Source organism: Schistocerca serialis, chromosome 6 (assembly GCF_023864345.2).
Source record: "Schistocerca serialis cubense isolate TAMUIC-IGC-003099 chromosome 6, iqSchSeri2.2, whole genome shotgun sequence".
NCBI classification, from domain to species: Eukaryota; Metazoa; Arthropoda; class Insecta; order Orthoptera; family Acrididae; genus Schistocerca; species Schistocerca serialis.
The window spans coordinates 343942800-344231157 of NC_064643.1; the positions used below are offsets into that span (position 1 = coordinate 343942800).

At 41.2% G+C, this 288358-nt stretch overlaps 2 protein-coding genes and 1 long non-coding RNA gene across 3 annotated transcripts; 2 read left to right on the top strand and 1 right to left on the bottom strand.

Annotated features, from left to right (window-relative positions):
• Positions 1-18699: 18699 nt before the first annotated feature.
• LOC126484368 (LHFPL tetraspan subfamily member 3 protein) lies at positions 18700-167831 on the top strand. Its single transcript, XM_050107839.1, has 3 exons — positions 18700-19475; positions 138510-138758; positions 166894-167831. Exons 1-3 carry the CDS (start codon positions 19064-19066, stop codon positions 167097-167099), a joined length of 867 nt encoding a protein of 288 aa, XP_049963796.1. The 5' UTR covers positions 18700-19063; the 3' UTR covers positions 167100-167831.
• Positions 167832-230792: 62961 nt separating this feature from the next.
• LOC126483637 (uncharacterized) lies at positions 230793-232169 on the top strand. Its single transcript, XR_007587749.1, has 3 exons — positions 230793-230887; positions 230983-231123; positions 232034-232169. It is a non-coding gene; the product is annotated as an uncharacterized LOC126483637 (long non-coding RNA).
• Positions 232170-242723: 10554 nt separating this feature from the next.
• On the bottom strand, positions 242724-244667 carry LOC126483802 (uncharacterized). The gene has a single exon (XM_050106982.1). The coding sequence runs from the start codon at positions 244280-244282 to the stop codon at positions 243713-243715; it is 570 nt and encodes a 189-aa protein (XP_049962939.1). The 5' UTR covers positions 244283-244667; the 3' UTR covers positions 242724-243712.
• Between the last annotated feature and the right edge of the window lie 43691 nt (positions 244668-288358).

A 288358-nucleotide genomic window follows, 5' to 3' on the forward strand; every position in this document is an offset into this window, starting at 1 on the left:
CTTCATTAGAAATGTTTGACAATAATAATTCTTGAAAACTAAAACCATGCAGCAATTTGTTCTTCACAGGAAGTGGTCAGAGGAGATGCAAAAAATTTAGATCTGTCAACTTGCTCTGTTTTACATACCAAATATTCATTAAAATCATTAGTAACAGCACACAAAAATGGATTTTAATCAAGCTAAGGAACAAAATGGATATAGCATCAGCAAATTTTGAAAGAAATTATGGAATGGGGCAAAGTATAAATTACCATTTTGCATTAACACTTTCATTGCAGCTGACACTTATAAGCGTCACAAGAAGCCACGAGCCAGTGCGGCTGATGCTTATAAGCGTCCCCGCTCACTGTCGGATTACTCAATCTAGTTGCAGCATCTAAGCTAGCATCAAAGCGTGTAAACTTTTGTTTTGTGTGGGCAGTTATCGAACGTATATTGTTCATAATGGCGGCTAACGAACCGACACCTGGACCTTCCAATGAGAAAAGGAGCAGGAAAAGTGTTAAATTGACAGAGGAACAGTTACTTAGTGTACTAGACCCCTATAGGTGTCAGACAGCAAATGGACTTTAAAACGTGACTGCAATACAGTCTAAGCTTATTTGAAGTAATGCATCTAAGGAGTCATCATTAAGTCAGTATAGAACATGATCCTACAGATCTTACAAGGTCTTGACGTCAGCCTGTAGCTCAGGTGTGCTTAGGAGCGTCGGCTCCAAGCGGTACCTGCCGTTTCAGAGTGTTACCGGCCCGCATTCGCACGTTGCCGGGCCGCACTGGAGAGTTGTGCGCCTGCACCGATGCCACGGCGAAAGTGTTAAAGTAATGGTGAGTGACAAAGCTTTTAATTGTTTTTCAACAAAACTCTTCTATAGCCCTGGAGAAACAAGGCACTTATGCTATCTGGACTACATCATCAGTTAAACTTCAGCAGGATGGTGAGAATCCAGAATTAAAAGAGCGTCAGACAGATTTAAAGTCATAAAAACTACCCCCAGTAGTCCTGTAGGAAATATTCAGATTCTTAAAGTATGGAGCAGAGGAATGTGTGCTGATGGCACTTTGCCTGAACCACCTTTGTTTCGAAGATAATGCATTGTTTTTTTCTAGTGCAGATAAATTTTAGCAGAAAGTGGAATAACAAAATAGAGGAAGTTCAAAAATCAGTCATAATAACATTAGAATAGTGTCTTATCAACATTTTAAAAAGAAAATTATACATGTTGGTCATGTCATAGATCTTTATTTAGGGCAGATGAAGACTACACTATTAGACTGATCAGGAAGAGGAATGAGATACCAGACAATAAACTGACTTTGGGGTTGGGTGGAGGAACAGCACAGAGGTGCTGCTGCCAGCATATGTATCTAGGTATGAACATAGGATGGAACACTGTGTTGGCAGGAGTGGGGCTAGGGCTGCTGGGCTCAGACAGCTGATGGACTGGTCGATGGGAGGGAGAGGGGGAGGAGATAGAAGAATGGTGCTGGTTCCCCATCAGTCAGTTCATCATCACACCAGATGATGGCAACGTGGTCATTTGATGAAAATTGTGCCTGTTGGATAATGACATCCAGCAGTTCATCCATGAACTATTTCGACATGAAGTACCCAGGGAGAAGCTGAAGACTGAAAATTTATAGTTAGAATAGTATTGCTTTTGCCTAACAGCAGTGAAGCATGAATTCACAATGCAAAAAAAAAAAAAAAAAAAAAAAAAAGAAATATATATATAAGAAAGAAAGAAAACTGCTCCTTGGGCTCTGGAGAGATTCAACTGCAGAATTAGTGCAAGAGACAGGAGAATGGATCAAGGATCAGACTGGAGTGGAAGACGTAATTATGTTGTTCGTCAAAATGAAATGGTGGTGAGCAGGACCTGTAGTTAAATGAAGTGTAAGTGGATGGAGTTAGTTCTATGCTGGATGCAAAGAGAGGGAAAGGTGGTGGTTATGTAAAAGAATGTTATTAGAATACATTCATGAATAGTACGCATCCTTATGAAGGCGGAGTGTAATGCATAGGGAAGGCAAGGGGAAGCTTTTATACACTTTTATACAGCACGGAATGTTAAATGACATGCTCTTGAAGCAGAGTAGGCCACCACATCTAGACATAACAGTACCACTATTTATGGAACTTTCTAACCTACTCTAAGTAACCCCCCCCCCCTCTCCGTGAACCATGTACCAATGAACCATAGACCTTTCCATTGGTGGGGAGGCTTGAGTGCCTCAACGATACAGATAGCCGTGCCTTAGGTGCAACCACAATGGAGGGGTGTCTGTTGAGGGGCCAGACAAATTTGTGCTTCCTGAAGAGGTGCAGCAGCCTTTTAGTAGTTGCAGGGGCAACAGTCTGGATGATTGACTGATATGGTCTTGTAACATTAACCAAAACGGCCTTGATGTGCTGGTAGTGCAAGTGGCTGAAAGCAAGGAGAAACTTCAGCCATACTTTTTCCCGAGGGCATGCAGCTTTACTGTATGCTTAAATGATGATGGTGTCCTCTTGGCTAAAATATTCCAGAGGTAAAATAGTCCCCCCCCCTTCGGATCTCCAGGCAGGGACTACTCAGGACATTGTCATTATCAGGAGGAAAGAAAACTGGCATTCTATGGATTGGAGTGTGGAATGTCTGATCCCTTAATCGAGCAGGTAGGTTAGAAAATTTAAAAAGGGGAATGGCTAGGTTAAAGTTAGATATAGTGGGGTACCAGTGAAGTTCAGTGGCAGGAGGAACAAGACATCTGGTCAGGTAAATACAGGGCTATAAATACCAAATCAAATAGGGGTAATGCAGAAGTAGGTTTAACAATGAATAAAAAAAATAGGAGTGCGGGTAAGCTACTATGAACAGTGTAGCGAATGCATTATTGTAGTCAAGATAGACACAAAGCCCATGCCTACCACAGTAGTACAAGTTTATGTGCCAAATAGCTCTCAGATGATGAAGAGATTGAAGAAATGTATGATGATGAGATAGAAGAAGTTATTCAGATAGTGAAGGAAGGAAGACGAAAATTTAATAGTCATGGGGGACTGGAATTTGATGATAGGAAAAGGAAGAGAAGGAAAAGTAGTAGGTGAATATGGAATGGGGGAAGGAATGAAAGAGGAAGCCGCCTGGTAGAATTCTGCATCATAGCTAACACTTAATTCAAAAATAATGAAAGAGGGTTGTATACATGGAAGAGACCTGGAGATACTGGAAGGTTTCAGATAGATTATATGATGGTAAGACAGAGATTTAGGAACCAAGTTTTAAATCGTAAGACATTTCCAGGGGCAGATGTGGACTCTTTGAACAGTTTATTGGTTATGAACTGTAGACAAAAACTGAAGAAACTGCAAAAAGGTCGGAATTTAAGGAGATGGGACCTGGATAAACTGAAAGAACCGGAGGCTGTAGAGAGTTTCAGAGAGAGCATAAGGGAACGATTAACGAGGACGGGGGAAAGAAATACAGTAGAAGAATAATGGGTAGCTTTGAGAGATGAAATAGTGAAGGCAGCCTCTGCTGCCTTCACTATTTCATCTCTCAAAGCAGGTAAAAAGACGAGGCCTAGTGGAAATCCTTGGGTAACAGAAGAGATATTGAATTTAATTGATGAAAGGAGAAAATATAAAAGTGAAGTAGGCAAAAAGGATTACAAACGTCTCAAAAATGAGATTGACAGGGAGTGCAAAATGGCCAAGCAGGGATGGCTAGAGGACAAATGTAAGGATTAAGAGGCATACATCACTAGGGGTAAGATAGATACTGCATACATGAAAATTAAAAGAGACCTTTGGAGAAAAGAGAATCACTTGTATCAGTATCAAGAGCTCAGATGGAAAACCAGTTCTAAGCAATGAAGGGAAAGCAGAAAGGTGGAGGGAGTACATATGGGGTCTATACAAGGGTGATGTACTGACAGAGCTCACAGACCTGAGCCGAAACAAGCCCCCGGGAATAGACAACATTCCTTTAGAACTACTGATAGCCTTGGAAGAGCCAGCCCTGACTAAACTCTACCATCTGGTGAGCAAGATGTGTGATTCAGGCAAAATACCCTCAGACTTCGAGAAGACTATAATAATTCCAATCCCAAAGAAAGCAGATGTTGTCAGGTGTGAAAATTATTGAACTATCAATTTAATAAGTCACAGTTGCAAAATACTTTCTTCTTCTTTACACACGAATGGAAAACTGGTAGAAGACGACCTCAGGGAAGATCAGTTTGGATTCTGTAGAAATGTTTGACCACGTGAGGCAATACTGACCCTACGACTTATGTTAGAAGATAGATTAAGGAAAGGCAAACCTACGTTTCTAGCATTTGTAGATTTAGAGAAAGCTTTTGACAATGTTGACTGGAATATTCTCTTTTAAATTCTGAATGTGGCAGGGGTCAAATACAGGGAACAAAATTTGTTCAGAAACCAGATGGCAGTTACATGACTCAAGGGGCATGAAAGGGAAACAGTGGTTGGGAAGGGAGTGAGATAGGGTTGTAGCCTATCTCTGACATTATTCAATCTGTATATAGAGCAAGCAGTAAAGGAAACAAAAGAAAAATTTGGAGTAGGAATTAAAATCCATTGTGAAGAAATTAAAACTTTGAGGTTTGCCAATGACATTGTAATTCTGGCAGTGATATCAAACGACCTGCAAGAGCAGTTGAACAGAATGGACAGTGTCTTGAAAGGAGAATGTAAGATGAACATCAACAAAAGCAAAATGAGAATAATGAAATGTAGTCAAATTAAGTCAGGTGATGCTGAGGGAATTAGATTAGGAAAGAGATACTTACCCAAAGTAGTAGATGAGTTTTTCTATTTGGCGAGCAAAATAACTATGATCATCAAAGTGAAGAGGATATAAAATGTAGACTGGCAATAGCAAGGAAAGCGCTTCTGAAGAAGAGAAATTTGTTAACATCAACTGTAGATTTGAGTGTTAGGAAGTCTATTCTGAAAGTATTTGTATGGAGTGTAGCCATGTATGGAAGTGAAACATGGGCGATAAATAGGAAGAGAATAGAGGCTTTCGAAATGTGGTGCTGCAGAAGAATGCTGAAGACTAGATGGATAGATCACATAACCAATGAGGAGATACTACGTAGAATTAGGGAGAAGAGGAATTTGTGGCTGGTACAACTTGACTAGAAGAAGGGATCAGTAGGTAGCACATGTTCTGAGGCATCGGGGGATCACCAACTTACTACTGGAGGGCAATGTGAAGGGTAAAAATCGTAGGGGGAGGCCAAGAAATGAATACGTTAAGCAGATTCAGAAGGATGTAGGTTGCAGTACGTATGGAGAAGCTTTCACAGGATAGGGTAGCATGGAGAGCTGCATCAAACTAGTGTCTGGGCTGAAGACCACAACAACAAGTACACCATTTCTGAAATCTATCTCATAATCAAATTTTAGCCCATTGCATAAGAATATTTTAGAAGAAGCAACTGATTTCTAAAGCCTGACAAAACCCAGGCACTTAATAACCATGGCAGTCTAACATGTTCCATATATTTTTTTAAATGTTTCCAATGTATTAGTTTTAAAACATTTTAATACATACACTATGTGATCAGATGTATCTGACACCTCCAAAAACATATGTTTTTCATATTAGGTGCATTGTGCTGCCAGGTGCTCCATGTCAGCGACCTCATTAGTCGTTAGACATCATGAGAGAGCAGAATGGGCCGCTCCGTGGAACTCGCAGACTTTGAATGCGGTCACGTGATTGGGTGTCACTTGTGTAAATGTCTGTATGCGAGATTTCCACACCGAAATATTCGTAGGTCCACTGTTACCGATGTGATAGTGAAGTGGAAATGTGAAGGGACATGTACAGCTTAAAAGCGTACTGGCTGACCTCGTCTGTTGACTGACAAAGACTGCCGATAGCTTAAGTGGGTCATAATGTGTAATAGACAGACATCTACCCAGACCATCACACAGGAATTCCAAACTGCATCAGGATCCATTGCAAGTACTATGACATTTAAGTGGGAGGTGAGACAACTTGGATTTCATGGTCCAGAGGCTGCTCAAAAGCCACACATCATGTGGGTAAATGCCAAACAACACATCGCTTGGTGTATGGAGTGTAAACATTGGACGATTGAACAGTGGAAAAACGTGTGGATTGTCGAATCACGGTACACAGTATGGTGATCCGATGGCAGGGTGTGGATATGGGGAATGCTTGGTGAACGTCATCTGCCAGTGTGTGTAGTGCCAACAGTAAAATTCGAAGGTGATGGTGTTATGGTGTGGTCATGTTTCTCATGAAGGGGTCTTGCACCCCTTGTTGTTTTGCATGGCACTATCACAAAACAGGTGTACATTAATGTTTTAAGCACGTTCTTGCTTCCCACTGTTGAAGAGCAATTTGGGGATTGCAATTGCATCTTTCAACACGATTGAGCACCTGTTCATAATCCACTTCCTGTTGCGGAGGGGTTACACGACAATAACAACCCTGTAATGGACTGGCCTGCACAGAGTCCTGACCTGAATCCTATAGATCACCTGTGGGATGTTTTGGAATGCCGACTTCGTGCCAGGTCTCACCAACCGACATTAGTACCTCTCGTGAAGAATGGGCTGCCACTCCCCAAGAAACTTTCCAGTACTTGACTGAATGTGTGCCTGTGGGAGTGGAAGCTGTCATCAAGGCTAAGGGTGGGCCAACACTGTATTGAATTCCAGTATTACCGATGGAGGGTGCCACGAACTTGTAAGTCATTTCCAGCCAGGTGTTCAGATACTTTTCATCACATAGTGTAACTTTGGAGTGATCATTAACAAGTTATCTATCAGTCAGAATGAATCTTTAAGCATTGTATCTGTGTGCAATATCTAACATGGAGTTATCGAGATTGCTGCGGGACGTGGCAATAGCTACAATTTTGTTGTTACCGTCCACCTCACCCTCCTCCTTGTCTCTTCATTCCTGGTTTCTTCATTCTCTACACAACCTTCCTTCCTCCTTTTATCTGTTTTCTGTAACATACTTCTCGTTTTGGTATCCTTTAACAATATTTGTGATTTTACATTGTGAAGGAGTAATGTTTTCAGAACCCCGCAGTATGAGGTCTAGATCCTGGTCAGCTTAGTCTTTCTTTGATTATAATCTTTGCTGGTATGTTATTTTTTTAATAATAGTATTAATGTTGTATTCATGTGTGATTTACAGTATTTAGTTACGAATCTGTCTTATAAAAAGCTTCCATTAACTGACCTCAAAAGATCAGTACACAACTAAAATGAAATTGAGCAATGTATCAACTCAGTCACATGTAGCTAACATCCTTGCTTCATTCTTTTATGTACTGAATATACTATGTCCGATTTTACAACTCATCAAAATTCGACTTCATTTTTAGTAGTTTAAGCTACTTCATGATCAATGTAATTAGTAATAAATATTGTCAACATTACACAGCCCTTTCAGCAACTGTATAAATATTGATTTTAATTTTAAAAACCAACAGCCTCAGTTGCAAAGCTTACCTAGATTTATGAATGGTGGGCTCCATGTAGTTCCCAAGTCGTGCAGTGATTGTAAGCCATAAAATTACCAAATATGCAGCAACCAGTCACAAAATAAATAAAACATTATTTTCCGACTGGTTGCTGCATGTTTGGTAATTTTACCTAGGTTTCAGTCGGGATAACCCAACCTTCTTCAGAATAAAAGTAACTACTGTTTGTCCATAGTGGACATTGTCAAGCTAAAACTACAAACCCATAAATTATCGTGACTTTAAAAACTTACCTGAAACTGCCTCGGCCCCACTTTGTGACAGCGATGCGGCAGCCACGAGTGCTGTACTGGAACTGACCGTAGCATCATGAGGCCCGCCTAGGCAGACACAGTACAGTGCGCCTGCTCATAAAGTGTGTGATGGGTACTTGTTGGCGAACCTAACTCCTGACCTTGAATTTACTAATAAATTTTGGATGATGAAACTGAGGCATTGGACTAACGCCCTGTTTTGTAGACTCAAGTGTCTGAAACACCTTCAGGGCTACTGGCACAGCACACAGTCACCATTCTTGTAAAATAGCTTTACCAGCAGTGCACGATCTTTCATGGAGACAGTCATGTTGGGCATCTCGTCGTAAACTGAGGAACAGCTGTGTGTCATGTGTCTGTTGGTGTGCATATTCAGACACTTAACAGCACCATGTATTGATCAAATTATCATCAGTTTTTTCTTTTTTCTCATGATGTTTCCCCCTGTGTCAGTAATATGCTGCTCAAATTTGACATCATTCTCAGCAGTGGTCCTCTTTCTATAGTGCTTTGAAACTAGAACTTTAATTATGGACACCTTGTGTGTGGTTTTAGGTCAGAAATTGGACTCTTAGGTACTGGATTACAAAGTAAAAAAAGTGAGGTATGTAGTCAGCACCTGAGAAAGTAGCAAATCTAAGAAAGTTTATGTCAACACGTCAGGTTTATACAGGATGTGGATTTAGAGCTATTTGGATGTTACAAATAAAAATAAACCTCCAAAGCACTCTACTCCTGTTTAACAGACAGTGTATGATTAGGTTGTGACTGTAAGGAAGGACATTTATTCTTAATGATTTCATTACCATGCTAGGATTAATCAGTTTTAGTGGGTGTGTACGGTTCTGTATAATGTGAGGATAGGGGCAGCAAATTGGAAAAATGACATTAGCTATTGGAAAATGAAGTAAATAACATGAGGATATATATATATATATATATATATATATAACAAAGATGATGAGACTTACCAAACAAAAGCGCTGGCAGGTCGATAGACACACAAACAAACATACACACAAAATTCGAGCTTTCGCAAAACTCTTTGCCTTTACAAATGTCTGCTTGTGTCTGTGTATGTGCGGATGGATATGTGTGTGTGTGTGCGCGAGTGTATACCCGTCCTTTCTTCCCCCTAAGGTAAGTCTTTCCGCTCCTGGGATTGGAATGACTCCTTATCCTTTCCCTTAAAACCCACATCCTTTCGTCTTTCCCTCTCTTTCCTGATGAAGCAACCATTGTTTGTGAAAGCTAGAATTTTGTGTGTATGTTTGTGTTTGTTTGTGTGTCTATCGACCTGCCAGCGCTTTCGTTTGGTAAGTCACATCTTCTTTGTTTTTAGATATATTTTTCCCACGTGGAATGTTTCCCTCTATTATATATATATTGTCTGCTTGTGTCTGTATGTGTGGATGGATATGTGCGTGTGTGCGAGTGTATACCTGTCCTTTTTTCCCCCTAAAGTAAGTCTTTCCGCTCCCGGGAATGGAATGACTCCTTACCCTCTCCCTTAAAACCCACTTCCTTTCGTCTTCCCCTCTCCTTCCCTCTTTCCTGATGAGGCAACAGTTTGTTGCAAAAGCTTGAATTTTGTGTGTATGTTTGTGTTTGTTTGTGTGTCTATCGACCTGCCAGCGCTTTTGTTCGGTAAGTCACCTCATCTTTGTTTATATATATATATATATATATATATATATATATATATATATATATATATATATATATGAGGTGACTTACCGAACAAAAGCGCTGGCAGGTCGATAGATACACTATATATATATATATATATATATATATATATATATATATATATATATATATATATATATAATTTTTTCCCACGTGGAATGTTTCCTTCCATTATATATATATATATATATATATATATATATACAGACTCAAGCAGACATTTGTAAAGGCAAAGAGTTTGGGCAGAGATGTCAGTCGAGGTGGAAGTACATAGGCAAAGATGTTGTTGAATGACAGGTGAGGTATGAGTGGCGGCAACTTGAAATTAGCGGAGGTTGAGGCCTGGCGGGTAACGAGAAGAGAGGATATACTGAAGGGCAAGTTTCCATCTCCGGAGTTCTGACAGGTTGGTCTTAGTGGGAAGTATCCAGATAACCTGGACGGTGTAACACTGTGCCAAGATGTGCTGGCTGTGCACCAAGGCATGTTTAGCCACAGGATGATCCTCATTACCAACAAACACTGTCTGCCTGTGTCCATTCATGCGAATGGACAGTTTGTATTAGTCATTCCCACATAGAAAGCTTCACAGTGTAGGCAGGTCAGTTGGTAAATCACGTGGGTGGTTTCACACGTGGCTCTGCCTTTGATCGTGTACACCTTCCGGGTTACAGGACTGGAGTAGGTGTTGGTGGGAGGGTGCATAGGACAGGTTTTACACCAGGGGCGGTTACAAGGGTATCCCATCCTCGTACAGAAGCAAATAACCAGAGCCACTTCCTCATCCCCTCAAACCCAGAACCTCCCACAGGAGAACCCCAAAAGTGCCCCACTTGTGACAGGATACTTTCCGGGACTGGATCAGACTCTGAATGTGGCTCTCCAGCAGGGATATGACTTCCTCAAATCCTGCCCTGAAATGAGATCCATCCTTCATGAAATCCTCCCCACTCCACCAAGAGTGTCTTTTCGCCGTCCACCTAACCTTCGTAACCTCTTAGTTCATCCCTATGAAATCCCCAAACCACCTTCCCTACCCTCTGGCTCCTACCCTTGTAACCGCCCCCGGTGTAAAACCTGTCTCATGCACCCTCCCACCACCACCTACTCCAGTCCTGTAACCCGGAAGGTGTACACGATCAAAGGCAGAGCCACGTGTGAAAGCACCCACGTGATTTACCAACTGACCTGCCTACACTGTGAAGCTTTCTATGTGGGAATGACCAGCAACAAACTGTCCATTCGCATGAATGGACACAGGCAGACAGTGTTTGTTGGTAATGAGGATCACCCTGTGGCTAAACATGCCTTGGTGCATGGCCAGCACATCTTGGCACAGTGTTACACCGTCCAGGTTATCTGTATACTTCACACTAACACCTACCTCTCAGAACTCCGGAGATGGGAACTTGCCCTTCAGTATATCCTCTCTTCTCGTTACCCGCCAGGCCTCAACCTCCGCTAATTTCAAGTTGCTGCCGCTCATACCTCACCTGTCATTCAACAACATCTTTGCCTATGTACTTCCGCCTCGACTGACATCTCTGCCCAAACTCTTTGCCTTTACAAATGTCTGCTTGTGTCTCTGTATGTGCGGATGGATATGTGTGTGTGTGCGAGTGTATACCTGTCCTTTTTTCCCCCTAAGGTAAGTCTTTCCGCTCCCGGGATTGGAATGACTCCTTACCCTCTCCCTTAAAACCAACATCCTTTCGTCTTTCCCTCTCTTTCCCTCTTTCCTGATGAAGCAACCGTTGTTTGCGAAAGCTAGAATTCTGTGTGTATGTTTGTGTTTGTTTGTGTGTCTATCAACCTGCCAGCGCTTTCGTTTGGTAAGTCACATCTTCTTTGTTTTTTTAATATATATATATATATATATATATATATATATATATATATATATATATATATATATATATATATATATATATATATAAAATAGAGGGAAACATTCCACGTGGGAAAAATATATCTAAAAACAAAGATGATGTGACTTACCAAACGAAAGTGCTGGCAGGTCGATAGACTCACTAACACAAAGATACACACAAAATTCAAGCTTTCGCAACAAACGGTTGCTTCATCAGGAAAGAGGGAAGGACGAAAGGATGTGGGGTATAAGGGAGAGGGTAAGGAGTCATTCCAATCCCGGGAGCAGAAAGACTTACCTTAGGGGGAAAAAAGAACAGGTATACACTCGCGCACACACATGGTTGGATATGCGTGTGTGTGTGTGTGTGTGTGTGTGTGTGTGTGTGTGTGTGTGCTTTAGAATATTCTAGTCTTCACCTGCTCCTATTGCTGCCTCCTCTACTGCTCCTTCCAGTGCCAAGTAAAGTATTCCTGGATGTGAAATAAATTTGAACATTCAGGGGTGACTACCATTTAGAAGCGGTACATACAGAAGTTCATTAATGGAGTGTGAAATTCCCTATGTCTTAATGTTGGTATGCAAGTAAAACACCAGACTGTCACTCTCAAAGACAGAAGATTTCAGCATTTTGACAGTATTTTTAAATTGCTGGCAGTAGATGGAAACAAAAAGTAGAAACTGCTAATGCAGTAACAAGGTATTACATTTTTGTCAACATAAAATGATTGCTTCTCTGTTTGCCATAAATTGGATTTGAATCTGTACAACAACACTTCAATCAACAGTATGTATTCCAGATAGTTGTTTTAAAAGTATACAGTGTTATACAATCACACATAATTACATAAGTTATTTCAAGACTGAAAGAATTTTGAAATGTCACATTCCTAAGTGTGTAACACTCCAGTGTGTTCCCAAAACAAGGAGAGGGGGGGGGGGGGGGGGGCAAGCCCTTGAAACACACTGGATATAATGCCCATGAAGCTTTAATACTGAATTTCTTAATAGAACTGGAGAAATTATTCAGAAGATAACAACAGTTATTTGAAAAATAAAGCTATTTCTGGATCTGAAGCATTGCCTCAACAGCACCCTTCAACAAACTTCAACTGATTGTGTCTATATAATGCTCTTTGCTCAGCATCTGTTTAAATGATATAATATTTCAGCAGCATTAGAGATGCGCTTAATTGCCATCATCTGTCATTAGTTATAGCAGTGGACAGAAATTGAGTTGGTTGTATGTGTTGTCAGAAGTATTGCCCAAGAAAATGTTGCTGTGTATGTTTAGCTATTCTTTATTCTGTATAATGTTTATTACATTGGATTTTACAAAATGTATGGCTAATCAAAATGATGCTACAACACTCTTGGTGCTTGGGTGAACCATTTACACAGCTGCCATCTCAAAGCCGCAAATGAGCAAAGGTACCAGACAAGATTTGAAAACATGAGAGCTTAAAAATGGAAGATAAGGTAACGTTTAAGGCAGAGGTTACTGCGAAAAGATTGTGCATGAGTTAATAAGAGCAGAAAGCTAAGCGCACTGTATGTGATAGAGGTGGGTGGGGGTGAGCAAGAATAGACAGGTCAGAAAATGAAAGATTTAGAAAACTAAAAGGGAATGAAGGAAGGAATATCTTTCTGAAGAAGTGTTGATACCAAAGAAATTAATGTCGATTAAGGCCAGGTGGGTGGCAGGAACGTAACGCCAATTCCAATCTGCAGAGTTCTGAGAAACTGGTATGTGAGGGAAGAATCCATATGGTACATGTGATGAAGCAGACACCAAGGTGATGACTGTCATGGTGTAGAGCATGCTCTGCAACAGGATATTATGTATTGCCATTATACAACCTCTGCCTACACCCATTTATTCTAACTGATAACTTGGTACTAGTCATGCTGATGTAGCAAAGTGAACAGTGCTTACATAACAGATGGTATATGATGCGCCGTTTCACAGGTGGCTCTCCATTTGATAGTACATGTTTTTCCAGATATAGGGCTGGTATAGGTAATAGCAGGAGGGTGCGTAGGGCAAGTCTTACAGCTGAGACAGTCTCAGAGATAGGAGCCATAGGGTAGAGAGATGAGTGCAGAATGAGCTTGGGGTCTGACAAAGATCTTGCTAAAATTTGGAGGGTGACAAAGAGCTATTCTAAGTGTGGTGGGCAGTATGTTAGACATTATGGACCTCATTTTGTGGCATGATTTCAGAATGTGATAGCGTTGTCAAATTGGGTGATTAACACATTCGAGACCAGCGTAATGCTGTGTGACAAGAAGTGTAGCCCTGTGGTGGTTTTTTTTTTAAGGAATCAGCAGTACCAGGATTGGATGAGATGACCTGGGAAATCTGGTGGGGCAATTACATCAAGTGAAGGCTAAAGTGGGAATGGTGGTATATTGCTGTAAAGAGTCTGCATCTGAACAAATACATTTGCCTCGAATGCCAAGGATGTATGGAAGGGAACGTTTCGCATGGAAAGGATGGCATTTGACAAAATGTAAGTACTGTTTGTTAATAGGTTTAATGCGAACAGAAGTGTGTAGCTGACCTCCAGTGAGTATGAGGTAATGTCAAGGAAAGTGGCATGGATTCAGCATAGGACCATGTAAACTTTATTTGGGAGAATGTATTTAGAGGTTCCAAGAATTTTAACAGGTCAGCAACGCCATGAGTCCATATGATAAAGATGTCATCAGTGTATCTGAACCAAACCAGTAGCTGAAGGCTTATAGATAGTAGGAAATTGCCCTCCAAATGACCCATGAAAAAGATGGCATAGCAAGGAGCCATCTTGTTCCCTTGGCTGTGCCCCTTATCTTTTTTATATCTGCCCTGTAAAGGTTAAGTAGTTGTGGGTAAGTATAAAGTTGATCAAGCTGAGCAGGAGCATGTCATAGGTTTGGAATTGGGTGGGTGCTGACTGAGGAGATGTTCAGTAGGAGATAGACCATGTATATGGGGGATGTTGGAATGGGAGGATATGGCATCAGTGGTGAAAAGCAAGGTGTGTGGTGGGAGTGGGATGGTACATATTTCAGACAATCAACGAAATGGTTGGTGTCTTTAATATAGGTTGCAGGTGTTCATCAACTATGGCAGTTATACATTCAGTGGGTGCTTTGAAGCCAGCAACTATGGGACAGCCAGCATGATTGTGTTTCTGTATCTTAGGAAGAAGGTAACAGATGGAAGTGTGTGTTTTGAGTGGGGTAGAAGTTCTATGGATTGAGGTGTTATTGTCTGTGAGGGTCATGAGGTTTTAAAGTGAGACCACCTTTGCTTACATACTCCCATCAGTCAAGTACCCCAGTGGTAGATTCCTTGTCTGCTGGGATGATAATTACAAAGTCATCAGTTTCTAGGGAATGAAGAGCCTGGAGTTCTCAGAGGACTGCTTAGGGTCATGTTGGAGGGACCTGAGGAAGGGTTGTGAAGTGTTGCTGAACATAAAGAACTTTAGGAAGTCTTTATGGAATGATTCTGCGGTAGTGGTAGTTGGAATCGTGGTCGGAGCTCTTCAAGGCATGGGTCAATGTTAGGTTTGCAGTTGGAAAGGTTTTGGAATTGGGCTGTAAAGTGATATTTCGAGTTGAATTTACATGTGAGGGAAAGTACGTCCTTCACCAAAGCAAAATGATTAAATGCAAGTTTATTGTAGGAAGTGAAACCATCTCATGATTCAGGAGGGGAGAGTGTCTTAGATGAAGAACACTACTATTGTGAATGGTTCTTGTGATCATGAGTTATCATTGGTCTGGCAGGCAGTAGTGAAGGCTGGGGTGATGTTAAGAGAAGCTTTCTACTTTTCAGATTTCTTTTCTGACTTAGAGGCTTTTATCTTTGTAGTTCACATCCTGGGACTCAAATTTTGTCATCTGAGGAAGAAATGGGTGTGCAGTTGTTGATTGTGATGATTAATTTTACATTTATTCCCTGTAATTATACAATTTCAGGCCACATTATAACATCTTAACAGCCATACACACATAATGTTTTAATAACACATAGTTAAAATCATCATTTTGTGTGTTCTACATTCATACTCTCCTAATCAGTGTGAAGTACATGGCCAGAGGGTACTTTCCGTTGTACCACATTTAGGGTTTATTCATGTTCCACTCCACGTGTGGAGTGTGTGCATAATGACTGCTGAAGTGCTTCTGTGAGTGTTGTAGTTAATCGAATCTTGTTTTTGTGGTCCTTACAGGAGTGATAGTAGGGAGCTGTAGTATATTCCTAATTAATTGTGGTTCTTGGACCTTTGTAAACAGGCTTTCTGCCACTTCATTTTTCTCAGTATTTTCATGACAGACCACCATGGACCATCATACATGTCAAAATTCATACTGCCCTTAGTCCTATTTGGTATGGTTCCCACAACTGTGGTAATATTCACATGAGTCTTGAAAGCAACCTTCTCTGTAGACTGCATTTTCCCAGTATCCTCCTAAGGAACGAAGTCTGCCACCTGCTTTATAACGGAGTCTATTTTATTGTTGCAGTTGAGACTCATTGATATTTTATTTATTATATTCTACTTTTCTGCATTTTATTTGCACAATTGTATATTTCTGAAAATTTAAAGCAAATTGCCAAGCTCTGTATCACTTGGGAATCTCTTCTAAATGTGACTAAATCGTTTTTCCAATTAAAAATAACTGCATCATCTGTAAAATGTCTGAGATTACCAATAATATGCCTATCAGGTCATTAACATGTAACATCCTGTGGCGCTCCTGAAGTCACTTGTACATTTGTCAATGATTGACCATCCAAGGGAACACGCAATATGCTACATACTCCCTAGAAAGAAATCCTTAGGCAAGTCAGAAATTTATTTGATACAGCATATGATTGTACTTTTGTTGTGCAAGGTTGGTGTTCTACTGAGTGATTTTTTTTAAGTCAAGAAGTATTATACTTACCTGATTGCCTTGTTCCATGATTTTCTGGATGTCACACTAGAAAATGACAAGTTATGTTTTACCAGTACTGGACTGAGGTATGCAGAATCAACACTGATTGTCGAGGGGAAGTCATTTTGTTGGAGATACCTCATTACATTAGAGCTCAGAGTCTACAACAGATGGATGTCACTGATACAGAACAGTAGTTTTGTGGAATCTGCATCTACTGTTCTTGTAGATTAGTGTGACTTGTGTTTTCTTGCAACTACTACTTGGCACCAGCCACTCTCAGATTTTATCTACGCCAAGCAATCTACAATAGTTATGGTTAAAAGCGAGTTAACTCAGCTGCAAACTATATCTAGAATGTGATACGTCTCCTTGGGCTCTGAGATTTGGTTTTATTTTAGCGATTTTCGCTATTTCTCAGTGTCACTAACGTCAATATCTATACCACTCATCTTTGCAGTGGGGCAAGAATTGACATCTGCAGTTCTCCTGGATTCTCCTATGTAAAGGAACATTTGAATGCATACTAAAGCATCTCTGCTTTTGCATTGCTATCCCCAATTTCAATTCCTGTCTTGCACGTGAATATCTGGACACACAGTTTGATGTCACTGACATCCTGTACGTATGACCAGAATTTTTTCGGGTTTGTACGAGGACTTTCAGTAAGATTCCAGTACAGTGTTTAGTTGATGGCTTCACATAATGCCCTTTTGACAGCTGAATGTGTCTCATTTAACATCTATTGTACAGTAGTTAGCAGTTTCGTCACAGAAAGTATATACCATGAAGTTTTGTTCCCATCATAAACTGTTCATGTTTTGTTTTACATTTACATATAGAACCTTAAAATGGAGAGCTTTGGACTCGATTGATAGGAATTGGAACCTCAGTTTCGCTTCTGTCACACTGCTTGAAGTTTTTGCCTTGTTTCCCCTAAATCCTTTGGGCAAGTAATAAAACCACAAGACCACACATGATCAACCTTTCACGTCCAGTTGTTTGTTTGTAGTGGTTACAATGTCAGAGAGATTATGTCTTAGAATAAGAATTTCATTTAAATATTCACAGTTGGTTCTAAAGCGTGACATGTGAATTAAGAGACGTGGCTTGTGTCATCAGAAATACGGTGTAAAACAGATAACGGTTGTATGAAAATAAAACTCAAGCATTGCTTTCAAATATACGCAGTAGTTCTGAATAAACACTGACCAAGTTAGTTGTGCAATAGGGCTTCATTCGGTAAACATGAGGTCCGGATTAATTACTATGTTTTGTAGCATTTCACAAGGTATGGTATCTCATACACCCAACAGCTGTTTTTTCTCTTCTATGTTTTATGTTTTGCATTGGCTTGCTTAATTGTTTGTAAGTGGTGTTTACCTGCTAAATCACAGATGATTAGAGCACAAATGAGTCAGAATCAACTCCGTCGTAAAATTTTGCTGTTTTAGCTTGCTTGGAATATCACGAAATACACATCGTTACAGTTAATTCCTTACAGAACTTAATTTCCAGCATGTGCCCATCGGTACTCCCAGATCACCTTTTTCGCTTGACAGATTGCGCAATATGTGACAAAGCAGGTCTGCTGTGTCGCACATTGAATTTATTTCCTTATTTGCTCATAAAAACTGGAATTCGTTATAAAATGTGGACAGTCAACTGACTCAGCAGATATAATTGAGGCTTTCTCTGGGAAGGCGACTTAACTTAAATATGTTGAGGGCGAGATACAGAGTGTCAAACATTGTAAATAGTTTTTTATTCATTTTATACTCTCGTAAATGCACTAAATTTCAGTCAGATATAAGCGAAATGATGTGGTTTCAGAATACATGAGGTGATAGTGTAATATGTTCACCAGAATTACTGACTGGTTTGGATTTCATTCCACGTCTCAATTTTGCCGGTACATTTAAGATGAAGCAGCCTGTATAGAATTACCTGTTTGAGGGCTTGGAGGGGTATAATAGATTACCTCCATATGTTTTCTCACATTCTACTCATTACCGCAAAGTTTGCGAGTACTTGAATTTGTAATTATTGTTGTCTCGATCTCGTAAGCTCATTTCGTTCACACCCATTTTTCTCTTTCCCAGGTGGTTGACAGCTTGGCTCTTGCGAGAGAAGAGTCGACATCCAAATCACTGACAAGCAGAATTCTATCTTCCAGCAGTGAGATAGTAGTAAAAGCACATTCCCTGAATTAAAAAGCTTACTTTTCTGTTTTGTATTTCCTCATATTTTCTTTTAAGTCAATAAAAGTTGTGTGGGGCGATATATTATGTTATATTTTCGCGAAATGTACTGGTAAATTTTGTCATATTGGTACACTTTGCTGTACTGGACGGACATCCGTACCGTGTCGCCATCTATGAGGCGCGGCGCTAATCTACATCGGCATCTACGGGTACCTGTCAGACCAGACGAGAGCAGCGGCAGTTCAGTCGAGTAGGGAAGAGAAGGCAGTGTGTGGGAGTGGCAGCGAGGGTGTGCAGTTGATGGCGGTTTAAATTCGCGGTACGGTTCTAGGAGTCTGTAACATTTCCTAAGCTTTGGACTATCCTTTGCTGTCACCCGTGTTCAGCAAAACGCTTAGACACACACCAATAATGACTTAGACCTGGTAGCATGCAAACGTAATTTTTGAGTAACACCCAAAATACAGTCCTCAGTACTATTTGAAGTGTCTGCAAACTTCACTGTGCGTACTCCGTAACCGGTGGTCGAGACACGAGTATCACCGACCGCAAATTCTCGAAAGTTCGCAATGGGTTCCAAGGTTGAGTACGTGGAGTCGTCGCACATGTATGCGACCAACTATGTGCGTAACTCAAAGGCCATCGGCGTGCTGTGGGGTATCTTCAGCATCTGCTACGCGATTATCGTGGTGGTGTCGCTGGTGACCCCCGAATGGGTGGGCGACACGATGGAGGCAGAGACGACGGGCCGCTTCGGGCTGTTCGCACGCTGCATGTTCCCTCCTGGGGGCGGGCCGGAGCGGTGCGAGGGTGGCCTCGACGACCTGCGCGCCGCCCCCAGCGGAGCCTTTCGAGCCGCCGCCGTCCTCGTCGCCGCCGCAGCCCTTCTCGCCCTCATCGCGATCGCGGCGATGCTGCTGTTCTTCTTCGTACCCGCCACCACTGTTTTCCACGTCTGTGCTTGGATACAAGTCCTTTCTGGTAAGTATACCCCGGATGCAGACACATATATATACTTCAAAATTACTGGCGCTTCGTGGGAGAGTGTAATTCATGTTCTGCATGTACATCCATGCCTGCAAACGCCTGGGAAGAACACGGCAGCGGGTACTCTCCACAGAACCACCAATGGGTATTCTTCCTTTTCTATTCAGGTTACACACACACACACACACACACACACACACACACACACACACACATCTTTTGCAAATAATTGTGTGACTGTTTACAACTTGTACAGCAACCGGATGGCGGTGATGAGTTGAGGGGTACAAAAGGGAAGTGGTGGTTGAGAATAGAGTGAGACAGGATTGTTGCCTATCCCCAAAGTTATTCAATCTGTACATTGAACAAGTAGTAAAGAAAACCAAAGAAAAATTTGGAGTATAGGAATAAAAGTCCAGTAAGAAGACATAAAAGTTTTGAGTTTGCCGAAGAAGGTGTTATTCTGTCGGAGACAACAGAGAAGATGGAAGGGCAACTGAACGGTATGGACTCGGTCTTGAAAGGAGGATATAAAATGAACATAAACAAAAGCAAAACAAAGATAATGGAATGTAGTTTAATTAAATCAAGTGATGCTGAGGGAATTGGATTAGGAAATGAGACACTTAAAGTAGTAGATGAGTTTTACTATTTGGGCAGCATAATGACTAATGATGGCCATAGTAGGAGGATATAAAATGTAGACTGGCAATAGCAAGAAATGGATTTCTGAAGAAGAGAAATTTGTCAACATCGAATATAGATTCGGAAAGTATTTGCATGGAGTGTAACCGTGTAGGGAAGTGAAACATTGACAATAAACTGTACAAACAAGAAGGGAATAGATGCCTTTGAAATGTAGTACTACAGAAGAATGCTGAAGATTGGATGGGTAGAGAACGTAACTAATGAGAAGGTACTGAATAGAACTGGGAAGAAAGAAATTTTCGGCATAATATGACTAGGAGAAGGGATAGGTTAATAAGCCGGCCAGAGTGGCCAAGCGGTTCTAGGCGCTACAGTCTGGAACCGCGCAACCGCTACGGTCGCCGGTTCGAATCCTGCCTTGGGCATGGATGTGTGTGATGTCCTTAGGTTAGTTAGGTTTAAGTAGTTCTAAGTTCTAGGCGACTGATGACCTCAGAAGTTAAGTCCCATAGTGCTCGGAGCCATTTGAACCATAGATTGATAAAACACATTTTGAGACATCAAGGAATCACCAGTTTAGTACTGGGGTGGGGGGGGGGGGGGAGGTGGAGTGTAGTGTTGGGTATAAAAATCGTAAGAGGGAGACCAAGAGATGAGTATAGTCAGCAGATTCAGAAGTATGTAGCTTGTAGTAGTTATTCAGAGATGAAGAAGCTTGCACAGAATAGGGTAGCATGGAAAGCTGCAGCAAACTGAAAACCACAACAACATGTGACTGTTCACTGATGGTTCACACCCTAATTCTGCAAGTCCATAGTAGGTGTCTGCAAGGGGGTGCAAGAGAAGGCACTTGCTCCCCCACCTCTCCCCTGAGAAAGTTTCTGCAGATGCCCATGAGATTAACAATATATATATGTTACAGTCACATAATTTTCTTGGCCTTAGTTATGAATTAATCTGCTTGTTAAGGATTCAGCTCTAATATAATATTTTTATTTCTTTTTTCTGATCTGTTTGCTTCCTGATACACTTACATAACACTGAAGAGTTTGGTTTTCTTGTTCACAAAGCACTACTATGTTTTTAGTATAGCTTCAATGGAATTATGCCAGGAAATATTTGTTCACAATACTGCAGTTATGGACATTTGATACTGTTGCCATCTTCAGTAGTTTTTCACAATGTGAATCACATACTCGATAATATGTAATGAAGGCAGAGTCATAATCTGTAGTTTTCTGAAGCTAGGTCTGCAGTGGATTGTGGGTGGAGGTGGGGCATGTTGCATATTTTCCTCATTGCCTTTAAATACATTTGTTGCTTTCTCTCTTTGGCCACATAGATTGGTGCCTTATGATATATAGTTATGTACTAAGCTCTGATAGACGACTTTAAGCAATGGAATGTTAACACAGAGATGTAGTTTCCTCATGGTAAAAATACTTTACTAATTTTGCATACCACCTCTTCTATATAATTGTCCCAAGACAGTTTTTAAGAAATTGTTATTCTGAAGAAATTAACAGCACTCAGTTCCTGTTCCAATTGCTTGTTGCGATTCCGTGTAGTATGTAGGTTCTGTGCGTTATTTTGATTGATACAGAGAGAGTTTGCATTACACCACGCTTCAACTTTATGAATGGTCCAGTATATTTCACATATCAATTTGTCTATTGTTTCCAATGGTATGCGGACAACTAGATCATCACGAAATAAATAACCGAAATTAGATGGTCAGGTTATGCTGTATGACAAGTCATTAATATCAATAATGTATAATAATTAACCCAATACTTAACCGTGACTACATTCCCACATGCCCCTGGGAGGTACTCAGACTTCGTGCCAGTTCTTGCTGCATTCTACTACATAAATAAGACTTTACTAACCCAACAGCATTTTCTGTAAAACTGCACAACTACAGTTTTATTTGATAATATCTCACAGGACACAGTATCAAAAGCTTTTGACAAAACAAAAGCCTACTTTGAAGCCATATCCATTTTCTAGTTGACTGCTACATTGTGTCAGAAATTATGTTATAGCTTTACTTACTTTTGGTACAATTCAGACTATTGACACAGATCTGTAATTGTCACTGCTAAACCTGGATCAGAACAACAAAGTGACAGACAGCTAGTTGTTTACAAGACTGCTATCATAGCAACAAATAATAAGAGTATGAGTTTGATCACATCTCCTGTGCTTTGTACAGTTGTCATATGTCAGCAATCTCAGCTGCATGTTACCAGTCAGCTGCACTCGATAGTTGTGGTCTGTAACATAATTGTGATTTGTTCTTGTAGGCTTTGTATCTGCGCGCCATGTGTTGCTTTCGTGAATGTGTGAAGCTAACAGTGAAATTGCTTAGGAAAGTGATAAGACTTTTGAGATCCTACAAAGCAAACTGAATACTGCACTGTAATGGGAAATATTTCCATATGTTATTGACCATTGAAAGAAGTGCTCAGGAGAAGATGATTTGCAACCGATGCGCCAGTCATTGATACGGTGCAACGTTGATTACAGGTGCAACCAAAAAAACTGTTTTTCCGACAGTATCAAAAAACTTGTGAAACGTCGGACAAAGTGCCTTGGAGTGCAGGCAGGTTGTGTATAAAAATAATGTATATTTCAGTTTTCCATCATTAGAATAAATATTCCTTATCTCAAAAGTCTTTTTACTTCCCTCATATACAGGCTTCGTGAGGTTTTCATCACTTCCGTGAAACTCTCCAAGGGTTCAAACCTATTACCATCCGTGCTGACATCCTTTAAATACGTTCACTATCCCCTGTTAGTCTTGTTTGCTATGAGTCCCAGACAGTTGTGCAACATTATAAGTTGAAATGCACCAATGCTTTGCAGGCAATCTCTTCTATAGACTGCCATCATGTTACCAGTACCCAAACAATGAACCGATCATCCATTTCGTTTTCCTACAAGTAAGCCTCTGTGATCATTTCATTCCATATCACCACAAATTATTACACTCAGACATTTGTATGAGTTGCTGCCAGTTGTGACCCATTCATATTTGAATTACATGATGATACATTTTATCGTTATGTGAAATGAACAATTTGACATTTGCAAACGTATAAAGAAGTCCCCCAATAATTTCATTTTTTTATGATAATTACATGTGGCTCAGTGGCCCAGCGCATCTTTCAATTGGGGACTTATTTGGCGAGTTGGTTGTCGCTAATCCACCACAGTTATGCAGCCGCGGGGGGGGGGGGGGGGGGGGGGGGGGCGACATTGTCGACGTTGTTGAGTGGTGAAGGCTGGATTGAAGGCAGACTGAAAATTTGGAGTCCGACAGGAATTCTAACATACGATCTCTCCGTTTCCATGAGATTGCAATTAGACCATCCTGCTAGTCTGAGCTTGGTTCTACTGATATACAACAAGAACAGTAAGGGTCCCAACACACTTCCCTGGGGGCAGCCCTGAGTTTACTTCTATATCCTTTCATGAACCCTCATCCAGAATACGATGCTGCTTCCTCCCCACCAAAAAAATCCTCAACTCAGTCAACAATTTCGCTCAATACTCTACCAGCGAAACGTATCGGAGCAAAAAGAAAAAAAAAAGCGAGTATGTTCCTATTAATTTAAGAGACTGACTGAAAAGTATGGTACCAGCTGCCTGATTCTAACTTCCTCAGCTCCTTTAAAAAATTCCCCAAAAATTTTGGTGTGCGAACATATTCGCATTCCTTTTTTTCTTTTTTTACACGCAACTCACCTCAAACTACCTCAACCTCCCCTAACTGTAACTCACTCAAGCCCACTAGTCGAGCGCTGTAAGTCGCTTATACCCATCTACTCCAAATTGCCCATTCTGTCTCACTAATACAGCCCAACTTACTGTCATTATCTCTTTGTGTGTGTCTTTCATTGCCTCCTGTATAACAGCCACAGTCCCCTTCGTTCTATTCCGCTACTACAGTCTCGTCTCAATGTCAGTGCCTCATTCTTGCTCTCTTAACACTGCTGATATCTCATTTCTTCCTTCCTCCCGCCCTTCCCTGTACCTCGCCGCTGTCACTGTTTCTTTCTTCCTCGTTGTCATTGTCATGTATTCTCTCTCTCTCTCTCTCTCTCTCTCTCTCTCTCTCTCTCTCTCTCTCTCCCCCCTCTCCCCCTCTCTCCCTCTCTCCCTCTGTCACACTGGCTCTCGTCCGCTTCCGATCCTCTCCAGCTCTGTCTCCTTCACTCTTTTTTTAGAACTGTTCTGTCACTGTCAACTATGTTCAGTTGTCACTGTGTCTATCTGTTTCTCTCACACTGCCATTGTCTCCTTCGCTCTTTCTATAACACAACCACTTCCTACTGTCTTCCAGTGTATTACTTTTCCGTTTCTTCTCCACTGCCACTGTCTTCTTCTCTCTCAGCATAAAAAGCGCGAAGATGTTCACAGGCCAAAATTTTGCGGAAAATTTTTTAAGGTGCTGAGGACGGAATAATGAGGCAGCTGCTATCCCACTTTTCGGTCAGGCTTTTAAATAAAGAGGAGCGTATTCGCATTTTTATGCCCCAATAGGAACAGTTTTCCGCTGGTTCTATTCGTCTCCCTGCTGCAGCAGGGCATGTAACTTATTTGAAAACAGATGTATTAGTCAGTAATATTTAGATAGTTTACTTACGTGAAACTGAAATAAAGAAAAACTGAATTTACACGTCAGACCAGATTTTTAAGTGCAAAATTTTCTGCATGTGCTGCAATTAAACAACATAAGGTGCTACGTCTCATTATAAACTATGTTTTCGCCCACACGAGATTTTACGTGTAGAAGTAGGGTAACTTTAAACTTCTGTATCTTGAAAACGGGTGAAGATATCAAGAAAATCTTGATATTTGTTCGAGACGGGGATCTTATATCGTAAAAATTTCAGCCATTTGCTGTGCATAGCCGCCGTAGAATCCTCGGTTGGGTTTTGATCCGCTGGCGACGACGAAAATATAGTAAAGAAACCCTTTTGTGTGGAATTTTCCGAGGAGACGCCCATAAAGTAATGGTGCCTCCACGAGTCCCATCATCATAGACCACATCAAATGCAAAAAGAACCATCCTATTTGCTCCATTTGTCTAAGTAGGAGGAAGTGTGTAGTTTTATACTTTGTCCCTGTACTGTAACATAGTGACACTAAGACGATCATTCTGTTGAGTGTACAAATGGTCCGTAGCCCAAGGTCTACCCAAAACACTTGACCCTACCATTTTTAAGCACTGCGTTTTAGGACATTAGTTACGCATGCTGTCACATGCCTACCGATATGGTCTCACTTTTTATTTCATTATGCTTTACAGTTCCTCCCTTTTCCATTCGTGGATAGAGCTGAGGAAGAATGATCAGCTACACGCTCCTGTGGAAACTGTCATTAGTCTACATTGATCTTCTGGGTCCCTAAAGTAGTGTTACGCATGGGATTGAAGTATACAATTCCAACGTAGCCTTGTAATTTTCAAAGTAGGATTTTCGAGTATCTATCAGTTGACATTTTCCACAGGCCCACTAAGTTAACCAAGCTGACCATATGGGGTACGTTTCTTTGTATTAGTTCGATGTTCCCTGTAGACGGAACCAAGTTTTTTCAATTTAATGGTACCTGTTCTAGACCTGTCGCCTTAAAACTAACACAGGCCGTACATTTTACGATTCTGATGGCTCTGAGCACTATGGGACTTAACATCTTAGGTCATCAGTCCCCTAGAACTTAGAACTACTTAAACCTAACTAACCTAAGGACATCACACACACCCATGCCCGAGGCAGGATTCGAACCTGCGACCGTAGCAGTCCCGCGGTTCCGGACTGCAGCGCCAGAACCGCTAGACCACCGCGGCCGGCTTACGATTCTGACTTCATGTGGTGCCGGCAATCACATATTTTCATTCTTCGGATACGCAGAAAAACAAAGTTGTTTTACTTCCTTCGAAGAGAGAGGGGTGGAGGAAACTATGTACAATTTCTTTCAAAATAAAACTCAGAACTGTTGGAAAACTGTTTTCTTAAAAAAAATACTTTGGTACGTTTCTACCTACAGTGTACTTGACTGTATAGTTTATATGAGATATATACGCACTATTTTGCTCTTGGACAAATAAGATTCAAACACATACGATTACCCTCTATATTGCCAAGTTTATTAATTTTTTTCATTGGCTGGTAAGACGAGGAAAAACATCCTTCATTGAGGTACAGTGCCGTTGAACCATTTTAACCCAGAGCAATCTGACATGTTCAGTTGCAAGGGCAACAGCGAGAAACAGAAAAATGGTTTTGAGATTTCGTGACAGATGGTTCTCGATACATTAGCAAACATGTTTTTCATCCTAGTTGCTATTTTATCTCATTACTGTACTTGAAGCACTACCTCAACTACTTTATGCAGCCTATGCGCTGTTCTTGTTCATTTAATACGTTCTCGCTACGCAGTGTGCTGGCAGTGGTCATAACGTTTTGGCGCATCAGAGAATGTGATGCAAGTGTTGACAAGTTGCAGTTTCCCAGAAAACTATCAGTACATTGACAACTGTCATACGATCAGCGTATTTATGAGCTTCCGTGAGTGTGACATTTCATATAAATTTTTACTGTCACGCCTAGAATTACTATATATATATTTCCATCTTTTCCTGATCGACTCTGCTATGAATAATTAATTTTGTATTAAGAGATTATTATGTTTTCACATTTCCTTAAATACTAAATTTTGCGACAGTTAAAACAGTTTAAATGTTTTGTAGTAAACAGCGTTCGAAAATCTTCAAAGTCGATTTATTTAGTGTTTTTTTTTTTTTTTTTTTAGAAACACTTCGTATAGTTTTAGGAAGCTGATGTCCGAGGCCAGACCTTCAAATCCTCTTAAGTATGAGGAAAATCAAAGAGCACCAGTCTGTAAGGTCCCTTTGTTCGACCAATGCCTAATCCCTAGAAACCGATGTTACCAAGTGTGTCTCATAAATGTCATAGAGTGCCTATTTTCTTTGTTTCTGAAGATATGTTCAATTTCCTTTTCATTATGTGTAGCTGGAGCTGGCGCTGTGTGATAGTGCGATGAAAAAATGATTGGTACAGATGCGTACTGGAAGAGAATTTATGTTGTTGCGTGATGTAAGACTCTTCCAGTCTTCCAAAAATAAGAAGGCAATTTACAGTGGCCCGATTTTAGAATATATTAATGATGATTACAGCGGAAGGTATGCGGAAACATGAGGAGACTGAGGCAACACGGGAAGAAACGGAGGGCAACATCAGACCCGTCCAAGAACCTGATCTGTAGCTAAATGAACAAATAAGTTCAGAGTTGACCTTGTGACCTACTGCGCGTGTGCCGTGACTCACGAATAGCATGCTGATCTGTTTTTTCACAGTACTGGTTTGGCTCTTTCACAGTCATTTTCTACCGACCGTCCGTTGCAATGCGAATGAAAAAAACCCGAGTTATGAACAGATCTGAAGAATGTTGTTTATGGAGAGCTTAAATAGACGCTGAAAAGCATGCGTGAAATGTAAACAGATGCCACAGGCGAGAATCTCTTACAAATCAGATAAAGTAGGACTTTTTTTTGTCTAAAAGCGTCAGTGAATGGCCATATTTTTAAATGGCAATGTGTATCATAAATATCTGCGCGCACTTGGAGAGAGGTGCCGAAAGGCTCCACATGGTGTGGAATACACGAAGTCGCCCAGTCGAATTTAACTATTGTGAATGAAAGCGACGGATAGTCCTCATGTATCTTTTCTTTCACAATTAGCGAAAACCAGCGACGGTGGTGTATGCACAAAGTTGATTCAAATAATGTAAGAGAAGCTGTGAACAGATGTTGTGTAGCTGGAACGAAACATTTTTGGCACGGAACGAAAATATTGAGATATACGCCAGTTCGGTTCGATTGTAAAGAAGCATATCGACAGAGGACGCCGAGCAAGTGCTACAGAAGCTGAAAGAAAATGGACAACTTTCTCTGACTTTGATGTGAGAGATATAGGGAATTAGAATGTACAGTTTCCTTCACTATTATTTGGGTTCTTGGACACCGATGGAAACTACGTAAGAATTGACTGACGTAATATGTGATAGGGTCTATCTATTGTGAAAAGTATCTACACAGTAGACGTAGATGATACCTAGCGCTCACAAGCTGCGATACGGTGAGTGGTGGCAGGTGTGCTTCTGGTACAACGATGATTCCTTGTTGCATTCGGGAATGATGCGCGCGTGGAACGTCAGGCTGTAAAGCTGAGCTCGAATTTCTCTTGATTTTTCCCATCATTGTATTATCGCAAGAAAAATTATGTGGGACGAAGTAAAATTTTCTCTGGTCGTTCTTGGGACGTATATTCTCGGAATCCTAAGTTCAAATCTAATCTTTCTCTGTCTGTCTCTCTCTGAGGAAATGAACTCGTGACGAAATTACCCTCTCTTCTTTGGATTTTCTCTATATCTTTTATTGATCCTACCTGATGAGGGTTCCAAATTGGCGAGCAGTGATTAAGAATCGGTCTCTTTCGTAGATGAATTAACGACTTAAATTTCCGTTTGATGCTTACAATTAATTTAAGCCTCACATCTCCTTTTCATCCTCCTTGTTTCCTATGCTCGTTCATAATTAGGTCGTACCGGACCAATACTCTTAGGTAGTCTATGATTATTCGTATAACCAGTTATTTATTAGTGTAATCGAACACTGCCCACGTACTTGATAAGCATTTACGTTACATTGTTAACACGTTTTCATTAGCTCACTTTGTCTGTCTGTTCGGTACAAATTTTGCCATTGATTTTAAACTAACTTCCCAATGAGCTTGAGACTTTCAACATATCTCTGAACTGTATGACAAAGCGGTATTAACCTACTTTCTTGTGTGTGGCGGAAGGGTACTTTGTATGCTGCCATTTCCCCCCTTTCCTGTCCCAGTCGCGAATGATTCGCTGGAAGAAAGATTGCCGGTAAGCCTCATGGTGTTTTTCTTTTGCGGTCTTTTCGCGAGTTACTTGTAGGTGAAGCAATATATTGGCTGACTCTAGCGGAGAGAAATTGAAATAAAACTGAAATTTACCACACACCTCTTCAGCAGTCATCAAATTTTTGAAATCGATTGAAAAATTTCACACACAGCTAAATTCAGGAAATAATTATTTAAATAAAAATAAGTTTTCAATCGATCGCATTAAAAAGTAAAAATAATTTCTCCTAACCCTATACTGATTGTTTACTCCACACGGTACAGATAATCCTGAACATTTTTTATTGTGAATTTTTAATTGCTATGAAAATAAGATTAAAACGAAAAACTTGAGGCGAATGTAATAGACAGTTGTAAGGATGTGAACTACGCCTGCATCAGTTATGTATTGCATGCGCCCCACGTTTTTCCTTTTAAATCTTAAGTTATTTTCGTAGCTATAAAAAATATACAGTCACAAATTTTGCGGACTGGCTGTATCGAGCTAGGAAAAATTATTTTATACCTTTTAGTCAGATTAAAAACTAAGTATTTTAAAAATTTATTTTTATTTAAATAATTGTTTCTTGTTTAGGATGAATTCCGAGCGCCTGCATCAAGCACAGATCCTCGGCAGGCCCTGCTACGATATGCTACAGTTTTCGAGCATTGCGACATGTAATAACAGAACAGGCGAGCTCCTATACAGTGCTTCCGACGTTGTCCACCAGATCGCTTACATACTTCAAAGAGTAACGGCAACGTAACGTTGTTGGCTTAATCTCGAAGTATTTCGCCCCGTTAAGAACAACATGTTGAGTTATATCTGCTCGGGATCCAGTCACAAAGCTGGTGCGATAATCTGTAATCTACTTTTTCTTCACTTGATCACTGTGTGGAACTGTATAGGGTACCTTCTGGAAGCCAAGGAACTCGCTACAAACCTAGGCTCCTCCACATTCCACATTTCCACGAGCAATGAAGTGTCGCACTCAAGATCAAGAATGTGGTCACATTTTTCTACTGCAGCGGCAATATCCAATGAGAATTAGGGTCTGCTCCTCAGACTGTGAGGAGCGGAGAGTTAGTTATTGGACGCAGGTTTGAACGGTTGCTGCTGCGCTTCAAGCGTGTTCGGCTAGAATATTACTGGAATGTAAACGTGGAATATGTTGCATGGTTAACGCCAGCCATCACGCAGCTATCTAGTGCGAAACTTACATTGATCAACCAGAACATTACGAACACCTACGTGATAGCCAGTATGTCCACTTTTGGCGCGAATAGCAGCGGCGACGCGTCATGGCACGGAAGCAGTGAGGCCTTGGTAAGTCGCCGGAGGAAGCTGCCACCGCATCTCTCACACATGTTACATAATTCTCGTTAATTCTGGGGAGGAGGGGGCGGGGACGAGGAGCTCTGATGCCACGTTCAGTCACATCCCAGATGTGTTCGATCGGCTTCAGATATGGCGAGCTGGGGGGGGGGGGGGGGGGGCAGCAGCAGATCAATTGGGACTCGCCATTGTGTTCCTCGAACCACTGCATCGCACTCCTGGCCTTGTGACATGGCTCATTATCTTGTTGAAAAATGTCACTGCCGTCGGGAAGCAATCTCGTCATGAATGGGTGTACGTGGTCTGCAACCAGTGTACGATACTCCTTGGTCGTCATGGTGCTTTGCACGAGCTCCACTGGACCCATGGATGCCCACGCGAATGTTCCCAAAGCATAATAAAGCTGACGCCAGCTTATCTCCGTCCCGCCGTTCAGATGTTAAGGAGCTTTTACCGTGGAAGGCGACGGATTTACTCACTCCTATCGGCATGATGAAGAAGGTATCGGAATCCATCCGACTACGCAACGCGCCACTGCGCCATCGTCCAGAGCCGATGGTCACGTGACGATTTCAGTCGTAGTTGCTGATGTGGTGGTAAAGTTGACACATGCATGGGTCGTCGGCTGCGGAAGTCCATCATTAGATGTGTTCGGTGCACTGTGTGTTCACACACACTTGTACTCCGCCCAACATTAAAGTCTGATGTTAATTCCACAGTTCGCAGCATGTCCCGTTTTACCAGTCTGCCCAGCCTTCGCCGTCCGACCCACGACGTCTGGACGTGGTTTCACCGTGGTTGCGCCACGTGTTGAAGACACTCACCACAACACTCTTTGAACACCCGACAAGTCGTTCAGTTTCCGAAATGCTCATGTCGAGCCACGGGGCCATCACACCGTGGTCATAATGTTCTGGCTGGTCAGTGTATTGCGTAACAATCACGTAACTGATTTCTAATATCCACGTTACTCTCCGTAACTGCCACCTGCACATTTCGTTTCGTTCACTTTCTTCTAAGGAATTCTGATAGGAACACATACAGCAGATATACCGGACATCATTGGTGTTCTTGATACTGGTATTCTTGCGTCGATCTGTACAAATTCCATCGCCCACGGCATCCAGCGTTTTTACAAACAAGGATTGGTGTGTTGCAGGCAGCGGAAATGAATTCGTTCTCGAATAAGGGAATTTTATGTGTATCTTGTGATTTATTGTTCATTTTATGATATTGCTGTCTGATTACCCAGCGTTGGCCTGTTATTTATTGTAATCTTATTTGTGATTAGCGAAAGAATTGAAATACATGTACAGTAGCTTTTCGATTACTTTTGCTCCTCATCCCCTTCAGCTCGCTCCCACATGCCGAAAGGGGCTAGGGGCTTTTGAGTAAACAGTTATGTTTTTCCCCTACAGTATGTCACATACGAAGTTTAGTCGAACTTATTTTAGGTATTCCTGAGTTACATGTCACTCCAAGTCTCACACATAGAGGTGGTAGGAGTGTGTGACAACCACCCCTACCACAGCATTTTTTCCCTGGACAGTAAGCCATGTGTATAATAAATTTTGTTGAAACTTTTCCAGGCGTTCTAGGATTTCCCTTACATGCCCCCACTTTACCATCCCCACTCACATAAACAGGGGTGCTTGGGTTGCCCTATCCTCACGGTAATTGCCTCCTCGTACTAACAAGGGAAGTACACCACCTCGAACAGCTGAAATCGAATAAAAATTATGTTACGGTACAGAGATATGTCTGTTCCATCACCCATCAAGGTCGTCTTGTGTGTAAAACTCTGCATCTGGGTAGAATCGATGTTTAGAGGCTAATGAATCCAAGACAAAGGAAACGCAAATCTCTGAAGAAACTATACAGCGTAACAACGGCAGTTATGACTAGGACTGTTGATATTTTTAAAAATATCGGAAATCTGATATGTTGATATTTTAAAAAGATATCGTTATTGGCTCTCGATATATCAAAAAATAGTATGGTTATATCAGCGGAATATCGACATACCTCTCCGTAAAAATGTCAGCTGCACGTTGTAAATATACTGCCGGTTTTAGAGCTGTGTATTTAATTTTTGGTCTATGGTTAGATACTCCGTAAATCAACAAGCTAGCAGCCTGTCTATCCCCATTAGAGCAAGAACTGAAAGGAAAACTATGCACGTACAAGCTTGGCGATAACCAGTTTGCTAACAATGGTAACTGCATGTAAGTGGCACAATAAAAGATGCCTGATGGGTCCATCGTATTTTTCCATAACACCTCATGTTGACTCACTAGTTTTATCATTTCTGCAAACGCCAGCAACCTAACAGTTGTAGTATCAAAATTGCGTGGTGAAGCTAAACGTTGCAGTTTCTATTGGTATCGCCGAGCGCCGATTACGTTAAGCATTTCTCCACACAGTCTCCGCCCACCGCAACGACCAATGTTGTCATTTAGATTTTTGATCATCATTTTCACCAACTGTTTTTGAAGAATGTCGATGTGAAGAAATAGCACACTAGTTCCGTTAAAATGTGCTTTTTAACGCAATTGTTGTGCTGTTCTTCACATGGGAAATACTTCATTCACGCCGCCACCGCCACCCCCAATGCAGCCAGAGTGTTTTTTTTGCCACATATATTTCACACAGTCAAAGAGGAAGACTTTACGTGATAAGACTTCTTCACATAGTGAAAGTAAAATTATGTCCTACTACAGTTTCAAAAGAATAACTTCAAATATTTCTCGAAAATTGTAAAAAAAGAAAAATGTAATATAAAATAAAGATGTCGGCACTCGATATTGCCGTTTTGGTATCGATATATGGGGGAAAGAATGAGATTTTCATTCTGCAGCGGAGAGTGTGCTGATCTGAAACTTCCTGGCAGATCAAAACTGTGTGCGGGCCGAGACTCGAACTCGGGACCTTTGCCTTTCGCGGGCAAGTACTCTGCCAACTGAGCTACCCAAGCACGACTCACGCCCCGTCCTCACAGCTTTACTTCTGCCAGTACCTCGTCTCCTACCTTCCAGTACTAGAGGTACTGGCAGAAGTAAAGCTGTGAGGACGGGGCGTGAGTCGTGCGTGGGTAGCTCAGTTGGCAGAGCACTTACCCGCGAAAGGCAAAGGTCCCGAGTTCGAGTCTCGATCCGGCACACAGTTTTGATCTGCCAGGAAGTGTCGGGGAAAGTATATCTCCGATATATATCGATATTTTATCAACAGCCCTAGTGTGACCAGCAGATTCACAAGAGTCATAAATCAGGTGTTATTTAGCAAAAACCAAACATTCAATTGAAACGACATATTATGTTAACACATACAGTACTTAATGATAATTCTCAAACGTTGCTATGTTGTCGAAGCTACTTTGTTGTCGTATCGTCTTCCCTATCCGTTATCACAGTTTAAAAACTGTGAAGAAAATGTAGCATGATGAGATCTTCTCGGGCTTCCATCCGGGTAGCTGCGTCGAAAATTCGCGATGCTTCGATGAGTGTCATTCTCATCATCTTCTAACGAAGAGAATGACAGTCATCGAAACGTCGCGGATTTTCGACGCAGCTACCCGGATGGAAGCCCGAGAACCTTTCATCAGCAGTATAGACCGGGAAAGCCTGCATTCACATAAAAAAAACGTAGCATGTGCATATGTCGCCCATGTCAGGTGTGGGTGTTATTGCAAGCCGCTCTGTTTAAAACACCATTTGAAACCCCAAATTTGCAAATCAAATAGTAATAAGGGAAGAACTTACGACAATATGACCCAGTAAGTACTTCATGTGTGGTTAACAAGTGCTTAGCTTTTTGATAAATAAAGCCTCATTTATAGCTCCTGTGAATCTTCTGGTTGCAGTTGTCTGCGACTCGTACTGCTTTTAACTAGCAGTGGTTCTCTAGACTTAGGATTAATTAACTTTCCAACATCGATTTACACAAATTCAGAGATTTACAGAGAAATGGCCTTGATAGGTGGCAGAGCAGACATATCTCTTTATTTTAAACTAACTTTTTATTCTAGTATCTTGTAAGTCATATACGTACCAAGTTGGACTGAAATTGCCCCGGGCGTTGATTAACCAAAATTATTAGACACACTTTAACAAAAGTTGTAAAAAGCTTTAGACTGACAAACGCCAGTCATTACAACATCCAGCACAGAATGAAAGCAAACTAATTTGTGCGCCATAAAATCCCATCTTACAATCCGTGGGCGTTAAGTGGTTGTTACTCAGTTACTTGATAACTGAGAGCTGTAGCCACCGCAGTTTTTCTCTTTTGAAACATCGTAATTATAAACAACTGAACCTGCCATTAGTATTCAGGCACCCTGAATTCGGGAAGCAGGCCACCGGGTGGCGTATCCGTGAGCAGCGTTGCGGAGAAGCCCCCACTTTCCATCTACCTGGAAGCGCCTTGTGTGGAAGCCCAGCGCGCGTGATGAGTTTCTGTGGCGGAAGTCCGGCGTACAGTCACGGTGTTGGTCTCTTAGGTAACGATGCTTCCTTCCCCAGCGGAGGCCGTATCGTGCCACGGTTAACCTGCAAAACGCCTGTTACTACAAAGGATAGACATAAAATTTCAGTTTTTCGCTTGGGGGGAGGGGGGGGGGGGAGGCTGGAAGGTGCTGCGGCATTGAAAGTTGGTGGTAATTCCATTCCCCGTCGACATATTCGTCCATCAATCCGACATATTTTTCTCAGCGATAGATGACGTGGCGGATTCCTTGATTGTAGAAGTTTGTATATTGGCTGTTCAGAAAACGTTCCATCGCGAAAATTGCTTCGCATTAATTCTGAAAGTTTCTGTCACCGAATAGTTATTTCATCCGAGGACAGTAGAAGTCACAAGAGTGTCATGCAGGGTGTGAGTCAAAATTTCGAAGTCGAAAGAAACATCGTGTGTGGCTGTATCCTGTGCATTTTCGCGAAATATCCCATTGGACAACTTCACGTGACGCACCGTCTTGGCAGCCTCCCGCAACGTCGTCAAGAGATTGTAAACGAGGCGCGTTCATTAAGTAATGCAACACATTTTTTTCTCGGCCAGGCTCAGCCCCTGTGGTTTCATGACGTTCCATAGGTGGCAGAGCTATACGTAGCCTCCAAAATGGCGTCTGTAACGGAGATGCGTCCCAAGCAGAGACTGCATTGACTTTGCTTTGGCGCAAAATTAGAACATCGCAGCTATTCATAGGCTCTTCCATAACGTTTACGGAGGTCTGACAGTGAACAAAAGCACGGCGAGTCGTTGGGCGAGGCGTGTGTCATCAACGCAACAAGGTCACGCTAACCTCTCCGATCTCCCGCTTGCTGGTCGGCCCCACACAGCTGTGATCCCTGCAATGTTGGAACGTATGGACAAGCTTATTCGAAGCGATCGACGGATCTCAAACACACACACATACACACACCTCGCTGCTCTACTGAACGTCTCTTCGTAGTGCTGAAACACTCGTCCACCAGTTGGAGTACTCACTGGTGTGTGCCCGCTGGGTTCCTCACTACCTAACAGAACGCAATAAAGAGCATTGTAGCACCACCTGTGCAGAATTGCTTGCGTGGTAGGAGGCTGATTGTGACAATTTTTTGTCGAACATCGTCACAGACGATGAAACATGGTTCATTAGTTCGAAACAGAAACGAAATGGTAATCCATGGAGCGGCGCCACACCACCTGTCCTCTGAAGAAAAGGTTCAAAGCCTCACCTTCAGCCGGTAAAGTTATGGCAACTGTGTTCTGGGACTCTGAGGGGGTTATTCTGTTTGATGTCCTCCCCAATGGTGCAAAGATCAACTCTGAATTGTTTTGTGCTACCCTCAGGTAACTGAGCAAACGACTTAAACGTGTTCGCAAAAATGCGAACGAACATATTCTCCATCACAACACAAGGCCTCACAAAAGACTGCGCAGCTGAGAGGAAATCACAAAACTTCATTGTACTGTTCTTTCTTATCCTGTGCGCAGCCCGGATCTCGCACCTTTCGACTTTCATATGTTTGGCCCGATATAAGATGCACTCAACGGGAAGCAGTACGTGGATGACGAGATGATTACTGCTGCAGCAAGACGTTGGTTCTATCGTCGACCTATACAGTGGTGCCATATGGCCATACAACTCCTCCCAGTAAGGCCGGTATTACACTGTGATAGTTCTTTGACAAAGTTGATATGTCAGATATTCATGTCAAAGAAATTTGATGGTGTAACAGGGAACTTTGTCAAATCTCGCCCGTCGTCAAATAAATATGATCAAATTTAGGGCCTCGCCGTAAATTTGATCATAAAAGTCGATAGTCTTCTGTTCTCTGCAATGGGAATGTAACCGTTTGGAGCGCTGGCGTCGCTACAGCTATTTGACGTGTCTCTACTGTTTGTAAACATGGCTTAAAAGTTGGTGTGTTCCTTCGACGCTTTTTTTTTAAATTTTGGGGCTGGAGGAAGGGGTTGGGGGTGAGCGAGGGGCACAGTGCATGCTATCTACATATACATCCATACTCCGCAAGCCACCTGACGGTGTGTACTATTAATAAAATTGTGTGTGCCGGCCGCGGTGGTCTAGCGGTTCTAGGCGCGCAGTCCGGAACCGCGCGACTGCTACGGTCGCAGGTTCGAATCCTGCCTCGGGCATGGATGTGTGTGATGTCATTAGGTTAGTTAGGTTTAAGTAGTTCTAAGTTCTAGGGGACTGATGACCACAGATGTTAAGTCCCATAGTGCTCAGAGCCATTTGAACCAATAAAATTGTGTGTTGATGGGCAAGTGGAGTTTGCTGCAGGCGACTTCATGTCCACAATCACAGCTACAGTCATCCACCGGTACATCTGGATACATCCAGGTGACTTTTCAGCAAGCCGGAATAGAGGATGTCGTTACTCTCTAAAATAAAAAATCTTTCTTAACTTTCAATTCTACTTTATTTTTGATCTCTGGATGCCACAAGTTAAAAAACGCTTCATCTGTTTCGCACTGTTTATTAATTTGAAGTTGTTGGAACACTAATGCCATTAATTAAATTATTCAAAAATAAAAAAAAGTTCTTATTTCCCATATAGTGTACTAAACATTTATTTACCTTCACATATTGTGCTTTCAGTGCTTTATAAATCGCTTTACACATTTCTGGAATTATTTTGGCTAATGTGCAACGTGATATTCCAGTGCTGTGTTGTAAAGTAAAGTAGGTCTCTCCTGTATCAAGAAATCCCAGTGTCACAGTTTGCCTGTCTTCTGCACATGTATCATTTCCCATTTTCCTCCAAATACACGCACAGTGCAATTGTGGTACTAGCAACTGCAGCGCATAACAAGTTGTTGTCCGCCATCTTGAAATTTGCTGAAAAAATATGACTACAATGTAATACCCTTTTTTAGCGCCACGTCAAAGGTATTTGTCAAAGAAATTTGACGAATATTTGATCATGTTTCTTTATCAAAGAAATATGGTTGCGTAATACTGGCCTAAGATGGTGTAAGGCCGTCGGAATGCACGGATATTATATTGAAAAATAAGGATTTGTAGCCAAAAGAATGGGGAATAATATGGTGCATTGGAATCTTGAACAAAACCAACCTGGTTTCAGAAAAAATAGTGCTTACTTATTGAACGCTCCTCGTATAGAGTGGCTGAGATTTTACCCTTAGGAGCATAATTTGTTAGAATTATGTCAATCAGCCCACTCCCCCCCCCCCCCCCCCCCCAAAAAAAAAGCTTGACGTCATTCACTCTGCCCTTAAGTGGTTGGGTCTTCGGCATTTCCACTGCTGGCTTTGCTCTGTTATCTCGGGGTATTGGTGATACAGCAAGTACTCGTCTATGGTGATTAAGCGGCTAAAGAATGTTGTATCTGTATTGGCTAAACACAACTGGAACATTTCCGCTGCTGTCTCGGCTGGCTTTTTGAATGTGCCTGAGTAGCCGCAGAACCTATTGGGCAGCAACCTTTGTCATGTCCAAAATGTGCAAGAAATTGGAAATTGATCCATGACTGATTTTGACATTTTCCGCTATCGCCTCTATCGGTCTGCGAGCACCAAGGACCTTCCCGTGCGTTTCCTTGTTCTACTCAGTGAGGTGGTCACCCAATTCTTTCTTAGTCATTGACTAATTAGACTACACGGCAAGCTCTACGCCACCTAACAACTGTATCATAATTACGATGGTGCATTGTTGCGATACACTTCCACCGCCTTACCTTGGGGCGTTTGGAGCGTTGCACAGCTTCTAATGAATAGAACTAATTACGGTACGGTATCCTCGTTAAACAATGGGCAGCGCCATTTCGTTTTGGCTACTCTAGCGGCGTGCTACGGTATTGTGACGCGTTGGGTTTACGGGGATTGCTTGATAAGTCAGGTAAATTATCATGAAAGAATGAAACATTTTGTTGCGCCCTCATGTTTGGTAGGCCTGATTATTCCAAGGATTCCATAAAGAATTTCAATAACGAACAGCGTACAGTTCACTGTTGACAGCCGTCTAAAGTGGTGTGTCGATTGCGACTGAAAATGGAGAAAACAGAGTTTCACGCTGTTCAAAATTGTTAAGGCTTTCGTGGCCACTTGTTGGCAAATTGCTTGTCGGCTTCTGTCCCGGGTTCTTCGACCAACGTTTGATAACTTTCCCGACGGTCAAAGCTTCGCCCTCTACCACCAGGAATGGCGCAGTTCGTGCTGATATCATTAACACAAACAGGGAATGTACTTGAAGTACCATCAAAGCTAGCTGCTTTTAATGATGGTTTCTGCAAACATAAAAGTGGCAAATAGAATTGTGTACAGTTTTCCATATAGTGTTGGTACACTTTTCTTCTGAAAAAAGTGAGAGTTGTATCATACACATTAATAACACAATAGCACGCATTTATCAGAACGCCACCCGAAAGCATCTGTGTCTTTCTGGCAGTAATAGAATCTAACGTACGAGAGATGCATACTCGTTGGACGATATAGGTATAAGGAGATAACATGATATTACAAATGACCGTCACATGTAAAATAATATTATCTTAAGATTTAAAATGGGGAAAGCCACGGTAGAACGTCAAGTCCCGAGTGTCACACAGGAAGATTGCTTTTTTCTCCAACAAAAGATACTTGTCGGTAAACAACATTCTCAAGGAATTTAGGGTAAAATTTCGGAAAGTATACCTTTGAGCACAGCACTGTATTGAAACTGAAAAGTAGTAATAATCGCTATATGACACTGTCCTGTAGACGGCGTGCATACAGTGTTGGATTCCGGAATGACGGCCGGCCGCGATGGCCGTGCGGTTCTAGGCGCTCCAGTCCGGAGCCGCGCTGCTGCTACGGGCGCAGGTTCGAATCCTGCCTCGGGCATGGGTGTGTGTGATGTCCTTAGGTTAGTTAGGTTTAAGTAGTTCTAAGTTTTAGGGGACTAATGACCACAGCAGTTGAGTCCCATAGTGCTCAGAGCCATTTGAACCGGAATGACGTAAGCTTTATTATGAAGAGCGCCGCCAGGTGGTTTCAATTTAACGGAACATGTGGATGCATTTACCGGCCTGAGGGCATTACATCGAGCGTTTAACACGCCCATCTATCGCCATAATTACAACAGATGCCTATGTAAAACATACATACTTTTTCAATAGCACTTAGATTCAGATTTCATAACGCTGAGGTCTTAAGGCATTTCGACTTAACACTGATGTGTAAGACCTAGCGGCGGGCGTTGTGATATTACTGATCTTTCGATATAACCGTTGAATGTGAGGAACGTCGACTAGCGTTAGCAACATTGAACGACCCTCATTTTGAGGACTTCCCGTTTTGCAAGAGACAATGTCGTTACAAGCTATAGTTTCCAGCTCTCGGGAAAACTGTGTTCGGTAGCCACTTCCGTATGTGGACACCCGATGAACTGATTGAACAATTCTCCCGGAACGGAGACATTGCTGTGTAAGGGAGTAACTATGTCGTTGAGAGAACGATTTTACACGAACATTGGTTTTTAATTTTTTACGTGAAAAGTAAAAGTTTAACTGAGATACTAACTACTGAGACGACTGTAGCCGTGCTTTATCCACATAAAACCATTTGTTTAGGCACAGCAGTTGACTCGAAATTTCCCTTCCGGCGTATCATACAGTGTGAACCAGTTGAGTCTCTTCGTCTACGTTTCCACGCGCTCCGACGATGCAGGTAGCTTATAGGTCGTTTTGCGTATCGTATTTTCCCAGTGTGAACCGCGCGTTTTAGTGTCAACGAACTGGCAATGTGCGCTCTTGCTTGTCCCGCATGAAATAACGTTAGCTGTTTTAGCTAGTTGGCAGTTCTTCGCATAAAAGAGAATTACGCTATGTTAAGATACCTGTGTTCACCAAACTCGTGTCATCACATCATGCAGAGGCACTTTGTGAAACTGATGATGGTAACGTAACGCGGTAAATACAGCAATACTTCATCAGGAAAAGGAGCGTTTCGTCATCTATACGGACTGCAATAAGCAGTTACGGTACTGACATCGAGCAAGAGTATCTGAAGGGGTCAGTCGATGCTTCATCGCTACTTTGTAAGGTTTCGGTTTGAGGTTATACATAGTTCAGTGGACAGATGCAACTAACACAGCAGTCTGAAGTGCTAGATGGCGCAAAGCCCCGCTCCTAACTCATCCAGTTTCTCAGTATAAACACTTTGTTTTCTAGACTTTCTTTGTCTAACAGGGATCCGATCTCTTGAAGTTGCTTTACTAATCAATTTATCGTAGACCGGAAAGTTTTCTAGTCAAGACAAACTGACATTCCACTTACTACACTGTTCTTGTATAGCTCAACACAAGAAACACTCGTTGATATTCCATGTATACCATGTAGGGAAATGTGATACTGACAAAATCATCAAAAGTGATTTCGATTTCGTCATCGACATCTAAACTTCGATACCTGATAGTAATCGACGCCAAAACATAGATGTTAAATAATGAATTTACAAAACAACGTAAAGAGCAACCTGCAAATGCATCTGTTATCATATTAATCAATCAGCAAGTATAGCAGTAAGTAACATTACCCATCCCACAACTTTTTGTCTAAGGTCTGTAAAAGTAACGTTTTTGAGAGAATTTTCCCGTTCACTCTGTTTGACAAAATAACCTACTCGTGAGAACAATCTTTCAGAAGCTGACGAAGTGGCTATACAGCTCACATATTTATCGGGTGCAATTTTTTTGTCGCTTTGGATTGATAGTACCGATGATATGACTCCATGCCCGAAAAGGATCTTGTGTAAGATGTACGAGACGATTTTTTAGGTAATAATTGACCTGTGATAGCAGGTCAATTTGTGTTCCAGTTTGCAAATCATTATTTTTTATGCTATTTTATAAAGTTAACTTCATAATTCGAATTTGATTTCTCAATTTTCTAATGCTGCCCACACAACACCACGAAATCATGAACGGAATGAACATTGAAAGGGATCAGTCCACGCATAACGTTTCTGCCTTTGCTCGTTCAAAATTATTGCCCCGCCCCCCTCCCTAAGGCCACATTTGACAAGTCGTAAATGTGTTGCACTGACATCATTATGTGGCATGCTCAGTAAAAGATTCGATTAGATGAGTGCGGTGGCAAATGGCTTTTCTTCCGACGTTGAAGGTAAATATTTTCTTTAACAGCGATGTTATATCAAAGACGTCAGTTCGGATACGGAACATTGATGCCCCTGCATTGTTCGCGTGGATTACATATGTAATCCACCTGTGGGAATTTTTAAAAAAATCTGAAAGTCGAGTAGCGACAGCGCGTCGAGCCTCTCTGTACTTTGATATGGATTGTTGGGGGACCCTGCAGTCGCAAGTGGTTCTGTGACAAGAGCTCGTCAAAGTTGACGATCTGCCATTATAATCTGCGGGACCTATTACGTTAAGTATTTTTGAAACACATTTTTTTCTTAGTTCGGCAGAGACATCAATGTTAACACTGGACAATTGGTTCCCTTCACTCCATGTTGCCAAGCAGCTGTTTGAAAATAAAACGATCATGGTTGTTACGGTATGGAAGGACGAAAGAGAAGTGCCCAGCGATTTTCTTTTGGCAAAAGGAAATCCAATAAATTCTTCAACCAGGGCTACAATGTTGTTCAACGTCGAGATCTTCTTATTGACCTGTCTGTCGATGATGAAACCTCTGGCTCACCGATGATAAGAAAAGAACAAGACGTCAGTCCTTCAGAATAAAAGACTTCCTTGGGATTCCTCTGGTGGAAAGTTAGCGATCATCTTTGGAAATGACACCGAGTAGTTCTGTGGGTAGCTGCTATAACTCAGAAGATCACGAAATAGAAGTATGTGAAAAGTGTTAATGCATTTAATAAATTAATTTGTCCCAATCGTAACAAGATCGTTTGTATGTCTTGTTCTGAAAACCATGATTAGATTTGTATTTATACGAATGTGTATTTGTTTCAAACTAAATCAAAGCCTGTGATGTTATCTTAATTCAAATTGTTACTTGTTATTAAAATTTTGTTGTTTTTTTCAAATATGATATAATATGTTTACTTTTTACTGATAGTTTTTAATAAACGTTACTACGAGAAACACATGAAACACTCAATAAAAATTCAAAATTCAATTGCTTCTTTTTTTTAGTTGAGAAAATGGCATACATATGTAATTCATACGACCACTTACGTTTCTTTTTAGAGCGCGACCACTGCAGCGTTAAACTTCCAAAATCGATATTTTGTAAACGTCACAGATCGTCGTACATTAGTAGTATCATAGTGAACGGAAATTAATTATAACAACAAAGGGAAAATTAAGTTATAGACTCGATTGCACAGTAAACTAGGCACAACTCGTGCCTTTAACGGATACGCCACTTGTCACACTGTCCGAGCAATGGACCGGAGTGTCATGCGGTGGTCGAAACCTACCAGCGAGTATATTGTGTCCCACGCATTGCCGAAGATATTTCATGCGGCGTATGTGAAACAGACTGCAAGTAACTGTAAAATTGCTGGCAACTAATTTTTCAATTAGATCGCGGACAGTGCCTTGGCGAACAATAACCGGGTGTGTGGCACACTGTACTCGCATTCTAATTGCCGTCAGCTCATTCTGAATTAATTGTATTTACCGTCGTTTCCTAAATCGCGTAAGGCAAGTATTAGCACGGTACCTATGAGATCGCTTGTTTATGTCCCTAACGGCCCCATCGTCGACGCAACTTTAAACCGTAACTTATTTCCTATTATGTTTTTATAAGTACTTTATTCGTCTTCGCTTTTCAGCATGTTACAGTTTCTCAAACATCTCGGCTTTAGATCTTCCACCTTTTAACACTAAAAGTTTAGTCAAGATGGTCTGTGAAAGTTTTCATTTTCGTCGCAGCGGGTGTCAGATATCTATCTCACAGGATGATGACTAACAACGGCTGCATTTGAAAATTTTATTTTACGCTACAGCCGGTTTCTGCGATATGTCCATCAAGTAGACGCGCATCGGTTAGGTAAATATGAAGAGAGAGTTCATCATATCATGCATAAAATGCTAAGTTATAGGCCATAGAGGGTAGGGGTGTGATATATTACAATCATGTGCTCTACCTATCACTTAAATCACAAAAACAGCGTAATATGTCGGCAACCATTGTAAATACGGAAGAACTAATTTTTTATTCGCTATTACTGGGGTGTGATCCTCGCTCACTCATTTGTTCGTAGGGTGATTTAGTATTTAAAGCCAGTCTGGCAGTCCATAATACGTCGCGCGCGTTGCGTTGCTGCGTCTTTCGCTCAGTTATAAAATCAGTTTCATTGATAGTCAGTCGGTACTTCCTGCTATATAGATGATCATAATACGTGACGCAGAAGGTTGAAACTAAAAGCGGAAAAGTATATTTTAGATCCATTTTGGAGGTGTGCGGCTCAGAGCGAGACGAACTGCTAGGTTAAGCCTGCTTGCATGTCCAAGTGATCGTTTCCGCTCAGGTGTCTGCAGCGCTCACAGGATACAACTGCGCCTGCGCGTAAAGGCCAAGGTCAGCCCTCTGAAACTCGCCAGACCATTCAACTGATACCAGGGCCATAATGCAGTCGGACGATAATGAATGCACGCTCATAGCGCCAGCGTAAAGAGAATTCGGTCGTCTCTGTCGTAGTTATAGCTTTTACTAAAGAGTAAACGCAATAAGAGCTGTTGGCTAATGCCAGTGTAAATCAAAGGACTGCAGTGCATACAGAAGTTTGCCTCGCCGCAATATGACGCATTAGAAAAGAACTCTAAGCAAACCAAATGCTTTACTGGAGCCACAAAGTAAGGGCGCAAATAATTTTTGGAGGAAACCCATCGTGACAGAGCTTTACAAAATCGGTAATTCAACAAATGATAAAAGACTTTCACATTGAAACTTCCTGACAGATTAAAACTGTGTGCCGGACCGAGACTCGAACTCGTTACCTTAGATAGCTCAGTTGGTAGAGTACTTGCCAGCGAAAGGTAAAGGTCCCGAGTTCGAGTCTCGGTCCGGCACACAGTTTTAATCTGTCAGGAAGTTTCGTATCAGCGCACACTCTACTGCAGAGTGAAAACCTCATTCTGGACTTTCACATTAATCAAAAAATTGTGCTGACATTACGCATATTACTTATTGCTGTACAATAAAAAGAAAAAAAAACTTTCTCCTTGACACATAGTAGATATGCCCAAGACATTGTGTGAAATGGGATTTATCTGGAAGAAATCTGTGAGCTAAAGGAAGATTCTGCTAGAAAGAACTGATGTAATTGAATGGCGATGCAGACACAGTAGTTGATCCAAGTAAGGAAATTACGAGAGCAAAGCAGAAAATTCTTTTATGTTGACGAAACGTGGCTGGATCGTTTTACCTTGTGGCAAGAACTCATGTTGCACCATTATGTACTGTTCAGTCGAAGAACGCTGGGCATAACCTTCACATTTGATCGCACTTGCAGAGTTTTCTTCGATCTTGACGACACGGAATGCTTCCACTCGGATGACAGACCCGTAGTTTGTATGTCATGTCCATAGACTCAGATTTCATTATTTTTATGACTGGTTTCAGTAGTTCTACATCGTTGTTGACTTTAGTTAAGATTCCTGAGCAACTTGCATTCCCCGCTTATTTTTGTTTGAAACGCAACCATTTTGGAAGAAAATTTCGCAAAACAATTTCATGGCATGAACCAGTCGATACGCCAACATCGTCAGCGACTTTTCTAGATTCGGCATCGTACCTAGTCTTGCCTTTCACTTCTTGTACGATTTCGTAGACTGACGTGTTGGAGCGTCCAGGACACTGCTAATCTTCAATGTCTTCAGGACATTCTTCGACATACGTTTACCACTCGTAAACTGTCTTACACTTTTAGCAGGCTCATCAAAAGCAGTATTTAATATTTCTAAAATTTCCATCCACTTTATTGCCTTGTTATTGCAAAACGTAATACAAAATCTGGTATCCATTTTTATAAAAAATAAATAATAGCTGGTCCTTCGAAAACGCGTGTAGGCTTTTTGACAGCTCACAATAGCCAGAGAACGGACGCAGAGCTGTTGCGGCATGGAGATGTCATTTCCTTCGTGAGGTGCTTAGTAGAGAATTAGGAAGATATAATATGCACAGATGAAACTTAACGAGCTTATTAAACGGTCCGTTGCGTGAACAGACCATACGCGCCACGGAACGATGAATGTGCCAACAGGGTTCAAATGGCTCTGAGCACTATGGGACTTAACTTCTAAGGTCATCAGTCCCCTAAAACTTAGAACTACTTAAACGTAACTAACCTAAAGACATCATACACATCTATGCCCGAGGCAGGATTCGAACCTGCGACCGTAGCGGTCGCGCGGTTCCAGACTGTAGCGCCTAGAACCGCTCGGCCACCTCGGCCGGCGCCAACAGGGTAGAGCGGGTACTTATTATTCATACTGACGCTATGAATGTGCCCCGTGCTATGTTGAACATCAACCATGTGTTCTCGATATTGCAGAGAACCTTCTGTACTTTGTGGCTGGAAGCTGGCAACATCGCTGCTAGCTGTCATGGACGTTCCCTCGCTCAGCGGAGTATACTAGAGGTGGTCAGCACGCGCACCAGTCCTTTACTCGTGACCTTGGTAGTTGCTCGGAGTGGGGTAGCAAGTAAAACAAGTGGCTCACGCAGAAGCAAGCGTTCATGAGCGAGGCGACACGGTCATAATAGTAGCGGAAGGGAAGTCGGCTAACTGTAGTAGTGGACGCTCAAGAGGAGGCGACTCGGTCATAGTCGTAGCAGAAGAGGAATCGGCGAAGTGTGATAATGGATGGCCTGCAACGAAAACTGCATGCGTGGTAAGTTCACATACAATGAATGCACTATTTCATCATCATTAAAGAAGAGAATTCATTGCACTATAAAATCCCAAAATATGCTTGTATTCATACACTGCCAAACTACAATACCTGTACGATCAAGTGAAAAGAGCACTACAATGTGCACTAACAATTTTTTTTTTGTGAGTTTCCTGCACTTACCAGGCAAAATATTTATAGGCCGAAAATGACATTTCCATATCACAAGAAGTTATAGATACAATTTTGAACGAACATATCTTGTGACTGTCAGATCAAGTTCTTCATGCATTCACTAAATACTTTCTTCACTGAACAAAATAATCCGTAGTTTGTGTTCCAGTTTATGTCACTGTCCAGTTTGTTCTTTGCGTCTTTTCCAAGTTTCCCTTGGACATGACTGAAGAATCTCTGGAATTCCTCCAAAGTGGCAGACACGTGGCTTCTAATTTTGCTGTCGTAGAGGTCAGTTTTAAGAAGATTGTCTGAAATTGTGAGCCATATGTTTGTGACTATTACAGCGCCATCTATCACAAAGCGAAAAAAGTGGTCCAACTAAAACATTCATATTTCTTTACGTACTACACGAATATGTAATAAATAAGGGGGGCTCCTATTTAAAAAAAAAAAAAAACGCAATTGAAATCCGTTTGACCTATGGCAGCGCCATCCAGTGGGCCAACCATAACGCCATCTGGTTTCCCCCTTCAAGGTAGACGAGTTTCATTCTTTGTAGTTTTTTCGTTTGATGCTTATTTCGCGAGATATTTGGCCCGGTCACTATCAATGGACCACCCTGTATAAACTAGAGATATGGAAGTATTCTCAAATGTTCGTCCTTAACTGAACGGGGCGGAGATAAATAAGGCGATGAACGAAAGAAATGGATCAGTTTTCGTAATTTTAGCACGCTACTGTTTATAATAACGTATAAGAATTGTGAATGTCAACTTGAGCACTCTCCTTTCCAGCGGTTGTAATGATGAACATAGAAAACTTCAGTAGAATCCGATATCAAAGGCTTGAACACTTCATTCATTTGACATTAAATGACGCAAATTCGTAATAAAATCAAACAGCTAGTAGCTTGAAATTAATCCAGCTGGAAGTATTCCGGATCTGTCCGGTAGAATAACGTCTGCTAATATTCGTAGGTCTTCCTTCGTCGCCAGTGCCATGTGACAACGAATCTAACAAGATCCGCAAGCACAGTGGAAATTCACGGGCTCGCTTCGCTAGAGGTCAGTCGCCGGACCGTGCCCCGTTGACATCAAACGGACCTTGGTGTTTGAGAATGTGACAAGACGGCGAGGAGTTTGCGAACGAGTCTGAAGACCGAGTTGACCAGCTGTATGTGACAAGGACTCTACTAGAAACCGAAAGCGTTAATACGGCGTCTCATTCATGACCTCTAATCAACAGCTCGCACGTGACGAAGATGATAACAATTCTTCCCTGCCTTTCCCCTATCGAAGTGCGCGCGGGAAAAACGAAGACTTAAATCTTTCCGTGCGAACTCTGATTTATTTTATTTTATTATGATGATCATTCCTCCCTGTGAAAGGGTGCTAACAAAACATTTTCGCACTTAGAAGAGAAAGTTGGTGATTGAAATTTCATGAGAAAACCCTGCCTTTGTTTTAATGACTGCCACACCAATTCGTGGATAATTTTTGTGTCACTCTCCCTCATATTTCTCGCTAATATAGAAAGAGTTGCCCTTCTTTTAACTTTTTCGCCGGCCGGAGAAGCCGAGCGGTTCTAGGCGCTACAGTCTGGAACCGCGCGACCGCTACGGTCGCATCTTCGAATCCTGCTTCGGGCATGGATGTGTGTGATGTCCTTATGTTAGTTAGGTTTAAGTAGTTCTAAGTTCTAGGGGACTGATGACCTCAGAAGTTAAGTCCCATAGTGCTCAGAGCCATTTAACTTTTTCGAGGTCTTCCGTCAATCCTATCTGATGCGGATCCCACACCGCACAACAGTACTCCAACAGAGGGCGGACAAGCATAGCGTAAGCAGTCTCTTTTGAGTATTCTACATCTACATACATACTCTGCAGACCACGTACGGCGAATGGCGGAGGGTACCCTTTACCACAACTAGTCGTTTCATTTCCTGTTCCACTCGCAGGTAGAGGGAGGGAAAAACGACTGTCTGTATGCCTCCGTATGAGCACTAATTTCTCGTGGTCCCAACGGGAAATGTACGTTGGCGGCGGTAGGATCGTTCTGCAGCCAGCTTCAAATGCCAGTTCTCTAAACTTTCTCAGCAGTATGCTTCGAAATATGTGTCTTCTTCCATCCAGGGATTCCCACTTGAGATCCCTAAGCATATCCGTAACACTTGCATGCTGATCGAACCTGCCGGTAACAAATCCAGCAGCTCTCCTCTGAATTGCTTCGATGTCTACTTTCAATCAGAGCTGGTGTGGACCCGAAACACTAGATCAGTACTCAAAAATGGTCGCGCTACCGTCCTGTATGCGGTCTCCTTTACAGATGAACTACACTTTCCTAAAATTCTCCCAATAAACCGAAGTGGACCATACGTCTTCCCTAACACAAACCTGACATGCTCGTTCCATTTCACATCGCTTCGTAACGTTACGCCGAGGTATTTAAACGATGTGACTGTGTCAAGCTTGACACAATTAATGCTGTATCCGAAGACGACGGGTTTTTCCTACTCATCCATATCAACTTAAATTTTTCTACATTAAGAGCAAGCTGCCGTTTACCGCACCAAGTATAGACTTTATGTAGGTTATCTTGTATCAACAGACAGTCACTTGGCTTCGACACCTTCCTGTATACGATAGCATCATCAATGAACAACCGCACATTGCTGCCCACCCTTCTGGCAGATCATTTATGGATATACAAAATAGCAACGGTGTCACACAACCCTGGGGCACTCCTGATGTTACTCCTATCTACGATGAACATTCGCCGTCGAGGACAACATACTGGGTTCTATTGCTTAAGAAGTCTTCGAGCCAGTCATGTGTCTGGGAATCTATTCCGTATGCACGTACCTTCGTTAACAGTCTGCCGTGGTGTACCGTGTCGAATGCTATTCGGAAATCTAGAAATATGGAATCTGCTTGTTGCCCTTCATCCATAGTTCGCAGTATATCATCTGATAAAAGACAAAGCTGGGTTTCACACGAGCGATGCTTTCTAAAGCCGTGCCGATACGTGGACATGAGCTTTTCGGTCTCTAGGAAATTTATTATATTCGGATTCGGAATGTGCTCTAGAGTTCTGCAGAAAACCGATATTAAGGACTTTTGTCCGTAAATTTGCGGGCCCGTTCTTTTACCCTTCCTATATAGAGGAGTCATTTGCGCTTTTCTCCAATCGCTTGGCACTTTGCGCTGGTGGAGAGATTCGCGATAAATGCAAGCTAAGTAAGGGGCCAATGACGTGGAGTACTCTTTGTAAAACCGAATTGGGATTCGGCGACTTATTTGGTTTCAACTCTTTCGGTTGTTTCTTTACGCCAGCGATGCTTAATACTGTGTGTGCGTACGCGACTCTGTGCGTTGGTCAAACGACGGTACGTCAGTACGATCCTCTTGCGTGATCGATTTCTTAAACGTGGAATTTAAAACTTTCTGCTTCCAAGCCAAACTGATCAACAAGTGAGTGGATGGAAGCCTCAGGCCCGCTTAGCGGTCTTACGTAGGACTAGAATTTTTTCGGATTCTCCGCGAGATCTTTAGGCGGTATGATGGTGGTAGCTGTTGTATGCGTCGCGCATAGATCTTTTCACAGACGCACGAATCTATACTAATCTTTGCCTGTCGTCATTTCTGCCAAAGTATTGCAGTCTTTGGTTTGCTTTCCCCACAACATTATCTATGTGATCGTTTCAGTTAAATTTATTCGTAATTGTAATCTCTAACTGTGTACTTGAGTTTACAGCCGTTAGGTTTGTGTGGTTTACAGTGTAACTGAAATTTAACCGATTCTTTTTAGTAATCATGTGTTTGACTTCACACGTTTCATTATTTAGGGTTAAATGGTTCAAATGGCTCGGAGCACTATGGGACTTAACATCTGAGGTCATCAGTCCTCATTTAGAGTTAGATGCCACTTTTTACACCATACAAATATCTTGTGTAAGTCATTTTGCAATTTATTTTGATCATTTGATCACAAGAACGAGACAATAAATTACACAATCATCTGCAAACAATCTAAGAGGGCTGCTCAGGTTCTCCGAAATCGTTTACGTAGATCAGAAACAACATATGGCCTGTAACACTTCCTCGGGGAGCGCCAGATATTACTTCTGCTTTACGCGATGACTTTCCGACAATTATTACGAACATTGACATTTTTGACAGGAAACCACGAATCCAGTCACACAACTAAGACGATACTCAATAGGCACGCAGTTTAACCAGAAGTCACTTGTGGGGAACTGTGTCAAAAGCTTTCTAGAAAACTAAAAATATAAAATCAATTTGACGTTCCCTGTCGATAATACGCATTACTTTGTGAGAATAAATAACTAGTTATGTTTCACAAGAACGCTGTTTTCTGAAACCGTGTTGGCTAGGATGTTTCGCAAACCACTCTTGACAAGATTCGGGACACACGTATTGGCTTATTTATATGAAGATGATATCTGTTCTTTCGGACATGTCCGAAAGAACGGATACGGAGAGCGTGCCGGAGATAAGTCCCTGCAGTCGCACTACCATCTGTGTCCTCGGTGGCTCAGACGGATAGAGCGTCTGCCATGTAACTAAGAGATCCCGGGTTCGAATCCCGGTCGGGGCACTCATTTTCAACTGTCCCTGCTGATATTATCAACGCCTGTAAGCAGCTAAAGATCTGGATTTCATTGTAATTTCATTATTGGCTTATTGTCTTACCATACGGACATGTGCAGGGTGCTGTAGCCGAACAATGCGAGGCAGATGATCGGACCGAGGTTTTATATCGCTCACCTCTCGAAACGGTGACAGCCTAAGAGGGACCCTATTTCATCTAACGTAAAAATTCCTCACGTGAATACCTCCACCAACTGTGCCTGAACAACGATTTGACAAACGGAGTGCGTGGTCTCATTCTATCTACATGTTGAGATCTACCTATGTTTAAATTGTTGGCATGAAGTCGAGCCTCCATTCAGTAGTGTCTCAAATCATCAACTTATGTGCTTTTCTTTTTTTGTAGTACTTTTATCCAGGGTTGCAAAAAAATGGTTCAAATGGCTCTGAGCACTATGGGACTCAACTGCTGTGGTCATCAGTCCCCTAGAACTTAGAACTACTTAAACCTAACTAACCTAAGGACATCACACACACCCATGTCCGAGGCACGATTCGAACCTGCGACCGTAGCAGCAGCGCGGCTCCGGACTGGAGCGCCTAGAACCGCACGGCCACCGCGGCCGGCCCTTCAGGGTTGCAAATTCACGGTTGCATGTGAGATGAGTTGAATGGGTTCAGTGGGAAATATAAACTCTGCGTAATGTTTGTTTGTCACTAAAAACAACTGCTCCACTTCAGTTTGGCTGTCGTCAGAATTGCCACCAGACTGCTAATCAAAATCGTAAATGCAGTGCCATCTGAAACTTTAAACCAGTTGCTCCCGTCATTCTGTAGTAACTGCTCTAATTCACTGAAGAACTCTACAGAACTATTCGCTACGTGTGAGGCAATTTCTTTTATTGTGGTGATTTGTGGCGCCATTCTCGTGGTTCTTTAAATCCTATTATATATAATAAATATTTTAGCTGACTGCTTTGTAAGTTCTTACACTGTTTCTTAATCCAGCAGGCATTCCTTATCCTGTTTGCCCTCTCATCCTAAGTGGGGGACATAGTTTCTAGACCTTGATGAATGAAAGCACTGTAAGCAAGAAAAGCCGCTACTAAATCTATGTAAATGAGAAACCAAGAGTAAAAACAAATAGTCCTTCAGCCACTCATTTTTTTAGGTTACACGGTATTAGAATTATTTGACGTGGTGCATCACGATCAAAATTCCAGGAACTTGCTTGCCGAAAGAATGTGCGCTCATGTTGTGTGCAAATGACAGCATTTAGTCAGCTTCCAGTAAGTCTAATAGACGGTCGCTGTAACATTGTTTATATTATTCAGCCGAATAGCACAATACGTTTACAGAGATATTGATTCCAAAATATCTCGGCACTGACAGCAGACGTTGGTCGCGACACAGACTTAACAGATGTTGCAGTCTGCGGCACGAATGAAAGCAGCTTTCGCAGGATGCTTCAGCCAGATGATGTTCCGTGGTCGTAGTTCTGCTGGGAGCGACGTGCCTATTCATTTCACTTGCCTCGTAGACATCCGCCACAACCGCAGCGCCATTAAGCGCAACTCGACACAAGCGTCTCGATTTTCACGTCTCGACGTAGATAATGAGCGAAACCGCGACGTCGGCATCAATTACTTTGAAATGCAGCGGGTATCGTAGTGCAGTGAGAAATACTCAGTACCTGGTGCAGACTTTTATCTCGGAAAATTCTCTTGGAGACTTCAATGAGTGGGCAGGCAAGCATCTTTCGCAAACGAAATTTTTTTCACACCGTACAAAACTCAGTTGACTTGAATGAATAAAGAATGTAGGGAAGCGTCGCTTAGTCGTGAGATTACCTTAGACATAAGTTATACAGTGCAAGAGCATACTTTTTACTTCGAGGAAGTGTAGTGTGGTTGTGAAACTGACCCGTTCCACATAATAGCGAGAGGTCGCAGTTCTGATCCGCGGAACATGCAAATAACCAACAATTAAAATTGTAAGCCTATTACTTAAAAAGAAAGACAGGCAGGACAAAAAAATACAGACCTGTTGGCCTCCTCTCCGTAATGTACAAGATACTAAAATTATCATTGACCGTTTCGCAAGCTGGCTTTAGAAATTGGTGATGCGCCATGGACCATTTATATGATATGATGTGAATGAAACTGTAGATACTTTGAGTTGCCAGTTTTCCGTGGGGCACAGACTTTAAGAAAGCTTTTGACCTTAGTGTAACAGAATCTGTACCAGTACCCACGAGAAATAAGGCATTGATCCAAATTGTGTTAGTATACTAAAGAATATAGTCACCAAAGCAACACCTTCCGTTATACGTAATAGTAAGAAGTTCGGATTTGTCACCAAAACTATCTCAATAGCCTGAGAGAAAACTTTCACTCTTAAACTGTGAATGGAAAATATGAAAAGGTGTTAACTGAACCACTTCAGTTTTGGTGATAACGTTTTATAGGGAGCAGTCAAATGAAAACAAGGAAGATGGATTCTGTTTATTATTTCAAAAGCAATCGCCGTAACTGTAATACATTTATCCCACTGTGAAACAAGACGGTTAGTGCCTTCATGGAAAAATATTTGTATTTGCTTACGAAATCATGATTGTAGCTGGCGTGCACTTCGTCCGAAGAAAATCAACAGCCACCAATGTCTTTCTGCGGGGCTCCAAAGATATGGGAAGAGATCAGACTTGTCTGGAGGATGTGTAAGGGCTTCCCAGTGAAACTTTCACAGTGTAGTCGAAACAACATGCTCGTCAGTTCCGGGTAAGTCTTGACCATCTGTCCCTTTGACGGCGAGGGCTTGCTGCTCATTTACTTTCCGGACAATGGCGCCACAATAAATGCACTGCAGTACGTGGACACTTTGCAAAAATTGAAGCGCTCCATCAAGTCCAAACGTCCAGGAATGCTGACGTTCGGCATAATTATGTTATAGAATAATGCCCGCCCACATTTTGCCAAGGTTGTTTAGAGGACACTGTAGAAGTTGCGCTGTGAAGCCCTTACACATCCTCAATTAAGTACCGATCTCTTCAAATGCACCCATTGGGCACACATTTTGGGCATGTGCAGTCGTTCCTCCATGATCGTGTGAACACGTCCGACGCTCAATCTGACCACGGCGGCTATGTCTTCCACTGTCGCTCGGCGGTACTGGGTAATGTGTGCACCCACTAGCTGGACGACGTCATCGGTAGTGCAGTGTGGTTCTCCAGGCCGTGCATCATCGGCTAACGACACCCGCCCTTGCCTGAAACGCTTGATCCTTGCGAGGTAGATGCAGTGTTCGCCGTACGCTTGTGACATTCGTCGATGATTGTCCGTTCCTCCTACTCCTTCCGCTGTCAGAAAACGAGCAACACCTCTTTTCTCTTCCTCTGACGGCTCCATGTCACTGTTTGCAATGCGACTGGCAGCGTTGGTCGATTGATGCATGCTGCTGCTAGCTCTGTACAGTCACATGACGTGCACGCGTGCCCTCTAGTGCCGCGCTGAGAACTTCCACGCTGTGGTCGGAACCACACCTCGTTACACATGCCACGATATTATCCTCCTGTCACAGGTTTGAGCATTCCAAACTAGGTCTCGTTTCTTTTTGAACACCCCTTATAGGTTCGTATTAACAGCGTTCAAAGAGATAAAAAACTTTTATAAATCACCAAATTCAATCCACCCTCTGTTGTCGGTGAACTACAAAAATAGGATGTTTTTCATTCATAGACAGTATTCGTAAAAATTTGTGTCGTTCAGTTTAGAGTTTCTATTTCCTTGCGTTATAACAATTGGTATTTCCTCTTGGTTTGCACATCAGTAATGATCTTGCCAAGGCACACATCCCTCATCTCGTCTCATTCCAGACTTCTTTTGCTCCTAATGCTTATCTGCGTTACAAATTCCCCATGCCACAATATTGCGAGTTACGGACCTCCACGATCCACAAACATTATTTCCATCTCTTGTGTAACTGTCAAATGTTCCTTGCGCGAATACAGTGGTTCTGACGTGGAGTTTTTCTCAAGGAGTTGTTAAGATAAATGCATTTTGTAGTAACAACTTCTGCATTTTCCACAGACAGCAATAGTGGTTTTCCAAATAAACTAAAAACTGTGTCTTTAGTTGTACATTCTTCTGCAAGAACCTCTTTTTTGGTGGCTTGGAAAGGGTTTCATTGTGTGCTCCTGTAGTGGAAAGTCATCATCAGCCACTAATAAGTCAGGGGCGACTGTATTGCTTCCAGGAAGAGATCCAGGAGGCGGTAATGCCTACTCGTTTTTTGTCGTTCTTCTGTAGAACGTAAGTTTCTCGGCAAACTCCGCCGTCTCAAATGAGGCCTAGGCAACATGCATTAGCATACAAGAAACAACAGTGAACATCAACAGTAGCACCGGAACAATTCTAAAAGTTTCTTTATAACTGAAAACGACGCCGCCCCTATTCTTCGGGTTCTGAATCACTGTGTGTTTTCCAGTTGCCTCCCCCCCCCCCCCCCCCGACACACATACAATACAGATGGTATGCATATGCATTGTGTTTTGCAGTTTCAGTGTTTTATTCTTCTGTCTTGGGACTGATGACCGCAACAACAACAATAATAACAATATTATTACTGTAATCATATTTAAAGTCTACGGATGTGTTACCTCTAAAAATAGTCGCCATAATTATTCGTGAAAATAGTGACAGCAACAAACAAAGAACAAATTAATTTACGTGTTTACGTATTTGGTTTTACAGGGTGAAGATGCAATTTCAAGCACTCCCGGTACTCACAGTACATTAAGCTATGATGGTTCAAATGGCTCTGAGCACTATGCGACTTAACTTCTGAGGTCATCAGTCGCCTAGAACTTAGAACTAATTAAACCTAACTAACCTAAGGACATCACCCACGTCCACGCCCGAGGCAGGATTCGAACCTGCGACCGTAGCGGTCACGCGGTTCCAGACTGAAGCGCCTAGAACCGCACGGCCACACAGGCCGGCATTTTTTAAGAGTTACGAAGCTGAGAAAAAGAGGGCCGGGCTGTTGAGGTAAAATGTTTTTCCCTCAAGAGGAGAGTAAGGAAGAGTTTGCGTTCTACATCTCCATCAGAACGTGAGGAAGAAGCATGTGCTAGCTGGCGTCAGTGGCCGAGCGGTTCTAGGCGCTTCAGTCTGGAACCGCGCGACAACTACGGTCGCAGGTTCGAATCCTGTCTCGGGCTTGGATGTGTGTGATGTCCTTAGGTTAGTTCGGTTTAAGTAGTCCTAAGTTCTAGGGGACTGATGACCTTAGATGTTAAGTCCCATAGTGCTCAGAGCCATTTGAAGCGTGTGGTATCTTAAAGCAGCAGCTGCAAGGAATGAATTTTCAACATACGGCGTGCATGTTGCAAACGAGCAACGGCGTTTGTCGCGTAGGGCACAAACGCTAGTGAAACATTACATAAATAATGTGTAGCTCCATGTGCTCCATGTGGCTATAGTTAGATATGATTAAGAAAATTCACCTATTGGTCCTGCAGAATATGTAAATTGAAGGTGGAGAGGGGAAGAAAGGAAAGAAAAAGGACTCACTGTTGTCAGCTGCACTGGGACATTACGCGGAATCTGCGGCGGTAAGTGATAATGTGCGCCGCGCGGGAATTCGAACCTAGGATCTCCTGCTTAGAGGGCAGGTGCGGTAGCCACTGCGCAACCCGGGTGTTATCGCCACTGCACGGACTATCTCGGAAAGCCTCACGGCCGATTCACACTGCCGTCGAGAGCCACCTATCCGCAGCGCCTGAGCATTTCCTCCATATTCACTCTTCCGAGATTCCCACAGGAGGCCGGAAGTGTTTGTGCATCTGCACTGTGAAGGTGGATTCATTGCCCAGCTAAGCCTATCAGGTTATATGAACGTGTGCCTTCTTTTTCTTCTGTTACTCACCGTTGCCACCAAGAACGCAGCTGCTGCTACCGTTTGCAAAGACATGGTGCATTCTTCTGATGTAGCTTCGGTGGAATTGAGAGGCGTGTGCTACCAACACAGACCGCTTGCAGCATGCGACACCACGCAACACTTTTCCTGAGCAACAGCAACCTTGTAGCACGGTTTCACGTCGCGCACTAAAAATTGGCGACACGTAGCATTCGACTTAAGCAACGTGTTGCCTAGTATTGCCTCGTTGCGAGACGAGACGTTCAAATGGCTCTGAGCACTACGGGACTTAACATTTGAGGTCATCAGTCCCCTAGAACTTAGAACTAGTTAAACCTAACTAACCTATGGACTTCACACACATCCATGCCCGAGGCAGGATTCGAACCTGCGACCGTAGTTTTCGCGCGGTTCCAGACTGCAGCGCCTAGAACCGTTCGGCCACACTGGCCAGCCATAGATGTTTGTGATGTCCTTAGATTAGTTAGGTTTAAGTAGTTCTAAGTCCAGGGGACTGATGACCACAGATGTTAAGTCGCATAATGCTTAGAGCCATTCACTTTTGACGCAACACATGATGGCAGGTAACATTCACCAGGTATTTGCCAAACGCAAACCGTTTTATCTGATTGCTACAGAGTACAGCGTGATTCCCCGCTTCAAGTCACTCGTTTACAGTCATCCACTGTCCAGCGGCATCGCTGTTTACACTACCTCCAAACGTCGCATATTATTGACCAAAGAAATATGTGGCTTATGGAGCGGCTGTTCGGCCATTGCATCCCATTTCTTGTAACTCCCCATGCACGTTCCTTGTGCTTGCTGGACTGTTGGTACACTTTGGCACTCACGAGTGATTTCTTCCGCTGATTTCATGCGATTTTTACAAACACCCTCCACAATGCGCGACGCACCGTGTCCGTCACTAGATGAGATCTGCATTGTCTTGGTTTACCTGTGGCTGTTTCTTCGCATTTCCACTTCACTATCTTGTCGCCAATAAGCGACTTGGTCAGCTTTAAAAGAATTGAAAGGTTCATGATTGATTTGTTGCACAGGGGACATCCATCGACTAGTGCACGTTCGAAGTCACTGAGATCTCCTAACCAACCCATTTGCTGTTACTACTTGCCTATCAGACAACACAACATTCCCCGCCTCCTTTCACAAAGACGGGTCTGCCACTCGTGACATCTAGTGGTCACATCCGCACTACACTTGGGCGTCCGGATACTTTTAATGAATACCCGAGGCAGGATTCGAACCTGCGGCCGTGGCAGTCGCGCGGTTCCGGACTGAAGGTCCTAGAACCGCTCGGCCACAGCGGCCGACAGTCAACAGTGAAGTACTCTGGATGTGTTGTGGTATGGTCGTGTTTTCCGTTGTTACAATATGGTTAAGAAAACGCTAGAGTGGAAGGATATGGGCACATTTTACAGCATTGTGTAGAGTAATGGTTTGGAGACAATGGTTGTATCACATTACAATGCACCCTGTCATAGAACAGCATCCGTGTTGCAATGGTCTGTGAACAATAACATACCAGAAAAGCACTGGCGTGCTCAAAGTCCCGACCTGAATCCGTTGCAACACCTTTGGAATGCGTTGGAACGTCAACTTCACTCCAGACCGCAGCATCCAACATCAGTCCCGTCTCTGGTTTCGGCTCTTGAGGAAGAATGGACTATCACTCCTCCACAACATTCAGATACCTCATTGAAAGTCCGCAGCTCGTAGTCGTGCGGTAGCGTTCTCGCTTCCCACGCCCGGGTTCCCGGGTTCGATTCCCGGCGGGGTTAGGGATTTTCTCTGCCTCGTGATGACTGCGTGTTGTGTGCTGTCCTTAGGTTAGTTAGGTTTAAGTAGTTCTAAGTTCTAGGGGATTGATGACCATAGATGTTAAGTCCCATAGTGCTCAGAGCCATTTGAACCATTTTTGAACCTCATTGAAAGCATCCCCATCAGGGTTCAAGCCGTCATAAAGGCACACCCCATATTAATATCCACTAATTAATGCCCAAACTGTTTTGATCAGATAGTGTAATTCAGGATATTCTTGGATTTTAAGACTTATGTCTTTGAGTCACAGTTTCGCAATTTTTAACGGCCTCCTATCAAAAGGCGTTTCAGTTATGCAGCAGTGGAGAGAGTTGCTCGGGAACCACAAACAGACAGTTCCTTTGCAGGAAATGGTGTAATTTCGCCATGTTGCAGCATAGCGCGTGTCGCAAAGATACGAAAATAGTCGATCGCGACAGTGACTACTTATACGTCTTCGCGCTGCTGCAAAGAGTGCGAAGATGATTTTCACACAGGGACAGTGGTACAAAGGCTTGTAGAAAACAACAGACATACACATAAAAATTTTTAATTTTTGTCTGGCACAATGAAAAATATTCCCCCAGAAATAACTTAAAAATTGATCCAATACGCGAACTCTCATCAAGATTCTGAGAGATGCCCTGTGGTTGGCAGGTGATTGCTGGAACTGTAAATCCCCTCCCAAATACAGGGTGATTCACGAAGATATACAAATATTTTAATATGTTATTCTACAAGAAAAACTAAAGAAAAAAGTTCGGATTATCATAGGTCCGCAAATGTTTAGTTACGGAGTTAACGGCTAATAAAAGATTTTGCCTGAAATTTAGCAACTTCGCCATCACAGAACTGTACGTGGTTAAAGTAAATCACGACTTCCATTTATTTTAGTGTTATTGGTCTGGTGAATCTAATAAAATATGTACCAGTCGTGTATTAGCAGTAGTTTTACAGAACATCCAGAGAATACGAATTCACGTGTGCTATGGTATTAATAAAAGCAGATTATCTGACACATTCATAGCCGGCCGAGGTGGCCGAGCGGTTCTAGGCGCTTCAACTCGGAACCGCGCGGCTGCTACGGTCGCAGGTTCGAATCCTGCCTCGGGCATGGATGTGTGTAACATTCATATAGTTTCAGTTACCGTTATTGCCATCATTTTTCCAAAATTAAATTCTCTACAACCTATGTTGAAAATTTTGTGCAATTGTCTGGAATTTAAAAAAAAATTGGACCAAGTAGTTAATAAATTAAAAATTTTACGAAATTATTTCTATGCTTCTCTGGATGTTCTGGAAAACTACTGCAGATACACGTCTGGGACATGTTTTAATAGATTCACCAGATCACTAACAACAAAATAAATGGAAATCGTGCTTTACTTTAACCTCGTACAGCTTTGCGATGTCTTCATGTTAGCGAAGTTGCTAAATTTCAGGCAAAATCTTTTATTAGCCATAACTCGGTAACTAAACATTTGCGGACCTATGTTTATCTCAACGAACCAAGTTGCATAAGAGGCTCCTGGTCTTAAAAGAGCAGCAAATAAAAATTATAGACATCGGAGAACACACGCCTGTTTGGTCATCATCATTTTATCCTGTGAGTTGGGAGTATTAGGAGGTGGATTGTAGAACTAAGCAAGAAGTAAAGATAATAAGATACGTACGTTATCATAATAATCATGTTGAGGTGAGGGGCTTCTATCTTAATGAATACGACGACAGTAGAGAGAGAATTTTTAAAAACTGATGTACAAATCCAGTTCCGTTGGAAGACACGCCACATTCTTTTTCTATAACTACGAGTGTTTGCTGCGAATGCCGTCGTTAGGCAGTCATTGTGGAATGGTTTTTCGAGTGATATGAAAGTGAGTGGGTCTGGCGATTGCATGTAACAAGCTGACTCGCTTTTTAGCGGTTAGTGAAGTAAGAGCACCGCATTAATGGCAACCAGAAGGATTCTCGTAACCGAGAAACCTCGCTGTGAGACGCAGATTGTCGTAATATCGCTACTGCATTTCACTTTACGGTTACAGCGCTTATTCAGATTTAGTCCTGCTGTTCCACACAGTGTTTGCACATAGCAGCTCCAAACGAGCGTCTCTACCTTTCACATCAAACATTCACGAGAATACCGCGACCAGAGCCAGTTAAGAAATGTCTTTTTCAAAGTCTAGTGCCATGTCATATTGGAAATTGTCACTGAATAAGAACCGAAGTCCCGGCCACAGATGCACTGGCCTTTCTGTGAGTCTACTGTTGTACCTTCTTGTTTCTCTTATATTTCGCCATGGTGCCTCTTCTGGGCACGATATAGAAGGACAATTTAAAAAATAAAAATAAAATAAAAAAATCTTTATTTCGGCGTGGTACTGTGTGGAAATTTATCGGCCATTGAAATATAAAAATATCCTAACAATATTAATAGAGAAGATGGCTTTGGACTTTCACTGTGGTAACCGACAGCCATCAAAAGCACGCATAGACAACTTGAGACCCTAGCGGTTGATTGGTTTGTTTGTTTGGGGGAGGAGCAAACAGCGAGGTCATCCGGTCTCATCGGATTAGGGAAGGACGGGGAAGGACGTCGGCCGTGCCTATTCAAAGGAACAAACCATTCCGGCATTAGCCTGGAACGATTTAGGGAAATCTGTCCTAGGACAGATATCCTGCCAGTATCAACGTCGATAACAGGCAAAATCAACAAGATTCTCTATTCCAGGAATGGATGAAGTGTGTATATACACACATCAAAAAAAGTTTTGCATCATCTCGGTTCCGAGAGTTCCGGAACCTGTACAGAAATTTGTAATAGAGATCAACATAAACATTATTTCCGCCCCTTTTATTGCTCATGAAAACCACACATTCCGTGTCTTACCACCATACAACGAGACCTTCAGAGGTGGTGGTCCAGATTGCTGTACACGCCGGTACGTCTAATACCCAGTAGCACGTCCTCTTGCATTGATGCATGCCTGTATTCGTCCTGTCATACTGTCCACAAGTTTATCAAGGCACTGTTGGTCCAGATTGTCCCACTCCTCAGTGGCGATTCGGCGTAGATCCCTCAGAGTGGTTGGTGGGTCACGTCGTCCACAAACAACCCTTTTCAATCTATCCCAGGCATGTTAGATAGGGTTCATACCTGGAGAACATGCTGGCCACTCTAGTCGAGCGATGTTGTTATTCTGAAGGAAGTCATTCACAAGATGTACACAATGGGGGCGCGAATTGTCGTCCAGGAAGACGAATGCCTCGCCAGTAAGCTGCCGATATGGTTGCACTGTCGGTCGGAGGATGGCATTCGCGTATAGTATAGCCGTTACGGCGCGTTCCATGACCACCAGCGGCGTACGTCATCCCCACATAATGCCACCCCAAAACAGCAGGGAACCTCCACCTTGCTATACTCGCTGGACAGTGTGTCTAAGGCGTTCAGCATGACCAGGTTGCTTCCAAACATGTCTCCGACGTTTGTCTGGTTGAAGGCATATGCGACACTCATCGGTGAAGAGAACGTGATGCCTATTGCGCACAGTGTGTGCGTAACACGACATCCTGTGGCTACACGAAAAGCATTATTCAACATGGTGGCATTGCTGTCAAGGTTCCACCGAGCCATAATACGTAGGTAGCGGTCATCCACTGCAATAGTAGCCCTTGGGCGGCCTGAGCGAGGCAGGTCATTGTCAGTTCCTGTCTCTCTGTATCTCCTCCATGCCCGAACAACATCGCCTTGGTTCACTTCGAGACGCTTGGACACTTGTTGAGAGCCTTTCCTGGCATAAAGTAACAATGCGGACGCAATCGAACCGTCTAGGCATCGTTCAATTACAGACAACACGAGCCGTGTACCCTCCTTCCTGATGGAATAACCGGAACTAATTGGCTGTCGGACCCCCTCCGTCTAATTGGCGCTGCTCACGCATAGTTGTTTACATCTTTGGGTGGGTTTAGTGACGTCTCTGAACAGTCAAAGAGTTGTGTCTCTGATAAAATATCCACAGTCAACGTCTATCTTCAGGAGCTCTAGGAACCTGGGTGATGCAAACATTCCTTCACTATTTAAAACAGTCTGCCATCGCTGGCATTCCGCAACTGTAGAAATCACGTGGTTTTGAGGTGAATAACTAGTCGAGCCGTGTTCGGAGCGCATTTTCATCCGGAAAGGAAGATCCTTGAATGTTGTTCGGTACAGAGCGGGAAAGGTGAAAATCTAAGGGCACAAGATCAGGTGAATAATCTAGGTGCGGGATGACTTCACAACCCTACTGCTGTATAGTGTTTTGTGTCAGACTAGCAGAATGCGGCCGGGCGTTATCCTCTTCACGCAGTCGTACTGTCGTTCTTTGATTGCGCCGGCAAGATGCCTCAGCCAGCAGTGACGGTTACACTTCGGCGACGCACTTCGTAATATACCACACCTCGCTGTTCCACCAGATGCATAACATTACCTTTTGTGAATGTGCGCAGGTCTTTCTACTGCTGCTCAAGCATCCCTTTTTTTTCTTATGTTAGCATAAAGATAGCATTGCTCGTCATCAGTAACGATGCAGGATGGTAATTGTCGGTGTTGTTCGAGCAAATTCATGAGGCGCAAGCAGAGATGCACGTAAGACAACCCACTGATTTTTATGATTTTGGCTTAGAGTAAGTACTCGATTTTTGAACCTTCCCAACTGGATGCAAATTCCGCACAATGGTGGAATGATCGCAGTTCATCGCATCTGCCATTTCTCGAGTACACCGATGTGGATCCCTGTGGATTAATGCGTTTAAACGATCTTCATGAAACTTCTAATGTTAAAACGATCGTCCTTCAAACGAGAAAACCATTTTCTTGCCATGCTCTATCCAATGGCATCTGAAGATGATCCATAGTGATCGAAACATGTAATCGAATCAAAAAAAGTGTGCAGCTGAGACGGAACAATAAATAAATGAGAATTATCTTAAATATCTTCTCCTATACAGTTGCTGATGTCTCTCAAGGCGATTATGTGACTATAGTCAAACAGAAGAATATGTCGGAAATGTTCCGATTTCTCCACTTAGCTCTCCATTTTCTAGCGTCCACAGCTGCACTATCTCTGAGTGACAAAATGGCAATATGTAAACTCAGATAGCAACAATAAACTACAAATAAAAAATAACTATCGATGAATAAACCCAAGGCAACCGGAATACTAACATGTAAAACTAAAATGCTTCGAACTTATACACCAACTTAATATTTGAGGATAAACGAATAAATCAGCGAAGTGGAAGAGTTATTTCCTGCAATTTGGTATTTGTGGATTAATCTTAATGCAAAAATATTGTTTGCTTTTCTCATTTTAGTTTCAGGAATAACTCTCCATCATTATTTTTTCTTTTACTCTCACTTTTTCTCTTCTTTACAAATGTCTGAACGTATGATCTGTTTCCTCCTCATACATGTACGATTCTCTGTAATTGTGTGATAGCGCCACTATTAGCCTACCGATCAAGTCTGCTGGTTGATTTTCAGGTACTGTGTAGGTCACTGCTAAACCTGTTTCAGCGAAAGCAACATTAATTGTTCACACAACAATAAAGGACTGATAAATTGCATTTTGACATGCACGCAAAATCATGAAAACACACACACACAAAATAGCGCGCACCGGCTCTTCCATCGCCACGTTTCGCTTTTTACCCGGAGGTATTTGGCTTCAGCGACACCAACGCTAACAACGCAGATTTTTAACGCTGAATTAACAAAATATGGGATCTAAGTCTTCTATTCGACAAGGGCAAGGAGGTTCAGCCGCCACCTTTTTGTCGTCTCAAGCGTAGCTGTACCCAAGGTAGCGTTCGGCTAGCGTACCTCGTGAACTTTCACTCCCGACACCCATTTTCGTTACGCCAGTCAGCGTTTTCTGGGAGAGCGAGCCATGTAGATCGTAACAATCACTTTCACTGGCGTTCAAGGATACCTTATTCTAGGGATGGGAAAAACCGACCGGTTAAAACCGCCACCGGTATTTTAATTCTAAATAACCGGTATTTTTTTAGGTATTCGCTTGCTCTCGGTTATAACAGGTGTTTTTATTTTTTATTAATAACCAGATAAAAGACTGAGAATATCACTTAGCCCATAGCAGCAGTGCTAAAATTTTTCATTTTGAAATAAACCTTTTTCAAAGAGCGAGTGTTTTTTATTCGTAAAATGTGCTCTGGTTAGAAGTATTGCGTTATTATAGAAAATGGGAAAAGTAATCAGTGCTATTTTAATAACAATTCCGTTAGAAACAAGTGAAAAACACATGGCATGAGAACTGGTACAGCACTGCTGAGACAGTAATGTACCTGTTACGATGTACCGTGCCCTGTTGGGTGGTACGTGTGTACATGCAATGCGCAAGACTTGCGCCATCTGGTCTGTATGGTAGTTGCTCACTATCGTCGTGGGACTTACAGAATGGCACCGCCCCTAGTCTGTAAGTACAGGGTGTGTCAAAAAGAATATACATATTTCGAATGCATATACACTCCTGCAAATGGAAAAAAGAACACATTGACACCGGTGTGTCAGACCCACCATACTTGCTCCGGACACTGCGAGAGGGCTGTACAAGCAATGATCACACGCACGGCACAGCGGACACACCAGGAACCGCGGTATTGGCCGTCGAATGGCGCTAGCTGCGCAGCATTTGTGCACCGCCGCCGTCAGTGTCAGTCAGTTTGCCGTGGCATACGGAGCTCCATCGCAGTCTTTAACACTGGTAGCATGCCGCGACAGCGTGGACGTGAACCGTATGTGCAGTTGACGGACTTTGAGCGAGGGCGTATAGTGGGCATGCGGGAGGCCGAGTGGACGTACCGCCGAATTGCTCAACACGTGGGGCGTGAGGTCTCCACAGTACATCGATGTTGTCGCCAGTGGTCGGCGGAAGGTGCACGTGCCCGTCGACCTGGGACCGGACCGCAGCGACGCACGGATGCACGCCAAGACCGTAGGATCCTACGCAGTGCCGTAGGGGACCGCACCGCCACTTCCCAGCAAATTAGGGACACTGTTGCTCCTGGGGTATCGGCGAGGACCATTCGCAATCGTCTCCATGAAGCTGGGCTACGGTCCCGCACACCGTTAGGCCGTCTTCCGCTCACGCCCCAACATCGTGCAGCCCGCCTCCAGTGGTGTCGCGACAGGCGTGAATGGAGGGACGAATGGAGACGTGTCGTCTTCAGCGATGAGAGTCGCTTCTGCCTTGGTGCCAATGATGGTCGTATGCGTGTTTGGCGCCGTGCAGGTGAGCGCCACAATCAGGACTGCATACGACCGAGGCACACAGGGCCAACACCCGGTATCATGGTGTGGGGAGCGATCTCCTACACTGGCCGTACACCACTGGTGATCGTCGAGGGGACACTGAATAGTGCACAGTACATCCAAACCGTCATCGAACCCATCGTTCTACCATTCCTAGACCGGCAAGGGAACTTGCTGTTCCAACAGGACAATGCACGTCCGCATGTATCCCGTGCCACCCAACGTGCTCTAGAAGGTGTAAGTCAACTACCCTGGCCAGCAAGATCTCCGGATCTGTCCCCCATTGAGCATGTTTGGGACTGGATGAAGCGTCGTCTCACGCGGTCTGCACGTCCAGCACGAACGCTGGTCCAACTGAGGCGCCAGGTGGAATTGGCATGGCAAGCCGTTCCACAGGACTACATCCAGCATCTCTACAATCGTCTCCATGGGAGAATAGCAGCCTGCATTGCTGCGAAAGGTGGATATACACTGTACTAGTGCCGACATTGTGCATGCTCTGTTGCCTGTGTCTATGTGCCTGTGGTTCTGTCAGTGTGATCATGTGATGTATCTGACCCCAGGAATGTGTCAATAAAGTTTCCCCTTCCTGGGACAATGAATTCACGGTGTTCTTATTTCAATTTCCAGGAGTGTATTTATTAAACTTTAAGACATACGAATGTGAAACTTTACACACACATTTACGAACCCCTGAAGTTCAGATTACAGATGTTCAATATGTCCTCCATCAGCGACACGAACAATATCACATCGATACTCAAATTCCTCCCATACTCGGGCAAGCATGTCCTTCGTCACTGAAGTTATGGCAGTACGGATCTGGTTCTTCAACTCTTCCAGGTTCTGTGGGGGTAGTGGTACGTAAACGTTGTCTTTAACGAAACCTCACAGGAGGAAGTCAGAGGGTGTCAAATCCGGTGACCGTGGAGCCCAACTGAGACATGCTAAGTCGCTAGCTCCTTTACGACCAATCCAAAGGATCGGTAGAGTTTCATTCAGATATTCACGCACTTGGCGACTCCCGTGAGAGGATCCCCCGTCTTGTTGAAAAATGAAGTTGTCTTCGTGGAGCCTCGGAAACAACCAGTTTTGTAACATAGCGAGATACTGCTAACCGGTAACCGTGTTTCCATCAAAGAAGAATGGGCCATAAACAGATGATCGGGATATCGCACAAAACACATAGACTTTGGGCGAATCTCGTACATGTTCAATGGCTGCATGTGGGTTCTGTAAGCTCCAAATTCGAACATTTTGTTTCTTTACCTGACCACTAAAATGGAAAGTCGCTTCATCACTGAACAGCTGACCGGTGTGACCGAGCGGTTCTAGGCGCTTCAGTCTGGAACCGCGCGACTGCTACGGTCGGAGGTTTGAATCCTGCCTCGGACTTGGATGTGTGTGATGTCCCTAGGTTAGTTAGCTTTCAGTAGTTTTAAGTTCTAGGGGACTGATGACCTCAGCTGTTAAGTCGAATAGTCCTCAGAGCCATTTCAACCATTTAACGTTTAACAAGGATTTATGATTAGCGAAGTCAACGTTTGATGGTCACTATCAGTCGTTTCCTTTCCTTTTCCACTCGCAAATTGACCAACAGAAAAATGACTGTCTACATGACTCCGTACGAGTTTTAGTTTCTCTCGTCTTTGCGGTCCCTACGCGAAATATACGCTGGTGACAGAATCTTACTGCAGTCAGCTGCTAATGCCTGTTCTCTTTTTCTCAACAGTGTTTCGCGAAAAGGATGTCGTTTCCCCCTCCAGGGAATCCCTGTTGAGCTCACGAAGCATCTCCGTAAGGCAAGCTTGTCGATCGAATCTGCCGGTAACAAATATATATCCTTTACTTTTTACAAATGGGTTAGTACTAGGATCCTCTTGATTGTTGTTGGAGCTAGGCTTGGTTTCCTCAGTCGGTCCACGAACAAAAAGTAGTACTTTATGCGAAATCAGTAAACAAACAATGATAATCAGCCAACGCTGAGTTACATGTCATAACACGATTTCCACTGGGGCGCGGCATCATTTTTGTCATAAATAGAAGGTACCAAATTAACGATTAACAAGCTCTAAGCAAGTTGACGGAAGCTACATAGTTCCTTAATGTTTTCTAAAATTAACTTAAAAGTTAATCCGTTATTCGGAAAGTTAAATTCGTTAGTTAACGATTAACTGTCTTGTGCCCAACGGTGGCAGTGGTGCAAGGTACCATCCGCCAAGCACCATACTGTGACTTGCGGAGTTTGTAGTTGTAGGTGTAGATTTTAACACAACCAAAATCTGGAAGACAGTCGTCACATAAAAAGGAAATAACTGATATTGTGACGCAAGTTTGAACAGCACATGCTGAGACAGATGGGGAAAAATCACGAGGACGTTTCGAGACAATTTATGTGATACTTGAAAGCCAAGAAGTGAAATTGGAAGAAAAATAGTGAAAAATGAACAGGAAAGTCTTTTAAATATTTCTTGACTAACATTTACGACTGTACACCATTTCATGATGTCCCAAACCATAGGTTATGTTCTCTTTAACCAAGTGATATAAAATGATTTAAATTGTTAAAGTAATTCCATTTTTATTTAATATGCAGGGTGTATCAAAAAGAATCATCCGATTTTTAAAAATCGTAACTATTATGTTATTTGAGATATATGCGTAAACAACTTAATACCGCCTTGATATGCCGTGCATCTCAAGGGGGCATTTGAACACCTATGGGAAGGTATAAAAAGGAAACTTTTTGAGTTTCCCATTCATCAAGAAACAAAATTCATTGTATATGTTTATTAGTTTCAGAAATACAGACGCGCCAAATCGGATAATTCTTTTGATTCAATCTGTATTGTCTGGTGTTGCTCTCTTGTTACTGTGAATTGTATTACTGCCATTTTCTCAGAAAGAATAATTGTAAATGCATCTCGTTTTGTATTTCGATGCTGTCACTGTGTCTGTTATCCTCGTCTTGCTACGTTCATTACTTGTTTCTCGTTGGCGTATCAACGAGTTTCTCTTTTACAAGGCCTCTCACGCCTTACTGGTACGTTGATGTGGGTGAGATATGCAGCAGGTCCCACCCGCATCATTAAAGTCGTGACTGTCGGTCACGTTTCTCGGCCTAAAAGTAAGTGAAGCGAAACGGTGAAACAGAACACGCACCAGGTTCCCAGCTTTTACATGGTAACAGTTGTTTCAGAAACTAAGCTTGCCATCACTGGAATTCCTGGAGATGAGATGATTTTAACTGGCTTACAGAATTGTTATGGTAGTCGTGTAGAAGGATAAACTTCGGAGGACGGGGCAGAGAGATTTAGGACTGATCTCGTAGCAGTGTATTCTAAATTACTATATATGTCACTTTGATATCAACTCTTGCGATGTTCTCTTTCGTCACAACTCGATGTGCCTGATGCGAACGAGTAGCACATGCCATTTTAGGTAACGTATATTCCTAACACCTTCTCCCACTTTTTTGCGAATAAAATCGTCTAGATCGCTTGATAAAATTTCAATTTTTCACGCCGGTTCGGTTAGTGCCATCATCAAATGACAAAAAGTTTAAAACTCGCTAAACAAGTGTTAAAAACTTATGTTAAATCATTCATAATGTTCACGGATTTATTTAGGAAATTTATTTCTTTTATTACTACCTTTCTCCATTCTCACACTTCTGCTGTACAAAGAAAGAGGTTAGGGGCCTACATTTCTGGCAAATTAAAGTGTGTGTGTGTGTGTGTGTGTGCGTGTGTGTGTGTGTGTGTGTGTGTGTGTGTGTGTGTACGGAACGGTGACTCGAACCCGGAACCTTTAGACACGCGAGCAATGTTCTTACCGGCTGAGCATTCCAGGCACGGAACACGATGCGCCCTCGCAGCTCTACGTCCGCCAGAACCTCTCTCAGTATTTTCTAATTTCCATAGGCGTTCTCTTACAGCATAGAGAGAGAGAGTGCAAGATCCCCTCTCTTCTAAACTGATACTGTTATTACTCAGCTTAACCGCGAGTCCGTACAGGGTGGTATATGTGACGTACAGTATAACTGGTCAGCATTTCCACCCGGAATTTGCGAGTGTAAGTCCGACCTTTCTTGATCCGCCTTGGTGGGTCGTGTCGTCGGATTTCCTCCTACCTGTGCGCGGTGCAGCTCTCGTAAATGTCGTCCCGTGCAGATTCTTCATTGGCGCATTGGATGTCGGTGGAAGCTAATTAGCTGAAGTTGTTGTCGATCAACTTTGGGGTATCTATTTACTCGAAATTAACATTCAGAATGCCGTAATATCACTTTTATTCCTATTAGATCAATAATGAAACACTCATGTCACAAATTACTCGTAACCGAGAGCATGGCTACCACCGAACAAGACATGAATAGCTCTTAACGCCGACTGCCGACTTTGGCACGCAGTCCGTATCTCTTACTAGTTTCGTCACAGTTCGTGGATTTCCGATCAAGTTCGTGCTTACTACGATATCCATTTGTTAATGAACGGGTGTGAATTTGAACAAGGCAAAATCATGATAAATAGTTTTAAACATCCATAGGCTCCTCCTAGTATTCATGTTTTCATGAATGACTTTAATTATTAAATGTAAATAAGCAAAATCGGTGACTTTGGCGCCAAGATGGCGGTACTTCCCGTCATGTATATTTCCCAGGCTGACGCTTGTTGCTACGGCCGGTATTACACTATCAAATTTCTTTGTCAAAGATTTGATCAAAGATGTGATCCAATATTCCGTCCAATATATTGGACAAAGATCTTTGACGTAGCGCTACGAGGGGTATTACACTGTCATCAAATTTTTCGTCAAAGTTCAAGATGGCTGACAACAACTTGTTATTAACCGCAGCAGTTCTACGTACTCCAATTGCATTGTGTGCACATGCGGAAAAGAAGTGGGGGGAGAAAATGGAACCATACATACGAGGTTGACAGTCTTAAAAGTCCTGGGATTACAACTTGATAATAAATTCAGTTGGGAGGAGCACACCACAGAACTGCAGAACGCCTTAACAAATCTGTATTTGCAATTCGAGTGTTAGCAGACATAGGCAACATAAAAATGAAAAAGCTTGCATACTTTCATTGTCATATGGGATAATATTTTGGGGTAAATCTTGAAGTCAAACAAAAGTTTCCAAGGTCCAAAAGCGTGTAATACGTATTATTTGTGGAGTAAATTCACGGACCTCCTGCAGAAACCTCTTCAAAGAACTGGGTACTTCAGATTCTTGCATTGGTACGGGGGAAAATAAGAAAGAAAATGAAACTGTTGGCGGGCCAGAAGTACAGTGAGACTGTCGTTTGGACGTACGAGATTTGCAGGTTAGCTTTTTTGTTTTGTATTTCATGCCTAGATACTTCCGTAGAGATATTGTTGCATGTGGATCATTATATGTAATGATTATTACAATACATGCAACGATATGTTTGTACAGTTATCTAGGCATGAGAAACAAACAAAAAAAACTATAACTCTCGTAGGCCCAAATGACAGTCTCACTATACTTCCGGCTCGCAGGTTAACTACTGCCTCTCAGTATATTTACTTCTTAATAAAATTTGTCGTAAATAATATCTCTTTTTCCAACAAACAACTCAGTTCATACATACAATACCAGGAACAAAAATGATCTGCACAAGGACTTAAAAACACTTACTTCAGTTCAAAAAGGGGTCCACTACTCAGGAACACTCATCTTCAATAATTTGCCAGGAAACATAAAAAATTTAGTTAGAAATAAAGATCAGTTTAAAAGGAGCCTGAAAGACTTACTACTGGCAAACTCCTTCTACTCCATTGGCGAAATTTTTAATAGAAACAAATGATGTATTTATTCATACTATTAGTATTTTTATTTCAGCTTAAAAAAAAATCGACATGTTCCACATCCACGAGGATCTCCTCAGCACGGATCTATGGAACGAAAAACTAATCTAATCTGGGTGAAGCCGTGGGTTTTACGACGACACGATAAAAGCATTCAACAAAACTTGTTACGTGAGCTTACAGTGGAAGACGTCAAGTCGTACATCAATTACTTAAGAATGGATGAGCATACATTTCTGTATGTGCTCAATGAAGTGTATCCTCATATCACAAGGCACAATTTTCACTTAAGAACTGCTACATCTTCAGAAGACAGGCTCACTATAACACTCCGATTCCTTGCTACAGGAGAGGGTTATGTTATGTTAGGTCAGGTTAGGTCTCCAATCTTCTTAATCTATTTTTTATTCAGGGTGCCTCACGTTGTAAAGCGCCTGATAAGCTTCAGACATCTCTATTAATTCTGTAGTTGTCGGCACACACCAATTGTATTTACCGGCAATGGTTATAAAAACACTACAGACGACAGAACGCTGCAGCGATGCTAGCGCTCCGCGTGGTAACATATCGCATTGCAGTGAACAGAAGACAAGCGATTTCTTTGATCAAATATACGGCCTCGGCCTAGATTTGATCAAATATTTGTCAAAGATCCCTATTACACTATCAAATATCTTTGACAAAGATATTGGACAAAGATATTGGACAAAGAAATTTGATAGTGTAATACCGGCCTACGGTCCAGCGCCGAGCCCCACCCCACTACGTGCGACATATGGTCGCTTCGTCACCTAGCCAGCCAACGTGGGAAATGCTCTCCAACTCATGGCCGGCTACGGACTACAACACTTCCTAACTATCGTGAATACATCAATAAAAGACAATAATTTATTAAAACTGGTAAAAATGTCTTCCTCACGTAAGAGGCATCTTACAAGAGGTACTGGAAAAAAGTTTTCACTATCCGATACACCGTTTTAATCTGCTATGTTGTTTCAAAACCACGCCTCTTTGTTGGTTTCCGGAGGTAAGTGGCACCAGATTTCTACGCACAGATAGTGCAATTCCCATAAATTACGGGCTAATGGTTTGTGGGCGAGGACCTGTCGCCCAATAGCGCCAGTCAGATTTCAGTTCAGTCGAATTTGGTGGCAAAGACATCTGCGTGAGTTCACTATTAAGCTCCTCAAACGATTATAGACGATTCTGGTTTTGCCACAGACTGCCACTGCCGTCGAGGAAGTACACTACTGGCCATTAAAATTGCCACACCAAGAAGAAATGCAGATGATAAACGGGTATTCATTGGACAAATATACTAGAACTGACATGTGATTACATTTTCATGCAATTTGGGTGCATAGATCCTCAGAAATCAGTACCCAGAACAACCACCTCTGGCTATAATGACGGCCTTGATACGCCTGGGCATTAAGTCAAACAGAGCTTGGATGGCGTGCATAGGTACAGCTGCCCATGCAGCTTCAACACGATACCACAGTTCATCAAGATTAGTGACTGGCGTATTGTGACGAGCCAGTTGCTCGGCCACCATTGACCAGACGTTTTCAGTTGGTGAGAGATTTGGAGAATGTGGTGGCCAGGGCAGCAGTCGAACATTTTCTGTATCCAGAAAGGCCCGTACAGGACCTGCAACATGCGGTCGTACATTATCCTGCTGAAATGTAGGTTTTCGCAGGGATCGAATGAAGGGTAGAGCCACGGGTCGTAACACATCTGAAATGTAACGTCCACTGTTCAAAGCGCCGTCAATGCGAACAAGAGGTGACAGAGACGTGTAACCAATGGCACCCCATACCATCACGCCAGGTGATACGCAAAGTATGGCGATGACGAATACACGCTTCCAATGTACGTTCACCGCGATGTTGCCAAACACGGATGCGACCATCATGATGCTGTAAACAGAACCTGGATTTATTCGAAGAAATGACGTTTTGCCATTCGTGCACCCAGGTTCGTCGTTGAGTACATCATCGCAGGCGCTCCTGTTGCTGTCTATGATGCAGCGCCAAGGGTAACCGCACCCATGGTCTCCGAGCTGACAGTCCATGCTGCTGCAAACGTCGTCGAACTGTTCGTGCAGATGGTTGTTGTCCTGCAAACGTCCACATCTGTTGACTCAGGGATCGAGACGTGGCTGCACGATCCGTTACAGCCATGCGGATAAGATGCCTGTCATCTCGACTGCTAGTGACACGAGGCTGTTGGAATCCAGCACGGCGTTCCGTATTACCGTCCTTAACCCACCGATTCCATATTCTGCTAACTGTCATTGAATCTCGACCAACGCGAGCAGCAATGTCGCGGTACGATAAACCGCAATCGCGATGGGCTACTATCCGACCTTTATCAAAGTCGGAAACGTGATGGTACGCTTTGCTCCTCCTTACACGAGGCATCACAACAACGTTTCACCAGGCAACGCCTGTCAACTGCTGTTTGTGTATGAGAAATCGGTTGGAAACTTTCCTCATGTCAGCACGTTGTATGTGTCGCCACCGGCGCCAACCTTGTGTGAATGCTCTGAAAAGCTAATCATTTGCATATCACAGCATCTTCTTCCTGTCGGTTAAATTTCGCGTCTGTAGCACGTCATCTTCGTGGTGTAGCAATTTTAATGGCCAGTAGTGTAATTCAAGCATGAAGTGAAGCAGGTGGCGCACAATAATATTTACGTAGTCCACATCTGTCATGGTGCCTTCGTTTACAACCACAGGTCCTATGGAAGCCCAGGTGAATTGCCCCTTAACATAATAACGCCCCCACCGGCCTGAGCCAAACGCTCGTAGAATGTTCAGAGCACCGGTTCTCCTGGTCGACCGCGTATCTAGACACGACCATCGACCTGGTCTATGAAGATTCATCCGACCGGTCGACACGTTTCCATTGATCCCCAGTCCAATCTTGATGTTCCCGTTTTCACTGCAGTCGTACCTGACAAGTTCGTTGGATCAACATGGCAAAACACGGGGTTCGTCTGCTATGGGGTCCTGGGTTCAACAATTTGCGCTCAACTAAATGCTTCGAAACACATGCGGTCGTACATTATCCTGCTGAAATGTAGGTTTTCGCAGGGATCGAATGAAGGGTAGAGCCACGGGTCGTCTGAACTAGTATTGTGCTCTATCATAAGGCGCCACCTTGTATATTTAGGCCAGTATTACACTATCAAGTTTTTTGACGAACAAATGTGACCAAATATACATCATATTTTATTTTACAGATCTTTGACGTCATAGTTCCTTCAGAACGGCCGACGGAAAGTTATTAATGTGTTCTGCAATTGCATGTACTGCAACTGAATTGTATTTACATGTGGAAGAGAAGCAGTAGAAAAGAAAAAGGAAACGGACTTTGGTGAACCGTGGGTTTCACGTCGAGATGCTACAAGCATCCAACAAAATCTGTTACGGGAGTTGCAAATCGAGGACGTAAAATTGCATGAAAATTAATTGCGTATGGACGAGAGTACATTTCAGGATGTGCTCAAGAACGTAGATTCTCATATTACGAAGCAAAACTTTAACCTCAGAAATTTTATATCCGTAAAAGAAAGCTTACCGTAACAGTGCGATTTCTTGGAACAGGAGAAAGCTACTCCAGTTTACAGTTACAGCACCATAATACCGCAGTGCATACCGACGAGCCCGCCAGAGTGGCCGAGCGGTTCTAGGCGCTACAGTTTGGAACCGCGTGACCACTATGGTCGCAGGTTCGAATCCTGCCTTGGGCATGGATGTGTGTGATGTCCTTAGGTTAGTTAGGTTTAACTAGTTCTAAGTTCTAGGGGACTGATGACCTCAGAAGCTAAGTCCCATAGTGCTCAGAGCCATTTGAACCATTTGAGCCATACCGACGAAAATAGCGCCAGAAACATGTGAAGCTTTTTATAAAGCAATGAAGCAAGAATATCTTAAGGCAAGTAAATGTTTAGTACATACTACAACCATTAAGAAATATTTTATTTCTACAATAGTTGTAGGTTTTTTTCTTTGTATCGTCTTGGGTACATCCTGGACGTACTTCACGGCTAATGGCCTTCGCAATTTTTTATAACTCTCGCTTCTTATTCTATTTTTGAATTCGAGATGCCGAAAGTTATAATGCTTCATCTGCCTCGCACATTTCTATCAGTTTCATCGTAGATGAGACCCACCATCTAAATTTTGAAGCCTTGTTGGTAACCTTAGATGTCTCACAGCTGCAGCGATGCTAGAGCTGGAAGCGGCTACATTTCACAATGCAGAAAAAAGAAGAACGCTTTCTTTGACAAAGTCTAAGACGAGACGCTAGATTTGATGAAAGGATATTTGACAAAGGCCTAACTTTGACAAAGTTCCATGTTACACTACCAAATCTTATTTGAGAAAGAAACTTCGTCACAGAAAACTGGGTAGTGTAATACCGGTCTTATCGCGTCACGTGCAGCGACGCGTCCAGGGTACATTCACTCTCGCAGTTAACAATGATCGTAATGTTTTAACCCATCAGTATGACACGTAGAAATTCCTTTCGCCATTTCCAACAATATTGTGAACTTCACGCTATTATACTTCGTGCCTTGTTTCAGGTTTAAGGTTTCCTTTTGACTGATGCCTCCAAGTTACCAGAGAGTTGACAAAAACTCTGTGCATTCATGGTTGGCTACGGTCGCAGGTTCGAATCTTGCTTCGGGCATGGATATGCGTGATGTCCTTAGGTTGGTTAGGTTTAAGTGGTTCCAAGTTCTAGGGGACTGATGAATTCAGAAGTTAAGTCACATAGTGCTCAGAGCCATTTGAACCATTCATGTTTGGAAGTTTTACATGTGTTATTGCGTAGAGAGTGTAGGATTATTTAATTCATTAAAGAAAGAAAGAAAGTGTTATCATTTTAGAATCAGGCAAAACTTAAAAAACTGAATCTGAGATAAACTGAATTCGACGCAATGCGTTTGAACTGATGCGTGCGTGAGGAACCAGGTCTCCCAAAATGAGAAGAAATTGTTGATAGATGAACTGTGTTGGTAATGGTGCGAATTTAAACATCCCTGCGGACTGTATTAGCTTTCACCGCGGCACAGATCACAGCGCGTTACGCAACCTACACAGAAGAAGTTACCGAAGCGCCGACAGTCTGCGGTTTGCGACGATGTTCGAAGACTCCTCGGGCTCCTATGTACCCACGGCCAGACCCGTATGTCGTCAACCATGTGACATATGGAAGTTTGACTCTGGTCGTGAGTCGTGCACGGATAGCCAAATGGTAAGGCTGCCGCTCGCGATAAGCGGAAAATCCGGGTTCGAGTCCCGGTCCGGCACAAATTTTCACTGTCGTCAAATAGATACTAGATAAGCTCCAGTGGCAGACGCTACAAGGGAGGCGTTGTGAATCACTGAGACGTTTACCATTGAAATTTCCAGAGTTCCTTTCCGGGAAGAGTAGGATAACATATTACACTCCCCGACATACGTCTCACGAAATTATCACAACGAGAAATTAGATATAATACAAAGACTGTAGAGGGAAGACAGAGATTGGATTCATCCAGAAAATTATTGAGGACGTAGGTTGCTAGTGCTAATCTGAAATGATGAGGTTGGCGGAGGGTAGGAATCCGTGGCGGGCCGCATCAAATCGGACAGATGACTGATGACTCAGAACGGAGGCTTGCCGACCATCATTCTTTCCGCGCGCCATTCGCGAATAGAACAGGGAAGCGGGGATCAGTTAGTGGAACCAGAAATGCCTTCCGCCACATACCGCCATGCGGCTTGCAGGAATATTGATATGGAACTATAGATGCTTGACGATGAACTTTAGCTAGTGAAGTCTTACTCTCTGTTGACACAGAAAAAATATAGCATTTTCAATGCAAAAAAAAAATATCGCAGAAAATGTAGCCTTTTCTATACAACACGCGATTTTCTCGGTGTTTCGCATCCTCACGTTTCTCATGTAGTTATGTTGTTGAACTCGATTTACCGGAAGCCTTCACAACAGTTGTGGAGGAACCGTTTTTTTTTTTTGTTACTTGGTAGAGAACTCAATACGTAGCTTTGAGGTCACAGAAATAAAAAAAAAAGTTAAGCGTGTGAGGCAGATATCGTTTCCTGGCCCGACAACCCGCATTCAGACGCGACCCTATTCGACTGGCGGATGTGCCTACACAGCGATCAGACTGAGCTGCCTCGCGGGGGCCAGCCGCACAATGGAAGAGCCTGCTACGTGACGTGTTCGTGACGTCATAGCGTCTGGGTCGGCTCTCTCTACCTGAATGCTACATCTGCGCAGCGTGCGTAGCCTCCACGTCCACCTCCACCGTGCGGAACGACGCCGACTTCACACCAGCCGCCGTGTCAAGACTGGTGCCATTATAACGCCAACAGCGTGTAGGAGAGCTCGTTTACTCTTTATTTCTGTGATTTTAAAAAAGGGTCACAACATTAACGATCCCGCCAAGTGTGTGATGCGTAGTGTTATACGGTTTCTAAATGAAAAAAAGTCAGCCCTTTCAAAATTTACCAGACAGAAACCGAAGTTTATAAAAATGTGAAAATGAATTTTCAGTCAGAAAATGGTGCATCATTGTTCATGACGGACGAACGAATATTTATGTGGAGGGATGATCAGGGCGACCGTCAGTTGGGAATGACGAACGCAAGTCAAGGATTGAGGAAAAAGTCAGCAGGACAGACGTTTCATTATTAATAGACTGAGCCTGTGTTTTCCTGAAATTTGAAGATCGGTTAGTCATTAAATCGTTAGTAGTTGCTTGGGCAGTAGAAAAGTGTGCACAGGGTGAGTTCCTCGACTTTTTGCAGGTGAACACAAAAACAACGAATGACTACTGCTCTGATTTGCCTCACTAGATACGACGAGAATTGCCAGGTGTTTGTTACATTGGTGACGTGTCCTGGGTTTCGCGTAGCAGTCCAGAAACAACAATCCGGGCAATGGAATAGCATCATTCACGACCCCCCCTCCCACCCTCCGCCAAAAAAAAGCACGAAATGTGACCACCAAAAAGGCTACGGTCACGGTTATTTAGGATCGAAAGGGCTTCCTTCTTATCGACGTTATGTCTACAGGAGAGACCACAAATGCAGCGATCTGCTTTCAGACCTGTCAGCGACTACGCCGCGCAGTTCAAAACCAATGATGTGCATTATTGACCAGCGGCGCTCTTTACGAAAACTTGCGCACGCATTATGCTGCGTTGGCGAAGTATTTCAATCGACAGTTTAAGTAGAAAGTGTCTGAATACAAGCTATATAGCCTGGTCTTGGCGCCGAGTGATTATCATCTTTTTCGTAAACTGAAAGATTTTTTTTTTTTTTTGGGGGGGGGGGGGGGGGGGAGGGCCATAAGCGCTATGGAAATCACTACGAACTGAGGGAGGTTAGTGACTTCAAATACTTGGCAGCAGCTGAGCATCCAGAAGGCAAACGAAAGCTTGTGGAGCGCTATGACAAAAAGTTTAAACGGCGTCTTTGTAGAAAAACAGCTAACATACCAAAGTATGTTGTAAAATATATTTTGTTTCATCATCTTGAATAAAAGTGTGTGGAGAAACTAACGTTCGTTACTTGTAGAATGACCCTCGTACTTTGGTTCGAATTTCATTGCCTTAAAATATTTTTTTATTTATTTGTTCTACTGGTTTCAGGTATACCCCATTTGATCAATTAAAATTATGACATAATGATACACAATGTTTTACATAAACGAACAGTTATGTGAGATGAGTCTAAAAGATGCACTGTTTTGGGTGCTCAGTTACAATAAGACTCAGTTTTTAATACAAACCCTAATTATATACGTACAGATGGGTGCACAATGATCGATAGACAAAGCTCATAAATTTTTAAAGTTGCCTTTTACAGAAATGAATTCAGCGCCAAATACCTCTTCATGAAGCTAAGAGTAACTCTGAAAGAAACGTAATCCACAATGTTTAAAACATGGTACAGTGCAATCCCGGAAATACTAGAAGGTATCAGATAGATTATACAGGGTGAGTCACCTAAGTTACCGCTGGATATATTTCGTAAACCACATCAAATACTGACGAACCGATTCCACAGACCGAACGTGAGGAGAGGGGCTAGTGTAATTGTTTAATACAAACCATACAAAAATGCACGAAAGTATGTTTTTTAACACAAACCTACGTTTTTTAAAATGGGACCACGTTAGTTTTGTTAGCACATCTGAACATATAAACAAATACGTAATCAGTGCCGCTTGTTGCATTGTAAAATGTTAATTACATCCGGAGATATTGTAACCTAAAGTTGACGCTTGAAACCTCCGACGTTCAGTTGCGTGTTGTAACAAACACGGGCTACGGTCGGCGAGCAGCATCTGCAGGGACATGTTTACGATGACGACCGTGTTTACGAGTGTGGTTGTAGTGCACTGTTGTGGTTTGGTCTAGCTGTCGCAGTGTCCGCATGTAGCGCTTGCTGCTATTGTTATTCTGCATTCGTCTCCGCACGCAGACCAACTGTAGTACACCGTGTTACCAGACGTCTGTGATAGTGTAGTGTTGTAGCAACTGTGACCATGGTGTACTCGAACTCTGAAAAGGCGGAGATGATACTTATCTATGGCGAGTGTCGACGAAATGCTGCTGAAGCCTCCAGGGTGTATGCAGAACGGTACCCGGACAGAGAGCATCCAACGTGCCGCACATTGCAAAACATTTACCGCCAACTGTATGCAACAGGTATGGTCGTAGCACGCAAACGGGTCCGTAACAGGCCCGTCACAGGAGAAGCGGGTGCAGTTGGTGTGTTAGCTGCTGTTGCCATGAACCCACACATGAGTACACGGGACATTGCGAGAGCCGGTGTACTGATTCAAAGTAGTGTCATGCGCATACTGCATCGTCACCGCTTTCACCCGTTTCATGTGTCGCTCCATCAGCAATTACATGGTGATGACTTTAATCATCGAGTGCAATTCTGTCAATGGGCATTAACAGAGAATGCGTTGCAGTTCTACCTGTTTACCGATGAAGCGGGTTTCACAAATCACGGGGCAGTGAATCTACGGAACATGCATTACTGGTCCGTGGACAATCCTCGCTGGCTCAGACAGGTAGAGCGACAGCGACCGTGGACTGTAAATGTATGGTGCGAAATCATTGGCGACCACCTCATTGGTCCTCACTTCATTGCAGGGGCCCAAACAGCTGCAAATTACATCGCGTTTCTACAGAATGATCTGCCAACGTTGCTCGAAAATGTCGCACTGGAAACGCGTCGACGTATGTGGTATCAGCATGATGGTGCACCTGCACATTCCACAATTAACACTAGGCTGACCCTTGACAGGATGTTCGACGGGCGTTTCATAGGACGCGGAGGACGCATAAATTGGCCAGCCCGTTCTCCTGATCTTACACCTCTGGACTTCTTTCTGTGGGGTACGTTAAAGGAGAATGTGTAACGTGATGTGCCTACAACCCCAGAGGATATGAAACAACGTATTGTGGCAGCCTGCGGCGACATTACACCAGATGTACTGCGGCGTGTACGACATTCATTACGCCAGAGGTTGCAATTGTGTGCAGCAAATGATGACCACCACATTGAACATCTATTGGCCTGACATGTCGGGACACACTCTATTCCCCTCCGTAATTGAAAACGGCAATCACGTGTGTACGTGTACCTCACCCCTCATGATAATGTACATGTGCGTCAATGAAAAAGACCAATAAAAAGGTGTTAGCATGTGGACGTAATGTGCTGTTCCAGTCTCTTCTGTACCTAAGGTCCATTACCGTTCCCTTTGGATCCCTACGTAATTCGGTGCTCTCCGATACACACGATCGAACGGGGGAGGAGTGGTACTCAAGCGTCAACTTTAGGTTACAGTATCTCCGGATGTAATTAACATTTTACAATGCAACAAACGGCACTGATTACGTATTTGTTTATATGTTCAGATGTGCTAACAAAACTAACGTGTTTCCGTTTAAAAAAAACGTAAGTTTGTGTTAAAAAACATACTTCCGTGCATTTTTTTTAATGGTTTGTATTAACCAATTACACTAGCCCCTCTCCTCACGTTCGGTCTGTTGAATCGATTCGTCAATATTTGATGTGGTTTACGAAATATATCCAGCGGTAATGTTAGGTGACTCACCCTGTATAATGGTAAGACAGAGATTTAGGTACCAGGTATTAAATTGTAAGACCTTTCCAGGGGCAGATGTGGACTCTGACTACAATCTATTGGTTATGAGCTGTAGATTAAAACTGAAGAAACTGCAAAAAGGTGGGAATTTAAGGAGATGGGATCTGGATAAACTGATTAAACCAGAGGTTGCACAGAGTTTCAGAGAGAGCATAAGGGAACAATTGTCACAAATGAGGGAAAGAAACACAGTAGAAGAAGAATGGGTAGCTCTGAGGGATGAAGTAGGGAAGGTAGCAGAGGATCAAGTAGGTAAAAAGACGAGGGCTAGTAGAAATCCTTGGGTAACAGAAGAAATATAGAATTTAATTGATGAAAGGAGAAAATATAAAAATGCAGTAAATGAAGCAGGCAAAAAGGGATACAAACGTCTCAAAAATGAGATCGACAGGAAGTGCAAAATGGCTAAGCAGGGATGGCTAGAGGACAAATGTAAGGATGTAGAGACTTATCTCACTAGGATTAAGGTAGATACTGGCTACAGGAAAATTAAAGAGACCTTTGGAGAAAAGAGAACCACTTGTATGAATATCAAGAGCTCAGGTGGAAACCCAGTTCTAAGCAAAGAAGGGAAGCAGAAAGGTGGAAGGAGTATATAGAGGGTCTATACAAGGGCGACGTACTTGAGGACAATATTCTGGAAATGGAGGAGAATGTAGATGAAGACGAAATGGGAGATACAATACTGCGTGAAGAGTTTGACAGAGCACTGAAAGACCTGAGTCGAAACAAGGCCCCGGGAGTAGACAACATTCCATTAGAACTACTGACGGCCTTGGGAGAGCCAGTCCAGACAAAACTCTACCATCTGGTGAGCAAGATGTATGAGACAGGCGAAATACTGTCAGACTTCAAGAAGAATATAATAATCCCAATCCCAAAGAAAGCAGGTGTTGACAGATGTGAAAATTACCGAACAATCAGTTTAATAAGCCACAGCTGCAAAATACTAACACGAATTCTTTACAGACGAATGGAAAAACTAGTAGAGCGAACCTTGGGGAAGATCAGTTTGGATTCCGTAGAAATATTGGAACACGTGAGGCAATACTGACCTTACGACTTACCTTAGAAGAAAGATTAAGGAAAGGCAAACCTACGTTTCTAGCATTTGTAGACTTAGAGAAAGCTTTTGACAATGTTGACTGGAATACTCTCTTTCAAATTCTAAGGGTGGCAGAGGTAAAATACAGGGAGCGAAAGGCTATTTACAATTTGTACAAAAAGCAGATGGCAGTTATAAGAGTTGAGGGACATGAAAGGGAAGCAGTGGTTGGGAAGGGAGTAAGACAGGGTTGTAGCCTCTCCCCGATGTTATTCAACCTGTGTATTGAGCAAGCAGTAAAGGAAACAAAAGAAAAATTCGGAGTAGGAATTAAAATCCATGGAGAAGAAATAAAAACTTTGAGGTTCGCCGATGACATTGTATTTCTGTCAGAGACAGCAAAGGACTTGGAAGAGCAGTTGAACGGAATGGACAGTGTGTTGAAAGGAGGATATAAGATGATCATCAACACAAGCAAAACGAGGATAATGGAATGTAGTTGAATGAAATCGGGTGATGCTGAGGGAATTAGATTGGGAAATGAGACACTTAAAGTAGTAAAGGAGTTTTGCTATTTGGGGAGCAAAATAACTGATGATGGTCGAAGTAGAGAGGATATCAAATGTAGACTGGCAATGGCAAGGAAAGCGTTTCTGAAGGAGAGAAATTTGTTAACATCGAGTATAGATTTAAGTGTCAGGAAGTCGTTTCTGAAAGTTTTTGTATGGAGTGTAGCCATGTATGGAAGTGAAACATGGACGATAAATAATTTAGACAAGAAGAGAATAGAAGCTTTCAAAATGTGGTGCTACAGAAGAATGCTGAAGATTAGATGGGTAGATCACATAACTAATGAGGAGGTATTGAATAGAATTGGGGAGAAGAGGAGTTTGTGGCACAACTTGACCAGAAGAAGGGACCGGTTGGTAGGACATGTTCTGAGGCATCAAGGGATCACAAATTTAGCATTGGAGGGCAGTGTGGAGGGTAAAAATCATAGAGGGAGACTATGAGATGAATACACTAAGCAGATTCAGAAGGACGTAGGTTGCAGTAAGTACTGGGAGATGAAGAAGCTTGCACAGAATAGAGTAGCATGGAGAGCTGCATCAAACCAGTCTCAGGACTGAAGACCACAACAACAACAACATTGTAACTCTTCTTGGATTATTGTATTTATTGTTTTTTATTAACATGTGTATAAATGTCCTCTTCAGTGACGGATGGCATCGTAATTTGTAAAGTTTATCAAATGCATCGTTTTATTAATGCTCACGTTACCTGCTCTTAGTCTGTGATAAGTAACAGCTTATTTTATTGTGAGCTGTGAGCAAAAATGTTAAGAACTGACAATTGTTTGAACAATTAAAGTTTTATAGAGTGAGTGAGAAGCAGAAAAAGTTCAAAAATTGCTGGTTAAGCCAGCGTTGCAAGATTCGATGGCAGGAAACGGTTGGAGCGTGTGCTGTGAAACAAATGCGTATAGCACACTGACGAGGCCGTCTCTCTCCACGCAGAACGCAACACACATGTGCTATGTTATATGCACACCATTTATCGTAGCTGGAAACGAGATACAAGCGTCTCTGTAGCAGGGAGAAGTAGAACTGTTGCACAATATAGTCCAATCAGAATCTGCGAAACATCTCTGCTACCTTCCAGTTCGAGTGCCCTCCAAATGTTTCCTCCTCCTCCTCCAACTCCCTCTTCTTCTTCTTTTTCTGCCATTATCCATCTTTTCAGATTCCTGAGTCCACAGAAACAGAGCCCAGGTCACGCGTCCCCGTTTCGACACCCTAGTCGTGCCACCGAGTCTAGCTAACAAGGAAACCTCCCCATCGCACCCCCCTCAGATTTAGTTATGAGTTGGCACAGTGGATAGGCCTTGAAAAACTGAACCCAGATCACTCGAGAAAACAGGAAGAAGTTGTGTCGAACTATGAAAAAAAATAAGCAAAATATACAAACTGAGTAGTCCATGCGCAAGATAGGCAACATCAAAGATATTGGGAGGTCATGAGCGCCGTGGTCCCGTGGTTAGCGTGAGCAGCTGCGGAACAAGAGGTCCTTGGTTCAAGTCTTCCCTCGAGTGAAAATTTTTACTTTCTTTATTTTCGCAAAATTATGATCTGTCCGTTCGTTCATTGACGTCTCTGTTCACTGTAATAAGTTTACTGTCTGTGTTTTGCAACCGCACCGCAAAACCGTACGATTAGTAGACGAAAGGACGTGCCTCTCCAATGGGAACCAAAAACATTTGATCGCAAGGTCATAGGTCCAACGATTCCTCCAAAGGAAAACACGTCTGATATATTCTATACGACACTGGTGACGGCATGTGCGTCACATGACAGGAATATGTTGTCGACCCACCTAACTTGTACACTTGGCGAATGGGTAAAAAGATTCTTCTACCTTGCCCGATTTAGGTTTTCTTATGGATGTGATAATCACTCCCAAAAAAATGATGAAAACATAAGAGTTTGTCACATAAACTGCAACAAATGAATGCAACAGTTTCACAGTCGCACAGTTTTCCCTGTGCTCTGTCAAAACATACGTTTTTAACGTTTTCAAATTTTTCCGTGTGTAGACCGTCAAATCCTGCTTATGTCCAAGCAAATCTGAACATGTCCTGGAATTTTGGAGAGCGAAGTTGATTGTGTGTGAGTGCCTGAACTTTGATAATCGACACACGATCACGTAAACAGTACTGCTCTGTGCACCTGTGCAGCTTCGCATAATAATTGTCTGAAAATAAAATATTGAACTTTTCACTCGAGGGAAGACTTGAACCCAGGACCTCTAGTTCCGCAACTGCTCACGCTAACCACGGGACCACGGCGCTCCTGAGCTCACAACTTCCTTGATGTTGCATATCTTGCGCGTGGACTACTCAGTTTGTAGATTTTGCTTATTTTTTTCATAGTTCGACACAACGTCTTCCTGTTTTCTCGAGTGATCTGTGTTCAGTTTTTCAAGGCCTATCCACTGTGCGAACTCATAACTAAATCTGAGGGGGGTACGATGTGGAGGTTCCCTTGTAAATAGTGATGACAGAGATACGTTTCATAAATAATTGAGTCACCTTTAGACCATAATCGACTCCATTTTGCTTTTACCCCTTAGTCAACTGCAGTTAACTCCTCAGGTCAAGACCCAATATTCTAAATTCTGGAGCAAACTTCATTAGTTCATCAGAACACTATTACGAGCCTTCAGCTTGACGATCAGCACGTCTAGGTCCGATGGAGTAGATGAACACAATTGCAAAGGTGCGTCGTGGAATACAGGGAAACGATTCTACCAGTATGTCATCACCTCCTTTTCCTCATGCGTCAGCCGCTGCCCTAGCGTTCTGACGCAGCAGTGGACGTAAACGGCGTTCCTGGGTGCCATTAGTCGGCAATCGCCGTGCAAGGCTCATGTTATTGCTTTGTTAGCCGTGCAAGTAAAGAGCTGCGTTAATCGTTGGCGCCGTGGCCTATTTGTCGCCGATAGCACAAGCGATAGTGATGCCTAACCTCAGTCTCTTGGAAGTCATTGCCTTTCTTATGTTCGAAACTGGTTATGGTAATATAAACCTCTGTCTCAACGAAAACTCAGCTTTGCCTTTTAAAACTAACCTTACTGCAGAAATATTTGAATACACTGTAAGTAATAATAGAGGGTCTTTCAGGAAGAATAGTAAACATTTTAGTAGGTGGTAGTGTAGAGTAATTCAAATAAAACATTGCATATAACATGTCTGATTTTTATTGATTACAATAAATTACAAACATCCTGTTTTGTTTTTAGACTGCGTATTCCAATATTTCTTGGAATAAGGTTCGTTGTACCTGGTGAAAGACAGTTACTTGCGTTGTGTGCATAACTGCGTAAAACTACTTTCTCTTCAGATGTAAAAATCATACTCCTGACAGTCACATTGTTTGATGTAGACATGCACTGTAAGTAAGTAACCTCTGTTCTGGTGCCTGCTTTGTAAGGACCTCACACAGTGGAACAGTACTCTAGAATTGGTTGCACTAGTGACTTGTATGCAGTTTCCTCTGCGGAAGCATTACGTTTTATCTACATTTAAAAAAGAGTAGCCATTAATTAGAGTGGAAGTTCTGTCGAAGTCGTCCAACGACGATACTCTGCTGTAGGCGACAACATTGTCAGTGAACAGTTTTGTGGTGGTGGTGATCGTGTCTGATAAATTGTTGATGTAGAGGGTGGTTATAATTAAACTTTCGCTACTTTAGAGGGGCTCCATAAAAATCGAGTAATTGTAGAGCAATGAGGCTTCGAGAAAACATTTAAAGGACATTGCGGAACAGAAATAACGAGCAATCATTGAAAGAAACACATTTTAATTTCCACATCTGACGGTAGCATTTGTTAACTGCATATAGTTTACATTCCAGGTTAGAAACGCCGCTCAATATGACGAACGTCTGCATCCACGACAGTCTGGAGCTGCACAAGAGATTGCTCTACTGCAGTCTGAAACACCTCAGGCTGAATGCTGGTTACCTCCCTCAGTATGCTCGTCTTCAACTTCCTATATGTGTTAGTCTCCCGTTGATAAATCCTCTCCTTCAGGTAACCCAACAGCCAGAAACACCACAGATTCAAATCTGATTATCTTGGTGGGAAAGTAGTTCGGAACGATTGGCCAGTGATCCGGTTTTATCCAATTGCGTTACGGAGTAACGAAGTGACCTCACGAGCAGTTTGAGATAGAGCTTCATCGTGCATCAAAACAGTAGAGGCCAAAGCAACTCTCTCCCGCAGAGGAGGTATCACATTTGGTGAATAAGATCACAGTAACATGTGCTGTTCACACTGCATTTCCTTGGTCGTTGTGGTCAGCTATCCTTACAAATACCGACGCCTTACGGCAGGTCAAGACACTAATACCAGTAGCAACTCAAATCCTGCAGCGCACAGGCTGATCATGACTTCTGCTTGGGTACCGATATTGTAAATACTCTCTTGGAAATGGAAAAAAGAACACATTGACACCGGTGTGTCAGACCCACCATACTTACTCCGGACACTGCGAGAGGGCTGTACAAGCAATGATCACACGCACGACACAGCGGACACACCAGGAACCGTGGTGTTGGCCGTCGAATGGCGCTAGCTGCGCAGCATTTGTGCACCGCCGCCGTCAGTGTCAGCCAGTTTGCCGTGGCATACGGAGCTCCATCGCAGTCTTTAACACTGGTAGCATGCCGCGACAGCGTGGACGTGAACCGTATGTGCAGTTGACGGACTTTGAGCGAGGGCGTATAGTGGGCATGCGGGAGGCCGGGTGGACGTACCGCCGAATTGCTCAACACGTGGGGCGTGAGGTCTCCACAGTACATCGATGTTGTCGCCAGTGGTCGGCGGAAGGTGCACGTGCCCGTCGACCTGGGACCGGACCGCAGCGATGCACGGATGCACGCCAAGACCGTACGATCCTACGCAGTGCCGTAGGGGACCGCACCGCCACTTCCCAGCAAATTAGGGACACTGTTGCTCCTGGGGTATCGGCGAGGACCATTCGCAACCGTCTCCTTGAAGCTGGGCTACGGTCCCGCACACCGTTAGGCCGTCTTCCGCTCACGCCCCAACATCGTGCAGCCCGCCTCCAGTGGTGTCGCGACAGGCGTGAATGGAGGGACGAATGGAGACGTGTCGTCTTCAGCGATGAGAGTCGCTTCCGTCTTGGTGCCAATGATGGTCGTATGCGTGTTTGGCGCCGTGCAGGTGAGCGCCACAATCAGGACTGCATACGACCGAGGCACACAGGGCCAACACCCGGCATCATGGTGTGGGGAGCGATCTCCTACACTGGCCGTACACCACTGGTGATCGTCGAGGGGACACTGAATAGTGCACGGTACATCCAAACCGTCATCGAACCCATCGTTCTACCATTCCTAGATCGGCAAGGGAACTTGCTGTTCCAACAGGACAATGCACGTCCGCATGTATCCCGTGCCACCCAACGTGCTCTAGAAGGTGTAAGTCAACTACCCTGGCCAGCAAGATCTCCGGATCTGTCCCCCATTGAGCATGTTTGGGACTGGATGAAGCGTCGTCTCACGCGGTCTGCACGTCCAGCACGAACGCTGGTCCAACTGAGGCGCCAGGTGGAAATGGCATGGCAAGCCATTCCACAGGACTACATCCAGCATCTCTACGATCGTCTCCATGGGAGAATAGCAGCCTGCATTGCTGCGAAAGGTGGATATACACTGTACTAGTGCCGACATTGTGCATGCTCTGTTGCCTGTGTCAATGTGCCTGTGGTTCTGTCAGTGTGATCATGTGATGTATCTGACCCCAGGAATGTGTCAATAAAGTTTCCCCTTCCTGGGACAATGAATTCGCGGTGTTCTTATTTCAATTTCCAGGAGTGTAGTTTTCTGTCTACACTGGCTCAATTGGCGTAAGTTTAATTTAGCCTCCCTGTATATTGAGAACTTGTACTATTATGTATCCTTGCCCCACATCCGACGCTACTCTCGTTTCTGTGCAACCTTCCCCATCCAGTATAGCGTATTGTGTTCTGATAGCCAAATACTCCTCCAGCCAATCACACTTTTGCGAAGATCGAGCGCGCGCAAAATAACTTTGCCTGTACTTGTGCAGACAGGAATGACAGTAGTAGGGGAAGTGCGCTTCAGCATCTGAAGTCTTTTCACAAGCAGAATTTCTATGCTTCCGTAATTACTTGTCCTGTGGTCACCGGCCCTGCAGACCAAGCACGGCATCAATAGTTCGCTAGATTCAGAGCTTCCGCATCTTTCTCTATGTCGCTTCCCATCTGTTTCGTGGCCTACACAGGGATCTTTTTGTCGTAATGTGGGGAATGAAAGCTTGTTTAGGGAGTCTGGTATCCGGTATACAGATTATGTGACCCCTCCATTGAATTCGTGTCCTCTTTTGACATTGTAAGACGTTGGGCTGGTTCATGATCTCATAAATTTCATTACTTCTAGTTGTTCTCAAAGTGCGTCCGTCTGTCATCGGGGTCCAGATTATTGCCATCTCCTTTCTTTCATGACTTGGAAGCTTTTGCATCTCTCTTTTAGTTAATATTCAGTTTTATGAACAATAGAGGGCAGTCGGGTATATAACGGGATTGTAGATCTTCATTTTTGTAGGATGTGACGTATGTTGCAACTCAGACGTATCTCTGAGAGCATATAAACGCGCGGAACCAGTACAAATGGGTATTTGGTCATAACGGCTGTACCAACTCCCAGGTACTTGAAGTGGTCAACGGACTTAAACTTGTCATTATCAACAGTGAATTGTTCTCGTGCATATTTGTTAGTTTTTTGTTTATTAATGAGTAGACTTAGAGAAAGCTTTCGACAAAGTTGATTGGAATACTCTCTTTCAAATTCTAAAAGTGGTAGGATTAAAATACAGTTAGCGAAAGGCTATTTACAACTTGCACAGAAACCAGATGGCAGTTAGAAGAGTCAAGGGGCACAAAAGGGAAGCTGTGGTTGAGAATGGAGTGAGACAGGGTTGTAGTCTATCCCCGATGTTTTTCAATCTGTATATGGAGCAAGCAGTAAAGGAAACAAAAGAAAAATTTGAAGTAGGAATTTAAGTCCAGAAAGAAGAAATAAAAACTTTGAGGTTTGCTGAAGACATTGCAGTTGTGTCAGCAAAGGACTCGGAAGAGCAGTTGAACGGAATGGACAGAGTCTTGAAAAGAGGATGTAAGATGAACATCAACAAAAGCAAAACGAGGATAATTGAATGTAGTCGAATTAAATTAGATGATGCTGAGGGATTAGGTTAGGAAATGAGACAGTTAGTGTAGTAGATGAGTTTTGGCATTTGGGAAGCAAAATAACTCATGCTGGTCGAAGTAGTGAGGATATAAAATGTAGACCGGCAATGGCAAGGACAGCGTTTCTGAAGAAGAGAAATTTGTTAATATCGAGTATAGATTTAAGTGTGAGGAGTCCTTTCTGAAAGTATTTGTATGGAGTGTAGCCACGTATGTAAGTGAAAAATGGTTCAAATGGCTCTGAGCAGTATGGGACTTAACTTCTGAGGTCATCAGTCCCCTAGAACTTACAAGGGAACCTCCCCATCGCGTCCCCCTCAGATTTAATTATAAGTTGGCACAGTGGATAGGACTTGAAAAACGGAACACAGATCAATCGAGAAAACAGGAAGAAGTTGTGTGGAACTATGAAAAAAATAAATATACAAACTGAGTAGTCCATGCGCAAGATAAGCAACATCATTTTAGAGTGTTAGCTCAGAAGCGTCGTGGTCCCGTGGTTAGCGTGAGCAGCTGAGGAACGAGAGGTTCTTGGTTCAAGTCTTCTCTCGAGAGAAAAGATAATTTTTTTTTTTTTTTTTATTTTCAGACAATTATTATCTGTCTGTCCGTCCGTCCGTCCGATGCGAGGTAACTGCGCCGTAGTATGGGGACGCTACACCTAAACAAACATCGAAACACAGGACGTCAGTCGACTACAGTTCACGGAAGAGAGAGTATTCCTGCTAACGAGGCACCGTGGCTGGCAGTAGACTGTTAGCTACTTCGGATGAGAGTGCATTAAATACGTGAGATGTATTCCGTGGGCAATATAAATCCAGCAAAACACAGACGCTAAACTTATTACAGTGAGCTGAGACGTCAATGAACGAAAGGACAGATCATAACTTTGCGAAAATAAAGAAAGTAAAATTTTCACTCGGCGAAAGACTTGAACCAAGGACCTCTCATTACACAGCTGCTGACGCTAACCACGGAACCACGGCGCTCCTTAGCTTACATTATCCTTGATGTTACCTATCTTGCGCATGGACCACTCATTTTGTATATTCTGCTCAATTTTTTCATAGTTCCACACAAATTCTTCCTGTTTCCTTGACTGATCTGATCTGTTTTCAATTTTTCAAGGCCTATCCATTGTGCCAACTTATAACTAAATCTGAGGGGGGTGCGATGGGGAGGTTCCCTTGTTAGAACTACTTAAACCTAACTAACCTAAGGATATCACACACATCCATGCCCGAGGGAGGATTCGAACCCGCGACCGTAGCGGTCGCGCGGTTCCAGACTGAAGCGCCTAGAACCGCTCGGCCACTCCAGCCGGCATGAAAGTGAAACATGGACGATAAACAGTTCAGGAAAGAAGAGAATAGAAGCTTTTGAAATGTGGTCCTACAGAAGGAAGCTTAAGATCAGATGGGTAAGTCACGTAACTAATGAGGAAGTACTAACAGAATGGGGGAGAAGAGAAATTTGTGATAGAACCTGACTAGAAGAAGGGATCAGTTGGTAGGACACTTTCTGAGACATCAAGGGATTACTGGAGCGAAGCGTGCGGGGGAAAAATAGTAGAGGGAGAAGATATGAATGCAATAAGCAGATTCAGAAGAATATAGGTTCCACTAGTTACTCGGAGATGAAGAGGCTTACGTAGGGTAGAGGAGCATGGAGAGTTGTATCAAACCAGTGTTTGGACAGAAGACAACAGCAACAGTCCTGCGTTACTTTCTGCTTTGGTGACCCTTTTGTACATCTTCCCAAGATCTTGGTCTTCTAAACTACATCTAGCAAGCCGGCAAACGGTCTTATTAAAAGGGTACGCCAGTACGACCAACAATTCGACAAGTCACTAATCTCTGACTAGAATAACTAATAAAAACGTGAGCCCATAAAGAATTGAGACTGCTGCTTCTAACAGGCGAAGAGTACAGCTCAACAGGCGACAGCAAAGGCACTCGTCCATAATGAGTTTTTGCGCAAGTGTCAAGTTATTTTGCGCAAGTTCTATTGTACCTTGCAAAATGTGCTGAGAGGCAACACTGGTGCTACATCACATGATCAGAACTGTAGATTCAAGCCAGTTGACGGAGAGCTGCAGCGAGACGGTGAAGGTTGAACTCGTGGGCGCCGGCCCACCGTGGAGGGCCGCGGCTACGCTCCGTTGGAGGCGATGCCGTTTTTAGGCGTCGGCCGTTTGTGGCTTTCACCGGTGATGCCACAGCTGTGCGGCGCGGCGCGCTACGCTGCTATGGGAGACCGAGGTTTTGTCGGCAGACTTTTCCTCTCGTACACCATCTGTACAGAGCGTCAAGCGCTCCCACGAGTTTCTCTCTCTCAGAGTAGCCGTGTACGCTACCTTGTCTATAAGTGAGGCCCACAAGTAAGTTCTGTATAACATTCACTAAGTGGGTTTCCTGTTTTAGTAAATCACAATCAGTGGTTTTAGAAGTGGTTTTATTGTCTACACTGCATTTACACTGCTGACCATTAAAACTGCAGTGCCAGGAAGGACAGCAAATAATTAAATTTTACCTATTGTGCTGGGGCGTTGCCCACCGTGCATGCGTGGAAGACCTCTCTGCGGCTCCTATTAGGGGCAGTTGGAGCGCCGCTTCCAACCATCTGTGAGGCCGCCTCGCTCTTGAGCAATCCCTGTTCCTGGCCTGATTTGGCGACTGCAACAGTTACAATCCGAAGATATCGAGCAGTTGTTTCGATGAAATATTGTGGGATTTGCACAATGTTACCCGGTGGCTAAGACGAGAAATGTGTTTGCAGTTGTGGTCTAGTTTGCCTCGGGAGAGAATACAACGGCTTCTCAACCAAATCAGAGCATGCATTCAGGCCAGAGGGGGTGTGACATCATACTGCCAAGTTCTTTGTAAATTTGACTCAGAAAAGAAATGGAGGCGACGACGTACGGATCACGGATTTACTTCATACTTTGTACACTTTGAATAGTCCATTAGGACAACATAATGTTCAAGTTGCAAGGCGTACTAATTAGGCGATTTTGAGAAAATTGCGAGAGAAGCTTTACGCATTAATGATGTACCGATGCTTTGCAATCCTCAGCACGAGATGCCGGTGGTCGTGTGGTTAACGTTCAAGCTCTGTAATCGTTGGATCGCGTCCAGCTCCTGCTTTTTTTAAAAAATTTATATTTTTTTCAACACTAGCCATATTATTTCATACTTTGATGAAAAGAGACGTGTATTTGCATGAATCTTTATTGAACTTCCAGTGTTATTTGGCTGTTTGCTAATTTTTATCATCACAACAAATATATTTATAGCTATCGACAATTAAACGACCAATCCATAAAGTTTTCCTGAAAATGTGTGCCTGTCGTGATTTCCGAAATCCCGGGTAAGGTGCCGAGAACTGCTTTCGCAGGTGGACACTTTGATATGCAGACACAGGTTTTAAGGACAGGCTTGGAAAGCGCAACTCAGCCATCGATAAATACAGGTGTAATTAACTTCATTCAGTAATTGAATTAATCGTCGGATCTGCTTTCGACATTACAAGCTGCAGAATGATATTTTTCACACAGACACGGAAAAAATGGATTAAAGCGGCATCAGCTACATCGAATGAACGAAATTTTCCTGCATGCACAAAGAATCTTCAGAGTTTCGAAGGGAAAACGAAGCTCATGACATTTTGAAAAATTTCTCTTTCTTACTACAGTTTGGATGCAAACCATGCGTGACGCAATATGTTCGTAAATATCGGTACCGAAAACTGGCGATGTACGATTGGATGTATTTTAATAGCATCTTTACGAGAAACAATTTCTTGTTCGCTCTCAGTCAAATACGAAAAAATTTGAAGGCACTTGATAAACTTATTAATTTACCTACAAAAACAAGTCTCATTACGTTTGTTGTTCGTGCAAATACACGTGTCTTTTCATTATATTTGCTTTCAGATGTAATGTGTATGAAATAATATGACTAGTGTTGAAAAAATACAAATTAAAAAAATGTGAACAGGACTCGACCCAGCGATCAACCGATTACGGACCTTAAACGCTAAGCACATGGCCGCCGCCATCTCGTACTGTGTTGCAAAGTGGCGGTATCTCACTGACGCGTAAATCGTCTCTTGAGATTTTCTCGAAATTGTTAAAGTAATACACATTACTACTTGCACATCGTATTGTGCTAGTGGACTACTAAAAGAGTATAAACTCTGAAGTAAATCTGTTATCCGAAAATCGTGACCTTCCGTTGTCAATATTGCAATTACCGAAATAACGTCACATGCCTTTCTAATCCCATTAAGTTTCGTTTCGTTCCCTCTTCGTCTTCTGGTTGGTTCATTTTTGTTTTGTTGTGCATTGTATTTGTCTTATCTGTACAGATCTGAAGTCGGTTCTATGAAAGTAGAGGTAGCCACAACATGAGAAACAATACAATCTGCTCCCCAGATAAGTCGTGCTAATTTATGTATATCTTAGTTCGGTTTTCGTCCGGTTGAACAAGCAGAATTTTTACTGGCTTGCTAGCGCGCTAACATGCCACTTAATCTGAATATTGGGTGTGCCCTAACAAACCGTAAGGAGATCATTAATGAATATGCAATGGGTAAAGAAAATCTGTGCCAGAGCTAGACTGGAACGTGGAAATCGTTCTCATCTGGTACATGGAAAGAATGACTGTCGATGCACCTCCGCAAGAGGTATAAATTCTCCGATTTTCTGGTTGTGATCATTTCGCGTGACGTATACGGTTGGGGGGGGGGGGGGTAACATGTTGCCCAACTCCACTTCGAACGGACGCTCCCGGAATTTCAGCAGGAAACCTCCCCGAGATCCACAACATTGTAGTTAACTACGCCACTGGACTGTTTCGAGCAACTTCGTAAAGCTCTCGCGCGTACTAAACGGCCTAGTGACGAAACGTGTCGCGTCCTTCTATCTCGTCTATTATTTCAACCTGCAAGTGTCCCAGACCCATGAGCAATATTCAAGAATAGTTCTTACAAGTGTTTTGTTAGCAACTTCTGCCGTGGATGAATTGCATTTCCTTAAGGTTCTTTCAATCAATATCGGCCTGACATCCGCTTTTCGTACAGCTTGCAAGGGAACCTCCCCATCGCACCCCCCTCAGATTTAGTTATAAGTTGGCACAGTGGATAGGCCTTGAAAAACTGAACACAGATCAATCGAGAAAACAGGAAGAAGTTGTGTCGAACTATGAAAAAAATAAACAAAATATACAAACTGAGTAGTCCATGCATATGATAGGCAACATAGAGGTGTATGTGGGCTCAGTAGCGCTGTGGTCCCGTGGTTAGCGTGAGCAGCTGCGGAACAAGAGGTCCTTGGTTCAAGTCTTCCCTCGAGTGAAAATTTTTACTTTCTTTGTTTTCGCAAAATTATGATCTGTCCGTTCGTTCATTGACGTCTCTGTTCACTGTAATAAGTTTACTGTCTGTGTTTTGCGATCGCACCGCAAAACCGTGCGATTAGTAGACGAAAGGACGTGCCTCTCCAATGGGAACCGATAACATTTGATCGCAAGGTCATACGTCAACCGATTACTCCACAGGAAAACATTTCTGATATATTCTATACGACACTGGTGACGGCATGTGCGTCACATGACAGGAATATGTTGTCGACCCACCTAACTTGTACACTTGGCGAATAGGTAAAAAGATTCTCCTGCCGTGCCCGATTTAGGTTTTCTTGTGGATGTGATAATCACTCCCAAAAAAGTGATGAAAACATAAGAGTTTGTCACATAAACTGCAGCAAATGAATGCAACAGTTTCACAGTCGCACAGTTTTCCCTGTGCTCTGTCAAAACATATGTTTTTAACGTTTTCAAATCATTCCGTGTGTAGACCGTCAAATCCTGCATATTTCCAAGCAAATCTGAACATGTCCTGTAATTTTGGAGAGCGAAGTTGATTATGTGTGAGTGCCTGAACTTTGATAATTGTCTGAAAATAAAAAATTAAACTTTTCACTCGAGGGACGACTTGAAGCAAGGACTTCTCGTGCCGCAGCTGCTCACGCTAACCACGGGACCACGGCGCTCATGAGCTCATATTCTCCTTGATGTTGCATATCTTGCGCATGTACTACTCAGTTTATATATTTTGCTTATTTTTTCATAGTTCCACACAACTTCTTCCTGTTTTCTCGATTGATATGTGTTCAGTTTTTCAAGGCCTATCCACTGTGCCAACTTATAACTAAATCTGAGGGGGGTGCGATGGGGAGGTTCCCTTATTAGTTTTAAATAGTCATTCCTCTTTAGCTCCCCCTTAGTTGTTTTAATGTCGTTACTTTTCCCAGTGATTTATCGCTGTCCGACAGCATAATAGAAAAAAATGGCTCCCTTAGACTATTTATGCACAATAAGTTGCGTTTATTTATTTAGAGCAAACTGTCAATCCCAGTATTAGTCATCAATCTTTCTTGTATTTCGGCAGTCTTCTGGCTTTGAAACTTGTTTAAAGACAGGTGCATCATCTTCGAACAGCTTCTTGGAGATTCTGACAGTGTTATCCACTAGATAATTTGTAAGAGGCGTATTCGGAAAGTAAGGTCCGATTAGGCGCGAAATGGAAACCACTATGAAAATCCGATGGAACTTTGCACATATGTGTTGGCGGTGTCTTTAGTCTGCCCATCGATCGCATCACGTCGCTCTTTTCAGTTCAGAGCGCAAAGTGATCACGTAGAAATGCCTAAAACAACAATGCCTCCCACCAAGTATGCGGATCTGCCCCTGCAGAGTGCTGCTGAGAATTGCCATGAAGAAGGAAGTGTGTGGCACTTGTGTTAGGTGGACTGCATTCATTAAGGCGAAGCCTCTCAGCTGGCCCTCCTACTTCGGGGGAGACATCGTTGTTCTCGGCACCTTTACTCGCTCACAGTGCGCTCACAACTGAAAAGAGCGACATGATGCGATCGACGCTCATACTGGAGACACTACCCAACACATTTGTGCACAGCTTCATCGGGTTTTCACTGTGGTGTCCATTTCGCGAGCGATCGGAACTTACTTTCTGGACAACCCTCGTATAATAAAGGACCTGTGGTTTTTTTTTCGCGTGTGTTACCCTTCGTTGCTCAAACGGATTGCAAAAAACTACTTCTTGGAGAGGGGGCGGGGGCAAGTAGAACATCACAGGTATTTCATCTTAGCCAGTTGTCATTCCACTGTTGAACGATTTTAGTTTATTTTTTACAAGCTGACAAACCTGAAATTGCCTGGCTATTCACTTTGCCAATTTTTTGTTAGAAACAAAAACAAAAAAACTCTGTTTGTTGTGTAAATATCGAAAAAAATTAATTTCCGTGTATTCGTGAAAACACCCTTGAAATTATCAAACAGTTCCTTGATGCTGGCCGCAGATGATTCGCATGCCTACAACAAGGTGGTAGTGCTGCAATGACTATAGTTTTCTCCTATTGCCATTTGCACTTAGCACTTAAAAACTGTTAAAATCGCTGCCAGGTGTCAGGGATTTCCTTAAGATGACTCGGCTATAGGAGTTGAAACTTCGTGCACGATGGAACAGTTTCTTACGCATCTCACTGTTTAAGACTCATATCTCCTTAACTATAGGTGGCATCATGATATAATTTTGTAGATGTTTTTATCTCCATGTGTGGATAATGTCTGCGAAATTCATGGGGAATAGAGTTACTAGCAGGTAAGTAATATATTTAAGCATCATGCGTGATGCGGCAGTTTTTCACGCATCTTATTATTTATGATCTCAAATCTCGTTAACTATGACAGGTAGACGGTTCGTATCTCCACAACGAGTGTTGCCTCCCAAGGATATGTGCACCAAATTTGGTTGAAATCGGTCCAGTAGTGTAGGAGGAGATGTGGATCACACATGCGCGCGCGCGCGTGCACACACACACACACACACACACACACACACACACACACACTCTCTCTCTCTCTCTCTCTCTCTCTCTCTCTCTCTCTCCATCCTTCTCTCTCTGTCTCTCTTTTATAGTATGCATGAATTCCGTGATCTGTCATTCGGGTAACTCAAAATCTGCCATTTGCACGATTATAGAAAGGAGGAACTATATTACGATCTTCAGCGGTGAAACAGTTTTGGAAGACCGAATTTAATATTGCAGCCTTCTCTGTGTCATATTCCGTTCGGTGCCAGTATGGTCACAGAGCGACTAAACAGATTATTTCGAGCCACTTACGTACGACCAAATTTTCTTTTCAATCGGAACAGTTGGTAATATTTTACTTTCTGTCTAATTGAAAGCGTCTCGCGTTGCTCTCCTTTGTCTCGTTTTAGCTTTGTTTAACTTTTTCATATCAACTTGGCTGCTTCTTCGATTGAATCTATGATATTCCTGTGATTTCTTAACAACTTTTTAAGACACATGTCCACATAACATATTTTCTTTCTTTGTGTGTGAGGAATGTTTCCTGTAAGTTTGGCCGTACCTTTTTGTAACACCCTGTATACGACCTAACATTTTCGATCGGATTTGCATCCGAAGACATTGCAGGTCAATCTATCGTGGACACCCCATTGTCTTGTTTCCACTCTGTACAGAGACTGCTGCGATGTTTCGGATCATTATCCTTTTGAAGCACCCAGTTTGCGTCGTTCAAACCAAATAGCTTCTTAACGGACCTCAGAAGGCATTTTTGATGAATATATAAATATAAATAAGTGACGCTTCAGATATTTTGTACTCATTTTAAGCTGCAATCGACAAAACAAAACATAAAACTCTCACACCGTTTATGTAGACACTGCGCAAAAGCGCATTGATTACAAATTTGAGATCACTACCAGAGATGTCGCTGCGGACGTTACATTAAAATTATGGCGTACACTTTCTTGTGGAAATGACTGTAGCTCAATTGTGCGACGCGTATCGCCTGTTCGTCAGTATTTACGACTTCGCATGGAAATAAAGCAGACCGGAGGGAACATTTAACTCGAAAAAACGAGTGTAATTATACCGTGTTGTTCTCTGTTGCGGAGGATGTAATGGGACGGCTGCGGGTTACGCCGCCAGCTTTACGAGAGGGCGCTGTAACGGTCAGCTGTGATCCCGTAACCTGATGCGGCTGAAGGCGAACAGGGCACCAGGCCCAGCGCTGGGAACCGGAAGGGTGGAATGACTCTCCCGCCGTCTGCTTTCCCGTGTCCCTTTGCAGCCCTGCGACGCGAACAGAACTCGCAGTAAGTGCTATCTCTACAGTTCGTCCAGGATGTTTCAGAACGTATGGTAACTATTTCGAAAGACCCGCGTCAGGTGAAGGTCCGCTTATGGTGTTCGCTCGAATGGCTTGTCGCAGGACCGCAGGTAGTGCCGCGGAAGTTCGGCAGATGTCAGTGCAGCCGCATTCGACTTCGCGCATTCGCACTGGCATCCAACGCTAGAATTGCCCAACCCAGGGTGGGCAGAAATGAAAGACCTCACAGTTTAACTACTCGATCGCCCCTTAGCCGCTATCTTCAAGATCATGGTGCGTAAGGCCGGTATTACACTACCAAATTTCTTTGTCAAATATCTTTGTCCAATATCTTTGTCAAAGATATTTGATGGTGTAATATGGAACTTTGTCAAATGTAGTCCAATATTTGATCAAATCTAGGGCCTCGCTGTAGATTTGATCAAAGAAGTCGCTTGTCTTCTGTTCACTGCAATGTGACATGTTACCACATGGAACGCTAGCATCGCTGCATTCTGTCGTCTGTAGTGTTTTTATAAACATTGCGGGTAAATACAATAGGTGTGTGCCGACAACTACAAAATTAATGGAGATGTATGAAGCTGATGAGGCGCTTTACAACGTGAGGCACGCTGAATACAAAAATAGATTAAGAAGATTGGAGACCTGACCTAACCTAATCTAACCTAACCTAACCCTCTCCTGTAGCAAGGAATTGGAGTATTACAGTGAGCCTGTCTTCGGCAGATGTAGCAGTTCTTAAGTGAATATTGTGCTTTGTTGTATGAGGATACACTTCATTGAACACATACAGAAATGTATGCTCATCCATTCTTAAGTAATTGATGTACGATTTGACGTCCTCCACTATAAGCTCACGTAACAAGTTTTGTTGAATGCTTTTATCGTGTCGTCGTAAAATCCACGGTTTCACCCAGGTATGTTTCCTTTTTCTCCCCCGCTTCTCTTCCGCATGTTCACACAGTGCAATTGAGGTACATGCAACTGCTGCAGATAATAACAACTTGTTGTCAGCCATCTTGAACTTTGACGAAAAATATGATGACAGTGTAATACCCCTTCTAGCACTACGTCAAAGATCTTTGTCAAATATATTTGACGGAATATTTGATCACATCGTTGATTAAATCTTTGACAAAGAAATTTGATAGTGTAATACCGGCCTAAGTGACCCTGCAGAAAATGATATCTACGCGAGATATACAACTGTCCCATGTACAATGTTCGCACAGTCTTGCGAATCGTAGTAATTATTTTACACATAGTGCATATGACGTCGTTACGACTAATGAACGTGAGTGAACTTTACTTTTGACTGTCTGCTATTCATCTATACTATAACACTTCTTTAAATATTTTTAACAGTCCGCAGGTTCGTCTCTCTTCAGACAGAATAAGGCGCAAAATGGTTAATACTACAGGTTAAACTTGTTGTCTGAAACGTCATAAATTTAGTTTTTGATTGCACGTGTTGCCTAGACAACTGTAACACAGTGTGTTCCAAAATGATCTTTACAACTTCGATGACGTATATTTCAGGAATGGGGATTGGTAGAAAGGTGCGGTTTGCGGCGTAATCTTCACACACACACACACACACACACACACACACACACACACACACACACACACCTAAAGTTTTACCAGCTGTTTAATAGAGTTCAGTACGTTGAGACGCATGACGGAATGGTTTTCTTGGGCTCTGGATAAGTGCCTGTTTCACCTGTTCGACTTCTGCATCTCTCGTGCTAGGACGCCCAGTACAGGCCCTCTTCATGACGCTTTCGGATTCCGTGAAGCTCTTGTGCCACTGTCTGATGGTCGGGCATAATAATGGTGTGCTTCTGTAACGTGTCCGGAAGTTCGACTGGCCATTTTCGTAAATACTAGCCAACAAAAACAAAAAACTTTAGGTGTTTGTGAGCATTATACCGCAAATCGGGCCTTTCTAATTACCCTCATTTCTGAAATATGCGTGATCGAATTTGTGCAGATCGTTTTGGAACATAATCCCAACGGATTGAGTACAGGGTGTTCCAAAAGATTCTTCACTGAATCACTGGTTTTTTTCTAATACTCCAATAAGAAATGAAATAATTTCTATCATAATGTACTCTTTGGTTCTTTTCATCGAATCAGAGTAAAGTTTTTTCTCATTCACATTTGGTTAATAGCCCGCTCCATTTAAACACTTTTCTTTTTAAACTCTTTCATGCAAATATATTTCAGCGAACTATTTCAAAAGCAGACTTAACACTTCTCGATTTTCGTATTGTTCACAATTGAAATAAATTTTTTAAAATATGTTTGAGCAATTGATTTAGACTTCTATCGAGACTCAGCTGGAAATGAATTTCGTCGTACATATTTCAGGAAATAGGCGCAGCTCAGTGACAGCTCTTTATCTTCAAAAATCAATTTAGCTTGGTTTATTAAACACCAAAGAATACTGTCGAGTGCTACGTGTTAAGACTTTCAGTAATAACACGTATAGTAATAGAAGAAGACTCGATCGGGGCCAGAACGAGAAGTGATTACAACATCGACACTCACTTATATAGTCTTCATTTAATAATAGTCGCCACAGGGGACTGCGTGCAGTCTCGGGCTGCTTCTTGCAGTGGACTGAAGTCGACCAGGTGAAATTGAATCCACCGACATTGAATCTGGCCACATGAATTTTCCGTGTCGAGCGAAGAACAACCGTCTCCTCTCGATCAATCCCCACGGTGTGCAATTTTAATGGCCAGTAGTGTATATTATATTTAAAACATTTAAAACAGCACACACACACACACACACACACACACACACACACACACACACACACACACACACACGGCCAGTCGGTCGCACACACGGGCATAGAATATTTACATTGGTGGTAAACTCATAATATCATGACGTATTCAGCCTCCAGAAAAGTTACGTGTATGTTTATACAGTGACACACGGTGCATCGTGAGTAGTGTCCGTATTCCGGTGGGCAGTTGTCCACGAAGCACTAAGCACTGCAGTAACTTGCCTGTCCCGTGGTACTGCAGTGGTAGGCGCTAGCGTAAACGTTCCAGGCAACTTCGTGTGGCGGGCGAGTGGTTGCGACATAGGGCCGTAACGACCTGTTGCGAGGCGGGTGAACGTCTGTGGCCGCGAGTCTTGAAAGAAAGCCCAGAGAAAGTGCACGGAAGTGGCGGCTGGTCGCCGCCTGCAGGAAGCTGGGGCCCAGCCGGTGGGTCAGCCTGGGGCAGCGCGACTAAATCCCACTCCCCTGAAACCCCTCGGCGTCCACGGGAAATGTTACGAAAGAGGAACGCCGCAGTCGGTATCTATACAAGGTATATTTCACATGGTCCTTCTGCATATATGCACTGCAAGCCATTGTACAGTGCGTGTGGAAAGGATACTTCTTTTCTATACTAGACATTTCCGCTTCTACTACATTCGCGTTTTGTGTCATTATCCCTCCGTAAGTACCCTAATCTACGTCTACATACGTGCTCCACAAGTCACCAGACGGTGCATGAGAAAGGGTAACTTTTACAGTTGCTGATCATTCTGTTTCCTTTGTTTTATTTTTTATTTACACGTCAAGTTCCGTAGTACCAAATTGAGGAGCAAATCTCAAAGGTCATGCAACGTGTCAGTACGTGAAATTACAACATAAAAGTAACGAAAGATAAAAATAAATGTTTATGAACCGAAAAAAGTCAGTCCATAAGATTAAGTAAACGCAATCAACAATACAATAAGAATCAGATTAATTTTTCAAGGAACTCCTCGACAGAATAGAAGGAGTGACCCATGAGGAAACTCTTCAGTTTCGATTTGAAAGAACGTGGATTACGCTAAGATTTTTGAATTCGAGTGGTAGCTTATTGAAAATGGATGCAGCAATATAGTTCACACATTTCTGCGCAAGAGTTAAGGAAGTCCGATCCAAAATATACTGTAAAAGGTACCCTTTCCCATGCACCGCCTTGGGGCTTGTGGAGCACGTATGTAGACGTGAGTTGGAAAAAAATTAAGATCAACTGGAGAATTCTGGTGTCTTTTTGTAGTATTCAAAGCCTCATTACTTTTCGGACTGTCTTTTATTTTCCTATTTCCCTAATGCACACTGACTGAAAAAAAAATCTCAGCACCAAAAAATGATTGATTGGAGATTAATGAGCTTTCGAGAATACAATTGTCTAGGTAGCATATTTAAGTGATTAACATTGCAAGATCACATGTTATGGAAAGCACAAGATAGCCATTGTAAAAGTGAAATGCTGATACATTAATGTCCGGTGTAACTGCCAGAATGTTGAATGCAAGTATGTAAACGTGCATGCATTGTGTTGTACGGTTGCTGGATGTCAGTTTGTAGAGTTCCATGCCTGTTGCCCTTTGTTGGTCAATACAGGGACGGTTAATGCTGGTTGTGGACGATGGTGGACGTGTGCCCGATGATATCCCGTATGTGATCGAGCAGGTCAAGGCAACGTGTCGACACACTGTAGAGCCTATTGGGCTACAACAGCGCTATGTAGTGAGCGTTATCCTGTTGGAAAACAGCCCCCTTGAATGCTGATCATGAATGGCAGAAAGACAGGACGAATTACCAGATTGACGTGCAGATATGCAGTCAGGGTGCGTGGGATAACCACGAAAGTGCTGCTGTCATACGAAATCACACCTCAGAGTATAACTCCAGGTGTAAGTTCAAAAATGGTTCAAATGGCTCTGAGCACTATGGGACTTAGCCTCTGAGGTCATCAGTCCCCTAGAACTTAGAAGTACTTAAACCTAACTAACCTAGGGACATCACACACATCCATGCCCGAGGCAGGATTCGAACTTGCGACCGTAGCGGTCGCGCGGTTCCAGACTGTAGCGCCTAGAACCGCTCGGCCACCCCGGCCGGCCCAGGTGTAAGTCCATTGTGTGTAGCACGCAGACATATTAGTTGCAGGTCCACAACTGACCTCCTCCTAACCAACACGCGGCCATCATTGGCACCGAGGCAGAACCAGCTTCCATCAGAAAACTCGAACAGACCTCTCCCTGCCCTCCTATGAGCACTGAAGTCGCAGAAGGTGGTGGTTTAGGGTCAGTGGAACGCATGCTGCAAGATGTCTGGCTTGGAACCCTCTTGAAGTAACCGATTTATAACAGTCTGGTCACTGTGGTGCCAACTGCTGCTCAAACTGCTATTCAAGTGCGGTATGATGTGCCAGAGCCATACAGCGAATACGATGGTCTTCCCTCTCGGTAGTGCCACGTGGCTGTGCAGTATCTGGTCTTCTTGCGACCGTGCGTTCTTCTGACCAATGCAGTAATGCACAGTGGCGACATTCCTGCCAAGTCTCTCTGCAAGGAACTTTCAGTTTTTCGTAAGCCCTATTATACGACATCGTTGGAACTCTGTGAGCTGTTGCTGATGACGTCTTCGGAAATTTGTGGTAAGTTCCCATGGGACCAAACTGCTGAGGTCATCGATCCCTAGGCTTACACACTACTGTACTTAATCTAACTTAAATTAACTTATGCTAAGGACAACACACACACCCATGCCCGAGGGAGGACTCGAACCTCCGACGGGGGAAGCCGCGCGAACCGTACCAAGGCGTCCTAGATAGCACGACTACCCCGCGCGGTTCATCTGTGTCGCCTTAAAGCCATTCTTGACAGACATCAACTCACCATATCCAGTTTTAACAGTCCACACATGCGACTGGCACGAAATTTGAATACTCACCACCTTTCATAGGTAGAAACACGGCTACCAACTTTCGTTGCTGTTCCACAACTGCTTGGTGTTGCAATTTTTTATTCCGTCAGTGTATTTGATATATTGATTCTACGTGTCTTGAAATGTATAATGTAAAATTCTCTTGTAGTCTTGGAATTTCTCAGCCGGCCGTTGTGGCCTAGCGGTTCTAGGCGCTTCAGTCCAGAGCCGCGTTGCTGCTACGGTCGCAGGTTCGAATCCTGCCTCGGGCATTGATGTGTGTGATGTCCTTAGTCTAGGGGACTGATGACCCCAGATGTTAAGCCCCTTAGTGCTTAGAGCCATTTGAACAATTTTGGAATTTCTCGATCTTTATGAAGTTCGTTCTGTTCTTTTGGACATGTCCGAAAGAACAGATACCATTGGTGATCTTGCAGCTCTAGAAGAATGAAATTACAATGAAGTCCAGACCATAAGCTGCTTACAGGCAGACGCCACGTATGCAGGAGATCCCGGGTTCTAGTCCCGGTCGGGCACACATTTTCAACTGTCCCCGTTGATATTTATCAACGCCTGTAAGCAACTAATGGTCTGGACTTCATTGTAATTTCATTTCTCGATGTCTGTTCGATGTCAACGTGTATTATTTGAGGTATTAATAGCAGTAAAAAACCGAACATCAGGTGTCTCAGAAAACTGTTATTTAGAGCGTTTTTTACAGTCATGTTAATGTGGAGACGATGAAAAAAACAGTTGTTTGAGCGGTAACCCCATCCCTACAATACTGTAGGCTGCATAAAGACTTCTGACCCGGAAGTGTACTGCTATAAACCATGCTGGGCAACAGTTGTCGGTAATTATCGTTGAACATGTGGCTGCAATTAGTGAGGCCAGAAGTGGTGCCGTGCAACATTGACGGGCTGTATTGTTGGCCACAGACCCACTGTAATGACAGCTTCAGGAGCGGAACGGACTAAGCAAGAAATAAACGACGAAAGCGAAAACGGCCAGGGAATCATGCCTCGGTGCGGCGCAGCGGCAGAGCGCGACCAGCTGGCTGGCACGGTAGGTCACACGCACGCTCTCTCCCGGACGTTGGCAACCACACCCTTGAGTGTGCTTTCCTCGCAATGCGACAGTCACGGTCGAGACGCTTACCATCCAGTTCCTGTTTCACTTGCCACGAGCTGTGCCCGGAATAACCTTCCGGGCATCGCCATAGATACGAACAAAACTGATACGTTTTAACATCTACTGCACAAGCCTGTACACCGTATGCAGTGGAGTGGGAAGACGTATGTTGTGACATCTGGGACTAGTCAGTGTGAAGGTGTAGGGAGACGTGGAAATTCAAATCAGTAGCGGACGACAAAGATTGAAGAATAAGCTGTTATGCTACTGTGTGTACCAGTTTTGAAAAGCTGAGTTAACTGTTTCAGTGTAGGTGGTACAACGTGTGTGCCAGCATTCCTCTTTGTCTAAATGCTTGGTGCTACAAAAAACGTATAACTTAATTTTGAAGTCCTAGTTCATCTAGTATGAAGGTATATTTGCTGAACAGTCCATTGTACATTATGTGGTGATTAGCGGTACGACCGAGACGGGTCAGAAGTAGCATCGTTCCACGTAGTCCGTCTATGGCTATTGTTATTTCCCGCTGTGTGCACAGTGCTGCTGATTTCTTCCCACTATGACTGGGGTGCGTGATTGCTTCCATTTTATGTGATGTTTTGTTGATTCAGCTCTTTATTACTGGCGGGGTTTGACTTTTATATTTTTCAAAATGATGGAGCACAGCAATCAGTCGTCCTTTCCTTTCATGTCTTATTAAAGCAAAACTAGATTTCGGCTAGTGTATGAAATAGTGCACTGCTAATAGCTAGCCCCTAACCGAAATCTAGATATATTTTAACAAAACCTGAGAGGAAAGAACGATTGATTGCTGTGCTCCATCATTTTGAAAGTAATATCACAGTCGTAGAGTGCAACCACATTCCTAATGGAAGGTTACTTGATGAATTCTATACGTTTAGAATCACTGTGGAATTCATGGTTCTTAGATATATTCTACAGAAGAGGACTGTTTCGTGAATAACTCTGTGTTAAAAACATGTACCACAATGCATGTACGTTCCTCAACTGTGCTGGATGCTGTGTGGGACATGGACAAGTGCTACATATTTCGTGCACTGTTTGCGCAATGAAGCTGCGTTATAGGATTTACGAACTTCATATGGGTACTTCGAGACGTCTTCCATTTCAGTTTATAATGAATCGCTGAAGGGAACTATCGATAGATGGTAATGGCAGTACTCAATACTGAAATACCTTCAGAGGAAATCGAAATAGTAAACTGAGTTGGAAATGATGGACTCGTATCTTCTAGTACTTTATTGATGCACTTATAGTAAATACCGTTGTGCGTCAAAAGGAACTGAAGCTGGAAACAATGATGTTGGTGAACTTTCTAACGAAGATGTGCAAACTGAAGCACCAAGGAAAAGCAGATAAGATCCAAATGAATGTGTTGCGTGTGCCAGGTACGTCTCTGCTTAGGAACAAAACCACATTACTTGGAGTATTACACATGACAGGTTTCTGTATTTCGGGAAGAACAAATCCTGCATCCGATACTGCCACGTAATTTGAAGAATGGTGGTACGCGTAATGTACCACCTTTGGTTTCGAAAAATTGTTTTTAAAAACGTCATAATGTCTATTAATGTTCTTATTCAAATGTAACTGCATAACACTTCACCATTTTTTCACAAAGTTGTTCAACAAATTAAAGTCTTGTGTAATAAAGTCAGAATTTGTCTCATATCCCAGTGCATGAAAGACTTAAAGTGCACTTACCGTGTCGGCAATTCTTCCGCTGCGAGCTGCTGTTGGCATTTCGTTTCTGGTGGTCGTAGCCAATCGCTTGATAGTAGTCACATAGTGGCTAATGAGAATTCCTAAATCTTATGACTTCTTTCGTCGAAATATTTTAGGTCTACAACTTGGCTTCCCAAGGCTTTGTTGTGCAAAATGTAATTGGTCATCGTTGGCCACTACTTTCTCCAATCTTTCGGGCAGCATGCGAATCCATCGACGGGAGGACTGGGTGTCTTTTGAGGAGATCCATGAATCGATCAAATTTTGCAGTTATTCATATAACAAGAAGTGATGGTCACCCAGACCGTTTGCCATTGATCGAAACAGATGGTAGTCAGACGGAGCAATGGCTGGGTAATACGGTGGTTAGAGTATCTTTTGACGCGTTTTGCGACATGGGTTTGAGCGTTGTCATCTTGCAAAATCAAATTTTCGTATCTATTGCCGTATTGTGGACGTTTGTCTTTCAGCACTTGGCTCAAACGCATCAACCGCTTTCGATAACGATCTCCTGTTTTCTGTCGGTTTCAGTAGCTTCGAAAACCTGTCTTCTACCGCCATGCCGGTCTTCGATTTCAGAATCACCGTTCTTGGAGCGTTGAAACCGTTCTCTGCGCGTTCTTTCGCTAACAGGTGCGAAATGTTGCGTTCCAGATGGTCTGCTGCCAAAGTATACAATGAGAATGAACCCAATGAGAATGTTAACAAAGTTTTATTTTTCTATAGAAACTTTAAAACAGCCATGTAATTGTAGAAAGCAGCGTTTATAACTTGTGCGGGATGCCGAGAAAAATACTGCTTGTGCCCTGTCTTTACGATGATGTCATTCCAGCACGTGTAAATCATCAACTGTAGAGTGATAAAGATACCTAGTTCAATATACAAAAATCTCTTGTTCGCCTGACAATCCCTCCTGGAAATTTATTTCCAATCCCAAATTTTACTTTGCCATTTCTTTTCATGTCTTTTATGAAAATATTAATATATTTAACATTATTTCGGCTTATTTGTAGTGTAAGTAACGTAAGACTTGAAAACAAAAAAATTATCGCATATGGATTTGATCCCACGACCCATGGATACCGTTCTGTACTGCTTCTGCTGCCCTGAGCGCTGCCTGGACACTACGCTAACTTGTGTGGCTGATGTCAATGCCCGACACGTGCAAAAAAAAAAAAAAAAGAGGTATTGTCTCCAAACGCTTGGTGGTCTGGAGCAGTCACATCCGTGACTTTTATTTCTGACAATGCCCTGCGTATACCGTAAATTTGCACAAAATCGATGATGGTGAGTAGGCACGGACCTCTTGTAACATATCAGATCACTCAATCTATGGTAGGACTTGCCGCCGCCTTCTGGTATTATTTTTAATAATGACAAATTTCTTTCTTATTTTCTCTTTCCTTTCAGTTTCCTATGTCCTTACTCTCCCATCTTTATTGATATTAGTTCTACGTTACTAGTTTTTTTAAGTTTAAGTGAAGAATAGCTTTAATGGATAGATTAGTTGTAGTTCTTAAACGAGTGAAGAGCAACGCGCATTGCCCGAATGGTCGTGTGCCAGCAGAGAACTGGGACATAAGAACGTACGGAGTAATTTAAGAAATAAAAATGAAAACGTATATCCTTTTGGTGCATCTTTTTCTGAATTCTCGCACAATGTTAACTACAACTTGTAGAGAACGCAGAGTGCAACTGTAAAAGCTGACGGACATGAAAGGGAAGCGATGGTTGTGGAGGGAGTGTGACAGGGCCGTACGCTCTCCCCGATGTTATTCGATTTGCACATGAGCAAGCAATAAAGGAAGTCTTGGAGGAAGTTGGAAGAGAATTTTAATTCATGAAGTTAACATTTGCCGACGACGTAGTAGCTCTGCCAGAGAAGGCAAAGGACTTTTAAGAGCAGTTGATCGAAATTGATAGTATCTTGAAAAAGATCATGAAATGAACATCAACAAAAGCAAAGCAAGAGTAGTGGAACGCCGTCGAATTAAATCAGGTGATCCTGAGGGAATACTAGAAGTAGAAGATGAGGTTTGTTATATAGGTTGCAAAATAACTGGTAGAGAGGATATAAAACGCGGACTAGCAGTAGCAAGAAACGCTCCCCTGAAAAAATAGAAATTCAACGGTCGAATATAAATTTAGGTATTACGAAGTCTTGTCTAAATTAGGTATTTGCCTGGAATGACAACTCAGGCGAGAAGAGAAGCTTTTAAAATGGATATTGATATACTTACACAAGCAGGCTGAGAATTTGGGTAGGACGGGAACCCTATCCGGATGGCCGATGCGGTTAAGACAACGGTTCTAGAATACCGGCGCATTCGGGTTCGAGTCCCGGTCCGTCACAAATATTCAGCCTTCATCATCGATTTATTCCAATGCTTGTAGGCGCCTGAAGTCTTCTTTTTTTTTCTACAGAAGAATGCTGAAGATAAATTGAGTAGATGAAATACGGGTAGATGAATCAAACTGAGGAGAAAAAATGTATGGCAGAGTTTGACCAACAGAAGGGGTTGATTAATAGAACACATCATGGTAGGAAGTTGAGGGGGGGGGGGGGGGAGTGGAGGGAAGCTGGTTGTGAAGGGAAACCAAGGCTTGACCGTAGTAAGCAGGTTCAGATGGAAGTAGGTTGCACTAGTTAGGCAGAGATGAAGTGGTCTGCTCAGAGGCTTGGAGAGCTGCATCAAATCAGTCTCCAGTGAGGTAGTAGTCAACCTGGTCTCTACCGCTCACTAGTAGGCGTTCCAGCTTTCACGGTGAGCTGTAGGCAGTAGAAGTTTGAAAAACCATTTTCAATGAGTTTTCCTAAAATTTTGACAGAGTGTTTGGTAACTAATTATTATTATAGTGTGTCAGCAATATTCTTCTGGGTCTGTGACACACTGTCAATATGTAAAATTCTTCGACAGGAGCCGAAACGACGGAGAATTTTACATATTGACAATGCAATCACATATCCTGAAGATTTTTATTGACAGTGACAAGGGCAGCGGAAACATACGATTATATTATCACACAACGTGTCTCGAACCTTTTGGGTCAAATTGAAAGAGGTAATAGTGGATCCACAACGGATTATATTGAGCTAGCGTACCAGTGGTTGGGAACGCACATTTATTGTGTTATCGCCTTACATTCACCGCCTAACAAAAACGTAGCTCGTAGCAATTTAATTGTTGAAAGCGACGACCGCAAGTGTCAATGCATTTATTGCAACGGCGTATGCAGTTCCGAAGGCACTCGTGCAAAGAGCCCGCATGTCTGTTGTACACGGAATAGGACTATTGATATTTTTAAAAATATCGGGAACCCGATGTATCGACGTTTAAAAAATATGATCGGTCGGTCCTGAGTTTATCGAAGAAAGTTATAGATATATCGATGTATTGGCGGAAAAATATCGACGTACCTGACAATAAAAATATCGGCTGCAAATTGTAAATATACTACTGGTTTTAGAACTGTACAGTTAAGTAGTGATTTATTATTAGATATTCTGTAAATAAACAATCCAGCACCCCGCATATTTCCCGTAGAGCGAGAATTGAAAGCAAAACGATACACGTTCTCGATGGGCGATAGATAACCACTTTGCCCACAATGCTAACTGCATGTAAGTAGCACAATAAAAGGCATCCGATGGGTCCATCTTTCGGTTTCGTTACATATCGGGTTTGTCCGGAACACTTCGTGTCGACTTACCTGTTTTCTTTCCCAAACGCCAGCGACCTAACAGTTATAGTGTCAAAATTGCGTGGTGAAGCTAAATATTGCAGTTTCCGCTGGCAGCGCTGAGCGCCGATTACGTCAGCATTTGCCATCACATGACTCCGCCCACCGCAGCGACCAATCTTGTCATTTAGTTTTTTGTTCATCATTTTCTGCAACATTTTTTTAAGAATGTCGATGTGAAGAAATAGCACACTAGTTATTGTTTTTTAACGTAAAAGGTGTGCTGCTTCTTCACATCGGAGATCTTATTCCAATCACATCTCCCCCCCCCCCCCCCTCTCCAGTGCAATCGTGAAAGCTCAAAAAATAATAAGACTCCTTCACACAGTGAAAGTAAAATCATGTTCTACTACAATTTCAAAGAACAGCTTCAAATATTGTTTGAAAATTGTGAACAAATATAATATGAAATAAAGATATCTGCACTCGATATAGCCGTTTTGATATGTGGGGGTGGGGGAATAACGCCATTATTTATATTTCTTGGAAAAATATCGATAGACTGATATTTTATCAACAGCCCTACACTGGAACAGGCAGGGTGATAAACAAACAGCGTACAGCCCTAGCCACCAGACAAACATACTGTACACAACTTCTGGTACAACAGACGTTATCATGCGCTGTACGCTGTGAATGTCCACAATACAATAAATATGCATTTCCAACCATTCGTTCTCTAACTCAATATATTCGGTTGTGGACCCACTTTCACCTGTTTCAGTTGGACTCCAAAAGTTTTAGACATCCTGAATGCTTTAACTTGCTGTTAATTCTGTTTTATAAACTTTGTAATGCAACGTTACTTCCCTACTTCATAAATCACAGTAACAGAGGAAACAAATGGCGGTTAGAAAATTTTACTGCTAACCACGTTAAGGTAGGCAAAAAGATTCACTACTCCTGCTTCAGACTGAAGAAGAAGAAGAAGAAGAAGAAGAAGACAATAACAGGTGTTGACCATTAATAAAAATATGCAAATAAATATTTCCTGTAATCAATATCGACTGTTCATATATCATATTCAAAAACATGAGCTCCCATTTCTCATTGCAAAGTGGTTCGTATACGCAGATCTCGAAACTAGAACGTGAACGATTTTTGAAACTTTCTCGTTCTGGAGAACAGCTCTTGGCTGTAGTCATAAAAGCTCCCGGATGTGTTTCGATGCTGTTGCCTCCTACCACGGGAATTAGAACAACGTATTTTAGGATATTACCCATCCATTATGGTCAGCATTGGTTAAAACACATTAACGGCACGTTATTCTCCTCCAGTATCTTTAGATACATATTTGCTTCGCGAGAAATGGTACAACATCCCAATTATCAGCATTTAATTGACGTCTCTTCTCCACAACTGCTCAGGCCATTTTTAGCTGTCGGAGTCCCAGCTATATATTAAGTAGGAGTTTCTATTATTTATTAAACACCTATAGGTTGTTACAAACGATGACTATCAGTAAGCACCAACTTGATGGCTTGATACGCCGAAACTGTCATCCGGGTATCTCCTTTTCACATCAGTACTTTAGAAGTTAATAGCTAGGAAATGACTTATTGGGAGATCGAATGTAGTCAGTACCATCTTCGAAAATAACAGCAGGTCGATTGCCGTATCGATTTCGACCAACTCCTAGCGCTTCCCCAACCTCTATAGCAACTGCCTTCTCTGCAAATGACTTCCGCGGTTTTCATGTATTTTCACCTCGCGCTGACCTGTCCATTTGCACAGAGATAATTAAACAGTTATATGCGTAAAAATGCTTCACAAGTTACATTTGTATTCGCTACAGTTCTTACTTGAGTCTCGTCACATTTCCTCGTTCGCTGTCGGCGAGTTTGTTGACCTCTCATACGGGCGACACTGCACTGTACAGGTCACTTTTCCGAAACAGTTACAGATAAGGCAGCTGACATACAAGCTGCCCAAGTGGCGTCAACTAAAAAGGCCGCGAGGCATATGAGTAAATAAAATAAAATATGTTCGTATTGTGATGATTTCACGCACAAAATTTTGAAAATGTATTCCTCCAGTGCCGCAGATTATTGTAAAAATTCAAGAACAGCGCTGAACGATGTTTCAGCGTCCGTTACACATCTTCTATCGCTCCAGCCTTAACCGTTCTCACGATATAAGCTGTTTCTCAAGAGAGTCTGCTGTGAGATACGCCCATTTCCCACAAGACGCAAGGCTTACGCCATTGTTCCTCGGCTGCAAGATATGACGCCACTTTTCTCGCTTTTTGCGAGGGAGTGCATAAAAGTAGTGCTTCCGAGTATCTTACGTGAAAACTCTTAAAGCTTTTGAAATAAAACAAACGTTATTAATATTCTTCATATTTATTCTTCTTGCCTACATATTTATCTCCCAAGTTGGTCACCCTGGCACGACCACGTAGAAGTTTGTTGATAGCGTCACCGCAGAATGTTCGACTTTGTTGACCGAGCCGCAACAGCACCTCTGCCCGCACCGCATCATCACTATAAAAGCGAACTCCTCGAAGGTGTTCAAATGTTCAAATGAGTGTGAAATCTTATGGGACTTAACTGATAAGGTCATCAGTCCCTAAGCTTACACACTACTTAACCAAAATTATCCAGAGGACAAACACACACACCCATGCCCGAGGGAGGACTCGAACCTCCGCCGGGACCAGCCGCACAGTCCAGGACTGCAGCGCTCGAAGGTGTTCTTTAAGTTTTGGGAAACGGATGCAAACCGGATGGGGGCAAGTCGGGACTGTATGATGACGTATGATACTGAACTCCGAGGCCCACGAGAAAGACAGGCCGCGGCGCGTACGTCACGAAGGTAGTCCTGAACTCGCTCGCTCGCTCGGCTCAGCAGACAAAATGCGTGTCCAAACCTGTTAACTCGCAGCTGGGCGTATTAAGTACCAACGAGAATTGCATCTTCCACTGGAATCTGCTATTATGAAGTCTTACTGATTACCAGTATTTCAGCAAAATTTAATTTAAGATCAATACCCGATATAAATGGTATAACGGCTTGTTTATAGCATTTAGTCGCTTCTGCTTAACAGTACTCTTTACATGCTGGAAGTGGTGGCTTAAGCAACTGATAATCATTTTAGCATTATTTTATTTTATTTTACACCAGTACAGATGTAACAAATTACAAGTAGGCCCATGGACTTCCCATCATTATAGGACTAATAACAGTAAGATTCCATAATAGCCGATTCCCGTAGAAGATGCAGTTTTCGTTTGCACGGACACGCCTAGTTACGAGTTAACGTGTGTAGAAACGTAGTTTGTCTGCTGATTTGAGCGAGCGAGCGATCGCAGGGCGACCTTTCATTCTCGTAGGCCTCGGTGAACCCAAGGCGTCGCGTTACTGTAGATATCGTAGCGTTCGTGTTTGGTGTGGCATTGCACCACTGTTTTCTTCCACTAAGAGCACGAACAACCTGAAGTCGCACATCAGTGATGTCGATTCAGTTATCATCATACACAGTATTCTATGAATTTCAATTTGAGGTACGTTTTCTTCGGTTAGAAACTCTTTTACATCATGCTGTCTCTCACGCACCGACTTGATTACTACACACTGCCATGTTCGGACTACGGTTTGGAGCCCTTTAGCGGCAGACGGTTCCAACTTGCGTCAGTGAAGTGGGAAAGTCGACCGAGTAATGTACAAGACATGTAATACCTCAGCCGATTTTTACAACAGAATTTTTAAAAAAATGGTCAATACTTTCAGTACGCTCTCGCATTTACACTCCTGCATATATGCCTCAGTAGTGCAGGGGAAATCGACAAGATATTTTTTGGCCCTGCCATGTTTCGTTTTCCTAATTAGGTTACTAGTAATGTAGGCACATTGCAATTGTTGTCGAAAGTAGTATGTTGCATCAGCTGTTGAGTCCCAAGTTTTAGAGACGGGAAATAAAAAAGGGCTCGCACAGAGGTTCCGAACAAATTTTTATTATGTATACGGATAACACACTGAAGATCCAAAGAAACTGGTATACCTGCCTGATATCGTGTAGGGACCACACGAGCAAGCAGCTGTGCCGTAACACGATGTGCTATGGATTCGACTAATGTCTGAAATAGTGCTGGAGGGAATTGACACCATGAATCGTGTAGGGCTGTCCGTAAATCTGTAAGAGTACGAGGCGGTGTAGATCTCTTCTGAACAGCACGTTGCAAGGCATCCCGAATACGCTCAATAATGCTCATATCTGAGGAGTTTGGTGGCCAGCGGAAGTATTTAAACTTAGAAGAGTGTTCCTGGAGCCACTCTGTAACAATTCTTGACGTGTGGGGTGTCGCATTGTCCTAAAGGAATTGCCCAAGTCCGTCGGAATGCTCATTGGCGTAGAGCTTTCTGTCGTGCAATCAAGGGTACTCGAGTGGCACTTCGTCTCCGAAAGCTCATATCGAAGATGTTTCGTTGCATGGTTCCACTCTGACACTTTTTGATTGCCCAGCATCGAAATCTGCAGCAATTTGCGGAAAGGCTGCACTTCTGTCACGTTGAACGATTCTCTTCAGTCGCGTTGGTCCCGTTCTTGCAGTGTCTTTTTTCGGGAGCAGCGTTGTCGAGATCTGATGTTTTACCGGATTCCTGATCTTCATGGTACACTCGTGAAATCGTCGTACGAAAAAATGTCCACTTCATTGCTACCTCGGAGATGCCGTGTCCCATCGCTCTTGCACCTACTATAACATCACGTTCAAATTCACTTAAATCTTGATAACTTGCCGTTGTAGTAGCAGACACTTGTCTTATATAGGCGTTGCTGACTACAGCGCCGTATTCTTCCTGCTTACACATCCCTGTATTTGAATACGCATGCCTACACCAGTTTCTTTGGCGCTTAAATGGTGACTATCTGAAATATTTTAGCTACACTGTTCCTTTTCTTTCATTTCTCATAAGTGCGGAAATTTGCCTTACGACTTCAATCAAGACCATCCGTTCTGCGGTTTAAACTTCGTCTTTGTTAGTTTATTAATGCTGTTACTACATTCCGACTTGTCATAAGACGGACGGTCTCATATACCCTCGGTTTCGCTGAACCCACCACCACTGGACCGTGACGTTTCGTTGAGGTCCGATGCGAATCTTCCTTCAGTAAAAATATGGGCACCAAATCGTACAACAGACACTTCTTTGCAAATACGCCATTTTGGTAACGTCACGGGAAAACACAACAGACCACTCGTGACATTCTGGTTTCACTACGAGAATAACGCGCTATGTCGTGCAGTTCGGGATGGAGCCGGGGAGGGGGGGAGGCGGAAGGGGGGGGGGGAGGCGGAAGGGGGGGGGGAGGAGAATGGGGCAGTCACAAATTCATAATTATCACTCTTAATGTTTGGGTGGAGGGAAGCATTCTAATTACCACCGACGCTGAGCGTGAATAAAATATGCAGTTTTTCGCGCTATCTATAATTGGACTAGTGAATTCTCAATCAACCGGCCGTTGTGGCCGAGCGGTTCTTGGCGCTTCAGTCCGGAACAGCGCTGTTGCTACGGTCGCAGGTTCGAATCCTGCCTCGGGCATGGATGTGTGTGATGTCCTTAGGTTAGTTAGGTTTAAGTAGTTCTGAGTCTAGGGGACTGATGACCTCAGATGTTAAGTCCCATAGTGCTTAGTGCCATTTGAACCATTCTCACCATGATAGCGACGTGATTTTCCCAACGACGATTAGCTTGGCGAAAGTCTCGGTGGCAGAAATCTAAATTTTGTCTGTTCAGAAAGCATTGAACCTTGAAACTCTCTTCGTCATTTTTTAAGTGCCTGCCTTGTTTTTTCACTCGAGGGAGGAGGGATGTCGCTGAGTGCTATGTCAGGAGAATGCAGATGGTGAGGCAGACTTTGACAGCACTGATAAGGCAGAATTTGATGCAGAAAGAATTGGCGGGTTGTGGTGGAACGAAAGCTTCCTTTCTTACAGCTCCCCGTGGCGCTTGGTCTTGACAGCCACCCGTAACCTCTCGATTCTTGAGGAGTTTTCGGCAGTATGTTCCTGTGACGGTTTGTCCCCTTCAGAGCATTACCTGTTAACACCACATCATGCCATCCCAAAAAATAAAAAAATAAAATAAAAAATAAAAAAAATAAATTGTCTTGCCCGATGATGGATGGGTCTTCGTCTTTTACGGCGGCGGTGAATCAACTTTTGTCTCGAGGTCTTAGTAACTTAGCAATCGTCCATGATGATTAGGAGGGGCTGATGAAGTCTGAAGTGACACGGCTGTACAATTTCCGCTGTTGCCTCGGTTCTCTGCTCTTTGAGTAGAGCGATTATTGGCAGAATCCAGCGCTTGGAGCCCTTTGTCACGTTTAAAATGTCGTGCAAGTTGTGGAAGACCGACCCATTACTAATTTTTACTTTTTGCGCTATCGTCCGGATTGTATTATGCTAGTCTTTGAGCAACAGGTCTCCTTCTCAGTTTCCGAGTTCTTTAGAGAGAAATGTTCTGTTACTACGTCCTTTGTCATTCAGCATTGTTTGACCACAGTAGAAGCGTCTGCTCCTCCCAACGACTGTGTCATATGATACGGTGCATTGCTGCCGTAAACTTCCACCAAATCAGCATGGATCGTTGCAGCGTTGGGGAGAAATCGAATTACCGTACTATAACTCAACTTTGTCAATGCACTGGCTTGTGTACCAGTGCTGCAACCATATACACTCAAAAAGAAAAAAAAAAAAAACAATCGGTTGCAATTTTAGAAAAACTGGATGATTTATTCGAGACTGCTTCACAAATTGAGCTAGTCAATAACGCGTTGGTCCACCTCTGGCCCTTATACAAATAGTTATTCGGCTTGGCGTTGATTGATAGAATTTTTGGACTCCTGAGGGGTTCCGCTAAATTCTGTCCAATTGGCACGTTAGATCCTCAAAATCCCAGACTGGTTTACAGGGCCTTGCCCATAATGTTCCAGACGATCTAAATTGGGGAGAGATCTGGCGATGCTGCTGACAAAGGTAGGGTTTGGTAAGCAATAGAAACTCTCGCCGTGCTGAAATGTAATACTAGAATGGTTTGCCATGAGGGGCAACAAGACGGGGCGTAGAACATCGTCGACGTACCGCCGTGCTGTAAGGGTACCGCGGATGACAACCAAAGGCGTCCTGCTACGAAACGAAATGGCATCCCGCACCACGACTCCTGGCTGTCAGGCCGTATGGCAGGCGACAGTCAGGTTGATATCCCACCGCTGTCCGGGGCGTCTCCAAACACGTCTTCGCTGGTCATCGGCATTCAGTTCGAAGCGGGACTCATCAGTGAAGACAGTCTTACACCAGTCCTTGAGATTCCAGGCTGAAGTTGTCTCTGTAGATGCCCCGGTCGGCGGTGGGATACCGACTGCCTCGACAGCCAGGAGTGATGGCCTAGGGTGCCATTTCATTTCTAGCACGAGCTCTTTGTTTGTCATCCGCGGTATCCTTATAGCACAGCAGTACGTCGACAATATTCTAAGCCCCGTTTTGTTGCCCTTCATAGCAAGCCATCCTGGGGTTAAATTTCAGCAAGGTAATGCCCGCCCGCACACGGCGCGAGTTTCTTCGTGCTCGCCAAACCGAACTTTGGCCAGAAAGGTTGCCGGATATCTCCCCAATTGAGAACTTCTGGGCCATTATGGGCAAGGTTCTCCAACTACCTTGGGATTTTGACGGTGTAAAGCGGCAAATGGACGGAATTCGGCACGAAATCCCTCAGGAGGACATCCAGCCACTCTCTCAATCAATGACAAGCAGACTAACTGCTTGCATGAGGTCCAGTTATTATTGACTTGCTTAGTTTGTGAAGTTCTTCCTGAATAAATCCTCCATTTCTGGGATTGTAATCATTTGTTTGTCTGTACATGTAGATCACATTTACCGATTTCCGTCTCATTCGTGGTGCGTCGTTTTTTCTTCGTCTTCGAGTGTACGCGCGTACATATAAAAAAATAATTGGGTAACTTCAATTTTCCGCTTATAATTAAAACTTCATGCAATCCCTCTAAAATGCCACTCTTAAAGTTTGGGAGGAGGGAAGCATTTTAATTACCATCGACGCTGAGTGTGAATAAAATATACAGTTTTTCGCGCTATCTACAACTGGACTAGCGAATTCTCAATCAGCCGGCCCTTGTGGTCGAGCGGTTCTTGGCGCTTCAGTCCGGAACCGCGCTGCTGCTACGGTCGCACGTTCGAATCCTGCCTCGGGATGGTTAGTTAGGTTTAAGTAGCTCTATGTCTAAGGGACTGGTGACCTCAGATGTTAAGTCCCATAGTGCTCAGAGCCATTTGAACCAATTCCCAATCATTCCATCGGAGAAACTTAATAATTTGGCCCTCCACCATTCACAAATACAAAGACGAATGGAAACTAGAAAATGTCAAGCGTGGTTAATAAAAGTTCACATAATAACTTTGCTGTTCCATATGATAAAAGGCTCAATTTTGGCATCGTAGGAGGTTGTCGCTACAGAAGTCTAGAGTCTGTCGTTGCTGATGTACTAATTTTTAAGTAAAACACAGTGTTTATAATTTTTCTGGTTTTGTATTCTAACTGAATGGTATATAGATTGATGGTAGACACATGTTATTGTCTGACAGCCTCCGAAAGAGTCTCGCACAAACAGCTTCCGAAAGGCAATAATGCAGACTCATTCACTTGACTCTCTCACTGACTATCCCTTACTTCGACTACTATTACATACTTACTTACTCTGCCGGCGAAGCTCATGCGCCACTTCCTTTTATATACGGTAAAACGAAACAATTGAATACATTGTTAAATGTAAGATGTACAAAACCACAATTAAAAGTCATTAGATGAATTGGACAAGAAGAGAATAGAAGCTTTCGAAATGTGGTGCAACAGAAGAATGCTGAAGATTAGATGGGTAGATCACATTACTAATGAGGAGTTACTGAATAGAATTGGGGAGAAGAGGAGTCTGTGGCACAACTTGACTAGAAGAAGGGATCGGTTGGTAGGACATGTTCTGAAGCATCAAGGGATCACCAATTTAGTATTGGAGGTAACAGTCGTAGAGGGAGACCAAGAGATGAATACACTAAGCAGAATCAGAAGGATGTAGGTTGCAGCATGTACTGGCAGATGAAGAAGCTTGCACAGGATAGAGTAGCATCGAGAGCTGCATCAAACCAGTCTCAGGACTGAAGACCACAACAACAACAACAACAACAACAACATCAACAGATGATTTTCGTTACTTACTTCAAAAAATGGGCCACATATTGTCCTACATGTTCTGATATGCAATTTGGAAGAGTTTACTTAATTTCATATACAATTTCAAGGCGTTTTACAGTATAACAATTTAAATTACATTTTAGTTAATAATGAACAAATTATTTTGAATAAAATATTGTTATTGGTGCCTATGATAGCTCTCAAGTAGAGCTATGATTTTAAATAATCTTACGAATAAATATCGTAAATTTTCGGAAACATGGGAGAGGTAAATTTTCAAGAATTTGTGGTGCATCATGACTGCACAATTAATATCACGAAATTTAAAGGTTGAATTAGTAACAAACGGCTTACTGCCATTAGTTACTAATATAAATCGGCTAATATATTAATGTCAAATTTAATATGAAATAGTAAATTCATTTGTACTAATTTTTAAAGGGCAGTTTACTAATGGAACTGGGCATAGACATAACAATATAAAGTTCAGAAAGTTTAAAATTAGAGCTAAATTGACCTCTTCAGAGAAATTCGACATGAGGAAGGAATTTCAGGTACGAAGGGAAAGGTAGACCCATTTCACCTCGTAGTCTCACTCGTCCCGGGTAGTCGACTGAAGCGAGGAAGTCGCTCGTGCAGAAGAGAGAGGATGTGTGTGCAGCTGTGTGTTTACTCGCGGAACCCAGAGCTGCAAAAGCGCAGGCAGCTTCCAGCAGTCTAGGAGAGTGTGAAGGGGCAGGAGGCAGACAGGCAACCTTCGGCCCACGCCTCTAACGGTACCCGCGCCGCTTCTGCAGTAGGCCACAGCAGCAACACCTGCCGACACACAGCATTCCTCGCGAAGGCTGCCCTTCAGGATTACAACTCAACGGTTGTGCGCCGTTCTTGCTTGCATTGCATCGCTCGGATGCCTATTTGCGGTAGTCCCTTATACACGTTTCTTGTTTCACCTGACTATTCGAGACAAGTGAGTCTACAGCAGTGCACCGGGTGTTTTATTGCTGTACTGTCTCATCTGTTTCGAGTGGTCATTTTCACTTACACGCCAGCACCAAAACTGCGTGTCTTATGAGAGCTTCAAAAAATGGTTCAAATGGCTCTGAGCACTATGGGACTTAACTTCTGAGGTCATCAGTCCCCTAGAACTTAGAACTACTTAAACTTAACTAACCTAAGGACATCACACACATCCATGCCCGAGGCAGGATTAGAACCTGCGACCGTAACGGTCGCGCGGCTCCAGACTGTAGCGCCTAGAATCGCTCGGTCACTTCGGCCGGCTTATGAGAGCTGTCTGCCGTCTAATTTGGCATCCGAACGGTGAAAATGAGTTTATGAGGGACTACCGTTTTTACAAAAAAATCGAAATATAGTAACAAAATGTAGTAACAGACAACGATGATAGAGTTTATTAACGGCCAAAGCAGAACGAATAGAAAAACTTCAGAACTGATACTTTTATTTGCTCGATAAAATATATACGTGCAAACACAACAAACAATATCTAGAACGCAGTAAGTAACACCTTTTTGCTTTAAATATACTTTGTATCTTCTTTTCTTCCTAAGTGCCTAGATAATTCTGACTTTTCACTGCTGAAATAATGTCCATTACAAAATGTTTATCAATTTACGCTCATATTTTTGCATAATGTAAGCTTTTTCTGTAAAACGTAAATACTTTTCTCGTTTCAAATATCTCGTCTCTCTCTTGAAGGAGAACATTAGTAGGAAAAAAAATACCAGACGCATGTGCAACTTTCCAGTGTGTATGAAAACAAATCAGACACCACAGTAATATTAAGAATACACAAAGACAGCAATTCCATTTCAGTAATGGGAGTGAGCTCTTTCAGAATCGGTTAACTTCCGATGTCTGCTAATGCAGATCCACCATAGTCCTTTGTTTCAGCCCATGCGAGATGTATAGCATACTCGGAAATTTAGAATTCCTCACTTGGCACAGCTATAGATCATTGGCGTCGTAGACAGACTCCCGTCCTGGTTGGCTGCTGATTGACACGGAAGCACGAAAGGTGCACACACTTCGAGTAGTCGATTTCGACCAGTAAGTCGTCGTGTAAAACTGGCGTTAAAGAACAATTCTGCTTCGAATTTTTCGTTAGTTACAACAGCTGTCTCTACTTTTTAACCCAAAAAAATCACTTATTCGCACTGTTTTTATTTTTTACGTCTTGATCGCAAGACAATTACAGGTTCATGATAAACACCGTTCTCAGAATTGTTAACTATGCCAAGATTGGCTAGTCAACCTGTGAGCTGTATCATTTCCTTTAAACGGAGACAAGTGTTGTTTTCATTCCGAGAATTGTTTTGATTACGCTCTGTGGGCTACTCATTCTGTGAAAGACTCTCCATCTCTGCATAGCTACTGCAACCTACATCCGTTTAAACCGGCTTGCTGTATTCGAGTCTTGGTCTCCCTCTACAATTTCTACGCCCCCCCCCCCCTCTCCCTCTCACATACATATCCCTTCATTGTCAAACTGACGATTCCTTAATCGTTGTGGATGTGTCCCATAAACTGGTTCCTTCTTTTACTCAAGTTGTGCGACCATCCCCCCCCCCCCCCCCCCTGTTCGATCCTGTAACTCTTCATTAGTATTCGATATACTCATCTAATCTTCAGCATTTTATGGTCGCACTCCAGTTCAAAAGCTTCTTGTCTAAATTGTGTATCTCCCATGTTTCACTTCCGTACGAGGCTACACTCAAGAGAATTACCATCAGAAAAAGCTCTCTAACATTTAAATTTATATTCGACGGTAGCAAATTTATCCTTTTTAGGAACGTTGTTCTTGCTACTGCAGGTCTCCATTTTATACACTCCTGGAAATTGAAATAAGAACACCGTGAATTCATTGTCCCAGGAAGGGGAAACTTTATTGACACATTCCTGGGGTCAGATACATCACATGATCACACTGACAGAACCACAGGCACATAGACACAGGCAACAGAGCATGCACAATGTCGGCACTAGTACAGTGTATATCCACCTTTCGCAGCAATGCAGGCTGCTATTCTCCCATGGAGACGATCGTAGAGATGCTGGATGTAGTCCTGTGGAACGGCTTGCCATGCCATTTCTACCTGGCGCCTCAGTTGGACCAGCGTTCGTGTTGGACGTGCAGACCGCGTGAGACGACGCTTCATCCAGTCCCAAACATGCTCAATGGGGGACAGATCCGGAGATCTTGCTGGCCAGGGTAGTTGACTTACACCTTCTAGAGCACGTTGGGTGGCACGGGATACATGCGGACGTGCATTGTCCTGTTGGAACAGCAAGTTCCCTTGCCGGTCTAGGAATGGTAGAACGATGGGTTCGATGACGGTTTGGATGTACCGTGCACTATTCAGTGTCCCCTCGACGATCACCAGTGGTGTACGGCCAGTGTAGGAGATCGCTCCCCACACCATGATGCCGGGTGTTGGCCCTGTGTGCCTCGGTCGTATGCAGTCCTGATTGTGGCGCTCACCTGCACGGCGCCAAACACTCATACGACCATCATTGGCACCAAGGCAGAAGCGACTCTCATCGCTGAAGACGACACGTCTCCATTCGTCCCTCCATTCACGCCTGTCGCGACACCACTGGAGGCGGGCTGCACGATGTTGGGGCGTGAGTGGAAGACGGCCTAACGGTGTGCGGGACCGTAGCCCAGTTTCGTGGAGACGGTTGCGAATGGTCCTCGCCGATACCCCAGGAGCAACAGTGTCCCTAATTTGCTGGGAAGTGGCGGTGCGGTCCCCTACGGCACTGCGTAGGATCCTACGGACTTGGCGTGCATCCGTGCGTCGCTGCGGTCCGGTCCCAGGTCGACGGGCACGTGCACCTTCCGCCGACCACTGGCGACAACATCGATGTACTGTGGAGACCTCACGCCCCACGTGTTGAGCAATTCGGCGGTACGTCCACCCGGCCTCCCGCATGCCCACTATACGCCCTCGCTCAAAGTCCGTCAACTGCACATACAGTTCACGTCCACGCTGTCGCGGCATGCTACCAGTGTTAAAAGACTGCGATGGAGCTCCGTATGCCACGGCAAACTGGCTGACACTGACGGCGGCGGTGCACAAATGCTGCGCAGCTAGCGCCATTCGACGGCCAACACCGCGGTTCCTGGTGTGTCCGCTGTGCCGTGCGTGTGATCATTGCTTGTACAGCCCTCTCGCAGTGTCCGGAGCAAGTATGGTGGGTCTGACACACCGGCGTCAATGTGTTCTTTTTTCCATTTCCAGGAGTGTATCCTCAAAACTTCAGGGATCGTCAGTCCCTACGTTGCCTAAATAGCGAAATACATCGACTACTTTAAGTGTCTCATTTCCCAATCTGATTCCCTCAGCACCGCGTACATTAATTCGACTACATTCCGTAATACGTGTTTTACTTCTGTTGATACATAAAATTTAAAAACTTGACACATCAGAAAACACACTACCTAATGTAAAAGTACAAATCCTAAAGAACTTTTAAATGGGAATCAGTTCGTGAAACACTTCGTGATTACTGCAAGAAATCGGCAAAAAAAAAAAAAAAAAAAATATCTCACTGGTAACAGAAATGTTTATTCTCAGTGAGAAATAAGCTTGAACGTATCTAAATACACAAGCTACGGAACACAGTTCTGTGTAACAGAAGTGATGATCCGAAATAAGAAAGACGGCATTAGTCGTTTGTGAGATAAATTTTCTGATGACAAAAGTAAATCACTAAAACGTGTCATGTTTGCTATTGTCAATTTATCAGAGTTACAGTCGACGACGACCACTGTGAGAAAACGGCTGATGTCAAGTTTAGTAACCAAAATAACTTTAAATACTATGAAACACCATCTATGTCGTTGCCAATTTTAAGAAAATCATCAAAATTCCCATTTCTGGAGGTAACGAAAAGGTAAAAAATGGTGGGAGTAATACGATGATAAGCAGAAACATAACGACCATCACTATACCGTGAGGAGTCGCTGTGTGAACGATACATAATAGGACCCGAGGATAAAAGAAATCATGATTCGAATCGCGGTCTTTAGGAAGAAAGTAGTCAATTAAAGAAACTTTAACAAAAGCAAAATCATAGTTGCCCTGTAAATGGCAAGGAGCGTGAAGAGTATGTTGCGGTAGACGACGTATTGGTTATTTGCTCACAGAATTTTAGCACCTGTAGATGAATGACTGACCTAAAGCTCAGTGGCTTAACCTCTCTCTAAATGACAACGGCGACAGTGTGGGTCGCAAAAGACAGCGGAGTAAGATGATGGGGAAGGTTTCACACCGTTAGGGCGTACTGTTCAGAAACCTTTGTGCAAATTGTGTGCTTTTGCTGTGGACGCGGTACCTTGTGACTGGTCAATGACTTACGGGTGAGCTAAATTATGCCGGGAGAAGGTGAAAAATCACAGTTCGTGATTTGCCGCTCTACAGTCTTCCGTGTGGTGTACAAATAACGTTAGGACGTGTACCTTATAAGCTGGTGATACACTTAACTTGGCCACCATGAATCCTGTGGTTTCTAAAGGGGTACAGTACTAAACCTGTTTACGATATTAATATTCTTCTTTTTTTCTTGTGTCTTTGTCACGCACAGTTGCAGGGTCAGTATGGACATGAACGGATTTGGCATGGCTCGTTTAAGGGGTGTCCGGATGCTCTTCCTGGAGTATGTGTACTCCAACTGTCTGCGATTGGCGTTGCTCATGTGAAAGTGAGCGAAAGTGTAATTGAAGTGGGACTTGGATACTATCCCGGTATTCACCTTGTGGGATGTGGGAAACCGCCAAAAAACCTCGTTCAGGATAGCCAGCACGGCGACCCTCGTAGTTAATCTTCCATGCCGATTTGATCCGGCCCCGACGCACCTCCTCGTCCCAGAAGCGGCGCTTCAACAGGCATAGTTTTCGAGGAGAGGGGAGTGTGGGGGAGGAGTACAATCTTAATACACTACTGGCCATTAAAATTGCTACACCACGAAGATGACGTGCTACAGACGCGAAATTTAACCGACAGGAAGAAGATGCTGTGATATGCAAATGATTAGCTTTTCAGAGCATTCATACAAGGTTGGCGCCGGTGGCGACACCTACAAGGTGCTGACATGAGGAAAGTTTCCAACAGATTTCTCATACACAAACAGCAGTTGACCGGCGATGCCTGATGAAACGTTGTTGTGATGCCTCGTGTAAGGAGGAGAAATGCGTACCATCACGTTTCCGACTTTGATAAAGGTCGGATTGTAGCCTATCGTGATTGCGGTTTATCATATCGTGACATTGCTGCTCGCGTTGGTCGAGATCCAATGACTGTTAGCAGAATATGGAATCGGTGGGTAATACGGAACGCCGTGCTGGATCCCAACGGCCTCGTATCACTAGCAGTCGAGATGACAGGCATCTTATCCGCATGGCTGTAACGGATCGTGCAGCCACGTCTCGATCCCTGAGTCAACAGATGGGGACGTTTGCAAGACAACAACCATCTGCAAGAACAGTTCGACGACGTTTGCAGCAGCATGGACTATCAGCTCGAAGACCATGGCTGCAGTTACCCTTGACGCTGCATCACAGATAGGAGTGTCTGCGATGGTGTACTCAACGACGAACGTGGGTGCACGAAAGGCAAAACGTCATTTTTCGGATGAATCCAGGTTCTGTATACAGCATCATGATGGTCGCATCCGTGTTTGGCGACATCGCGGTGAGGCAGATTGGAAGCGTGTATTCGTCATCGCCATACTGGCGTATCACCCGGCGTGATGGTATGGGGTGCCATTGGTTACACGTCTCGGTCACCTCTTGTTCGCATTGACGGCACTTTGAACTGTGGATGTTACACTTCAGATGTGTTACAATTTGTGGCTCTATCCTTCATTCGATCCCTGCGAAACCCTGCATTTCAGCAGGATAATGCACTCTTGAGTCACTACTCTTGATGAACTGTGGTATCGTGTTGAAGCTGCATGGGCAGCTGTACCTGTACAACGCCATCCAAGCTCTGTTTGACTCAATGCCCAGGCGTATCAAGGCCCCTATTACGGCCAGAGGTGGTTGTTCTGGGTACTGATTTCTCAGGATTTGTGCACCCAAATTGCGTGAATATGTAATCACATGTCAGTTCTAGTATAATATATTTGTCCAATGAATACCCGTTTATCATCTGCATTTCTTCTTGGTGTAGCAATTTTAATGGCCAGTAGTGTACTATTACTGACCATATGCGTCCTTCATGGCTTCTCTCTCCTCTTTGGGTGTGGCAGTTTCCGGCTGAATGATTGCATATTGTGCCACGAAGCCATAAACTTGCCTTAACGATGTTCGGGGCGCGGTGATGAACTGCAGATGATATTCTGGCTCCCAAACGCAAGCGATCAGTTAACGTATGATTTTACTCACACTAACGGTTTAGATGAAATCACACTACTGTACTGACGCAAAATGTTCACGCTTGCGACAGCTGTGCAACAACGGTAAACCACGATCAGTGGCGTCACAGGCTTTACAGTGCATATAGAGGGTTGGAACTTAAATAGTGGCAACTATTTATTCGCAACCGATACACAAGAGTTACATGTTTGCACCTGTTACTGTCCTTCAAAGTAGTCGCCAGCGTTGTGTAGAACCCGTTGCCAGCGATGTGGAAGGCGTAGCATACCGTTAGCAGAGCTTGTTCTGTTGTTGGTGCGAATGGAGCGGTCTTAAGTTATGCTGATTCTCGTGTGCGACTCTGATGGTGCTATCCTAACGCATTACGTTACTCCTCGGCAGACCGCCAATGCACAGTATTACTGTTCGTTTTTGGAGCATCACCTGCGACCAGCTTTGCGAAAGAAGCGGCGACACTTTCTGCGCAACCCACCCATCATTTTTCACGACAATGAGCGGGCACATACAGCGCAAGCTGTGGCTGCTGTGTTAGGTCGATGGGACTTAAGTCCTTGTGACTTTGATTTGATTCTGAAGATGAAGGAACCACTTCGTGGCATTCGCTTCAGAACTGTTCGAGATTCGACAGGCAGTAGACCGCTCCACTCGGACCATCAACAGAACAGGCTCTGCTAACGGTATACTACGACTTCCACATCTCTGGCAACGGGTTCTACGCAACGCTGGTGACTACTTTGAAGGACAGTAGCAGGTGCAAACATATAACTCTTTTGTATCGCTTGTGAATAAATAGTTGGTACTATTTAAGTTCCAACTCTCGTATAAACAAGCGTCCGAATGGTCGACAAGAGGGGCCACTTACCCCCTCCTGGAACCAGCGATATAGACTTTTTGTTCAGTACAAAGTTCTCACCTATTTCTGATGATGATTGTTTGGGTTACTATTAAACAGCAGATTTAAAATTCTCGAGTGCGACGGGAGAGGTGTGGTTGTAGAAATAACTGTCTTACCATTTGTCTGTGGTGAAGTAAAGTCCATGGCGGCTGCCTGAGACTGCACTCAGTCTTACCCGGCAGAGCAATAGGGCAGTGTTACTCAATAATGCGTGAAACTGCGACGGGGGGGGGGGGGGGGGGGGGATTGCCTTGATTCAGTGCTAACATGTTAAGAAATCGATTGTAAAAGTTAATTTGATGATAGTTCCAGGAGTTCACCATATTCACCTTGTCGAAGGCGGCGGCCTTAGGTTACACTTTACCAAGAAACCGAAAAATGTAACTTTCTGAACACTGTTCAACTTTTTTGTGCTAATCAACATTAAATAATGGAAGGCATGAAAATAGTGCAATAAATCCATTATCGTTGTCGAATGTGAAGTTTTGAAAGTAAATAAATTGCTACAGATGGCTTCAAAGTGAAATAAGCACTTTGTAATGTTCATTTCCTGTTAATGCATTTTGAGGCGATTTAACATGGAAGTTTTGGTTCGTTATTTTTGTTGCTAACCAGCAAGAACTTCTCGCTAATTTTGATTTCTTTTTTGTCTGTTTCAAATACTTGATTATTAACGTCTATTTAACATGACCAGTATACCAACAAAAATATTGTTTTTTTTTCGTGAATAGCTCGCAGTATACCCTCAATTTAATGATGGGCAAAATATAATTTCAGATAGTTGAATAAAAATTAGCATCCTAATAATCTAAAAAGATGTGCTTTACACGTACTAATGGAATATCTTACCCTTTAGGTATAATAGCAATACCCTAATAACATTTGATCCCTATACCTCGTTTGAGATGCAATACGTTTTACGGACTATCGTCACTTTTAATTCTTGGGGCATGGGACATTCTCAATATCAGCGAATCAGCTGTTTCAAAAATGACAATTGTAGAACCTTGCCCCCGCTTGGATAAAATCTACGGACAACATTGGCATATCTGTTTTGCCAAATGATTAACCCAGTTCGTACAGTAGCTCACATTCTCCATAGCAAGTCTTGTTTGAACCACTTTCCCACAAAATCTTTGACCACCTCATTGTTTCCAAATTTTTTGCTCCTACATAATGCCTCCTTGAGTTAACCCAGGTTTCATGACACGTTAAAATCGTCCTTAGAAAAGGGTCAGCTTCCCTTCCATAGCGTTCTTTTAAGTCTATAAACACGCTTTGAGGCTTGTTTCCTTGCGATGTTGCGTTAATTCTTCGAGATCCAACTTGCACTTGATTTGCTGTACTTGAGGCTGTTACTGATAACGTTATGAACTGTGCCAACACATACTGCAACTGTTTTTGCTGTATGTTTAACTGTATTCCGTCGGTCGTGCGGGTTTCAAGCGAAGGAGTTGATACTTCAACTAGCCGGCCAGGACGTTACTCGTCTATCCCCGAGGTTCCACCGTTTTTGAACTGTCCTTCCAACTTCTCACAGTTTTCGCGGTTCATACAGCTTTCACCATATTGTAAAATAATTAAAGGAAAAGATTTTAGACGGGTTTTCACCTTGAGAAGGCAAAAAGTGGGTCACTGAACATTATCCAGTTAATGTGGAAACTCCAAGCGGACACACCATCACTAACTCGATATTGAGGTTATGAACCAATTTATTTTTATCCGTCAGCTGTTCTCACCTCGTCCCAGTGATGCTAACCTAAAGGCATGAAAGTACAAAACTTTTCTGTAAACTGTTGCTTTTCTACACCAGTTTGTCTCTCTAATTATTGAATGCCTCTCGTATATCAAGTGTTTCGTATGAGAGCAATTACATTACTTTTACATGCCACACGTCTTTAGAAAGACAAAACAGAATTTGGAACACTGTTTTTCGCGAAAACAGCTGTTACAGTTCCACATTTAGTCAGCGCAAGTGCCGTTTCTGTTCAATTAGAAGAGGTCTAATTCTTCAGTCTAATATTTCTATTTATCCTGCACTGTACAAAAAGTCACTCCGTCCATATTGGCCGAAAATTTTTAAAAGCAAACGAAACTTGATAGCCCCAGCACGCTTCAAAATCGGTTGCGTTGATGGGGGAGCGAAAATCAGTTGCGGAGTTGGAAAACCGGCAATTAGAAGCGGATTTCCAGAATCCATTGTGAAGTGATTTCATGACCACCCAAAAGCGGTATTGGGAAATCGGTTTAAGAAATCCGGTTTTGCGAGTCCCATATAAACGGTGTGTAGCGGCTTCGAACATACTTTAAAAATTTCATTACGAACTTTTTCTCGCTTACATATTTAACGCATCAACTTCTTTGTAAAGTAATCAGACGTCTGAGCTGTTTTATATAAGGGGTTTTCTTTTGTAGGGTTACCGGTATATTTATGTTCATAATTTACAATTCTGTAAATAATTGTTCTTAGTATAAACTTTTTCTATTGAAAACAAATGACATTTTGAAATGCACACAGTAAGGAGAAAACATAAAAATGCAGTAAATGGTTAAGCAGGGATGGCTAGAGGACAAATGCAAGAATGTGGAGGCATATATCACTAAGGGTAAGATAGTACTGCCTACAGGAGAATTGAAGAGACCTTTGGAGAAAAGAGAACCACCTTTATGAACATCATGAGCTCAGACGGAAAACCAGTCCCAATCAAAGAAGGGAAAACAGAAAGGTGGAAGGAGTATATAGAGGTTCTATACAAGGACGATGTACTTGAGAGCAATATTATGGAAATTGAAGAAGACGTAGATGAAATGGAAGGTAAGACACTGCATGAAGAATTTGACAGAGCACTGAAAGACCTAAGTCGAAACAACGCCCCGGGAGTAGACAACATTCCATTAGAACTACTGATACCCTCTGGATAGCTAGCCATGACAAAACTCTTCCATCTGGTGAGCAAGATGTATGAGACAGGTGAAATATCCTCAGACTTCAAGAAGAATACAATAATTCCAATACCAAAGAAAGCAGATATTGACAGGTGTGAAAATTACCGAACTATCAGTTTAATAAGTCACGGCTGCAAAATACTAACACGAATTCCTTACAGACGAATGAAAACACTGGTAGAAGCCGACCTCGGGGAAGATTAGTTTGGATTCCGTAGAAATGTTGGAATACGCGGGCGATAATGACCCTACAACTTATTTTAGAAGAGAAAAAAATGGTTCAAATGGCTCTGAGCACTATGGGACTCAACATCTGTGGTCATCAGTCCCCTAGAACTTAGAACTACTTAAACCCAACTAACCTAAGGACATCACACACATCCATGCCCGAGGCAGGATTCGAACCTGCGTTTTAGAAGAAAGATTAAGGAAATGCAAACCTACGTTTCTAGCGTTTGTGGACTTGGAGAAAGCTTTTGACAATGTTGACTTCAATACTCTTTCAAATTCTGGAGGTGGCAGGGGTAAAATCCAAGGAGCGAAAGGCTGTTTACGGTTTGTACAGAAATCAGATGACAGTTTGTCGAGGGCCACAAAAGGGAAGCAGTGATTGAGAGGGGAGTGAGACATTGTTGTCGCGTATCCCCAATGTTATTGAATCTGTATACTGAGGAAGCAGTAAAGGAAAGCAAAGAAAAATTTGGAGTAGGAATTAAAATCCATGGAGAAGAAATAAAAACTTTGAGATTTACTGATGACATTGTAGTTCTGTCAGAGACAGCAAAGGACTTGGAAGAGCAGGACGATATAAGATGAACACCAACAAGAATAAAACGAGGATAATGGAATGTAGTCGAATTAAATCAGGTGATGCTGAGGGAATTGGATTAGGAAATGAGACACTGGAAGTAGTAGATGAGTTTTGCTATTTGGGGAGCAAAATAACTGATGATGGTCAAAACAGGGAGGATATAAAATGTAGACTACCTATGGCAAGGAAAGCGTTTCTGAAGAAGAGAAATTTGTTAACATCGAGTAAAGGTTTAAGCGTCAAGAAGTCCTTTCTGAAAGTATTTGTATGGAGTGTAGCCATGTATGGAAATGAAACATGGATGATAAATAGTTTAGACAAGAAGAGACAAGAAGCTTTCAAAATGTGGTGCTTCAGACGAATGATGAGGATTAGGTGTGTAGATCACATGACTTATTAGGAGGTACTAAATAGAATTGGGCAGAAGAGGAATTTTTGGCACAACTTGACTAGAAGAAGGGATCGTTTGTTAGGACACGTTCTGAGGCATCAAGGTATCACCAATTTAGGACTGGAGGGAAGCGTGGTGGGAAAAAATCGTAGGGGGTGACGAAGAGATGAATATACGAAGCAGACTCACAAGGATGTAGGTTGCAGTAGTTCCTCGGAGATGAAGAAGCTTGCACAGGATAGAGTAGCATGGAGAGCTGCATCCAACCAACCTCTGGACTGAAGACCACAACAACAAGATTAACAAGAGATCTAGAGTTCAGGAGTTTTATTGTTGCAGTGTGACAAAGGGTAGCGCACGAAATGTGTTACCAATTGTTTCTTTCACAATTTACGACGCACATTAGATATCCCGCTAGGATCTCTACAGCAGTACCAGCAGAGCTTGGAAATACAAATGAGTTACGAAATGACGTGCAATTCACGATACTGCCGCTATGAGACTAGTAAGCAGCAATGGCTGACAATGGAAGACTGACGACACAGCAACGATCGGCAATTGTGTTACTTTGGCATGAAACGAAAAGCCTTGTTGTGACTCAGAGGCGTTTTCGACAACAGTTTAACACACTATGGGTCCCTTGCAGGAAGACCACCCACAGGTTGTACGATAAATTTGTACAGGAAGGAACAGTATTGGAAGCGAAGCGACCTCGGCCTAAGCCTGTTTGTTCGCCGGAGAATACTGAAGCGGTACGAGTTGCTGTACAGAGAAGTTCCGGGAAATCGTATAGAAAGGCAGCAGTGCTACTGGGAATATCCAGACGCTGCGTTGAACGCATTCTTAAAAGTGACCTCCGCATGTACCCATACAAGATGACCTGTGCACAGAAGCTCACTGAAGAGCACAAGCAGCAGAGACTACTGTTTGCTCAGTGTGCGGAGGATAGGGAAGAAACTCTCCACAACGTTTGGTTTTCAGACGAGGCGCGGACGGTGTGGTTAACAAACAAAATGTACGCTTTTGGGCCGCTGAAAACCCACAAGTGCTTCATGAACGACAACATTATGCTCCGAGGATTACAGCGTGTGCAGCAATTTCCAGTCACGGACTTACTGGACCCTGTTTCTTTGAAGAAACTGTGAACAGCAAGCGTTATTTGAGCATGCTTCGCATAGCTTCATTCCACAGCTTCTTGCTACTGCCTTGCCCTTCAACGCGCAGTGGTTCATGCAAGGTGGAGCAAGGCCACATACTGCAAACACTGTGTTGGAGTTTTTACACGAGCATTTCGACATCCGGATCATTTCACTCAGGTTCCCAGGTCGGTTCAATGACGGACAAAATTGGCCCCCCAATAGTCCAGACCTCAATCCACGTGACTTTTTTCTTTGGGGGTACCTAAAGGAAAAAATTTTCCCGAAACGTCCACGTGATTTAATGGAGCTCAGAAGACTTATTCTTCAAGCTTGCAGTGAAATTTCGGAAGACATATGCCGTAGGGTTATCACTAACTTCAGTGTTCGTTTGAAGGAAGTTAGGAAACTAAATGGTGGACATATGGAGGCTTATCTCACGAGGGGTAAGATAGATACTGCCTACAGGAAAATTAAAGAGACCTTTGGAGAAAAGAGAACCACTTGTATTAATATCAAGAGCTCAGATGGAAACCCAGTTCTAAGCAAAGAAGGGAAAGCAGAAAGGTGGAAGGAGTATATACAGGGTCTAAACAGGGGCGATGTTCTTGAGGACAATATTATGGAAATGGAAGAGGAGGTAGATGAAGATGAAATGGGAGATACGATACTGCGTGAAGAGTTTGACAGAGCACTGAAAGACCTAAGTCGAAACAAGGCCTCAGGAGTAGACAACATTCCATTAGAACTACTGACAGCCTTGGGAGAGACAGTCCTGACAAAACTCTACCATCTGGTGAGCAAGATGTATGAGACAGGCGAAATTCCCTCAGACTTAAAGAAGAATATAATAATTCCAATCCCAAAGAAAGCAGGTGTTGACAGATGTGAAAATTACCGAACTATCAGTTTAATAAGCCACAGCTGCAAAATACTAACGCGAATTCTTTACAGACGAATGGAAAAACTGATAGAAGCCGACCTCGGGGAAGATAATCTTGGACTCCGTAGAAGTGTTGGAACACGTGAGGCAATACTGACCCTACGACTTATCTTAGAAGAAAGATTAAGAAAAGGCAGACCTACGTTTCTAGCATTTGTAGACTTAGAGAAAGCTTTTGACAATGTTGACTGGAATACTCTCTTTCAAATTCTGAAGGTGGCAGGGGTAAAATACAGGGAGCGGAAGGCTATTTACAATTTGTACAGAAAGCAGACGGCAGTTATAAGAGTCGAGGGACGTAGTGGTCGGGAAGGGAGTGAGACAGGGTTGCAGCCTCTCCCCAATGTTATTCAATCTGTATATTGAGCAAGCAGTGAAGGAAACAAAAGAAAAATTCGGAGTAGGTGTTAAAAGCCATGGAGAAGAAATAAAAAGTTTGAGGTTCGCCGATGACATTGTAATTCTGTCAGAGACAGCAAAGGATCTGGAAGAGCAGTTGAACGGAGTGGACAGTGTCTTGAAAGGAGGATATAAGATGAGCATCAACAAAAGCAAAAAAAAAAAAATGGCTCTGAGCACTATGGGACTCAACTTCTGAGGTCATTAGTCCCCTAGAACTTAGAACTAGTTAAACCTAACTAACCTAAGGACATCACAAACATCCATGCCCGAGGCAGGATTCGAACCTGCGACCGTAGCGGTCTTGCGGTTCCAGACTGCAGCGCCTTTAACCGCTCGGCCACTTCGGCCGGCAACAAAAGCAAAACGAGGATAATGGAATGTAGTCGAATTAAATCGGGTGATGCTGAGGGAATTAGATTAGGAAATGATCCACGTAAAGTAGTAAAGGAGTTTTGCTAATTGGGGAGCAAAATAACTGATGATGGTCGAAGTAGAGGAGATATAAAGTGTAGACTGGCAATGGCAAGGAAAGCGTTCCTGAAGAAGAGAAATTTGTTAACATCGAGTATTGATGTAAGTGTCAGGAAGTCGTTTCTGAAAGTATTTGTATACCATGTATGGAAGTGAAACACGGACGATAAATAGTTTAGACAAGAAGAGAGTAGAAGCTTTGGAAATTTGGTGCTACAGTAGAATGCTGAAGATTAGATGGGTAGATCAAATAACTAATGATGAGGTGTTGAATAGAATTGGGGAGAAGAGGAGTTTGTGGCACAACTTGACTAGAAGAAGGGATCGGTTGGTAGGACATGTTCTGAGGCATCAAGGGATCACCAATTTAGTACTGGAGGGCAGTGTGGAGGGTAAAAATCGTAGAGGGAGACCAAGAGATGAATACACTAAGCAGATTCAGAAGGATGTAGGCTGCAGTAGGTACTGGGAGATGAAGAGGCTTGCACAGGATAGAGTAGCATGGAGAGCTGCATCAAACCAGTCTCAGGACTGAAGACCATAACAACAACAACATGTGCCGCTCGGTTATCACTAACTTCAGTGTTCATTTGAAGGAAGTTCGGAAACTAAATGGTGGACATATTGAGCATGTGCTGAGTTAGAACAAATCTCCATGGACGGCTCTTCATTGTAGTATATGTCCCTTTCAGATTGTATTGACAATAAAGGTTATATTCAAAAACAAAATGGTAACACATTTCGTGCGCCACCCTGTATTTGCCCTGTAACAAAAACGATGTTTCCAAATAATAATTTTGAAACCTGCGTTTTGTGATTAACTGTGCAAAAAGACCAGCACTTTTACTTGTAGTGGTGTATTTTAGTGCAGCCAGTAGTAACTTGTGCTTGTGGTGCTGTCGGCAGCGGTGAGCCTGGGAGCGGGCGTGGCGGTGTTCCCGGCGGGCTGGGACGCGGCCGAGGTGCGAGCCATGTGCGGCCCTGCGGCCGGCCTTTACCAGCTGGGCGCATGCGGCCTGCGCTGGGCCTTCCTGCTCGCGCTCATCGGCTGCCTCGACGCCGCCATCCTCGCCGCTCTCGCCTTCATCCTCGCCACGCGACACGTCCGCCTGCAGCCCGAGCCCGCCTACGCCAACAACGGCTCTCTCTACAAGGGTGCGTGCCTTTCACTTCGCATCTTATCGTCGGGTATTCTCAGTCCAACGACTTCCTGACACTTAAATCTATACTCGATGTTAACAAATTTTTCTTCTTCAGAAACGCTTTCCTTGCCATTGCCAGTCTACATTTTATATCCTCTCTACTTCGAACATCATCAATTATTTTGCTCCCCAAATAGCAAAACTCCTTTACTACTTTAAGCACCTCATTTCCTAATCTAATTACTGCAGCATCCCCCGACTTAATTCGACTACATTCCATTATCCTCGTTTTGCTTTTGTTGGTGTTCATCTTATACTCTCCTTTCAAGACACTGTCCATTCTGTTCAACTGCTCTTCCAAGTCCTTTGCTGTCTCTGGCAGAATTACGATGTCACCGGCGAAACTCAAAGTTTTTGTTTCTTCTCCATGGATTTTAATACCTACTTCGAGTTTTTCTTTTGTTTCCTTCACTGCTTGCTCAATTTACAGATTGAATAACATCGGGGATAGGCTACAACCCTGTCTCGCTCCCTTCCCAACCACTGCTTCCCTTTTATTCCCCTCAACTCTTATAACTGCCATCTGGTTTCTTTACAAATTGTAAATAGCCTTTCGCTCCCTGTATTTTACCCCTGCCATCTTCAGAATTTGAAAGAGAATATTCCAGTCTACATTGTCAAAAGCTTTCTCTAAGTCTACAAATGCTAGAAACGTAGCTATGCCTTTTCTTAATCTTTCTTCTAGGATAAGTTGTAGGGTCATTATCGCCTGCGTGTTCCAACATTTCTACGGAATCCAAACTGATCTTCCCTGAGGTCGGCTTCTACCGTGTTTCCACTCGTCTGTAAGGAATTCGTCTTAGTATTTTGCAGCCATGACTTATTAAACTGATAGTTCTGTAATTTTCACACCTCTCAACACCTGCTTTCTTTGGAATCGGAATTAGTATATTCTCCTTGCAGTCCGAGGGTTTTAGACCTGTCTCATACATCTTGCTCACCAGATGGTAGAGCTTTGTCGTGACTGGCTATCCAGAGGCTATCAGTAGTTCTACTGGAATGTTGTCTACTCCCGGGGTCTTGTTTCGACTCAGGTCTTTCAGTGCTCTGTCAAACTCTACACGCAGTATCACACCTCCCATTTCATCTTCATCTACGTCCTCTTCAGTTTCCATAATATTGCTCTCAAGTACATCGTCCTTGTATAGACCCTCTCTATACCCTTCCTCTTTTCTACTTTCCCTTTTTTTGCTTAGAACTGGTTTTCCATCTGAGATGATATTCGTACAAGTAGTTCTCTTTTCTCCAAAGATCTCTTTAATTTTCCTGTAGGCAGTATTTATCTTACCCCTAGTGAGATAAGCCTCTACATCCTTACATTTGTCCTCTAGCCATGCCTGCTTAGCCATTTTGTACTTCCTGTCGATCTCATTTTTGAGACGTTTGTATTCCTTTTTGCCTTCCTCATTTACTGCGTTTTTATATTTTCTCCTTTCATCAATTAAATTCAATATTTCTTCTGTTACCCAGAATTTCTACTAGCCCTTGTCTTTTTACCTACTTTATCCTCTGCCGCCTTTACTACTTCATCCCTCAGAGCTACCCATTCTTCTTCTACTGTATTTCTTTCCCCCATTCCTGTCAATTGTTCCCTTATGCTCTCCCTGAAACTCTGTACAACCTCTGGTTCATTCAGTTTATTCGGGTCCCATTTCCTTAAATTCCCACCTTGGCCAACTACCGAAACGAATCCTAGTTTTCGTTTTAGAGGACGCAACAATACCTATTGCCTGGAAAGCCGAAGTGGTAACGCGGTAGTGCCAGGAACTAGGTCACATGACGAGGTACAGCGAGGCTACGGTTAAACTAGTGCGCAAGAAGAAGAAGCAAGAAGCTCACAATAAGTGTGTGACCGATGATATGGATAAATGTATCATCAGGCAGCAATTTCTATGGCATTACGTACAATAGAAAAAAATACGAACTTTGCGAAAACTGCGCAACTTTTGTCAAACAGAAATGAGCTTCAAAGCTAGCAAGGAAATACTCAGAAGTAATTTTCTGTCTATGGATTTTCGTTGTAGAAGGTGTCAAAACTAACATTTTGTTTTGTGCGGACGAGAGGACATTGTTGCTAAAAGACTATACTTTCTCAGGTTTTCATCAGAATCAAAGCGACCAGTAGTTTACTAAGATGAAACATTGATTCACTCGTACCATACAGTAAATAAATTTTGGCAAAGTGATAGTGTTCGAGTAGTTTTGTCAAACAAAAGTGCCGGTCAGTGTTTAATTGTTGTATATGCAGGCGGAGACAGGTGTTTCGAGGCTCAGAAACGAAAACGTCCGACTATCACTCAGAAACGGATAGCAAAAATTTTCAAAAATAAATCGAAACCCAACTTATGCCAGTCTTATTAGAGATGTCTTTGTCCCTTGTAATTACTCGCAGCGCATTTGCCCATTCGGAATACTTCTAGCCATTGTAGGTGTTGGACAGTAGTAATGTTCAACTATTTTTTTCCCCCATAATGCGAGAAGAAGAAAACACTCGGAAACAGCCGTTGAAGGGCTTAGCAAAATTGCTTCAGGCTTAACATGTAACCGCAGTATCGAATATTGCATTCGAATTTCCAAATTAGATTTCGTCTTCTGCAAAATTAGTTGTGAGTAAACAGACGTTTAAACTCGGAAGAGCATTCCTGGAGCCACTCTAGCAGTTCTGGATGTGTGGGGTGTCGCACTCTCCTGCTGGAATTGCCCAAGTCTGTCGGAGTGCACAGTGAACATGAATGGATGCAAGTGATCAGACAGGACGCTTACGTACATGTCACCTGTCAAGAGTCGTGTCTGGATGTATCAGGGGTCCCATGTAACTCCTACTGCACACACCCCACACCACTACAGTCCCCTGCTGACACGCAGGGTCCATGGATTCATGAGGTTTTCTCCATACCTGTACATGTCCGTATGTTCAATACAATTTGAAACGAGACTCATCTGACCAGGCAACATGTTTCCAGTCATCAGCACTCTAATATCAGTGTTGACAGGCCCAGGCGAGGCTTAAAGCTTTGTGTCGTGCAGTCAACAAGGGTACACATGTGGGCCTTTGGCTCTGAAAGCCCATATTGATAATGTTTCATTGAATGGTTCACATGCTGACACGTATTGATGGCCCAGCATTGAAATCTGCAGCAATTTGTGGAAGGGTTGCTCGTCTTTCACAACGAACGATTCTCTTCAGTCGTCGTTGGTCCCGTTTCTGCAGGCTCTTTTGCTGGCTGCAGCAGTATCGGAGATTTGATGTTTTCCCGATATTTACAGTATACTCATGAAATGGTCGTACGGGAAAATCCCCACTTCATCACTATCTTGGAGATGCTGTGTCCCATTTCTCATGCTCCAACTAACACACAACGTTGAAATTCATTTAAATCTTGATAACCTGACATTGTTGCAGCAGTAACTGAGCTAACAACTGCACCAGACTCTTCTTGCTTATATAGGCATTGCTGACTGCAGTGCCATATTCTTCCTGTTTCCTTATCTCTATATTTGAATACATGTGCCTGTATCAGTTTCTTTGGCACTTCAGTGTAACTAAAGCTTCTTTGTATTCTTCTTCTTACTTTTTCTTAAACAAAAAAACCAGAGAGACATGGGGCACCAGGGTTGGAGGCTGGGATTTTGGAAGAAGATTGGGTTTCTCTCTTGTTTGGGATTGCCGCTAATACTCGGACAATCACAAGTAATTCAAGATGTGAGGTTTCAGTTTGTGTAAAGACTGCTGAGTTCTGTTAGCAGCTTCCTTAATAGTAATAATAATAATAATAATAATAATAATAATAATAATAATAATAAAAACCACAAAACCAGCATGGCAACACAGGCTACAGATCAGAATAGAAAGACTGAGAAAAGACATCGGACAGCTAACACAATTTATAAGAAATGAAATGCCAGAAAAAAAACGAAAAAGGTTAGGTAAAATCTCACAACAAGAAGTGATAGAGCAATTAGATGAAAAGAAGCAGAAATTACAAGCATTGGTCAAACGACTTAGAAGATACAAAAAAAAGTGAAAATAGAAGGAAACAAAACCAAACATTCAACACAAACCAAAAGAAATTTTACCAGGCAATAGATAACACACACATTAAAATAGACAATCCACCAAACATAGAAGACATGGAACACTTCTGGAGCAACATATGGTCAAACCCGGTACAACATAACAGGCATGCATGGTGGATACAAGCAGAAACAGATGCGTACAAGATGATACCACAAATGCCTGAAGTGATAATTTTGCAACATGAAGTCACCCAAGCAATTAATTCTACTCACAATTGAAAAGCCCCTGGAAAAGATAAAATAGCAAATTTCTGGCTAAAGAAATTCACCTCAACACATTCACATCTAACAAAATTATTTAACATATAAAAACAAAGATGAGGTGACTTACCGAACGAAAGCGCTGGTAGGTCGATAGACACACAAACAAACACAAACATACACACAAAATTCATCTTTCGCAACAAACTGTTGCCTCATCAGGAAAGAGGAAAGGAGAGAGAAAGACGAAAGGAAGTGGGTTTTAAGGGAGAGGGTAAGGAGTCATTATAATCCCGGGAGCGGAAAGACTTACCTTGGAGGGAAAAAAGGACTGGTATACACTCACACACACACACACACATATCCATCCACACATACAGACACAAGCAGACATATATTATTTAACAAGCAGACATATATTATTTAACAGTTACATTGCAGGCCCATACACATTCCCTGATACACTTACACATGGAATAACTTATCTGAAACCTAAAGATCAAGCAGACACAGCAAACCAGCTAAATATCGCCCCATAACATGCCTACCAACAATATACAAAATATTAACTTCAGTCATTACACAGAAATTAATGACACATACAACACAGAACAAAATTATAAATGAAGAACAAAAAGGCTGTTGCAAAGGAGCACGAGGATGTAAAGAGCAACTGATAATAGATGCAGAGGTGACATATCAAGCTAAAACTAAACAACGGTCGCTACACTATGCATACATTGATTACCAAAAAGCTTTTGATAGTGTACCCCAGTCATGGTTACGACAAATATTGGAAATATACAAAGTACATCCTAAATTGATACAGTTCCTAAACATAGTAATGAAAAATTGGAAAACCTCACTTAATACCCAAACAAATTCAAATAATATCACATCACAGCCAATACAGATTAAGCGTGGAATATATCAAGGAGACTCATTAAGTCCTTTCTGGTTCTGCCTTGCTCTCAACCCACTATCCAACATGCTAAATAATACAAATTATGGATACAATATTACTGGAACATACCCACACAAAATCACACATCTGGTATACATGGATGATCTAAAACTACTGGCAGCAACAAATCAACAACTCAACCAATTACCAAAGATAACAGAAGTATTCAGCAATGATATAAATATGGCTTTTGGAACAGACAAATGTAAGAAAAATAGCATAGTCAAGGGAAAACACACTAAACAAGAAGATTACATATTGGATAACCACAGCGTCTGCATAGAAGCGATGGAAAAAACAGATGCCTATAAATATCTAGGATGCAGACAAAAAATAGGAATAGATAATACAAATATTAAAGAAGAACTAAAAGAAAAATATAGACAAAGACTAACAAAAATACTGAAAACAGAATTGACAGCAAGAAACAAGACAAAAGCTATAAATACTTATGCTATACCAATATTGACCTACTCATTTGGAGTAGTGAAATGGAGTAACACAGACCTAGAAGCACTCAATACACTTACATGATCACAATGCTACAAATATAGAATACATCACATACATTCAGCAACTGAAAGATTCACATTAAGCAGAAAGGAAGGAGGAAGGGGATTTATCGGCATAAAAAACCTACATTATGGACAGGTAGACAATTTAAGAAAATTCTTTATAGAACGAGCAGAAACTAGCAAAATACACAAAGCAATCACTCATATAAATACATCGGCTACACCACTGCAATTTCATAACCACTTCTACAACCCTTTAGATCACATAACATCAACAGATACGAAGAAAGTAAATTGGAAAAAGAAAACACTACATGGCAAGCACCCGTATCATCTAACACAGCCACACATCGATCAAGACGCATCCAACACGTGGCTAAGAAAAGGCAATGAATACAGTGAGACGGAAGGATTCATGATTGCAATACAGGATCAAACAATAAACACCAGAAATTACAGCAAGCATATTATTAAAGATCCCAATACCACAACAGATAAATGCAGACTTTGCTAACAACAAATAGAATCAGTAGATCACATCACAAGCAGATGTACAATACTAGCAAATACAGAATACCCCAGAAGACATGACAATGTAGCAAAAATAATACATCAACAGCTTGCCTTACAACATATACTAATAAAACAACATGTTCCCACATACAAGTATGCACCACAAAATGTACTGGAGAACGATGAATACAAATTATACTGGAACAGAACCATTATAACAGATAAAACAACACCACATAACAAACCTGACATCATACTCACCAATAAAACGAAGAAATTAACACAACTAATCGAAATATCCATACCCAATACAACAAATATACAGAAGATAACAGGAGAAAAAATTGAAAAATACATCCAACTGGCTGAGGAAGTCAATGACATGTGGCATCAGGATAAAGTTGACATTATACCAATTATACTATCAACTACAGGAGTCATACCACACAATATCCACCAGTACATCAATGCAATACAGCTACATCCAAACTTATATATACAACTACAGAAATCTGTAATTATTAACACTTGTTCAATTACCCGAAAGTTCCTAAATGCAATGTAACATATACCATACAGTTAAAAGGAAGTCACGCTTGATCAAGGTCCGCATCACTTTCCATTTTTAACCAGACATAACGTCTGAGATAAGAAAGAAATAATAATAGAACCCCTGGGGGCCTGGGAAAAGAACAGGCCTCCGGTATGTTCTGCCAGTCGTAAAAGGCGACGAAAAGAACAAACCACTAATAGGGCTAACCGCCCTTTGAGTGTGATTAGTTGGTTCAGGACAGAACTAATGGAGCCTCGGACAAGTGCTGTCATGGTCAGGGACAACGCTTGAACCCTTTTAGGTTAGAGGGACCCCCCCTTGGGCGAAACGATAAAATACCTGACGGCTTACCAGAGAGGACATTATCATCGTTGATAAAGAACGTCCGTCCTCAGAGACCAAAAACAGGAAAAGTTAACGTAATATTGGTAAACTGCAGGAGTATCCAGGGCAAGGTTCCTGAATTAGTATCTCTTATTGAAGGAAATAGTGCGCATATAGTATTAGGAACGGAAAGTTGGTTAAAACCGGAAGTGAACAGTAACGAAATCCTAGACACAGAATGGAATATATACCGCAAGGATAGGATAAACGCCAATGGTGGAGGAGTATTTATAGCAGTAAAGAATTCAATAATATCCAGTGAAGTTATTAGCGAATGCGAATGTGAAATAATCTGGGTTAAGTTAAGTATCAAAGGTGGGTCAGATATGATAGTCGGATGCTTCTATAGACCACCTGCATCAGCAACCGTAGTAGTTGAGCGCCTCAGAGAGAACCTGCAGAACGTCGTGAAGAAGTTTCGTGATCATACTATTGTAATAGGGGGAGACTTCAATCTACCAGGTATAGAATGGGATAGTCACACAATCAGAACTGGAGCCAGGGACAGAGACTCTTGTGACATTATCCTGACTGCCTTGTCCGAGAATTACTTCGAGCAGATAGTTAGAGAACCAACTCGTGAAGCTAACGTTTTAGACCTCATAGCAACAAATAGACCGGAACTTTTCGACTCCGTGAATGTAGAAGAGGGTATCAGTGATCATAAGTCAGTGGTTGCATCAATGACTACAAGTGTAATAAGAAATGCCAAGAAAGGAAGGAAAATATATTTGCTTAACAAGAGTGATAGGGCACAAATCGCAGAATATCTGAGTGACCACCATCAAACGTTCATTTCTGAGGAAGAGGATGTGGAACAAAAATGGAAAAAATTCAGAAACATCGTCCAGTACGCCTTAGATAAGTTCGTACCGACTAAGGTCCAAAGCGAGGGGAAAGATCCACCGTGGTATAACAATCATGTACGAAAGGTACTACGGAAACAAAGAAAGCTTCATCATAGGTTTAAGAGTAGTCGAATCATAGCTGATAAGGAAAAGCTGAACGAAGCGAAAAAGAGCGTAAAGAGAGCAATGAGAGAAGCATTCAACGAATTCGAACATAAAACATTGGCAAACAATCTAAACAAGAACCCTAAAAAGTTTTGGTCATATGTAAAATCGGTAAGCGGATCTAAATCCCCTATTCAGTCACTCGTTGACCACGATGGCACCGAAACAGAGGACGACCGAAGAAAGGCAGAAATACTGAATTCAGTGTTCCGAAACTGTTTCACTGCGGAAAATCGTAACACGGTCCCTGACTTCAGCCGTCGCACGGACGCCAAAATGGAAAATATTGGAATAAACGATATCGGAATTGAAAAACAACTGCTATCACTTAGTAGCGGAAAAGCATCCGGACCAGACGAGATACCCTTAAGATTCTACAGTGATTATGCTAAAGAACTTGCCCCCTTTCTATCAGCAATTTATCGTAGATCGCTGGAAGAACGTAAAGTACCTAGCGACTGGAAGAAAGCGCAGGTCGTTCCCATTTTCAAGAAGGGTCATAAATCAGATGCGAATAATTATAGGCCTATTTCGCTTACGTCAATCTGTTGTAGAATAATGGAACATGTTTTGTGTTCTCGTATTATGACGTTCTTAGATAATACAAATCTCCTTCATCATAACCAACATGGATTCCGCAAACAGAGATCATGTGAAACTCAGCTCGCCCTATTTGCCCAAGAAATTCACAGTGCCGTAGACACTGGCGAGCAGATTGATGCCGTATTCCTGGACTTCAGGAAGGCATTTGATACGGTTCCGCACTTACGTTTAGTGAAAAAAATACGAGCTTACGGAATATCGGACCAGGTTTGTGATTGGATTCAGGATTTCCTAGAAGAAAGAACACAACATGTCATTCTTAACGGTTCAAAATCTGCAGATGTAGAGGTAATTTCGGGAGTACCGCAGGGAAGCGTGATAGGACCTTTATTGTTTACAATATACATAAATGACTTAGTTGACAACATCGGTAGCTCCGTGAGGCTATTTGCAGATGACACGGTTGTCTACAAGAAAGTAGCAACATCAGAAGACTCGTACGTACTCCAGGAGGACCTGCAGAGGATTAATGCATGGTGCGACAGCTGGCAGCTTTCCCTAAACGTAGATAAATGTAATATAATGCGCATACATAGGGGCAGAAATCCATTCCAGTACTATTATGCCATAGGTGGTAAATCATTGGAAGCGGTAACGACCGTAACATACTTAGGAGTTACTATCCGGAGCGATCTGAAGTGGAATGATCACATAAAACAAATAGTGGGAAAAGCAGGCGCCAGGTTGAGATTCATAGGAAGAATTCTAAGAAAATGTGACTCATCGACGAAAGAAGTAGCTTACAAAACGCTTGTTCGTCCGATTCTTGAGTATTGCTCATCAGTATGGGACCCTTACCAGGTTGGATTAATAGAAGAGATAGACATGATCCAGCGAAAAGCAGCGCGATTCGTCATGGGGACATTTAGTCAGCGCGAGAGCGTTACGGAGATGCTGAACAAGCTCCAGTGGCGGACACTTCAAGAAAGGCGTTACGCAATACGGAGAGGTTTATTATCGAAATTACGAGAGAGCACATTCCGGGAAGAGATGGGCAACATGTTACTACCGCCCACATATATCTCGCGTAATGATCACAACGAAAAGATCCGAGAAATTAGAGCAAATACGGAGACTTACAAGCAGTCGTTCTTCCCACGCACAATTCGTGAATGGAACAGGGAAGGGGGGATCAGATAGTGGTACAATAAGTACCCTCCGCCACACACCGTAAGGTGGCTCGCGGAGTATAGATGTAGATGTAGATGTAGATGCCCGTCCACGATGGTAACGATACTGCTAGCCACACGGAAAATGATTTAAATCCAAATAGAGGTGTTTTGCAGGATATGCTCCCTGCAACCACTCTAGAAGGAAAACAAAGACAGAAGATGAGATGGTCAGATTTAGTTAACCGACACCTCATGTTCTGTTATTACCAAGCAAGAAACTTAGGAACCAACACAGCTGGAAACAGATCACAAGTAAACACAACATTTATTACCAGATACCCAGAATTAAAATTTTTAACAGAACAATGACTAGCTGATCAGATCCATGTAATAATCAAAAATAACAGGATACCCCAGTCAGAATTAGAAAACATCAAACAACAAGTACAACAAATACTGGAACAAAATAATGTGCAATCAGAAGAAGAAGAACATACAGTAATGGACTCAAACATCCCAGAGCAAACAAACAAAGAACAACACGCATTAATTAAACAGTCAGAGGAAAACGAAATCTTAAGACAGCCCACAGAACAAGCACAAATAGAACACGAAGTGACACACATGTTAGATATAGAAGAAAAATTTCAGCTGACATATATAGAATACAAAGACACAAATACAGACATTAGACCATTCTTGCATAGGCCGCCAAATAACCCACAAGTCGAAACAACAATAAAAACTATCAACACAATCATACACAACAAAATAAATGAAAATACAACTATGGAAGAGTTACAACTACTGGTTTATATAGAGCACTCACTACACTAAATATACACACTAGGCAGAGATCAGAACCAACCAACACACAGAAGAAACCCACAAAACCAGCATGGCAACACAGACTACGGATCAGAATAGAAAAACTGAGAAAAGACATCGGACAGCTAACACAATTTATAAGAAATGAAATATCAGACAAAAATGAAAAAGGTTAGGTAAAATCGCATAACAAAAAGCGATAGAGCAATTAGATGAAAAGAAGCAGAAATTACAAGCATTGGCTAAATGACTTAGAAGATACAAAAAAAAGTGAAAATAGAAGGAAACAAAACCAAACATTCAACACAAACCAAAAGAAATTTTACCAGGCAATAGATAACACACACATTAAAGTAGACAATCCACCAAACATAACAGACATGGAACACTTCTGGAGCAACATATGGTCAAACCCGGTACAACATAACAGACATGTACGGTGGATACAAGCAGAAGCAGACACATACAAGATGATACCAAAAATGCCTGAAATGATAATTTTGCAACATGAAGTCACCCGAGCAATTAATTCTATGCACAATTGGAAAGCCCCTGGAAAAGATAAAATAGCAAATTTCTGGCTAAAGAAGTTCACCTCAACACATTCACATCTAACTAATTTATTTAACATATCTAAAAACAAAGAAGATGTGACTTACCAAATGAAAGCACTGGCAGGTTGATAGACACACAAACAAACACAAACATACACACAAAATTCTAGCTTTCGCAACCAATGGTTGCTTCATCAGGAAAGAGGGAAGGAGAGGGAAAGACGAAAGGATGTGGGTTTTAAGGGAGAGGGTAAGGAGTCATTCCAATCCCGGGAGCGGAAAGACTTACCTTAGAGGGAAAAAAGGACAGGTATACACTCGAATACACACACATATCCATCCGCACATACACAGACACAAGCAGACGTTCGTAGAGGCAAAGGGTTTGGGCATAGATGTCAGCCGAGGCGGAAGTACATAGGCAAAGATGTTGTTGAATGACAGGTGAGGTATGAGCAGCAGCAACTTGAAATTAGCGGTGGTTGAGGCCTGGTGGGTAACGAGAAGAGAGAATATACTGAAGGGCAAGTTCCCATCTCCGGAGTTCTGACAGGTTGGTGTTAGTGGGAAGTATCCAGATAACCCGGATGGTGTAACACTGCGCCAAGATGTGCTGGCCGTGCACCAAGGCATGTTTAGCCACAAGGTGATCCTCATTACCAACAAACACTGTCTGCCTGTGTCCATTCATGTGAATGGACAGTTTGTTGCTGGTTATTCCCACATAGAAAGCTTCACAGTGTAGGGAGGTCAGTTGGTAAATCACGTGGGTGCTTTCACACGTGGCTCTGCCTTTGATCGTGTACACCTTCCGGGTTACAGGACTGGAGGAGGTGGTGGTGGGAGGGTGCATAGGACAGGCTTTACACTGGGGGCGGTTACAAGGATAGGAGCCAGAGGGTAGGGAAGGTGGTTTGGGGATTTCATAGGGATGAACTAAGAGGTTACAAAGGTTAGGTGGACGGCGGAAAGACACTCTTGGTGGAGTGGGGAGGATTTCATGAAGGATGGATCTCATTTCAGGGCAGGATTTGAGGAAGTCATATCCCTGCTGGAGAGCCACATTCAGAGTCTGATCCAGTCCTGGAAAGGATCCTGTCACAAGTGGGACACTTTTGGGGTTCTCCTGTGGGAGGTTCTGGGTTTGAGGGGATGAGGAAGTGGCTCTGGTTATTTGCTTCTGTACCAGGTTGGGATACCCTTGTAACCGCCCCTGGTGTAAAACCTGTCCTATGCACCCTCCCACCACCACTTACTCCAGTCCTGTAACCCGGAAGGTGTACACGATCAAAGGCAGAGCCATGTGTGAAAGCATCCACGTGATTTACCAACTGACCTGCCACGTGATTTACCAACTGACCTGCCTACACTGTGAAGCTTTCTATGTGGGAATGACCAGCAACAAACTGTCCATTCACATGAATGGACACAGGCAGACAGTGTTTGTTGGTAATGAGGATCACCCTGTTGCTAAACATGCCTTGGTGCACGGCCAGCACATCTTGGCACAGTGTTACACCGTCCAGGTTATCTGGATACTTCCCACTAACACCAACCTGTCAGAACTCCGGAGATGGAAACTTGCCCTTCAGTATATTCTCTCTTCTCGTTACCCGCCAAGCCTCAACTTCCGCTAATTTCAGGTTGCCGTCGCTCATACCTCACCTGTCATTCAACAACATCTTTGCCTATGTACTTCCGCCTTGACTGACATCTCTGCCCAAAGTCTTTGCCTTTACAAATGTCTGCTTGTGTCTGTGTATGTGCGGATGGATATGTGTGTGTATTCGAGTGTATACCTGTCCTTTTTTCTCCCTAAGGTAAGTCTTTCCGCTCCCGGGATTGGAATGACTCCTTGCCCTCTCCCTTAAAACCCACATCCTTTCGTCTTTCCCTCTCCTTCCCTCTTTCCTGATGAAGGCCCCATTGGTTGCAAAAGCTAGAATTTTGTGTGTATGTTTGTGTTTGTTTGTGTGTCTATCAACCTGCCAGCGCTTTCATTTGGTAAGTCACATCTTCTTTGTTTTTAGATATATTTTTCCCACGTAGAATGTTTCCCCCTATTATATTCGTAAATTATTTAACAGTTACATTGCAGACCCATACACAGTCCCTGATACACTTACACAAGGAATAACTTATCTGAAATCTAAAGATCAAGCAGACACAGCAAACCCAGCAAAATATTGCCCCATAACATGCCTACCAACAATATACAAAATATTAACTTCAGTCATTACACAGAAATTAATGACACATACAACACAGAACAAAATTATAAATGAAGAACAAAAAGGCTGCTGCAAAGGAGCACGAGGATGTAAAGAGCAACTGATAATAGATGCAGAGGTACATATCATGCTAAAACTAAACAAAGGTCTCTACACTACGCATACATTGATTACCAAAAAGCTTTTGATAGTGTACCCCAGTCATGGTTACGACAAATATTGGAAATATACAAAGTACATCCTAAATTGATACAGTTCCTAAACATAGTAATGAAAAATTGGAAAACCACACTTAATATCCAAACAAATTCAAATAATATCACATCACAGCCAATGTAGATTAAGTGTGGAATATACCAAGGAGACTCATTAAGTACTTTCTGGTCTGCCTTGCTCTGAACCCACTATCCAACATGCTAAATAATACTAATTATGGATATAATATTACTGTAACATACCAACACAAAGTCACACATTTGCTATACATGGATGATCTAAAACTACTGGCAGCAACAAATCAACAACACAACCAATTACTAAAGATGACAGAAGTATTCAGCAATGATACAAATATGGCTTTTGGAACAGACAAATGTAAGAAAAATAGCATAGTCAAGGGAAAACACACTAAACAAGAAGATTAAATATTGGATAACCACAGCGACTGCATAGAAGCAATGGAAAAAGAGATGCCTGTAAATATCTAGGATACAGACAAAAAATAGGAATAGATAATACAAATATTAAAGAAGAACTAAAAGAAAAATATAGACAAAGACTAACAAAAATACTGAAAACAGAGTTGACAGCAAGAAACAAGACAAAAGCTATAAATACTTATGCTATACCAATATTGACCTACTCATTTGGAATAGTGAAATGGAGTAACACAGACCTAGAAGCACTCAATACACTTACACGATCACAATGCCACAAATATAGAATACATCACATACATTCAGCAACAGAAAGATCCACATTAAGCAGAAAGGAAGGAGGAAGGGGATTTATCGACATAAAAAACCTACATTATGGACAGGTAGACAATTTAAGAAAATTCTTTATAGAACGAGCAGAAACTAGCAAAATACACAAAGCAATCACTCATAGAAATACATCAGCTACACCATTGCAATTTCATAACCACTTCTACAACCCTTCAGATCACATAACATCAACAGATACGAAGAAAGTAAATTGGAAAAAGAAAACACTACATGGCAAGCACCCGTATCATCTAACTCAGCCACACATCGATCAAGACGCGTCCAACACATGGCTAATAAAAGGCAATATATACAGTGAGATGGAAAGATTCATGATTGCAATACATGATCAAACAATAAACACCAGATATTACAGCAAGCATATTATTAAAGATCCCAATACCACAACAGATAAATGCAGACTTTGCAAACAACAAATAGAATCAGTAGATCACATCACAAGCAGATGTACAATACTAGCAAATACAGAATACCCCAGAAGACATGACAATGTAGCAAAAATAATAAATCAACAACTTGCCATACAACATAAACTAATAAAACAATATGTTCCCACATACAAGTATGCACCATAAAATGTACTGGAGAACGATGAATACAAATTATACTGGAACAGAACCATTATAACAGATAAAACAACACCACATAACAAACCTGACATTATACTCACCAATAAAAAGAAGAAATTAACACAACTAATAAAAATATCCATACCCAATACAACAAATATACAGAAGATAACAGGAGAAAAAATTGAAAATACATCCAACTGGCTGAGGAAGTCAAGGACATGTGGCATCAGGATAAAGTTGACATTATACCAAATATACTATCAATTACAGGAGTCATACCACACAATATCCACCAGTACATCAATGCAATACAGCTACATCCAAACTTATATATACAACTACAGAAATCTGTAATTATTGATACATGTTCAATTACCCGAAAGTTCCTAAATGCAATGTAACATATACCATACAGTTAAAAGGAAGTCACGCTTGATCAAGATCCACATCACTTTCCATTTTTAACCAGACATAACATCTGAGAAAGGAAAGAAATAATAATATTCTAGAATGATTTTTCACTCCGCAGTGGAGTGTGTGCCGATTTGAAACTTCCTGTTTTATACATGCTTTTAGATTCTTTAAATAATGTGGGGTTGCTGCTAGTGTATGCTTGAGTGGGACTCGAATGTAGGACCTTTGCATTGTGGGGAGTCAGGAAGGTAGGAGATGTACAGTGGAAGTAAAGCTGTGAGGGCAAGTCACGAGTCGTGCTTCGATAGCTCGATCAGTAGACCTTGGCTCGCTCAATGCAGAATTTGTGCTGACTATTAAAAGTATGATTGTATGGGGTATTGACAAAATTTGCGGCTTGACTGAGAATTTTCTAGTAGGGAGCACACAGTACATTATCTTGAATGGAGAGTTTTCAACAGGTATAGAAGTAACTTCGGATGTGCTGCAGGGAAGTGTGTTGGGGTCCCTGCTACTCATGTCACATATTAATGGCCCCCAGACTTCTTACAGATAAACATTTACCTATTTGGTCAAATATTCTACCAAACTTTGACGAAATTTCGAAGTGTTACTGTGATTGGCAAATTCCTTTAAGAGTTCGGAAGTGTAAAATTGTGCATTTCATAAAACAAAAAATATTAATATACTGTGACAATAATATCAATAAGTCACAGTTGGAATTGGACAACTCATATGAATAACTGGGTGCAACAGTTTATATGGGTATGGAACGGGATCCATACTAGATATGGCTAACAGTGGGTGTTGAACAGATAGAACAAAGGGCAGGATAAATATTCATAGGTTTGTTCAGCCCATACCAGAGTGTCACAAAGGTAATGAAACAACTGAACTGGCAAACTCTTTAAAGTAGATGCAAACTTAATAAGAAAAAAAATTAAAAATATTGTATTTAAGTGTAGTTGCATGAGTAGAACTAAAAAAAGTGTTCATTAATGGTAACACTAATCATGAATACATATCCTGTATCTGACGTGTCCCACATCATTTCAATAAAAGAATCATTCAAATGACCCATGGAACATGTAACTAACTACCTAACTAAATGAGTGACTGAAAACCTTCTTTTATGAAGTTCCTAGAACTAGCTTTAACTGATGAGCCAAGGAATATATTACAACCTCCTACACATTGCCCCCATAGGGATCACGAAGACAAGATTACAGCACACACTGAGGAATTCAAACAGTCATTCCTCTTGTGCTCCATACATGAATGGCTTGGGGAAAAGCTCTAATAACTGTTACAGTGGGACATCCCCTCTGTCATGCACATCACAGTGGTTTGCAGAGTAGGTCTATAGATGTACATGTTGGAGTCTCAGTCCAGCACACAATTTCAATCTCCCAGGAAGTTTCTATTAGTGAACACTCCTCTGCAAAGTGCTTGAGCTGTAGCTGAACCATGTCTCCACAAAATCCTTTTTTCCACGAGAGCTAGTCCCGCAAGGTACACAGGAGAACTTGTGCGAAGTTGGAAAGATAGGTGCTGATGTACTAGTAGAAGTGAATCTGTGAGGATGAGCTGATGATGATGATGATGATGATGATGATGATGAGGCAGGGGATGGTGGTGGTGGTGGTAGAGGTTCATTTGCTCAAAACTGTATACTATTATCTCTGACAGTTCTTCACTGATTGCTATGAAATTTTGACACAATGTTGCTTTCGAATATGAGAGTGTCTTTGTATACCTATTGGAGTACCATATGGTATATAAATATATATAATATATAAAAGGGTATGTTGTTAGCAAAAACCTTATGTTTGTTTCTTCAATATTTTAAATCTCCAGATGTTCCTCACTGATTTGTTTGAAATTTCAAAATGTTGTCAGGATGTTGAAAACTGATTCCACTCAGTGTGAATTATTACATAATTGTTCCCCATCAAATTCAGAAAACAATTACCCCACAATAATCAACTTCATCAATGGGCTGCACCATTTCAAATTGGCTTCTCTACCACTGTGCTATGGAACTGTGACAAGAGGGTTTCAGTGTATAATAGGACTGGAGACTCGTGTCTACAAACAAACAAAAAATTAGTTGCATAAATTTATTTCGTCAATTAAAATCTTATGACTATTACTTGTAAATAATTCACATTCATATGATTTGGTTTTTAAATTCTGCTCTCTGCCAAACACAATGTGTTTCTTTTCTCTATTACCAAAACATGTTTTGATGCCTATGTCTCATTCAATATAGTTCTGTAAAAATGTTATGCAAAGTTCATGGTTATTTTTGTACTTTAAGCCTAAGAACTATACCACATGAATTTTTTGTTTGTTTTGATAGCTCAACTGAAAGTACATTAATTGTGGAAGTGGGTTGGCACAAGTTGGTTGCATTTCTGTTGTTTGACGGTGTGTCATCTGCAGAGTACATAAGGATTTGCTTCACACACACACACACACACACACACACACACACACACACACACACACACAGAGTGTAATGGGTATGTGTGCAGATACTTTTATTTGTGACTGAGAACAGTGTACTATTTACTTCATTTGCAGACTAATAATTATAGCTATTAGGAGTAATATATTTTTAGGTTGGTTAGTACCTCCAGGTACATGTGGCAACAGCAAGCCGTTAAAGCTTATTTTTTGCTGGGCAGCAGGTCAGATGTTGAAGTGTGGACACAAAATGGTTAGTTTATACTGATAATCACAGTCCACTTTGTGGTGCAGTAGAAAAAAACTCAGGTAGTAAATTATGTGACATATTTGTGGGGTTTGTGGAATACTTTGACACTGAGAAAAAGCAACTAACCAACTGATGTCTGTACATATATAAAAAATATCTGCACTTATATCTGGTCGTGCAACATGGAAAAGAGAGAGGTGGGGGAGGTGTTGGGGAACAGGTGTTTTTGGACAATGAAGGATGTTTAATTTGTTTGTACAATAAGTACAATAAAAAAATGAAGCACACCAAAGATGCACCAATGGACAGAATTTGTAAGGTACAGGACATACACTGCTAATACATCTACTAAAATAAAAAGTGGCAAATTCTTCACACTATTTACCAGATGACATGCTGTGTCAAACGATGCAAGCCGACCTGAGCAGATCCACTTTCACAATTATATAATTGCAGGCGAGCAGTCAAAAGAACATAAAAAATGCATATGTTATAGTTTTATGTGTAAAATAAAAAGAGGACATGCAGATGTAACCTGTTTTGGGCAAAGTGACAAAAGAAATATATTATTTGTAACCCAAATTTAATTTACAAACATGGAAAAAATATTAACAGGAGTTTCCAACTCCAGCAAGATAAGCACTCGTATAATGCCCACCAGCATTTTTAACTTTGTGCGCAATGTTTTTACAGTGTATACCATTTACAGATGTGCCCAACCAGAACTCTCATGGACAACTCATAATCTTTATGTATTGAACATACAAGGTTCAACAGCAACAGTTATTAGTCACATTACTCATAAATGTTTAACTCATTACACATTCCATGGTCATTTACAGAGGCTCCCTCCCAATTGATCAACAGTGGCCTGTGAATGTGCCACACTATTTTCTGTTTGGTACATTTGGGTGCTAGTTGCTCACAATATATGCTCTGCCTCTCTTATGGGAGCACTCTGAAAACCACAAATTGACCTGCATTTTCAGCTTCTTGCGGCGTAATGAATAATCCATTAAATTTCGGGCATGCAGCCGCGCAAATAAAATTTCTTCTGCTGATATTTCGGCCGCGTATCGTCCGGCCATCTTCAGAGCGAGTCACAAGACTGTCTTGTGACTTGCTCTGAAGATGGCCGGACGATACGCGGCCAAAATATCAGTAGAAGAAATTTTATTTGCGCGGCTGCATGCCCGAAATTTAATGGATCACAAATTGACCTATTTCAACTTCTATTTTTAAAAACTCAAAGACTGCAAGATGGTCATACTTATTTGTAAAATAGAAAATGATAGTCTGTACCCTTACACAGTAAAGGTATAAGGGTTCAGGCTCACTCTCAGGTGAATATCTAATTCTTCTAGTTAAATAAGTGCATTGAACTTGTGAATTTTTGTTGAGAACAAATATTTATGGTATGCATTGCAGTTTGCACTTAAGTGTTCCTGTAACATTAAGGAGACGAAACAGCTCCACCATAACTGCAAAATCTGGTTGGAGATATGGACAGGTGGAAATTAGACTTGAGCACATGCTATTCTAATTTCATCTGACAAGGCATCTGTGTGAAGAGCTCAGCATGAAAAGGGGGGGGGGGCAGTATACTGAGGTAAAACTGGTAGTTGTGGATAATGTGAATAAAACACCTTCATACAGCTATGAGGCTTTTGGAAACATGTCATCAATCTTGACTTTTTAATCATCATAACTTTTGTGATAATTTGAGTGGTTATTGAGTTTAGGTGTTTTGTGCTTTTTAACTGTTATTCATTATGTCTCTGAGCTCTGGTTGCCCTTCCTCAGAAAGTTGTTTGTAATAGTAGGTGACACCAGAAATGCAATAATATGAAAATCATTGCCAATTTTCACATCACATTCATAAATGTACATGATAGATGGAACTAAGCAGACTGTCATGTCACATGATACATTTCCTTTACTGTGTATCTTACCATCTTTGAATTAGCACATTATTGAAGTGAACTGGAGTCAGGTGGGACCCTGCAAGAGCTGCTGATCAAGGAAATTGAGTCTAATAATAACACAGTCAGTGAATGATGAAATAAGTATTGGTGTGCCTTTTAATAAGGATGGAAGAAAGACTGGGGTTTTAAATATCCCAGTATAATAATGCCATTACAGAAGGATCTGAAATGTGAAATGGACTGTGGCGGGATATTCTTCTCGAAGAGTCATTCCAGCATTTTTATGAAATGGTGTAGGTCAACATAAACTGAATAACAAGACAATGAGCTGTGCTCTACTCCATCTGAGTGTGATTCTTGGGCAAATAAAATGGGATAATAGGAGTTCCTTTGACCAAAAAATAAATGTTACTTAAAATGGCCAGAATGAGACACAACAAACTGCTGTAAGAAAAGGAAGCTTATCTTCACAGAAGACTTTTCTGGTATAAATACTGAAATGAAATTGAAGAAGGCTTTTAAACAAGTTGAACTTCTGAGGCACTGCATTGCAAATGATTTGGCTATAAGAAAGATAATGTTAAATTTAAATCACTAGCCATGAAATTCAATGAATTTTTCCTATCAGTAGCTGAAAACACAGGGACAGAAATGCACTTTAAAAAGGAAATCTGGTAGGCTTGCTTAAACTGGTATTGCATAATTGCCCACCCGTTCTAGTAGAACAAGAAAAATTACCCTGTTGGTATTTTCTGTGATCTTGCATGCATCAAAAAATTCTGCCAGGAAAACTGCATGGATGGAATCATTTGTAACTACTTAAGCAGAGGCTCACGTTTACAAATGATATGATGGGAATGAAACTAAATTTAGAGTGGGGAAACATGAAATATTGTTTCTTGCAAGGACAAGATTTTGCCAGACTCTACAAATTACTTATTGTTGATAACAATCACTTCCTTATTTGATTGTTATTTCTTCCCCTGAGAAGGAGTAACTCAGACCTCTCACTGCAAAATAGGATGGATGAGGAATGAACTCAATTGAAGCCCAATTCACGCACATGTGCTGTTACGGTTGTTGCAGTGTGGGACTCCACTGTACTAATGAAAGAACATCTGCTTCCATGCTCCTCTTGATTACTCTTCATTCAACCCATGTTTCCAACAATTGAAAATGGAGCATAGCAAGTTCATGATATGCTGTTCTGTTTTACAGGTAACCTCTGAGGCTTATACCTTGGCACTATGTTCTTAAACTAACTCTCACTGGCCTTTGTCCATTGTTTTGACTGTTGTTTCAACTCTGGTATGTACTAATAAATTCAGATTTCAACCACTTTCACAGATCCACACAAAAAGCCCTGAAGTTCTTGATGAAACAATACAAAAACTGTGGTGAAATAGTCTTCTGGGTGTGTTGTTGGTCAATAATGAGAAACTGCACACCCCTTCACTCTTCAGTTGCTGTCTACTGCTGGGTGCAGCACCTCTTTAATTTTCTTGGGTGGTTGGAAAATGGATTGGAATCTGCGCCTGCCCAGGACTTGGCCTATTTTATTTGTTGTCTCTCTGGAGAAAGGAATGAGTGCTATCTTGTGATGACTGAGTATCTATATATTTTTGTTCCTTAGAGATTTATGTCATTCACTATAGCCATTTTTGTAAGATGTCTTATCTTGGAATTAGTCAGAAACAGTCCCAATCATCAACAGCATGTTTAAACTGCCCTGTTTTGGGTTGGATGACAGAAGCTTTGCACATTGAGATATAGGTCAATATTTGTTGGCTGCTAATTTTCCTCATCATAGTAAAACTAATGCAGTATCAGGCCCAGAAAACCATGCAATGCCAACCAGCTGGTGACCACTGTGTTGTCCTGTGCCATTTGGTGTCATTTGGATGCAGTGTGGAGGGCAAGAGTCAGCACACAGCCCTTCTACTCATTATCAGCTTACTAGACCTAGGAACTGCTACTTCTGTTACAAGTAGCTCCTCAGTTGGCTTCACAGTGTTGAGTGCACCCACTATAGCCCATCCATCAAGAAAAAATTCCTATCAGTATCGGGAACTGAACATGAGTCGTTCACGTGGCAGTCAGACACATATGGTGAACCACTTGATCATAGACATATTCTCTGATACCACATGGAAATTTCATGACTTCATGGTGTCTCCATAATTTGTTAACTAAATAAAGTACTGCATCACCTACAGATAGCTCCTAACAATGATGACAGAAGTTGTAGAAAGCTTGAGCTTACCTACAAATCTGGCACAGCAAGTAATTTGTGAAACATTTCTTGACGAATGTTGCTGCGGAAAACTATACTCTCATACAAAACTCATGTTTATCAATAATTATTTCTTAACCTCTCATACAAATTTATTGGAAATATCAGACAACTCTAAGTTTTGTCTCATTTTTGCGTTTATTGTCTGTGATAACAAATGTCCTGGTTGAATTTTATGTATTAGCATATTTTGTGAAGGATGTTTAGTTACATATATCAAAAGGGCACTGTAACCCCAGCCTTGCCAGGTACAATAACTACTAATGAAATTTTGTCTCCTTTGTGAGGTTTCTGTAGTATTATTGAGTAATGATATCTTTTGGGTATCTATCTGAGTTGATGATTAAATTTTATGTCAATATTTTGTCAAATGGCCAAGTCAGGATTGTGGTCTCACAGAAGAATATGGGGAATTCTCAGTGGTGCCCCTGATAATAACTGAGTGCCACCTCGGACACCCGCAGTATCCTTTGGTTTATATTTGTTTTCTGGTGCCCATGGCCATATTTTGTAAATTGGATATCTTTCTGATGTTTTCCAGCTCAGACAGGTGAGGTAATAAGCTGAGTTTAGATCTTAAGCATTGATTAAATGGGAGCCATCTCTCTCTCTCTCTCTCTCTCTCTCTCTCTCTCTCTCACACACACACACACACACACACACACACACACACACACACAAAAGAAAGATCAGCACAGTTGTAGGAAAATAAATGTTCATCAGAGGTTGCAGCATGCAATAGAAGTCAAATTCTGCTAGAAATAATGATAAGGCAACAAGTACTTGTCACACTCTGGTTGGAGTCCAGATAACAAGCACAGATAAGATCATTGTTTGAATCACCTAAAGTTTGTAAGTAGGTTACACATAAAATATTGTGTGCAAAACAGATTCAGTTCAGCCAAAAATCTGGAAACATACAATCACAATTTTCTCTCTTAACTGGCAGTATTTGTAGCTGGCTCAAACTTTTTCTCTGTTCTTAAGTGCATTTTCTTACAGGGGGAGGGAGGGGTGAACAAAAATATAGAAACACCAAAAATCAAACAAGGGAAACTCCAGTTAGGAGTATCAACAATGTGGGAAAAGATAGATTGCTACTTACTATAAAGACAACATGCTAAGTTGCAGACAGGCACAATGAAAAGACTCTGTCCCAAGCTGCCAGGGTTGGCAGCCATTTGTGTATGAGATGTGCTTGCTTGTGTGAATGAGTGGTGTGTATTTCTCTGTTTTCTGGTGAAGGCTGAGGCTGAAAGCTGATGTGTAAGTGTCTTTTAATTGTGCCTGTCGGCAACTTAGCATGTTATTGTTACAGTAAGTAGTGATCTGCCTTTTCCTACATTGTTTAAACACCAAAAATATTACACATTACCATACCTAATATGGTGTAGGAAAACTGTTGGCATTGAAAACAGCTTCTAGTCACCTTGGAATCGATAAATATGGCTCCTGCATGGGTTACTAGGGAATCTTATGCAATCCTTCCTGAAAAAGAATGGAAAGTTCAGGTAATGATAGAGATGGATAGTGATCACGCACACTTTTCTCCAAAGGAGACCACAGAGGCTCGATAATATCAAGATCTTGTGACTGTGTTAGCCAGGGGAGATGTGTCAGTTCACCCTTATTCTCACAAAACCAAATCTGGACACTGCAAACTTGTGAACAAGGGTCCACTCATCTTGGATCGCAGAATCACCATGAGGAACAGGCACTGTACCCTAGGATGGCCCTTATCAGCCAAAATGGTCATATGCCCCTTGCAGAGTAACCATGGAGCCCGTGGAATGCTACAGTATGGCTGCCCAAATGCTCATGAAACCCTGTCATATTTCACTCATCCAGAAGTTGGAAACAGCACACAACAAGGCTCATCATTGTTCGATAGTCTAGGTTTTGACCCTGGCATCACATTGTTCCTGTTAGAGGCATTTGCATCACTGATTAGTGGTTTTGGAATTCTAGCTCACCCTGCTGTTCCTAGCTTATGGAGCTCCCTTCATGTTGTTTTGGTGTTGAAAGTGCTTAAGCATGTGGCATTCAGTTCTGCAGTGACTTTTGGGCTGTCATCCATTCATTTTTTGTGACAATCCTCTTTACTGACCGTCCATCACAATCACTCAACACACACTTTCATCCACATTGTGACTTAGCTGGTGATGTTTTTACACTTTCTCTGTATGTGGTATAAGTCTTTGATATGGTGCCTCTTGAAACACCAACTGCTTCTGCTACCTTGGTTGTGGAAGCACCCACCATATGAGCACCAACAATTTGTCCACATTCGAATTCACATAGCTCCCACATAATGCACTCACAACAACACAGGACATTGTTCTGATGATGATCGACAGTTGTAATGTATTGAGGACATCATAGAGGTGCAGTTCATGGTCAAATACAGCAGCACAACCTGCAGGTTTGGCTAGCAGTTATGTGCAAACATGTATTTCTTGTGGTATTCCCATATTTTTGTCCGATCCCTTTATGTCAACAGCAAATTGTTTTGCAGGATCTGAATTATGCCTGGCTGGTATGTAAGTTTTGTTACAAATACAGCTGAAAGCAAACTGTGTCTCTTAGTACATTGACAAAAAGGCAGAAAAGAAAATTAGGGCTTAATGTCCCATCTGTGGCAAAGTCATTAGACATGGAGCACAAGATCAGATTGTGGAAGGAAACTGAGTATGCCCTTTGAAAGCAGCTGTCTTGGCATTTGCCTTAATCAATTCAGGAAATCATGAGAAACCAAATCTTGGGTGCCAGACAAGAATTTGAACTTCCATCCTCCTAAATACCTTACCATTGTGCCATCTCACTTGGTAGTACAAGACAAGTAGACAGTTTTAAAAATGGACAGACTATCTGTATATATTTAGTAACCAGATGAACTTAGAATATATTGCAGAGAGATGACAAAAGGTACATTCTCTCTGTTAACGTGTCCTTAAGAGAGATATATCACTCGTTTTATTGCATGGCTGTTTTTCTCCTTCTATTTTATAAATTTATGTTGGTATCAGATCAGTTCCTTAGTTGTTATATTTTCAGTGAAGATTTGTCTACAATATTTAAAAATTAACATTAACACCATACTCATGACACTGTGTTGTAGCCACTTTCACCCTGAAAATGGCAGTGCCATGTCGTGGTATAGACAAGTGCACCACCAAGTGTGCCTCAGAGGAGTGTAAAAAAATTACCCTTCTTTTCTTTACAAATAAACAATCTGATAAATAGGATGACCAGAAATCTGCAGCTGGTAGCTGATTATGCTCGAGTGCACAAGAAAGTGTTGTCATTGCTCATGGAGTATGTATGTAGATCTCAGGGACTACACTGGCACCCTCAAGTCTGTGCAGTGTTCATCAAAGCATTCTAACACAATTAAGGCGTGGCGTGTGGGCGTGATGAAAGTGCAGGTTACATACAAGAAATGAGTGAATGGTGCTGTGTTTGTGAAATAATGCTTACATATCATTGGAGGCCAGATTATGGTATAATTTACCAGTGAGAGAAGACGGCACACAGCTTGGAGGCCACATTTCATCCAAAGTGAATATTCTGTAGACAAGAGTACCTTCACCATCTTCCTGAAAGGCATCAAGCAGCCAACATGCATTCATTACATCATGCGGTTTTTGACGTGCTTGTACACTGCCACAAAATTGTACCAATATGTACTGAAACTCATCAATAAAGGTGATCTTTTTCTTGAGTGTGTGTGTCCTACATTGGTTCTGGATCCATGCTAGTATCTATGCCTTGTGGTGTGCAATGAGTAGAGATATGGATGTGATTTGTGGTGTCAGATCCCAATACTGAGATGGCTTTGGTTGAAATGGCTGCATGCTGGTTGTGATCAAACTATATATTTTTACAGTATGTAATTGTCAACAGCAGTTTTTGTGTTCAGCAGGTTGTTGCCCACAACAACTGATTCAAACAGTGGTAGTTTTCCCGAAATCAAGATACTCACAGTACTCTTTACTCTCAGTAGTATGTTATAAGCCCAGTGCTACATGGACAATCTTATACATTAGACAGTTATAATCTGGTCGCTACAAATTTCACTGATATCTTGCTATCTTCTGTCACAGCAATGGCCAGGACAAAGTCTGACCACATCCTTGACACATCATGTTGCAACCTCTCAGCTTTCTATGACAACAGGGGCACTCTCTTTCCATATAGAAGTTATATCCAATTCATTTGCTTATTAGGGTATGTAGGTAGGAGCATTTTTTTAACAGCAGCTAAAATAATAATCTATTCGCACATGCTGAGAGACACACTTGTGGAAAACGCCTGTGATGTACCTGGTGGTCATTTCACATACAAATATTTGCCATTGATAGTTTATTGTAAGAGGGGGACAATGTGTTAAAGTGCACACATAATCTATTTTACTTATCAGGTTTTGCACAGTTTTCTATATTGATTGCTCTCGTGCTCTGTTAGAATGTACATCTGTCTACAATGTCATCAGTCACTGTGATTCTAAACATACTCTCAGATATAAAGGCAGGAAAATGGAGACTTGTTTCACAACTAAGTTCATTTTGCTTCTTGCTTGTAATACGTATTTTCAAAATCCTCAAAGTGGGATCTGGTGCTCTGACACAGAGATGAGCGTCAGAATATATAGGTGGCTGTAATAGCTCATTTAGCACAGAAGATAAAAGTTTCTCTGTTCTCATTAAATTTAAAGTATGTTTCTCAATAACACAAGTAGTATCAAAGACTAATATATTAATTTTTATTAAATATAAGTGACAGTGTTATTCAGGGATCTGTTTTCATTGTTGCATGGTGGGTATTAGAAAGCAATTTTGCATGTATAACCTGTAAACTGATTTGTTGTTCTACACTGTTTCAGTATAACTCTTGCCAGATACCTGTGGAAGATGGAATTAACCAATTATGTTTGTAATCATTTTATGTCTCTGGTTCCACTAGTTTTGCAGGAATCTCTGGTGGCACTGGTTACTATATCTTTCCTAATATAGTTACTGAGGAATTAACCAATTAGCTGTGATCTCATTTTATGTCTCTGGTTCCACTAGTTTTGCAGGAATCTCTGGTGGCACTGGTTACTATATCTTTCCTAATATAGTTACTAAGGAATTAACCAATTAGCTGTGATCTCATTTTATGTCTCTGGTTCCACTAGTTTTGCAGGAATCTCTGGTGGCACTGGTTATTATATCTTTCCTAATATGAATTAACCAATTAGCTGTGTCCTCATTTTATGTCTCTGGTTCCACTAGTTTTGCAGGAATCTCTGGTGGCACTGGTTACTATGCCTTTCCTGATATAGTTACTGAATGACTTCCAAATAGACACTCTCCCCAGATCCAGAATATTTCGACTGCCTCTGACCACATGTACATTCGTGGAAAGATAAATATGCATGTTGTTGCCCTCAAATAAACAATACAGCATTATTGTAGTAGATTATGTGAAGATCTTGAGCCAACAAGATCTCAAATGCTACTGTCTAACAGCATGTTTATACATTGAGTTTTTTTACAGGAATGTGTAATATTTTTTAATGTTAACAGTAACTGTGGCTGGAGCTAATTACTTGTGTTTTTGTTGTCACAGGTGAAGTGAATGGTGGATTTGTTGGAGATGCTCAGTCTGTGGCCGGTTCTCGCAAGTCTCTCAATCTTCATCCAGTATTGCTTATGCCACAGCCACATGGCCCAGAAGCAGATCGATTCTCTGAGTTCTCAAACCGCACTGGTCGTTCAAAGGCATCCGGCTACCGTCCTGAGTATGCTTCAAGCATACAGAACTTCCAGCTTTAAAATATTTGCATATAAGACAGTGTTGAATATTGTACCTACACATGAGTGAATATTAGATTGAACAACTATATTCATCTATGTATCATGTAATTGCTGCACACTCAATAAGAATGAGACAGGTATCACTGCATTAAAATTCACCTGTTACATTTCTTCAATGATGTGCAATGAGACAAAAATGGTTTATATTGTTTTAGTATCTAATTTGGATATTCATTTTCTCTTCCTGTATCCTGAATTTTTTCTTTTATGTGTTTGCTGTGCATAGTGTATTAAATTGTTTGAGAGCTAAATTAGAAGATTATTTAAATCAGAAATGTTAGTTTCATCCCTGTAATAGAAAATTAGCTGTGGATTATTAAGACACAATTTTAAAGTGTGGCTGTTGCTTAATTTGTTGTTTATTAGAGTACAGGCATTTCAAAATAACCTGTGAAAGTCTTTAGGATGTTAATTCAAAATGCAGAAAAGGGTACAAAATATGATGATGATTACATGGCACAGGTAACCTAGCCGCTTAAAATGAATATTCACACTTTTTGTATGCCTTGTTATATATGTATCAAATATATTTTTAACACATATTTACTGTGGAAACCACAATAAAACTAAATTTTTCATTGACATAGTCTTAAATGCCATGATGGCTGTAAGTGTTCAGTATTACCAGAACAATCTTGCTCATTATACAAAGCAGTCATTGAAATAAAAATGTTACCAGTCTGAATATAATATGGTATCAAAAATTTTTCTATGTGCTAACATAAAGTGATTCTTAAAATGCATCGTGATTCCATTTTTCATATAATGTCTTTCACACCATGTTGATGTGACATACAGTGCAACTTATGATCATTCCATTGATTCTATTGTATATAATTTTTTAAAAGAATGGAAGAAATTTTTGTACTGATTTTATTTTTTCTGAAACTGGATGATTGATATTTATTTACATAGACAATTATGAAGTGTATATATTTTTGTATCAGTGACTCTGAAATAAATCATTGAATTGCTAAAAATTGCACTCAACTACAGGAAAAAGATGTCCCAGTGTCAACATAACTACACTTCAATACAAGAATTGTCAATGAACTACATTCAAATCTTAAATGATCTATTGTGAGCTTATGTTTCATATGTATAGTAGCATCTTTAAAGTACACAGCTTCTTTATTTTATTTCAACACACTTTCAACTTTCCATTCCATTTTGAAGCACATTCATATCAATCACTTCCAAATGAAGAGATTGTTAGCTGTCATATAGTTTGTAATAGGTATGAAAAGATAGATAAAGGACAGATACATGTATCTAATTATCTGCTGATAGTGCCTTTATAGTGTAATTATCTTATACATTTATGATGATTTAAGAACAGAAGATGCATGCAGCTTTCATGCATGAAAGGTGAAATAAATTACAAAGTAATGTGAGTAAAAATTACTGAGTATGTGAATGGTAGACAAATTAGTAAACAAAAGAATATAAGAAAATCATAAATGTTGTTCTATAATAAAATAAACTAACAAAAGCTCTGGGAAATGAGAGGCACTCTGGATCGCTAGGCGGTAAACAGGAATGTGCCTTAACTAGTGACATGAAATGGAATTATACTCATGATGGCACACTATATGTGGTGATAATCTCTCTCTCTCTCTCTCTCTCTCTCTCTCTCTCTCTCTCTCTCACACACACACACACACACACACGCACACACGTGCCTATGCAGCTACATTTTGCCAGTTGAATACACTGTACCATGACTGCAGTTCAGCAAATATACTGGAGTAAGGGGGGTGAATGATGGCTTGGAGAGAGGCAGCTGGTGCATGGGATAGGAATGAGACACACAAGCACTGGAGCCAGTGAGTGCGTGCTATGATGTTGATGTGAGAGAGTGGATGGCAGAACAGAAAAAGCGGAGAGTGTCAGGAAGAGGGTGTGGAAGCAGAGGGTTAGCAGAGACTGAGGCGAGGAGTATGAGGGGAACGATGACGGTGTCACAAGGATAACTCCCTATGTATGTAGTTGAGAAAAGTTGATGTTGAAGGGAGAGAATCCAGATGGCACAAGTTGTGAAGGTGCCATTGAAATCAAGCAAGTTGTGCTTAGGGGCATGTTCTGTCACTAAGCAGTCAACTCTGCTTTCAGCCAAAGTTTGGCCGTGGGTGGACAGTTGGCTGGTAGTCATGCCCACGTAAAATGTTGTGCAGAAATTGAAGCAGAGCTGGTATTTGACACGGCTACTTTCACAGGTGACTCTGTTTCTGATGTGGTAGGATACAGCCCTGGATCTACAATATTTCCAAACCAAACCGGGGCAAAATAGTGGTGGTGCTGCCCCCCCCCCCCCCCCCCTGCTCCCATGGAGCATTTGAGACAAGGTAAAAAATTAAAAATAAATCATTTCTGAAGAGTTTGATACATAAAACCTGTATAGATGAGTAAATGCAAAACATGTTACAAGGTCTTCAGTGTGCAAAATGCAGTGCCGCATCTCTATCAATGTATTTCGCTCTGTGGAATTCAAATGTGCATATTTTATAATGGAAGCCATCAAACCTGTATTCAGGACAGTGGAAATTAAAATGCCCTGTGGTGCCTCTTCTGCTGTCAGTCGGCCAGTTTGACATCCTACTTCCCTTAAAAAAAAAAATCTCATAATTAATAATGGGTGTGATTATTTGTAATGGGGAGAATAAGAACTCTTCAGAAAGTATGCACTCTTTATTGCCTATTAGCTAGTAACTTTCTCTTTTTTGTGACATAAAATTAAATATAAGAAACATAAAATCAGTATAGACAGTATAGACAAACAAGGCAATACACATTTCTTCAATCCTTAGGTCCCAGCATTTTTTTCCGCTCTAATATTGGTACAATTTTACACAGCATTCTTTCCTTTCTGCAAAAGAATCTATTACCTCATCAGAGTTCGTCAAATGTTTTGCTACATGAAAAATCAAAATTTGTAGTCTATTACTGAAAAAGCTGTTGATGCAAATAGTACCAAAGACTGGTGTGGTTTCTCGATTTAATTAATCTATTTTGTCACTGGCTGCTAGATAAAATGAAATAGGCTTTTATAATAGTGCAGCAATTGCAACACATACCAAATGAGTGAGACTGTTATGTGTGAGTGGTCATTTTTATCTACCTTATTTACATGAATAACTTGAGAGAACATAATTCACAAAGTACCAATATCAAATGCCTATGAGGCCTACTACAAGAAATAAGTTTTATGTTAGGAAAAAGTTTCTTATTTCATTCATATGCTCCAGTTTCCCAAGATTGAGATTGAAAAGTAGTACTACGAAATTTTTATATGAATTTGGGATCGTCATATTCTTCCATATAATTTGTATGATGCCCCCATTTCTTCTCCTTCAGCGTTCCAACAAACAATCTCCTCATCACTAATTCTGTAATTATTCCTGCCATAGCAGTGGTGAATACATCATATATTTTTGAAGAGGCAAGATGAATGTAAAGATAAGTTATTTTAAGTAGGCACCCCATGATATTTTGTATCAGTTTTGCTGTTTATGTTCAGAGGATAATTTGTGCTGAATCCCCTTTAACTTTTCTGAGATCAAGCTTTTTTATTGTTGCCTTTAAATCATGAAAATAACATTTAAAAACCAAGTGATGAAAAGATCTCAGTTATTATTGCCTCGCTATGATCGTTGTCCAGTGACTCTCTTTGTTTCGTCTCTACTTTTATAATTACGAGATGCTAACTAGCACGACAATGTCAAATTCAATAATGTACCTTGTCAAATTCAATAATCTATCATACATTGTCGCAGTAGTCGGCAGCTTGTGATTATAACAGTGTCAAGGAAACAAAGCGAGTCGCCGGAGAACGAACATAGTGAGGCAATAGTACTACATTTCAAACATTAGTCAAGATTTTAAAAGTGTCTCATCTGCAAACACTTATCCAAATTAAAAGAGTGAAAACACAATTGTGATTATCATGTGTGGAGTGATTCTAGCTATAAATATTGGTTTTTTCTGTCGTGTATGTATAAATTGCCAACACCCCTATATTTTTCTTTTTGTGTATATGCCCCTGCGTGTTTTACCATCTATAATTCAAAAGACTGTTTTGACTAGGTGTTATTTTGCAGAGACCATACAAGAATGTTTATTAAATTGACTGTTTGACAAATGACAATGCAACAAAATTTGCTTTATTAATCGTTTATCGGACTGACTATAAAAAGAATACATGAAATTAAAAAGGAACTTCAATTTTTTATATAGAACAATGCTTACAAAACGAAGTCCAGGTTTCTTGGTACACTTGCAAACTTATCAAGAACCTCATCATCACTAACCATAATGTCTCTGTGGATAAAAAGTAGAGCAAGCCTGTTTAAATACTGCTTTCAAATCGTAGATTAACATCTTCTGGGTGTCACTGGAGTATGCTGTCTTATGATACCGGATATATGAAAATTGTGTGAAAATCCTCAAAAAATTGAAAAATCCGTAGTGTATGTTAGACGCTTATAACTTAGTTTATTCTTATAGACAATGGGATTATCTCGCCAGTTTCGTTCCATTTGAGTGAGCCGCCCTCCCGTGTTTTTATTTTGCCTTCATTTCTGTCTTTCTTTACTTATTTCCTCTTAGTTCCTAAATTCATCTCTTGCTTCACGCCTGCAGAGGGACGTGTGTTTCCTGAATAGTGTGTCGTCGCCCCTTGAGGCATACCGAAGTATGTTTATGGCGCTGAGCCTATTCCCTTCTTGTCCAAACTAATTATCGACCACGTTTCACTTCCATACATGGCTACACTTCATACAAATACTTTCAGAAACGACTTCCTGACACTACACTCGATGTTAACAAATTTCTCTTCTTCAGAAACGCTTTCCTTGCCATTGCCAGTCTACATTTTATATCCTCTCTACTTCGACCATCATCAGCTATTTCTCTTCTTCAGAAACGCTTTCCTTGCCATTGCCAGTCTACATTTTATATCCTCTCTACTTCGACCATCATCAGCCATTTTGCTCCTTTACGACTTAAAATGTCAAGCCTACTTTCAGATATATTGTTCCTTGGGTAAGGCTTCAGTCTTCTCAGGCTGGAGAAAGTTTGCTCTATGATTGTGACAGAAATGGGAATAACTGCGAGTAATTCCAGAAGGGTATAAATGTTGGGGAAGAAAGTTTTGTCACATTCTTCAAGAGAACTCATAGCTGTTTTTGGAAGATTTGAAGGATTTTTCTGACTCTACTTTCTTTTCTTTATCTTATTCTCTTTATCATAGCCAGAGTTTACAAAAAGAGACAACATTTGGTACTAGGTTGCTAACTTCCACATGTGGAGAGGGTTTATCACACTGTACCACACAACCATGGAAGATCATAATAAATTCAGATCTACCCATTAGGCAGCTTTATTCCAGATGGAAACCATGAAAAACCCCAAAATACAGGCCCACAATTTTGACCTTTTCATGATATATGGATAAGATGCATGATATATAGATAAGATGGATTTAAAAATTTTGAAAATTATGCACAGAAAAGAGAAAACTAAAATACTCTTTACTAATCACCTGAGATGTTTTAAAACATAACCAATTTCATTTGGCAAAGTGTTTGAATGTTCAGATTACTAGTAGGGAATAAACTATAGTTTGTGTGTTTAAAACAGTTTAGCGAACAACAATAACAATCTGTTGACTTGAATAGATGGATTTGACAAAGATTTATAGAGCTGGATGGAGTTGGTCAACAAGTGGATGGCTGGATGCTGGAGGCTGACTGGAACTGTTAGAGGTTGATGTAGGATGAATCTTGCGGGAACCAGGAACCGAGTTGAAGGAAAGTGAAATGATCATGAACCTCAAGGAACCAGACAGGACCAACAGTACATGAAACAATTTCAAACATTGTATCAGACATAGATCTTTACCTAAGGCACTGCAAAAGAATGGGTTAGTAACATTCTCCATTGGATCCTTCATAAATTCAGTGTAGATTCGGAAGAGGTATGTCTCACTGAAGTGTCCACTGCATAGCAGTCGATTTTATCTATTTTAAATAAGTCTTTACAAAGTAAATCACTCCTCTGATCATGCCATTACATTCAGATGTTCTGGGACTGTATGAAGTCAGCAGACAATCCAATACTTTTTTTAACTACATAACTAGACATATATGAATTTTTCGTATGAGCTGAGATTAAAAAAAAATCATCCTTCATTTTAGGAATCCTTCTCCCTATGCATCAATATCTCGTTATCATCCTTCAAAGTAAGACAATAGAATTTTTTGTGTATCCAAAGTGAATGTTCCACCTTTTCGATGAAGACTATAAATCACCTTGCATTTGCACCACTTCTATGCTTTCATCATACATTTCTCTCTTAAACTCCTATGCCTCCTCAGTTTCTTTTCATACCACACCCAAATCTGAATGCAATTTAAAGCAGATAGATAAGTTAATTTCTCTTATATTTATAATGATTTGAAATCAAATAAATCTTACAAACATGTAGAAAGGATTTCATCTTCCTGAAAGTAAAATTCATTAGGGTCAGGAACCATCAAACCAATCCCAGTCTACACCTTATATACCAACCAACTTGCAGCTATACTAAGTGGAAAGACTGTAGCAAAATTTAACTGTTCATTATCGATGATTCCTGCAAGTCCCGAAAATGTCACCATCATTATAAATCAGAATACCTCCTTTGGGTAAGTTCAGTCAATTCAGGTACATTTCCTCTCACACAAAAGAGTAACTTATGATGCATGAAACTGAGATCAAACAACCATACAAATATATATACACTCTTCCAAAAAATGAAGAATTAATAAAAAGCATTAATTAGTTACTTACTAGATAAACACTATCACTATTTCTCTAAAGTATGCACTATGCTGTGCATAATATCTTGTTAGTAACTCTGATCTCATTATGAGTGCATCATAGTCCAGCACAAATGCAATTACTATAAATTTAATGATAATCGATCAGTACTCACTACATAATTCCTAATCACTATGAATTTAATCATCATAGTCCTTTTCACACAGTTAATCACTTCATATCATATTTCTTAATATCTTGATGAGGATATGGTCCTTTGCTTCATAAACTTTCTGGATATGCCAGTAATACACACCAGGGTATGGAATCTTCACAATTACAAATGGTCCAGCATATAATAACTGCCACCTATTCTTTTTGAAAAGTAATGGGGATCACGGATGTGCTCGGAGCAATAACTTTTTCCCAGTCCTGAATGTCTGCATCCATTTGAGTTTGCTGTAATAATCCTTTTTTCAGACCCTGGTCTTCTCAGTGAGATTAACCAGAGCTTGTCCAACTTTCTCTGCCCAAGGTATCTCAGTATCTTCTGCCTTCAGAATTTTATCAACCCATTCATTTCTTTCCTTTCTTCTAAACATCAATTCAGCAGGTGTGAATTTGGTTGAAGAGTGAAACAAGTTGCTCATGATTTCCTCTTCTACCAATTTCTTAAGACCCCAGGGAACCGAATAGAAGCTATGACATATGTCCTATGTGACATCAAGATGACACACATATCCTTTGATAATTCCAGGTTTTTCTTCAAAAATAACTGAATGAGATAATAGGAGGCTTGATAATTGCTGATTCTGTTCATCAGCAAAGTGCATAGGTTCCTTAAGTTTCTCAATTACTTGATCTGAAAATGTGGATAGTTTCATTGTGTTCAGGTAAAACATTGTTTGGCATTATTATTTGTGATGATCAAGTTTATGTGGGCTGCATGGCAGTACCACTCATGTACTACTCCTTTCCATATTAACTCAACCTCCACTAAACACCGTTGATCCAAAATTTCTCTTTCCCCCCTGAGAAGTCCATGCTTCTGTCCTTCTCTCGTTTTCTACTAATGCCCAGGATACAATCCAACAACCAGGAACATGCATGTAATTGCTGCATTTCCCAATTTCAACTTCAGTTGTGCCTGCATCCTGACACTTATGGACCTTGTGCTTAAGGCTCCTGCAATTCTACAGTTCTACACTGGCTAAATTGGTGGTTTTGCTTTTTGCAATAGCTTTTGGAACAAAGCACTTGATATCACATTAGCTCCCGTGTCTAATGTTACCGGTACGGTGACTGGAATTCCTTTGATTGTAGCAAGGATTTCCGACACTTGCACGAAAGGATAAACCTCGTCACACTGATAAATATCGTCACACATTTCCTCCAGTAATTCCTTTCCATCATTACACTGTAGCATCTGCAATTGCTGGTTGTAGCCCCTATTCAAATACTGACCATGTCTCTGGCATTTGAGGAGGTCATGATTAGTTTGTTGAACACACGGCATTGCCACTATTTGCGCCTTCTGTTACCTCCATAATTATTGGTGTCTGCATGTGTCAATCTCCTGGCATAGACTGCGGATGATTCTGTTGTTTCTGTTGTGGAAAGTTATTGATTGAAAACTGACGAGTTGACAGTTTCTGGTTATTAGGTTGGACTGGATTGTCCCTCCGATTGGCTCTATTAAATTTGCCTGTGGCCAGTCAGAATTTCTGTTTCCACTGTTGTTCTTCCGACTGTTTGGATTATGATTTGGTGCATTGCTTGCATTTGCTTTATCCATTTGGTTGTTTCCTTGTGCATTACTACCACTTCCACAGCCACTTACCAGACATGAGTGTTCGATTATTATATGCATTATTCGATCCTGATGTGGACTTCAAGTCTTCTTGAATCAGGTTGACTGAATCTAATACAGATAAAAATTCCTCCAAATTTTTGTTTGACGCATTAACTAGAAGATTTCTGACACTGACCGGTTATCTAGCATTTAATATTCTCAGTATATACTGTTGTGGTAACAGATCATCCCAGTAATGACATTTACTAATATATTTTTGAAGTACTTTCTTAATGTCCCTTCCTTGAATGAGAATTGTTCAGGGTAAAATACTTCTTGGCGCAACCTTTATTGAGTTCCATGTAACCAGTATTTTGCTAAGAAATTCATCGTAAGTCCGACAAGATTCGCACACACATCGGTTGTCGTAATACATCAAATTACATTTGGTATTCAAAATGGCAGCTTACAACAATGCCACTAATTACAATTGCACTGCGATCCTGCTCTCTGTAATTCTAAATCAGAAGTAAGAAGCCCACTGTACACATAATGTTCCACATTATACTCACAGAGTTTTTGTATCACGAGTCAGAGATAATCTGTCTCTTGTAGTCACAGTCAGTCTTTGAGCTATATAAATCACTTGTGTGGTTGCACATAAACATTTGTTCTACAAGGGAAGTAAAATGGGAAAAGGGTGATACTACACTGGGTGATGTCATGACTGTTCCTTCACAGCTGGATTTTGGGGACACTGGAAGGATTAGGTTTGTGTGTGTGTGTGTGTGTATGTGTGTGTGTGTGTGTGTGTGTGTGTGTGTGTGGGAGGGGGGGGGGGGGGTTGGGCGTAGTGGCAGTCTGTGAAGGCCTTAGTGAGACCTTCATAATAGTGGGAAAGGGAATCTCATCGCTGCAGGTATGCCATGTATGTGTGGCTAGACTATATGGGAGCAGGTTTTTTTGTTGTTGTTTTTTGTTTTTGTTGTGTGTGTGTGTGTGTGTGTGTGTGTGTGTGTGTGTGTGTGTGTGTTTCAAGGATGGTAGCTGTTAAGTATGGACCAAAACATCAGAGAGGTGGGAGTCAATGTCCAGGAATGAGAATAGGGTGCCTTGGCTCTGGGTTCAGATTATGAAGATGACGTCAGTGAACATGAATCAAACAAGGAGTTTGGGATTTTGGGAGGATGGTTGGCAGTGAGTCAAAAGGGCATTGGAGGAGGTAGTGTTCACTTGCAGCAAGGTCATGGGCATGGTGGATGGTGTTGTATATGGAGGTGGCATCAACAGTGACAAACAGGGATCAAGTTGGTAATGAGGTGGGAATAGTTGAGAGCTGGTGAAGGAAATGATTTCTATCTTGAAAATGAGAGGCCGGGCTACAAGCAATGGGTTGGAAATCTTGTTTGACAAGAGCAGAGAGTCTTTTGGTGGAAGCACAATAACCAATTACAAGGGGGGGGGGAGTCCAGGTTGCCTCCTTTGAACCACACCCCTTTCCAATTAACTTCCTCCCAATCCATTATCCCACATTATCATGATTGTGCACAGCATGAACTCACTGGTTCTCATGCCCATGTGTTGCATTCCTATACAATCCACCTGGTGCTGCCAGCCACCCTTCCCTGCAATATTACAGTAAGCACAGCTATTGGCCGTTTTATTGATTGCCATCTTTCCTCATTTCCAAAGCTGTCAGCCAATAGAATAGCATTATGGTTGAGCCAATAGCTGTGTTTACATGGTAATACTACAGACACGTCAGTTCACAACAACCCCAATACCTCTGCAGAGACATCAAGTTGATGCCCTTGGATGCCACAGTAGACCAGCAGAATGCAGGCTGGTGCGGTGTGTAGTGTGAGATGGCAGGCTATCGACAGATGAGGACTCACAGATCAGTGTGTTTTTATTCTACTTTGTGTTACAAATGTTGCAGTTACATTGGTATATTTTGTAGTGTTTTTATATCATGAGCTATGTTTTAAAACCAGATCATGAGAGAGAGCGTTATCTCTTAAAAGATGTTGTTGAGCTGTATGTAGGGCAGCAGCACAGTTGAATGCTACCAGCCATTACTGTTATAACATAACAACCAATGCGACACATCATTAAAGTGGATAATATTACATTAGAACTGGTGTGTTCAGTGGTTTGGTGCATATGGAATGACTGGGCTCCCAAGTAGACAAGGATCAGTGTGTGCTTTATTAGGAGTAGCATAACATCAAAAACATACAAACTTCAAACTTCTGAAGCCAGTACAATTGGGCTGCAATGTCAATTGTCAGCTCTTTGAACCAGTTACAAGAAGAAACAATTGGTAAGTAACTGTTGTAATAGGACAACCTCCTCTAACATTACCTTTTTTATTTATAGAAATAATCAATACCATGTAAACTATTGATTCTTGTATAGGTGAACATATCAGCTGTTTAAGTGAATGAACTTCATATGATTTTGTATATGATGTGTTATGTTTCAGGCTAAAATGTGTAAAAAAGACATACCTTAGGGACTTTCTGCTCCTGGGATTGGAATGACTCCTTACCCTCTCCCTTAAAACCCACATCCTTTCGTCTTTCCCTCTCCTTCCCTCTTTCCTGATGAAGCAACCGTTGGTTGCAAAAGCTTTAATTTTGTGTGTATGTTTGTGTGTTTATCGACCTGCCAGCGCTTTCGTTTGGTAAGTCACATCATCTTTGTTTTTAGATATATTTTTCCCATGTGGAATGTTTCCCTCTATTATATCTATTTCTATTTATTGTTTCTTGTGCAGCATGTGATGATGTTTTTATAGTTATCAGTAGTGCCTAATGATATAATGTAATGCAAATATTAGCAAAACTGGAACCCACTAATTAAGCAACTGGTTTTTAGTACTGTTGAAACTATGAATATTACTGTGAGCTGTGTTGCAAACAGGGCATAGAGATTAGTGTTATTAGTGTCACTGAATACAACACTATATTTTCAGCTGGTGACAGAAAGTGGAAATATTTTTTCAGCATACTCCAAGAGAGCACCAATTAATGAAAATACCTACCTGCACTGCAGCCTTGGAACTTTTTCAGTTTTATTGTAGCCACCTGGAACTTTCTGGAATATCTGATGTTCGTAAAAATAGCTGTACTCTCTGTCCAGCAGTTTGGTTCTTTTCTGTTCTGGCTGCACATTGGTTTCTGTAATAACCATGCTTTCAGTGCTAAATGTTGCTCTTCATTGATGACACTGTTCACTGGACTCAGTTCTGGTTATATCGTGACAATATTTTTATTTTCAAATGTAAATAACATATGTTTCATTATTCTGAGTAATCAGTTTATGTATGTTCAATTTTTTCATTACATCGCAAAACATTAATTTGAAGTAAAAGTTTGTGGTTGTAACTTTACAAAAATTGTAAATTTAATAATATTTCCAAAACTTGTGATTCTTGTAATACATGAATAACAGAGTGCATAGGCAGTGTTAGTCACATTGTATTTTTTCAAAGTCACTGTCAGTTTGATTGATTTTTGGTCAACTTTTCTATGTACTGTATTCACAGAATGTCTAAAGCTTACTAAAACACAAGCAAAATTCAAATCAGACATTTGAATTTTTCTTTAGAATGTCAGAATACACTCTATACTATAGAAACCAGGGCTATCTTCAATATACAGACAACATGCTACTTGCCCATAATTTTGTTGAATAAAAGATGTGTAGTGTTAATATGATCTGTATGTTCCTGATATATAATCCTGTTCTTGTATTAAAAACTTCTTTTTAATCAGTTGACAGAAACAAAACAATGAATTATTGCAGAGTCTTCAGCTATTACCAAGAGGGCTCTGCCATCCTTCCCTTAGGTGGGAAGTATACCATATGCACAGCCATTTGCCAGCCACTTAAGTTACCTGACATATGCCTGTGACTGGTGGGTTACCATGTTCCAGTCGCCCACCACTACAAGCCTGCGGCAGCCACAGGAGGCGGCAGCATCACCACTGACCATAATGCTGCCATCAAGTCACATACTCCACGCCTGATATCCTTCTGCCTGCCTACTTAAGATGCAGAAACTGCTGGCAGAACGGCATTCAGTCATGCTCCAGGCTCTACACTAGCTGTGTCTGAGCAGCTCGTTCATCAGAGAATGAGCACAGCTTGCAGAAGCATCCATCCGGTAACAGTTCTCTCATCAACCCAGACACCAGCCAGGACAATGTGTATTCAACAAAGTTACTTGCCAAGTGTTATCTCTTCTTGTAACTCACTAAAGAACTGGACAGTGTAATCTGGCCCTTCCACATATCACTACCAAAATTCTCTGTCTCTGCACAAGTTTTGAAAGCTTCAAGAGGTGTAAGATACGCAAAGGAAAAACTTTTTACTGATCATCATTTTCTCTTGTTGTTGGCTGCAGTTGTTGCATCTAGGGGTACATTCTTGAAGCTGAAATTTTGACTTAGAGGGTTCCAGATGATTAAATAACTTATGAAGATTTGGCAGTATTACTCTTGAATTTTATTCTTTGTCACATTTTTCAATACCACACTGTCTTTACAATTTCCACTTCAGAACTCAAATTCACATTATTATGGCATATCATAAAAACCCAACCAATTCTATCAGAGGTGTGCCCACTACTACCTACATTCCGTGGTACTAACAGTATTCCAAAGAGTTTACAAACTTTCTTGACAAAAGGGGAATCTTTACTAAGTTTTATCATTATTTTATAAATGATTCCAGAATTAAATTTAATAATCAGCATTAGATTGTGCTATTAATAATATGAATTTTAAGTGTGCCAGATATTTTGTAATTTCAAATATTTCTAAAAGATGAGTAATTTTAACAGTTAGTACATATCGATTGCAACAAATTAATATTTTTTTATACATTTTAGCCTGAAACATAACACATCATATACAAAATCATATGAAGTTCATTCACTTAAACAGCTGATATGTTCACCTATACAAGAATCAATAGTTTACATGGTATTGATTATTTCTATAAATAAAAAAGGTAATGTTAGAGGAGGGTGTCCTATTACAACAGTTACTTACCAATTGTTGTTTCTTCTTGTAACTGGTTCAAAGAGCTGACAATTGACATTGCAGCCCAATTGTACTGGCTTCAGAAGTTTGAAGTTTGTATGTTTTTGATGTTATGCTACTCCTAATAAAGACAGCGCCTTCGTTTGGTAAGTCACATCATCTTTGTTTTTAGATATAATGAATAGAAATATATTTACATCGCATTCGACTTTAGTTTTTACATATTTGGTAAAACGTAACATAAATTGCAGCATGAATTATGCATAAGATTCTGCACGAGCATTCATGCGGCAGTGAAGAAAGTGTAAGAATTTGTGAGTATAAACAATTCGGTACAAAATTCCAGTATGAAGAATGTTCCTTGTTCTTTGTTGTATTTGTGTTTAATCCATAACACAGAATGAACAAACTATTAAGAAATCATCTATCTTACATTAACAGATTATGTGTTGTACATATAAGGAAGTAATGTCCAGTTTCAGTATTACAAATTTCTTCTATAACATTTCTCTCCCAGAAATCTCTATCTAAATCAGTCCTTTGCACTAACCATTGTTAAGTATATTTCTTTATCACAACATGGATATTACCACAAAGTAAAAAAGATACAAAGAAAGAGAGACTTCAAATAATTTAAGTATATCCTGTAATAATACAGTATCTACTTAATACACCTCAAGTTTCTACAAGAAGGGTAGGAGAAGTGGTCCACAAAACTGCCATGCAATATCCTTGACCTCGATCTGTTGTAGACTCTTAGAACATATTCTGAGATCAAACATAATGAGTTGTCTTGAACAGAATGACCACCTCAGTGCCAACCAGTATGGATTCCAGAAACATTGGTCACATGAAACACAATTCACACTTTTTCCATGACATACGGAAAACTTAGGATCAAGACAGTCAGGTAGACGCAGTATTTTTTGATTTCTGAAAAGCATTAGACTCAGTACAACTCCTATGCTTTTACAATCATACAGGGTATCAAGTGAAACTTGTGACTGGATTGAAGACTTTTTGGTAGGGAGGACACAGCATGTTATTTTGGATGGAGAGTCATCGTCAAATGGTGAAGTATGCCCCAGGGAAGTGTGCTTGCTTTAAATGATCAGAGATGTAAAATTTTGTTTTGTAAACCCTTGTCACCAGTTCTGAAAAGGCCTTGTTGCTACTGCTGTGGAGGCCAAGTTTGTGAGTTTGAGAGATGTCTTCTGGTGCAGTTCACCTTTAAGACAATCTCTCCGTGCCACTATTACACATCTATGCCCCAGAGTCAAGTAACAGCACAGGAGAATAAAGGTTGTACAACAATCCAATAAAAATGTAACACTCAGGCAAATGAGGTAAAAGTGTTTACTTATCTTTGTGACTTGTTGCATAGTGAGGTCTGCAACACAAAAACGACCCTCAATGGTTAGGTGCAAATAATCGTAGGTAAACTTCACAGTACATAGCAAGTGCAATTTACAACAACTGTCTGTGCACTTCTAGGAGTTCACTAGATGATGTTCCCTGCCTAAGTTAGCCCTGGACAATGATCTGTAACCAAGTAGGCGAGAGCTGCTCTTCTACCTTCCGAGAAGGCTTCTGTCTGTTGTCGTCCAATCATTGGTGGATTGTACTGGGCTGGAAATTGGTGGAACTTGCACAAGTGGAGAGTCTCTATGGCACTGGCACCAGCTCATGTCTTTGCGCCTACGGTGTTTTTGCCATAGCTGTGTCTTGTGCAGATGTCACAGCATTTGCACTTCACAAAGCAAAAATATGTAGTATCCTATGGCTGTAATATCACTGAGTCACTGTCGGTATCACCCAACTCATACAATAGCTGGGTTAAGACTTTGTAGGGATACAAAATAGAATTACCACATAGGTTCAGTTGTGGGTAAAGCAGGTGGCAGACTTATTTCAGTTTATTGGTAGAATACTAGGGAAGTGCAATTGGTCTACAAAAGAAATTGCTTGCAAAGCACTCATATAACTGGTTCTAGAATATTGCCCAAGTGTGGGGGGACCCGTACCAGATAGGACTAACATGGGATATTGAACATGTACAGAGAAGGGCAGCACAAATGGTAACAGGTTTGTTTAATCCATGGGAAAGAGTCGCAGAGATACCAAAGGAATTGAACTGGCAAACTCTTGAAGACAGATGTAAACTATACTGAGAAAGTCTATTAACAAAGTTTCAAGAACCAGCTTTAAACAATTAATCTAGGGATACACTACAACCTCCTACATGTCACTCACATAGGGATCATCAAGATAAGATTAGAATAATAACTGCATGCACAGAGCCATTCAATCATTCTTCCTGTGATCCACATGTGAATGGAACAGGAAGAAACCCAAATAACTAGTACAATGGGACATATCCTCTACCATGCACCTCACAGTGGTTTGCAGAGTACAGATATAGATGCAGATGAAGATTTAGATTGAGATGTATACTAGGCATATATGAGATGACACTGAATCAAGATATAAACATAGTATTGCACTGATAATATTGTATTGAATAAAAAGTATGGCCATGGAGAGAGCATTGTATTGAAATTTAAACTTGACTGTACAATGTAGAACACTCATAATAAGAAATATAGTTGATTAAGAAGTGGATAAATCTTGAAATGAAGAACACAATTGACAGGAAAGTAATGGAACTAATATGCAAGGAATGTAGCATTAGAAAATGAAAATCACAAGAAAATGATAAATAGCTATGGGTCCTTACGCTTGTACACACATGACATACAAAGAATGTTGTTACCTGAAGGAGATAAACTTGAATTAAAACTGCAGAAACCCTGAAATGAAGAAACATTTCAGACTGCTGTCTGCAAATAAGGTTGAAATTGATGAAATCCTTTTGAGCTTCCATTCCATCCAGGTGGCTGCATTGGAATTCCTTTACTTTTTTATGAGAGTGACACTCATCAAAACTTCACAGAATTTCTTCATAGCTACCTGAATGGGAACCAAATAAGATTTCATCAGCTGGGAAAGTCTACATTCACATATAAGGTTAAAATTGTTGAAATTTGCCAATGTATCTGGATGTTGAAACAGCAGATCCCCTAAAATGAAGTGTATGAATGAAAGTAAAGTAAGAGGATGACTAGGCAAGGTACATTCCAACAGAAATGAAAAACTGAAGAAAACGCTACATTGCTGGGGGTCCTTATTCTTGCCATGCACAGGACATACAAAAAGTGTATGTCCCTCTGAGGGAAATAAAAATTAACCACAGAAAAAGATTTTGCTTCAGTATTACCATAAAGCACATACACATATTAGTCTGCAACATTTGTCACCTGTCTGTAAGGTTTTAGTTCAGTTACACCTGGAAGAGCCAGTCAGAACATTACTATTCCATCTGGTGTGCATAACTGTTATGTTGACACAACTTATTGATTATTTCTCAAAGAATAATTGACTAGCAGAAACACAGCATGGCTTCAGAAAGCATCACAGTACCCTTATGGCAATTACCAAATTTCTCCACAAGGTGTATGATGCCCTGGATGAGGGAATGCAGACAGCAAGGATATTTCTAGACCTTACTAAAGCATTTGACTCAGCAAGCAAACTAGAAACTTACAATATAAATGACACATTCATACAACTACTGATCAATTATCTAACAAATCATAAACAGTGCACAAAGCTTAGTTTTGAAATTAATGATCAGATCAAACATTTCCAATCCAGCTATGAAACAGTAAAACAAGGTGTACCTCAGGGCTCCATATTGGGCCCTTTCCTTTTCATGGTCTACATTAATGATTTAGAGGCACCTCTGTACTTCAAATTAGTAAGTTATGAAGGCGATACCTCACTTTTGTTCTTTTGCAAACAAACTAACGACTTGACATTGGCTGCAGCTGATGGTTTAAGTCAAATAACTACTTACTTCCATGATCAAGGTCTAAAAGTCAATATTAGCAAAACCCAGCTATTACCATTTAAACTTGGTAATTCATACCAAACCTGTATTGATAATATAAGTGGCATCAAAAAAGTAGACACTGACAAATATAAATTTTTGGGGATGTACATATATGAAAATCTTAGATGGGTAGACCATATCAATTTTGTATGCAATAAAATCAGCAATTCACTGCACTTAATTAGCAAACTATCAAAATTAGTCTCTGAAAAAACATTAAAAACGGCTTATTATGGGACAGTATTTGCATATATTAATTATGGAACAGAGGTGTGGGGATATGCTGCTGATGGTCACATGAACAGAATCCTAACACTGCAGAAAAAGTAATCAGGACCATGCATTGACCGGTATACAGAGATTCATATAGGGAAACCTTTGCACAGCATAAATATTTGACAGTATGTATATTCATTGTATCTGTACAAATTAATAACATTCTCTGTGGACCATAAAAATAATGAAACTAAGTGCTCTGATGTACATACCCATAACACAAGACAAAAAGATTGCTTCTTTAAAAGAGAACTAAACTAAAGACAACAGATCATAGTCCTTGGATTAATGGCCAGATATGGTTTAACAAGCTGCCAAGTGCTATAAGCTGTGACAGAGGTAAAGTATTCAAAAGGGAATTAAAACCATTCTTCACACTCAAATGTTTGTACGCACTGAATGAATACTGATATTAAAATGTAGCTACTCTTAAATGTAGGCCTAACTCTTCTGTCTGTATGATGTACTATTCTGAGGTGATTGTAATATGTACTATTTTTGTAACAACATGCTGTAAATGCAAATACCTGTACTATGTAACAACTGTATGTTGCATTATGAAGTTCTGTACCATATATTGCCAAGTGCATCAACCGTAAGTGGCTTTTTGTACTATGAATTGCATATTCCTACTGTTTGTACAAAAATTGTATAAAAATGCTATGATGTTTGCAAAAGTCACCAGTTGGTACTATATGCAAAAAAGATAATAAATAAATAAATAAAATGTGTGGGACAGGTAAAATACCCTCAGACTTTGAAAAAAATGTAATAATTTCAATTCCAAAGTAAGCTGGCGCTGACAGGTGGGAATATTACTGAATTATAAGTTTAATAAATCACACTGCAAAATATTAACATGAATTATTTACAGAAGAATGGTAGAAGCTGATTTCAGAGAAGATTATTTTGGATTCCAGAGACATGTAAGAACACACAAGGCAATGTTGAGCCCACAAATTCTCTCACAAGATAGGTTAAGGAGAGGCAAACACATATGTATAGAATTTGTAAACATAGTGAATGTTGATGACAGTGCTGTCTGGAATACACTCTTTGAAAGTCTGAAGGTAGCAGGAGTAAAATATATGGAGCAAAAGAATATTTACAACTTGTACAGAAATCATATGGTAGTTATATGACATAGTCTGTCCAATTTGAATGAGATTTATTGCAATAGAGTCTGCATAACTTCAAATTTCCCTCATATATCTCTCTGCAGGATTGCTTGAAGGCTGATATGCTGAAATTGATATATAATTTACTTCTTCCCCCTCAATAAAAGTTTTTCCAAGTTTTTGAAGTGAATTGGGTCCAATTGTCAGAAGAAATTGCTTTTGGAACACCTACATTTGGAAAAAATCCCTTATGAGTTTTGAAATAATATTTTATTAGTTGATTTCTTAAGAGGATACAATTTTGTGAATTTAAAGAATAGATCAACAATAACAAAAATTTAACTCGAACCTCCTCTTGATTTTGATAATAGCCCATAAATATCTAAGGCTACAAAGTCCATCTGAGCAGTAAGTCTTTTGCTAGCAGGACATTCTATCAACTCAATTATAAGTTTGGCAGGTTTCTTGTCACACAATATTTCACAATATGAGAATCCAGTGGAAATGTGTTGTAAGTTATTTAGGACCTCCTCAACATTTTCAATGTCGGATTACCTCCATTATCTAACATATCTTTCATTTCTTCCCACACCAGTCTGGATGCATATCTCACAAATGTCTCATAAATTAGCTCTGGTTTTACTGTTATTGTCATCACAGTTACACCAGCTATCTTTAAAATTTCATGTCTTATGTTCTAATCGTACTTTTTCTTATTTGTCAGGGATCTTCCTGTGAGAATACTGACTTCCTCAACTATATTCATCACTATTTTTTAAATTACTGTCTTCCACTGCTGTAACTTCATGATAAATCATCCCATCTATTTCTTCATCATAATTAACCATGTTAGTAATAAATTTTTCCCAAAATTTTCTGTCTGAATGTAAGCTACTCATCTGGTTTGCTACTCTATTTTTTTGCCCCTGAGATTGGGATGTTCTCCTTTCCTGAAACCTTTTTCTGTAATAGACAGCCTGATTTTGGTTCCTATTTTTCACCCCAAACCATCAGTTTCCCTGAACATTTCCCCCATTGCCCGATCTTCTGATATCATGTTGTGTGTTACACACTAAGATAAAAAGAACCACACACCATGAAGGAACTATCTGAATGTGACGGAAATTTTTAGATGTGATGTACATGTACAAGCAAACAAATGATTACATTTCAGAAGCTGTTACTCTTGAATAAATTATCCAAATTTTCTGAAATTGTGATCATTTGTTTTTCTGTTCATGTACATCAACCTACTGATTTCCATCTAGTTTCGATAATTTCTTCATCGTACATTATTTTTTTGCCTTGAGAGAGTGTATTTCTTCCTACGATCTCCTATTTTTGAATTCTCTGTTCCCAACCCTATTCCTCTCACTGCAATGAAAATCCACTCTGTTTCCACTTTCCTGATATTCATTTATGTAACTTGATGCATCACTTCCCCCCATGATCTCCATGGTTATAATTTTAGTTCTGCCTTCCATGTTACTAATCACCAAATTCTCCTTGATTGAAATTCTGTCCATTTTTTCATGGGAGACAAAATGATTAAAATTTGACTATCCATATCAGTATGCTCGTGACAAACTGGGGAACTACCTTATGGTGTTTTGTACAGTTATCAACTTACTTTAAAGGTTTAACTTTTGAGGTAACTAAGATGGCAGACAATCCATTTCAAAAGCCTTGTATTTCTTTATGCCATGAAATGGCTGAAATAACCTTTATAGAGAGGGATCTCCTGGTAGATTTCCATTAAAAAGAAGTGCCTTGAGGCCACCTAACAAACATGCTCTCATGATTGTTTGGTATATTTTTCATGTCTGCCAACTTTAGAAAGCAGTCTACCCCCACTGCCCTACGGAATGAAACAAGGATGGCATCTCCTTATATTTGGCAGTTGTGTTGATGGCAGGACTGCTTATGTGACTCCTGCAGGTCTGAGGCTATAAAGAAACTGATTTGATTTCTTCTCATTTAAGAACTGAAAGACACAGTACTGATGATCCACAATAATATTCATTTTATAATTTATTATAAATCATGAGAGCATGTCTGTTAGCTGGCCTCAAGGCACTTCTTTTTAATGGAACTCTACCACGAGATCCTTCTGTATAAAGAATGGGCCTTCAAGGCCTGTTTGGATGGTGCTGGTTTTTTAATGCAAAAATGAGAGACAGAACTTCAATCAAGGAGGATTTGGTGGTTAGCAACATGGAGGGTGGAACTGAAATTGCCGGCCGGAGTGGCCGAACGGTTCTAGGTGCTACAGTCTGGAACCGCGCGACCGCTACGGTCGCAGGCTCAAATCCTGCCTTGGGCATGGATGTGTGTGATGTCCTTAGGTTAGTTAGGTTTAAGTAGTTCTAAGTTCTAGGGCACTGATGACCTCAGAAGTCCCATAGTGCTCAGAGCTGTTTGAACCATTCTTTGAACTGAAATTATGATCGGGAAATCATGGGGGAAGTAGAGTAGGCACTTACAGAAATGAATATCATGAGAGTGAACATTAGTACTGCGTATTTCAGTTTTTAGTGTGTCTAAGTTCCTCCAAGTACTGACAGAATACCCTATAAATGTTAAACTTCTCATTTAGCTCATTTGACTCAGCTGGTTAATTTTGTACATTTTAAAATTCCTTTTCTGGATTTTTTTGTATTCTGGGACAGAACATTTTATAATTTTATAAATAGATTAAAAAATAAATCATTACTAAAAAAATTACTCAAATAAATTATAGTTATGAAAAATACTGCACATAATAAGTTAATTTTATCATTGTAGTAAATAAATTATAAATTGTATAAACTCTTTAAAAATGAAAGTAAAACAATACCTATATCCTTTTGTTTACAACAATACTGAAAATTGTATGTATTTGCTTCTTCTAAACTGTTGATAACCTATCCCTTTCCAGGAATTGTGTTTTTATTACTTTGGATTTCCCAGTTTGAGCACTGCAAACCCATTGGTTATTTCACTGATATCAAGTTTAGCAGCTGTCATATTCTATTAACAAGATGGCCAAATCTGAACACCTACTTTCACCCATACTTGACGTTAAGTAGTTTGTTATCACCTTTAAATTTCTGAAAAGGCATTCCCAAGATTTTGCCACCACTGAAATTGCTACGAATATCTTCAGTGCTACAGTGGCACAGTGATGATGAAAGACCCACTAACCTGCAGTACATTTACAATGCAACAGCACTGCCAATCTCACTGCGTTTCACTCAGATGTGCATATATGAATGACACATCCATATGTGCATGGCTAGCAGACCCAACGAAATTGGCTGACCCATAAAATCTGATGTAAGAATTTCATAGGTTAAACATTCATCAGAGCAATTAGCAAAGAAGCTTAAGAGTCTCAGTGCTTTGTCATAGTTTCATTCGCACTAGGTAACAATTCACACACATTAATGAGCAATGCAACTGATGACAAGTGACTGAATATACTTTTGTTTGCATGAGGATCTAACTTGTTGTTGGACAAACTGAGATTAGCTGTGTAAAGGTACAATGACCAACATGTTATTAATCAGCCACAGAAGATTTACTTTGAATTCTTTTTTATTTACACAGCAGATCATACTAATTGAAATACCTAGCTAGAGAGGCAAGTAAATTATGTTTCTTCTCCACCTTTCTTACTTGCTTCTTTCACCATTATATCCCACTCCAGTCGTTAATTAACAGAAACTGACTAAACTGTACCCTTGGCGGGACCTATTGAAACACCCCCTCCCTTCATTATAGTTCTAAATATGACCACTGGTTACCAGTTCCCTTTCTCTCATATTTCTGTTCACATAAATTTTGAATAAAGGCAATTCACTTGCTCTAGTGGCTAGTCAGTGTTTTTTTCCAAAATTTGATCGGTTGCTCAGTGTATGTACTAATTTTTCCAAACTTAATTACTATTCAGTATATTACATTGATACACTGTGTCACGGGCATCAAACTAACTTCAGAAAGGGACAATACAACATATGGGAACACAAAAGAATTGGTGCTAGGCCCACTCTTGTTCTTAAACTAAAATAAACCATTTATGTGGAAAGAAACTGTAAGTTTGCTTTCATTTATTATAGACAATTTCATTTTGTACATTCTATATTTTAATTTCTGTGTATGACAATTCCAATTGTAGACAGTTTTATTTTGTATATTCTACATTGTTAATTTCTATGTATGACAAGTCCAATATCATTTGTATGACACAGATGCTAAATAAATAAATAAAATGGTCTGCCACTGAATCTTAAGTATTGTTCAAGAACTACGACATACAGCTCAGATGATAGCTGAATAGGCCTACAAGAGTTTCACAGCCAACAGTTTAACCAGTCTCAAACAAGTGAAAAGGATCTGCCAGCATCAGAAATAGACGTAAATTGTCTCACACTAAATGAAAACAACTGCATAAAAGTCCTTGGATTCCAATTTGGTAAGTTGCAGTGAAGCTGACACATAGATGAATCAATGAAGAAGCCCTCCAACACATCTCTCATTGTGGCAATCTAAATACAAGAGTGTTAGCCTATGTAACATATATTTACTCCTTATTGTCTCATGTAATAATCTTCTGTATATTCAACAGAAACAAGCAGTAATAATATTGCGTAAAGTACAGCTTGCAGAAATATTTTTAAGGATCTTGAATTTCTTACACTCATTTCTAAACACATTTACCTCTTAATAGTTTTTATTGAGGACAACAAAATTCAGTTTCAGCTGATCTTTGATCTATGTAGTCATGCTACAAGAAACAAAAATAGTTTTGATGTAAACTTTGTCTTCTTGTGTAGCATTCAGAATGGAGTTATATGTCAAAGTGCAAATGTATTTAAGAAACTTCCCTCTAAAACAATAGAAGAAACTGGGAATCCTAACTAATAGAAAATAAAATTGAAAACATTCCTCATGAGCTACTTTTTCTACAAATTATCCAGATTATAAATTATTCCACAATTAATGAGAAGTCCAATTGAAACAAAATTCTCTATCTAATCATTTAAAATTAATGCAATAAGTGAGGCTTTTCACGATTTATATGCTTCTATAATATATCTATTATTCAATTTTAAGTAGTTTTTCAGTACTTCTATAGCTTCTGATAACAGATTTTCCAAGAGCTATGACTGTAACTGTTCACAGCAAACATAGTAAGTCTAAACCTTAGAATGCTTCCTTTTATACAATTTCAAATGAGAAAATTGACCTGTTAGTGCCAGAAATAGACATTAAAGATCATGCGCTAAATGAAATACTGTGTGGAAAATTCCGTGGGGCACAACTGAATAATAATTTAAAATGAAGGCAACAGATATAGTCAGTTACTTATTTGCATGTTGTATGGATCATAACTGTGACCTTTCATTACAATATGGAACAACACAGTTTAAAATAATAGTATATCTTCTCAGAAGAAAAATATGCAACATGCTGTCCATTTTCATAATTTCTTATGTTTTTTTCCCATACATTCAGTATTTTTCCATGTATCAGGTGTTTTATACATGAGTAGAAGGAGTTGGAAAGCAGATATGATTTGATTTCAGAAGTTAATTTGATTATTTGAGCAAGTGGTTGAGAGTATTAAGGCTGAAACCCTCCTTTCTTTCTGTGCCATACTACACACTACGGATAGTGAAAAATCATTTCTCCTTCTAGTATTCCATTTAGGGGTGTTACTGTTGTTTTTAAACTGTGATTGTTTGTTGACAACAAAATTCATGAGGAAGTAAATTTATGTGATGTTGGTACCAGTACGCCCAACTGTTTTAAAGAGCTCTTTACAAGGGATTCTAGAGTGGATGTCATAATGCCATAAGGCAGTGTGCAAAAATAGGAAAAGTAAGTGAACTTTTTGACATTTTCACCACCAAAATTTGATTCTACAAGGGCAGTTCAATAAGTAATGCAACACATTTTTTTTCTCGGCCAATTTTGGTTGAAAAAACCGGAAATTTCTTGTGGAATATTTTCAAACATTCCCACTTCGTCTCGTATAGTTTCATTGACTTCCGACAGGTGGCAGCGCTGTACGGAGCTGTTAAAATGGCGTCTGTAACGGATGTGCGTTGCAAACAACGGGCAGTGATCGAGTTTCTTTTGGCGGAAAACCAGGGCATCTCAGATATTCATAGGCGCTTGCAGAATGTCTATGGTGATCTGGCAGTGGACAAAAGCACGGTGAGTCGTAGGGCAAAGCGTGTGTCATCATCGCCGCAAGGTCAAGCAAGACTGTCTGATCTCCCGCGTGCGGGCCGGCCGTGCACAGCTGTGACTCCTGCAATGGCGGAGCGTGCGAACACACTCGTTCGAGATGATCGACGGATTACCATCAAACAACTCAGTGCTCAACTTGACATCTCTGTTGGTAGTGCTGTCACAATTGTTCACCAGTTGGGATATTCAAAGGTTTGTTCCTGCTGGGTCCCTCGTTGTCTAACCGAACACCATAAAGAGCAAAGGAGAACCATCTGTGCGGAATTGCTTGCTCGTCATGTGGCTGAGGGTGACAATTTCTTGTCAAAGATTGTTACAGGCGATGAAACATGGGTTCATCACTTCGAACCTGAAACAAAACGGCAATCAATGGAGTGGCGCCACACCCACTCCCCTACCAAGAAAAAGTTTAAAGCCATACCCTCAGCCGGTAAAGTCATGGTTACAGTCTTCTGGGACGCTGAAGGGGTTATTCTGTTCGATGACCTTCCCCATGGTCAAACGATCAACTCTGAAGTGTATTGTGCTACTCTTCAGAAATTGAAGAAACGACTTCTGCGTGTTCGTAGGCACAAAAATCTGAACGAACTTCTCCTTCTTCATGACAACGCAAGACCTCACACAAGTCTTCGCACCCGAGAGGAGCTCACAAAACTTCAGTGGACTGTTCTTCCTCATGCACCCTACAGCCCCGATCTCGCACCGTCGGATTTCCATATGTTTGGCCCAATGAAGCGCAATCCGTGGGAGGCACTACGCGGATGATGAAGAAGTTATTGATGCAGTACGACGTTGGCTCCGACATCGACCAGTGGAATGGTACCGTGCAGGCATACAGGCCCTCATTTCAAGGTGGCGTAAGGCCGTAGCATTGAATGGAGATTATGTTGAAAAATAGTGTTGTGTAGCTAAAAGATTGGGGAATAACCTGGTGTATTTCAATGCTGAATAAAACAACCCCTGTTTCAGAAAAAAAATGTGTTGCATTACTTATTGAACTGCCCTCATATATGCAGCACAAAACTGCAGAGTTTATACATTTACGGAGATGTGTAGCATCTAACTTCCAGCTGAGGTTCTTTCAATATAAACACCTGAGAATGGAAACTTCAGGTAGGAATACCAACAATGTATGAAAAGATAGATTACTACTTACCGCAAAGATAACTGTTAAGTTGTAGACTGCCAGAACGCTTCCAGAGTTGGTGGTCTTCCCCATGAACCATGGACCTTGCCATTGGTGGGAGGCTTGCATGCCTCAGCGATACAGATGGCCGTACCGTAGGTGCAACCACAATGGAGTGTTATCTGTTGAGAGGCCAGACAAACGTGTGGTTCCTGAAGAGGGGCAGCAGCCTTTTCAGTAGTTGCAGGGGCAACAGTCTGGATGATTGACTGACCTGGCCTTGCAACATTAACCAAAACGGCCTTGCTGTGCTGGTACTGCGAACGGCTGAAAGCAAGGGGAAACTACAGCCGTAATTTTTCCCGAGGGCATGCAGCTTTACTTTATGGATAAATGATGATGGCGTCCCCTTGGGTAAAATATTCCGGAGGTAAAATAGTCCCTCATTCGGATCTCTGGGTGGGGACTACTCAAGAGGACGTCATTATCAGGAAAAAGAAAACTGGCGATCTATGGATCAGAGCATGGAATGTCAGATCCCTTAACCGGGCAGGTAGATTAGAAAATTTAAAAAGGGACTGGAATTCGAGAGTAGGAAAAGGGAGAGAAGGAAACATAGTAGGTGAATACGGATTGGGGCTAAGAAATGAAAGAGGAAACCGCCTGGTAGAGTTTTGCACAGAGCATAACTTAATCATAGCTAACACTTGGTTCAAGAGTCATGAAAGAAGGTTGTATACATGGAAGAATCGTGGAGATACTAGAAGGTATCAGATAGATTATATAATGGTAAGACAGAGATTTAGGAACCAGGTTTTAAATTGTAAGACATTTCCAGGGGCAGATGTGGACTCTGACCACAATCTATTGGTTATGAACTGTAGATTAAAACTGAAGAGCTGCAAAAAGGTGGGAATTTAAGGAGGTGGGACCTGGATAAACTTAAAGAACCAGAGGTTGTACAGAGTTTCAGGGAGAGCATAAGGGAACAATTGACAGGAATGGGGCAAAGAAGTACAGTAGAAGAAGAATGGGTAGCTCTGAGGGATGAAGTAGTGAAGGCAGCAGAGAATCAAGTAGGTAAAAAGACGAGGGCTAGTAGAAACCCTTGGGTAACAGAATAAATATTGAATTTAATTGATGAAAGGAGAAAATATAAAAATGCATTAAATGAAGCAGGCAAAAAGAAATACAGATGTCTCAAAAATGAGATCGACAGGAAGTGCAAAATGGCGAAGCAGGGATGGCTAGAGGACAAATGTAAGGATGTAGAGGCTTATCTCACTAGGGGTAAGATAGATACTGCCTACAGGAAAATTAAAGAGACCTTTGGAGAAAAGAGAACCACTTGTATGAATATCAAGAGCTCAGTTGGAAACCCAGTTCTAAGCAAAGAAGGGAAAGCAGAAAGGTGGAAGGAGTATATAGAGGGTCTATACAAGGGTGATGCACTTGAGGACAATATTATGGAAATGGAAGAGGATGTAGATGAAGATGAAATGGAAGATACAATACTGCGTGAAGAGTTCGACAGAGCACTGAAAGACCTGAGTCGAAACAAGGCCCCAGGAGTAGACAACATTCCATTAGAACTACTGACAGCCTTGGGAGAGCCAGTCCTGACAAAACTCTACCATCTGGTGAGCAAGTTGTATGAGACAGGCGAAATACCTTCAGACTTCAAGAAGAATATAATAATTCCAATCCCAAACAAAGCAGCTGTTGACAGATGTTAAAATTATCGAACTATCAGTTTAATAAGTCACAGCTGCAAAATACTAACATGAATTCTTTACAGATGAATGGAAAACCTGGTAGAAGCCGACCTCGGGGAAGATCAGTTTGTATTCCGTAGAAATATTGGAATACGTGATGCAATACTGACCTTATGACTTATTTTAGAAGAAAGATTAAGGAAAGGCAAACCTACGGTTATAGACTTAGAGAAAGCTTTTGACAATGTTGACTGGAATACTCTCTTTCAAAATCTAAAGGTGGCAGGGGTAAAATACAGGGAGCGAAAGGCTATTTACAATTTGTACAGAAACCAGATGGCAGTTATAAGAGTTGAGGGGTATGAAAGGGAAGCAGTGGTTGGGAAGGGAGTGAGACAGGGTTGTAGCCTCTTCCCGATGTTATTCAATCTGTATATTGAGCAAGCAGTAAAGGAAACAAAAGAAAAATTCGGAATAGGTATTAAAGCCATGGAGAAGAAATAAAACCTTTGAGGTTCGCCGATGACATTCTAATTCTATCAGAGACAGCAAAGGACTTGGAAGAGTAGTTGAATGGAATGGACAGTGTCTTGAAAGGAGGATATAAGATGAACATCAACAAAAGCAAAACGAGGATAATGAAATGTAGTCGAATTAAGTTGGGTGATGCTGAGGGAATTAGATTAGGAAATGAGACACTTAAAGTAGTAAAGGAGTTTTGCTATTTGGGGAGCAAAATAACTGATGATGGTCGAAGTAGAGAATATATAAAATGTAGACTGGCAATGGCGAGGAAAGAGTTTCTGAAGAAGAGAAATTTGTTAACATCGAGTATTGATTTAAGTGTCAGGAAGTCGTTTCTGAAAGTATTTGTATGGAGTGTAGCCATGTATGGAAGTGAAACATGGACGATAAATAGTTTGGACAAGAAGAGGATAGAAGCTTTCGAAATGTGGTGCTACAGAAGAATGCTGAAGATTAGATGGGTAGATCACATAACTAATGATGAAGTATTGAACAGAATTGGGGAAAAGAGGAGTATGTGGCACAACTTGACAAAAAGAAGGGACTGGTTAGTAGGACATGTTCTGAGGCATAAAGGGATCACAAATTTAGCATTGGAGGGCAGCGTGGAGGGTAAAAATCGTAGGGGGAGACCAAGAGATGAATACACTAAGCAGATTCAGAAGGATGTGGGTTGCAGTAAGTACTTGGTGATGAAGCAGCTTGCACAGGATAGGGTAGAATGGAGAGCTGCATCAAACCAGTCTCAGGACTGAAGATCACAACAACGACAACAACGACAACAACAACACATTATGCATATATATACATACACCTTTTTAGTAGTTAGTAATTTGTGCATTGTACTCACATCATCATTTTACACACGCATAAATACATATAAATACACAAACTTCTTACTAATCAGACAATTTCAGAAATAATCATTATACAGTTTACATTCAAGAATTAATTATAGGGTTTTACACACTTAGTTAATGATAGTTACATTATTTCATTGTTTATACATACATTCCTTTCAAATTACTTCCAAGATATTCTTCAATTGAGTAATACGATTTATTTTTGAGCCATGTTTCTAATGCCTCCTTAAATTTAAAGAGGGTGAGGGTTTTGACAGATTGTGGCAGTTTATTTTATAAATTTAGACTTAGATGTTTGTGACTGTTGTGTGTCAATGACAGCCTAGAATACGATATATCAAGCATGCAGCTGATTCGAGTGCTGTGAAAATGTAAATTCATTCTCTCTGTAAATTGTTGTATGTTTTCTTTTATGTATATTAAGCAGTTATACATATAGAGACTTGGGAGTGTCATTATGTTTAATATACTGAAATGCTCCTTACAGCTTTCTCTTGGACCCAATCCTTGTAAACATCTAATTACTTTTTTTTGCCATTTGAATACACAGTTTGTGCCTGATGAATTACCCCATAACAGAATCCCATATTGTAGCTGTGACAGAAAGAATGCATAGGAGCAATGAATCAATAAAATTTTACAGACAGAATATCTTAGTTTATACAGCAGGAATGTTATTTGTGCAAATTTGCCTGTCAGATAGCTTGTATGGTCATCCCATGAGAGCCTCTGGTCTATTTTTAGTGCCAGTAGTTTGACATTGTGATTCTATACATTCCGTACTTTCAGATTAAAATAAATTTCCTCTGTTTTTGTGTTGTTTATACATAACATTTTTCAAAAAGTTCATTATTTTGGTTTACCACCTCTTGCATACTCTCACCTGTGGAGATCATGGTCATATCATCAGCATACAAAACATTTTTGCAGGCTATATAGTTTGAGAAGTCATTAACATATACAACAAAGAGGAAGGGTCCAAGAATGGAGCCCTGTGGAATTCCTCTCTTAATTTTCATTAGATCTGACCTTTCATTGTTCACATACACTAACTGTTGCCTGTTATTTAGGTATGACTTAAACAAATTAAGTGGTTTGTCTGCAATACCATAATATTCTAATTTTTTAACAATTATCTCATGTGATAGTGAATCAAATGCTTTGCTTAAGTCTATGAGTGTTGCACAGGTGGTCAGTTCCCTTTCAAAAGTGTTGTGGATTTCAGTTATCAGGCTTTCAATAGCTTTTATGGTAGACTGATTAGTTCTAAATCCAAACTGGCTGTCATTGAGTAATTTATTGCTCTCAAAATACATGTAAATCTGCATGTGTGAGCAGCTCTCGATGATTTTGGCGAGTATAGGGACAATTTATATTGGTCTATAATGATCTGGCATTTCTCTGTCACCCTTTTTGTATATGGGGAGAGTAACTGTAATTTTAAGGCAATCAGGGAAAGTACCATCATCAAGGATTTGTGAGGTGTGCTTGCTTGTGTGAATGAATGGTGTGTGTTGCTCTTTTTCCAATTTTTGCTGTGGCTGGAGGCTTGTGTGTAAGTGTCTTTTAATTGTGCCTGTTTGCAATGTAGCATGTTATCTGTATGATAATTGGCAATCTACGTTGTTGATAAGCATCTGAGAATACAGAATATTCTGTTTCAAGTTTTGTTATATCCTCATGCATATCTTTAATGGTGGAGTAAGGCCTTGTGCAGTACTGAATTTAATGTATTGCATTTTATCTAAATCCAGTGACAGTCAATTTGCAGAAAATGAGTTGCGAATTTTCAAGAAAATCTTTGCATTTTCAAGTGATGCAATTACTTCATTAAATTTGATTATAATACAAGCATTGTCAAGAAAAATAACTATGAACAACTTAGCACTGAGAGAGATCTTCATAAAGATATACAGAATGTTAAGGGTGATCTGACGCAGCCTTACAAATTTGCCAATAAAATGCAAGCCAAGAATGCAGTTAATATTACCAAGAGATACCATGTTCTTGGCAGCAGTCCTTGTAGGGGCACTTCACAGTTCTTACAGGAATCATTGGGTAAGAACTATCAAGTCACTGGTATAGCTAAGTGAAATGCTGGACTCACTGATATTACAAGTGATATGGCTCCTTGGGGAAGGACTACATAATAATAAGACAATATAATAATAATAGTTGGTACACAGAATACTTTAGGCTATAGCCACAGCTACAGTGTTGGGGATAATATGTCTAACATTGCTAAACATCAATGTGAAGATAGTTTTATCATTGCAATAGGTCATGAATGAAACATTTCAATAAATAGCTTGACAGAGTGCTGTGGCAGCCAGGCTAGTCACACCCTGAAATGGATGACACAGTGTCACTAAACAAATATCATCGGGCACATCATGGCTTGCATTTAAATACAGCAAGTAAAAAGTTTATTAGAGGTATCATCACTAATAACATTAGATACAAGTAAGACAGACTCCATACAATCCCAGTAATTTTGAACATTAGCTGTAGACCTTTCTTAAGATAACGGAAAATGGAAGATGAAGATAAAAGTAGTTCTAGTTGATAATAATCTGACAGATACCAAAATTTTATATAAGCATGCGGCTAAGAATCATTGCTTGAAAATATTCTATCACTTCAAGATGTGACATATTTAGATGAAACAGAAGTTGATGTACTTTGATTAACATAGCAAAGAATCTGCAGACATTGAGGAGCTAAACTTAAAAAGTTACAAAATTAGACCTAGCTACTGTAGAACCATCTTAACAAAAGGAGATGTTGTAATTTTTATTCACTGTACTCCCACGTCAGAGAATCTAGATATAAATCAGTACAGCACTGAACAACATTTTGAATGAGTCATCAGACTAGACCTAGAAAAACTGTTCATCATGATTACAAAAATCTACAGGGCAGCAATAGGAAATATCAAGTTTCTTGCTCAGTTACAAACTGCCCTTATAAAGCTTTATAACACCAGTAGCAGTCACAGATAATTAGAAACATGGAAGTCTTGCTTTAACTGACACCTGATGATCTCATCTGCAAAAAGAGTAAATGACTGTAGTAAGACTGCTATTGACAATGTTTTTCTGGACCGCCCACATATTATGATGATGTAAAAACACAGGCTGTAATAAATGGCCTATGAAGGTCAAATGGCAACCCTAAAACTCTCCAAGTGGAAAACAGTTATTAAACACACCGAAGTTAGGCATGGTAGAATGACAAACAATTAATCTGCTAATATGTTTAGACTTAGTAACAGGAGTTATGAGAAGAAGAAGTCTAGAGAAGATTAGAAATTTATTGTCTCATGACATATAAATTCAAGTCACTGACTTAATGTACAGGAAACTCATCAAAACACAATAATTTGTTTATAGTTGCCTTAAATAACATTAATATAATATACTATATTGAATACATAACTGATCATTTTTTTTAAAATAACAAGCTATACATCCTCACTACATGCTCTCTCCTGCTCAACTTTTCAGACTGTCCTCCATGAACTCTACTGAACAGAAACATTTCTGGACCTGTTTGTCATATAAATTTTATCAGCATTTACAAATTAATACTGAGCAATTCTTTTCTTTTTACTTTGTTGTACAATTTCATAGCCATATACTGCAGAGTTTGAGGATAAAGTTTTATCAAGGGGTGGGCAGCATAAAATTCTTTTGATTCCTGGTGTTGCAATCCTGTTGCCAATAATTCGCTACAAATAAATCACGGTTACTAGGTCCAAAGATAATCAGTTCATTGACAGACAGTGAGGGAACACATAATACACATGGATATTTTAGGAGTGTGCATCATGATTTTCTTTGCTTTTCATTGTGTGGATATTTTTGAAGTTTAAATATTTGGGAAATATGGTTGAGATGCCTCAAAACATAATTCTGTACCGTACTACTGATTCAAAGTAGCTGTGATACACTACTTTTCTTACGTTCATGCTAGTAGCATTGTATAATATCATCATCATGACTGCTAAGCTATTTAATTAATTTGTGAGATACTGTATACTCTATGCGATTAAAAGTATCCGGACACCTGGCTGAAAATGACTCACAAGTTTGTGGTGCCCTCCATTGGTAATGCTGGAATTCTATATGGTGTTGGCCCACCCTTAGCCTCGATGACAGCTTCAACTCTCGCAGGTATACATTCAATCAGGTGCTGGAAGGTTTCTTAGGGACCAGCTGCCCAATCTTCACAGAGTGCTGAACTGAGGAGAGGTATCAATGTCGGTCGATGAGACCTGACACAAAGTCGACGTTCCAAAACCCTGTGCAGGCCAGTCCATTACAGGGATGTTATTGTCATGTAACCACTCAGGCACAGGCCGTGCATTATGAACAAGTGCTTGATCATGTTTAAAGATGCAATTGCCATCCCCGAATTGCTCTTCAGCAGAGGGAAGCAAGAAGGTACTTAAAACATAAGTGTAGGCCTGTGCTCTGATAGTGCCACACAAAACAACAAGGGGTGTAAGCCACCTGGAAGAAAAACACGACCACACCGTAAAACCACTGCCTCTGAATTTTGCTGTTGGCTCTACACATGCTCGCAGTTGACGCTGACCAAGCATTTGCCATACCCACACCCTGCCATCGGATTGCCACATTGTGTACCATGATTCATCACTCCACACAATGTTTTTTTACTGTTCAATTGTCCTATGTTTACGCTCCTTACACCAAGCAAGGCATCATATTGCATTTACTGGTGTGATGTGTGGCTTATGAGCAGCCGCTCAACCATGAAATCCAAGTTTTCTCACATCCCGCCTAGCTGTCATAATACTTGCAGTGGATCCTGATGCAGTATGGAATTCCTGTGTGATGGTCTGGATAGACGTCTGCCTATTTCGCATTGCGACCCTCTTCAACTGTTGGTGGTCCCTGTCAGTCAGCAGATGAGGCCAGCCTGTACGCTTTTGTGCTGTACGTTTCCCTTCATGTTTCCACTTCACTATCACTGTGGACCTAGGGATGTTTAGGAGTATGAAAATCTCATGTACATATGTATGACACAAGTGACACCAAATCACCTGACAACGTTTGAAACCCGTGAGTACTGTGGAGCACCCCATTCTGCTCTCTCACAATGTCTAATGACTACTGAGGTTGCTGATATGGAGTACCTGGCAGTAAGTGGCAGCACAATGCACCTAATGTAAAAAGCATATATTTTTGGGGTTGTCTGGATACTTTTGATCACATAGTGTATGTGAGCCCTATGAGACATTTTTATCTAACTGCATTCCTAGGAATTCAAATCCTGATTGTTTTTGATGGATTTGAACATAATTTAACTTCACTTGTCTTGTTTTAATCTGCATAACTGAGTTTTTCTGATGTTTAATTTTAATTAAACCAGGTATCTAATTTGTCTAAGGTATTTATGACAGTTTGAGCAATTTGGTGGATTCTGATGGTTTCAATAATTACAGATATGTCATCTGCAAATAAAAATAAGTGACACTCAGTATTTAGTGGTAGGTCCTTTGTATAAAACAGAAAAAGAACAGGACATAAAGACTGAACCTTAGCGTACTTGTTGTAAAATGGTTCTCCATTCTGGAGCTTATTTTCCTCTCTCTGACGTTATAACCACTCTTCGTCTTCTGTTCGTTAAATAGGACCAGACCATTCTAATACAGTGTGCCTAACTCCATGTTTTATCCAGTTTAGAGAGTAGCAAGCAGTGGTTCACAGTGTCAAGGGCCTTTGACAGGTGACAAAAAGTCCTGTGGCATGCTGGGAGTTGTGTAGCAAGGAACTAATTTTGTCAACAAACTGGTTGGTAGCAGATAATGTGCTTTTGCCTTTCTGAAACTGATACTGATTTTTTTGAAATCATTGTAAATTTTTCTATGAAATTTTGAATTTGTATTGTGACAACCTTTTCAAATATTTTTGATAGTGGTGGGAGAAGATGGATTGGGTGATAGTTTTCCATATGTCATTTTGTGCCTTTTTTGGGTAGTGGTTTAAGTATTGTGTACTTCAGAGGTTCTGAAAAACAAACTTCTTCAAAGGGCTGATTAGTTATTGTGGATAGAGGCTGCACAGTTATTTTGGAGACTGCCTATAACAGTTTTGTTGGTATTCCTCCTACATTGCTGATGTTTTACATTTTAGTGGTAGTACTGCATTTTCTATATCTTTTGCAGTAGTTTTGCTGAATGTGTTGAAAGGGTCACCTTCATATTCCCCACTACAAAAGAAATTTACCTTATCCCTGTGTACTTTTGTACATTAATGTTTGATTTGTTAGTATTTATAGTGAATTTATTAAACAATTCTGAAATTTGAGCAGGATTTACAATATTCTTGTTGTCTACCCTAATTTCAAAAATATCAACACCTGTAGGTGTAATGTCTGTTCCAGCTTTGATCACTGACCATAGGCCTTTGATTTGTTTTCAGTGTCAAAAATAAATCTAATATTTGCCATTTCTTTTGTTGCCCCTATAACTTCCTTAAAAATAGTTCTGCAATTTTTTACTTAGGTAACAAAATCAGGACTTTTGTTGTGTTTTATTTCCCGGTGTCACTGTCTTTTTCTTGCACTGGATATTTTTATTCCTTTGGTAACAACTTTTATTTTATTTTTATTTTTTACAGTATCAATATAATGGTGCTGATATCCTTGCCGCAGAGACACTAGTTCCTGTTAGATCACTGAAGTTAAGCACTGTTGCCGGCCGGTGTGGCTGAGCGGTTCTAGGCGCTTCAGTCTGTAACCACGCGACTGCTACGGTCTCAGGTTCGAATCCTGCCTTGGCATGGATGTGTGTGATGTTCTTAGGTTATTTAGGTTATGTAGTTCTAAGTTATAGGGGACTGATGACCTCAGAAGTTAAGTCCCATAGTGCTCAGAGCCACTTGAACCATTTTTTAAGCACTGTTGGCTCAAATGGCTCTGAGCACTATGGGACTCAACTGCTGAGGTCATAAGTCCCCTAGAACTTAGAACTACTTAAACCTAACTAACCTAAGGACAACACACACATCCATGCCCGAGGCAGGATTCGAACCTGCGACCATAGCGGTCACGCGGTTCCAGACTGTAGCGCCAGAACCGCTCAGCCACCAGCGGCCGGCAAGCACTGTTGGACTTGGCAACTACTTGGATGGGTGATTGTCCAGATCTGCTGAGCACTGTTGGAAAGGGGGTGCACTAAGCCCTTGTTAGGTCAATTAAGGAGATACTTGATTGAGAAGTGGAGGCTCTGGTCATGAAAACTGGCTATTGCTGCCGGAGTGGTGTGCTGACCACATGCCCCTCCATATCCACCGCCAGTGATGCCTATTGACTGAGGATGATACAGTGGTTGGTCAGTGCTGTTGAGCCTGCTGAAGCTTGTTTGGATGAGAGTATACAGTAAGACAGAAAGTTTAATTAAAATGTGCAAGAAGTTTTCCAACAATTCAGAAAAAAATTCAGAACTTGAAATACTGTGCTCTGTAGTCCACCCTACCTTATTTAATGTATGGTGAAATAATAAATGCATATTTTCTGTACTGGCCTGTCATTTGGTGTAGAATTTATTTGGAGCAAAGTTCTATTGTCTTTAGTAACTACGTACACAGGTCAGAAAGTCCTAAATGCAAACAAAACTTATTTACCTCATTATAACTATAACTGATTAAAATATTATCTATATATTATGCTAACTTTTCATTTATTTGAATAAAATTAGTAAAACTAAATGATACTTGATTTTTGAATCATGTCAATGAATTCTGTCAAGCTGTTGGCATCACTACCTGAATCTGTGTTGAAATCAACAACAATTACGAATGTTTTCTTGGTTCCTTTTTTAAATTTCTGCAATAGGCACTGGAATTTCTACAAAAATAGTTTCATTATTTCTGCACCTGGAATTCTGTACACAGCCAAAAATTACAATACAGTGTGTTTGAAAAAGAACTCTCTAGTTTTAATGTGTCTTAGAAGCTGTAAAAAGTGACACACTCTATTCTACTTTGTGGTGTTTGATTCATCAACTCTACAAGTTCAGCTCCCCTGCAGTTGGCAGGTCTGTTTGACCTTGAGAAGGCACCAGCACTGCTTTTTTCCTCTGCTCCCTCAGTTCAGTCCAGGCGTGTGTGCAGTGCAGTGCAGTGCAACTCAGCAACAGTGTGTACTCCACAACAGAAAGAGCAGTGTGTTATTTGACTTGTGAAAACTGAGTCAGTTATAATAGTGCAATGTTATTTTAGACATCAGTATGGTGGTGAACCACCTACTGCAAAAACTATCCATCATTGGCTAAAATCCTTCAAGGAAACCAGTAGTGTTTTAAAAGCAAAATCACCAGGTAGACCGAGAACTTCTGAAGATGTTGTTGAACAGATCTGTGTTTTGTGTGTTCAGCCGGCAACAGTGCTTAACTTCAGTGATCTAACAGGAACTAGTGTCTCTGCGGCAAGGATATCAGCACCATTATATTGATACTGTAAAAAATAAAAATAAAATAAAAGTTGTTACCGAAGGAATAAAAGTCATTGGCCAGATGTAGTCTACAATTATGAGTGCCTAAAGGTACTGTGTATGATGTTGTGCATAAAAGACTTAAGTTGTGTGCCTACAAATTGCAACTGTTACATGAAATAAAACATACTGATAAAATCGAAAGGTGTGAGTTTGCTGTTGACTTTCTACACAGAATTGATGACGATGTCAATTTTTTTAAAAAAGATTCTCTTTTCTGATGAGGCTACATTTCATGTCATTGTCATAACTGCAGAATTTGGGGGGCACAGCATCCACATGAAGTTATTCAGCATCAAAGTGACTCTCCTGAAGTTAGTGCTGGAGTGGTTTGATGGTAGATCATATGATTGGTCCTTTCATTTTTGTAGAAAAAACAATAAACAGGGATGTTTACTGTGACATATTGACAAAGTACGTCTTTCCACAAATAGACAATATTGAGGCAGAAAAGGGGCTTGTGTTTTTCTAACAAGATGGCACCCCACCTTGTTACAGTAACCATGAATGTGTGGCTCTTGACACTCGCTTTCCAGGAAGGTGGATAGGCAGGGCTGGCCTAATACCTTGGCCACCATGAAGCCCAGACTTAACCCCACTGGACTTTTTCTTTTGGGGCCACATAAAAAATGTGAAAAGATCAGAAACATCAATCATTTACGGGAAAGAATCGTCACAGTGGTTGGGACAGTTACACCTGAAATGTTGGTGAATATGTGGCAAGAAGTGGAATATCATCTCAATGTGTGCAGGGCAACAAATGGATCCCATGTTGAAGTCTACTAACATTAAACAAAACTTGAAGGAATTCTCTTTCATGATATGTACTCATTGATGTAATTTTTCATTAATTTCCCCATTAAATTTTTACTTAAAATTAATGAGTTCTTTTTCAGACACCCTGTACTTTGGCCTAACTCTGCAATCAGCTTCCAAAAGTACAGTTGTCATTGAAAGAATAGAAATTGTGTCCTGCATAAACTTTATGCAAGTATGCAGAATCCTCTTTTGTTCCATTACTCCTACAAAAGCTACTGACAACATGAAATTTTTCAGGGTTATTTAAGATTTTGATATTGTCCCGTATAAGCCAATGTTCAATCAAGCAAACAACTTTGATATTTGTTCTTTCTGACAAAATGATGTGCAAGTTGTTAAGTTTTGTTTCTCTGCCATCTGGATAGTTTGAAGTTAACCCATTTATGTTCAAGAGCATTAGGAACATATTTTTACTTTTTTGAATATCCTTAAGGGTATATACTTTGGAAAGTTGTTTATGTATTTTCATTTCAAGTCTGTTATTAATTTTTACAACCCATCTCTGCTAGCTTCTTGCTACTGTATTGTCCTTCAACGTACAGTAGTTCATGCAAGATGGAGCAAGGGCACATACTGCAAATATTGTGTTGCATTTCTGACACAAGCATTTCAACATGCTGGTCATTTCACTCAGATTTCCAGGTTGTTTCAATGACTGGCCCCCCAGTAGACCAAACCCCAACCCATGCAACTTCTTTCTTTGGGGGTACCAAAAGAAAATAATTTTTTTGAAATGTCCACATCATTTAATGGAGCTCAAATGCCTTATTCTTCAAGCTTACAGTGAAATTATCAAAGACATGTGCCTTATGGTTATTGCTAACATACATGTTTGTGTGAAGGAAGTTAGAAATCAAAATTGTGGAACTATAGAACATATGCTGAGTCAGACCAATTCTCCATAGAGTATTTTCACAGCAGTACGCACTGATCAGCCAGAACATTATTAATAGCTACGTAATAGCTGGTATGTCAACCTTTGACATGGACAGCAGCAGCGATGCAGTGTGGCATGTAACCAATGAGGCCTTAGTAGGTCACTGGAGGGAGTTGGCACCACATCTGCACACACAAGTCACCTAATTTTCATAAATTCTGGGGAGAGTGGTGATGAGCTCTGATGGCACGTACAGTTGCATTCCAGATGTGTTCAGTTTGGTTCAGAATTGGCAAGTTAGGGGGTCAGCACATAAGCACATTAATTGGAACACGCCACTTCATTCTTGAACCATTCCATCACATTCCTAGCCTTGTAACATGGCGCATTATCTTGAAAAATGCCACTGCCATCGGGAAACGATCACCTAATGAAGGGGTGTCCATGGCCTGAAACAAGTCTACAATACTCATTGGTCATATTAATGCCTTGCAAAAGCTCCATTGGTCTCATCAATGCTCACATGAAGGCTGCCCCACTCATAACAGAACCTCTGCCAGTTTATCTCCATCTTGCAATACAGTTGTCAAGGAGCTGCCGCCCTTGGAAATGACAGATCCACACCCTCTCATTGGTGTGATGAAGAAGGTATCAGAATTCACCAGATTGTGAAATGTTCTGCCACTATGCCAACATCCAGTATCAACGGTCATATCACAGTTGCTGTTGACATGATGTTAACATGGGTACATGCTTGGATTGTCAGCTGTGGAGCCCCATTGTTAGGAGTGTTCATTGCAGTGTGTGTTCAGACATGCTTGTACTCTGCACAGCATTAAAGTCTGATGTTAGTTCCACTACATTTCACTGCCTGTTGTGTTTTACCAGTCTACCCAGACTACGAAGTCCAACATCTCTAACGACCAACCCCACAATGTCTGGATGTGATTTCACCTTAATTTTACCATGTGTTGAAGACACTCACTATACCACTCCTCAAACATCTGACAAGTTGTGCAGTTTTAGAAATGCTCATGCTGGTCTTCTGGGACATCACAATTGCCCTTGGTCAAACTCAAATAGATCATTCACCTTACTCATTCTACTCATGGACAGCATACCCACTGATACTACATGCACCATGAGTGTGTCTCACTAACAAACATTCCTTGCCAGGTGATGCTGCTATTGTCTGGATGGGTTTATACTGATAGTAAGTTGGTGGTCAAAATGTCCTTGCTGATCAGTGTATGTTCCTCTTTGTTTTTGAGTTTGTCTTGTATCTGTGCACCACGTTGTTTGTGGAAAAATTGGATAACAACAGGGATTAGAGTATCATGTAACAGAAAAAGCAAATCTTTCCTAAAATAGAAATGTGGTACAAATAAAGCTGTGATAATACATTGTAAGAGATATTGTAAAATCTTAAAGTGTGTAACTGGAAGGGCCAAAAACATGTTATATGCGAAGCAATTTAAGAGATCAAATAATAAAGTGAAAACCATATGGAATATCATAAAATCTGAAACAAATAGGGACAAAAAATTAGAATGATCAGGAACGGCACAGGAAATGGAAAACTGGAAAAATCAGAATAATCTGTAAAGTGCAGCCTTCAAACTGAATATCTTTTTCCTCTCTATAGTTGAAAACATGAACATAAAACACTCAGCCTTCCTATTTAGTATTACTCAGACACACCAATAGTGATACTATCCATTAAATACACAACACCTAATGAAACTATAGAAATTGTCACATCCCTAAAAAGCACTAGCACTCCTGGGTGCAAAAGAATATCAAACAAAGCACTAACATTATTTGGTGATTTAAAATCAGCAACATAGTGTGCTATATGTAACCAGTCTATAGAAATTGGGACATTTCCTGCTACATTAAAACAAGCTACAGCAATGACAAGACACAAAGGTGTTGAGAGACATGTAATATCTAGCTATCAACTTATTTCTTTGCTGATAGTGTTTTCAAAATTATTTGAGAAGATAGTGTACAATAGGCTCACTGACTTTCTCCCTAACCTAGATGGCTCTCCCCAGAGAGAGCTAGTCTCACAAACGAAATTCTTCATGAACTGAAAAAGCATTCTGTGGGGATTTTCTGTGACCTTACTAAGCCTTTTCATTGTGTAAAACATAATACATTAGTACAAAAACACCCACACTACCAGTATGTGTCAAAGACAAACCACCAGCTAGGATAAAATCTTACTTACACAAAAGGAAACAAAAAGTTGCCTTAACAGGTGCAAGTGAAACAACAAAATCAGAGTGTGGAGCTATTAAGTATGGTGTTTCCCAGGGCTTGACCCTTGGACCACCGATCTTCTTGGTGTACATTAATGACCTACAAGCATAAGTAAATAAAAGGCAAAATAGTAGTGTTTGCTGATGATACAAATTTCTTAGTAAAGAGAGTGATTTTGTCAAAGAAGATTACAACTGAATCAATAACACATGAACTATACAAATGGTTCATAGCAAATAATTGATCAATAAACTTTTCTAAAACAAATCTAAGCCATTTTGGTCTAAAAATAACAAGCTGCAAGCTCCTGAAACAGGTATCAACAGGCAGAAAATTAATGAAACTCCACATTTAAAATTTCTAGGCTTACAAATGAACAATCAATTAAGATGGAATGGACATATTTACTAATCAAGAAACTAAGATCAGCATGCTTTGCACTAAGAGCTATTTCACAGTGTGTTGACAGGGGAATAATAATGTTGTCAAATTCTACATACACTCCTGGAAATTGAAATAAGAACACCGTGAATTCATTGTCCCAGGAAGGGGAAACTTTATTGACACATTCCTGGGGTCAGATACATCACATGATCACACTGACAGAACCACAGGCACATAGACACAGGCAACAGAGCATGCACAATGTCGGCACTAGTACAGTGCATATCCACCTTTCGCAGCAATGCAGGCTGCTATTCTCCCATGGAGACGATCGTAGAGATGCTGGATGTAGTCCTGTGGAACGGCTTGCCATGCCATTTCCACCTGGCGCCTCAATTGGACCAGCGTTTGTGCTGGACGTGCAGACCGCGTGAGACGACGCTTCATCCAGTCCCAAACATGCTCAGTGTGGGACAGATCCGGAGATCTTGCAGGCCAGGGTAGTTGACTTACACCTTCTAGAGCACGTTGGGTGGCACGGGATACATGCGGATGTGCATTGTCCTGTTGGAACAGCAAGTTCCCTTGCCGGTCTAGGAATGGTAGAACGATGGGTTCGATGACGGTTTGGATGTACCGTGCACTATTCAGTGTCCCCTCGACGATCACCAGTGGTGTACGGCCAGTGTAGGAGATCGCTCCCCACACCATGATGCCGGGTGTTGGCCCTGTGTGCCTCGGTCGTATGCAGTCCTGATTGTGGCGCTCACCTGCACGGCGCTAAACACGCATACGACCATCATTGGCACCAAGGCAGAAGCGACTCTCATCGCTGAAGACGACACGACTCCATTCGTCCCTCCATTCACGCCTGTCGCGACACCACTGGAGGCGGGCTGCACGATGTTGGGGCGTGAGTGGAAGACGGCCTAACGGTGTGCGGGACCATAGACCAGCTTCATGGAGACGGTTGCGAATGGTCCTCGCCGATACCCCAGGAGCAACAGTGTCCCTAATTTGCTGGGAAGTGGCGGTGCGGTCCCCTACGGCACTGCGTAGGATCCTGTCCAGCCTTGAATAAGAGTATACAATTGTACTTTTGTGTACTATATATGTACCTTATATATGTATGTGTGTATGTACAGGGTGTTCAGCAAAGGATCCCTGATTTCAAAATTAAACATCACCAGAATTAAGACCAATAGAAGAGTGCAACAAATGGCATGTTTATTGTGAAAGCTGTAAGGCTTTTATACAGAAATAATATACAATTTCAAAACAGTTTGAAAAGCTGCTAACAGGTGGCACTTAAACTATAATACATAGTTCCTATAGAGAGTATGCTGCAGCTCAGAGTGATTAGTTTTGCCATTAACACATGAAAATAGGTTAAAACGATTTCCAAATGGAGCCAATGGAGAAACTGGCTGCAAGCTCTTTGCCAAATTCTAAGGGGCAGGCAGCATGGCTGATGATCTAGTGGGGAGTGTTGGCCTAGGCAAATTGTAGCTACTCCCAAAAATGCCACCACTGTTTCTGGAATTATTCAGAAAAATCCAAGGAAATCTGTCCAAAAAGGTGCTGCAGAGACTGATCTATAGTGTTCCAGCACACAAAAAATGCTGAGACAGAGACTACACACATTTCCATTCAAAATCCACCTGCACACATTGTACAACAGAAGGCTGATTTTGAAAAGCAGATTCTGACAACAACTAATAATGAAGGCTTTGATGTTGCCCATTTCACAGATGAAGCACCTGAATGGAGCTGCGAATAAAAAACTGATGATTTTGGGGATCCAAAATTTACTATTTGTGGTAAGTGAAACTAATATAGGCTCTGGTTGGGCTTCAGTATGCAGCAGAGGAACTATTGTCCCTTTTTCCATTTGACAAACACTTACTAGTGAACTTTACTTTGCAGTTTTGTAATAGTTTGTCACCACGCAGCTAGTGTCAGAAAATTGATGAGACAATGAGCGGTACATGCAAGATAGTGCCAGACCACATTGCTCTGGACAGTTGTTTTGCTTTCTTGATGAATACTTCAGGAATAGAGCCATTGTGTTGGATTATTCCAAATTTACTGTCACAAGGATGGACTGGCCTCCCTATTCACCTCATCTGAGTCCTTGTGACTTTTTTTTTGGGACACACTGAAAGATACTGTCTACTGGAACCATTTCACCATGCTAGACAAAGACTGAACTGGTGATCTGTGTGGCATCTGAATACAAACCCAATGAGACATTACAGGATGGCAAATTTTGCTGTTCATTTGTGCCACCTCTGTACTGTGAGTGGTGGATATTTCAAAAACATTGTGATGTGACTGCAAAGACTGCTTGCAGCACATGACTTTAATTATGCATTCTGATACTGTATGAGCTGTGGAGTATACAGCACCATCTGTTAGCTGGTTTTTGAACTTTTTGAACTTCTGTATAAAAATCTTACAGCTTTCACACTAAAGACTCCTTTTGTTGCACTCATCTATTGTTCTTAGTTTCTGAGACATTTAACTTTGAAATCAGGGCTTCTTTCCTGGAGTTCTTTTAAGTAGTAGTGTGTGCCTAGCATATAGTTTGTTTGCAGTACTGTATGTGGCAATTGGTAAGGCAGATTATAAAATCAAACAATTGCCATGTAAATAATGATAACTAATACCTACAAGGAAAATGTGTCATACAAATCTTTTCTTTCTTCCCTTCCTACCCCCCCCCCCCCCCCCCCCCCCCCCGCCCCCCCCCCGTTATTGTATTCTTTGACTTGTCCTACATTATGGTAAATCATGTGTTGTTGTTGTTGTGGTCTTCAGTCCAGAGACTGGCTTGATGCAGCTCTCCATACTACTCTATCCTGTGCAAGGTTCTTCATCTCCCAGTACCTATTGTAACCTACATACTTCTGAATCTGTTTAGTGTAGTCATCTCTTGGTCTCCCTCTACGATTTTGACGCTCCACACTGCCATCCAATAGTAAATTGGTCATCCCTTGATGCCTCAGAATATGCCATACCAACCGATCCCTTCTTCTAGTCAAGTTGTGTCACAAAATTCTCTTCTCTTCAATTCTATTCAATGCCTCCTCATTAGTTATGTGATCTACCCATCTAATCTTCAGCATTCTTCTGTAGCACCACATCTCGAAAGCTTCTATTCTCTTCTTGCCTAAACTATCTATCCTCCATGTTTCACTTCCATACATGGCTACACTCCATACAAATACTTTCAGAAACGACTTCCTGACACTTAAATCTATACTCAATGTTAACAAATTTCTCTTTTTCAGAAATGCTTTCCTTGCCATTGCCAATCTACATTTTATATCCTCTCTACCTTAACCATCATCAGTTATTTTGTTCCCCAAATATCAAAACGCACTTACTACTTTAAGCATCTCATTTCCTAATCTAATTCCTGCAGCATCACCCGACTTAATTTGACTACATTTCATTATTCTCGTTTTGCTTTTGTTGATGTTCATATTATATCCTCCTTTCAAGATCCTGTCCATTCCGTTCAGCTGCTCTTCCAAGTCCTTTGCTGTCTCTGACAGAATTACAATGTCATCGGCGAACCTCAAAATTTTTATTTCTTCTCCATGGATCTTAATTCCTACCTCAAAATTTTCTTTTGTTTCCTTTACTGCTTGCTCAATATACAATTGAATAACATCAGGGAGAGGCTACAACACTGTCTCACTCCCTTTCCAACAACTATTTCCAATTCGTGCCCCTGGACTCTTATAACTGCCATCTGGTTTCTGTACAAATTGTAAATAGGCTTTCACTCCCTGTATTTTACCTCTGCCACCTTCAGAATTTGAAAGAGAGTATTCCAGTAAACATTGTCAAAAGCTTTCTCTGTGTCTACAAATGCTAGAAACGTAGATTTGTCTTTCCTTAATCTATTTTCTAAGCTAAGTTGCAGGGTCAGTATTGCCTCACGTGTTTCAACATTTCTACAAAAGCCAAACTGATCATCCCCGAGGTCGGCTTCTACCAGTGTTCCCATCCATCTGTAAAGAATTCGTGTTAGTATTTTGCAGCCGTGGCTTATTAAACTGATAGTTCGGTAGTTTTCACATCTGTCAACACCTGCTTTCTTTGGGATTGGAATTATTATATTCCTTCTTGAAGTCTAAGGGTATTTCACCTGTCTCACACATCTCGCTCACCAAATGGTAGAGTTTTGTTAGGCCTGCTCTCTCCCAAGGCTGTCAGTTGTTCTAATGGAATTTTGTCTACTCCTGGGGCCTTGTTTCGACTTAGGTCTTTCAGTGCTCTGTCAAACTCTTCACACACTATCATATCTCCTATTTCATCTTCATCTACATTCTCTTCATTTCTATAATATTGCCCTCCAGAACATTGCCCTTGTATATACCCCCTATATACTCCTTGCACCCTTCCACTTTCCCTTCTTTGCTTAGAACTGGGTTTCCATTTGAGCTCTTGATATTCATGCAAGTGGTTATCTTTTCTCCAAAAGTCTCCTTAATTTTCCTGCAGGCAGTATCTATGTTACCCCTAGTGATATGTGCCTCTACATCCTTACATCTGTCCTCTAGCCATCCCTGCTTAGCCATTTTGCACTTCCTGTCGATCTCATTTTTTAGATGTTTTTATTCCTTTTTTCCAGCTTCATTTACTGCATTTTTATATTTTCTCCTTTTATCAATTAAATTCAATATCTCTTCTGTTACCCAAGGATTTCTATTAGCCCTCGTCTTTTTACCTACTTGATCCTCTGCTACCTTCAGTATTTTGTCTCTCAAAGCTACCCATTCTTCTTCTACTTTATTTCTTTCCCCCATTCTTGTCAATCATTCGCTAATGCTCTTCCTGAAGCTCTCTACAACCTCTGGTTCTTTCAGTTTATCCAGGTCCCATATCCTCAATTTTCCACTTTTTTGCAGCTTCTCCAGTTTTAATCTATAGTTCATAACCAATAGATTGTGGTCAGAGTCCATATCTGCTCCCGGAAATGTCTTACAATTTAAAATCTGGTTCCTAAATCTCTGTCTTACCATTATATTATCTATCTGGCACCTTCCAGTATCTCCAGGCTTCTTCCATGTGTACAACCTTTTTTTATGATTTTTGAACCAAGTGTTAGCTATGATTAAGCTATGCTGTGTGCAAAATTCTACCAGGTGGCTTCCTCTTTCATTTCTTCCCCCCAGTCCATATTCACCTACTACATTTCCTTCTCTCCCTTTTCCTACTATTGAATTTCAGTCACCCATGACTATTAAATTTTCATCTCCCTTCACTATCTGAATAATTTATTTTATCTCATCATACATTTCATCAATCTCCTCATCATCTGCAGAGCTAGTTGGCATATAAACTTGTACTACTGCAGTAGGCGTGGGCTTCATATCTATCTTAGCCACAATAATGCATTCACTATGCTGTTTGTAGTAACTTACCTGCATTCCTATTTTCCTATTCATTATTAAACCTACTCCTGCATTACCCCTATTTGATTTTGTATTTATAGCCCTGTATTCACCTGACCAGACGTCTTGTTCCTCCTGCCACTGAACTTCACTAGTTCCACCATATCTAACTTCAACCTATCCATTTCCCTTTTTAAATTTTCTAACCTACCTGCCCGATTAAGGGATCTGACGTTCCATGCTCTGATCTGTAGAACACCGGTTTTCTTTCTCCTGATAACAACGTCCTCCTGAGTAGTCCCCGCCTGGAGATCCAAATGGGGGACTATTTTACCTCCAGAATATTTTACCCAAGAGTACGCCATCATCATTTAACAATACAGTAAGGCTACATGCCCTCGGGGAAAATTACGGCTGTAGTTTCCCCTTGCTTTCAGCCGTTTGCAGTACCAGCACAGCAAGGCCGTTTTGGTTAGTGTACAAAGCCAGATCAGTCAATCATCCAGACTGTTGCCCCTGCAACTACTGAAAAGGCTGCTGCCCCTCTTCAGGAACCACATGTTTTCCTGGCCTCTCAACAGATACCCCTCCATTGCAGTTGCATCTACGGTATGGTTATCTGTATCGCTGAGGCATGCAAGCCTCCCCACCAGCGGCAAGGTCCATGGTTCATGGGGGAGAAATCATGTGTATAATGTGTGAAAATCACAAATCATGTGTACAAAGTGTGAATTAACAGGATCAAATAAAAATCAAATCAAATCTTGATTTATTTGGAAAAGTGTGGACAAATTGTAATTTGCCTGTATGTATGAGGCATTGCTTCTTGCATATAATCTATGGTTTCATCTCTTGAACTGTCTATGCTAATCTTCTGAGCATCTTCAAGGAAGTAATTATTAAATCTGTTGAGTATCTGACTTCCAACATTTACTATTAGGGTGTTGTCTTTAATAACAAAGTTCCTACATTCATTAACAGATTTCTTTGCTTCTCTTTTAACTACTGCCCTCACAAATTTAATTTTATTATCTTAATTAGTTATTTCAGACATTATGTAGAGATTTTTATGTTTTTAAGGACTTTGCTTGTCACAAAATTGTAGTCCTGCATACCTACTCATTTCTAATAATTTCCTTTTTCTTGCTCGTGATATTTTGAATCCATTTGCAATCCAGGGATTTTTGATGTTTAGTTAGAGCAATGCTATGTTTTGAGGGCTGGGGGTGGGGATAAGTAACCTCATGTTAAAAAATGATAGAAATCCAAAGATGAATAGGTTAAATTTGGAGTTGACATCTGTCATGAAATGAAATGTCGTGTGACGAGGGCCTCCCGTCGGGTAGACCGTTCGCCTGGTGCAAGTCTTTCGATTTGACGCCACTTCGGCGACTTGCGGGTCAATGGGGATGAAATGATGATGATTAGGACAACACAACACCCAGTCCCTGAGTGGAGAAAATCTCCGACCCAGCTGGGAATCGAACCCGGGCCCTTTGGATTGACAGTCTGTCGCACTGACCACTCAGCTACTGCGGGTGGACACATCTGTCATGTTATACACATTCCTTCAATGAGGTTCCAGTAAATCTACTCTCAAATTTTCCTTTGTCTGTTTGTTAAGACTCTTAACTGTTTTCCATGATACTGGTTTTGTATGGTTAGTTGTACATTATAGTCAGAGGGACCATTCACTACTGGATAAGCATTTATACTTCAAGTCTTCACATACAAAAACGTTGCCTATTAGTATATTGTTTTCCTGCATAATTCTGGTAGGACACATATTGTAAACATTAAGTAACACTTCCAAATTGTTTCTTCTACCTGAATCTTTTAGAAAAGTGATATTAAAATCTCCAAAGATTATCATTTGCATTCTATTGTCTGCCAGGTGGCATAATGATATTGCATATATTCCAAGAATATCTGAAAGTTTCCCAGTGGCCATCTCTATACCATAACAATTACAAATAATTTTTTTGTGAAAACAATTCATAAGTACAGGCTTACAGTTGTTCACCTACACAGAAACTACTGCTGGTAACAGATATGAAAAATTAGATAGACTAATGAAGAAGCTCATTTCTGTATGTTCTCCTTTTGGAGGTATCTCTCATTGTATTGAAATAAAAACAAATTTGTTGGCTAATTTGGGACGTATTCATGACCTTTTGTCTTATGGAATTATCTTCTGGGGCAGTGCTCCCAAAGTAAACAAAGCAAACGGTGGAGCAAATAAATGGGGCCTAGATGAGTGGATATGATTTGTAGCAGCATTAACAGAGAAGGAAATGACTTACAGTTACTTCCCATAGGATGGAGCAAATGTCCATACAGCTGGCTGAACCTTGGAGCATTAACATAATCTTCACACCTTACAGAGCAGGTGTCAGTTTGGTCACGGTCCTAGCTGGCCACCCAGGTCACCTGATCTGTCAGTGTGCGATTACCCTGTGTGGGGACTCCTCAAGTCTAAGGTGTATCACAACAGTTAGTTTTCAGCAGAACATTTCAGATGAGCCTGTAGCAAGTCAAGCAGTCTGGCTTCGATCTGCCTTCAGAAACTTGTTGACTAGGGCCTAAAAGTGCCAAAAGATGAATGATGGTCACTTTCAACATCTGCTACAGTTCAGGTTAGTACTGTATTTCCTTTCCTCTTCCGTGTTTCTTTGTAGTCTGGAACTCTGTTTTCCAGGCCACTTTTATTTGCCTTACCCTGTACTTTTTCAAGAAAAGCCAGCAGTAAGAACATGGTGTAGATAACTGCACCTCGCTGAGGACCTTACGCTCACTTCTGAGTACATTTTCTCTCTGTGTTTCTAGTAATAAAAATAAATTTTTGCTGAATTATATCTTGCACAGTCACAATACAAGTCACAAAAGTAATTTTTATGTACACTTTGCCTTTATGTTTAGAATTGAGAGTGCAGTAAAATTCATAGGTAATCTCCAATCCAACATAAATCACAGAATTGGGAAGCCCTACCAGTTAAAAAACAACATTAAAAATGTCCCTTGTTAGCTATACCTTCTACAAATTTTCTTGTTATCTTGACTTAAGGACTGAAAATTCTTATTAACCATGTAGCAAGCAACAGTGTTCTTAGTAAAGCTGCATGACAAACAGTAATGTGTTGTAAACATGGCTTTATATTTACAGAAGTACTATTGGAACTACAATATTCTTTATTGAATGGTGTGGTTGGATGGAGTGGAATGCATGCTTTTCAATGACAACTTTTTATTACAGGATCTAAAATAAGTGCACCTTCTGAGAATAAATGCCTAGGTAAGTGAATAACAGAAATTTTGATTCTTGACAATGCTTAGAGGAGCAGGGAAGATTAGTAATGACACAGTAGCATGAGGCTGGAAGTTTGTGGGTATACTACTGATGAGCTGCAAGGTGCCATAATGGCAGGGTCCGATGAGGTGATGAGCTCATGTGAAGTCTATGTACAAACACTGTGAAGTGGTGCCTTTGGGAGCAGTGGACAGAAATGCAGTGGTGGACACAGCTTGCATTGAGGGTGAAGTGACACCTAGGTGGGCAACAGGAGCAACAATGGCTACTGGGGTCTGAAGTGGAGACCTGTAGCGGACAGTTGAAGCAGTTATTGGTTGCTTGGAGCCTGGACTATGTCTGGCCCTCCAGAGTTTGAGCATCAACCAAATAGACATCTGTGGAAATATACATCCACAGTATCACATGGACACATGACTGCAAAGGTGTACGTAGGCTCCCATGACAGCAGCACTGTATACAGTGGCTTGCATGCCAAGTAAGTGGTGTGGCTGCCAACCCCAGACACTGTGGCAGCTGCCAGGAGGCTTACTTTACACAGTAACTTGACTCTTCTATTTACAAACAACCCACAAGGTGAGGCAGGGGCCATTTATGGCCTGTGAAGCATATACTGAAGTTTGGTGGCCAAATATGCAGGGTTCCAGTCCTGCGTACGCCACAATAATCAAGTAAATATTTATCTACCAATAGAACATAAATGACAACCATTTAAGTTAACTCAGAAAGCAGCAGGTTTTACCATTTAATTCACAATATTAAATTTTTACTGGCATAATTACAAATACTATTAAGCACTGTATTGTTAATACAGTGTACAGATTATATTTCTACAAACCATTTCTCCTTTGTCACATATGCATTGACTCATTCCACATCCATAAAACTTCTGCTTCTTGATAAGATCTATGGCACATGATGAATGAATGAATAAAACAATGATATAACAGGAATATATTTATTTTTTCCTTTTTCTATTTTCTGATATTGTTTTATGTATAATTAATAACTCCATGGACTCAAACACTGAAAGCAAAATTAATGCAGTTAGCACTCATAGGTAATGATTAGAAACACTAAACAAAAGTGACTTGAGTTAAGTTTGTGTGGAATTTAAACCTTTGCTCTTATAATATAATTGATAAAATAACATGAAAAACTCAAGCTGGAGGTAACACAGGCACAACTGACTGATGACCCACATACATTCATATTTTCTCAAATCAGTGACAGAATATAAAAGTCCAAAATTTGAATAAAGCTTTGGTCAACTCCATGTCATTCTTTACCAGTAAGGGATATTCAGGAGCAGATACAGAGTCAGATCACAATTTACTAATACTGAAGAGTAAACTGAAAGAGTCAATGTAGAAAGAAATGGGACACTGACATACTGAGAAATGATGAGATGCATTTGAAGTTCTCTAAGGATGGAGATACTGTGATAATAAATACAATAGTAGCCAGTTCAGTTGAGGAAGGAATGAAAATCTAAAAAGCACAATCACAGAAGCTGGATGAACAAAACTAGGTACAAGGAAGAAACTGCCAAGAGCACTTGGGTAACAGAAGAAATACTTCAATTGATCAAGGAAAGAAGTACATACAACAAAATTCAGAGAAAGACAGGAATATGACAACATGAATAGTTAGGAATTAAATAAATAGGAAGCTAAGGCAAAATGACTGCTGGAACAAAGTGTAGAAATTGAAAGAAAGATGGTTGTTGGATGAACAAAGTCAAGACAATCTTCAATGAAATTAAAAGCAAGGGCAGCAACATTATAGGTGCACTGCTAAACATAGAGAAGACAGCAAAGAGGCAAAAAGAATACAGTAAGACCTCTACAACTTGTCTGATGATGTGATAAAAGGAAAAAATGGGAGTCGATAAGCAAGATGTATGGGTTTCAATATTAGAGTCAGTGTAACAGAGCTTTGGCAGACATTTGATCAACTAAGGCAGAAGGGGTAGATAATATTCTCTCAAAATTTCTAAAACTACTGGGAGAAGTAACAACCAAATGACTATGCAAACTAATGTGTAGATTCTATTAGACTGGTGACATATACTCAGAATTTTGTAGAAATATCATCCACAGAATTCCAAAGACAGAAATGGCAGGTAAATGTCAGAATTACTGCACAGTCACCCTAATAGTTCGTCCACACAAGTAGCTGACAATTATAACATAAACTGATAAGCCAAAACATTATGAACACTGCCCACCACCATGTTGGATGTTGCCTGGTTATGTTAGAAGCACATGATATGGTAACAAAAGTATGTAAGAGGAGCAGACAAGGACAGGGGAACACCCTGCAGAACCTATGAATGAGTATCTTGAAAACAGCAAAGCTGGTTCAATGTTCACAGCCTACTGTTGTGAGTATCTACAAAAAGAGGTAGAAGGATAGTGAGACTACCACTGAGTGCTATATAGTTGGACATACATGACTCTTCATGGAACATGGGGTTCAGAGGCTTTTCTGCTCTGTAAAGTAGGATAGATGGTGATCTATGGCATCTTGGCCAAAAGAGCACAGTGACAATGCTGGTGCATGCACAAGTGTTTTGGAGTACACCATTCATCGTACATTGTTGAACATGGAACTCCATAGCAGACCACCCCTACATGTTCACATGTTCACTCAATGACATAATCAATTATAACTGCAGTGGGCATGCGACAATCAGGATTTGACCATCAATCAAGGGAAATGTATTGGCTCTTCGGGTGAATCCCATTTTTGCTACACTAGGTCACTGGTCTTCTCCACAAGTGCCTTCATCAAGGTAAATGGTTGCTTGAAAAGTGCAGTGAGCCACATGCATGATGGTGGGAGCAGTAATATGCTTTGGGAGACATTCTCCTGCCATTGGATGGGACTTGTGGTAGCAATCAAAGACATGCTGATAGCTGCAAACCACCTGCATCTCTTCATGTTTGTGTCTCCCCCAATGGTGATGTCATCTTTCAGCACTACAATTGCCCATGTCTTGGAGCTAGAAACGTGCCAAAGTGGTTTGAGGAGCATTATAGTGAACTCATATTGATGTCTTGCAGACCAAATTTGCCTGATGTACATCCATGGGACCCATCTGGGTCGCAATTGGGTGCTGTCACTGTATACATAAATCAGTGGCCCGTTATTACATGACCTGTACATAGACATCTAATACCACATACCTCCACAAACCTACCAACAAACTGCTGGATACCTAACATGCAGAATCAGTGATGTATTTCATTCCAAAGATGGAGAAACACCCTGTTAAGTAGGTGGTCATAATGTTTTGGCTCATCAGTTTATGTAAAAATGGAAAAGGAAATTGAGGATCTTCTAGGTAATGATCAGTTTGTTTTTAAGAAAGGTAAAGGCACTGGAGAGACAGCTGCGATGTTGCAGCTGATAATGTGTATAAGATTTAAGAACAGTCATGACAACTTTCGTAGCCCTTGTTGACCCAGAAAAACTGTTTGACAATGTAAAGCAGCATAAGATGTTCAAAACTCTGCGAAATACAGGATAAAAGCTCTAACAAAAGATGCATAATATACAATATGTTTAAGAACCAAGAAGGAACAATAAGAATGGAAGACCATGAGCTAAATGCACAGATTAAAAACGGCATAAGACAGGGATACAATCAACTGTTCAGTCTATACATCAAAGAAACAATGATGGAAATAAAAGAAAAATTCTAGAGTGACATAAAATTCACTTTGAAAGGACATCATTTCATTTTCATTTCATTTCATTTATTATCATCCTTTGCACCATTTACATGATATAGGAATTGTCATAATACTGTCCAGAATATGCACAGCAGAATATTGCAAATTTCTATCAAACACATAAAATTAACATTATATAATATGTTGAAAATTAAAACATTGAATTTATGGGTTGTTCTTTTACATGCTCTTTTAACACACACTGTACGTGATGAATTTATATATATTTAGTACATTTTGGAAAACACAAATTATGCATAATTTGGAGTTAAAAGAGAATAAACAAGACATAGAACTGACAATGACAACATGATATTGACAATACAACTATCAGTTAATGATTTAAGAATTCAGAATATTCATCTATACTATAAAAACATTTATTTATCAGATACTTTTTTAATTCTGACTTAAATTTTCCTTCATCTTCTGTTCCCTTGATGCAGAGTGGCAGAGCATTATAAAGCTTTATTCCACAGTGGATCACATGTTTTTCAGTTTTTGTTTTTCTTGTTCTTTCTACATGCAGATTCTTACAGATATGTGTATTGTAATCATGAAGATCTGAATTTACATGTGAACTACTCAAGTGTGTTATTGTATGCAGTATGCTTTTTAATATGTACAAAGATGGTACTGTAAGTATGTTTAGCTGCATGAACAAGGGCTTGCAGTGTGTTTGTGGAGAGCCGTGTGTAAAATTCTAATGGCCCTTTCCTGTCATTTAAAAACCTCTCTAAAGCAACATTTAGTTGCAGCCCAGAATGTTATTCCATAGGATATAATAGAATCGAAATAGGTCGTATATATACTAATCTTGTACATTCTGCACTGCAAACTCTAGAAATTATTCTCAGTGCAAAACATGCTGAATTGAGTTTTTGGATATGTATGTGACATGGTCTTTCCAGCTCAAGTGCTGATCAATGTACATGCCCAAAAATTTTGTAGACCAGACTTTCTCTATTTCATGGTCACTCAATGATAAATGGTGATCATCCATCTCATTTACTTTACCATACTGTATGTAATTTGTTTTATTTAAATAGAGTGTTAACTTAATGGTGTAAAACCACTGTTGCACACTCTTCAGAACTTTTTCAGCTCTAGTGAATAAGGATTTGCTGTCATCACTTATAATTAAGCTTGTATCATCTGCAAATAACATAATTTTTGATGATCTGTTGGGCCTTTCAATGTCATTTATATAGATTAGGAATAACTGGGGGCCAAGAACACTACCCTGAGGGACACCTACAGCCACTTTCTTAGCATCAGCTACCCACTTCTGTTTTTGCTTATGCTGAGATGAGGTAAGTTCCACAACCTGAGTTCTATCTTGGAGATAGGATTCAGACCATTTCCTCCCAATTCCTCTGATGCCTATTGCCTCCAGTATGTCAAGGAGAAATTGATGATCTACTGTATCGAAGGCCTTGGAAAGCTCTAGGTTGATTCCTGCCACATATTTGTTGTTGTTGTTGTGGTCTTCAGTCCAGAGACTGGTTTGATGCAGCTCTCCATGCTACTCTATCCCATCTACATCTACATTCTACATCTACATTGATACTCCGCAAGCCACCCAACGGTGTGTGGCGGAGGGCACTTTACGTGCCACTGTCATTACCTCCCTTTCCTGTTCCAGTCGCGTATGGTTCGCGGGAAGAACGACTGCCTGAAAGCCTCCGTGCGCGCTCTAATCTCTCTAATTTTACATTCGTGATCTCCTCGGGAAGTATAAGTAGGGGGAAGCAATATATTCGATACCTCATCCAGAAACGCACCCTCTCGAAACCTGGCGAGCAAGCTACACCGCGATGCAGAGCGCCTCTCTTGCAGAGTCTGCCACTTGAGTCTGCTAAACACCTCCGTAACGCTATCACGGTTACCAAATAACCCGGTGACGAAACGCGCCGCTCTTCTTTGGATCTTCTCTATCTCCTCCGTCAACCCGACCTGGTACGGATCCCACACTGATGAGCAATACTCAAGTATAGGTCGAACGAGTGTTTTGTAAGCCACCTCCTTTGTTGATGGACTACATTTTCTAAGCACTCTCCCAATGAATCTCAACCTGGTACCCGCCTTACCAACAATTAATTTTATATGATCATTCCACTTCAAATCGTTCCGTACGCACACTCCCAGATATTTTACAGAAGTAACTGCTACCAGTGTTTGTTCCGCTATCATATAATCATACAATAAAGGATCCTTCTTTCTATGTATTCGCAATACATTACATTTGTCTATGTTAAGGGTCAGTTGCCACTCCCTGCACCAAGTGCCTATCCGCTGCAGATCTTCCTGTATTTCGCTACAATTTTCTAATGCAGCAACTTCTCTGTATACTACAGCATCATCCGCGAAAAGCCGCATGGAACTTCCGACACTATCTACTAAGTCATTTATATATATTGTGAAAAGCAATGGTCCCATAACACTCCCCTGTGGCACGCCAGAGGTTACTTTAACGTCTGTAGACGTCTCTCCGTTGATAACAACATGCTGTGTTCTGTTTGCTAAAAACTCTTCAATCCAGCCACACAGCTGGTCTGATATTCCGTAGGCTCTTACTTTGTTTATCAGGCGACAGTGCGGAACTGTATCGAACGCCTTCCGGAAGTCAAGAAAAATAGCATCTACCTGGGAGCCTGTATCTAATATTTTCTGGGTCTCATGAACAAATAAGGCGAGTTGGGTTTCACACGATCGCTGTTTCCGGAATCCATGTTGATTCCTACATAGTAGATTCTGGGTTTCCAGAAATGACATGATACGCGAGCAAAAAACATGTTCTAAAATTCTACAAGAGATCGACGTAAGAGATATAGGTCTATAATTTTGCGCATCTGCTCGACGACCCTTCTTGAAGACTGGGACTATCTGTGCTCTTTTCCAATCATTTGGAACCCTTCGTTCCTCTAGAGACTTGCGGTACACGGCTGTTAGAAGGGGGGCAAGTTCTTTCGCGTACTCTGTGTAGAATCGAATTGGTATCCCGTCAGGTCCAGTGGACTTTCCTCTATTGCGTGATTCCAGTTGCTTTTCTATTCCTTGGACACTTATTTCGATGTCAGCCATTTTTTCGTTTGTGCGAGGATTTAGAGAAGGAACTGCAGTGCGGTCTTCCTCTGTGAAACAGCTTTGGAAAAAGGTGTTTAGTATTTCAGCTTTACGCGTGTCATCCTCTGTTTCAATGCCATCATCATCCCGTAGTGTCTGGATATGCTGTTTCGAGCCATTTACTGATTTAACGTAAGACCAGAACTTCCTAGGATTTTCTGTCAAGTCGGTACATAGAATTTTACTTTCGAATTCAATGAACGCTTCACGCATAGCCCTCCTTACGCTAACTTTGACATCGTTTAGCTTCTGTTTGTCTGAGAGGTTTTGGCTGCGTTTAAACTTGGAGTGGAGCTCTCTTTGCTTTCGCAGTAGTTTCCTAATTTTGTTGTTGTACCACGGTGGGTTTTTCCCGTCCCTCACAGTTTTACTCGGCACGTACCTGTCTAAAACGCATTTTACGATTGCCTTGAACTTTTTCCATAAACACTCAACATTGTCAGTGTCGGAACAGAAATTTTCGTTTTGTTCTGTTAGGTAGTCTGAAATCTGCCTTCTATTACTCTTGCTAAACAGATAAACCTTTCTCCCTTTTTTTATATTCCTATTAACTTCCATATTCAGGGATGCTGCAACGGCCTTATGATCACTGATTCCCTGTTCTGTGCATACAGAGTCGAAAAGTTCGGGTCTGTTTGTTATCAGTAGGTCCAATATGTTATCTCCACGAGTCGGTTCTCTGTTTAATTGCTCGAGGTAATTTTCGGATAGTGCACTCAGTATAATGTCACTCGATGCTCTGTCCCTACCACCCGTCCTAAACATCTGAGTGTCCCAGTCTATATCTGGTAAATTGAAATCTCCACCTAAGACTATAACATGCTGAGAAAATTTATGTGCAATGTATTCCAAATTTTCTCTCAGTTGTTCTGCCACTAATGCTGCTGAGTCGGGAGGTCGGTAAAAGGAGCCAATTATTAACCTAGTTCGGTTGTTTAGTGTAACCTCCACCCATAATAATTCACAGGAACTATCCACTTCTACTTCACTACAGGATAAACTACTACTAACAGCGATGAACACTCCACCACCGGTTGCATGCAATCTATCCTTTCTAAACACCGTCTGTACCTTTGTAAAAATTTCGGCAGAATTTATCTCTGGCTTAAGCCAGCTTTCTGTACCTATAACGATTTCAGCTTCGGTGCTTTCTATCAGCGCTTGAAGTTCCGGTACTTTACCAACGCAGCTTCGACAGTTGACAATTACAATACCGATTGCTGCTTGGTCCCCGCATGTCCTGACTTTGCCCCGCACCCGTTGAGGCTGTTGCCCTTTCTGTACTTGCCCAAGGCCATCTAACCTAAAAAACCGCCCAGCCCACGCCACACAACCCCTGCTACCCGTGTAGCCGCTTGTTGCGTGTAGTGGACTCCTGACCTATCCAGCGGAACCCGAAACCCCACCACCCTATGGCGCAAGTCGAGGAATCTGCAGCCCACACGGTCGCAGAACCGTCTCAGCCTCTGATTCAGACCCTCCACTCGGCTCTGTACCAAAGGTCCGCAGTCAGTCCTGTCGACGATGCTGCAGATGGTGAGCTCTGCTTTCATCCCGCTAGCGAGACTGGCAGTCTTCACCAAATCAGATAGCCGCCGGAAGCCAGAGAGGATTTCCTCCGATCCATAGCGACACACATCATTGGTGCCGACATGAGCGACCACCTGCAGATGGGTGCACCCTGTACCCTTCATGGCATCCGGAAGGACCCTTTCCACATCTGGAATGACTCCCCCCGGTATGCACACGGAGTGCACATTGGTTTTCTTCCCCTCTCTTGCTGCCATTTCCCTAAGGGGCCCCATTACGCGCCTGACGTTGGAGCTCCCAAGGTTCTTCATCTCCCAGTACCTACTGCAGCCTACATCCTTCTGAATCTGTTTAGTGTATTCAGCTCTTGGTCTACCTCTATGATTTTTACCCTCCACGCTGCCCTCCAATACTAAATTGGTGATCCCTTGATGCCTCAGAATATGCCGATCCCTTCTTCTAGTCAAGTTGTGCCATAAATTTCTCTTCTCTCTAATTTTATTCAATACCTCCTCATTAGTTAAGCGATTTACCCATCTAATCTTCAGCATTCTTCTGCAGCACCACATTTGGAAAGCTTCTATTATCTTCTTGTCTAAACTATTTATCATCCACTTTTCACATCCATACATGGCTATACTCCATACGAATACTTTCCAAAACGACTTCCTGACAATTAAATCTATACTCGATGTTAACAAATTTCTCATCTTCAGAAACCCTTTCCTTGCCATTGCCAGTCTACATTTTATATCCTCTCTACCTCAACCATAATCAGTTATTTTGCTCCCCAAATAGCAAAACACATTTACTACTTTAAGCACCTCATTTCCTAATCTAATTACTGCAGCATCCCCTGACTTAATTCGACTACATTCCATTATCCTTGTTTTGCTTTTGTTGCTGCTTATCTTATATCCTCCTTTCAAGACACTGTTCATTCCATTCAACTGCTCTTCCAACTCCTTTGCTATCTCTGACAGAATTACAATGTCATCGGCGAACCTCAAAGTTTTTATTTCTTCTCCCTGGATTTTAATACCTACTCCAAATTTTTCTTTTGTTTCCTTTACTGCTTGCTCAATATACAGATTGAATAACATTGGGGAAAGGCTACAACCCTGTCTCACTCCCTTCCCAACCACTACTTCCCTTTCATGCCCGTCGACTCTTATAACTGCCATCTGGTTTCTGTACAAATTGTAAATAGCCTTTCGCTCTCTGTATTTTACCCCCACCACCTTTAGAATTTGAAAGAGAGTATTCCAGTCAACATTGTCAAAATCTTTCCCTAAGTCTACAAATGCTAGAAACGTAGGTTTGCCTTTCCTTAATCTATTTTCTTAGATAAGTTGTAGGGTCAGTATTGCCTCATGTGTACCAACATTTCTACAGAATCCAAACTGATCTTTCCTGAGGTTGGCTTCTACCAGTTTTTCCATTCATCTGTAAAGAATTCATGTTAGTATTTTGCAGCCGTGGCTTATTAAACTGATAGTTCGATAATTTTCACATCTGTCAAATCGGCCTTCTTTGGGATTGGAATTATTATATTCTTCTTGAAGTCTGAGGGTATTTCACCTGTCTCATACATCTTGCTCACCAGATGGTAGAGTTTTGTTAGGCCTGGCTCTCCCAAGGCTGTCAGTAGTTCTAATGGAATGTTTTCTACTCCCGGGGCCTTGTTTCGACTTAGGTCTTTCTGTGCTCTGTCAAACTCTTCACACGGTACCATATCTCCTATTTCATCTTCATCTACATTCTCTTCCATTTCTATAATATTGTCCTCACGAACATTGCCCTTGTATAGACCCTCTATATACTCCTTCCACCTTTCTGATTTCCCTTCTTTGCTTAGAACTGGGATTCCATCTGAGCTCTTGATATTCCTACAAGTGGTTCTCTTTCCTCCAAAGGTCTCTTTCATTTTTCTGTAGGCAGTATCTATGTTACCCCTAGTGATATGTGCCTCTACATCCTTACATTTGTCCTCCAGCCGTCCCTGCTTAGCCATTTTGCACTTTCTGTCGATCTCACTTTTGAGACGTTTGTTATTATCTAAATTTCTAATAATTTCTTCCATATAGGCCTGTATAGGTGTTTCTGTGCTGTGACCTGTGCAAAAACCATCTTGATTACAATTTAGAAGATTGAAGGTGTCAAGGTAGCTTATGAGTCTAATTTACATCAGTTTTTCAAAAAATTTTGATAAAGATGGATGGAGGGATATAGGTCTATAGTTTTCTATCTTACGTGTATCCGCATTTTTGAATAATGGTTTAACCTTAGAAATTTTCTGCATTTGGAGGAACACACCTTCATTGAATGATAAATTGGCAATATGTACCAGTGGTTGCAAGATTTGTGAGGTGACTTTTTTTATTATTGTCTCTGGCACTTCATACAGTCCTGCAGACATTTTGGGCTTCATACTGTTAATTACTTTCAATATTTCATTTTATTAGTAAGACTTATCATTATGCTACTGACTACTTTTGTTGCTGTTGTTTTCCCTTCTTTGGTAAAGCTCTTGCTTAATTTATCAAGTACACTTAGAAAGTGGTTGTTAATGTAATCGGGCAAGCCTTCCTTCTTTATTTCAGTGTTATCACTAGATTTAAGTACAATATTCTGGTCTTTAGAGCTTTTTCCTATTTCTCTTTTAACAATTTCTCATGTGGTCCTTATTGGATTGAGAATAAACTGAAGAAAGATGAAAGTAATGAGGAGTAGCGGAAATGAGATTAGTGATGAACTTAACATCAAAACTAGGAACTATGAACTGAAGGAATTCTGCTACCTGGGAAGCAAAACAATCTATGATGGATGATGCAGGTAAAAGTAAGTTACACATTATTATGGCTGAACAAGTAACTTTTATTGAAGGCATCACTACACTTCAAAGTGACACATATACATACCACAATTTCTCAACATAGTTTCTGAGTTTCTGCAATTAATGCTCAGAACATTCTACCAATTGTCAATTCCTTGATGAAAGAAATCTGCTCCTTGGCACAGAGCCATTTGGGAACTGCTTTGTGAGTGTCCTCACTATTGGAAAATCAGAAGCAAAATTAAAATCTTTTCTTTAAATAAATGTCTGCTTTCACTGAAATAATTCTAAGCTGTACATATTATATACTAACTTTCATATTAAACCTTTGTACACAATACGATGTTTGCAAAAGACATTGTTTTCTGACTACACTGAAAAAGAAATGTAAATAAAAAATGCCTGTGCTTGTAAACTGATGCTAGCAGAAAAGTCATTTGTAATTATTACAGTTTATAGATCCCTGTACGGAAGTATCAAAACATTCCTAGAAAAATTTTGTACCACTATTATGCCAACTCACAGACAAAAGAAAGATATTTCCAGACAGACTGAAATATGCCATTCCACGCTGCCCTCCAATACGAAATTGGTGATCCCTTGATGCCTCAGAATATGCCCTACCAACCGATCCCTTCTTCTAGTCAAGTTGTGCCATAAATTTATCTTCTCTCTAATTCTCTCTTTACAAGAAAAGTGCCAAACAGATGTTAATAATTACTTGAAATTATTTTTGTGAAAGATCTGTGAAAATGCAACATTTTGGAAATATTACTTAACTCTTATAACCTGAGTTCTGTTGTTAATTTTCTCACCAGTATTACAGATAAGCAACACACTAATAGAAAACATTTATGTAAGTGAATACCTAATCAATGACCCAACTGTTTATGCGGTAATGAATGGTCCCTCTGATCATTTCTGAGTACAGTGAAGTGATGTAATGGAAAACAACTGAAGTAAATAATGAAGTTTTAAGGCAGGCTTACTCAAAACTGAATATAGGGATGTGTACAATGTGATGAATTTAAACACCTAATCTATATACTTATAGATGGGTTCCTATCAACATTTTATAGCTGTTTTCAAAAGAAAATATTCAATTAGAGCATTAATAAGACATAAAAGAATACTGGATTCCAGAGGAATCAAACTATAAGGAGCAGTGAAATGCTTAGAACAAACAGAGAAACAGGACTTATTTAATACTACAAGAAATAATATGCTGTCATGAGAAAGATGATTAAAAATAAAAAAATCTCTGTTTAATGTCTGAAATGAATGATTCAGCTAATAAAATTAAACTGCATGGGCAACTGTTAAAAAAGAGAAAACAGGAAATCAGTTAATCATTACTTCCTGGAAATAGCTCAGAAGACTGGCATGGACAGTTCAAGGAAGAAAGTGATAAGACTCCATGCAAGAAGCATACATACTGGCAAATCACAATTATCCCACATGCTGCTAAAGAAATTATGAATGTAATTAACTCCCCCACAATCAAAAACTCTCATGGTGTCGATATATCTTAAGTAAAGTAGGTACTAAATCCTGTTCTTCCAATATATGTATACAGGCACGTACACAATACATCACCCTCATGGGGGATATTTCCAAACAGACTGAAATTGTTATTGGCAGATTCCTTTACAAGAAACGTGCCAGGACAGATATTAATAATTAGTTACCAGACTCACCATTTACCTCCTTCTTTAAGGTATGGTACTGGGAAAAGATGTTTTATTGTACAGTATTACATGCTTAAAATTAATTATGGTATTGAATTAATTTTATTGCTATGTACAGTGTTTTTAAAACTGCAAATTAACATACAAAAATGTCATATTTTATTTCAATGATTTGATTAAATGGATACTTAATAAACCAAGATTATCTAAATGAGAACCATAACACACTTCTCTCACATTATGATGCATAGTCAATCTCAGTTTGGGGCTCTCTCCCCAGACATGCTATTTTAAATTCGTGAATCGTATTACATAAAATTTAAATGACAAAAATCATTGTCATTTAGTATTTTCTGTGTTTTGTCAAAAGCACTTTATTTTGCAGGTCACAGTGTTCTCCTAGAGATGCTGAAATTACTGTTAACTGGTTTTCATCCTACTTAATTAAAAGAATGCAAAGTATGGCATTAAGAAACAGGCTAAATAATGTAACAGGGATTTATTTATTTAAGTCCTGAAATCTTTGAGATGCATGTATTATACCCCAGATTATAAACAAAATTTCATTAAATTAAACATTGTTACATTGAATGTTATTTGCGAGGGTCATTTTTATGATGTTTGTATATGCATGTTCTATAACAGAGAAAATTCTTTACTTGGGCATTTTATATGAATTTCTTATGTTAAATGGAATATTGGCATCTTTTGTAACAGAGAAAATTCTTTACTTGGGCATTTTATATAAATTTCTTATGTTAAATGGAATATATGCATCTTTTGTAACAGAGAAAATTCTTTACTTGGGCATTTTATATAAATTTCTTATGCTAAATGAAATATGTTTAACATACAGTAGAATCCAATACAATACACTTAATGCAAATTAGCACTTTTGCAATCTCTTTGTTACAATACTGGTATGTATCTATTTTCCAGGAGAGACCTTCTTGGCAGCAGGTGTGCAGTACTGTATATTTATGAAATTCAGTTTGCAAGATTCTATGATACTGAGCAAAAACAGTTTTCCAGAAGATATAGAGTTATAGATTTTACAACAGAGAAAATTCTGAACATGGCTATTTTACATAATTTTCTTTTATTAAGTGGGATATATTTAACATATAATAGAATGCAATACAATATTCTTAATGCAATTTGGCACTTTTGCAGTCTCAATTTTCAATACTTGTATGTACATATTTTCCAAGAGAGAGCTTCTGGGCATCAAATATGCAGTATATTAACAAATTCAGTTTTGAAGATACTGTGATGTTGAGTAAAAGCAGCTTTTTAGAAGATGTAATGTTAGAGAATCTTTTTAATGATATGTATTTGGTTAGTGGTCTTTAAGTGAATTGGCAGTCAATTAAACAGTAGTGATCCTGAGTGATATATACACCTTTCTTGCACAGGGTGGTACCGGCATAACAATGATTTCTGTGTGTGCCACTATTTGACCTTTTATGGTATTCATGTACAGTTTTATTCTGAATAAATACATGTTCCATTTTAACATGCTCTTTTTTACATACATGACAACCTCAAGTATAAAAATATGTGGCAGGGCTAGGATCCTAAGTTCTTTAAAGAATGGTTTACATGATTTTTTGGCTATTGTATTTCAGATAATACAATAATTTGAAGATGAAAAATGTCAAAAAGTTGACTTATTTTTCATACTTTCAGTCACCATTGTATTATGATATCATATTCTGGGATAACATGTAACTGAGAATAAAGTGTTCATTGTGTGGATGTATGTAATGATGATAATATGTTGTGTGCACTTTAGAATCTCTTCTAGACATTTTTTTAATTAATTGAGTATACTGACAACAACCTCACAGAAAATTATTCCCTTATAAGTTTATTGTTAGTCATCAGTCATAGTTCAAAAACAACAGTATAAATGTAATACTAAAAGGAGAAAAAGCTGATAGTGGTCTGTGTTAAGTTGAATGTGGGTTTGAAGTATCAGATAAAAACAACAGCTATATCTACATCTATGCAAGGCACTAACAGTGTGTGACAGGGAGTACTTTTGGCATCACTATCATCTTCCATCCCTGAATGATGTGTGGGAGTAACGACTGTTGAGAAACCTCCGTATAAGTCTAGTCCCACTGGTTTTTTTCATCATATCATTTTGTGGTATGTGTATGGGAGGAAGCAGTATGTTGCCCAAGTACACTTGAAATATACTTTCCCAGAATTTCAAAAGTAGACCTCTCCATTGTACATAATGCTTCTCTTGCTGTATCTGTCACTGGACTTTGTTGAGTATATTTGTAGCAATCATTTTGGGGTTGAAGCTCTTTTGTCATGTTTGCTTTAATGATACTTAAGTTTTTGGATGGGGTCTGCCTTTAGCAAAACACAATTCTGTTTTTTATCCCAAACATGTTTCACTGCAGTTGCAGCATCATTAGTGAGCTTTTATTTTATGGCTTTTTACCACATGGTGTGGTTTTCCTGATGTGTTATGTTTTTACAGTGATTGATTTCTTTCACAGTTTGTCATGCTTTCTGTTTTCCTCATCTTCTTCACTGTGAAGTTCTATATATTGAGCTGTCACTGTCACAGTTTACCAGCTGTAAAAGAGCTGTAAACTGCTGTTTTCTGTAATGTCGGTGTCTCTTATATTAGTTGGACCTGATAAGAACTCTAGATTGAGAAGTACTCAAGAATCATTTGAACAAGTGTTTTGTAAGCCACTTTCTGTCCCAGATGGATTCCATTTCCTTAACATTCTTCCACTGAGTCTCAGCCTGGCATCCAGTTTTCCTACAGCTACTTTTATGTAGGCATTGCATTTTATGTCACTATAGAAGCTTACTCATATGTATTTGACATTTTTTACTGTTTTCAGTGACTTTTTGTGAATTGTATTGAACAGTAATGGATATCTTCACTTATTTATGCACAATACTTTCTTTTAATTTTTGTTCAGCGTTAACTATCAATTCCTGCACCAGTTACTGAGTCTCTGCATGTCTTCTGGCATTTTACTACATTCATCAGACATTGCACTCTTTTTTTAGACAACAGAATCATTAGCAAATAGCCCCTAGGGGTTTCCAACATTACCAACTGGGAGATGATGCTTTAATAACTCAGATGTATTTGAGTGCTGTGGTACGGAAGGAATTGGAGATGGTGTTACGAAAAAATGTTGCTTGGTAGTAGGAATGAAAGAGTAGAAAGACTGTCAGAGTTCTTCAGTAAACTTCAGCTGGAAATAGTGAATATACTGTTCAAACATTACAAGTGGTGGTGGTATACATGGGAACCAGCCGGTGTGGCCGAGCGGTTCTAGGCACTTCAGTCTGGACCTGCGCGACCGCTGCAGTCGCAGGTTCGAATCCTGCCTCGGGCATGGGACTCTGTGATGTCCTTAGGTTAGTTAGGTTTAAGTAGTTCTAAGTTCTAGGGGACTGATGACCTCAGATGTTAAGTCCCATAGTGCTCAGAGCCATTTGAACCATTTTTAGACATGGGAAAATAACAACTGGATTACATCATAGTGAGACAGAGATTCTAAAATCAGATACTGGATTGCAGCACATGTGCAGGAGCAGATATAGAATTAGAAGATAATTTAGAAATAATGAAAAGCTAGCTGCAGTTTAAGAATTGTCTGAAGCAATCAATGTAGAAAGAAGTGGAAGACTGAAGTACTGAGGAATGAGGAGATGCATTTGAAGTTCTCTAAAACTATACATACTGTGATAGTGAATACTACAACAGCCAGTTCAGAGGAATGCGCATCTCTAAAAATGGCAGTCTGCATGATTCAGAACAGCTGTATTTGTAGGAAGGATGGGAACTCTCCCTGCAATATACTGGAATCTTACATTCCTGTAGCCCCTCTGGCCTCAACCTTTACTAGTACCTGTCCTCCACCTACCTATACCCTTCCCTGCTTCAGATCCAGAAATACACAGCTTTCTACCCCACTAATGCAACTATTAGTCTTTTTCCCCTTCTCTAGTCCTCTCCTTTTCCACTCCCTTCCCTGATTCCTTTAAGCCTCCTGATTGCACCCTGCTCTAGCAGCCCATCCTGTCCCCACCACGGCCCTGGACATTACCACAAACAGCACTGCACCTTCCCCCTCTCATACCCTGCTGTCACTCCCCTGCACACCCCAGCATCCTCCTTACCCACATCACAGACAGATTGCTTTTCTGATCAGGTGCAGTTGCTGTACGCAGTCCGGCCACTGTTGCTGGAGAAGCTGGTCATATGTGTGCGAGTTGTTCTTGTGTGAATGCATGTTTTCTACTTTAGAAATAGGCCTTTTTGGTCAAAAGCTTAAATGTATAACTGTCTTTTTGTTGTGGCTGTTATGATTCAGTGTCTCAGCTACATTGTGAAGGGCAGATGGGTGTGAGAATTATACATGATTAATGTAACACTTCATTCATACAAGTTGTTGACAGGAATAATATACACAAGAACGGAAAAGAAAACTGAGGATTAGTTAAATGATAATCAGTTTGGCTTTAGTAAAGGTAAAGGCATCATCGATGTAATTGTGGTGCTGCATTTGATAAAAATCCAGGCATGTTTATAGGATCTGTTGATCTAGAAAAAGTGTTTTACAATGCAAATTGGTGTAAAATGTTAATAGACATAAAATACTCAAATGTATAAGAGCCAAGAGGGAACAACACAAATGGAAGACCAAGAAGGAAGTGCTCGTATTAAAAAAGATGTAAGGCAGGGATGCAGTCTTCCTACCCTATTGTTCAACCTGTTCATTGAAGAAGTAATAACAGAAATAAAAGAAAAGTTTCAGGCTAGGATTAAAATCCAAGGCAAAAGGATATCAATGATTAGTTTTGCTAAAAACTTGGTGTATTCAGTGAAAGCAAGAAAAAATTACAGAAAATACTGAATGGAATAAAGAGTCTATTAAGCCCAGAATGTGGATTCAGAGTAAACCAAAGACAGACAAAAGAATTGATGAGTAAGATAAATGAGATTACTGACAAACTTAACATCAAAATTAGGGACCACAAAGTAGATGAACTGAAGGAATTCTGTTACCTTGGAAGTAAAATAATGCATGACAAATGAAGGACGACATAAAAAGCAGACCAGTACAGGCAAAGAGGGCATTCCTGGGCAGGAGAAGTCTGCTGGTATAAAACACTGGCCTTAATTTGAGGGAGAAATTTCTGAGAGTGTACATGTGGAGGACACCATTGCATGAAAGTGAATTTTGGAGTTTGTCCAACAAATAGCTGAGGACTTTGGGTATAATGAAATGCTTACTGACTTTACATAATATGAAAAATTCTTAGGATTTTTATTGAGGTTAGTTGACAAAATTTTAAAGTGAGTACTGGTAGTAATTAAATACACTAAGCAGTAAGTAAAACAATATTAAAAATGTGGATGCATAAGATGATTTAAATTACTACTAATGGTAGTAGGGACAAAGGTGTCCATAAGTTATCAACAAGAATGATGTTAGTATTCGTTTGGAATGGCTGGGGAATGTGAATCACTTCTCTATCCTCTGAATAAAGTGGGCAGAGAGTTTGTGTGACCTTGCTAAAGTCTTTGACTGCTTGGGTCATAAAATTGTACTTTGGAAACTAAAATATTATGGCATTAACAGTATCACTCTTGCAGGGATAGAATCTTACTTTCAAAATAAAGCAGAGGGTCTCATTAACAAATTGTATCACTGGCATGAAACTAACCTCAGAATGGGGGAACATGACTTGTTCAGTATTGAGACCAACCTTGTTTCCAAATCTGTCACTTGGTACAAAAGGCAGTTCAAAGACAGTAATGTTTGCTGATGGCTCAGACATATTATTTAGTGTCCAAACTCAAACTTGGCAGGTACAGCTCAGATACTAGTCAAACAGACCTACACATGGTTTATAGTTAACAGTCTTTAAGGATTTATTTCACAAAGACTGATACAACACAGTTTCAAACAAGCAATAATGAACTGTTAGCATTAGAAATAGACATTAATGGCACTCATACACCAACAGAAACTGCCTGCATGAAATTGATTGGGGTTCAATTGAGCACAATTTAATGTGGAGTAGGAAAACTAATCAAGAAGCTCAGTTCAACGAGTTACATCCTTCCAAGCATCTCTCATTGTGTTGACTTAAAGACAAAATTTTTGGGTTTTTTTGGTAGTTTTATTCCATGTTATCCTATGAAGTTATCTTCTGGGGCAGTGTACCTAAGGTAAATAAAGTAGGTCTATTTATATGGCAGCAGCAAGCAGTGATAACACTGTATAAAGCAGATAACCATGTTTCTTGTAGAAACCTTTTCAAGGATCTTGGAATTCTTGCACTCACATCCCAATACATTTACTTCTAAATGGTTTTTCTCATTGATAGTAAAGATCAGTTACAGCTGAACTGTGATGTGAGCAAGCCACTAAAATAATCTACTAGATTTCAAACAGTAGAAACTCCAGGTAGGAATATCAACAATGTAAGAAAAGACTGATTGCTACTTACCTTAAAGAGGACATGTCAAGTTGCAGATAGGCACAATTAAAAGACACTTACATTAAGCTTTCTGCCACACCATTGATCAGTAAAAGAGATACACACACACCATTCACACATGTAAGCAAACGCATACCTCATGCACACGACTGCCAACTCCAGCATCTGGGGCTGGAATGCAGCCTGAGATGCCGGCATTGGCTGTCGTGTGTGTGTGTGTGTGTGTGTGTGAGAGAGAGAGAGAGAGAGAGAGAGAGAGATGTCTTTTCATTGTGCCTGTCTTCTAGAGTTCACATGACTTGTGCACTCTGGTAGGAAGATATTCAACAAACTCCCATCCAACACAAAGCAAGAAATTGGAAATCCATACTAATTTAAAAGAAAATTGAAAACATGTCTCTGTAGCCATTCTTTCTGCAAATTATCTGAATATTTCTATTCAGAGATTGAAATGTCCTGTAGCTGTACAGTAAGTAGCAGTGTTCACTGTAAAACTGCAAATGAGATTGTAATGTACTGTAAGTAGGATGCAGCATTTATAGTTGCAGATTTTTCTTTGAAAAATACCATTGTAATCATATAAATATTAAGGTACTAATAGCCTATCAACAGCTGCTGTAGGACTGGCAAAATAAAACTGACCCAGAAAATATATACAATGGGACTCATATGGGATTGACCCTTGTTAATGAATGTTGCATAATATGCTGAAAATGGCAACTGTTGACGTCAATGCAGCACTGTGCTAGGTTTATCAATCTGTGAGACATGTACAGCACCTCTGCCTGTGGGATAGAAACAATAGTGTTTTCAACATTTTGCAGGAGCTACTCCAGTGTATGAGTATTACACCTGGCCCTTCAGTTTTCCTCAGGTGGTATAGGTGTCCTGGAATTTGTACTGCTTCTGCTGACTGTCCTCTCCTCACTAAACACCTCAAGCACTTGTAACAAGGCAGTGTATGTTGTTACTTTGTCTTGTTGAAATTATCCTTGGAGTTGCTCATTTTCTGTGAGTTGATCCAGACACGGATTAAATAGCTTCTGGTCAAACCAGTTAGCATTAACAGTTTGATGAAAAACTTTGTTTGAGAAAAAAACACAAAGGCCAATCTTGAGGTCAAGCAATGACTGTTCTAAGTACTTCGGGATTTTCTGGTGCATAATTGTGGGTGTTCTATGAGTTTACATAGACTGAACTAGGCCTCAGCTGAAGACATGAAAAGCTGAGGATCCCAAAGAGCCCGATTCCATTTTGTTCAGAAATCATTTGGTATACAAAATGATCACTATATGCTTTGAAATACATGTAATGAGTGTTTTGTTAACCATATTGGACACCTTTATGAACTACTTGCCTTGGGCACCATTTGGTAAACACAACAGTTATTACATGCTTCGATAACACATGTAATGAAAGTTTTGTTCACCAAATGCCGTCCATGAATAATAGACAGCTAATGAAGGCTGAAAGCAGTTATGATTGTGTCATAAAATGTGATTTTGTCAGGAATAAATGAAAGTTCACAGCATGTTAGTAATGGATCTCCTTTGATAGTATTTATTTATTTTTGAAAGAATTACATTCTATGTTAGATGTTCACAAAATTTTCAAGTGATTCCTTGTCATAAGGTATGAACTCTCTCTCTCTTTGCAACATCTAAAACAATCTGCAGCAATAGTTGGAATGTTATTGTTTAGCTACATTATATACTTCTATTTTTTTTCTGCGCTACTGACTGGTTTTGCTGTTTATGCCATTGCCAAGTATATATGGACTAGAAGATCTACAAGCACTTGAGAATGGTGCAGATGCAGAAACTGACTGATAGCGCAAATAAATTCTAATTGGATGTTGATTTAGGACATGCAGGCTTTCAATTCTCATACAGCCATCTTGATTTAAGATTCCCTAAACTGCACAACGGAAATGTACAATTTCCTTCCCCATCCTTGTCCAATCTGACCTTGTGTCCCATCCCTAATGACATAATCATTGATGGGACACTCAATCTCTCTCTTCTTCCCTATTTTTGCTTAGTGTTATTGGCATAATGTTGTACTTTACTTACATTCACCTGCAGAACATACATGTCTTGCAACATACACATACAGGGGCTTCAACATAGTTTTCTGCCTTTGCTTGTTGAAGTCAACAGGTGATTTCACATCAGCCATATTCCTTTTACCACAGCAAGAACAAGGGTGATTTTCACAGGGAAATTCCCAAAACAGATTCTCACAAAAAAAAGAGCACTAGATCAACCAGAACTTCTATATCACTGTTAAACGTAGGAATTATAAACAGTAGGCAGTGCTAATTGGTAATGCTCACTTGTGAGGACAAGATTAGATCAATTGCAGCATGCATAGAGGAATTTAATGATCACTCTTCCTGTGCTCCATATGTGAATGGAATGGGAAAACCTAACAAGTAGTAAAATGGCACATACTCTCTGCCATGCTCTTCAAGTGGTTCACAGAGTATAGATGCAGGTACAAAATTTTAAGTTCAGTTTTATTTCCATGGATACTCACAGTACTCACTCTGTGGTTCATATTTTACTTACTTGTACAAGATTTTTACTGGTCCTTTTTCATTTCTTAATCTTGACAGACCATTACCAGTGATTATGTGTTGAGATGAAGATTCATTTTGTGAAAAAGTCAGAAATAGTGCCAGAGATCCGTACTAGAAATGGATCTCATACTGATGGTGTAGTGCAGTGTTGGTGATTAAACAAAGTAACTATATCCTGAGCGCATTGTATATATTGTCATTTTCTTTCATAACTTATTTGTGAACTCAAGTGCAACAAAGTAATTTTTCTATTTGCTGTAACAGTGGACAAATGCTGCGTAAATTATCTGGAGAAATAGCTGTTATGTTATCTAAAGTCAGTGCCCCAGAAACATTGCAGAAATCCAGCACTGAGTGCTCTGGTTTCTTGACTTATTGGACTAGAGTTGAGTGCTATCTGCATGATCTTTCCACAATCCTCAATTCATAAACTGCAAATTTCCAGTTGACATCGAACATTTGTTTGAAGTGAGAGCACTTTTTCTTTAAAATATAGTGTACTTATGCCAGTTTATTCTAGAATATTTGCAGGTAGCTATCTAGAATGCATAGAATATACTTACTCTGTTACAGAAAATTAAAAAGGAACTAGTGCCTGTCCAGCAGCAGCTTTGATTTTGATTGCTTCTTGAAGTGGAACGTGAATATTTCCACAGCAATTGAAAACTTTATGAAATGCTCCACATTTTCATTGCTCAATACAAATGTCTAAAATTTTGTATTTCTCAATTTGGGCCCATTCCCTCTTTTTTTGTACATACATACACACATTTTCTAATATGTCATTGTTTAGGTGCCTCAATACGCCTGAATTCAAATGTTGTCTTTTGTAACATACCAGTACAAGAATGTTCAGTTTTGCTAAAGTGAGACAATTTGTTAGTGTTATTCATGGCAGAAGCAAGCACTGATGACCAAAACGTAATTATAAAATCTGCAAGCTATAACATGTATACTACTGTAGAGTATCTGCCCAGAAAAACAGATAAAAGGAATTGTGGTGCAACTTTAAATAAGAAATGATCATCACATTATGTCTGAGTGACCTGACAAAACTTAAATATTGCCAAAAATACCAGTGGAATTACTGTTTTCTTTAACATCAGAAAGCTGCTAAGCACACTAAACAGACTGAACACTAAATTTTTCATATTAATTAATGGGTTGTATATGCTTCTTGCAGTATGATCAATTCCTTGTAACTCACAACACTAGATGAACATTGATGGTAAAAAAATAAAATCATGCTCTCGCTCTCTCTCTCTCCTTTCCCCGAAGGACTCCATTAACCAATTTTTTCTAATCAGATGCATGATCCTTACATTCACAGTTATTGGCACTAGCATATAGTACTCAAAAATTACTTATTCAGCAATTCTCTTTCACAAATATCTCCTGTATTTCACAATTTCAATAAAGTGACAGCTATAACAATTTTATGGTGCTTGTTCACAATATTCATTGTCTTTTTGCTTAGTTTCCCTGTCACCTGAGAAACCTGAACATTTGGAAAATACAAAAAAAAAACAAATGCATGGTTGAGAGGAGCTTTGACATTTTTTTTAAGAGTAGCTAAAAGGCAACTAAACATGGACACTATGGATTTTATAAAATATTTCAATGAGAGGCTTAACAAAAAATAAAATCTCAAAAGAAACTGAGTGTGGAAAATGTTTGCCAACACTCAGCAAAATACCTTAAATGTGCATGTAAGAGTAACATGGAATGTAGCAATAATCTGAAACAATAAATTATCAGTGGTCTCCATCAAGTGTACACAATTCCAAAAAATAAATGAAAACTGCCTGCAAAACAGATGTTCTTCATAAATTTATGGAACAACTGCTAGAGGAAACAGAAGATGCATATTCATGACTCATACAAAATTGCTACCGGTATCTGTTAAGAATTCCCCATTCTGATGCAACGTTTACCACTCATTATTGTGGAATGGGAAATTTCCATACCATAACTGGACAATGAAAGGTTTTAAACAGTTTTTCTTTTGTCTATAAGTACAAATAATTCCTAACTCTATCATTGTTGTAGCACTTAATTAAAAACAAATATTGGGGGAATGGGCTGTTATTTGATAACTGACAGTACCATAATCCATTTTACTTGATAAATTCATCCTAGTTCTTATTGTTTTCAGGCCTTTGTACTGATATTTGGCCTAAAATGCATTGCTGTTACTTAACTAATAGAGATCCAGTTCATACTTTGATTTCAAGTGTGAAAACTGTCATTAAGAGTCCAATGATCTCAATGATGTCAACATTCACATTATGCATCCCTGTTTGAGATCTAGTGCAGTGTGCAAAAGAAAGCATACATACAGTGAATCATATTAACAATCAATTTTCATACTAGAAACACTTTACTGTAATGCACATTTGTTGACTAACAAGATCACTGGCAATCAGCCTCTGAACTCAATAGAAATTTATGTTTAAAAAAAAAAAAAAATTCTTCTAAGATAAAGAGCACAAACTGCTACTTTGTTTTAGTAACTGAAGTGTAACTTATGAAATGAAACAATTTTCTAATATAAACTTTGTATTTTGTATATTTACATCATACAGGAAAAAAAATTAATGGTAACATATAAAGCTTAAGTGAATTGGCATATAGAGGAATGGATTAACACAGACACCAACAAGATGTGTATGATGTTAACTGTTGCCATATCAGCAAATTATTTGTCAAGTCCTGCCAAAGCCCACAAGGTACATAGATTTTACTGCTATGAACTGGGCAAACAGCAGCAGAGCATGCCTCTGAGGAGGAGAATTATTAAATAAGACACAATCACAGAAATGATCACAAAACTTACGTACTGTGTGCGAAAGCTTTTCAAAGTAGTAGCACTTTAGAACATGTGAGCACACCGGGAATATAACTTTTTTCACATTGTCCTAATTTCTAGATTACTTAATTTACCCTTAAACAGATCACGTACTATTATGTTCACAATTTTTTTTAAATCTAATTTGTTGAAAGTATTAATTCTAATAACTGAATAGTGTGAAGTCATGATTCTCTTAGCATACATTTTAATATGAAAAGTGTCATATTATGCTTATAAGTTACCTTACATGTAACAATGTATGTAGCCAAGCATACTTCATTACCAACTGAAACCTTTATATTCTCAAATTTATGCACATTTACTGTAGTAAATAAACAACCAGTGAATGGCACAATACCAAGTATGCTCTAATACATTTTACTTGTTAAAAAGTAAATGATTCAGCAGTAAACATTAACATTACATACAAATCTCTACACAAAGTACATGACATTGGAAGACATCTTCCAGAAAATGTGTACTGTTACACTTGTGTTACATTATAAATGAAGGAAGACACAGTCACAATGGAGCTGAACATTGCCTTATGAAATGCAAGGAAATAGCCACCAAATTCACAATTCTATGAACATAAGCAGAAGAAAGAGCTCAACAACTATAAACAGTACATAATTAGCACACATCCGCAGCTTTATGCCAAAGAAGAAAGCTGAAATTTGCACTTCATTCAGTTGGATAGTTTTGCTTCTTTGGCTTGAAGTTCTAGCCACGCATCACCAAGAGCTTTTGCAAAATGATCTTCAACTGACAAGCAGCTATCAGCACCAGTATCATCGCACACTTCTTTTCTTTTCTCACGGCGTGAAGATCTCTTGGTATCTGCATTGTACAAGTTCATGTAATCATCCCCTAGAGATCTGCGAAAATGCTCATCAATGAGGGGGTCACATTCGCCTGAGAGCATTTGTCGACAATGCCCTGGGCGGTGCCCTGCAATTGCTGACATTGCCTCGCTGTACGAGGGGGGTGGCAGCCCATTGCCTCTCGTCGACATGTCGAGGGGGGTGTCGCTATCCTCTGCCTGTGCAGTCGACGGTGTGTCTGCCAATTCGCTGCGGCAGGGGCCCGTAATCTTGAACTGCGCATGTGTTCTCGGTGCTGTAACTCTGCCGACAGCAGGTAGCATACCTCTCTTGAGTACTGCCTCTCCTCCAACGATGCGGCGTGGGGGTGAATTGTCTCGTACCATGGTGGCCGCACGTGATAAAACGTCTAGGGGTGATTCCGCGGTTTCCATTATTAGGTACAAATTAACTGGAAAGTACCTGATTGTGCGACAATATCCAAGATCTTGAATAGAATAACAGCGTCTTGCATCTGTTGCCCGAAATTCCTGAACACTACTGAAGTAACAAACACACTACTGACATTGCGTCCAGCCTCAGCATTTTGGAATGTGTGGAATGCAAAAAATGAAGTCAACGCCTGTGCTGCGATCTGTGCACAAACATTTCAACGATTTACATGTCGCAATATCGCCACTACTCTAAGCATTTAGTGTTTGAATTTCACTGACTTAAGTGAGTTCGTACGTCAGAATAAAAAGAGAGATTTGTGGATGAAAAATACGGTGAACTGTTGCAAAAGAATTATGGGATCATTCATTTCCTACAGTATGGTAAACAAACGTCGTCCTTCGTTACTACGCGATATAACATTCTCACCTCAACTAGTTTCGTTTGTGGCCGCTAGAGACTGTCTTGACCGCTTCTATCTGCAGCTGCCATCTGGCGACAGTTGAATGAATCAACCTCAAAGCGGTAAATTTAAGATATGAAACTTCTTGGCAAGCGAGAATTCCTAAAATACTGTGCTGCAAGGAAAAGTGGTTGAAGGATCACTTTTTAATGGAAGTCATTTTTCGCTTCCGTTATAATACATGTCTTGCTTTGTGCACTACGCTGCTGGCCTACGTATTAACGGCTAGTTAGCTAGTTTCGTATCATTTTGAAAGATAAATCGTAATGATGTGGAACGAGTCAGCTTATATTCACATCGCAAATTAATTTGTAAATGTGATTACTTGCTGAAGTTCTATTTTTTGAAGTATACAGAAGTGAGTTAGTAATTCCTACCCACCACTTCTACACATTACTTTAATAGAAATTATTCTACGGAATAGGCGGAGTTGTAAAGAAGGATTTTGTTTAGTTTGTTTCCAAATTTTACTTTCGTGTCTGTCAGACATTTCATATCACTGGGAAAGTGATCTTTTTTTTTTGCTGCGGGGCTGTGCACACCTTTTTGTGCTAAAGACAACCTTAATATGGAGTAATGAATGTTACTTTCTCTCTCGTTATTTTAATTATGTAAATCACTGTTGCTTTTGAACTGTAGTAGATTATTTACAAAAAAGTTCATGAGGGAATAAATATACTGTGAAGTAGTGATCAGAATGCCCAGCTCCTTAAAGTAGATGTCTACGAGATAATCAAGATTTCATCATAGTTACAAGTATTGTTGCCTCAGAAGTGGATTATTTTTATGTTGAGCTTTGAACATTCAGTAATATTTACGACATGCTGATTTAGTCTGTTCAGTACAGAGAATGAATCCATTGGTAAACTTTGAAGCCAACGCCTTGTACGACCTTTGCTTAGATGACACTGTAATCATTTTGTTAAAGTGATTTTTTGCGTAGCAACTACTAAAAATTAGTATGCAAACATTCGTTTTTGAATCAAACACCTTTATCTTGCTACAATGTTGAAGCAGGAAAATGGCGTTTTGTCTTGTAAAGGCAACAGTGATGAATCTAAATGGAATTTTTATATTTTATGAAGTTGCCAAGATCGTTAATAGTTATAGTTCATTACTGATAACATGATGTAATATCTTTAAAATTTTGTTTATTTGTTTCTATTCTTTGGGAACAAAGATGTGATGATTCTGAGATGGCTGCTAAGCAGAAGTCAATACAGAAGTCTTAAGCAGGCAAAGTGGCGTGTGTTCTTGGTGATTTAAAATTAAACTAAATATCGTCAAGCAACATCTTGTGGGAACTGCCGCAAATATTACGTTACGGCAGTTATATTTGGTGACAATTAGAACCAAAATACATCGAAAATATTTGGGACACTATTTGCGGCACAGATGCGAATAAATATTCGTTGGCTAAGGAACGTCTACTGAATATTTTCAAAGAAAGTGAAGATAAGTGTATTAAGAGATTAGTTATTGGAATTGAATTGGGAGACCAAAAACCTAGTCAGTTATTACGCAAAATATAAGCTTTGGCAGGTGTAGATGTGTCAGAAAAAATCCTAAAGACACTTTGGTTAGAAAAACTTCCGGATTTTATAAGGAACATTCTAATTGTCAGTGACGAGGGGCTCGAAAAAGTGGCTGTAAGGGCTGATAGAATAACAGAAATAAATCCCCGTAACGAATTGTTCGTCACAAAGAGTGGTGCGTGCAGCCAACAGGATGTTTCGATAACCATGAGTGACTTGATGAAAAGAATTTCTGGGCTAGAGCAACAAATGGCCGCGCTGTCAACTGGTTATCGAGGCAGGTCTCGTAACAGAAGCTGTGAGCGTCAATGTAAAAGAAGTCGTAGTAAGTCTGGAAATAAATACAACCCCAAGGGCAAGTACTGTTATTACCACTTTCGCTTTGGGCAGAACTGCAAGCCTGAAAAATGCACACCTCCATGTAGCTGGACTGAAAAGGGAAACGCGACCCAGCAGCTGAATTAGCGGCAAGTTCTGGTGCCCAAGTCCATTGCCGCAAAACCCGCTTATTTGTAACCGACAAAAAAACAGGATTTCAATTTTTAGTCGACAGTGGGGCGGATGTTTCTGTAATTCCCGCTCACGCAAATTTTAGTGGTGATTCACCATATAAATTGTATGCTGCAAGTGGTACCGAAATTCCTACATACGGAATCGAACTTCGTACTATTGATCTGCGACTGCGACGTCAATTTCAATAGCCATTTATAGTTGCGAAGATCAATAAAGTTATATTGGGTGCCGATTTTTGAATAAATTTCAATTATTAGTAGATGTCCATAGTAAAAGATTAATAGATGATGTAACCAAGCTCAATTCTAACGGTAAAGTTATGTCAATCTCAGAGGAAAACGTCCTGAGCACCATGAGCCAAAACACAAAATTTACAGATCTACTGCTACAGTATCCTGACATAGCTAAACCTAATTTGGTACCTAGCGGAATTAAACATGATGTCAAACACTATATTACCACTGAAGGCCCGCCTGTGTTTTCTAGGGCAAGACAATAAGACCCAAAGTGCATGGCGATGGCAAAACAAGAATTTAAATTCATGTTAGACAATGGCATCATGAGACCATCTAAATCTGCATGGGCAAGTCCTCTCCATATTGTACCTAAGAAGGATGGCTCAATACGTCCGTGTGGAGATTATAGACGGTTAAATGAAAGAACAGTTCCAGACCGTTATCCTGTACCTAGAATAGAAGATTTCCATTGTATTCTTCAAGGCAAAAACATATTTTCTAAAATCGCTCTCTTTAGGGCCTATTATCAAATACCTATTGCTGAAGAAGATAAGCACAAAACAGCTGTAATCACACAATTTGGACTGTATGAATTTAATGTCATGAGCTTTGGCCTGCGGAATGCACTTTCAACATTCCAGCGATTCATTAATGAAGTTATGTTTGGGCTGAATTTTGTGTTTCTTTACCTCGATGACACTTTAATCGCCTCATCCAGTATTGAAGAACACCGAACATACCTGAAACTAGTCCCGGAGCGATTGTCTAATTATGGACTTCGAATTAACATATCAAAATCAACCTTTGGAGTAAATGAAATTGAATTCCTGGGGTACTGGATAATATCAGAGGGATCCCGTCCACTACCTGAGAAAGTGCAAGCAACTTTAGAGTATAAATTACCTGACAAACTGCATGAACTCCGCAGATTTCTTGGCATTGTCAACTACTACCGTCGCTACCTTAAAGATGCGGCACAGACTCAAGCTGTTTTGCATGATTATCTTAAGGGAGCAAGAAAGAAGGATAATAGACAAATTCAGTGGACTGAAGAAGCAAAGAAAATGTTTGAGAAATCTAAACACGATATAGCAAATGCTGCATTATTGGCTTTTCCTAACTCGGAGTTACCCCTAGCATTATGTACAGACGCATCAGATATTGCTGTTGGTTCTGTGCTCCAGCAACTGGAAAATGGAAATTGAAGACTTGTTGCATTCTTTTCACAGAAACTGAGTAAGTCACAGAAGGGTTACAGTACCTATGACCGAGAATTATTGGGAATTTACCTTTCTGTAAAAAAGTTTAAGCATTTACTGGAAGGAAGAGACTTCAAAATCTTCACTGATCATGAGCCACTCACATTCGCTTTCAAGCAAAACAATGATAAGGCATCTCCTCGACAGATGAGACAGCTGCAATACATTTCACAATTTTCGACCGATATTCGTCATGTCAGTGGCCATGACGATATTGCTGCAGAGTTGATGAAGTAGTAATACTGGACTATGATGAAATTGCCAAAAACCAGCAACAAGGTCATGAACTACAGCAACCCCGAACAGGGAACAGCTCCTTAAACTTCAAGTCATATCAACTTCCATCAGGGAAAACATTGTGGTGTGACACATCCACTGCAAACATCAGACCTTATATTCCTCAACCTTTTCGTTATCAAATATTTCTTCATTTTCATGGTTTAGCTCATCCTGGCATAAAGACAACAGTGAAACTGTTGAGTAGCAGAGCCATTTGGTCAAACATCAAAAGTGATGTGCGACAGTGGACTAAATCCTGTGTCAGTTGTCGGAAAACCAAGGTCACTCGCCACACAAAATCACTGCTAGATAAGTTTGAAGAACCTGATGAACGTTTCAGTATTGTACACATTGACGTCATTGGGCCTTTTCCTCCTTCTAATGGCATTACTCATTGTTTAACTTGTATTGACCGTTTCACATCTTGGATGGAAGTCATACCACTTGAAGATATTTCAGCTGAAAAAGTGGCAACAGCCATCTACCAGCACTGGATTGCAAGATTTGGTGTACCATCACAGGTAATCACTGACCAAGAAACACAGTTTAGATCGCAGTTGTTTAATAATTTGGGCATAGTATGTGGAATGAAAATTCAGCACACAACGCCATATCATCCTCAATGCAATGGTAAAATTGAGCGACTACTTAGAACTCTGAAGTCTGCAATCAAGGCCCATAACGGTTCTAATTGGACAGAAATTCTGCGTACTGTTCTATTGGGGTTGCGCACTGCAGTGCGAGAAACATCGAACCATTCCATTGCACAGATGGTATATGGAAAAACTATAAGACTTCCTGGTGAATTTTTTGAAGAGCCTACTACAAAGATTGACCTTGATTCATTTGCACCTAATTTGCAAAAGCAAATGCTTCATCTGAAACCTAGTAGGCCTGCACAAAGCAAAGCAAGATCAGTATTTGTCCCAAAAGATCTGCAAACCTGTTCCCATGTCTTCCTGAGATGTGACAGGGTTAGAAAACCACTAGAACCTACATATGATGGTCCCTTTCCTGTCATTTCAAGACATGAAAAATATTTCACTATTATAAGGAGGTGCAAAAAAATAAATGTGTCAGTGGACAGACTTAAACCAGCTTATCTCCTGCAAGAAAAATGGGAATCAGAGAAGGAACTTCCAAACTTTTCCAAGTCATTGAACCACAACATCCCACAGGGATATCAGAGTGTCGAAGTCAGGACGGATTGTAAGGTTCACACCTCGATTCTTAGAGCAGTTATCTCTGTGGAGTATTAATCAAATATCATACCAGACATTGTAAAAAGTTTTTGTAATTATTTTGTATCATATCTTTTGTCATTCCAATACGTTTTTTTAATTGTTTTATGTTAATGTTGTGCTGATTTTTTTTAAGAAAATTCCTTCATCACCATGTATTAATTCGTAACCATGTTACTGGTGGGGGAGTAGTGTAAAGGCAACAGTGATGAATCTAAATCGAATTTTTATATTTTATGAAGTTGCCAAGACCGTTAATAGTTATAGTTCATTACTGATAACATGATGGAATATCTTTAAAATTTTATTTATTTCTTTTTCGTTCTTTGGGAGCAAATATGTGATGATTCTGAGATGGCTGCTAAGCAGAAGTCAATAAAGAAGTATTAAGCAGGCAAAGTGGCGTGTGTTCTTGGTGATTTAAAATTAGACTAAATATCGTCAAGCAACATCTTTTGGGAACTGCCGCAAATATTATGTACGTTACAGCAGTTATAGTCTCTTAAAGAATAACACTGAAATAGTTAACATAATCACTAATACTTTCTTCTCGCTCTATTCCGCCAAATGGAAGAGTAAACGTATCCAGTTTTTTCACAATTCAAAATAATAGTTATATTTAGATCTTTCCCTTTCTTCGTGATCGGTATGTAATTGACGTTCCCAATGCTCAGTAATCCTTTCATCATTGTCGCTCATGAAAAAAGCCGTATTCACGTGAAAGATATATCCAAAGATTGAAAACAGTTTTCGAAAGGCCTTAGGAACGTGTTGTAGGAAAAGATATCTGAGTACAGTCTACTGCACTGTAAATTTTTAAGATGTTAGTAGTCTTCATGTTATTTTTAGGGGCATTTTTAAATTGATCATCGACGGTATCAGTCGATAGTACTTTCTTCAAATTTATACCATTTTCTGGATGTTTATTAGGTTCTTTGTTACACATATTAGTCCACTACAATATCATTGCGCCTGGAAGTGAGGGGGCTTCGGTCGGCTTATCGTTGAAATGAGAGTGGCATCGAGGGCACGCAGAATCTCTTGATAGCATACGCGCAGCTATCTTGACATCATTAACAATGCGATGCGTTGCCCTTAATCACCATTGTACTCGTTTACTGTAACGTTACGACGTCTTTCCAATAACGGCCACGGGAGGCTAAGTACAATAATATCATGGTCGGATAGTACACTTTAGTTCACGTCACTGGATGGTATGGAGGCTACATTTAGGTTTCAAGGGATTTTCATCAGTTTTATCACTCAACGGAAGAAAAAAAGTTTCTGGAGAAGAATGTTCCATTTATTTTCGACTGACACTGAAAGTGACTAAAAAATAACAAAAACTGATTCATATGATATGATCAAAGACTAGAAATATTTATGGAGTGAACAAAGAGTAGGCTGCTGTGCACGTCGCCAACATCAAACCGGAATTATCACTTAAGTACAACACTATTTGGTTGCACGTTACCCAAGGACTAAAACTTCAATATTTGACATACTCGTTGTGTTTTCACACATTTATTTATTAACCAGAGTAACAGTGAATAATTATAACTACTACAGATTCAAATCTAGATTCGTGAGAGCACAAAAAGTTACTTTTCAAAGGTAGCTATGACAAAGTAACCTGACGTTTGGAACCTATGTATGTTGACAAATATCCTACTCTGTAACCAGCATTTCATGAGCATTATAGCTCCATGACATTTTATGTTGAAACTAACTCTATGCTTGTTAGTTATTTCAGTATGTTTCTGTGTTTTCAGCTTTCACCACATGCCATACGAGTAACGATGTGTTCCACTAAGAATGCAAAACGCTAGGAAACTAGCACCAGATTGTAACTAGGAACGTTTCAGCTTTCGGATTTTTATTTTATTGGCATTGAAATTTTACTTTCGGTCGATGTGGAGTCAAACACATATGTGTAACAGGCCCAGTGCCTACACAGTTCTTTAAAAAATGGTGGCAAATGCTACTGAAAGAGTTAGTAAACCGTGGAAACCAGTCGGAATTAGGAGGCCTGCCCAGTATTCACGTATGATCGCCTGCAAGGGAATACAGTGATTTCAGTCTAAACTACACTGCACCTTTCACTTCATGGCAACAACTAATGTGTAGTAAACGCGAATAATAATGGTCTTAGAACACGAGGGTGGAGAATGATACCAGACTGAAAATAAATGTATTTTCTAATATTACCAGTTTTTAAACTTCAGTGTTTATGTAGTTTCGACAGTAGACATCAGCTTATATAGTATATACAACTCACAAAGTCACCAAATGCCCAGCTTCTATACCAAAAACGTCCCTGCTATAATTCCACGGCGTGAAATGGAACTATTAAACAGCGGGCCAACTATAGCGCCATCTGGTTTCCCCCTTCAAGCAAGACAAGTTTCGTTCTTTGTAGTTTTTTCGTTTGACGCTTATTTCGTGAGATATTTGGCCTGGTCACGATCAATGGACCACCCTGTAGATAAGTTTGTAACAAGACAGAAGAGGAAAACTGATTTTGATTTAACTGTTAGCGTTATGGTTAAGCTAAAAATAGTACACACTACTATAATAGCCTGATTACCTATCTATAATAATTTAATATGAGCACTGTAGTCGTTATTTGGAGGCTGGAAGACCTTTGGGTATTTCTGTATTTCACGGGGCAGTGGAGCTGAAAATACCATTACAAATAACTTTAAACTAAAATTAGCGCATAAAAGTACACTTTGATTTGTCTGTTTCGCTCAAAAATCGCGTTGATCAACAAAAATATCGCCCAAACGGCAATGGCTGCATTTCTTTAATAAATTTGCTCAATATTCTATCATTAGTAGCCCACATGGAAAAAGTATCGCCCCATCTGGTCACCCGGCGGTTCTCAGTTATGAAAACCAGTTCCGACACGGAACGATGTGGAGGGGTTTATGGAGAGCAGAAGGAGTATGTGATGATAGCACACTGTGCGGTTCGTTTGTACCTAAAAGTTTTTTTTGAGTGGGTTGCTTGAATTACCCCGAGCTGACTGCGTCCTGCATCCCTCCCTCCCCCTTTCGTTGAAAACCTATTTACGCTATTGTAATATTATAATACCTGAAGCCAGCAATTCCATGCACAATTAAGTCCTAAAATATGCATGCATTCATGCACTATCAAATGAATAAACATGCACAATTACAGGAAAAGCATGCACTGTGAGAATTCAACCTTTTGTTGTGATGCGTTGTATTTTATTTTAAAATGACGTACAGCAACCAGTATTTCCAAACTCTCCACTGTACTGGAATAGCTCTGCATGGTGGGGCACTGAGCTAGCAATTCCTGGATTTGGGTCGCGAGGTGGTTGGAATCAACCTGCCGGCAACCTTGAAAATGGTTTTCTGTGGTTTCCCGTTTTCAGTTTAGGCAAATGTTGGGTTTGGTCCTTCACTACAGGCTACAGCCAGTTCCAAATACCTTTCTTTCCTTAACGATTCCAACTCCCCTAAAGATACAGCCCCTCTGCTTAAATAAAAGAGCGGCATCGAAGGCGTGCCGATCATATCTTCAGAGACTCCCGGCACTAAAAGCCATGTTGTTGTTATGGTTTGATGCAGCTCTCCATGCTACTCTATCCGGTGCAAGCTTCTTCATCTCCCAGTACCTACTGCAACCTACATCCTTCTGAATCTGCTTAGTGTATTCATCTCTTGGTCTCCTTCTACGATTTTTACCCTCCACGCTGCCCTCCAATACTAAATTGGTGATCCCTCGATGACTCAGAACATCAGAACATGTCCTACCAACCAATCCCTTCTTCTACTCAAGTTGTGCCACAAGCTCCTCTTCTCCCCAATTCTATTCAATACCTCCTCATTAGTTACGTGATCTACCCTCTAATCTTCAGCATTCTTCTGTAGCACCACATTTCAAAAGCTTTTAATCTCTTCTTGTATAAACTATTTATCGTCCACGTTTCACTTCAATACATGGCTACACTCCATACAAATACTTTCAGAAACGACTTCCTGACATTTAAATCTATACTCGATGTTAACAAATTTTTCTTCTTCAGAAACGCTTTCCTTGCTATTGCCAGTCTACATTTTATATCCTCTCTACTTCGACCGTCATCAGTTATTTTGTTCCCCAAATTGCAAAACTGTTTTACTACTTTAAGTGTCTCATTTACTAATCTAATTCCCTCAGCATCACCCGACTTAATTCGACTACATTCCATTATTGTCGTTTTGCTTTTGTTGATGTTCATCTTATGTCCTCCTTTCAAGACACTGTCCATTCCGTTCAACTGCTATTCCAAGTCCTTTGCTGTCGCTGACAGAATTACAATGTCATCGACGAACCTCGAAGTTTTTATTTCTTCTCCATGGATTTTAGTACCTTCCCCGAACTATTCTTTTGTTTCCTTTATTGCTTGCTCAATATACAGATTGAATAACATCGGGGATAGGCTGCAACACTGTCTCACTCCCTTCCCAACCACTACTTCCCTTTCATACCTCTCGTCGTGATGACTGGGTGTTGTGTGATGTCCTTAGGTTAGTTAGGTTTAAGTAGTTCTAAGTTCTAGGGGACGGATGACCATAGATGTTAAGTCCCAAGTGCTCAGAGCCATTTGAACCAAGCCATACCCCTCGACATAACTGCCATCTGCTTTCTGTACAAATTGTAAATAGCCTTTCGCTCCCTGTATTTTACCCCTGTCACCTTTAGAATTTGAAAGAGAGTATTCCAGTCAACATTGTCAAAAGCTTTCTCTAAGTCTACAAATGCTAGAAACGTAGGTTTGCCTTTCCTTAATCTTTCTTCTAAGATAAGTCGTTGGGTCAGTATTGCCTCACGTGTTTTAACATTTCTACGGAATCCAAACTGATCTTCCCCGAGGTCCGCTTCTATCAGTTTTTCCATTCGTCTGTAAAGAATTCGTGTTATTATTTTCCAGCTGTGACTTACTAAACTGATAGTTCGGTAATTTTCACATCTGTCAACACCTGCTTTCATTGGGATTGGAATTATTATATTCTTCTTGAAGTCTGAGGGTATTTTGCCTGTCTCATACATCTTTCTCACTGGATGGTAGAGTTTTGGCAGGATTGGCTCTCCCAAGGCTGTCAGTAGTTCTAATGGAATGTTGTCTACTTCTGGGGCCTTGTTTCGACTCAGGTCTTTCAGTGCTCTGTCAGACTCTTCACACAGTATCGTATCTCCCATGTCATCTTCATCTACATCCTCTACCATTTCCATAATATTGTCCTCAAGTACATCGCCCTTGTATAGACCCTCTATATACTCCTTACACCTTTCTGCTTTCCCTTCTTTGCTTAGAACTGGGTTTCCATCAAAGCTCTTGATATTCATGCAAGTGGTTCTCCTTTCTCCAAAGGTCTTTTTAATTTTCCTGTAGGCAGTATCTATCTTACCCCTAGCGAGATAAGCTTCTACGTCCTTACATTTGTCCTCTAGCCATCCCTGCTTAGCCATTTTGCACTTCCTGTCGATATAATTTTTGAGACGTTTGTATTCCTTTTTGCCTGCTTGATTTACTGCATTTTTATATTTTCTCGTTTCATCAATTAAATTCAATATTTCTTCTGTTACCCAAGGGTTTCTACTAGACCTCGTCTTTTTACCTATTTGATCCTCTGCTGCCTTCACTATTTCATCCCTCAGAGCTACCCATTCTTCCTCTACTGTATTTCTTTCCGCCATTCCTGTCAATTGTTCTCTTGTGATCTCCCTGAAACTATATACAACCTCTGGTTTAGTCAGTTTATCCAGGTCCCATTTCCTTAAATTCCCACCTTTTTGCAGTTTCTTCAGTATTAATCTACAATTCATAACCAATAGATTGTGGTCAGAGTCCACATCTGCCCCTGGAAATGTCTTACAATTTAAAACCTGGTTCCAAAATCTCTGTCTTACCATTATATAATCTATCTGATACCTTTTAGTATCTCCAGGGTTCTTCCATGTATACAACCTTCTTTCATGATTCTTAAACCAAGTTATTAAGTTATGCTTTGCGCAAAATTCTACCAGGCGGCTTCCTCTTCCATTTCTTAGCCCCAATCCATATTCACCTATTATGTTTTCTTCTCTCTCTTTTTCTACTCTTGAATTCCAGTCACCCATGACTATTAAATTTTCGTCTCCCTTCACTATCTGAATAATTTCTTTTATCTCATCATACATTTCATCAATTTCTTCGTCATCTGCAGAGCTAGTTGGCATATAAACTTGTACTACTGTAGTAGGCGTGGGCTTCGTGTCTATCTTGGCCACAATAATGCGTTCACTATGCTGTCTGTAGTAGCTTATCCGTGCTCCTATTTTTTATTCATTATTAAACCTACTCCTGCATTACCCCTATTTGATTTTGTATTTATAACCTTGTATTCACCTGACCAAAAGTCTTGTTCCTCCTGCCACCGAACTTCACTAATTCCCACTATATCTAACTTTAACCTATCCATTTCCCTTTTTAAATTTTCTAACCTACCTGCCCGATTAAGGGATCTGACATACCACGCTCCGATCCGTAGAACGCCAGTTTTCTTTCTCCTGATAACAACGTCCTCTTGAGTAGTCCCCGCCCGGAGATCCGAATGGGGGACTATTTTACCTCCAGGTTATTTTACCCAAGAGGAACCCATCATTTAATCATAGAGCAAAGCTGCATGCCCTCGGGAAAAATTACGGCTGAGTTTCCCCTTGCTTTCAGCCATTCGCAGTACCAGAACAGCAAGGCCATTTTGGTTAGTGTTGCAAGGCCAGATCAGTCAATCATCCAGACTGTTGCCTCTGCAACTACCGAAAAGGCTGCTGCCCCTCTTCAGGAAAGCCATATGATAAATAAACAATAGTCCCAATTCTCTTCATTTAGGCTGATGAATTCGTCTGCTGGGATGCTCTTTAATGCAGGGAATGATCTTTCGTACATTGCAAGAAGTGACAGATGCTGAATAATTCGTTTGCATTTTCGCCACCAAAAATTATTCTAGCTTGTCTCTCGAACAGAGATCTCTTTATTCGAAAAGCCCTGCCGCTAATAACCACTGTTACCCCCCCCCCCCCCCCCCCAAAAATAAATAAGCGCTCGTGCATTTGTGATCACTTCCTCAGCTCAAATCCAGACTGAAAGGAGAAGAGTGTACAAGGACTTTGGAGGGTGAAGGGAGATTTGAGCGTGACTGCTTCGTGGCGGTTTGCCAAAATACAGCACTCCTAAGTGTTGAGATTATGTCTTCACTTGGTGAAAACTCCGAGATCATTTTAGAATAAAATGATTTATCGTTCTTTATGGAAATTTTCAGAATAAATGAAAAATGTGAGTCTTTGTAAGGTCCTCTTTAACATATCGGGCCCACCCTTTGACAAAATCCTGGCTACATTCCCCAAAGGTTGCCCGGGGTTCATATCCGGGCCACGTGCAGGCGAGGGCAAGAGGTCGGTATCTTTGTCTTGAAGGCACTTTTCGACTGTAGCAGAAACATGTACAAATGCATTATCCTGTTGGAACATTAGACTTTCGTCCCCTAAGTCCTCACACACTCTAATCAATTCTGTTTCTAGCATCTCAGTGTATTTGGCGCAGAAGGCTGTCCAAATCATAACACACCCACTACCAAAATTTCTGCTCATTCTTAGCTGCTGCTCTTTCTCAGACGATGGTTCAAATGGTTCAAATGGCTCTGAGCACTATGGGACTTAACATCTGAGGTCATCAGTCCCCTAGAACTTAGAACTACTTAAACCTAACTAACCTAAGGACATCACACACATCCATGCCCGAGGCAGGATTGGAACCTGCGACTGTAGCAGTCGCGCGGCTCCGGACTACAGCGCCTAGAACCGCATGGCCACCGCGGCCGGCTCTCAGACGATGCCAATAATATTGAAATCCATTCGTCCCATCTAAATTAAACTTCTTTTCGTACTGAAGATCATTATATTCCATTATGAAGCTCATGACTTACGTTTTTCGGCAAACTCCAGTCTAATCTGTTTATGTTTAGGTGTCAGAACAGGTTTCTGCAGTCGTTTCTTGAATATAAGATGTTTGTCATTTGACAAAATTTGTGTACACGTCTAGCAGTTACTGACAACTGTAAATCAGCAACAAGTTGAGAAGAATAATGTTTTGTGATCCTTGCTTGCGCATAAGGCTCTGTTTCGATCCTTAAATAATTTTCTACTTAGCCCATATTTTCCGTTCTGTCTATATCGTGAGCCCAATTTAACGAAATTATCAATAATTGTTCCTGAACGGTTCAATTTCTTGGCGATTTGACGGTTATGGAGTCCCATTTCCTTGTACGTACGGATTTCAGCTTTTTCATCTCATAATGACCGTTTTTCGCGTGGAACTGTCGCAATCGTCGGTTATATAGACAACACGTACTGTCACTAGTGGTGTCTGTTCCCTGCCTGCAATAAGGGCAGACATGCACACACTTAACCACACACATAGCTGACGGTCGTTATACTGAGTTCCACCGTCTACCATTCGTTATATTCTGTACTACTGACACGATATGCTGTAACATATGACTCCATTTGTCAGTATATAGGATCTCATACTGTTGCATATACACTGTACACAATTACTCCAGCCGACAATGCTAATTTTCCTGTAAATATCCATGTCTTTATACTGATTTCCGCTACTGGATGTACAAAGTTTCAAGAGTCGGTAATAAGTGAAACGGCGCCGTATGTGGGAACTATAGATCCCTACACTGAACATGTGGTGCTGGTCCTGCCAGAGCGAATTCTGTGATAACTAACAAGCTAAATATAGGATTTTATAGCTCTTTCCGAATTACAAAAATATATTGAAAACTTTAAGGTTTATTGTTTAATTGGGGTTGGATTGTTTTTGGGGAAGGAGACCAGACAGCGAGGTCATCGGTCTCATCGGATTAGGGAAGGATGTGGAAGGAAGTCGGCCGTGCCTTTTCAAAGGAACCATCCCGGCATTTGCCTGGAGCGATTTAGGGAAATCACGGAAAACCTAAATGAGGGCGTCCGGACGCGGGATTGAACCGTCGTCCTCCCGAATGCGAGTCCAGTGTCTAACCATTGCGCCACCTCGCTCGGTATATTGTTTAATTGTTAATATGATCTATACAATTCATGAACTGATGAAATAAAAAGGAAAGTACTGAACTCATAAAGTCATTCAATACAGTTTATAAACGTCACTAAGAACCAGATATTTTTTTAAAAAACGAACAAAAGGTTGAGATTCATGTCCATGTAACAACAAGCAAATACGCGTGCTAGGCAAATTCAAGATAACAGAACGCTTGTAACAACCAAGCCAATTTTGCTTAATCTTAGTTAAAATGTAGTTTTTCTCATACAATCGAACCACCCTCATAGGCTTCCGTGTTATGCATCTACATCCACAACTACATTTATACTCCGCATGCCAACCAACGGTGTGTGACGGAGGGCACTTTACGTGCCACTGTCATTACCTCCCTTTCCTGTTCCAGTCACGTATGGTTCGCGGGAAGAACGACTGCCGGAAAGCCTCCGTGCGCGGCTGAATCTCTCTAATTACATTCGTGATCTCCTCGGGGGGTATAAGTAGGGGGAAGCAATATATTCGATACCTCATCCAGAAACGCACCCTCTCGAAACCTGGACAGCAAGCTACACCGCGATGCAGAGCGCCGCTCTTGCAGAGTCTGCCACTTGAGTTTGCTAAACGTCTCCGTAACGCTATCACGCTTACCAAATAACCCTGTGACGAAACGCGCCTCTCTTCTTTGTGTCTTCTCTATCTCCTCTGTCAACCCGACCTGGTACGGATCCCACACTGACAAGCAATACTCAAGTATAGGTCGAACGAGTGTTTTGTAAGCCACCTCCTTTGTTGATGGGCTACATTTTCTAAGGACTCTCTCAATGAATCTCAACCTGGCACCCGCCTTACCAACAATTAATTTTATATGATCATTCCAATTCAAATCGTTCCGTACGCATACTCCCAGACATTTTACTGAAGTAACTGCTACCAGTGTTTGTTCCGCTATCATATAATCATACAATAAAGGATCCTTCTTTCTATGTATTCGCAATACATTACATTTGTCTATGTTAAGGGTCAGTTGCCACTCCCTGCACCAAGTGCCTATCCGCTGCAGATCTTCCTGCATTTCGCTGCAACTTTCTAATGCTGCAACTTCTCTGTATACTACAGCATCATCGGCGAAAAGCCGCATGGAACTTCCGACACTATCTACTAGGTCATTTATACATATATTGTGAAAAACAATGGTCACATAACACTCCCCTGTGGCACGCCAGAGGTTACTTTAACGTCTGTAGACATCTCTCCATTGAGAACAACTTGCTGTGTTCTGTTTGCTAAAAACTCTTCAATCCAGCCACACAGCTGGTCTGATATTCCGTATGCTCTTACTTTGTTTATCAGGCGACAGTGCGGAACTGTATCGAACGCCTTCCGGAAGTCGAGGAAAATGGCATCTACTTGGGAGCTTGCATCTATTATTTTCTGGGTCTCATGAACAAATAAAGCGAGTTGGGTCTCACACGATCGCTGTTTCCGGAATCCATGTTGATTCCTACAGAGTAGATTCTGGGTTTCCAGAAATGACATGATACGTGAGCAAAAATCATTTTCTAAAATTCTACAACAGATCGATGTCAGAGATATAGGCCTATAGTTTTGCGCATCTGCTCGACGACCCTTCTTGAAAACTGGGGCTACCTGTGCTCTCTTCCAATCATTTGGAACCTTCCGTTCCTCTAAAGACTTGCGGTACACGGCTGTTAGAAGGGGAGCAAGTTCTTTCGCGTACTCTGTGTAGAATCGAATTTGTATCCCGTCAGGTCCAGTGGACTTTCCTCTGTTGAGTGATTTCAGTTGCTTTTCTATTCTTTGGACTCTTATTTCGATGTCAGCCATTTTTCGTTCGTGCTGTGATTCAGAGAAGGAACTGCAGTGAAACTTCCTCTGTGAAACAGCTTTGGAAAAAGGTGTTCAGTATTTCAGCTTTACGCGTGTCATCCTCTGTTTCAATGCCATCGTCATCCCAGAGAGTCTGTATATGCTGTTTCGATCCACTTACTGATTTAACGTAAGACCAGAACTTCCTAGGATTTTTTGTCTAGGCGGTACATGGAATTTTACTTTCGAATTCACTGAACGCTTCACGCATAGCCCTCCTTACGCTAGCTTTGACATCGTTTAGCTTCTGTTTGTCTGAGAGGTTTTGGCTGCGTTTAAACTTGGAGTGAAACTCTCTTTGCTTTCGCAGTAGTTTCCTAATTTTGTTGTTGAACCACGGCGGGTTTTTCCCGACCCTCACAGTTTTACCCGGCACGTACCTGTCTAAAACGCATTTTACGACTGCCTTGAACTTTTTCCACAAACACTCAACATTGTCAGTGTCGGAAAAGAAATTTTCCTTTTGATCTGTTAGGTAGTCTGAAATATGCCTCCTATTACTCTTGCTAAACAGATAAACCTTCCTCCCTTTTTTTATAATCCTATTTACTTCCATATTCAGGGATGCTGCAACGGCCTTTTATCACTGATTCCCTGATCTGCGCTTACAGAGTCGGAAAGTTGGGGTCTGTTTATTATCAATAGGTCCAAGAAGTCATCGCCACGAGTCGGTTCTCTGTTTAATTGCTCGAGGTATTTTCGGATAGTGCACTCAGTATAATGTCACTCGATGCTCTATCCCTACCACCCGTCCTAAACATCTGAGTGTCCCAGTCTATATCTGGTAAATTGAAACCTCCACCTAAGACTATAACATTCTGAGGAAATTTATGTGAAATGTTTTCCAGATTTTCTCTCAGTTGTTCTGCCACTAATGCTGCTGAGTTGGGAGGTCGGTAAAAGGATCCAATTATTAACCTAGCTCGGTTGTTGAGTACAACCTCCACTCATAGTAGTTCACAGGAACTATCCACTTCTATTTCACTACAGGATAAACTACTACTAACAGCGACAAACACGCCACCACCGGTTGCATGCAATCTATCATTTCTAAACACCGTCTGTGCCTTTGTAAAAATTGCGGAGGAATTTATCTCTGGCTTCAGCCATCTTTCCGTACCTATAACGATTTCAGCTTCGGTGCTTTCTATCAGCGCTTGAAGTTCTGGTACGTTACCAACGCACCTTCGACAGCTTACAATTACAATATCGACTGCTGCTTGGTCCCCGCATGTCCTGACTTTGCCCCGCACCCTCTGAGGCTGTTGCCCTTTCTGTACTTGCCCGAGGCCATCTAACCTAAAAAACCGCCCAGTGTACGCCACACAACCACTGCTACCCGTGTAGCCACCTGTTGGATGTAGTGGACTCCTGACCTATACAGTGGAACCCGAAACCCTACCACCCTATGGCGCAAGTCGAGGAATTTGCAGTCCACACGGACGCAGAACCGTCTCACCCTCTGATTCAGACTCTCCACTCGGCTCTGTACCAAAGGTCCGCAGTCAGGCCTGGCGACGATGCAGCAGATGGTGAGCTCTGCTTTCATACTGCTAGCGAAACGGGCAGTCTTCACCAAATCAGATAGCCGCCGGAAGCCAGAGAGGATTTCCTCCGATACATAGCGACACACATCATTGGTGCCGACATGAACGACCACCTGCAGATGTGTGCACCCTGTACCCTTCATGGCATCCGGAAGGACCTTTCCACATCTGGAATCTCCCCCTGGTATGCACACACATGCACATTGGTTTTCTTCCCCTCCCTTGCAGCCATATCCCTAAGGGGCCCCATTACGCGCCTGATGTTGGAGCTCCCAGCTACCAGTAAGCCCACCCTCTGTGACCGCCCGGATCTTGCAGACTGAGGGGCAACCTCTGGAACAAGACAAGCAGCCATGTCTGGCCGAAGATCAGTATCGGCCAGAGACAGAGCCTGAAACCGGTTCGTCAGAGAAACTGGAGAGACCTTCCGTTCAGCCCTCCGGAATGTCTTTCGCCATTTCGCCCCCTGCCACACCTCGAGACGACCTCCCACTCTACCACGGTGAGGGATCAGCCTCAATGTGGGCAGTATCCCGGGCAGCCACAGCCGAAGTCCGATCGGGGGGACGAGCTGGCCGTCCCCGACAAACCCCCGTCTGGACCCTCACAGTGATGCCCATTGGCAACAGCTTCAAGCTGTGTGACCGAAGCCAACACTGCCTGAAGCTGGGAGCAAAGGGATGCCAACTCAGGCCGCATCCGAACACAGCAGTCGCAGTCCCCATCCATGCTAAATAGTTGTGCAAAGAACGTCTGAACTAATCTACAGAGAGCACAAACAATTCGACACAAAATTTAAACGGTTATTAAAATAAAAGATTGCCTAGTAAATGCAGTAATGCTGCTACTTGCGCACTGCTACCACACTGCTCAGCGGCAGAAGGCTAACTGTACTGTCAGTAACGTACAAAGGTTATTTGAAAGAAATAAACAAATGACAGACGACTACACGACTTTACACGTCACAGATATTAAAATAGCACCTCTTCTGGGATGGGGAGGTGCACCGGCTCCGGATCGAATCCGGCCCCCGGGTGAACGATGAGGGTCAGTGTGCCAGCTAGCCTGGATGTGGTTTGTATGCTGTTTCCCACATCGCACTAGGCGAATACTTGGCTGGTACCCAAGTCGAGTCTCAGTTACACGATTAGCAAACATTTAGAAAACTTTCGCCCACTGTCAAATGAATAACAGTGCGTATTCCATCTTGGGGGGTTAACAGGGTAGCTGCAGGAAAGGCGTCCGGTCAACTTTTAAGCTAACCATAACAGATCCGTTAATAACCAAGCCGACCCTATGGGACAAGGCACAACAGAAACAAGCCTTTCCCACAGAATCTGGCTTAAAATGAAAGTTTCATGTAATCTTACTGAATAATGGGTTTGTACCTACACTTCACACTAATGAAGCTGCAGGGTGACAATTATTGAACTATATTAAATAAAATCGTCATAACTTCTGAACGCTTTGCGTTAGGATGTTCACACTGCACGGTTGGTCACGGGGCATGATGGGAATCAGTATGCCCATGTGCGTGTGCTTTGTTGTTGTCGGCCCTTTGCACGCGAAAAAGTCGCGGTACGGCGTGCCTGTGCGTATAGCGCTCGTGAAGGCCTACTATGCGAGGAATAACAGCCCAACTGTGGCACAAAGGAAGTTTGCGACCGAGTTCAGGCTGAAGACAAGCGGTCCAAGAGTGCTAACAATCAAGAATTTGATTCGCAAGTTTGAGAGAACGGGTAGTATTCGTGATGACAGCGCTGGCAATGTCGGTCGTCCAAAAAGGATGAAAACACCTGAAAACACAGAGAAGACGTGCTGTGTTTCAAAACAGCCTCAGGAAATCGATCAGACGAGCTGCACAACAGGTGGGAATCAACCGGAAGACACTGCGACAAATTTTCGTTGTAGACCTGCATCTCTTCCCATATACAATTCAAACCCCTCAGCTATTAAACCCCAGGACCATGGAAGAGCTGTTGTGTTTCGCCAACACTATTGTCCACAGAACTGACGAACAGAACTTTGATGTGAATATGGTTTAGTTTAGCAACGAAGCTCACTTTCATTTGGATGGATTCGCCAATAAGCAAAATTGGCGCATTTGGTGGACTGAGAATGCGCATTTCGCGACCGAGAAATCTCTCCCGCCTCAACGGACTGTGTGGTGTGGAATGTTCAGACACAGAAAAATCGGTGCGATATTCTCTGATGGCACGGTGACTATAGAATGGTACGTGAAGGTTTTGGAATATGATTTCAACCCCTTTATCCAAAGTGAAAACCAGATGAACTGTAGATTAAAACTGAAGAAACTGCAAAAAGGTGGGAATATAAGGAGATGGGTCCTGGATAAACTGCATGAAGCAGTTGTAGATAGCTTCAGGGACAGCATTAGAGAACGACTGAGAAGACTGGGGGAAAGAAATACAGTAGAAGAAGAATGGGTAGCTTTGAGAGACGAAATAGGGAAGGTAGCAGAAGATCAGGCAGGTAAAAAGACGAGGGCTAATAGTAATTCTTGGGTAACAGAAGAGATATTAAATTTGATTGATAAAAGGAGAAAATATAAAAATGCAGCAAATGAAGCAGGCAAAAAGGAATACAACGTCTCAAAAATGATATCGACAGGAAGTGCAAAATGGCTAAGCAGGGATGGCTAGAGGACAAATGTAAGGATGTAGATGGACATATCACTAGGGGTAAGATAGATACTGCCTATACGAAAATTAAAGAGACCTTTGGAGAAAAGAGAACCACTTGCATGAATATCAAGAGCTCAGATGGAAACCCAGCAAAGAAGGGAAAGCAGAAAGTTGGAAGGAGTCAGACCCACCATACTTGCTCCGGACACTGCGAGAGGGCTGTACAAGCAATGATCACACGCACGGCACAGCGGACACACCAGGAACCGCGGTGTTGGCCGTCGAATGGCGCTAGCTGCGCAGCATTTGTGCACCGCCGCCGACAGTGTCAGCCAGTTTGCCGTGGCATACGGAGCTCCATCGCAAACACTGGTAGCATGCCGCGACAGCGTGGACGTGAACCGTATGTGCAGTTGACGGACTTTGAGCGAGGGCGTATAGTGGGCATGCGGGAGGCCGGGTGGACGTACTGCCGAATTGCTCAACACGTGGGGCGTGAGGTCTCCACAGTACATCGATGTTGTCGCCAGTGGTCGGCGGTAGGTGCACGTGCCCGTCGACCAGGGACCGGACCGCAGCGACGCACGGATGCACGCCAAGACCGTAGGATCCTACGCAGTGCCGTAGGGGACCGCACCGCCACTTCCCAGCAAATTAGGGACACTGTTGCTCCTGGGGTATCATTCGCAACCGTCTCCATGAAGCTGGGCTACGGTCCCTCACACCGTTAGGCCGTCTTCCGCTCACGCCCCAACATCGTGCAGCCCGCCTCCAGTGGTGTCGCGACAGGCGTGAATGGAGGGACGAATGGAGACGTGTCGTCTTCAGCGATGAGAGTCGGTTCTGCCTTGGTGCCAATGATGGTCGTATGCGTGTTTGGCGCCGTGCAGGTGAGCGCCACAATCAGGACTGCATACGACCGAGGCACACAGGGCCAACACCCGGTATCATGGTGTGGGGAGCGATCTCCTACACTGGCCGTACACCACTGGTGATCGTCGAGGGGACACTGAATAGTGCACGGTACATCCAAACCGTCATCGAACCCATCGTTCTACCATTCCTAGACCGGCAAGGGAACTTGCTGTTCCAACAGGACAATGCACGTCCGCATGTATCCCGTGCCACCCAACGTGCTCTAGAAGGTGTAAGTCAACTACCCTGGCCAGCAAGATCTCCGGATCTGCCCCCCATTGAGCATGTTTGGGACTGGATGAAACGTCGTCTCACGCGGTCTGCACGTCCAGCAAGAACGCTGGTCCAACTGAGGCGCCAGGTGGAAATGGCATGGCAAGCCGTTCCACAGGACTACATCCAGCATCTCTACGATCGTCTCCATGGGAGAATAGCAGCCTGCATTGCTGCGAAAGGTGTATATACACTGTACTAGTGCCGACATTGTGCATGCTCTGTTGCCTGTGTCTATGTGCCTGTGGTTCTGTCAGTGTGATCATGTGATGTATCTGACCCCAGGAATGTGTCAATAAAGTTTCCCCTTCCTGGGACAATGAATTCACGGTGTTCTTATTTCAATTTCCAGGAGTGTAGAAATTATTATAGAAATATTATAGAAATGGAAGAGAGTGTAGATGAAGATGAAAGAGGAGATAAGATACTGCATGAAGAGTTTGACAAAGCACTGAAAGACCTAAGCCGAAACAGGGCGCTGGGAGTAGACAACATTCCATTAGTACTACTGACAGCTTTGGGAGAGCCAGGCCTAACAAAACTCTACCATCTGGTGTGCAAGATGTATGAGACAGGTAAAATACCCTCAGACTTCAAGAAGAATATAATAATTCCAATCCCAAAGAAAGTAGGTGTTGACAGATGTGAAAATGATCGAACTACCAGTTTAATAAGCCATGGCTGCAAAACACTAACACGGATTCTTTACAGACGAATGGAAAAACTGGTAGAAGCCGACCTCGGGGAAGATCAGTTTGGATTCCATAGAAATCTTGGAACACGTGAGGCAATACTGACTCTACGACTTATCTTAAAAAATAGATTAAGGCAAGGCAAACCTACGTTTCTAGCATTTGTAGAATTAGAGAAAGCTTTTGACGATGTTGACAGGAATTCTCTCTTTCAAATTCTGAATGTGGCAGGGGTAAAATACAGGGAGCGAAAGGCTATTTACAAATTGTACAGAAACCAGATGGCAGTTACGAGTCCAGGGGAATGTAAGGGAAGCAGTAGTTGGGAAGGGAGTGAGACAGGGTTGTAGCCTATGCCCGATGTTATTCAATCTGTATATTGAGCAAGCAGTAAAGGAAATAAAAGAAAAATTCAGAGTTGGAATTGAAATCCATGGAGAAGAAATAAAAACTTTGAGGTTCGCCGATGACATTGTACTTCTGTCAGAGACAGCAAAGGACCTGGATGAGCAGCTGAACGGAATGGACAGTGTCTTGAAAGGAGGATCTAAGATGAACATCAACAAAAGAAAAATGAGGATAATTATATGTAGTCGAATTAAATTGGGTGATGCTGCGGCAATTAGGTTAGGAAATGAGACGCTTAAAGTAGTAAACGAGTTTTGCTATTTGAAGATCAAAATAACTGATGATGGTCGAAGTAGAGAGGATATAAAATGTAGACTGGCAATGGCAAGGAAAGCGTATCTGAAGAAGAGATATTTGTTAACATCGAGTATAGATATAAGCGTGAGGAAGTCGTTTCTGAAAGTCGTTGTAAGGAGTGTAGCCATGTATGCGTGTGAAACGTGGACGATAAATAGCTTAGACAAGAAGAGAATAGAAGCTTTCGATGTGTGGTGCTACAGAAGAATGCTGAAGATTAGATGGATGGATCACATAATGTGGAGGTATTGAATAGATTTGGAGAGAAGAGAAATTTGTGGCACAACTTGACTAGAAGAAGGGATCGGTTGGTAGGGCATACTCTGAGGCATCAAGGGATCACCAATTTAGTTTAGGAGGGCAGCGTGGCGGGTTAAAATCGTAGAGGGAGACCAAGAGATGAATACACTAAACAGATTCAGAAGAGTGTAGGTACTGGGAGGTGAAGTACCTTGCACAGGATGGAGAGCTGCATCAAACCAATCTCTGGAGTGAAGACGACCACAATAATCCAAAGGGATTTCGACCAGATGTGGTTCATGCAAGATGGAGCTCGACTCCATCGAAGCAGAAAGTGTTTGATGTTCTGGAAGAGTTTCTCTGGTGGCTGCATTCTGGCTCTGGGGTACCCAGAGGCCACTGGAGTGGGCCTCGATTGGCCGCCATACTCCTCAGATCTGAACACATGTGACTCCTTTTTGAATGGCTATATTAAAGACATGGTGTACAGCAACAAACCCAGGACCATTGCTGAGCTGAATACAGCCATTCTAAAGATCATCGACACTTCAACGGATCATGCAGAATTTTGCTATTCGTCTGCGCCACATCATCGCCAATGATGGCGGGCTTATCAAACATGTCATACATCGAACATGTCATAACATAATTAGAATATCTGTAGTGATGTTTACATGTTGAATAATGTGTGTGCATGCCGTAGTTTGTAACTAATTTTCTTTTTTCATATAGTTCAATAACTGTCACATTGTACGTATAATACCTTCATAACAAAGCACTCGCAGTGGTCGGTTAGCCTTGGTATGAGGTCATGAATCGATAAATTATCTATCAGACGCTATAGCTCTTAAGACGTACGTTTTCCGCAATATATCATTGACGAATAACTTTTCCCATTTCCAATGGCTCAAGAATCCGCCGCTGGATAAAGCTTGGAAATTCGGATGAAATAAGATAGAAATCGGCTTTCGTGAAATCAAACTGTGCAAATTCCTTGAAGCAATCTTTTAAAAGTGCAAAAAGATATTTCCATCTGTCCTGATACGCGACTGACGGGAGGGTGGGCGTCGTATGGGGTGTGTATGTTGACTCAGCCCTTTAAGCGACACTAGCACTGACTTTACATGCTGTTTATTACTTTGTTTACTACTAACAGTCGATTTCATTGGTACTAGTACACACATAATTTTTTTTTGCGTCAGCCAGAACTCCTGAAGATAGACGTTGACTGTGGATATTGCATCACAGACACAGTCCCTTTGACTGTTCAGAGATGTCACTAACCCCCCCCCCCCCCCCAAAAAAAAAAAAAAAAGATGCAAACAACCATGCGTGAGCAGCGCCTATTAGACAGAAGGGGTCCGACAGCCGATCAGTTCCAGTCATTCCACCAGGAAGGAGGTACACGGCTCGTGTTGTCTGTAGTTCGACCATGCCTAGACGATCAATACCGCGGTTCTATCGCGTCCGCATTGTACTTTGTGCCAGGAAGGGCTCTCAACAAGGTAAGTGTCCAGGCGTCTCGGAGTGAAGCAAAGTGATGTTGTTCGGACATGGAGGAGATACAGAGAGACAGGAAGGGCTACTAGTGCATTGAATGACCGCTACCTACGGATTACGGCTTACACCCGAACACTGATGCCATGAACTTTCCAACCGAAGGAATTGTCTTTGCTGTCTTTGGTAGCGGAGAATCAGCATATTTCCACTGCTTTGGCTGTTGTTTTGTCTCCGGGGTATAGTAGTGCACCATAGTTTCATCTGTTGTCACAAAATGACGCAAAAGATCTTGCTCGTTTCTCCTAAAACTGGCCAAACATTGTTCCGATTCGTCCATTCTCATGCGTTTTTGATCCAGCATCAAGAGCCGCGGCACCCATCTTGCAGATAATTTTTTCGTTTCTAATTCTTCAGTTAAAATGTGATATACCCTTTCAGTTGACATCTGGAAAGCGTGAGCAATTTCATGCACTTTCAATCGCCGATCCTCCATGGCCATTTTGTGCCCTTTTGCAATGATTTCTGGAATAGTGACACATCTTGGCCGACCACTGTGCGGATCATCATCTAAGCTCTTCCGACCAAATTTAAATTCATTTGTCCACCTGGCAACAGTTGAATATGAAGGAGCAGAGAACCCCAGTGTACTCTGGAAATCGGCATGAATGTCCTTCGCTTTCATACCTTTCTTCACGAAGTCCTTAATAACTGCTCGAATCTCCATTTTTTCTGTCTTCGCAAATCACTACGCGGGAACCACAACAGAACCAGGTCACCGCCACAGTTCTCTTCCAAGAGCACTGACGTGGCACATGTTTACAGGCAACAGCACAATGAATGTCTCGTGCACAACTCGTTGCGCTAGCTGTCGTGGTGATTCAGAGAACTTTTCAAAACCACCCTCGTATTTTGCTTCTTTTTTCAGAGTCCAGTACACACTCTTCCTGCTTTCGTGCTTGATGTGTGTTCAGTTTATGACGGGCTATCCATTGGGCCACTTTACAACAAAATCCAAAGAGCGTGCGATTGGGGGGGGGAGCGGTTCCCTTGTAAATACCATCTGTCAAACACTTTACAGTGGTTTTCAGACTGTGTATGTAGATGTGGGAATGAAATGAGAAACATATTCCACATAAAAAAGTAGGTCATGCAGTTATAACGTTGTTTCTAGTCTTGTTATTTGATACCACTTCGCTAACTAGCACTCTGTTTGCAGTTTCTGGAATGTATCTTTATACTGCAGCGGAGTGTAAGACACTGCGTCGAACTCGGAGCCTTGGCTTTCGCTGCCAGTGCCCTTCACTGGCGTACAGAGTAAATATTTAATTCTGCAGCGGAGTGTGTGTCGTACATATACATCTACATCTACGTTATTACTCTGCTATTCACAATAAAATGCCTAGCAGAGGGTTTAATGAACCACCTTCATGCTGTCTCTCTATCGTTCCACTCTCGAACGGCACGCGGGAAAAACGAGCACTTAAATTTTTCCGTGCGATCCCTGATTTTTCTTATTTTATCGTGATGATCGTTTCTCCCTATGTAGGTGGGTGCCAACAGAATGTTTTCGCAATCGGAGGAGAAAACTGGTGATTGAAATTTCATGAGAAGATCCCGTCGCAACGAAAAACGCCTTTGTTTTAATGACTGCCACTCCAATTCACGTATCATGTCTGTGACACTATCTCTCCTATTTCGCGATAATACAAAACGAGCTGCCCTTCTTGGTACTTTTTCGATGTCATCCGTCAGTCCCCACCTGATGCAGATCCCACACCGCACAGCAGTACTCCAGAATAGGGCGGACAAGCGTAATATAAGCAGTCTCTTTGGTAGACTTGTTGCACCTCCTAAGTGTTCTACCAATGAATCGCAGTCTTTGGTTTGCTCTACCCACAATATCATCTATGTGATCGTTCCAATTTAGGTTATTTGTAATTGTAATCCCTAAGTATTTAGTTGAATTTACAGCCCTCAGATTTGTGACTTACCGCGTAATCGAAATTTAGCTGATTTTTTTTAGTACTCATGTGAATAACTTCGCACTTTTCTTTATTCAGGGTCAATTGCCACTTTTCGTACCATACAGATATTGGAACTTCGTGACAGATTAAAGGTGTGCACCCACACCATTTTAATCTGTCAGGACGTTCCAATCTCGCCGTCATGGTCAGCGAAAAGCGTGTGTAGCTTCTTAATTTTTATTGAAGTGAAACAAATTGTCTACTGAATTTTAATTCGTATTACTTGGAGTGGTAAGGGTCACAAAAGTAATTTAACTTTTTATTATAGCTGTATTTAACGGTTTACTTGGTCGCGTGTTGAATCTTATTTAAACCGTATTTTATGAAAATAAAAATAATATGAAATCAAATGATTTCAATCAAGTACGAGTTTTAGTCGTTAGGCAGTCTGTTTAACCTCTTTCTGCGGTCTAACTCTTGCACGTTTGTGGCATCTACTGCGTGAATCTGAAATTCACTGGCATAATATTGAAGCTTGTTCAACAATATTTTCTAAGCATTTGGTGTCAGAAAAAGTTATTTCTGGTGGCTTGTAATGTAATGTAATTATGATAGACTTATACACTAATTACTTTTGTTTCTGTGAAAATACCATCTTAGTAATGAAAAATTTTGTAACTTACAATCACCAGAATGTGCAACACAAGACACATGGTAATACAACAACCGCTGTGGCCGAGCGGTTCTAGGCGCTTCAGTCCGGAACCGCGCTGGTGCTACGGTCGCAGGATGTGTGTTAGGTCCTTAGGTTAGTTAGGTATAAGCAGTTCCAAGTCTAGGGGACTGATGACCTCAGATGTTGGGTCCCATAGTGCTTAGAGCCATTTGAGCAACGCAACAACTCTCAGACGATGCGAAAGTACTGTGATATGGTTCACTGCTGCGGGAACAGCCCACCATAACGTTGATGTGCCTCCTGTTCCACTACTTTCAATGAACCCAAACACGATGTGCATATTGGCAAACTCAGCTATCCATACAACTCTATATCATTGTTGCTGTTCAACAAACACTGTCAGAAAAACAGCTTAGAGACAGAACCGAGCAGTACTGAATGCAAGCTAGAGGGCAAAGAGTAAAGTGGGTATTAGTGTCAAATCAAGTACCATGAGTGACGGAGCAATTTGTTTTCAAACAAGGCTTACAACACCTACGTAAAGGTTACAAGCGGACGAATCTTCCGTATTCATATGATATATTACCAAATTGGTAGGGTATAGTCTTGAAGGAAAGACTGAGGCTCCTTCCACACTTGTCCGGCAGCCTTCTAAGCATAAACGTGTACACGGCATGCCGCCGCGGGGTATTCACATATATCCGGCTGCTGTTGTGAACGGCACTGCACGGTAGATCCCTTAATTGTATTCCTTTACAGTCTCTCAGTTCAGCCCCGGCGAGATGTGACGTTAACAATTTTTCTAGTTTGTCTTCCTTTGAAGGAGAAAGAGAAACAAAATGTAATGGATTCCTTCAATTAATTTAGAAAGGAACGAATACGGGGGTTTCACGTTCTGTTTCAAGAGCTCCGCAGCGATCCTGAGCAATTCTTCCATTAGTTTCGAATAAGTATATCAGCATTCGAATAACTAAATGGGCAACAGGAGGATGGCACAAGATACCTTATATTTTCGTGGGGAATGAGAGTTTTGGATCGCAGAGACACCTCCTTCGAGCAGATGGATGGAATATATTGGTAGTTGCAAAGACAATTTTCGGTTATCGTTTTTCCGGAGCTCAGATACCGTACTGTATGTCTTGTGAACACTAAGCAACAGTTGGATAATTTTTCCGGTACACTTGAATTTCGAACCGGATTTTCCTGTACACGTTGTAAACGCCTGTGTCGTTTTGTATAACTTTATACGTGACAGAAACGGCTATCGAACTGACAATAGATAACTGATAATTGAAGCTGAAAAAGTGCAGACAATTAGAGAGGCATTTGGAGAATTTCAGCAAATATTGTGGGGAACGTAATTACGAATTATTTTTTACTTCAGTTACGCCTGTAAACTAGCAGTTTCCTAAAATATTGTTTGGGGAGATTGTCCTTTATATATTCAATGGAAACAAAATTTTTGAAAATGGTGCAACAAAATATCTTTAAATCATCGAATAACTTATTTACTATATTCGTTATTTTCCTTAGCCGTTCATGTTTTGAAATGATCTTCTAAATTACTTGAATCCATCGATGTACGCATTTTTTGTATGAATCCTGTCCTTGTAATTTTCTAGAATATTGTCCCACAAATCTGGCCGTTTTTCCACTAAAGAAATTAATCGGTCAGTGTATGTTTCTCGAGCCATGTAGAGATGTACGAGAAGAAGCTACGAGAACAGAAAGACGAATAGCAGTAGAACAGATGAACTGTTGCGCACGGTTTTGTTTTCTATGAGCCTGTGGCGTACTTGCAAGACTGAAAAGCGCTAATGTTTACTGAGCCCCGACTACCATAATGTCATGCTGCCACAGCCACGGTAGCTGACCATTGCAGCAGAAGTGCCCGGCAGCTCCACGCCTAACGTGCACCGTTTAGACGGCATTGGCGAGTGCCACGTACACTATGTGATCAAAAGTATCCGGACACATGGCTGAAAACGACTTACAAGTTCGTGGCGCCCTCCATCGGTAATGCTGGAACTCAATATGGTGTTGGCACGCCATTGGCCTTCATGACACCTTCCACTCTCGCAGGCATGCGTTCGATCAGGTGCTGGAAGGTTTCTTGGGGAATGGCAGCCCATTCTTCACGGAGCGCTGTACTAAGGATGGGTATCGATGTAGATCGGTGAGGCCTGGCACGGAGTCGGCGTTCCGAAACATCCCAAAGGTGTTCTACAGGATTCAGGGCAGGACTCTGTGCAGGCCAGTCCATTACAGTGTTGTTATTGTCGTGTAACGACTCCGCCACAAGCCGTGCATTTTGAGCAGGTGCTCTATCGTGTTGAAAGATGCAATCGCCATCCCTGAACGGCACTTCAACAGTGGGAAGCCGGAAGATGCTTAAAACATCAATGTAGGCCTGTGCTGTGACAGTGCCACGCAAAACAACAAGGGGTGCAAGCCCCCTCCAGGAGAAACACGACCACACCATAACACCACCGCCTCCGAATGTTACTGTTGGCACTACACACGCTGGCAGATGACGTTCACCGGGCATTCGCCATATCCAATCCCTGCCATCGGATCGCCACGTTGTGTACCGTGTTTCGTCACCCCACGCAACGTTTTTACACTGTTCAATCGTCCATTGTTTACGCTCCTTACGCCAAGCGAGGCGTCGTTTGCATTTACCGCCGTGATGTGCGGCTTATGAACAGCCGCTCGACCATATAATCCAAGTTTTCTCACCTCCCGCCTAACTGTCATAGTACTTGTAGTGGATCCTGATGCAGTTTGGAATTCCTGTGTGATGGTCTGGACAGACGTCTGCCTATTACACATTACGACCCTCTTCAACTGTCGGCAGTCTCTCTCAGTCAACAGACGAGGTCGGCCTGTACGCTTTTGTGCTGTAGGTGTACCTTCACGTTTCCACTTCACTATCACATCTGAAACAGTGGACCTGGAGATGTTTAGGAGTTTGGAAATCTCGCATACAGACGTATGACACAAGTGACACCCCATCACGTGACCATGTTCAAAGTCCTTGAGTTCCGCGGCGCGCCCTACTCTGCTCTCTCACGATGTCTAATGAATATTGAGGTCGCTGTTGTGGAGTACCTGGCAGTAGGTGGCAGCACAATGCACCTAATATGAAAAACGTATGCTTTTGGGGTTGTCCGAATACTTTTGATTACATAATGCAGATGTGAATGATGCTACATGGCTTCCCGTGCCAGGGCCGCGTACCCGGTGCCTTATAGCCGGCTGCTGGACAATTGTGAAATGGTCCTGAGGTTTTTAGTGTCGACCTCCCAAAAATTGAACTCACAGCTAGCGATGACAAGTATATACAGCTAATTGTTGTTTATTTATTTATTTATCTTTCGCACCTTTAATTCCACACTCCAAGGAGTAGAGCTGGCTGTTTTAGATCCAGCGTTTTATGGAGTCGCCGTTCTTTTCAGCTAATTAGCAGGCAAGCTGATAGTGGGGCACAGGGATTCCCAATTGGGAATAAATGGAAGGGGCTTACCAGTTCAGGCATTTACCTGACATCCGAGGGAAACCTCCAAAAAGATCTTGGGCTGAACTAGGGAATTGGAACAATTTGTCTCCATTGTCCCTGCCAAAAATTAAAATTTTGAGTATTTGTATTGTATATGTGTATGTCACATTTACAAGTACCGAAATTGTTTGAGTACTTTTCACATCTGAAGGTAGAGCGGCCTGTTCGAGTAATGATCCATTTCAGCCAAAGGCCAGACGAACTGGTGTTGGGGGAGAGTGGTTCCCTACTGGACCTTTTTATCCGTTGTTAAACTGTCTCTCGTTGTTTCCGTTGCCAGACAGAGTGCACCAATCTCTTAGTCGTTAATATTTACACCTTTGCACTGCATGAAATCGAACAGTTCATATTCGCTTGTCACTTCCACCACGAATGTACAACAAGCACACTCCTCTCCTTAAGAGATTCCTTTCGGTCCCAAAACACTTAGGCCACGATTTTTTGTGTGCCCAAAATTGTGGCTTTGAATCTTTATGCGGACGGGGAATTGGTGTGATGCCACTGTGACGACTGTCTTTTTGTCTCAGGCGTGTAATGAGGCAACCGCATTTCATCCCCAGTCAAAACAAAACTCAGAAAATCCTCACCTTCCAGTTCAAGTCGCTCAAGAAACTCGTGAGACCAGTTGATCCGATTTTTCTTGTGCTGCTCTGTCAGCTGTTGTGGGAGCCATATTGTGCACAGTTTCTGGTATCCCTGCGTTTCTGTGAGTGGCTCGTATATGAGAGTTCTGGAGAGTTGTGGAAACATCGCAGAAATTTCATCTACTGTCAACCGGCGACATTCACGAACAGTTTCCTAGTTTTTTGCGCCAAGTCATTAGTCAAAATGGAAGGTGTTTTGCTCCTGTGTTTGTCATGAACATTTTTGGTGCCTCCACTTAACTCCCTACACCACTTAAACACACTCGTCCTGTTCATAACACCTTCCGGAGTAAACGGTATTGATTCACAAAAATATTCGGTAGGTGTTTTACCTTTCGCGAGTAGGAACTGGAACACAGCACGTGGCTGGCACTTGTGAAGATTTCTTGCTGACATCTTTCACGCGGCTGGACACTAAAACGTGAGTTTACGTACTATCGTGTTCCTGCGATTCTCGCTGTGGTCAGGGGTACCCTCCTCTACCGCTCAGTCAACCCTCAAAAAAACAAAAAAAACCACAGCCTCTTATGGTCACAGTACACTTACTTTCTGAACATGTCTCGTACATGCAGATATTTTTCCATTTCGTGGTAGCTGTCAGCCTGCAATCGCAGCACTACAGTTCTGAACGCTGGAGGCAGATCAGTTTCAAGCTGATGTTCCCAGACGGCTTAACATGAAACTTTGCTCGAGTCTCACCAGTGTATCTCTTCGTAGAGATAAAAAGTCTGACCCAGTGAACTAGGAAGTTACGAAAAAGGCGAACTTAATATAGGGAAAACCAATTTATTTCTTAGTTTTCGCCGGTTCTATAAAACCGCTGCGAGGCGTTTAACTTATTGTGTTGCAGTGAGAGTTGTAGCCACATACTGAGTTTAAAGAAACCTTAGAGGTCAAAGTCATGTCTTACAGACATACTGCATATGTTCTATGGATGCGGCTGGCGGCAGTTCACTGGCGATTCCAAAGTCTGTCTCAAAATCAGTTTGCAAGTAATTTGCAACTGGAGTAAACATGAAACACGACTTCGAGCAGCAACATCCAGAAACATATTTGGAAGAAGCCCCTATGGCGATGTGGGTACAGATAATCTGTGGAAACGTACCTCTATAGATAGATGTTTATGTAAATCGAGGAGAATTAGCAACTGAAAAGTACAAACCTGACATCTTGGTACTTTACGTTGGCTTGTTTAGCGACGCCGTTGGGCAATATTTCTTTATAGGCAGAAATGCTCTTTATAACCACACTCGGCTGAGAGCTGCATCTTGGGAATTCTTAATATTGCTTGCCACCCAAGGGGTGGCCTGCCCACCTTATTAACCTTATAGAGCTCAATGAAAAATGCAAGATCGACAAGTTGTACGCCGTGTTGCATCAACGACCTTTCATCGATTGCCCACTGCTCGCCTGGAGGTATATCTGTTCACTCGTTCACTCACTGTGCTCTATAAATCCAACCACGAAGAAAAGCTTTTAGGGACATGAAACAAGTGAAAGTGCACATCAGTTGACAGAAGCAGCCACTGCATGGGATCTCTGTGTTTTGACTACGTAGGATTTCCCGGCGTAATAAGTCTTGAAAGTCTTTTCGGGTTTGCTGCCGGATCCTAAAATCAACTTGATATTTCGGCGATCCAACTGTTCGCCATCTTCAGGAAATGCTGCTTCTGCTGATGAGTCCCGCTGAGAACTGACGCAAGATTGCAATTCGACGTCCTATATAAACTACCGTTCAGTACACGGCGCATGCGCCGCCCATCACGGTTTCTGACTTCCAAAACAGGGAGGTGGCGCCGCCCTTAGTGAAACACTGCTGGCAACGATATATCGCAATCAAGGCTGCATCGAAGAACGTTCAGTTTTGATGCGAGATAATACAGGATTCCACGTTTTGCTAAGAGGAAACCCATTGTCCCTGTTGATTAAATTATCAGCCAACCTAATTTCGATCGCCTCTTTATACACACTATTCCAAAAACCGGAAATGTTGGCAATTACAACAGTTTCCTCAAATTTCATTTTATGTCTCTCATTCAGGCAGTGTTCTGCTACGGCCGATTTTTCCGGCTGTTGTAGCCTCGTGTGACGGCGATGTTCCACACACCTGTCATTCACTGTGCGAATAGAACGGCCAACGTAAGCTTTCCCACATTGAACTGAGTATGTACACAGCTGCCACCAAAACTATAATCAGGAAGAATAGAAAATAGCGAAATTTGCGTTAACAGTATAGTACGGAAGAACGTATGATTAAATTTGTATATGATGTGAAGGTACACGTAATACTTATGGTGTGAAATTTATTCCACCGAGCTGCCACCTCTTGCATATACAGTGGTTCTGATCCGGCTGGACTTCGAGTCGAACCGACCTTGGTTGACAGTGATGCTTAAACTCTTTGCTGGAGTTCATCTGTGGTAATAACTGGGGAGTGGAGATGAAGCAGTCTCCCGGTGTGTTTTCAATGGGTGAGAGAACTAGAGACCGAGCTGGCTAGGTCAACTGGCGGGCACCTTCTGTGGTGAGTCAGGTCAGGACAACGTGGAAAAGTTGCAGTCTTTTGTTACTTTGTTGAAAGATGACAGGGAGACATCGAACATAGACCTGACCTGCCATCCTTGACAGGTCAGAAATGTGACGACTGCTGTACAAATTGCTGGGTGTGCGCACCAGAGGTGATCGTGTTATGTACCCAGTGGCTCACCACATCGTCATGCCCATTGCTGAGCTCATATGACGATGTTGAATGCAGTCTGACAACCTTAGTTCTCCTCGGACCCTTCACACACTGATACGTCCATTGCGATTCAGTAAGCAAAAATAGGACTCTCCTGAAAATACAACGTGGTGGTAGTCGTCCGTCCACTGTTTTCATTGGGCGCACCACTGTCGGAGCACCTATTTCTGTTGCCGTGGCAACAGAAGCCGCAACAATGGTCGCCGTAATGATAGTCTGCGGTAATTCAGAAATCATTGTACCATACGTGTGGATACTTCTCTTGCTGCCAACAAGCCTACTTTTTAAATCAGGGCACGGGAAGAGGCTGTACACTCCTGCACGGCGAAGAATAATTCTCTCCTCTCGGGCGCTATTCGCTGGGGGCCGTTGAGATCCTGTACGGCGTAAGTGTGGCCCCCTTGATGCTGTCGATTCCATATCTGCATGAAAGGTGTGAGATCCCTACCAATACGAGCACCAATATCAGAGAACAAAGAGCCACGGTTTCAGTAGGCCACAATCCTGTCGCTGTCGAATTCAGACACAAGCTGGTAGACGTTGCTCCTTCTTGCAGGAGCGACAGCACCATCTTCACAGAAACAACCAATATTTATTCTGTCAGAATATGAAACATCTGTGTGATCTTTCTCTCTACACCGAAAAATGGTTCAAATGGCTCTGAGCACTATGCGATTTAACTTCTGAGGTCATCAGTCGCCTAGAACTTAGAACTAATTAAACCTAACCTAAGGACATCACACACATCCATGCCCGAGGCAGGATTCGAACCTGTGACCGTAGCGGTCACGCGGTTCCAGACTGAAGCGCCTTTAACCGCACGGCCATCTCTACACTGAAAGTAGATGGCTGTAGCCCTACCTATTTTGTGCTGTTGTGCTGGATACTTATCACTGGCATATCCAAGTACGTCGTGCACATGTATGTAACTTCTCACAGTACAGAATCGGCTGTCTAAACAGGGTTTATAGAGCTAACGCACAGATTATTTTTCTCGGAAACGGTGCGTCCTATCCTTTTCGGGTAAAATGCATATTAAGGAAACCGAAAATGGTGATCCGTATGTAGTAAACCAGACGTGGCATAGAATCTGTTGGAAAATGGAGAAACGAACTCAACTTGAGAATGTCAAATGGCAACATGGAAGAAATTAGTACTGTTGAAAAGTGCTCTCAGAACTGAATATTTTTTAAAGTTTTTTATCTTGCATCGTTTCGATGATAATATTACAAATTTTTCTTGGCAGTGCGAAATGCGGCGCTCGCACACTACAGAAGCGTGTATGAGCTAGATAATAGGAGTAACAGATAGCGAAATTTTATTTCCTCCTGCTACTCGCCTCTAAAAAGAGGCTTTTTGGCGGTATATTTTCAAATGTTTCCGTGGTGGTCTTCAGTTTGTTTATTTCCGTTTAGTAATTGCATATCGTAACGAATAAGCACCTGATACTCTTAGCTGCATAATGTTGCCAAAATTAACTATAAGGAGAGCGGGTTTATGCACACATATCAGAATCGTACACCACTGTCACCACAAATTTTTCGGCGACTTAAGACACGAATTCGAAATAGAGCCTACTTGCAACCAACCTACAATCATTTGAGACAGATCGGAAGAGATATTGGAGACGCTAGAAGTGGCAGATATTGTTTCTGAATTAACTCTCGATCTTCATATTTCTACATGAAAAATAGAGGAGGTGGGGGGGGGGGGGGGTGATTTCCGGAGTTACCAGCACTACTTTCTGGGAGATTATACTCCATAGCTGATTTCGTCTGTATGGTATCCATGTTCATCAGGCATTAAGTGAAAATGACCTCGAAGTTTTTCGCTGCTGTCTCCTTGTTCAAAGATTTCTCAGTGTATAGACCGCTTTAAATGGAACTTATATGTGTTCAGGTAAAACATATCAACCGCATCGGATTATAGAGCTGATTCGATATGTAGGGGCGGCAAATTGCTTCAGCTAACGGAAGATAAATCCACAGCATTCCTTCCATTCGACGAAGCGACCCCTAAAAAATTGGGATGCATGTTAGATAAATATGGTAGAAGACCTCCGCGCGAGGACTTGCAGCGTCCAGTGAAAGTCAGTCTGTATTGGGAGCACCTGGTGTCGACAGTATGCCATATGAATATGGCAAAGATTACGTAGGGCAGGCAATCCTCACCGTAGACAAGCGCTAGCACTCAGGTATAGAAAAATCAGCACTAACGGGAAATAGCTTACAGAAGGGCATGGGATCAATTTTGGTCGTACGAAGATCTTCTCCCATGCATCTTTTTTCTGGGATCTTCTAATAAAACAAGCGGTAGAAATTTGCACGTGTACCAACAGTTTTAACAGAGATGGAGGCTACAACCTCAGTGGTGCCTGGAGATCAGCACTTGAGAAGTAGCGTCTTCAAATAAATAAAACCAAAAAACGCAATTATTAAGGGGACAGCTGATGCTGGAAATTCAATTTCCATTCCGTCTCTCAATCGCAGCCTGGTGGGAGAAGGGAATTACTGCCTCAATGCCGATTTCCTGCATTTGCACATGCGAATCCCATCCTCCAGGTGATGTCATCCCGTCAATAGAAGTTAGAATTTCAAGCAATGACACCTAGCTAACGACAAGCTTGAATTTCACTACAAAGGAGGCAGACTTTGCTTTCGGCAGTCTGTCATCTCCTGACGAAGAAGATGAGGATGGTTTTCGAACGCTCGAGTTTTAACTTTAATTTGATGCGATACGTACACCGACAAGATTTTGTGCAAACTTAAGTCAAGTTGATTTTCAGACAAGAATCAGTATTCGTAACTGGTTTCTAAACAAAAATGTGGCTTCACAGATGTCGCACTATGAACTGATACCTTTAACAACATAACGTTGTAGTTTCCGTAGCAAAATTGTATGATATATTCAGTTGAAGACCTTGGTAATGCCGACAGTTGTTGTTTAGTTCTAGCAGAACTGAGTTTGAGAGACTGTATATTGCTTATTCTGTAGAGATTCTTTTGCAGAACCAAAGTGGGCAGTTACACAAAAAGGTGCCAAAAAATGGTGCAATATTCTTCTAAAAGATATTGGCAACGTGAGAAGTAGGGAGATAAGTCTATAATTTTGTCACATGCTTATTTCCACTTAAACAAAAGTGTATTACTGCTGCTTATTTCAGTCTTTCAGGAAATATTTCTTGAATCGCGAACTTTTTACAGAGGTAATTGAAGGTGGACAGAATCTTGTGCATTATCAGTTCAGCAGAAGATTGCAGTTCTGTGGTTGGAATATCACTTCAATCAGAAGAATCTTCTTTTTCACGGCCATTGTCCCGCATCTTCATGGAACCGGAGTGTTAATTTTCGGATTTGATAATGTTAGTGATAGAGGATGGCCGTATGCTCTTCCTGTCGTCGCCCCATTCCCCCTTGGGGAGGAATTTGTGTACTCCAACTGTCTGCGTCTAGTGTAATCCCATGTGAAAGTACGCGAACGTTTTCTGAATGTTTGCGAGCCGTGTATCTCAAGCGGAACGTGAGTACCAACCCATTATTCACCTAGTGGGATGTGGATAACCGCCTAAAAACCACATCTAGGCTGGATGGCGCACCAGCCCTCGTCGTTAATCCTCCGGGCAGATTGGATGCGGGGCCAGCGCGCTTCCTTGAATCCCGAAAGCGGTGTACTACCGCGCGTGGCTATCCGGGTAGGTTATAACAGTCAGAAGAATCACCTTATGATTCGGTGATACCTGTTACAGCAGAGTTGACAAAAGTGGTGTCTACCAGTGATTTATGCGAGTCTGTCTATATAAATCTTGTCGATCTACTTTCGATGGTGCGGTTTTTGTTCAGATGTTATCGAGTACTGCTATGAACAGTTAATTGGGTTTAGTGGCCAATGATTTGTACCTAACATCACGTATCTCGCAACTCCTGTCGTTGATTTGTCTTACAGAGTTTATCCGTTTCATTACCAATAATGCTTCAGTTAACCTTTGCTGCGGAAACTGGTGCGAAAGGTGTAGGAGAACACGCTATCCATCGTCTAAAATGACGATAGGCAAAGCATTCCTGTCGTTCGTTCTGAGACATCAGGTGTATAAAAATGAATGATGAGTTGAGACCCGTTCTTCTGAACGAGTATAGTTATTACGAACTGTGGACGATCTGACGCTGTTTGTTATGTAGATTGTAGCTTGTGATAGAGCAATAGCCGTGTTTTATTAGCCTGCTAATGGAACAGGGGAGGCAACATTTGTGTGCAACAGTGTAAAGAAGCGTTTTTCGACTACGCTTCACAGCGAAACGGGTGTTGTATGCCGACCGAAGATCACTATATTTTCCAGGTTTCCGTATTGTCCCTGGCTATGTTGTCGATATGAAGTAGCTCATATGGGACGGATACTGGCTGTTGGTGTTGTAGTCATTAGTCCAAAGACTAGTTGAAGTAGTTTTCCACGCTAGTATATCTTATGCAAAATATTTCAGTCTGGATAACTACTGCACGCTACGTCCATTTGAACCAGCTTATTGTATTCAATCCTTCGTCGCCTTCTACAATTTTTGCATCCTAACCTCTCCCCCTCTTCCCCACACTCAAGCACACGTTTTCCTCAATTACCTTGACGGCTGAGGATGTGTCCTATCAAAGTAACCCTTCTATCAGCGAAGTTGTGCCATAAAGCAGTTTTCTCCCCAGTTTGATACAGCATCACTTCATTAATTACTCCATTTAGCCATTTAATGTTTAGAATTTTCTGTAGTATCTCATTTAAAATGATTATATTCTTGTCAGTACTGTTTATCGTCCATATTTCACTTCCATATCACGCTACGCTCCAAATATTTGCAGAAAGGACTTCATAACGCATTCACTTATCTTTTTCGGAAAATTTTTTATGCCAGTTGCCAGTTTATATTTCATATTCTCTTCTGATGTAGAAAAACTCTTCTACTACTATCAGTGTTTCATTTTCTAATCTAATTGTTTCAGCATCACCAGAATTAATTCGACTGCCTTCCATTACCTTTGTTATACTTTTGTTGATGTTCATGGCACTATCCGTTCATCATATCTACCATGTCCTTTGCCATCTCTGACGGAGTAATAATGTCACTGATAAACCTAAAAGTTTTTATTTCTTGTCCTTGAAACTTAATTCATTTTCCAACTTTCGCCCTATTTTCTTTTTAATTGATTGCTGCACGTACAGACTGAATAACATGGAGGCGTACGACTCTGTCTCAATCACTTCTCAATTGCTGCTTTCCTTAGGTGTCTTCTGGCCTAGAGATCGGATATTGACTAAGCATAATACAAGCAAACAGGGACAGACGAAAATTGTGTGAGTGCATCAGATATAACGTACGGTATCTACATCTACATTAATACTCTGCAAATCACATTTAAGTGCCTGGCAGAGGGTTCATCGAACCACCTTCACAATTCTCTATTATTCAAATCTCGTATAGCGCTCGGAAAGAATGAACACCTATATCTTTCCGTACGAGCTCTGATTTCCCTTATTTTATCGTGGTGATCGTTCCTCCCTATGTAGGTCGGTGTCAACAAAATATTTTTGCATTCGGAGGAGAAAGTTGGTGACTGGAATTTCGTGAGAAGATTACGTCGCAAGGAAAAACGCCTTTCTTTAAATGATTTCCAGCCCAAATCGTGTATCATTTCTGTGACACTCTCTCCCATATTTCGCGACTATACAAAACCTGCTGCCTTTCTTTAAAATTTTTCGATGTACTTTGTCAGTCCTATCTGGCAAGGATCCCACACCGCGTAGCAGTGACAGAAATTTGTGAAGGGTAGCTGGATGTGTTTCTACATTTTCTTTCCAGGTAGTAGTTGCTTCAGCGACAATGTGGGACGATAGTTACCGATCGTTAAGTGTTTAAGAGCTACGCATCGTGAGTTGGCGGCTAACTGCGCATGCCCAAAGGAGTGGAGTTGCAGCAATGCGAGCGCACGGCAAACGCGGAATCGAGAAGCATTCGCGGTGCTGGCGGTTTAAAATAGAGGAGGAACGTGGTCACGGTGCCAGACATTCTTCGCGAGGTTAGCGGCGTGGCATTGTGCTGTTTAGCTGCAGCACGTGGTCCGACAAAACGACGCGCGGAATGCAGGTGCCGCCCTTTCTGGCCTCTCTCGCTGTTACAATGAGAGCCGACGGGAAATACGTAGCTTAAACGGCCATTCATGTGCTCTGTCTGTTCTCCTGACCTCTGCAGTAAGGTCTGAAGGTGGAGACAGCGCAACGAGTGGAATTATGCTGCGGATTTGACTTAGTTTAGTCCAACTACAATCCTCAAAATATTCTGTGACTACGATACTCATTTTCAAGTGGAGAAAAGATTAAGGGTTAATGTCTTGTCGACAGCGAAGTCATTAGAGATCGGATTGAGCAGGGGGTAGGGAAGGAATCGGCCATATGCGTTTCGATCGTTCGCTTTAAGCAATTTAGGGAAATCACGGAATACCTAAATTTGGATGGGCAATCGGTGATTTAAACCGCTGTTCTCTCTAATGTAAGTCAAGTGCGCTAACCACTGCATCATGTCGCTCGGTGCAAATTTTCAGGCGTAATAAGGAACCCAGAATCAAAAACAACTGAGCCAAAACCTTCAAAGCTAAATGTTGAATAAGCTATGACGTTTCGGAGACAACGGTGACTGCTATTATTACTAAAACAATTTCTATCTTCTGATACAATCACAATTACGTTTTCGAGTAATTGGTTATAACCGTCTCAAACAGCCATCAACAGATCTAAATTTTTTATCGCTTTAAACCACTACCGGATGTCAGTAGTGAATGATTTTTATTCTGGTTTATACAGTTTAGCAGAGTACTTTTTAATTTAGTTTAAACGCTTAGTCCTTTTATGAATAATTGAGCATGAAAATTTCATTCTCTCAATGTTGTATAGACTGGTTGTATTGTCTATGCAATGTGACAAATTATACAGAAGTTTTAATTTTAATTTTTAGATCGTTTGTGACAGTCGAAATCGGTTACCTGAAAACACAGCTGTAATTGAAACAGAAACTATACACGCAGAAATTACTGTTACAGTGTACTATTGGAGCTCAATGAGTGAATTGTATATTTTCCGGTGAGAAAGATCACTGGCAAATAGTCTAAACTACATTAGGTTACTTAAACTTGTTTGACTATGACCTAGAATATATGGTCAGCGACTAAGTGTAAGGTCAATGGGTCGGATGCGGGTTTTGCAGCTGTGAAACACTTTCCTACATTATAGAAGCGAATATTAAATTTGAACTAACATTACGAAAATTTTGAACTTGGATAGCTTAGAATGAATATCTTTCTATTTATTGCAAAGGAAAACAATTAATTTTCTAAAACATTCTCTGCCATACACAACTTGAAACAGGTCACGTCGACCGAATCATATGGAAGAACTGACAGCGACGTACACTCCTGGAAATTGAAATAAGAACACCGTGAATTCATTGTCTTAGGAAGGCGATACTTTATTGACACATCCCTGGGATCAGATACATCACATGATCACACTGACAGAACCACAGGTACATAGACACAGGCAACAGAGCATGCACAATGTTGGCACTAGTACAGTGTATATCCACCTTTCGCAGCAATGCAGGCTGCTATTCTCCCATGGAGACGATCGTAGAGATGCTGGATGTAGTCCTGTGGAACGGCTTGACATGCCATTTCCACCTGGCGCCTCAGTTGGACCAGCGTTCGTGCTGGACGTGCAGACCGCGTGAGACGACGCTTCATCCAGTCCCAAACATGCTCAATGGGGGACAGATCCGGAGATCTTGCTGGCCAGGGTAGTTGACTTACACCTTCTAGAGCACGTTGGGTGGCACGGGATACATGCGGACGTGCATTGTCCTGTTGGAACAGCAAGTTCCCTTGCCGGTCTAGGAATGGTAGAACGATGGGTTCGATGACGGTTTGGATGTACCGTGCACTATTCAGTGTCCCCTCGACGATCACCAGTGATGTACGGCCAGTGTAGGAGATCGCTCCCCACACCATGATGCCGGGTGTTGGCCCTGTGTGCCTCGGTCGTATGCAGTCCTGATTGTGGCGCTCACCTGCACGGCGCCAAACACGCATACGACCATCATTGGCACCAAGGCAGAAGCGACTCTCATCGCTGAAGACGACACGTCTCCATTCGTCCCTCCATTCACGCCTGTCGCGACACCACTGGAGGCGGGCTGCACGATGTTGGGGCGTGAGCGGAAGACGGCCTAACGGTGTGCGGGACCGTAGCCCAGCTTCATGGAGACAGTTGCGAATGGTCCTCGCCGATACCCCAGGAGCAACAGTGTCCCTAATTTGCTGGGAAGTGGCGGTGCGGTCCCCTACGGCACTGCTTAGGATCCTACGGTCTTGGCGTGCATCCGTGCGTCGCTGCGGTCCGGTCCCAGGTCGACGGGCACGTGCACCTTCCGCCGACCACTGGCGACAACATCGATGTACTGTGGAGACCTCACGCCCCACGTGTTGAGCAATTCGACGGTACGTCCACCCGGCCTCCCGCATGGCCACTATACGCCCTCGCTCAAAGTCCGTCAGCTGCACATACGGTTCACGTCCACGCTGTCGCGGCATGCTACCAGTGTTAAAGATGGCGATGGAGCTCCGTATTCCACGGCAAACTGGCTGACACTGACGGCGGCGGTGCACAAATGCTGCGCAGCTAGCGCCATTCGACGGCCAACACCGCGGTTCCTGGTGTGTCCGCTGTGTCGTGCGTGTGATCATTGCTTGTACAGCCCTCTCGCAGTGTCCGGAGCAAGTATGGTGGGTCTGACACACCGGTGTCAATGTGTTCTTTTTTCCATTTCCAGGAGTGTATATCGGAAGGCAGTAAGATCCCTTGGCTTTTGGTTTGGCAGTATTCGACAGCCATCTCAGGGCGCAAGTTAATTAAAGAAAGGCAGCGCGGTTTTGCTATCAAGTAACGTCTTCATCAATTACTTTAGTTTTAATGTGATCTGCGAGTAATTGCTGATGTTCGATATTAACATGAAAAGGACTCTGTAGACAGGGAAAGAACCTCTTCCTGGGCAACTGCCTCTATAATGACCAAAAGGCATTAAATGATCTTCAAGCACAATGTGTTCCAGCAGTGGTATGAAGAAAATGATAGTAATAATGACGGTAATGATCGAATTATCCGATAACTTCACACATCACAGTGGATTTTCGCGAACTAAGAAATTTTCTGAATTAGTGAAAATTTCAAAATGGCTTCACATCGAGGCTATGATGCATAGAAGAGTCTTTACATCCTGCTGGCATGAGAATAGCATAATCTCCGCGTCAGAAGCTTACTACTACTTAACCATTTAATAGACTCGCATTTTTTCCACCGTGATAATTCTGTAAGCTACGCACATCATCCATTACAGCACACACCTGGGTCTGGGAAATGTGGCCACAATGGTCTGGTGGAACGAA

What these genes read in the sequence shown, in the direction of transcription:
- LOC126483802 (XM_050106982.1), bottom strand. Translation starts at nt 244,282, where the DNA reads ATGGAAACCGCGGAATCACCCCTAGACGTTTTATCACGTGCGGCCACC.
- LOC126484368 (XM_050107839.1), top strand. Translation starts at nt 19,064, where the DNA reads ATGGGTTCCAAGGTTGAGTACGTGGAGTCGTCGCACATGTATGCGACC. An exon ending in TTGGATACAAGTCCTTTCTG is followed by an intron (nt 19,476 to 138,509) that starts GTAAGTATACCC and finishes TGCTGTCGGCAG; the next exon opens with CGGTGAGCCTGGGAGCGGGC. An exon ending in CAACGGCTCTCTCTACAAGG is followed by an intron (nt 138,759 to 166,893) that starts GTGCGTGCCTTT and finishes TTGTTGTCACAG; the next exon opens with GTGAAGTGAATGGTGGATTT.